Raw genomic sequence first — 268,134 nt, 5'->3', positions numbered from 1 at the left:
TGGTTGCCAGCTCTATCTATCAAATCATTCTCAGTACTAAACAGCGAGGGAGAAAACTCTGCAGCAGATCTGGGAGGGACAGCAGGGCCGCTGAGAGCGGGTTCGGGCCCCGGTGAAAAATTTTTTCGGGACCCCCAATGAGGGCGGACCAGCTAAACAGGGATGAAGAAGCCAGGGAAGCTGGGCCCCAGGCCCCCTTCCAGACCGCCGGGCCCCAGTAATTTGTACCGGCTTCCCCCCCTCTAGTCGGCCCTGAGAGACAGAGGTAAATTTGGGTCTGAAATGAGCAACACTCCCTTGCAATGGAGGGGGTGGGCACTGTTAATGAGGGAAGGGGGATGCCAAAATGCCAACATTGCCCACCATGGAGAGAAGAGAAGTTTCTCCCTTGACCCCTTTTCCTCTCCTTTATTATCTCCCCCTGTCCCTTGCTCCGGGCCTGTAGTTAGTGAATCAGAACTCAGGGCTATTTTGTTTTGAGCTCACAGAGCTTCTCAAAGAGAAGAAAGGCTCCTTGTCTGGAGGTTCGTGGCTCTAATCCGCTCATGTGTCCATGACAGAAAAGAGAGAGACAGAGTGAGAAAGACAGACCTCGTTTGTATGCCAGTTCCCTCTCTTTTATACCCTCTCGCCCATGCCAGCCATCGCCCTCTCACAAAAGACAGTCTCCCCTCCCGGCCAACTAACCAAGCAACTACAGTGAATAGCTGCCTGCAGCCTCTCAAATTAAAAGTGATTAAACATCTTATTAAAACACATGTGTCATTCTGCTGAATGGGAGGCACATTCTTTTGCAGTGAATGTGAAATCAATTCAAATGACCAATTTAACACAGTGTGGCACCTCTTACCCCTTCCCTCCTTCACCTGCGCCCTGTCTCTCTTGTGTCCCACTGTATTGGAGTGAGGCCCTGGACAGGAACCAGACCCCTCAAATGTACCTGATTACTCAGGCTGTCATTCCTGTCCTTTCTAGGACTAGCTTTGCCTCCATTCCATACAAGACCTGCTGGTATCTCACTTTTCCCCTCCATTATTGATAGCAGATACAATGGAGCATTAAACCTGAGGCTACAGAAAACTTTGTAGGTAACAATTAGAAAAGCACGTTATAAACATTAGCCCTCACATCAGCTAGAAAAGGTTCATCAACCTCATTATACACATGGGGAAACCGAGGCACAGAGCGGCAACGTGACTTGCCCAAGGCCCCAAAGGGAATGTGTGCAAAAGATGAGATTGGTGCTCCTGACTTCCAGTCATGTATTACCACCCTTTGGGTCCAGGCAGGTACAAGAAAACAATCAAACTCCATGTATCTGGATGGAATGGGAAACTTCGGTGACTCAGATACTATATTGACAGGTGCAGTATAGGAACCTAGATAGAACTGAACTGAACAGACTAGACTAGAATTGTCCAGGGAACCCCTACGCTGACGTAATTTACATCTTCGGGAGCTCTTAACACGTTGGTTACATGAACATGGCCACCCTTAGCTTTACTCACATACTCCAGCCTGATTGCTGCACTCAGTTACACTCCTGTAACCCACTGAAGTCCGTGGGCATGCATGGGTGTAACAACGGAGAGAATTTGTCTCTTAGGTTCGCACCCATTTATACCCCCTTACTCATATCCTCTGCAAGGAACCTCTGAAGTGTACTGGGTTTGGACTGGAGGCAGTCAGCAGTGCACTCAAACAGGTGGGTGGGTGAGGGACAGGTGCTGCTTGGTTTTTTTGCTATCTGCTCTATTTTCTATGCTTGTTATAACCTGAGCTGCTTTCTGAGCAGCCAAACAGCAGCCAGAGGAAAAGGAATAAAAAATGAGTCATGCCGTCTCCAATGTGAAGGTCAATTACCGGTGAAACCGTTTCCCACCAGAAGCCTTGGAAGTCTCACAAAGGTGCTGTGAGCAGCCGCTGTCTGGGAGGAGGGCGACGGCTCAGACCATGCTTCTGAGCCAGCGGGCTGCTGGACGGCTGACCAACCGCTAAACAAACAAATTAAAAAAGCGAAGGCAGAAATGCTAATTTCCTTTCTTTCTCAGAGCCAAATGGTGATGGCAGCCCAGCTACCAAGTGGGAAATCTCCAGTGCTTAATTTGTAATGAAAGAGTTGCTGGGGCTCAACCCATTTTTTTACTTTCATAACTGATGTGGCAAGCCCAGAGGTGCCCGGGCTATGAACTGCTAAGCCTAGAGGTGCCAGGGCTCAGCCCTTGCAAGTCCTGGCACAAATTAAGCACTGGAAATCTCCTTAGGGCTTCCCAGGGAAGCAGGGACTGAGTGGGTCCCTCTGTCTACTGGGGCTCTTACTTATACTCAGTGGTTTTCTCCTGCGAAGGAAAGTTTTCCCTCTCCTGCAAAACTGAATCATCTGGGTAGCCAAATCCACAGCACTTAGCTCTGATAACTCCTCTAAATGTGGGTGGCAGCAAAGTGAGTGGACTGTGTTTCTGAAAGACCCTCATTGCAAGTGCTCAAATACTGTGGTGATGTAGATGGTATAAGAACTAGTAAAGCAGAGATAGCAGAGAGATAAGGACAGGACAAGTCAGCTGTGAGTAACGCTGGAGCTACCTGGTGTATACTCTTACAATTGCGCTCCAGAGGGACATGCACGCTTAACATATAAATACAGCCAGCTGGTGGATTCTTTCACACACACTCAGGGGACGGTTAGCATTGTACCTGCTGCACACCTTGTCAACCCCTTAAGTGCGTGAAGGGCAAATGGGAGAGTTCTCTGGAAGTTCCCGCCGAGCGAGGGGCTGGTTTGAGATCACAGGAAAGTGCCGTCAAGTTTAGCTGGAGCAGGAGCATGGTGAACTATGCACTGTGCACAGGGCTGGGGCCAGGAAATCCTGGTGTCCAAGCCCAGCTCTTCCACTGACTTGATGTGCAGGCTCTGGTGACTCATGCAACCTGCTGTCAGTTGGTCTGTAACCTGGCTTAGCGCTGTACTTACAACCTGGAGTGGTTTGCCGATGGATTAACTAGTGGCGGTTGCAAAGCCAGAAGGGACCATTGTGATCATCTAATCTGACTTCCTGAGTAACACAGGCCAGAGAGCTTTCAGGAACTCATTCCTGTTTGGATTAAAGCAAAGATCTTTAAGAAAAACATCCCATTTTATTTAAAAATTGCCAGTGACGGAGACTCCACCACAACCCTTGGTCAATTGTTCCAAGGGTTAATTACCCTCATTGTGAAATCTTTCTAGCTTCTACTTCCTGCCATTGGCTTTTGTTAGACCTTTGTCTGCTAGGCTGAAGAGCCCACTAGCAACAATCTGTGCTCCATGTGGGCACTTACAATCAACTAGCCCTGAAAATGGATGGCGCTGGAGTCTCGGGCCCATACCCGGCCATCGCCGCAGTTTTATCTGGTAAAGAGACTGTGATCAAGTCATCCCTTAATGTCCTCTGTTAAACTGAATAGATTAAGCTCCTTGAATCTATCACTATAATGCAGGGGTTCTAATCCATTAGTCATTCTCACGGCTCTGCTCTGAACACACTGCAGTTTATCAACACTCTTCTTGAATTGTGGACACCAAAACAGGACACAGTATTCTGGCTGCAATGGCACCAGTGGTAAGATACAGAGGTAAGATAACCTCTCTGCTTCGACTCAAGACTTCCCAGGGACCATTCTAAGTTTGATGGTGAAATATTGTTTTACTTCTTTTATCTGACTTGGAGGGATTGGCTTGCAGGCTTCCATCCTGAACAAATGACATTTTTCTAATGGTGTGCTAATTGCTTATTTTTCTCTCTCTGAAGGCTATATTAGGCTTGGCTTGAGGATGAATTCCTTCTCTAGCAGAAACCAATAGATCTGGGCGGTCACTTGGAGAATGGTACTGAGTAGCAGGCACAGTTTCGCTTTCCCCACAGCGTTGGACTTTATCGTGCTGTCCCTGCTCATACAGAAAGCCAGATTCTGATCTCAGTAACTCTAGCACAAATCTGGGATAATGTTGTTGAAACAAATGTCTTGATTTACACCCATGTGAGAACAGAATCTGGTGCAAAGTCACTGAAGTTAATAGGAGGTCTGCTTAAGCAAAAATGGCAGGATTGGGACTGTCTGTATTCAGCCCCTACAAAAAAAACCACCTGTGTGAACTTTGAATTAGGGTTGTTACATTGCCTATCGCTCCAATGCAAACCATACAAAGCAAGGAATAATGCCAGTTGCAATTGTCCTCTGAAGAGTCATTCTGCCCAGTTTGGAAGATGAAGTTCAACCATTACGGTGTGTAACCCTGTGATTTTAGTGCTGATTTAAGTGCAAATCTCAATGCGACCTGAACTAGAGAGTTGTTACCAACACAATCAGAATACGTCAGACAGTACCGTCTGATTAAAAAAGTATTGACTGAATTCCTACTCTCACTTACACTCTGTTATTCCAGAGTAACTACTGTGACTTGGGTGAATACCCACTTCCTCAGTGCACATGCATCTGAGGAAGTGGGTATTCACCCACGAAAGCTCATGCTCCAAAACGTCTGTTAGTCTATAAGGTGCCACAGGATTCTTTGCTGCTTTTACAGATCCAGACTAACACGGCTACCCTCTGATACTGTGACTTCTCCACTGTAACTGAATGCAGAAGTTGGCTTGGAGGGTTTGTTGATAAGGGTCACACACTGAACTGCTGAGGGGTTGCCCCACTGTCTGGGTAAGCACCACAGACCAGGTCAATATATTGCTACTCCTTAATTGTATTACAGTAGCACTTAGGAGAATCAAAGAACAGAGCCCCTCAGCCCCATTGTGCAGGGTGCGGCACAGTCAGCAGTAAAAAGGAACTCTCTGCCCCATAGAGTTCACAAACTAGGTTAGCACAATATACAACAGGTGCCGGAAAAAACGAATGAGGGGGAGAGAATGAGGTGAACTAAGTCAGTCACTGTACGCTAAACAGGGGTGTCTGCTCACCATGGGCCTGATCCAAAGCCCAGTGGAGTCAATGGAAAGACAGGATCTGGCCCTTCCTGCCTATCTATGATAAGTATTGCAGGTAACATGGCAGGACTGAGGCCTCAGGTGGACTGGAAGAGTGAAGATAGAAATTTGGCTGATGTTTGTGAGAGGTTTTAATGCAAGAAAGCCTAGTCCATTGAAGAGAGAAATGACCCACAGATGGTGACGGCTGGGAATGTTGGCAGAGAGAAAGTGAGTGGTCAATATGGGAAGGCATTAACAGGGCAGCTAGGCAGGTCAAGGCACGTCAGCAAGGGCTCTACAGGCCAGAAGCCTGAGTTGGTGGAAATATTCTCCTCTTGTCCCCCACTGCTGAGCCTGGTTTCTATGTCCAGTAGTGATAACCAAGAGCAGCTTTCCTCTCCCCTACATACTATGGCCTGATGTCAGTCTTCGTGTCACGTCCCCTGGCTAATGTAGCCTGCAAGCTCTTGGGAGCAGGGATCTTGTCTGCCTTATTTGTGCAGCACAGTGCACCTAAGGGACATTCTGTACATCACCATTTCTCAACACCAGGCAACATGGTTCTGTTTCATTATCCTGCTCAAGTGGTTGAATTCCTTCAGCATCAACAGGGGGAAAAATCCAGGAGCAACCGTTTGCCTAATGCCCTGTACTTAATCCGGGGGAGGAAACTAGGACGTTAATAATTGAAATGTAACGATTAGGCACTCAGCAGTACAAAGTCCATTTTGTAAAAAAAATTTCTTTTTACATAATGGTTTGGCAATGTTAGAAGATCGTGAGTGGCTGTCTGGACCCCCTCTGCTGTCACTGGAATAGACGGTGACATTGACCTAACTAGTGGGCTTGGTGCAAATAGTTATGAACTTTCTTTCTCTCTCTCTCTCTCTGAAGATCAGTTTGAGAGAAAAGTATTTAGGAATAATAGTCATTTATTATAAGAGTCTGAAAAATTAAAAAAAAATAATCTGGCAACTGGGCATCGTCACTGTACATAGTACTTCACACACCAACAAACGCTTACCTAGAGTTCATCTGGGTTAGTAAGGGCGTCACGTTCAGAATTCTAATAATTCTTGGCATTTACAGAAAGCCGTCTGATTTTAGATGACCACCTTGAGGCATCTTCAAAGGTGTTGAGGTGTCTTGTTAGCACCTAAGTCCCCCATTTAGGCATTCAGCAGCCTTCTAACCCCATAGGCACTTAAGTCCTGTAGATGTCTACATTTCCACTGGCAGCATCCATAAAACTGCCTAAATCCTGACACCATCTCACAACTAACGAGCCACTGAGCATCCTAGCATATGCCAAGGCCCCTCCACACAATTCTCAACTTAGTCGGAGGAATATCTATCCTGCCAGCAGGGTCTGAGCCTTTAGGCATGCTGTGAGCACACCTAACAGCTGCTGGACCCCCACGGCATAGCTTCACAGATTCCAAGGCCCAAAGGGATCAGTGTGATCATCTAGTCCGACCGCCCGTATGACTCAGGCCAGAGAACTGCCTCGGAATAAGGCAGAGGGCTGGCTGCAGGCCTCCAGTAGGTAAGGGGGCAGCACAGCATCCACACAAAAGACAAATGGGGGCCCAGGGATCTATGGGGTGAACATGAGAGAGGTACTGAGTGTGGCAGGAGAGAGAGAAAAATAAGTGTGATGGCTACAGCGTGGGTTACTTAAGTGCTTCCACTGACGGCAGGGAGAGCTCTGGGCACTCAGCACCTCTGAAATCAGCCCCTGCGGGTGTCTGAAGTTGGGCACCCAAAGGTTGAGGCATCTAAAATTCATCAGTTTGCCTTGACACTTCACCCATCACCGTGCTTAAAAAGATTCCAATGGCCTTGGGACTGGGCATGAAGTTTCCTACCTTGATAGCACTCTTGGGGTTTTTTTGGACCAGCTGGGCATATCCTCTAGGCCTAATTACCTGCAGCAGCAGGAGGAAGGAGAATGGGGTTATTGCTGGAGCTAGGGCTTTGGAGTCATCATCTGTATGACTGACTCCATTGTGGAAGGGGCAAGAGAAGTGACTCGGCTTGGGGTCCTCTGTGTCATTTGACTTTCCCTTCCCGTTGCTTCTCTTTAGCTGCACCTGGTGTGCCCACGGCCGTAGCGTGCAGTGAAGTGTGGCACTGATTGCCTTCCCAGCAGTGTTTCATCAGCACTGGCCCGGTATCATTCTTCATCCAGCCTTCTCTCCCCTCCCCACCCCAGCAGCTGATGACAGTGGCAAATATGAGCAATGTCTTGACATGGCAGTGGTCATATGAGAGCGTGTGCTTCTCCTCCACGTGCCTTATCCGGAAGGCTTTTTGCAGGGCAAAGCTCCCAGTGCCATCACAAACACTCTCAGCCTTTGCCAAGATGGACAGTGCAACACTGCAGTAGGACCCCACCTTGCAATGGAGTAAATTGAGGCTCCGACTCAGTTTCACCCTGGCATTATTAGGCAAACCAAGCAAGCCTCACAGGCCAAACCCCATTGATGCCAAATGAGAGCTTTTCCTGAGTAAGGACTTCAGGAAATTACCCCCTTCTAAACAACATTTCCCCAGGATCCTCGCCAGCCCTCCACAGGTGGCATTAGGCAGTTGTGTTGGGAATTCTGCAGGGGGAGCTGCTCCCTGTGGCTCAGCAATCAACACCCCAGCAGGGTGTCAGACAGTACTATTCGGCTGGATGTTAGCTGCTATTTGTTATTCTGTTTAACATGCTTCGTCTGCCAGTCCATTAAGGGGCAGAAACCATATAATGTGGCTTGACTGGGTTAGCACAGCCTGTGACTAATGGCTAGCCACAAGATGCAGTGAGCAGCTCCCTGCCAATCCATGCGCTAACATTTTTTCAAATCGGGTGCAATTCAAGGTCACTGCACCACTACTTTGAGGACTTCAGTGCTGCACAGACTTTGTGCTGGATCTAGGGACTGCTGCGGGTTATCACCCATAATCCATTTGGCAAATACAAATATATTCACAGCTATCACGATCAATATGCAAATAGCACCAAGGGCTAAATTTACAACAATGGTTGTTTGCGATTATCGAGCGCTGAAATGGGCAGCCGCTTGGAAACAGGAGTCGATCGTGGCCTATCAATGACCTGTTTGATCTTTTCCATCTCCAAGACAGGGATTACAGTCCGGCCCACTCACACAACAGCAACAGGCAACCGTGTGGCTTAACTTTAAAAAAATGTTTTATTTCAAGATCTTTTTTTTGTTTTTAACTCGTATTTCAAAAAAAGTTGGGTAAAAGTACAAAAAAAGTCAGTTGAGTAACAGCAAAGGTTTAGAAATCACAGCCGTGGAACTAACCCAAGCAATATACAGACAGAGCACATACCAGACAACCCAACGGACACAATTCATCTGAAGAGCATTTTGATTCTTCTTTTGTATTATTTTTTCTCTGTACAAAATACACCAAAGCATGCCATGGGGCTGGGGGAAAAAATATAACAAACAGTTACTAGAAATGAGAGTTGTACAATAGGAAATGGAGTGTGCTCTCTCTCTCTCTCTCCCCCCTCCTCTCAGTTTCCTTCATGTCAAGTTGTTCTGCAGACAGTTCATACCAGCCTCATCCTGTTCGCCCTTCCCGTTATCATGCTTGGGCGACATGGAGTTCTGAATATTAAATGATTCCTCTTCTTTCACGCAGGATTTCAGCGAATCCTGCAGTTTGTGGGAAGCATTGGGGTCATCCTGGAAAAAAAAGGAGAAGAGAGGTCACAGAGGAGGCTCTGAAGGAGGCCAGAGTAGCCAGAGAAACCCTGCCCCTCTTTATTAGCAGAGCACTGAGAGAGCAGGGGGTGATCACATAGGAGTAACAGGCACAGCACTGAGAGTTGGAGCAGAGGGGCTCCCTCGCTGCGAATTACCATAGAAGGTTCTCAGCCGGCCTGTCACCCACGCTCCTCCCGCCTGCCATCCTCTCAGACATGTCGTGTCACGAGACCCCATGACTCAGCTTTGAAACAAATCCACAGTGAATGAAATCTGCTCTCAGTGAGTTACTGCATGGCCTTGCTCTCAGCACTGAAAGCCTCTGAGCATAAACAAAGGACCCTGCCTGCCTTAGGGGCCAGCTACCGTCATGCATCCTGTCACAGCAATGGAGACTGCCCGAGCTGGGTTCAGTTTCGAGAAGGCGAGAGGCAGGGCTGGGGAATTGTGTCCCCCTCGACACACAGCTTTTGGGGGGAGGATTGAGATTGTTTTGTTTCCTCCTCATGTTGCTGATGGAGGTTGTGTAGGTCCCTATTGTTCACTGGGGTTTCCCGGACATTGCTTCCATGCTGCCGCCCCTAATGAACAATCATACTGAGCCCTTTCCACCTGCAGATGTCAAAGCACTTTACAAAGTCAGGGGAGGGACTATCAGTTAACAGATCTGCCCCTGCACTAATTGATACTGCTAGGTAAGCCACAGGAACTAAATCCCTTAATACCCTGGTGAGACAGGTCGCCAGCGCCACCATAGGCACGGACTCTGTGGGTGTTCAGGGGCTGGAGCAGCCATGGGGAAAAATTGGTGGGAGCTGAGCACCCACCGGCAGCACTTCACCCCGCCCCAATGCCCCAGCTCTCCTCCGCCTCCTCCCCTGGGCGCGCCGCGTGCCAGCTTTTTCCCCCTCCCTCCCAGCGCTTTTGCCATGAAACAGCTATTTCACACGGCAAGTGCTGGGAGGGAGGGCAGAGGAGGGGAAACGCGGCATGAAGCAGGGCCGAGGATTTGGGGAAGGGGTCCAATAGGGGCAGGGAGGGGCGGAATTGGAGCAGGGACTTTGGGGAAGGGGTTGGAATGGGAGTGGGGCTAGGGAGGCACGAGCACCCACTGGCGCTGGGGAAAGTTGGTGCCTATAAGTGTCATTACCATAATCTTTTACAGACGAGGACACTGAGGCAGAGTCACTCAGCCTGTCAGCAGCAGAACCAGGAACAGAAACTGGGCGTGCTGATTCCCAGCCTCCTCATCGTATACCATCCTTCACCCCTTCTTATATTGGAATTGGAAAAGGTTCAGAAAAGGGCAACAGAAATGATAAGGGGTATGGAGTGGCTTCCGTATGAGGAAAGATTAATAAATCTGGGACTTTTCAGCTTGGAAAAAAGACGACTAAGGGGGGATATGATAGAAGTCTATAAAATCATGAGTGGTGTGGAGAAAGTAAACAAGGAAGCATTATTTACTCTGTCTCGTAACACAAGAACTAGGGTCACCAAATGAAATTACTAGGCAGCAGATTTAAAAGAAACAAAAGGAAGTATTTTTTCGCACAACACAGTCAATCTGTGGAACTCCTTGCCAGAGGACATTGTGAAGGCCAAGACTCATAGATTCATAGACTCATAGACTCTAGGACTGGAAGGGACCTCGAGAGGTCATCGAGTCCAGTCCCCTGCCCTCATGGCAGGACCAAATACTGTCTAGACCATCCCTGATAGACATTTATCTAACCTACTCTTAAATCTCTCCAGCGATGGAGATTCCACAACTTCCCTAGGCAATCTATTCCAGTGTTTAACTACCCTGACAGTTAGGAACTTTTTCCTAATGTCCAACCTAAATCTCCCTTGCTGCAGTTTAAGCCCATTGCTTCTTGTTCTACCATTGGAGGCTAAGGTGAACAAGTTTTCTCCCTCCTCCTGATGACACCCTTTTAGATACCTGAAAACTGCTATCATGTCCCCTCTCAGTCTTCTCTTTTCCAAACTAAACAAACCCAATTCCTTCAGCCTTCCTTCATAGGTCATGTTCTCAAGACCTTTAATCATTCTTGTTGCTCTTCTCTGGACCCTCTCCCATTTCTCCACATCTTTCTTGAAATGCAGTGCCCAGAACTGGACACAATACTCCAGTTGAGGCCTAACCAGCGCAGAGTAAAGCGGAAACTATAACAGTGTTAAAAAAAACCACAACTAGTTAAGTTCATGGAGGATAGATCATGAATGACTGTTAGTCAGGATGGGCAGGGAAGGTGTCCCTAGCCTCTGTTTGCCAGAAGCTGGGAATGGGAGACAGGGGATGGATCACTTGATGATTCCCTGTTCTGTTCATTCCCTCTGGGACACCTGGCATTGGCCACTGTCGGCAGAGAGGACACTGGACTAGATACACATTTGGTCTGACCCAGTGTGGCTGTTCTTATGTTCAAAAAAAAAAATCCTTGCTGCCAGGTGCTCCAATGCCATACCCTCATCGGAGCCGGCCAGGGTTCGTCACCACCCCTTGCTCCTGGGGGAGCTTCTTCGGCAGGGCCCCAGCATTATGGATGGTGCAAGGCGTCTGGTGGGCTGTGAGCCGGGTGTCTGTGAGGGAGCTGCTGTTTTTGGAGGGAGCATGAAGAGCTCCTGGGGATCTTTCTGGGGGCCACAAACAGCAGAGCCTAACCCACTTGCTCAAGCCCCTTCAGACATCCTTTGCATATTGCTGCCACACCAGGAGGCCCTCTGGGCTGTAAAATCTACATTACCACATGAATGTTAAAGGATTGCAAAGACAGCTGTATATGGCATCCCCTGGGGCTGGCATAGCCTCCAGCAGCTCCGGGCTAGCCCACACCTCTGCCCATTGCGCCTGGCTCCTGTCCAGGAGCCCTTCTGCTCATCCACTTCTGGGTCCTTTCCCAGCTCTGCCGAGCCGCCTCACTCCTGCTGTGCCAGTCCTGCCTCCCACAGCCTTTCAGCCCCGCTCCGCCACACCACCTCCACTCCCATTTGCAAGAGCCTCTGCTTTTCCGACTCCTGCCTCCCCTGGATACAGAGATTTTAATGACCGATCCTGCCGTGCTGACATGTTAACACGCTGCCTCTCTGCTGTGCTATCCAAACATTGCACATCAATTCCCTCACTGATTTGGGGGATTAGTCTGCACTCCACAGAACAATAATTCTACAGACAATGAATCAAATCCATTGATGGGAGGTTTGCTACTTGTACATGAACATGGTGCCATGAGCCACTCCAGAAATCAGGAGGAATCTGCCTCTAGTAAGGCATGAGATGGTACGTTTGGATCTAAAGGCATTCTGGACCGCTCCCTTGAACTAAAGGGAGACTAAAGTAGTGACTAATGGCTTTCCAGACCTCCATCCACTAGAGAGAGAGATGAGTCCAGCCCTGTGAAAGGTCAATACTGTATCTGCAGCACTGCCCTCTACTGGATGGAATCAGTACTGCTATGCTGTGTGTCATAGGTGCTATACTTCTAGCCGGTAAAGGAGATTCTCTTTTGGCTCAACTCCTAGGATCCTATGCTTTTGGATGAGGAGGAGGATCTGAGCTCTGTCCCCAGTGGTGCCGTGAAGTTCTGCATGGCCATGATAGGCAGCATAATGAAGACCTAGGCAGTTGCAGGTTCCTTGCAGGATTTTAGTACCCAACATACTGCATATGAGAAAACAAATGCAACAAATAATGAATTCGTAGCTATTAGCGGGTGCTACACTGAGAAACTGGCTGCCTGCCAAGAGCCCAGAGAAGGGTTAGCTGATCACGTGACACACTACAGTAGCACGTTCGACCAGCAGGCTTAATTAAATGCCATCCCAATCACTGATGCTTTGCACATCGAGTAACCGTGGTTATGTAGCTGTGGAGCGAGAGATGCAAATTCTGAGACTCAAAGTGCTCCAAGCTGATCAGATCTGTCCAGCAGTAGTTCCCCTGTCACAAAATATTCATCTTTAGGCCAGTTTCTCCTTACCAGTTTTCCCTCCATTTAACTGAGTGTGGTGAAGGTACTAGATTAATATCCCTGGAGCCTGAGCTCCACTCTGTGTACACAGGACAGGTACAGCCTAGACAGCTTCTGTGGAAGATTCATACATTTTAAGGCCGAGGGGACCATCTGGGTGGGCTCCCTACTTTGGGACTCCCCCAGCGAGCCCTCTAACTTCTCACACACCTCACTCTGCCGATCTGCCTGCCTTAGCCCCACTCTGGGGATGGAGGGCAGTTCATTCTCCAGGGCCAGTTCAAACCTATGGTCAGCTGTGGTGGTGGATTCTGAAACCCAGACACCCCCAGCCTGCTTCCCACAGACCGCTAGACTGGACTCAAAGCCAGGCCCTAGAAGGGGAAAGTGCCACCATCTGGAACCAATCCTTGAAGCCATCCAGTCTGCCATTGCTGCAAGGTTTTGTTTGTGTTGGTGAGGAGGGAAAGAAAACAAATGAAGCAGCTCGAAGCCAGAGCACAGGATTTGGAGAAGACACCTGGGAGGTGCTGGAACAGGTCTGATCCTTGCACTCCTTCCTCTCCGCTGAGCCAAACTCCCATTACACAGGAGCAAGCCCATGGGATGTAACAATGACCAGGAAAGATGCTGATCTGCAGAGCAGTCAGGAGAAGGGAGCCAGCTCCCGTGCACAGCTCCTTACCCAGCCAACTTAGGCAGCTGATGGACCTGGGAAGCAATGGGTCAGACCAGGGGAGGTGGAGAAGACAGAGGACTTGATTATACTGATGGTTGATGGTCCCCCAGCCTCATAGATCCAGATGCCAAACGGCCCATATATTAGTGCTGCTAAGTTTCTCTCATATTTCTCAAGATGTGGCCAATGTCTTCCACCTGGAGTGGGGAGATGAATGGCTTCTTCATTTCTCTAGTGGAGCCCTCGGGATCTTTCCTCCCAGTCCCCCGCGAGCCATTCAGATCAGGGGGTTAGTGCATAGCCCTAAGGACAGGGAGATTGATGGCTACGAACCAAGGACGGCCAGTTGTGGTGAGAGGACTGAGAGATAAGGAGAGTTGGGTTCTTGTCCCAACCCTGATACTGGCCTCCCGGCATGCTCTTGGGCAAGTCACTTAGCTTATCTCTGTTTCTGATTTTCACCCTCTGAAACATAAGGCAATATTATTCCAACTGTGGGGAAGTGTTTTTGAGCTCTGGAGGATAAGTGCAAACCCCCATGGCTTGAAATCTAGCAGAGCTGTTTCAGTATCAGCCAGAGGGGACACTGCACTTTCTAGCCTCAACTAGCTGTACCGCACAGTGTTACTGTGTGCTGTGAATCAAGTGCCGGGATCCACCCCAGAGCGGGCTGCGTTTCAGTCGTGGGTGAAGTGATCCATATATATCCATCCCCTTCTTCTCAGGGGTGCCGTGGGAGTGTGTGCCAAGCGCTTTGAGATTCCCCAATGAAAGGAGCTATAGAAGAGTGAGCATCATTCTCTGTCCTACCCAAAGGTCAGGATCGTTAGAAGAGGTAGATTAATCGCAATAAACGCTGCAGGTCACCCTTGCCCTCCTCTCTGATTGTCACCTGCTCTCTGCGTCGGTTTCTCATTGAGTCTTCTCTAAAGCCCTGTACATGCTCTGGCGCTGGGACTGCACCTGTACTAACTGTCTGCGATCAGTGCTGCCCGGGGCTCCAGAGGCTCTGGCTTGCGACTCAGTGCTCACTTTCAGGTGTGAGTCAGGAGATGGGAAGAGGAGACCAAGAGATCAGGGCCGGCTTTATGAACGGCGGGTTCCGATTTGAATACCCGGCGGCAGACCGGGGTTTCGGCAGCACTTCGGTGGCGGGGGGGTCCGCTCTGGGTCTTCCGTGGCACTGAAGGACCCCCCGCCACCAAAAGGCCACCAAAGACCCAAAGCGGCCCCACCCTCCACGCCGCCAGGTGAGTTAAAAAAATATTAAAAATTAAAAAGATGCCTAAGGCGCGGGGCCCGATTCCAGGGAATCAGGGGAACTGGCCTAAAGCCGGCCCTGCAAGAGATAACAGGTTAGTTTTCACCCTCAATGGTGGCATTCTCTGCACCCAGGTCCTAACCTTACAACACCTTCCGACCGAGAGGCAAAGTGGAAGCTGTGGGTGAGCATCTGTCCTGTACTTGCCCTTAGCTGGACATGCTCTGCAGTTTGCATCTTTGGCTCCCTTTTCTGACAGGGAGTAAGGAGCTGGGTGGTGCCCCTGGTCAGGCACAGAGAGGAAGCCCAGCCTCTGGAGGATTCAGCAGGCTGCAAACTCACCGAGACAGGCCAAGAGTGGCCTCCTGAGGTAAGACCCCATTGCTGGGAAATTGGAGGGGGTCATGCAGGATCTCTCAGGCACCCTGTCCTTGGCTGTGTCCCATCTAGCTGCCTCATGCTGCTGCGTCAGAACCACTCACTCCCCAAGGAACTCTGCTTGCTCCGAGGGGGCAGAGCAGGCATAGGGACGTGGAGAGGTGAGCTGGGGGCACCGGGGAAATGGGAGAGAGAGGGAGGGAGTCGGAGGGAGGGCAGAGAAAGGGGGGGGGGGGAATACTCCCTGGATTTCAGGGATCAGTGACCCACATCATCCCAGATATGGCAGGGCAGGACCCTGCAATGTCCCACGCATGGTGACACAATGGGTCCCTCAAAATCTTACATTCAGAGGATCCCAGTCCCACAAAGTGCCACAGTGCCCACAGTGTCCCACACAGAGAGGGTCCTGCAATGCCCTATGGTTGGGGGCACAGTGCCCAGAATGCCCCACAGTTGGGGGTGCTGGGTCCCACAGCATCTCCTGTGTCATGGGTCAGCTCAGCCTCTCCCATTTCAGGGCTCTGTGTCTCCCATTTGAGGGCTTGAGACCCCTATTTCCATGTACAATCCCCAGGGCTCACAGTGCCCCTCCCCCATGCCCATGCCTTGGGGTCTTTGTCCCTTTCTCAGGGTCCACTCCCCCCCCGACGCAGCCAGCGAGGTCCTGAGACATGGGATAGGGGTTTGCACCAGACAGGGCCTCAGAACCTCACAGGCCCCACGGCGCTTTGCTGGAGAGAGTGAGTGACACACAGGGACACACACAGACAAGCCACGCCGCACTGCCATCCAGGCCTGCACAGCACTCCCACGTGAGCATGGACACGACAGAGGGAGGGCAGGGGAAGAAGCCGAAATGAGCGACGGGGGGAGACGCTGACTAGACTGGCTGTCAGCAGCTACGGCACTGACGGAGGCTGCTTCAGAGTGCAAGGCACAGGCCGAGCAGGGGGTCCTGCTCCAGCAGGGAAGCTCCCAGAGCCTGCAAGGATCAGGGGCCTCGCTCAGTGTCAGAGAACAGGGGTGAGGAAATGGAGATTTCTCCCCATTCCCGACATTACTGTTCTGGAGTTTGTCCCGAGAGAGGGGCCGCTCTGGGCACCGCCAGTGAGAAGGCGGGAAGGAGAGCAGGACGTTCCACCCAGCGGCTTCACTTGGGCTAACGGCTGCCACCTCTGAGATATGAAGTACCGGGAGGTCTGGGATGGTCCTGAGCCCACAACACTGGCTGGCTGGCAGTGGGTGCTGAGCACCCTTCCACACTGCCCAGGACAGTCCTGGGAAAACCTCGGCCAGTGGCAGCCCCACTCAGACCCGTGTCTATGTCAGGGTCCCCAGAGTGAGTCCACGGCCCCAGCCTGCAGACATCTCCCCTGGAGCCAGTAACCATCCCCAGCAAACCCTTTCTGTGCCCCCCGGCAGGGCCCTGAACTCTGCATTCCCTTCCCATGGCCCCTCCATGGATGCCGACTCCCTCCTAAGTGTGTGAACCTCAGACATCTTCAGCCCCTGCACTCCCTCTCCTCAGACCTGAAACTGCTCCTGGCTCCCACCCTGTCCTGCCCCGCAGGCTCCTGCCCGGGCTCCCTACGCCACCCCAGCTCCTGCCAGGATCCTGCTGTATCACAAGTGAGCAGGATGCCAGGCACTGCAACACTCGTGGGTGGGGTTACAGTCCAAGACATGTTGCTGCATCCTGCTGGGCAGCCGGTCACAGGGGCCCGGGAGTCACCTACACCTCTACTCCCCTCTGCACTGCTCCCAGGGGCAGGCCTGTGGCTATGGGCCAGGGGGTTTCACCACAGCCTGATCCAGTGCCAGCCTATTGGCACCACTAGCCACAGTGCCCCCGTTCTCTGTGCCGTGACGCTGCATACGCGTGCTGAAGCAGCCCCTGGCCAGGAGGGGGAGGCGTGCAGAAGGGAAGACATGACGAAGACGAGTTACCTGACAGATAATGTTATCATAGTAAGCCAATGCACGGGCATGAGGGGAGAGGTTACATGGAGTGTCACAAAGTTTCCTTACATTTGGATGGGAGCCCTCGGCAATCGTGGACAGGGAAAAGTTATCGTTGTGGAGCTCAGACGGCGTTCGGTACCTGCCAACGGGGAGAGGAGACACAAATGGCGAGAGGTCAGCAGACTGCTGATCAGTTGTACAGGCAATTGCTTGAGCACCCTTTGGTTAGGAAATATACCCAAGAGACCAAATAACACACTGATTAGTATGGCACAGGGAAAAGGTTCTACGCGATATGGGCCCCAGAAGAGTCATCCCATGCAGCGATGTTCCATTCACCTGACGCAGAAGGCAGGCTGCCCAAAGCTACGCCCTGAAACCAGTCTTTTATACCCCACTTGTTTACCAGAAAAAGGTACCGCATCCGTCATTCAGCTTTCACGTGTTTGTGCTGGTGAGCCCGGTGTGCCCCATATATTCCAGACAGGGACGTACCCTTGGCTTTGTGTCATAGAATAGCAGGGTTGGAAGGGACCTCAGGAGGTATCTAGTCCAACCTCCTGCTCAAAGCAGGACCAATGGCCAACTAAATCATCCCAGCCAGGCCTTAAAAACTCCTAAGGAAGGAGATTCCACCAGCTCCCTAGGGAACCCATTCCAGTGCTTCACCATCCTCCTAGTGAAATAGTGTTTCCTAATATCCAATATCCTAATGTCACATTCCAGGTACTAGGGGGGAATGAAAGCACCACCAAGATCGTGTGGGCAGCTCCTTTCCCATTGTTCTGAAGACATAATCAGCTGCCCTGATGCCAACAGTTTGCCTATCTAGTCAGACCAAGGCCTCCCTTGGCCAGTGCAGAGAGTTATGGGCTATTGAACATCAGTGTTCAGGATTATGACGCAGGGCAGGCCAAGTGGCCTCCATAGGTACAATATGTATATTTAAATGCTTGGGATACAGATAATGTGGGAAGTATTACTAGGATAATACATACATACATGCTGGCCAGTGGCTATTAGTCAACAGGCCCCACGAGCTCAGTTAAGACACAGCAAGGAGCACATGCCAAGCCAACCGACCCTCCCCTCCAACACGCAGCTCCCAGCCCCTCCTGCCCTGGCCCTCCACCCAGCTCATCCCCAGCGCCTTCCCAGAGGCCTTCGCTTCATGCACTCTTGCTAGCACAGAGCGATGGCACAAGGAGGCACCTCATGCCAGGGACGCCTCCCTAACAGCAGGGAGTGGGGCTGCTGTCACAGCCAGTGTCGGAGGTGGGGCCGTGCTAGCGCCATCTCCTGGAGCCCCCACATGCTGCCCACACGGACCTTCACCCTGGTCACACTCACACATACTGGCCTGTACTCACAGCTACACTGGTATGTGTGTGTCAACACACACACACACACACTTGTCTGCACCCTCACCTCTAGGCCCATTTGCACACATTCATTCGCGTGGCACGCTGGTGTGTACACATTCCCAAGCCAGCCTGCACGCCCATATGCTCACCCCCCATCCTATATGAACTTGAACGCATCGCGTGCACACACAAGTGTCTCCACACACCCACGCCATGCTGCACGCACATCTCCACCGATTAGACCAGGTATGCCTATACCCGCTCATGGGCACTGTGACAGGTACACTGGCCCTTTAATCCTAGAAAGACCCAGAAGACCCCGTTCCAGGAACAATGGAACGAACAATGGCTCAGGAAATGGTGGCCGCTGGAGGAGAGGCAGCAGTCCCAGGAATTAGTAGTGGGAATGGGAAAAACTCAGGACACTGTCCTTTTCAGGGTGCAGGACAGGGTGGGGCAGGCCCGCTGGGAGCAGCTCTCCGCAGGAGGGCAGTAGATCTGCTGCCTGCCTTCGCCCGCAGCACAGCGGGCGGTGGGCAAAAGGAGGAAGCCGAAATGGCTGAGCTCCGCCTAGAAAGGGCTGAGTGGGAGGGGTCGCTGTGTGCGGAGCAGGCTGGGGCAGAAGAGCCAGAGCCGAGTGTGACTCTTGGTGTTGTGGCCTGCGGCTTGTTTTGAATAGTTTCGGGGGGGGGGCGGGGGGAAGGGAGGGGCTGTTAGTCATGAGAAAAACTGCCTGGAGATCTTTAGGGGAAACAGAGGCAGGCTGCTGCAAAAACGCCTCTGGCCACAAGGGTGGGGGGTAACTTAACAGGCAGCTGCCCTGATATAAGCATATGCCCCCCGCACACACACTACACACTCTTCCATGGACACTGGGGCACACCCCTCCCCCATACACAATAGCACACCCTCTCCATGCCTGCTGTGCCACCCTGCACTAGTGTGAACACACCGCTCTCTCGTGCATGCCCCTCCACGTTCACACAGGTCAGGCGAAGCAGCTGGGGTGATGCTGCTGGACTGACGGCCAGCACCCTTCCCCCTGCCCCCTCGGTGACCTGAGGCCCAGAGGCTGGTGACTGGTGGAATCTGTCCCTCTGGGTTTTCCCCAGAGGCTCCGGGCCCTGGGAACGGACAAAACACCATCTGCTGCTGCCAAGCTAAGAAGCCCCATGCAGCGCAGCAGCTGCTGAGGGCTTTGCAAAGCTCTTTCCCGCGCCTCCCCCTAGGAAGGACGGAAGGGACAATCGCTTTGTGGCTGTGCATTCAGGCAGGGCCCAGGGCCTGGCTTGTTTGCGTTTGTGCCTGCGGCGAATGGGAGAAAAATGCCGCATGCACGTGCTGACATGCAGGCTGGCCCCATGACCCCCAGTCATTCAGGAGGAGAGTCCAAGGCAGTTCTCAGGTTGTACAGAGGGGCAGCCGCTAGGCACCGATCCCAGCAGCTGGGCTTCATTAGAGCTTGGATTTAGATCTGAAAGGAGCCACTCCAATTTACAGAGGCTCTTTCATCCCACTGAGAATCCCAAGCCCTGAATGGGCATCAGTCAGCCAGCCAGCTCCTCTCGTTCCCTGAGACACCAGGGTCACCCCCACTATGCCACGTCCACCCACTTCTGCATCAGGGCCTCATCCAAAAGGGCCACAGAGGGTGGGTGCATCTAAGCATGGAGCCGAGTGCAGGCTGGCAAACATGCATGAGCTCGTGCCATGCTGCGACTTTCTGGACAGTTTCAGAAACCCAGGGGCCAGCCCATCTCTGCTCCTTAATAACCCTGGGCCCCATTGTGCAGAGGCTGGGGTGAGACCCCAAGTGTCCTGGCCAAATTCAAATGGAAGAAATGTAAATCCGCTCCTCTTAATCTCCTCTTGTGTTGCAAGCTGAGAGGTTTGCTCACAAGACTGGGAGCTAGGAAATCGTGAGGATTAAACCTTGGTCTGAAAATGACCCTCTTCATAGCATTAAGGTAAATCATGTCCCCTCAATGCCTCAGTTTCCCCATCTATAAAATGGGAATAATCTTTAATGACCTCAGTGATGGGGGGGTTACAAAAATGGTTACTGCCTGGGAAGTGCTCTGAAGATGTAAAGAATGCTAATGAACCACCAAGGATTGTGATTCACTGGATGGAGAATTCTTCACTGCCGCACTACAGTGTTGTGTCATGTTGCTGTGCGCTGTTAACCGCTACCAGGCGTCACTCCAGAGCTGGCTGCATTTTGGAGAGGGCTGAAGTAATTCACATGTCCTGTGTACTGCAGAGTTTGCTGGGCTCTTCGGGACAAAGAACTATCGATGTCTAGCCCTGGGGGAATGCAAGAGAAGAGTCTGCATGATCCTGCAGAATGCACCCACCACGGAGGGAGGGGGCTTAATGAACAGACAGCGGGGGCTGTGGGGCGCCAGCTGGAGAAATGGGATGAAATTAAGAAAGGAAAAAAATGAGGCCAAGTGTTAGGAGCGAGGCGTGGCTAGCGAGACTGGGCTGTGGAATCGGCGCCAAGGGGAGAGAGTTGAGCGCCCCATCACTTGGGACATTCAAACCAGGCAGTGCAAAGCACTTCCTAATAATGACACTAGGGGCTTGTCTACATCACAAAGTTGCAGCGCTGGTGAGGGGGTTACAGCGCTGCAACTTAGGAGGTGTACATATCTGCAGGGCATCACCAGCACTGCAACTCCCTGTTTGCAGCGCTGGCCGTACTCCCGTTTTGTCTCGGGTGTAGAGGATCCAGCGCTGGTGATCCAGCGCTTGTAATCAAGTGTAGACACTTACCAGCGCTTTTCTTGACCTCCATGGAATAAGCAGGTATCCCAGCATACCTGAGGAAGCCTCTGGTAATCAAGCAGGTCTCCTTCCCTGCGGTTTGCAGGGGGGTTCGGGGAACGCGAGAGCAAACCGCGGCGAAGCTGGTCTCCTTCCCCGGTTTGCTCTCGCATTCCCCGAACCCTCGTGCAAGCAGGTCTCCTTCCCTGCGGTTTGCTCTCGCGTTCCCCGAACCCCCGTGCAAGCAGGTCTCCTTCCCTGCGGTTTGCTCTCGCGTTCCCCGAATCCCCGAGCAAGCAGGTCTCCTTCCCTGCGGTTTGCAGGGGGGTTCGGGGAACGCGAGAGCAAACCGCGGCGAAGCTGGTCTCCTTCCCCGGTTTGCTCTCGCGTTCCCCGAACCCCCGTGCAAGCAGGTCTCCTTCCCTGTGGTTTGCTCTCGCGTTCCCCGAATCCCCGAGCAAGCAGGTCTCCTTTCCTGCGGTTTGCTCTCGCGTTCCCCGAATCCCCAAGCAAGCAGGTCTCCTTCCCTGCGGTTTGCAGGGGGGTTCGGGGAACGCGAGAGCAAACCGCGGCGAAGCTGGTCTCCTTCCCCGGTTTGCTCTCGCGTTCTCCGAACCCCCCTTGAAGCCGCCAACAGCGCTGCAGTGTGGCCACATCTAACACCACTTGCAGCGCTGGTTGCTGTTAAGTGTGGCCACTCTGCAGCGCTGGCCCTATACAGCTGTACTAATACAGCTGTAACAACCAGCGCTGCAAAATTGTAGATGTAGACATACCCTAGGTGCTTTACAAACACTAATTAACCATTCGTTAGGGAGCCCTCCTGCCTGGCCCCGGGGGATGGGAATCTAGCTGAGCTTGTCAAGTCTATCACAGGCGGTGGGGCTCCTACGAGCCTTTGCAGTCCAGCACTGTGCTGTTTGGGGGTATAATCAGAGGTCGACAAAGCCAACAGATGGATGATCACAGGATGGGGGTGACTCCAGCAGCTAGCTCAGTCTGTTCCTCTCCAGTCTCTTCAGGGCAGAGAGTAACATGCACCTATAATCTGGGCACGCAAAGGCAAAGCTCAGTTGGGTCTCTCTTGAGGAGCTGGGATGGTTTTGGGAAGGCCGTCTTCCTGCGCTCCAGAACTCACTGGGGCTGGGGAAGTGATAAGGCTGCTCCATCCCTTTACTCTGCTAACACAAGCTGAGAGCTGCCCCTAAGAGATGCATGGCTTGGCACACAGCCCAAGAGACAAGCACCAAGCGGCAGGGTGGGCTATGGGTCCGAGCCCAACAACGGGAGCCAGGAACTCCTGGGTTCTAAGCCCAGCGACGACACGAACTGCTGCCGTGTGCCTCCGTTTCCCCATCTTTAACATTGGGAATCAGAGATCTTAAGGTCGAAGGGCTCATCTTGTCTCACCTCCTGCATAATTTAGACCAGAGAAGTTCAATAACCTCCAACTCCCATGGGGGCCATGAAAATTAATTAGTTAGTGTTTATAAAGAATGTTAAAGTATTAAAAATGTTGCAGGGTAACAGTGACGAATGACATTTCTATAAAGCCTTGCAGCCCAAGACTTCAAAGTGCCTACTCACTGAAATGCAGCCACCTCTGGGGTGGGTGGCATCAGCTGATGAACAGCACATAGCAACACTACCGAACAGCCCAGCACAAGTCGTGAAGAATACCTTCTCCACTTAATACTGCCAGAGGATTTAGAGAGGCAGAATCTAACTATCCAGACCGGACTCTGACTAGGACACGGGGGGTTATACTCCAACTTTTCCAGAAAATGCCAGGGGATCTTCGATAGTCGCAAATTGTCAGCACCTGTTTCATGGCTCATTCAAAAGATGGCACTTCCCGCAGCATAGCGCCCCCTAGCACCAGACAGGGGAATTGCTTCAGTACTAACAGTGGTAAGAGCACCACCTACTGACTCACCCACACCACTGGGGTTTCTCTGGGAGGTCTCCCACCCAGACTCTGCTTATTGGCAGAGATCTCAGCCTGCTGAGATGGTGACAAATCCAAGCCAGAGGGAGTCAGAGACACCTTATGACCCCTTAGGATGACCAGATAGCAACTGTGAAAAAACGGGACAGGGGTGGGGGGTAATATGCACCTATATAAGAAAAAGTCCCAAAAAACGGGACTGTCTCTTTAAAAACGGGACATCCAGTCACCCTACGACCCCTCCTGCCTGATCCCCATGCCCTCCCTGCTGAGCCTGTTCACACTGAGGGGGAAGAGTCTGCTCCTGTAGCTCGCTCGCTGCTACGCACGTCTGGGATTTCACCCGGGAGATTTACTAGCTGACAAGAATAACAGCGACAGACGAAACTGTTCCAGCTCACCGGCCAGGCAGCCCTCTGCCCAGTGCGGCAGCTCCACACATAACTCAAAGGCTCTGGCAGGGATTCCGTGGGTCTCTGGAGTGTGAAGCTGTGCCGAGTGGGAGCACAATGCTGTGTCTCATGAGGCCGTCCCATTACTCTGCACCTGTACCAACCCAGCCACCTCCTCCTGTGCCGTGGGGAATTCCTTGGTGCGTGGATGAATGCACGTTGCAGGGGGAAACAGTGCAAGGGCCTGCAGCTGGGACTGGGGTTCTGGGGCATTCCCTACATCCTGCTGTCCTACACCATTCCCAGTAGACTCCTGCTGGGCCTGGGGCACTCCCTACATCCTGCTGTGTGACACAATTGTGATGTTGCACACCATATGTTTATGGAAATATGCTTATGAGTGTGAATATAATGTAACTGGAATATGCTTTATGCAAAAAGGTCTCATTACAAAGCTTATCATTACTGAGTGTGTTCAACCTATTTGTATGAAAGTATCATTCTTGTATCTGAAGCTAGAAATACGAAGGATAACTCTGAAGTCCTATTGTAATTATGCAAAGTGTGGGCCATTAATGGTGGCTTGGAATCTTGATGGCTTCCATAGACCAGGACAACTGGTTGTGAATGGGTTTATTTACCTGCAAGCTTTCCTGTGTAGTGATGTGGGTAATGAAGAATGAGGTCTTACAGTGACATGTGGCCATGTCACGATACTGGAATCCATCTTAAAGCTGGTGCTTTTCCATTTAGGAGGAGGGGTGGGGTCCCAGAGAGACAAAAGATTCCCACCTTGGGCCAAAGCTATAAAAGGGGGTGGAACAGAACAAAGGGGGCTGCAGTCATGAGAAATCCCCCTAGTTACTACCTGAGCTGGAACAAGGACTGGACCAGGGGAAAGGATTGGGCCCAGACTAGGAAGGAGCCTAGTCTATGAAAGAAGCTTATCGCAATGTCTCTGAGGATGAGATTTTACCAGTAATCAGTTTCTTAATGTATTAGGCTTAGACTTGCATGTTTTGTTTTATTTTATTTTGCTTGGTAATTTTGTTCTGTTATTACTTGAAACCATTTAAATCCTACTTTTTATACTTAATAAACTCACTTTTTACTTAATAACTCAGAGTATGTATTAATACCTGGGGAGCAAACAGCTGTGCATCTCTCTCCCTCAGTGTTATAGAGGGTGAACAATGTATGAGTTTGCCCTGTATAAGCTTTATACAAAGTAAAATGGATTTATCTGGGATTTGGATCCCATTGGGAACTGGATGTCCGGATGCTGAAGACAGGATCACTTTCTGGGCTGTTCTCGGTTAAGTCTGCCTGTAGTGAAGCGGTGTAGCACCTCCTGCTGGTTGTCCTGGGAATTAGCTCAATTCCAGCTTGGAGCGCCCTCTGCTGGCCAGTGGTTCACCTGCCTCTGGCCCCCAGTTCAATTATCCTGGGGTTCTGCCCTCTGCAGTAGCCCGCTCTGAGTTTCCCCTCCCAGGGGAACCCCCAACCCTCTGTCCCCACCTTGCCTCAGTGGCTACTGCCAGTCATTATCTCACCCCTGCTCACTGGGGCAAACCGCAGTCTGTAAAAGGCCACTCATCACTGGCAAGGGGGGCCAGACCAGCTGCCTCCACCTAACTCCAGGCTACAGCCTCTGCAACCCCAGTACCTGTTTGGCCTTTAGCAAGGCCCGCAGCCTGGGGATTTGCCAGGCTAGAGCTCCACAGCATCTCTAGCCTTTCCCCAGCCCTGCCATTCAGATATTAGGAAAGGCAATATACGAAAACATGTAGGACAACACTTCAACCTCCCTGGCCACACTATAGCAGACCTTAAGGTGGCCATCCTGCAGGAAAAAAACTTCAGGACCAGGCTTCAAAGAGAAACTGCTGAGCTTCAGTTCATCTGCAAATTTGACACCATCAGCTCAGGATTAAACAAAGACTGTGAATGGCTTGCCAACTACAGAACCAGTTTCTCCTCCCTTGGTTTTCACACCTCAACTGCTAGAACAGGGCCTCATCCTCCCTGATTGAACTACCTCATTATCTCTAGCTTGCTTGCTAGCATACATATACCTGCCCCTGGAAATTTCCACTACATGCATCTGACGAAGTGGGTATTCACCCATGAAAGCTCATGCTCCAAAATGTTGGTTAGTCTGTAAGGTGCCACAGGATTCTTTGCTGCTAGTAACTGTGAGCTCCAGTGACGCCTGCTTGAAGGTACAGAACTCTCTCTTTCCTCTCAAAGCTCCTTGACTCCAGGATCCAGATTAGACTTTCACAGCTCAAGCACCCCCTTAGCTGGTCTTAGTCAGCATAACAAGAGCACACGCTGTGAGAGCCAGACACAGGGCAGTGCCTTGCTCTTTGCTCACACTGATCCCTTGCTAGAAATGGGGTTCCCAGTAGCACAGAAAGTACTGACACCCCAAGAGTTTCCAACGCAGCCCAAACACTGGCTGGCTGCAGGCTGTTCTAGGGGAGTCAGCCACAGGGCTCTGGCCAGATTCAAACTTCACATTCTGCCCCATCCGTTTCAACTGGACAGTTTCATTTTTGTCCTAATCTGCAGCACAGTATTGCTGTGTGCTGTCCAACTGCACCTCTGGCCTTCCAGTTGTCCCTCTGTGGCACATGCAGCATGTCCTTAGGGCTGCCATACATTGGTGGCTGGGTTTAGTATGTGGGTGCAGGGTGGTGCTGATGGCCTGTGACATACCAGGGGTTGATGAGATGATCCAGTGTCCCTTCCGGCCTCGAACTCTATAACTGGCTCTATAACTGCTGTATCCCCTCCCCTCACCCCCCAGAGGTGGCTGCACTTCAACAGGGGGTGCATGGCGTGTGGGGACCTTGCTGGATGACAGGCATGTATACACGCATGCCAGTCTTTTGCTACACACCTGGGGACAACTGGGCCAAAGGTGGGAGCAGAGATGGCCTAAAAACGGTGAGCCCTCTTTTTCCACAGTGTCGCCTCCCCAGCTGGCAGGGCCAGGGGGCAGGAATGCCCCCGGGGGTTGGCAGACAGTCACTCCCCTTGGATAGTAAGTAGGTACCCTTCTGTTTTTCACTGGCATCCCATGGGGTGGCTGGCATGTGCTCAGGTACCCTCTCACTCCCCATGGGTTAGACAAGTGGATGCTCCCCTCCCAGGTTAGCTGCATATGCCCTCTCGACCAGCATACTCCCTGTAAGCTAGCAGACAGGTCAGCTCCCGGGGGGCCCCAGGTGGGCATGGTACAAGCTGATTAGCACATGGACCCTGTCCTGTGAGCTGCCAGCTGGGTTCCTTCCCACTACCTCCCGCATCCCACTGGGCTCTCTCCCTGCCCTCCCCATCGGGCCTCTTCCTACTCCCAAGGCCGCTCACCTGGTCTTGCGCAGCTTGTTATTCTCAGTCTTGAGCAGGTATAGCTTCTTGGCGAAGAAGACGGTCATCATGAAGAGCAGCAGGACCACGAGTGCCGCCGAGCCCACGGCCACGCACATCACCTGGAAGTCGGTGATGATGGACTCGCAGCGAATTCCCTTGTGCCAGATGTAATCCTGGGTGTTGCACCTGTAACAGGACCCGTCCCACCAGTTAGGGGCCAGCTCAGCAAATGCCACTCAGCAACAGAGCCAGCAGGAGATGCTGAGAGCTGGCTCAGCCTGGGGCGGGGGGGTAGGAAAAGGGTTTGCAGGATAAGAGAGGGGCAGTCAAAGCCAATACTGCGGGCGGCTGCCTAGGCACCAGGTCTCTGAGCAGGAGGGGAGAGTCCATCAGCCCACAGCACCCAGGGAGACGGAGACAAGCAGCTGAAGGATTTACAGGCCAGACAATGTGTCTGGCTGGGCTAAGCACAGAGATTACAAGAGGCTGAAGGCTGAGAACACTGAGGACGGCGAGGAATTCTTCAGGGTGTTCCGCGGGGGCCTCCCCAGGAGGAAATAGGATTACACCAAGAAAAGGGGAACCCAGGCTGAGTAACAGGAAATGGTTCCTAGTGGTGGGGCGGATGCCTGCGAAAGTGTTGCCTAGAGCAGAGGAGACGCCTTTATGTAGCCCCTAAGTCCAGCTCCGAGGTGATGCATGGCAGGGGGAGTCATGTGCCCCCCCCACTCCCGATTTAACTGCTTGGCTTATAATATCTGCTGAAGACACTGCCCTCACTCTGCTCTTACTTATGCCCCCTACACACATATTCCATAGGTACAGGGTGTCTCTGGACCAGATGTGCCAACCCAGGTGCCTAAAGTCAGGCTTGTCCCTCCACAGTTCGGTTCCTGAAGGAAAGCTGATCACTGGAGTCAATGGAGGCTCTGGTTGCCAAACCCACATGCCTAGGTCCAGATGAAAATGTCTCACTTGACCAACATCCAAGTCTGAGAACTGTTGGCCGAAGTCTCCTGGGGTGGGAGAATTTCCTTGCGAGTCGCTGATGTGCCGCACCTCCAGACAACTAAAACACAACGATCAATGCAATAAACCTCGGCATACAGGTTGACGGCCTAGCGTCTTTCATGGCCAATGGATCCCAGACAACATTGCAGGGTTAACCCATACACAGCCGGGCGGCTACAAGCAAGGGATTTGGAAAATGAGGCCACGAGGTCCCAGGAGGCTGTTCTAGATGGCCTGAGCTGCAAAGTAGAAGGCTCAGGAGTGGTACGAGCTGGTACTAGATGGACAGAGGGGGCCAGGGTAGCAGAGAGGGGACATCAATGAAATCAGCTGGAGCACGTCCAGGGGAGGCTCTAGACATTTCGCTGCCCCAATCAGGGTGGCACGCCACGGGAGGCACTCTGCCAGTCGCTGGGAGGGCGGCAGGCGGCTCCGGTGGACCTCTTGCAGGTGTGCCTGCGGAGGGTCCGCTGGTCCCATGGCTTTGGTGGACTGGAGCTGCGGGACCAGCGGACCCTCCACAGGAACGCCTGCGGGAGGTCCACCAGAGCCAGCTGCCGCCCTCCCGGCGACTGGCAGAGTGCCCCCTGCGGCATGCCGCCCCAAGCACGCGCTTGGCGTGCTGGGACCTGGAGCTGCCCCTGAGCACGTCCTTGAAAGGATGCAGACTCATGGAGGGCAGGGTGGAGCCAGGTCCTGAAATAAACAGGAGGCCGACGCGGAGTAGTTTAGTGATAATAAATAAAATTGTTCCCTCTGAGGACCTCACAGCATCTTACAAACCTGCAGGAACTGAGCTCATAGCCCCAACCCCCGTGAGATCTTAGCAACCCCACTGCACACAGAGGAAGCGAGGCACACAGAAGTCGCATGGCTTTCCCCAGCGCACACAGCGAGCCTGTGCCAGAGCCTGGCAGAGAACTCAGACAGTCCTGCCTCCTTGGAGAGGGGCTGGGGCAACGCTCTTATGTCCATGCTTGCTGCACATGCTGGGGCCCAACGAGCTGGGAAAGCTATGAGGAGTAGGGGCAAAAGGGAGGTCTGTGACAAGAGAGCGAGCACAACCCTGGAGAATAGACTGCAGGGTGCACTCCTGAACTAGCCAAGGGAGATGCTTTAGGGCTGGGGCTGAGGGGATCAGAGTGCAGGAGGGGGCTCTGGGCTGGGGCAGGGAGTTGGGATGAGGGCTCGGGGGTGGGGCTGGGGATGAGGGGTTTGGGGTGCAGGAGGATTCTCTAGGCTGGGACCGAGGGGTTCGGAGGGCGGGAGGGGGATCAGGGCTAGGGCAGAAGGTTGGGGTGTGGGAGGAGGTCAGGGGTGCAGGCTCCCGTCGGCATTTACCTCAAGCAGGTCCCAGAAACAGCGGCATGCCCCCCTCTGGCTCCTATGAGGAGGCACAGCCAGGCGGTTCTGCACAGAGCCATGGCATGCATGGAGTGGGGCAAGTCCCCAACCCCGCTAGAAGCTTGAGGGCCGGATTAAAAGGTCTGATGGGCTGGACACAGCCCATAGTTTGCCCACCCCTGCTCTAGGGGGCCCAGTAGGTCTCTTCCATCTCCAGCTTCTCTCCTCGGATCCAGTGGCCCAGCAGAAGAGATGTAGGTTCAGATAGGGGAGAACTGAGGCATCGGCACAGCAGGCAGGAGGAGGGGCTGTCTGAGCGCTTCTGGTGCTGTACCAGCAGGAGGCTGTGCTGGGCTGGTCCATGCTCCATGCTCACCAGCTCTGTGCCCAACTGTATCCAGCGATCTCAAGCTCCGGCTGGCCCAAGCCCTTGGCTGCCTCATAGTTTACCTCTGAGAAAGCCAGTCAGTCCTAGAGCCGGTCACATCTCCTTGGGGTGTGGGGAAGTCAGCATCCAGGGACGACACAAATGTTCCCCATCTAAGGAGCAGCCCCCAGAATCCCAGCAGCGATGGGTGGGAATTTCTGCCCTGATTCCTTTGGACACAAGGCCTCAAACCTATTCTGGACAAAGGGGAAAAGCAGCCCCACTGACTGGTGAACGAGAAATGTCTAACAGCACAGGAACACCATGCCGCCCCGGGCTGTGGTGAGGAGCTCAGCCAGGACACCAGAGTGCACCCAACAGCCCCCACGCTTCTGGACATGGGCGCGGAGGGCCCCCACGCTCCTGGACATGGGCGCAGAGGGCCCCCACGCTCCTGGACATGGGCTCTCACCTGTTCTGGAAACCATCTGTCTGTGCCGTAAGCACCTGGACTAAAGGGCCAGGCCTGCGCTGGCAGGGCCTCCGGTGGAGTCATACCACGGATCGATCTCTCAGAGACAGCATGCCTCAGAGGGGCCCTCCGCCCGCCATCCATGGACTCTAGGGCTGGCCACCTCAACTGCTGTAACCCTCTTCTGTCTGTGCCCACCACATCCCACCCCCAGTCTGTCCAACATGCCACTGCTCCAGCCGTGTGAACCCCTCCATGCCTCTCTCAGCAGCCAATGAAGCTCCTCGTCCCCCACTGCAAGGTCCTGCCATAATCCTGACCTCTCCCACTGCTCACTCATACCTCCCCAACCTTACGTGCTTCCTTGTCCTGTAACCTTACATTCCTCCCTTCCCCTCCTTTTCCCACCCGGAGCTCCATGGCTTCCATTTCCCGGCCCCAAGCCTCACCCTCCATGTGCCCTCACTCCACCGCTCCTGTCCTGTGTCTCCACCCTAGTTGGATGGTCAGTGATTTGGGAAGGGGAATTGTCTCTTCTATGGCTCATGGGGACTGGTCTAACTCATAGAGAACAGGGGTTTCAAAAGCCAGCTGGTAGGTGACCAGAGGAGCTAGTAAAAAGGAGAGGTTTGCAAAGGAGTTTAGACAGGGAGCATGAGAGCCCAATACACCTAACAAATATTCCCTAAACTTAGGCCAGTAACATCCCACCCCCAAAAACCAAACCCCTGCAAGAGTACAAATAATGCAGGCAGAGTCCAGTGGCAGAGTGGGCAGTATCCAATTTATTGGACTGAATGCAGCATGTCCGGGTACCTGCCCTGTGGGCAGGTGGCATATGGGGGCCCACAGTACTAGCAGCTCATGGCTCTCAGAGACTGAGGACGGGTTCTTGAGCCCAGGGCAGCTGAACTGGAGGAGCTAAGGGAGATAGAGAGGTAGACAGAGGAGACTTTCCAGGGCACAGCAGATAGGTTCCCCCATGCCCGACAGCCTCTGTGCTGTGGAGGAGGATGAAAGTCCTGGGGAAGGAGAACATCAACCTGGAGCGGAGAGAAATGATCCCTTAGTTGGAACTCTCCTTCCAGCTGATGTCATGGTGTCCTCTCACACTGAGGATTCCCCTGTGGGGGAGGGGACCCCAGTTACTAAGAAGAGACAGGTAATAGTAAGGGGGAATTTTATTATTAGAAATATAGAGAGTTGGGTTTGTGATAAGCGGGAGAACCGCGTGGTGAATTGCCTGAGGGGTGTGAAGGATGCAGACCTCTTAAGACATCTAGATAGACTTATTTGCAATGAAGGGGAGCAGCCAGTAGTTGTGGTACATGTAGGTACCGATTACATTGGAGAGAGGTTTTGGAGGCCAAATTTAGGCTGCTAGGTAAGAGTAAAGTCCAGCACCTCCATGGTAGAATTCTCTGAAATGCTTCCAGTTCCACACACCAGGCCAGTTAGACAGGCAGAACTGCAGGGTCTCAATGCGTACATGAGGCGACGGTGTTCGGAAGAGGGATTTAGGTTTATTAGGAGCAGGGGAACCTTTTGAGAAAGGAGGAGTCTGTATAGGGAAAGTGGACTCCACCTAAATGGCACCAGACTGCTCGCATGTAAAATTAAAAAGGTCACAAAGGAATTTTTAAACTAAGGGCTGGGGAAAAGCCAACAGGTGCCTAGGAGCACACAGTTCGGACCAAGACATCCCTTAGCGGAGGATCTATTAATGGGGATTCCCTGTATCCTAGTAAAGAGAAGAGCATGGAAGTTGATAAAGTGCAGGTAGTAGCTGAAGAGAAACAGTCAAAGAAAGAGAGCCCTATTCAATTACATCACAGGCAGGCAGCCCACAAAATATTGATACACTTTATAAGTGCTTGTAGAAGACTAAATACTAAAATGGGCGAACTAGAGTGCCTGGCATTAAATGAGGTTATTGATATAACAGGCATCACAGAAACTTGGTGGAATGATAATCAATGGGACATGGTAATTCCAGGGTACACAATCTATAGGAACTATGGCACTATGTGTTAAAGAAAGAATAGAGTAAAATATAGTAAAAATCTTAACGGAATCAAACTGTACCATAGAATCTCTATGGAAAGAAGTTCCATGCTTGAATAATAAGAATATAGCAGCAGGAATATACTGCTGATCACCTGATTAGGATGGTGATGGTGATTAGGAAATGCTCAGAGAGGTAAGACAGGCTACAAAAACAGAAATCTCAATAATAATGGGGGATTTCAACTGCACCCATGTTGACTGGTACATGTCACCTCAGGACAGGATGCAGAGATAAAATTTCTAGACACCATTAATGACGGCTTCTTGGAGCTAGTCCTGGAACCCACAAGGGGAGAGCCAATTCTTGATTTAGTCCTAAGAGGCGCATAGGATCTGATCCAAGGGGTGATGATAATGAACCTCTCAATAACAGTGACCATAATGTAATTAAATGTAACATCCTTATACGTTAAATCATCCTTAATTAAATTTCCCCTTATTTGGGGAAAATACCAGAGAAACCTGCCACAGTAGCATTTAACTTCAAAAAGGGGAACTGCACAAAAACGAGGACACTAGTTAAATGAAAATTAAAAGGAACAGTCACAAGAGTGAAATGCCTGCAAGCTGCATGGAAACATTTTTAAAACACCGTAATAGAGGCTCAAACGAAATGTGTGCCAAAATTAAAAAAAAAATAAGAGGACAAAAAAATGCCACAATGGCTAAGTGACAGAGAAAAAGAGGTGGTTAGAGGCCAAAAGACATCCTTTAAAAACTGGATGTCAAATCCTAGTGAGGAAAATAGAAAAGAGCACAAACTCTGGCAAGTTAAATGGAAAAGAAAAATTTAGCAGGGCAAACAAAAAAAAATGGAAGAGCAACTAGCAAAAGACACAAAAACTAACTGCCAAAAATAAACAACCTAAGTATACCAGAAGCAGGAAGCTGCCAAACGATCAGCGGGGCCCCTGGACACTCAAGGTGCTAAAGGAGAACTCAAGGAAGACAAGGGCACTAGCTGTAGAGAAGCAAAATGAATTATTTGCATCTGACTTCACTGCAGAGGATGTGAGGGAGATTCCCTCACCTGAGCCATTCTATTTAGGTGACAAATCTGAGGACTGTCCCAGATTGAGGTGTCAATAGAGGAGATTTTGGAACAAATTGATAAATTAAGTCACCAGGACCAGATGGTATTCACTCAAGTGTTCTGAAGGAACTAAACTATGAAATTGCAGAACTATTAACCATGGTATGCCCTATTGCTAATGTGAAGCCATTTTAAAACAAGCTCCAGAGGCGATCCTGACAATTACAGGCTGATAAGCCTAACTTCAATACCAGACAAACTGGCTGAAACTAGTATCAGACACACAGATGAACACGATACGCTGAGGAAGAGTCAACATTGTTTTCATAAAGGGAAATCATACCTCACCAATCTATTGGAATTTTTGGAGGGAGTCAAACAAACACATGGACAAGGGGGATCCAGTGGATATAATGTACTTGACCTTTAGAAAGCCTTTGACAAGGCCCCTCATCAAAGGCTCTTAAGCAAAATAAGGAGTCATGGGGAAAGAGGGAAGGTCTTTTCATGAATAAATAACTGGTTAAAATACAGGAAACAAAGGGCAGGAATAAATGGTCAGTTATAAACGGAAAGAGGCAAATAGTGGTACCCTCCAGGGGTCTGTGCTGGGACCAGGGCTGTTCAACATATTAATAAATGAGCTGGAAAAAGGGGTAAACAGTGAGGTGGCAAAATTTGCAGAGGATACAAAATTACTCAAGATAGTTAAGTCCAAAGCTGACTGCAAAGAGTTACAAAGGAATCTCACAAAACTGGGTGATTTGGCAAGAAAATGGCAGATGAAATTCAATGTTGATAAATGCAAAGTGATGCACATTGGAAAACATAATCCTAACTATATATACAAAATGATGGGGTCTAAATTAGCTGTTATCATTCAACAAAGAGATCTTGAAGTCATTGTGGATAGTTCTCTGAAAACATCTGCTCAGTGTGCTGAGGTAGTCAAAAAAGCGAACAGAATGTTGGGAACCATTAAGAAAGAGATAGATAATAAGACAGAAAATATAATGCCCCTATATAAATTCATGGTACGCCCACATCTTGAACACTGTGTGCAGTTCAGGTCGCCCCATCTCAAAAAAGACCGTATTAGAACTGGACAAAGGACGGAGAAGGACAACAGAAATTATTAGGGGTATGGAACAGCTTCCATGTGAAGAGAGATTAAACAGACTGGGACTGTTCACCGTAAGAAAAGAGACGACTAAGGGGGAATGTGACAGAGATCTACAAAATCATGAATGTTGTGAAGAAAGTGACTAAGCAAATGTGATTTAACCCTTTACATAACACCAGAACCAGGGATCACCCAATGAAACTAATAGGCAGCAGCTTTAAAACGAACAAAAGGAAGTATTTCTTCACACAACACACAGTCGCCCAGTGGAACGCATTGTCAGGGCATGTTGTGAAGGCCAAAGTATGACAAGGTTCAAAAAAGAACTAGATAAATTCATGGAGGACGGGTCCATCAATAGCTATTAGTCAAGATGGTCAGGGATGGAACCCCATGCACTGGGTGCCCCTAAACCTCTGACTGCCAGAAGCCAGGAGTGGGTGACAGGGGAGGGATCCCTCGATAATTGCTCTGGTCTGTTCATTCCCTCTGAAGCAGCTGGCACTGGCCACTGTCAGAAGACTAGATGGACCTTTGGTCTGACCCAGGATGGCTGCTCTTATGTTCTTAAGTCCCATTGACTTCAATGGGGCTACTCATAGACTAAGTCCGAATCCAGTCATCTGCATGTGAACTGGTGGGACTACTGAAATGGATACGCTCATGAACGGGATCCTCTGACTAGGTGTTCTGTGAAAGCAAATGACTGGACTCAGAGACCCAGGAGATCCTGTCTAGTCCTATGCTCCTAAACAAATTACCATCCCGGCATGCACATACACACCCACTTTTTGATCACAACAGGGAAGACCCCTGGTAATGACGACATTCTATAGGATCCTACAGTTATAGTCCTAGGCTCTGCATGACCCTCCCTGCAAGCTGCAGTGCCTGGGACCGGGCCTGTAGAATCCTAAAGCATCGTTCTAGATGAGAGAAGCTGCTCCGGTACATGACCCTCCAGGTCGGTTCTGCTACGGATCTGCAGCCGCTCTCCATCCCCTATGGAGTTTGGCCTTGGTCACTAGGTTTCTCCCCTTCGCTCTCACTTGGAACTGGAATCAGTTTGGCTCCTCTGCTTAGGCGAAACAAACCCCTCTGCATGGGCCCCGGGGCTCATCCTGCTCATTTTCCACTTAAGCCTGTGGGGCCTGCCATGTGCTCTGGCATGTACACGCACAACTCTGCAGAGGGCGCCAGTGCCTGCGCTGTGCAGAAAAGGGATTTCTGGCCATTGCATTTAGGGTGTGTCCCACCAATATGGAGAACAGTTTGGGCTCAGAGTAGTTGGAGGGTTTTTTGCATTAGTTCTGGAGTCAGTACATAGGACCCAGAGGAGCGAAATATCGGGACAAATTGTGTCCCAACCAAAGATTGGTCAGGACATGGGACAACCACCTAAATATTGGGATGGTCTCGATTTTATCGGGACATCTGGTCACCCTACCTCTACCCAGGAGTCCACTCACATTCACCAGATAACATTCCATTCTCTTTGTCTCTAAATTCATATAGAATGGGGCCTCTCACATCTGCACACAGGGCACATGTATATTGTGTGTGTCATACGACGCACGCTTGTCCTCCCCATGTGCACCAGGTACACGCTGTACATTACACAGGTGTCCTCCTCCCAGTGCACATGGGGTACATGCCACTTGTACACGTGGCCTTCCCTTGTGCACATGGGGTACATACTGAACGTTACACACATGGCATCCTCCTCAGCACATGGGACATATGTTGTATGTTACATATGTGGCTTTGTACATGGCATACATTACACATCCCCTGTGCACACGGAATACATGGCATACATTACATCAGGGGTCAACAACCTGCAGCACGTGTGCTAAAGGCGGTACGTGAGCTGATTTGTAGTGGCATTCTGCTGCTAGCCGGGGTCCCAGCCACCGGCCCCACTCAGCCTATTGCCAGCCTGGATGGACAGAACCCCAGGCCGGCAGCGGGCTGAGCAGGGCTGGCAGCCAGGACCCCGGCTGGGAGGAGCTGGCGGATGGAACCCCAGATCGCAGCGGGCAGAGCGGCTCAACGCGCTGCTGGTCTGGGGTTCCGTCTGTCGCCCCCACTGCTGATCTGTGGTTCCATCCGCTGGGCCCTGCCAGCTGGGGTCCTGCCACCAGCTCGCTCAGCCCACTGCCAGTCTGGGGTTCCATCTGCCGGCCCCTGTAGATGTAAAACGTATTACTGGCACACGAAACCTTAAATTACAGTAACTAAATGAAGCCTTGGCACCCCACTTCTCAAAGGTTGCCGCCCCCTGGATTACACACATGGCCTCCCCCTGTGCACAAGGGATACATGGCATATATTACATGCATGGCCTCCTCCTGTGCACACAGGGAATATGGCAGTGGTCCATCAATGGCCAGCCCTGGCTTTCCTGCAGCACAATCTGCCAGTGCCGATTAGAGACACGAGAGCATTGCAGTGCACATCTCAGCAGAGCGGCACTGACCTAATTCCTACTCCGCTAAGCCCAGGCAGCGCTGTGGGGGCCGGGAGGGATGGGGAAATCCTTCCCCCTCGCCATCCTTGCCCTGCCGGCACTCAGGACCTGGCCTGCCCTCTCGATTACTAAGGGCACCCAGGCAGCAATAGAACCGGCTGTCCCAGCCACAGGGGGCTGGGCCAGGATCCACGCTCCTGGAGGGCTTCTGTGGGAGCAGCAAAGGGAGCAGAGGAGCTCTGGGGCTTGGCACTCACCAGCTCCTTCCCAGCGTCACCCGGAGTTCAGCTCAGTCCCCAAACGAGCGTTGTCAATGAGGCCTGAGCGGGGAGCACGAGAGGGGTGGAAAAGGCCTGTCGCCAGCAGGCATCTCCTTCCATTGCTGCTCCTTCTGGATGATGCAGCCTGACGGGGGAGAGGGGCCTTCTTCTGCCCCATCCCCCTGCCAGACACTGCAGCTCCACAGAGGGATGGGACTGCAGAGGCCACGGAGAAGCAAAGATAGGGTGGGGAATGGGGAGAAGGAGCCCCCTGGAGCCAGCTAGCAGAGCTGGGTGGATATCAGCGGCCATGGGGTCAGGAGAAGAGGGAGTCGTGTGATTATCGGATGCGAGGGGACCCAGAGTAGCCACACACCCTGCTCTGAGGGGCCAGGAGCTGTCTGCATGTAGTGTGCCACCCCGAACAGCCTCCGGCACCACCGCTTGCAGGCCAGCCCTACAAGGCACAGGCTGGCGGAGCTCCAGTGGCTCACCCGGAGAGAGCCGGGGAGATTCCTGCCCACAGGGATCATGGTCAGTGACTCCAGAACCCCAGGAGCCAAGCAGGGAAGGGAAAAGAAATTCCCCCCAGCCAGGTGCCACAGAACATCGGCAACAGGCGTGCCTGGGAAAACACCAATTGTTGTACTGCTGCTGACTGCAGATAGTAGCTGATCCCCTTCAAATCAGAGCTTGAAAGAGAGGCACTGAGACGGGGAAGGGGGCACTGAGATGGGGAAGGGGGAGAGAGGAAAGGCAGAGGGCAAGAGACAGAGAAGGGAGGGAAACATGAAAGAGATAGAGATAGAGGGAGTTAAATTAGTGCTATTAAGCATTATTACTGACAGCTTCATTCGCTTTTGCCCTAGATCTGTGGTGCTCAGATCACTCAGTGATCGGTACTAATACAAAAACGACAGAGTAGGAGGGGCTGGACAGATGGATGGACAGACAGACCGATAGGGTTTACCTGGCACAATACAAATTCCTCCTGGTATTTCCTAAGCCTGGACAGACACCCAATTTCCCCTGCGCTCAGCCACAGCCACTAAGCACCTGCTACTGTAGCAGCCCCATGGTAGCTGCTGTAACTAACTTCTGAAGGCAGAGATGGCCCTGGCCATGAGCAAAATGCTCAGGGGGGTAAAGAGCAGGCAGGGCAGTGCAGCAGGCTGTGATACTGTTCATGAGGTCGGGATGTGGCTCTGCCCCTCATGGGTCCTGGATCACCCCAATCTTGTGGCTTGGAGGCTCTATCACCCCCCACCGTCACCAAAAGACACAGGGCAATTCAATATTAGACCTCATCTTGACAGATAAAGAAGAACAGATCACAGAACTAAAAATTCATGGTGGCTTACATAGAAGTGATCACAACTTGATCATATTTATAACACGCAAACAGAATAAAGTCCAAACCAGTGACATATACACACATTCAAAAGGGCCAATGTCACAACACCGAAAACAATCATGAGCCACATCAGCTGGGAGGAAGAACGTAATTAGCAAAATGTGAACGATAATTGGGAACGGTTTGAGAACGCTTTACTGGATGCTCAAAAAGCCACAAGCCCACAACAGACGATGAAGCATTGGCTAAAAAGACGACCTGACATAGCGGGGAAGTGGAAGCAGTTTTTAACTCAAGCCTGGAGGGCTCTCTAAAGATCTGCTCTAGGAACTATTCGGGGGGAGTTTGCTGGCCAGCAGCATACAGGAGGTCAGAGTCTATGATTGCAGTGGTCCCTTTTGGCCTTGGAATGGACAGCTCTATGAACCTGTCCTCCACACACCACGTTGGCTTCCCACAGAACCTCGAGCCTAGATCCAGGTCTCGATCCTTATCTTCAAAGAGCTCCCTGGCCTGGGCCCAGCATATCTAAAAGAGCCTAAGGCGCTGAGATTTCGGGCCACGGTCGACAGCTCTGCTCCTCAGACACCAAATGGCCACAGATCATCTGTGTGAGAGACAGAGCTCGTGCCAGGGCTGGGCCGAGCATGTGGAACCAACTAAGGGCCACCACAAACCTCCCCCCAGAGAGGCAGGCAGCCAGTCACCCTGCTCCGACCAGTCCTTCTCTATATAAACACAGAGCAGTGTGAACACCACCCTGCCAAAACACACAATTCTCTGCTGCGAGAGAGGATGAGATAGAGCAAACTGCACAGGACAGACGCTTATTGCCCCACTGGAAAGAACTCAGAAGCTACGGTGCTGAACACGGAATAAGGAAGAGAAGAGAAGACACCTGACACTTCCCTCAAAGGAAGTCCCTATCTGACAGCACCAGTGAGCTGGGACAGCAGCCCTGCTAACCCATGACTCTGCCCACCCATGGATCCCCCGAACAACCCGCTCCATGCAGAGCCCAACAGAAATGCAACCCAAGAGCACTTGCACTGGGCTGTTCTGTCATCTGAGCTCCCGTCCCGCTGGGAGCAGAACCATGCTAGCTCCTGCCCGGCGGGGGGCAGGGCCGGTGCAAGGATGTTTCGCGCCCTAGGAGAAACTTCCACCTTGCGCTCCCCCCCACGCTCCCACTCTGAGGCGCTCCCCCCTCCCCCGAGGCAGTTCCCCCCCACCCTGAGGCGCCCCCCTCCCGCGGCAGCTCCCCACCCCCCACCCCGAGGCACTCCCCCCAGCTCCATCTCCATCCCGAGCACGCCGTCGCTGCTTCACTTCTCCCGCCTCCCAGGCTTGTGGTGCCAATCAGCTTAGGTGAAGCAGCCACGGCGTGGTCGGGGAGGAGGCAGGGCAGGGGTGAGCTGGGGCAGGGAGTTCCCCTCCATGCTGCCCCCCCCTTACTTGCTGCAGGCGGCCCTCCCCTCGCTCCCCTGCCCCAGCTCCCTCTGCCTAAATGCTGGCAGTGACTGGGGCGGCCGAAGATCCGGCCGCCGCGGTCGCTGTCAAAGAACATGGTGCCCCCAAATCCTAGCGCCCTCAGTGACCCCCTGGGTCATCTAAATGGTTGCACCGGTCCTGGGGGCGGGGGCTGTAATGGCAGCTCCCAGTGCATCCATCACCATGCACAAGGCAGTCCCCAGCACTTCCCTGCATTACACACGAGGCGGGAGGGACGGTGCATTCAGGAAGAATGAATCAAATGCTAAAACTCTCTGGAAATTAAATCACCTCTCATGTCTACAAAACTGTCTGGCGTTACCTGCAACTTCGCTCCGGCAGGTCCCCCCTGTCCCTCCCCCTGATGGCTGCACCTCAGAGGCCATCCACACCCCTGCCCTCCCCTTCTCTCACCTCAGTGATTGCATCTCTCTTCTCTTTGCCCCCCTCTGCCCCAATCTCCACACTCCAGCATCCAAGGGTCAAAACTTCCATCACAATGGGAACATATCAATATATGCAGGCAGTGGGGTTCGGATCTCACAATGGAGTTACTCCAGATTTACACGAGAGTGCCTAAGGGGAAGGATGGCCCAGTGGTTAGGACCCTAGTCTAGGACTTGAGAAACTGGCGTGCCATTCCCTGCTCTGACACAGATTTCCAGGGTCCCCTTGGACAAGTCACTTAACCACTCTGTGTCTCAGTTTCCCATCTGTACCACGTGGGTAACAGCACTGACCTTTTTTGCAGGGGGGTTGTGAGCCTGGGAGATGATCAGGCAGGCTGGTAATGGCTAGCTTAAGTAGGGAGCAGAAACAGACTCAAGCATGCTCAGATAACAACAGCAATTAAAACCTTTCATATATTTTCTCCCATCAAATGCCACCTGCCTCTCTGTGCCATGGTCTCTACGTTCCTCAGAGAGAATATTAACTGGAGGGTGCCATGCTGGTCCCAAGCAGACCTCATTTTTGCTGGGGCCTCTCCCCTCTCTCAACTTTTGATCAACCAGCTTAAGTCACCCAACGCGATCTACCTCTCTGAGACCGCAGGAGGGCGACGGCAATCGAGGGGAGCTTGCTTCAGGGGAAAACACTCGCTATAATTTAATAAACTGGAGCTTTGAATACTTGAGATATAGTAGGGCGAATACTGCCCATGCAGCCTCCCAGTTTGGTCCAGGATGTCTTGAACTGTGTCATGCATTTTGGTCCAAAATCTAGAGAACTGGAGACACTAATCTCTTCTCCTCTGCACACTGGAACAGCCTCTTCCTGCCTCCATTCGAATCGCAGCTGAAAACGCTTCCATTCTCCCCTGAGCTTGGCCTGTTAAACCCCGCACCCCACCCCGATCATAACCTGCCTGCACGACCTGCCACTGCACAGCCTGATTCTGGGAGGCATTCGGGGGACGTGGTTTGCTTGGGAGACCCTCCCCAGAGAATATCGTTGCATGGTAAGTTTTGGACCTCCCACCACACTAGTCCCTTTCGGGCCTGGCTCAGGCACCTCCTCGCAGCCCAGGTGTTGGTGCTTACCTGCAGAAAGCGCCCAGACCCTCCACGAGGTAGCATTGGCCCCCGTTGTGGCAGTAGCTGGGGAAGATGTCACACACAGACTTGCAGGAGTTGTTATGCCTGACGTAGCCACTCCTGCACTCGGTCCCATTCTCACCACCGGGTCCCGCCGCCACGGCCGACTGGCTCAGGTCCTTGCTGGTCTCTGCTGGGCGAGGTCTGGAGGTGGCGTCACCCCCAGAGACGATGAAGGTCTGCAGTGGGGGGATGACGTAGCGGCGGCTGGTGGGCTCGGCCTGCTGCACTGTGGTCTGGATCTTGGGCGTGAGCGGGGTAGGCAGCTTGGAATTGTTCTCTTCCTCCAGGTCCCTGGCCAGCCCACCACCCCCATCCTCCTCCTCTTCCTCCTCATCCAGCTCATCATCTTCACCATCCTCATCCCCGTCCGTGTAGAAGGAGGTGGTGGGGTAGAAGTCGGACTCGTCGAAGGGCGTGAAGTCGTCGTAGAGCTCGTGAATGGCCCAGGACATCGTCTTGTCATCCAGTTTCGTCTTGGGGGAGTCTGCTCCCCCAGGGCCCCTGGCAGGGAAATCCTCCAGGCCCCCACCCCTGCCTTGGCTCTCCCCACCAAAGAGGTCGTAGTAGTCGATGTCGATGATCTCGGAGACCGACTGAGCTGAGGGAGGCTCGGGGGTCTTGAGAGCATTGACAGGGGTCGTGATGGCCAGCTGGGGCCCCGGGGACACTTCAGGATTGAGCCAGGTTAGATCAGTGTGGCCTAGAGCCCCCTGGGCCGGGGAGCTGCTGGACGACGCCAGCCACAGCTCCAGGGGCTCCTCCTTCTGGGCGGAGTCCTGTGCCAGCCCTGTGCTGCTCTGCATCTGGGTGCCCAGCTCAGGGGCACGGCCATCCGGAGTGGGGGGCTGCAGCACCCCTTCCCTGAAGACCTCCAGCAGCAGGTCCATCTTGGGTGAATCAGAGCTGAGGCCGGGTCCTACTGATGAGCTGGCTGCGCCCGCCATCTCCATGGGGACCTGGTAGGCAGGTGGGGTGACCATGAGCTCCACGAAAGCTCCCGGGTTCCACACATTGCCCGGAGAGGCTCTGGCAGGCTGGTCTCCGCTCCCAGCCTCCTCCTGGCTCTCAGGGACAAGGGCAGTGCTCTCCGGCGCTCCCTTTGTGTCACTTAATGCCAAAACAATGGCCTCTCCATTCACAGGCCAAGCCACACTAGTCACGGCTGAAGAGGCTTCCATGGCCCCCTCATTGTCCTTAGCCAACAAAGGCTTCGGGGGCCAGGCACTCTGGCTGTCAACCCCCCTGGGGCATCCCAAACAGAGCGATGATTCATAGCTCTCCTCGCTAATCCCGCCAGGATAATACCGTACAGAGATCCCTGCTCCAGGAAGGCTGCGGACTTGGTCGGAAGCTGCAGCAGCTGTGCCTACGCCTTCTGCTGCCAGCCCAGGGAGATCAGCAGGTGTCTTTCTCCAGGATTCCTTCACTCTGGCTGCCTCCGAGGGCTCCACTGTGTAGCTATTCCCCCCTGCCTCAGTGACATTTCTCAGGAGCTCTCCGCTCTTGGGATCCTGTTCCCTTCCACTGTCCGGGGGTGACGGAGGGGCCTCCCAGACAGCCCCGGGGGCATCCGTGGTGTTCTGGTGCTCTGGGGACCTTTTGGACGCTAGAGAGTAAATGACACAGGAAAGAAAAAGCATCAGGCTGTGCTTTAAAGCCAGGTCTGCAAATCACAAGGAGGAATGTGCCGCTCTGTGTGTGTGTGTCTGTGCTCTGCATGTACCTCGCAAATAAACCAGCACCTCTGCATGCCCAAAGGGTACTCCCCGCCCACCGGGGCAAATGTTCATGGCAGCATTTTGAAACAAATCATTGTTTTCATAACAACTGACACCCCGGTAAAAATAGCGTCTGCATTTGCTAAATTAAGCCCTCGTCTGCGCTCAATCTCTCTCCTACACTCCCCACTCACACACACGCTCTCTCTCTTTGATTCATGGTTCCCCCCCACATTTCAAGCGTAGTAAAGTAGCATCAGCTGCAGGGAATAAAATAGGAAAGTTTGTTCCAATTCCATCCCCTTCCCACTCTGGCTTCATTTTTCCACTCCTGCCTGGGGTGTTCCCCCTAATCTAACCCAAATCCCTGCCTGTCTCCCTAGAATGCTGCTGAAGAGGAGATCCCCTCTCTGCACAGGCAGCCAATAGGAACTGGGGGAGTGGGCGTATTTTGGGGGGTTACCCCGGCATGTGAACCTTTGCAGGACTGGTGAAAGCAGGCAGCAGTCTAATCTCTGCCCTCCTGGCTGTTATCATCATAGGGACCATTCACGCCTTTCATGCAGCTACTACTGAAAAATACACAATTAGAATCGTGTTCCTATCGCCGTTTTCACTGGAGGGAGGGGACAGAAGGGACTTATTTCCCAAGGCCGAAAGCCCCTGAAACCGAATTCACTGGGTCACGGAGACGTGAGCTGTATCACAGATTCTCAAGCCAAAAGGGACCGCTGTGATCATGTAGCCCCCGGCAACATAGAGCCAGCCAGAGAACTGCCCCCCAAATCATTCCTGGAGTCCCTCTGCTAGGGAAAAACCATCCTGTCGTGGGTGATAGAGGCTCCACCATCACCCTGGGGAAATGCTCCGCTGGGATGGGGCTCTGATTGTGTGTCTTGCTGCGCTTAAAAATAAAAAAAAAATCCTTCCAAAATAAACCAGGGTCCTGATTCTTTTTTGGGGGATGGAGGGGAAGGTAAGAGGGGAAATGCGCCCAGTACAACCCCAATGTCCCTCTACCGCATCCCCCCCACCCCACATCCTACAGGTCACACATGCACTATGGCCAAGGGGGGGACCCCCACCTTCGTCCCCCTCCCCCCCACATGCTCCATGGCTGAGGGGGACCCCACACACACAACATAGCCGAGGGAGGAGGGACCCCCCATCATGGCCAGAGGGAAGGGGGATGTCCCCCCACATTCTCCCCTCCCTTTTTACAATACAAAACAGCGATGTTTTCAGTATCGGCTCCATTTCTGGGGGCCCCCCGCCGCAGCTCGGCGTGGCCGTGCTGCATCCCTGCACGGAGCGAGGCTGAGGACGGGGAAGGATCCCCGGGGAATGAAACGCACCCCCAGACCCTCCCCCCGCGGGTACCTACCGGGAGCAGCCCCCGGGCCGGCGGCGAGGATCAGGGCGAGGGTCAGCAGCAGGGCAGGTCTCCGGCAAGGACCCCCGGCGGCACCGGCAGCGCTGCCCATTGTGGCATTGGCGAAATCACCCCCCTGCGCCCCCCCCCGGCTCGGCGCTTCTCCTCCTCCCACCCCGACGGCGCCCGGCTCAGCCCCCGACGCGCAGCAGCCGCATGGCCCGGCCCGGCCCGGCCGGCGATGGGTGGGTGGGGGGCGGCCGCGGGCTCCCCGCTTTGCCCGGCTCCAGCGCCGCCTGCACTGGCGGAGCCCAGCCCGCTGCACCGCCCTGGGCTCCCGGAGCCCGCACGTAACTGGTGACGCCGCTGGGCTGCTGCTGCCCTGGGAGGGGGAGAGAGGCTGGGGGGGGGCGGCCAGCGCGGCCCCTGCCCCCCCGATCAATGCCCGCCCCAGCCCCGCTCCCCGCCCCCGGCTCCGGCTGCCCCAGCCCCGCCGCCCGGGTCACTCTGTCCGCCCGCGTGTGAGTGGGCAGCGGGGAGCAGGGACCCCCCCCCCGGGTGCGGAGCGGGGAGCCGGCCCGGGAAGCGGCGGGCAGAGGGCGGGGACCGGGCTCGCCCTGCCTGCGGGCCGCTCGGACCCCGGCAGCGAACCAGGTAGGGGCGCGAACCCGGGAGACAGAGCTGGGGGTGCCGGCTGGAAGGGGCTTCACAGGGGTCACCGTTGGGTTCAGTGGCTCTCAGCAGCACCCCCACTGTAGAAATTGTTCCAGCGCCTCTGCACCCAGATTAGAGGGCTGGATGGGGGGCGCATGGGGCTGGATGGATGCCGGGGTGGATGCGGATAGATAGAGGGAGTGTAGGGGACAGACAGACGGTCTCACACACATATGCTGGAGCTGCACTGCAGGTTTATGGGCTTGGTGCAGGAATCACTGGTGAAACTCTGAGCCCCCTGTGGTGCAGGAGATCAGACTAGATTATCCTAATGATCCGCCTGACCTTAAAATCCCTGACTCTGCACACCTCTGACAGAGGCATGTGCACATATGGAGAGACCATCGGGATGAGACCTGGAGCGCCACAAAGCAGTAACATCAAGAGGAGGCGATAGGACGGAGGTGTCTGTGCAGTGAGACTGGTGAGACAGACACATGCAGCTCCATAGAACAGAGCTGTACACACACGTACACACACAGGCATCACATATCAAGGTGTGAGTGCAGCTCATGCATTCAGACGAGTGAAACAGCAAGAGGTACAAAGCTTAACGTGCAGCCGTGAGAAAGCCAGGTAAGCTATCATATAGCGTATAGTTCACAGGAGCAACCTGCATGTCTACAATGAGACAGAGCCAGCCCATCTCACCACACCAAGTCAGCGACATGCTTCAGAATGAGCTGTGAAGCAGCATTACACACGAGTGGATAAAGGGCCAATCCGCACAACATGAGAGCCCATGATGGGATGATAGAGACAGCTTTTATCAACGGGCATCTTAGCCAGAAGACTCGAGTGAGGGATGTGGATCATGCCAAACGAGCACTGGTAAAACCTTCCAACCTCTCCCTGCCCCAGGTAGTCTGCATATTAGATCTGGTCAGAAAATAGAATTCCCATCCCACAGGAAATTCTAACATTTCAAATTTGATTTTTCCCCATTCCAAGTCAGGGTGGAAAAAAAAATGTCAACATTTCCCACAGAGTGGAAATTCCAGAAAATGTTTAGTCAAAACTATTGAAAAGCTTAATTTCAGTAAGATTACAACATTTCCATTCAGTAACATTGACGCATTATCATAACATATGTTAAAATTAATATTATAAAAGGCAACACAAAATAAAAAGTATAAAGTGGAAACAAAATGTTTTTTAACCCATATCGAGACAAAAAACCCTTTTGACATGATTGAAACAAGAACGTAAAAATAGCTGAATTCAAAACACTGCCGTCTAAAAATGTTGTAAAAATTGACAGGTCCCCCAACATGATTCAGATTCAATTAAACTGCATTTTCTGGTGGAAAACTGTCCCACTAAACTTTTTCAACCAGCACTAGCTTATATGGCGCATATGTCACAGCCAGATTATTCTTAGGAACAATTTGGAGAATTTAAAAACATTTGCAGGTGCTATTTCTTTTATCCATCTGCCTGCAAAGTGCCATTAGCCAGAGCAGGTATACAGGGCTCAGAAGGGGACAAGGAATAATTCCACTTTAATGTCATTGTCACGTTAGCACTGACCCCCCCACTTGCTAAGGCAACTCCCATCTTTTCATGTACTGTGTATATATACCTGCTACTGTATTTTCCACTCCATGCACCTGAAGTGCGTTATAACCCACAAAAGCTTATGCCCAAATAAATTTGTTAGTCTCTAAAGGTGCTACAAGGACTCCTCATTGGTTTTGCTGATCCAGACTAACACGGCTACCACTCTGACACCCCTAAAAGTGACCCTAAATATGTTTTCTCTAAATCATGATTTAAGGTCCAACCCCTCGCAACATATCAGGGCTCAACACAAAAGGGAAACCTCAGTGCTACTCCATTATGACTCTACAGCCTACATTATAACTTCTTAGTCCAGGCAGGTTACAAAACATCAGGTTGCCAATCTGTCATAGGTTCGGTCCTGAATGTTGCCTATCAGACAGATGTCATTTGGAGAAGGAAATTCCATAGGGAAGGGCAGAGAAAGGACAGGCAGTGTTGATCAGAAATGGTGCCCATTTGATAGAAATAGTCCTGGTGGCGGGATTAGTGAGCAGCAGGCAGGTGACACCATGCAAGCGAGACTGGATTAATTCATAGACACAATAGGCCCATGCCTGGCACCAGGTCTTGGAGTCATGTGATGATGTGAGAATCTTGGTTTTCTTAAAAAAAGGTTTTTAGTCCTCGTGGTTGTGGAGAAAAGTTTGGAAGTGTGACCTGAAATCAACCAATGCCATGGTGTCTGCCTGAGCCTGCAGACAGCCTGAAACAATAGGGTGAACTGTCCTCTACATCCAGAGGTGAAAGTAAGCCAGTTCAGTCCGGTACAGCGTACCAGCAAGAGCCAGTACACTGTGCTGGACCGCACCAGTTTCCATGGTGGGGATTGAAAGGGCTCTGGACTGCCCGCGGCTGTGGGTAGCCCAGAACCCTTTGAATCCTGGCCACGGCTCTGGCAGCCGGGCTGGGACCAGGATTTAAAGGGCTCAGCGGCAGGAGATCTGGGCCCTTTAAATCCCTGCCCCAGCCCTGCAAAGCTCCGGGCTCCCCCGGCTGCCGGAGCCACGGGTCCTTTAATTTGCCCCTGAGGTCTCCCAGCCACCTCTTCAGCTGAGAGCCCCTGATTGATTTAAAGGCTCTGGGTCTCCCAGCCACAGCTGGTGCCCCAGGGCCTTTAAATCTTGAGAAGCCACGCCTCTTCCAGATGAGGCCACGCCCATGTACCCGTAAGTCCTGTAAGTTACTTTCACCGCTGTCTACATCTCAGTGGAGTGTTAACACCCAGCCCCACTGCTCTGGGGGGCCCAGCCAATGCCACCCCAGCAGAAGACTGTTTGTGTGGGGCAAAGAGTGTAGTGGTCCCAACTCCCTTCCTCCCAAATAGACATGCCCCATCCACTGGAATAACTCTTGGGGGCTCCCCTGCTGTCAACTCTGCCTCTTCAGCGTTGGGGGAACCCTTACTGCTGTGCCTGCAGGAGGGGGCTATGCTACTGCCCCCACCCCTTTAGGAGGGAGAAACCCCACCACCACAACGCCAAGTAGCGAGCAGGGCCATGCACCACAGGGCCCCACCGCAGTGCGCACAGGAGCCTGGGTTGCCTTGATCTGGCTTTGAGTGCAGGTCACCTCACATGGGAGGAAGGCACAGGCCATAACTAGCAGGAAGCCGGCTCTAATAGAGAGAGCAGCGGGGACAGAGCCTCATCCAGTGCACATCAGGACACTGCACTGAGTTCAATGGAGCTGGGCTGATTTGATACTAACTGGAGGCCTGTCCTCCCAAAGGGATAGATATGGGGGGGGGGCAGATAGATAGGTAGAGGGGATGTGAGGATAGGTAGGTAGAGGGGGTGTGTGGGGATAATATAGATAGAAGGATAGATAGAGGGGTGTGTGGGGATAAGATAGATAGATAGATAGATAGATAGAGGGGTGTGTGGGGATAAGATAGGTAGAGGGGATGTGAGGATAGGTAGGTAGAGGGGTTGTGTGGGGATAATATAGATAGAAGGATAGATAGAGGGGTGTGTGGGGATAATATAGATAGATAGATAGAGGGGTGTGTGGGGATAATATAGATAGATAGAGGGGATGTGAGGATAGGTAGGTAGAGGGGGTGTGTGGGGATAATATAGATAGAAGGATAGATAGAGGGGTGTGTGGGGATAATATAGATAGATAGATAGATAGAGGGGTGTGTGGGGATAAGATAGGTAGAGGGGATGTGAGGATAGGTAGGTAGAGGGTGTGTGTGGGGATAATATAGATAGAAGGATAGATAGAGGGGTGTGTGGGGGATAAGATAGATAGATAGATAGAGGGGTGTGTGGGGATAAGATAGGTAGAGGGGATGTGAGGATAGGTAGGTAGAGGGGGTGTGTGGGGATAATATAGATAGAAGGATAGATAGAGGGGTGTGTGGGGATAAGATAGATAGACCCCTTACAGGGTCCCCCCCACCCCCATTTCCATTTGCTGCCCCTGGGCCATCCCAGGGCTAGGTCCATGGGGGGATGGGGGAAAGCAAAGGGCTGGGGGTGGGGATGGAGCCCACCAGGCTCATGTCCCTGTGGTGACAGCAGGCCCTCAGAGAGGAGGCAGCCACCAGGGATGGAGGTGAGGGGGAGTGGACAACACGGCTCCACAGCTAGAGGAAGGAGCTAGGATGTGGCCAACCCCTCCCCTCCTTTGACTGAGGGCTCTTGTTGGAATCAAGCTGCGAGTGAGGGGTGGGGGGGCGGAAGACTCGTTGGCGCTCTGTCCCTTTAAGAAGAGGCAAGGTCTCAGCCGCCATGGGGATGGGCACTAATAGCTCAGTGGTTGGAGCACTGGCCTGCTAAACCCAGGGTTGTGAGCTCAGTCCTTGAGGGGGCCATTTGGGGATTTAGTGGGTGTTGGTCCTGCTTTGAGCAGGGGGTTGGACTAGATACCTCCTGAGGTCCCTTCCAGCCCTAAGAATCTGTGATCTATAGGTAGAGGGGGTGTGTGTCGATAAGAAGGAACAGGGAGGCGTATGACAGATACAGAGAGACACTGCAGACGGAGATCCTGGCCAGGCAGCTGGCAGGTTTCCTGGAGGACTGATTTTCCCCTCCATGAGCATCCAGGCTGACAGTGAGATTCAGGTGCACAGACCCCCCCCCCGCCCCCTCTGAACTGTCACCCTGAGGAATGCAGCCAGCTCAGTGCTTTCCTTGCCGGGCTGCTCAGTGTCCTTCTGAGGCAGAATTGCCCCCTCTTCAGCTCCAGGTGGGCAGGGCTCTCATGCAGAGGGGGGTGGCTCCTGCAGGGGGTCCTATGCAGAAGGGGGGCATCAAGGGGGTTTCCTGTGCTGGGGACTGGTCCAGAGGGAGGCTGCCTCTGGCAGTGGGGTCCTGCAGAGAAGCTCAGCAGCTGTGCAGAGTGGGCCTGGAGCTTTCTTCCAAGCATCCTGCTTCTTCCTCAGCCAGCTCCTGGGCTTTAGCTCACACGTGGCTCTGGGATCCAGCAGTGACTGCTGAGGAGGGGGCAGCACCTGGAAGGAGGAACAGCTGCCCCTCACCCCTGCCAAATGCAGCATGGGCCAGAGACACCCACAGTGCAGAGCTGGGCCCAAACCCAAACCCAGCAGGGAGTTCTGGACAAGGCCTCTGGGCCTGGTGCTCAGCTGATGTAACGCAGCACAGCTGGGCCCATTTCCCTTTGGAAGGGGGCTGAGACCAGTCCTGGACCCAAGCCCGACCAGGCAGCCGGGTGCACAGGCTTGTTCACCTCTTACCCAGCAGCCGCGGGTGCTGTGGGAATGAGAGAGTGGGGCAGACCCTGGGCAGAGAGGGGGCAGTTTTAACCGGTCCCCCCACGGGAAGCAAGGCAGCAATGTGGAGATGATGACACACCAAGGGGACCAATTCTCCCCCTTCCCTCCCCTGAACCCCAGTGACTTCGCTCAGAGGCTGCAGTGGAAGGATCAGGACCACGGCGGGGAGAGAATGCGGGGGAGGGTCTGGATGCCAGATTGCAACTTAGCTTGACTGAATGGGCCTGAGCTGGAAAAGAAAGGGGCTGGAGAGGGGAGCGCGCTCGGGAGGAAGGGGTGGGGGACTGCTGGGAGCTGTACAGAGGATTGCTGGATTGAGGAGGAGAACAGAGGGGAGAAGGAAGGAGCTGTGCGATCGTGACCGGCTTAGCAATCGGAGAGAGGGAGAGACGCAGAGAGGGTCTGGGCAGCAGGACAAGGGAGTCTGGGGCCAATCATCCCTGGGGGGATTCCCCTGGCTCCAAGGGAGTAGTGCTGGTAGCAAACCTCATCCTGTGGTGTTAGGAGCCATTAGATCTGAACCAGCTGGGAGCTGAACCACCGACTGTCTGTGCATGTGTGTGTTTGTGTGTGCGCCTATGCACAAGTGTAAGAGTGAGTGTGTGGTGTGCATGCACGTGGGTGTGTATAAGACTAATCATGCTTGTGGTGGCGCAGATTGTGTGTGTGTGTGTGTGTGTGTGTGAGAGAGAGAGCGAGCACGGGTGTGTCTCCACCCCTGCACCCTTCCTGCTCCCATAGAAGTCAGTACCTCACTAGTCAGTACAGCATCGGAGTCGGGCTTTTTGCCTGTGGAACGGAAATGGGCCCAACCTCCGGGGGCAAAGCTGGGTCCTCGCACAGCCAGGCCTGGTGCACTGGGGGAAGTTCCAGAGGCCTGGTACAAAGTCAAAGTTGTGCCGGTATTCAAAAAAGGTCAACGGACTGCACTGCATAACCATTGGCTGGTGAGCCTGGCTTCGATCCCTGGGACCCGCGTGGAAAAATTGCTATATGATGCAACCAGAAAGCCTTAAAGGCAGGTAGCACAATTAATGCCAACCAGTGTGGGTCTATGGAAAATTGGTCTGGTCAGACAGTCGTGATATTGGCGTTAGCTGAGGCCACAAGTCAGGCTGATAGAGGTGAGTGAACTGATACACAGACATCGGGGTACATGGAGGCTTTTGACTTCGTCCCATCTGATATGCCAGTAAAAAAATTAGCACTGTACAAAATGAATGGAACCCATGTGAAATGGATTAAAACCCAGCTATGTGATAGATCACAGAGAGGCGTTGTCAGTGGGGAATCAGCATCCACAGGGGGTGTGTCTAGTGGGATCCCAAGGGCCTGGTGCTATTCAATATCTTTATCTATGATCTGGAAGAAAATATAAAGTCACTGCTGGCAAAATTTGCAGATAATCCAAAAATTGGTGGGGGCCGTAAAGACTGGTGGGGCGAGGTCAGTTATACAGGGTCAGGTGGTAAACTGGGCTGATTTGAACAACATGCATTTTAATACAGCCAAATGCAGGGTCATACATCTCAGAACGGAAAACGGAGGCCAGGCGGGGGTGGGGGGATTATCCCACACTCTTAAAGACAATGGGCGGGGGGGCCCAGTAGGTACCCAACTGCCTAGGAGCTCCCAGTGTGAGGCTGTAGCTGGGAGGCCTAAGGAGATGATCCTTGGACGCCTGAGCAGAGGAATACCAGGTAGCAGCAGGGTGGTGGTATCATCCCTGTATACGGCATTACTGGATACTGTGTCCAGCTCTGCTGTCCACACTTCAAGGGTGTTGCAAAACTGGAGAGGGGTGCAGAGAAGAGCCGCCAGAATAACTGCAGGACTGTAGGAAATGCCTTCCAGTGAGGGATTTAAGGCGCTCCATCTGGTCCGTTCATCCTCTAGGAGACTGAGGGGAGACTAGATTACGGAGTACAAGTACTGTCCTGGGAAAACACCACCAGGGACTAAAGGGCTCTTTGGCCTATAACAAGAACCAATGGTTGGAAGCTGAAGCCAGACAAATGCAAATGAGAAATAGGGCAGAAATGTTTTCTGTGCTTCCCGGAGTAGGAGCAGGCCGGGCGTCAGTTTTAAACCTCATGGCACTTAGCAGGCTCAATACCAATGCAGAGGGAAGAGTGCTGCCATCCGCACTGCCTGCAGCTCCTGGGTTTCCCCAAGCTGTCTCCAAGCCCTGTGCTGACCTGGCCCAGCCCTGCTTAGCTTGGGATGGGCGCTAACTGGGGAGCGGCCCCAGGATCCCAGCCCATGGGATGGAAGGAACAGGACTCTGTGTGCAGGGTGACCAGATAGCAAGTGTGAAAGAGGAACACACCGTGTGTGTGCAACATGCACAGTCTGACGGACATGGGGTGTGTGTAAATGCACACAGAAGGCCCACTCTGATCTGCGTGTGAGCTGTGACCTCTACAGTGTATCAGGGTTTGTGTGAGCTGCATTGTGTGCATGCTCTGACCCATACAATGTGCATGTGCGCATGCACGGGTGCTCTGACCCATGTAGCCTGTATCTATGTGTGCACACATCCACTGACTCACATAGTTCATATCTTTGTGTTTATGCACTGCCGTGTGCAGTGTGTAGCTGTGTGTATATCTCTGTGCACACACTTGCTCTGCCCCGTGCAGTGCGTAGCTGTGTCTGCGTGTGCATAGGCGTATGCTGTGCCCCGTGCAGTGCGTAGCTGTGTGTATCTCTGTGCACACACTTGCTCTGCCCCGTGCAGTGCGTAGCTGTGTCTGCGTGTGCACAGGTGCACGCTCTGCCCTGTGCAGTGCTTAGCTGTGTGTATCTCTGTGCACACACGTGCTCTGCTCCATGCAGTGCATAGCTGTGCGCACAGGCGCACGCTCTGCCCCATGCAGTGCGTAGCTGTGTGTGTTGCATGAACCCTGAAAGCGGGTGAGGAAGAGCCTCTTCCCTGGAAGTGGGGCAGTCCCTCAGCCTCCCCCCGCGAGGCCCGCGCCACCCTGCCGAGCACGTTCAGCTGAGGGCTGATGAGTATTGAGTCTGGTTTCACTGACCAGTTGGTGCAGTTGCCTCCTTCCTCCTGGGGCGAATTCGGCAGTGCGCAGCAGGGGGTACGGCCCGGCTGATGGGATCTCTGCAGTCACCCACCGATCGGCTGCACGCAGGGTCACAGCTGGCTCCAGCACGGGACACTCCTCCTCCCAGCAGAGCTCGAAGGCAGTGCTGGCACCAATCCTGCCCAGCCCCACTCCCTGGCTGGTGTAGGTGCTGAGGGTAAGGGCTGTGTGCCCCCAAACGCCGCACCCATGGGTGAGTCTGCACAGCTGGGGGCTAAGGGAGAGACCATTACACAGATGGTGCCTAGCCCTCCACCAAGGGGGCTGTGTCTTGCAGGGGCTGGGGTGGATGCCCCATGACCCCACTGTGCTCGCTCCTGCTGGATTGAACCCCCATCTCTCCGGCTCCCCCTGGGGCCTGCTGGGCTGAGCACTTGGGGCCCAATCCAGAAGGGACGGAAGTAAACTCCAACATGCCTCCTTCCCCCCACTTGCCAACACAGGGCGTAGCCACACCCAGGTTCCGCGAGGCAGGGGACACTGACACAGGCTGGGGGGCACTTACATGGACACCCCACTGTTAGCAGCTTTCTTTGCCGTGCACCTCTCTCCTGGCCCCTCATCTCTTAAGAACATAAGAACGGCCACACGGGTCAGACCAAAGGTCCATCTAGCCCAGTGTCCTGTCTACCAACAGAGACCAATGCCAGGTGCTTTAGAGGGAATGAACAGAACAGGCCAATCACGGAGTGATCCATCCCCTGTTATCCACTGCCAGTTTCTGGCAGTCAGAGGCTAGGGACTCCCCGAGCATGGGGTTGCGTCCCTGCCCATTCTGGCTAATAGCCATTGATGGACCTGTCCTCATTGCAGCAGCTTGGGCTCCCAGGCCCACCTGATCCCCTGGGCTGAGCTCAGATGACTGGATGGAGTATCTGCCAGAGACAATGTTCACACTGCCATTTTTAGCACGCTACCTTGGGCCCTGCTGGCACACTGACTGCCCAGGCTGGGCGGCTTTCCCCCCCCACCGTTGTAGTGTAGACAGGTCCTAAGTGACTCACCGAAAGTTAAGGGAGAAAGAGAATCCAGGAGTCCTGACTCACAGTCCCCTGCTCTAACCAGACAAGATGCAAGTTCAGGAGTCTGTGAGTCCCCCCTGCAAGAGTTCCCGGCCCAGGGCCTCTAGCACGCTCATAGCGAGGCATCAGCTTGCTGGCAGCTGCACGCGTTTGCACCAGACCCTGACTATGGCCTCCAGGCATTACTGGACTAGAAATACAAATCAATAGACACTCTAGTCCTGGAGCCAGTGCAGGAGCGTCCTCTACAGTATCTGCTCCACTGTTCATTTTAAATATCCAAAGGGATGGCGCCTCCACCACTTCCTTTGGAGACCAAGAGACTTCCACATGCGAGTGTTTTTTCTTTGTTTAATTTCATCCTATTAGAAGCAACTGATCACATATCACTTATCACGTGAAAGGACTTCTATAAAGCAACCACTTCACCTACCACTGACATGCAGCCCCGTCTGGGCTGGAACAGGGCCTCTGTTTCACAGTGCACAGGAAACACTGCACAGCAGTTTGTGAGGTGTGACAGAATAGTGCGCCCAAGTGGAACTGCAGGGGGATGTTGAAAAGGTGGAAGGCAATTTCCTCGGTTGGCATTTGGACGGGGCACTGCACTGTCCCATTGTGTCCAGAAGAGGACCCCTCTAGCCACCCAGGTTCCCTGAACACCAAACTGGGGCACTGGCTCAGTACTCACTCAGGAGGGGGAGCAGGGCCCAGCTACTGACTTACCAGCATTGGTCCCCTGGGGTCACCCTAAACTCCAGTCCTCTCCTTGCTCAGTGCTTGCACTGCTACTACCCGAATACTGACTCGGCCTCCTAAACCATGGGTTCAAAAAGCTTGTCAGCTCCCCTATAAACGCCCCTTGCATGCCTCCACCTCTCCCTGGTTGGAGCGCCGGTGATGGAGTAGAGAGGGAAGTTACCTGGCCACAGAACAAGCGGCACATGGCCAGGTGCAGGGCAAGCTCCCTACCCCCGCCCATGCCTTCACCTTGCCCAGGTGGGATCCTCTCAAGGGATGAGTTTGGTTTCTGCAGCCTTTCAGTCCTTGACTTGTGGCCACGACCAAGGGGCCCAGTTAGCGCCAGTTGTGATGGTGGTTTCCTGCGGGGGACAGCTGGCACCAGCAGCCAGGCTGAGACCCGTCACACTCATTTCACATTGTCTAGCACAGAGTCACAGAGGATACCAGCCCCTTTCAGTCTCCACCCAGCTCCTGGAGGTGAGAAACCTCAGCTCCCATTGCCAGCCCCTTGAAAGCAGCCGTCCCTCCCTTCTGCTTGGAGAGTGTTGTTTTCCTGAGCGCAGTGAGGACTGAGACCCTACGGTTTTGATCCATGCCAGGCACGGTCAGCCTCGGTGCCCCATGTTGTACTGGTGCATTTCCCATGGGGAGTGGAGAATTCAAAGGTGTTGGGGTTAATCTGACAGGAACGGAAGCCTAAAGGTGCAGGACACTGGGCCCCCAAAAGCCATCTCCTGGGGATACCTTCAGCCCCACGCTCCCAGAGATGCTGAGCCAGCCCGATTCCTCTGAGAGCCAAGTGGCCACGAACAAGGACACATCACCCCCGCTGGGCTCTGAACTCCCCCAGGGGGCTCCTGTCACACAGCACTTGCTGCAAACAAGCCCAGCTCTGTCTGTTTGATGCTGGTTTTCACAAGGAGATTGAATGGACTGCACCTGCTTAACATTCCCGGCGCTTCCGCCTCGGTGGGATGAATGCGCTCCCAGACTCCCGCACACGTCTCGGAGCCGTTTCCAAGGGGACCAACTGAGAGGCAGCTCGGCCAGGCCTCAGGCTTGCTGCCGTGCCTGGGGGTGGGTAGAGAGGCTGGAGCGCTACAGCCTCTGGCTGCCTGGGAAAGGATCATTGCATGATTAGTGCAGAGTCCACTTCCAGCCCACCCCATACTGCCCTCCTGAAGCGCCCACACCATCACCGTGAGACGCAGCCACTCCCACTCTCCATCTTGGAGGAGTCTGGACATACAATGGGGAGGAGGGTGAGCCTTCCCTTCTCCCCCCCACCTTTGGTGATTGTAAACTCTTTGGAGCTGGGTCAGACTCACAGTCTGGCTAATCCAGTGTCTTCGTCCAAGAGCAGCCAGTGCCAGCTGCTCCAGAGAAAGGTGTGCAGAGGTGGGATTCTCCTCTCACTACATGGCCATGCAGCACCATGAATCCTGGATCCCAGTTCTACCACAACACAGTGAATAAATACTGCTGGGGGGATGCTGAGAACAGGAGTGAGGGGCCATGGAGGAGCCATGCAGGGAACGCTCACCCACAGGACAGCACCACACACCTGCCTCTCCCACAAGGCCCATGAGCTAGGCTTGCCACCTTTCTAATTGCTGGTAACTGGACCTCCAAGACCCCAGCCCCTGCTCTGCCTCTTCCCCTCCCCAAGACCCTGCCCCAGTCACTTGCTCCTCTCCCCCGTCGCTCGCTGGATAGTCTCAAGGAGCCGGGCTGCAACAGGAGGCAGTGCTGGCTGAGCAGCGGCTGGTGTGGGTTAATGGCCCAGTGCCTTCTCCTGCCCCGTGGTATTTGGGCTTTTGGGTCGGGTGCCATTTAGGGTTGCCGGGTGCCTGGTTTTCAACTGGAAGGTCTGGTTGAAAAGGGGACCTGGCAACTCTACATCACAACCGGACACAGAAGCCCGAACCCGGACAGGTGGCAACCCTACACGAGCTGCCACCAAGAATGTTCATTGGCATCTCTCCCTCCCTTGTTTGTAGGGTCTGGATAAAAATACCCTGAGAACCGAAGTAGCACGACAGGTGCCGTCCTCCCATCCAGCAGATGCTGTCTGGCATCTGGGTGGGTAGCTCTTTGGGGTGTGGGCCAGGTATCCCCGCAGTCTGTTCTGAAGCACCCGCTGAGCTTTGAGTTGTGCTGAAATAATGCTATGTATTATGGTAGTGCCCCTGTTACAGTTGGGGCCCTGTGGTGTTAGGGGCTGTACGGACAGACAGTGAGAGAGGGTCCCAGACCCAGAAGTGCAGATTCAGAGGCAGGAACATAGGCTCTCGGGAACTTTCACTGCAAAAACATAGGTGCCGAGTGAGGCCAGGTGCCTACAGCGTTTGGCAGCCGCCCTGCGGGAGCTTTGTGAATCCCAGCAGTGCCTATACACAGGCGCTGGGCACTTAAGCAGCCTGGGGAGCGTAGTCCAAAGACCTGGCAGCTGCACTTCAAGACACGGGTCAGCAGGGGGACAGCAAGGAACCAGTGGGATGAACTGTGGTCACCACTCACCGGTGGCCGAACTGTGGTTCAAAGTTCTTTGCTACCTGCCATCATTACCACCCTGGGAGGGTGGGCAACATGGCCTCTGGTCAGAGCCAGGACCCTACGGCCAAGTCAGCACCAGGATCAGAACTCAGGGCTTCCCATGTCCATACCCTGTGCTCCCACTGCTCCCTCCATCACCCAGCTGCCCACAGGGGCTCCAGCAGAACCTGGCTTGCTGCAGAGCGATGAGACAGCGCGTGATCCAGACAGCCCCACTTCTAGGCAAGGTCCTGGGGGAACCAGGCATCGAGTCTCTTCTGTTATTAATGAGCACATTTAACCATCACCACCTGCATGAAACATCATCCCAGGCACCCTGCATCCCAAACCAGCAGCATCAGCCTCTAACCCGTTCCGAGCTTTTCCCACAAAGCACCTCCCCTCACTCCACCCAGTGGGACTGTTGCAGTGTAGTGGGGGGGAAGAAGCCCCATCTTTTCCAGCGTCTGATGCATTGACTCATCTCTATTCCTCTATCCCAGGGGTCTCAGATTCTGTCTCTTCCTTGCTCCCAGCTCCCTGGTTTCTCCTGGGGACCCCCAACCCATCCTGTGTCTTCCTCTCTCGAACCCTATTGCCTCTTGCAGAGCTGCTGGAGAGCCTTAATCCACACTCCTTCCTACCTGTGGGTTTATAGATCACAGATTCTTAGGGTTGGAAGGGACCTCAGGAGGTATCTAGTCCAATCCCCTGCTCAAAGCAGGACCAATCCCCAACTAAATCCCCAAATGGCCCCCTCAAGGATTGAGCTCACTACCCTGGGTTTAGCAGGCCAGTGCTCCAACCACTGAGCTATTAGGGCCCATCCCCATAGCAGCTGAGACCTTGCCTCTTCTTAAAGGGACAGAGCGCCAACGAGTCTTCCGCCCCCCCACCCCAGCCCACCCCACCACTCCCAGCTTGATTCCAAAAAGAGCCCTCAGTCAAAGGAGGGGAGGGGTTGGCCACATCCTAGCTCCTTCCTCTAGCTGTGGAGCCGTGTTGTCCACTCCCCCCCCGTTACCTCCATCCCTGGTGGCTGCCTCCTCTCTGAGGGCCTGCTGTCACCACAGGGACATGAGCCTGGTGGGCTCCATCCCCACCCCCAGCCCTTTGCTTTCCCCCATCCCCCCATGGACCTACCCTGGGATGGCCCAGGGGCAGCAAATGGAAATGGGGGTGGGGGGGACCCTGTAAGGGGGGCTGTGAGGGGCCACCCTGCTGAAGGGGAAGTCCGGGGCCTGGTATGAGGCCAGCTCTAATGGCCGCTGCGACACCCCCAAGCCAGAAAGCACGGCAACCACAAGGGACTTCAGCTGGGGGGCAGTGGGAGATGGGGCCGGCCAGCTCGGAAGGGGAAGAGCAGCGATTCCTTAGAATAAATCCAGTAGCAGAAACAGAAGGCCCATCACAAGCACCCCTGCCTGGCCCCCTCCCTATTCACCCCTCAATACCCACCCGCTCACATGCCCCCACCCCCTCCCTACTCAGCACCCACCCCCTCACCAGCCCTCTCCTTACTCACTCCCTCCACTCCCTGGACGAATGGGTATAAACTGGATATTAGGAAGTTTAGACTTGAAATTAGACAAAGGTTTCTAACCATTAGGGGAGTGAAGTTCTGGAACAGCCTTCCGAGGGAAGCAGTGGGGGCAAAAGACTTTCCTGGCTTTAAGACAAAGCTTGATAAGTATATGGAGGGGATGTTATGATAGGATTGTTAATTTGGGCAATTGATCTTGCATTACCACCAGATAGGTCTGCTCAATGGTCTGCGGGGAGATGTTGGATGGAATGGGAACTGAGTTACTGCAGAGAATTCCTTCTTGGGTGCTGGCTGGTGACTCTTGCCCACATGCTCAGGGTTTAGCTGATCGCCCTATTTGGGGTCGGGAAGGAATTTTCCTCCAGGGCGGATTGGCAGGGGCCCTGGAGGTTTTTCGCCTTCCCCTGCAGCGTGGGGCACGGGTCGCTTGCTGGTGGTTTCTCTGCAGCTTGAGGTCTTCAAACCAATTTTGAGGATTTCAATAACTTGGTCGTGGGATAGGGGTTGTTATAAAATTGGATGGGTGGGGTTCTGTGGCCTGCTTTGTGCAGGAGGTCAGACTAGATGATCAGATTGGTCCCTTCTGACCTATGAGTCTATGTCCCCTACTTATCCCCCCACCCGATGTGCCCCCTCCCTATTCACCCCAATACTCACCCCCACCATGTCTGCTCACCCTTCAACACCCAGCCCCTCCCCCTCCTTACTCACCATGTCCCCCCTACTAATCCCCACCCCCTCACCATCCCCTTCCCTATTCACGCCCCTGCCATAGCTCCCCACTCATTCTCCAACCGCTCACATGCCCCCTCTTCTTACTTACTCCCTGCCCACTCCCTCCCCCACCATCTCCCCTGCTGCACCCTGACAGTCACAAGTGGGGACGGATAGCTCAGTGGTTGGAGCACTGGCCTGCTAAACCCAGGGTTGAGAGTTCAGTCCTTGAGGGGGCCACTTAGGGATCTGGGGCAAAAATTGGTCCTGCTAGTGAAGGCAGGGGGCTGGGCTCACTGACCTTTCAAGGTCCCTTCAAGCTCTATGGGATCGGTGTAGCTCCATATTTAAAAAAAAAAAAAAGTGTTGGGACAGGGACCAATTAATTATGTATCAGGTACAGTCACTTGGGACTAGATTTTTAAAGGCAAACCCCACTAGGTGCCTAAACCCCTTGAAACATGCAGTCCTTTCCCCCTTAATTGTGTACACACCTGCATCTTTTAAATGACCGGCAGCCAATCCAGGATCTCTCACCTACCACTGCAGAATCCAGGCCCTGAGCCAGGGACATTGGCTCCAGCTCGCTGCAGAGCAGAGAGGCTCCTGATTAGACCTCAGGACAGTGCTGGGGAATTTAAAGGCAGCTTGGGATGAGCCAGTGTTGTTCTCACTGCCCCGCGTCCCCCGCTGATGGGCGCGTCGGGTGAAACGATGCTTATTGACAACACTCTAACCCTTCCAAGGACAGGTATGTCCTTTGCTCCGCTGTGAAAGACCTGGGTTCTACTGAGCTCTGCCGCAGTGACCATGTGCAGCTAAATTACCTTGTTTATCACATTGTATGAACGTGATGGATGAAACTCAATTCAATTCTGTCTCCAACTCTCTCTAGCCCAGAGGTGGGAAAACTACGGCCCAAGGGCCACATCTGACCCACTGGACCGTCCTGCCTGGCCCCTGACCGGGGAGGCTACCCCAGCCCCTCCCCCACTATGCCCCCTCCCCCGCAGCCTCAGCTCGCCCTGCCAACGGTGCCATGCTCTGGGTGGCGGGGCTGCCAGCACTTGCCAGGCTGCAGAGCTAGCCTGACCTGGTGCTCTGTGCTGGCGGTGGTGTGGCTGGCTCCAGCCGGGCGGTATGGCTGCCTGTCCTGGTGCTCTGGGAGACGTTGTTATAGCGCTGCCAGTGCTCCAGGCAGCACGGTAAGGGGGCAGAGAGGGTTGGATAGAGGGCAGGGGAGTTTGGGGTGGTGGTCAGGGGGTGGGGGTGTGGATGTGGTCAGGGGAGTCAGAGGGCAGGGAATGGGGGGGTTGGATGGGGCAGTGGGAGGCAGTCAGGGGACAAGAAGCAGGAGGGGTCAGATAGGAGGCAGGTCCAGGCCACACCTGGCTGTTTGGGGAGGCACAGACTCCTCTAACCAGCCAAAAAATGTGCCCATCCCTGCTCAAGCCTACTTCCTGTTAGATACCTGCAGGGTCCACAAGAGGCAGTCTGCCACCCAGAGTCCACGAGCCTGCTGGATGTGTCCCTACCTGCCTGGCTTATTAAATCTAACTCCTGATTGTCTGCCCCACTGGGCTCCCACTATGACTCATTTTCTGAGGAATCTGCCATATTCACAGCTCTCCAGAAGCTCAGAGAATTCCTGGCAGGGCTGAGATACTGACTGTCCTTCCTCTGGTACCTTCCACTGTAGCTGGACCTACCTAGAGTTCTCAGAGGTAGAAGCAGCCCACTTCAGGTTTGCTTGAACAGAAAGCAAATAAAACAACTGATCCTACTTACACATTTCCCTACATTGCTGAAAACCAAACCACAGTATCAGGCTAGTGCCTAACCACCCGCACGGTGAAGCTGATTAAACCGACGTAAATTGGAGTGAGCTGTCTGGTTTCTTTGGCCAAGATTAGCAAAATGCAGAGAGTGAGCCACCACCACCAGAAGGAATTCGATTAACATTTTCGGTTTTAATAAGATGAGGTATCAAATAATGTTTACATTTCATCAGTGCCTTTTATCGCCAAGGATACACTTTAGAGATGCGATTGCGCGCACAAATCCTTCTGCTGTTGAAACGCAGCCACGTCTAAGGCGGAACATGGCAGATGTTTAACAGCTCAGGGCAAGGAGTGAATAGAATGCTGTATCCAACTGAAACTGCAGGGAATGCTTAGGTAGGCAGAATGTAATGTAAAGCCCTGGCTGGGATAATTGACTGGGGATTGGTCCTGCTTTGAGCAGGGGGTTGGACCAGATGACCTCCTGAGGTCTCTTCCAAGCCTGATATTCTATGATGGTATCTGGCTCAGACTGATAAAAGCCCTTAACTCATACAAAAACTGTCACAGAACCTTTAATGACTTCAAGTGTTCAGGACCTTGGATTTAGGTTTCATCCAGATGATGGCACCTCCAGCTGTGCAATGCTATCTGCTACCATACGCCACGGTACTGGTTGGACAGTCAGACAGAAGAGTGCTACTCATGAGTCACTCACTGCTCATATGGCACCAGTGGATGTGCAGTCCCAGGGCGGAACTCTTCAGCCTGGATGCATTGGGACCATTACAAAAATATGTCCCTAAAGTGGTGGCAGCTGCTAAGAGAAAAGATCAATAGAGTCATGGGAAGCAAAAAAACAAATGTAAAACATGCTTTAGATGTTTTACTCACACCTTTTGCCCTAAAAAAAAAAAAGTGTCTTTCATTTAAGGATTTCCAAGCACTTAATGCCATTCTAAAGCCAGCACAAGCCCCTCAACCTGCTTCCCAAGCTGTGACGAAGCAGGAATTTTTTGTATTAGATTTATGATGCCTATGCATGCCCCAGTTTCCTTCTACACTGGGCCTGTCTATTGGGGGCAGGGTGCGGGAGAAGGATTAAGTCTACTCTCAGGGAAGAACAAGAGACACAGGTGGGCATGTGTCACCTAGCTGTCTGGGGCATTAATGAACAGGCTGGAAAAAACTGACCCAAAGCAATAGAGGATCCTCCAGCAAGACAAAGATGCCCCAACACCTGAAAAATCCACACCTAAAACCAAGAAACCTTGGCAGGCAGGACATATGAACTGAGCTGGAGAACAAAGAGGAAAAGATGTCAGGTGATGAGAATAGCTGTCCTTTGGATGGAGATAGGGGTTTAAGAGCTCTCATCTGGGGGAGGGCAAAGAGACAAGAGAGGGAGCCAGCAATGAAGTCCATCACAGCTTGGTTGGCTCATCATGGCACTTGTTTGACTAGGATGGACTAGGGTTAACTTCTGCCTCTCTTTGCTAACCTAACGACTTTCAGATTCTGTAGCCAGGTGCTTAATAAATTGTTACCTTGTTTGGAAAGGCTGCCTGTGTTGCTGCAAGTATTCCCTGAGCGTGTGGCGCCCTGAAGGAAAACAGTACAAGCCCCCTGCAAGACTCTGGCTGGGCTGGATTCACTGCAGTGAACCATGGAGAGAGAAAGAGAAAGAGAGGGAGGGATCACTGGGGTTGAAGGCCCAGTCTTGGAATCTTGTCAGCCATGTGCCTGCTCCTTGGACCTGTTGGGGTCTGGCACATTAACGGGGTCACTCCCAATAGACTGGTTACAGGCTGAGGCAGAGACCACATCCTGTGACTCCATGACACGAGACACTTGTGCCATTCTATAAACTGGCAGGCTGAGTACCAAAGTCTCCTGACTCCTAGCCCTGGCCTGCAACTCCAAGACCATCCTTCCTCATTATAGATATGAGTTGGAGCATGATTCTTTACCATCATTCTTACAAAGTTGGGCAAGGTCAACCTTATAATAGTGTTATATATTATAGTTCTTATACAGCAGTTTTCATCCCTGGATCTCAAAGTGCTGAACAAAGAGGGTCGGTATTATCCCCATTTTACAGATGGGGAAACTGAGGTAGAGGAATGAAATTACTTGCCCAAGGTCACCCAGCAGGGCAGTGGCAGAGACGGGAATAGAACCCAGGTCTCCTGAATGACAGCACAGTGCTCTATCCACTAGGCAATTCCACTTTCCATGGCAATACAATAGTGTCCTGAATGTTAGATCTGGTGCAATGCACAGAATAGACATGGCCATACCTGGCTCGTCTATCCTGACCAAGGGAACAGGGCTAGAATCCTGCTAGGGACAAAGGTGATTTGGGAACACAGCAGTTACCACAATTTTGTCACGAGCACAGATAAGGCCCTAGTATCCAGTGCATACTGCCTCCATTTTGAGAGGAACCACAGGAGGTTTGCAAAAATCAGCAACTCAATTATCTAAACATTTTCCAGGAGAGATGCTGAAGTGACCTCTCAGTGAATGGATTGCCTAGGCGACAGGGAGATCCCCTATTCAACATCTTGCTGGCAGAGAGGATTCACATAGCCTTTCAAAAGGCTCCCTGAACTGTGACCCCCAGGGGTCTCCCTGGAAGGGAAATTTCTATGCATGCTGCACACACAGCTGGAAGGGAGACGGCACAGACAATGAATGTTCCTAGAAAGCCAGGCAGGGATTGGATTTGGAATAGCCAAGCCACTCACAACTCACTCTGAATCCCAGATCAGAGAGAATGCTCCCAGATCTCCATTTTGTTCAGTGTGTTGTTTGTAGTGCAGTAATGCGATATTTAAATTCAAGGGTATTTATTAGTCCACTGGATGAGCTTTGATGTCCCGCATCATAGGATTGCTCCAACTTAGAAGGGAGAGGCACTCCTGTTACACTTGTCACAAACCTCAATCAGCAGCAGGGAGTTTAAAGGAACCAAGTATCCAGCACTGCTAATGCCCCACCAACCTCTTTTGAAGCGGTTTCCAATGATCAGGGATTGGGGGAAGGAAGGATGAACCTCACTATTCCAGTAAAACAGCTTTATAAGCAAACTTCACTCATCTATCGCTCAGCCCCTAACAGTAGGACAGCAGAGAAACCTGTGTGGCAAGTTAACAACGCTGGACTTGCCTAGGGTGACCAGATCTCCCGATTTTACAGGGACAGTCCTGATTTTTGGGGCTTTTTCTTATATAGGCTCCTATTACACCCCCCACCCCCTCCTGATTTTTCACTTGCTGTCTGGTCATCCTAGACTTGCCAGACTAGATCAGAGCAGTGTGCCCATCTAGTTCAGTATCCAGCCCTTTACCAGTACCAGATGCTTCAGGGGAAGGTGGAAAATACCCGTGATGGTGTAACCTACCAGTAGGGGAAGTTTCTTTCTAACTCCTTTAGGCACTGAATTGGTTTCTATCCCAACTATGGAGATTCTCATTTAGCCTAAAGAGCTCTTGGTCGCAATGACTTCTTATGGGCAGTGAATTCCACAGGTTAATTATGCTTTGTGTAAAAGGTTTTATAGCTATTTTAAATGAGGTGCCTTTCAGTTTAATGGTTTGTTTTATGAGGTGGTAAATAGTCAATTTATGGTCTCTGTACCAGTCATTATTGTGTACATCTCATGTCCTCCCTTATGTCTTCACTCTAAGCAGTCCCAGTCAGTTCAATCTCTCCTGCATTTGAATCCCCTTCCATTTGACAAGCTGTAACAGATTCGAAGTGGCAAGCTCCCATGTATCACAAAAGGATATAAACCTGTGGTACCATCAGCATCAGAGGTCTGACCCTGTGATGGCTTCAGCAGAGTTTGGATGAGGCCACGCTTCTCTTTATCCAATCTTCCTACATATTTTACTGTAACTGACCATCTTTTCACTTCTATAGCACTTTCTATCACTTAAGACTCAGGATAACAGCGAGACAGGTGGTATCCTTATTTTCCAGAAAAAGAAACTGAGACAGGTCAGTTAAGTGACTTGACTCAGGTCCCAGAGCTCTCTTCCTAACATGGCAAAGTAAAGAGAAGAACCCACATACGATCACCAGTCCTACAGCTTAGCCACAGGATGATCCTTACTGGCAACCATAAAACTCTGTAGGGAGGGACAAAATTGGCCCATTAAAGCGAAACACTCAAAAGAGAAGATGACCTTCAGATCCACTCTGGAATTGGAAGAAGGGTGACTTGGCCAAGTTCACACAGTAGGTGAGTGAAAGAGCTGGGAACCTGCCGATCAGACCCAGGCTTTAATCTATCATGGTGTGTGGCTTGATTTCACCACTCCCATTAAATGTTGATTATCTGATGCCTGGGTATGTAAAACACTCATTAAGACACAGAAATAAATCAGATACATTGGAAAGGGCCCTTCTTCCCTTATTTGAATGACTTTGATGTCCCCCATCTCAACTGGGTAACCAGCTTAGACTTGAAAAAGCAGCAAAGAATCCTGTGGCAGCTTAGAGACTAACAGACGTTCTGGAGCATGAGCTTTCGTGGGTGAAGCAAGCTAGAGATAATGAGGTTATTACAATCAGGGAGGATGAGGCCCTGTTCTAGCAGTTGAGGTGTGAAAACCAAGGGAGGAGAAACTAGTTTTGTAGATGGCTAGGCATTCACAGTCTGTTTAATCCTGAGCTGATGGTGTCAAATTTGCAGATGAACTGAAGCTCAGCAGTTTCTCTTTGGAGTCTTTGGAGCCGATGTACATAGCAGAGGGCCATTGCTGGCATATGGTGGCGTATATTACATTGGTGGATGTGCAGGTGAATGAACCGGTGATGGTGTGGCTGATCTGGTTAGGTCCTGTGATGGTGTCGCTGGTGTGTACATCAGCCAAACTGGACAGTCTCTACGGAAAAGGATAAATGGACACAAATCAGATATTAGGAATGGCAATATACAAAAACCTGTAGGAGAACACTTCAGCCTCCCTGGCCACACTATAGAAGACCTTAAGGTGGCCATCCTGCAGCAAAAAAACTTCAGGACCAGACTTCAAAGAGAAACCGCTGAGCTTCAGTTCATCTGCAAATTTGACATCAGCAGCTCAGGATTAAACAAAGACTGTGAATGGCTTGCCAACTACAGAACCAGTTTCTCCTTCCTTGGTTTTCAAACCTCAACTGCTAGAACAGGGCCTCATCCTCCCTGATTGAACTAACCTCGTTATCTCTAGCTTGCTTGCATATATATATATATATATATACACACACACACACACACCTGCCCCTGGAAATTTCCACTACATGCATCTGACGAAGTGGGTATTCACCCACGAAAGCTCATGCTCCAAAACCTGTTAGTCTATAAGGTGCGACAGGATTCTTTGCTGCTTTTACTGACCCAGACTAACACGGCTACCCCTCTGAAGCTTAGACTTGTACACACACTTAGCTGTAGCTGTAGCCAATGCATTTTCTGAAAACCATTTGATACCCACATCTCAGAATATTGCGCATGAGAATTTACTTCAACTCCCCACAGATTTGCAAAACAGTTTTGTACAAAAACCATGTTTTTTATTTCACAAAATTGGGTGGGTGTGTTGCAGGAATAAAACCAGCCCTATACAGAGGATCAGATGAAAAAGTTGCCACATGTATTTATACAGAAACACAACAGCGTTAAGAATTCAGGTACTTTGTAGGATCATCACTAGTACAGTAAAAAATAGTCTCCATCTGGATCCTTTAAATTTGAAATTGATCACACTAAAAACAACCTGAGGTTATTCTAAACTGGACCATGGCCTGAACCAGAATTCCATGCTCGCTCCAAAGGCCCTGGAGGGAAAGGTAACATATGGAATGGATTTGTTTTATGAAAGGTGGGGGGAGGAGAGGCCCTGACCGTTCTTTGCTAGGCACTGCAGATTCTTGGAGCTTGACAATGGGAAAGTGTTATTCCTAAACACTGGAAGTAACAAGGCCAAGTACAATTGTATGAGCATGGAGTTGATGTGCAGACAGCCCAAAAATGGTTACTTCACATATATGCGCAAATTGTCAGGGTCCGGAAAGTTCAACTATTAACATTTCGAGGCATCAAGCACTTGAGTGCTCTTCAAGGCAAATCTGTATTTGTTCTTTATGAAATAGTTCTGAGAGTTTCTGATCCTCCACCCCACTAGTGAAATAGCTGTGGTCAAGCTTTAAAACAAACAGCCTATCTTACACTCCTGATCACAGAGATCCACCCCTGAATGATCCTAAGTGCGTTGGTGAGGACGCTTGTCAGAAAGCTCTCTGGAAGGAGAGGGTCTGAACCACACAGAGGATGTGAACCATGCAGTCACTAATGATGAGGGCAAGGAACAGCATTTGGCAGTCCAAACTCAGTGGCATTGTGTTGGCCTTCTCAATCGCCTCTGATCATGGAACATGCTTGGAGTCAACTGCCAAAGCTGTTCCCCCACTGCCCCACAAAGAATGGAATGATAAAGCTCAGCAAGTGGAGGGTGAAGTGTGAACAGAGGAGCGAGTGTTCTCCCACCTCCAGTCCCAGTCCAGAAAGAAAAAGTACCACGTTCGCTGAATTCTGCCCAGCCCGGCTGACTGCAAGAGGTAGTTCTGGCGTTCACCCCCCCAGCCATCCCAACCCAATCCCATACACTAGAACTTCATTGCTATCTACTATTTTTTTTTTTAAGTTCAATTTTAAAAGAAAAAAGTATATGCTCCAAAAACAGAGGGACTAAAATTTGTTTTATTCCTCAGTTGGCTACTGTACCAAACTACCTAGAAGGAAGAGGATTCAACCACACACCTCCCCTCCTTCCAATTAAACAAAATAAAATATAAACTGGAGCAATAAAGCTCAGAGTGGTTTGATTCTAACTGATTCACTCCTGGCTCTATTCACATCGGATCAATATTTTCTTTAATAAGTTAGCAAGGCAGCCTTGGGGCTCAGCTATTGTCCTTAATGATTATCTACCTGTAATGAATATGGTCAGAATTAACAAGCTTCCGCTCCAAGGCAGTGGAAGGAGAACTCCTCCCTCACTCTCCCTTATGTGCTCAAGCCACTGGTTGTTCTGTTTACTCGATGCCTTGCACACTGCACAGTAGATTACATCTCAGATACTATGGATGGAACCCACCACCTACTACAGCCTAATATTCAGTTACGCGTCCAGCCTAAAAGCCCCTCTCCATCTCTAAAGAGAATCCAAAGATTAACCAGCAGAAGCAGCAAGATAAAGGAAAACCAGCGCAGAGCACTCATTCCATAGGGTAAACAGACAAACGTGTGAAGGACGTCCTGGCAGCAACATGAAGTAACATTACTGCTCGATGTGTTCAGCGTAAGAGCTCCCCAAAGGAGTACAGCCAAATAATGCCAGACTATGAAGTCGGTGAGAGGGGAGGTGGTGCAGGCAGACTGACAGGAGACCAAACCCCCCTGAAAGAAACAGAAGGAAACTGAGGAAATCCATTTTTGGTCGCCACTATCTTGGTTCTAGGGATCAGCTCTAGAAATTAGTTGTTGTTGGATGCATTAGGGAGCTGCTGAGGCCGGAGTTGCTCCTGTTGTAGGTGGAGTCACCCCATCAGCTGGTGGTGGCGGCTGCTGCGATGGAGGGGGATCTGCAAATACAGTGGAGAGAAGCATGTGAGCACCAGAACCAGAAGAGGTAGAAAAGTTAATCAAGAGGTTTAAACGATGCATAAGAAGCTGAGCCATTTCCTTACGAAATCCATCTACGGATAGCAATGACACATGGCTTCCAAAGGGAAACGGAGGAGGGCCTAGCACTGGAATTATTTCACACTAGTCTGGGCACTGCAGTAAACTGCACTGGCTCCTGGAGATGGCCATGACCCTCTGGGCTTTTCCATTCCACAGTCTATGATTAACACTTTGAACATGTGCTGTGCTTTTCATCCTCAAAGCACAGTACACACTCACGTTCCTCTAGCGAGGTAGGGAAGTGCTATCCCTACTTTGTACAGAGTGGGTGTCTGATTTAGTAGATTATGGAAGGAGTTAATGTCAGACCTGGGTTTAGCACTTCACTGTTCCCATCTCTCAGTTCTGTGCTCAAGAGCATTAGACCAAGCCTCTCATCTGTTTAAAACAGATGAAACAATACACTTTACAAGCACAGCTCTGCACATACAGATTCAAGAAGTATATGTATGTGCCAACACAGGCAGACATCTGAAGATGTGGCACAGTGGGGAGAGAAGAATGAGGGTAGGTAGAAAGGCCAGGTTTCAGGCACAGTGATCAGAGCACTAATGGAGTAAGACGGGGTTGTTCAGGAGAGGGAGAAAGTCAGGAATCAAGGCGAGGAAGGACAGAACGGGGAAGTCTTCAGCAGAGAGAGGACGCTGTTTGTGGCGGAGTTCCAGTAATATGGGAGAAGGAAAAGGAAAGAAACAGCATAAGAAGGGGAGACGAGACAAATCCAGGCAGAAGTAGCACTAGAACAAGACACTTCTGTTCACAGCAGTTACCATTAAAGAGTCAGCATTTCCCTCGCACCCCTGTCTGAGACAGCAGCATTTGATCTGTAACTTTGCTAACAGGTAATGGCAAACCACCGTATAGTGACAGCTCATAAAGGGCTGACATTTCAGGAGCACTGCACAGGTTATCATCATACTAGGTCAGGCCAGTGGCTCAGCCAGTCCCTTATCCCGTCCGTGCAAATGGACAGTAGCACATACTTCTAAAGAAAGTGCGAGGAGCCCTGCACCAGACAAGCCTTCCTGCTTTTTTGGGTGGAGTAGGGTGGGGGGGGCTTATGGGTATGCGTAACTTCTGCGTCTCTTGCAGCTGTCTAAGTAACCTCCATGCAAAGCCTAAAGGCTTTTGGGCCAGATCTTTGGCTGGTGCAAGCCAGTGTACCATCAACCAATCAAGCCATCTAGATTTACACCAGTGGAGGATCTGGCCCATATATGTCTTCAGTTTCCTTCTAACTAGCTTCCTCTTATTTTAAATCTTCCCCTTTTCTGAGGATGAAATTCACAGTGCTAGTTTTTGGTATGATGCTGCTGCACTTAATTATACTGTGGTCACTACTAATTAGTGATTTAGTCACAGTTATGTTTTGAACCCACTCCTGTGTGTTATTCTGGATCAAGCTGTGACTGGTTTTCATGGTGACCACAATGCCTCACAACCTTTACAAGTTAATCAAAGCAGCAGTAACACATGCTATGTTTTGTTTTTGTTTTTTTTGGGTGGGGGGGGAGGGAGAAAGACAGACACTTTTCAATGTTCTAACACCCCTTTGATAGAGATTTTTGGCTGCTAAAAAACACAGATCTGATGGTTCCCACAGCACTCACAAAAAGGGTTTAAACTACAATCACTTTTCCAGTACTAAAGAGACAAGCAATGGAAAAAAACAGTAGGTACATTCAGACAGAGCTAATTCTGAAAACCCACTTACACATGCCATTTGGAGCTGCTAGGGGAACACGAGGTCCAATTATGTTTCCTGACATTGGTGGCATGCCAGATGGGGGAGGGCCACCGCTGGCTGGGTGGATGTTGGCTGACACAGATGGCATCATCCGGCCTGGCATGGCCTGCCCAGGTATCATTGACCCTGGCCCTGGCATCTGTCCTGCAGGGACATTAAAGAGAGATTGCAATGAAACACAGTTAAAATACATAAGTGGAAAAATGTGGCCTAATTGTTCTCTGAGCAGGAAGAGAAAAATCTCGTGTGCTCAGATTCAACTCTGTGCTTCCACTCCAAATGCCATCTGCGATCATCCCAAAGGACAAGCTTCCCACCAGTGAATAACACTCCTTTCAGGAGGAACTGCCGTGAGATCTTAATGTCGCTAAAACCTTACAACACAACAGGCAACTGGAGGAGGAGTTTATTCACAGTTGCCTCTAGAACGGGAAGGAATCAGGGTAAAGAGGTGATTTTTAGTGGCCTTTGAAGATGCACTACAAACTGCACAGGGAGAACGAGGCTTCAAAACAGCAAAGTGCTCAGTAAAAAGGGCAGGGAGAAGGACTAATGGATTAACTGAATAGCAGAGTCGCAGTCACACAGCTACAAATGATACCGGAAATACCTGCACAATGTAAAATATATTTTGATTTCAGTACCAGGAAGGTTTCTTATAAAGACCTCTGGGAGTGCAGCCCTCCTTGGTGTTTTAAATTTCAGGAGCATCAAGAAAAACCTAAGAATTTTCAATGTCAAAACACCTATAACTCCCTGACTGGATTTTAAAATCCCATTTGAAGAGAGAGGGTCCATAATCCATTACACTGACTTCCGCAGGATTCAGGGAACACACACTTTGTAGCTGTAGTACTTTAGTTAGGGAAGCAGCCACTAGCCATGGATTGTAGCTATCTACAAACGTAAGGTAGGATTATTTTAAAAGGTCCCTTCCATCCCAGACCTCAGGTAATTATGTAAAATAAACTGTCTGATTATAGAATCTCTTAAACATAGCCCCACACCCACCTTCTTAAACAACCGAGCACATATACAAAACAGCATTAAGACCATGGTGGAATTTAAAAGCCAGGAAAATTCACAGGTCTGCATTTAGGACTGTAAGTCAGTAACTAGGCACAAAAATACATACGTCTGTAATGCCTGCTGAAGTTCAGTTACTGGATGAGATGCTTAAATGAACTAACAGTTTTCTTAGGATCTATTACTCATTTAGCATCCTTCAAACTTTATTGTTAAGAAATTTATAATGTAATATAGACTTATAAAGAAAGTCAGCACCACGGACAGCATCACTGTAGACTTTCAGGCAATTGGACCTGTTTGCAAGTCTAATAGCTCAGAGGAGCCAACTCCAAATAAATTACACACACACTCACCTACAATATTGTTTGGGCTGTTCTGAACCCGGCCAAGGGGGCGGAGGGAGGCAGAAAAACAGGAGCCCCTGCGCCCCGACACCGCTCCCTGGCAGGCGCTCCGGGCAGGTAGAGTGGGGCAAGCCCCTGTGCCCCAACCCTGCTGCCCGACAGGTACGCCGGGCAGCATGCCATGCTCTGATTTCATCTGAGGAAGCTTCCTGACAATCATATACTTGCTACTCTTCCTCAGCAGGTTGGGCCGATGGTATCCGCATGGACTGGAACATAGGCGTTCTTGAAGACAACAGCACTGGGGGAGGTTTGGTGCCAGGACAACTTTCTACATGGTGCAGGTGCCTCCAATATCAGCAAATTGTCAGTGTTAGTACCAGAGCAGCCGATAGTGAAGTGCTGGATTTGGAAGTATCTATGAATGCCTTCACGGATTCTTGAACGTAGGGCCATGTGAGTAACTGAAGAGTGCTCTGCAGAACGTCATTCCATGCCAGCGGAGTCTCGGATGAAGGAAGCCAGCTGGGCTTTCTGGAACAGCAGAATTTGCACAGGTGGTTCCAAGGAAAACTCAGATTCCACTAGAATTTTCCTGACTGAAACTGGTGGTGAATACTGCTGCACAGAGTCAAGCAGCAGAGGCATCGACAACAGATTTGACTGGAGTCCCCAAAAGAGAGTGGAAATACTCAACAGAAATGGTACACAGACACCAGAGATGGATCTACAAAAGTCAGCCATGAAGCCTCCAGCTAAGGAGAGGTGTGTGTGGAAGCCAGTGTCAGGAAACATGGGTCACTGGTCGAGAATGATGCCGCTTTTTCTCCTTTGACTCCCTCCAGAAGTCAGAATGCCCTCTCTTCTTGGGCCGTGGAGCAGGGGTCACACAGAGATCTGGAAGCGTGCATTTCGCTTACAGCGTTCACTGGCATTGATTCTAATGGCACCAAAGGTGTCTTTGGTGCAGACAATAGAACCAATATCACTGCGGTATCAGTGCAGATTGTGAAGCCGGTGCCAGATGGGAAGCTGAGACACTGTAGGCACTGGGCTGAGGGAGGCAGACCCGTCAGCCCAACATTAAAGGAGGCAGAAGTGCTTAGGCGTGTTTCAGGTCACATGACAGAAGAGTTCAAAGCACAGAAGCAGACTTCAAACCTCTTGCAGGAGTATCAGGACAAGCCAATTGGAGGCTTATTGAAGCCAAATACATTTGCAGACTGTTCTTGCTTGCCCAAGGAGTACAAGCATGGTGGACTGTTCACTGGGAAACTACATGCATGTCTCCCAGGCACATAAGGCACCGAACATGTGCATTTGTCTCCAGAAAGATGGCTGAACAGGTTACATATCCTTTGACTCCCTACATGGTTTAGGACCAGACATAATCTCAGGGTAACTGGAGGCCAACGGTCACAAATAACCTATTTTAAGAAAGAACGCTAACTAGCTTTGCATACAGGAGAGGTAGATCCATCAGCTTGTGGCAATAGAACTAAGGTGGATGGGGAGTGTGCTTCCTTGTATCAAGCCAATTACATCACTTCTGAGTGAGAGTGTTCCAGACACCACCCCAGCACACCCAGCTTTCCTACACAATTTCCAGTGCCAGAGGTGCTGAAACCCATTAGCGGGAATGCACAGAAGTCCTTGAAGAAAAGAGGATTAAGTTAACATTATACCGTAATGACCAACTGCTCTAATAACCCTTCAATTCAATAAAAGCCTGAAATTGTCCAATCGTATGCAAATTTCCCTCACAACTGCAGCAAACAGATTTAAAAAAAAATCATGGAAAAAACAAGGTTTTTTTTGGGGGGGCGGGGGGGAGAGGAGATATTTACATAAAGAGGAGAGAAACATCTAAATCTATCCATGCACACATTGGTCAGTGGCCCGTCATGCAAGTCTGTGACATTTCCATTGTCACAAATGAAAGAGCAGCAGCAGCCGACCAGAAAAGCTGTATGGATTTGAGAATCCTCTCCTCCTGCTTCAGCAAAATAGTTTCCACTCTGGTGATTGTGAACAGGTGTACATGGAAGACCATTCCAATGAACCCTTGCTTCTCCAGTCAAGGATCTAAAGTGCAAACTGGAGGTGGCAAACTTCCTGAAGACACTTGCCACAAGAGTCACTGAAGCCTTCCTAACCCCAGCACACATGTAGTGCGGTCCTTCACAGGTATGCACTGTGATGGCAAGTATAGCGCACACCATTTACAGCTGCAGATATCTGAAATCAGATTCCTCTCAAACAAGTTCAGCCAGAAGTTACCTAGCTTGGCTTGTTCCCTTCCCCTTGTAGCAAGCAGACAGCAAGAGCAACGAAAAGAGTTACCCCAGTCAGATAAGAGGATTTAAGCAGGCATACACGTCTGTTTTAGACCAGGTCGCTCTTTGAGGTGAAGAACAAGCAACAAGGGCATGGTAGGTAGTGTGAGAGAAAGCTACAACCAGCCTGTGGCTGAGGTTTAAAGTCATGGTAACCCATTAGCATTAGAAATAAACCAAAATTTCTAGGATCAGTATAGGTCCTATGTGGTGGCAGGCGGCTCCAGAATGAGAACACCCCCCAATCTTTCACCATCAAGAACCTACCTGCTTTTCCAGATCCTCTCCATACAAACACCAAAAACTGAAGAGTGCGGATTAACCCCCTAGGCAAAACTTCTGCTAGGGGTCATTGTGTGTTAGTGTTTAGCCTCTGGGAAATTTCAGCTTGTGGTTTTGTACAGGTGAATATGGCAGGAAGATGGGAAGCAATTGCCTCTTATTCCTTTTGCACAGCCAAAATTTAACAGCATATGAGAGCACCATTGTACTAACTGTCACATGTGAAAATGCAGATAAGCCTTGCAGCAAAACCCATTTGAAAACATGAGGGCACAAGATAAGCTGAGGTCAGTTGGTCAGCACCATGAGTCAGGATTTTCCCCAGAACTGCAGATGTGAGAGCTTATCTGGCTGGTACCAAGCTACTAAAATTCTGAGGCGAATCAGAGTAATACAGAATTTAGACAAGAAAAATCCTATTCTATTTAGCAATCTAGACAGGAGCACAGGCCATTAACCTGAACCATCCAAGGAAGGAAACTTCTAACCATGATATTTCCTTCAAGGCATTCTGCAACCAAATTTACACTCCTCTTTTGCATTTGGAAGACAGGATTAGAATTCAAAATGATCTTGACAAACCGGAGCAATGGTCTGAAGTAAAGAGGATGAAATTCAGTAAGGACAAATGCAAAGTACTACACTGAGGAAGGAATAATCAATTGCACAAATACAAAATGGGAAATGACTGCCTAGGAAGGAGTACTGCAGACAAGGATATGGGGGTTAGAGTGGATCACAAATTAAATATGAGCCAACCATATAACACTGTTGCAAAAAAACCCCAATATCATTCTAGGATGCATTAGCAGGAATGTTGTAAGCAAGACATGAGAAGTAATTCATCTGCTCTACTTAGCACTGATAAGGCCTCAGTTGGAGTACTGTCCAGTTCTGGGGACCACACTTCAAGAAAGATGTGGACAAACTGGAAAAAGTCCAGAGGAGAGTAACAAGAATGACTTACAGTCTAGAAAATATGACCTATGAGGGAAGATTGAAAACACTGGGTTTGTTTAGTGTAAAGAGAAGAGAAGACTAAGGGGGAAGGGAGGGAGGGATGGACGGACATGATAACAGCCCTCAAGTATGTAAAAGATTGTTATAAAGAGGAAGGTTATATATTATTCTCTTTAACCAGTGAAGACAGGCCAAGAAGTAATGGGCTTAAATTGTAGCAAGGGAGATTTAGGTTAGACAAAAAAAATTCCTAACTGTAGTTAAGCACCAGAACAAATTATCTAGGCAGGTTGTGGGGTCTCTGTCACTGGAGGTTTTTAAGAACAGGTTAGACAAACACCTGTCAGGGATGGTCTCTATACTATTTAGTCCTGCCTTGAGTGCAGGGTCTATCAAGCTGCCTTCCAGTCCTACATCTATAGGATTTGTATTAGTTCCCCTACATCTTTATGACAATGAACCCTCAAACAGCAGCTTGCTGCTCTAGTGGTTGCCTTTGCAACATAGCTTATACCCTGAAACTCAATACCTGAGAATACTGATAGAGTTCACACTCCCTTCCCCCGATCATAAGTTTATTAAATATTTTCCCATCTGTCCCAACAGATTTTATGTTCCTGTAAAGCTTGAAATGTTTTGGCCTTCCCAGTGCAATCAAGACACTGATGCTTTTGACAAAGAAATGGATGCTTAATGGAGGGATCTAGCTGTGCAACTAAAGTCAGCCTGGGCTCTGGGAAGATGTGTACATGGCTTTGCCACAGATATTTTAACGATTATGAAAAGTCAGGTTAGGAACTTGATAGCGCAGTGGGGTTGGCATACTAGCCGTTAACATCTAGACACCTGTATCCAAACCTGGATTAGTTCACAAGTGAAATAAACTTGTGCGCACGTGTATGCGCGTCTCTCTATTCCCATTTTATTCTAGGGCTGTCGATTAATCGCAGTTAACTCATGTGATTAACTAAAAAAAAATCACAATTAATCGCAGTTTTAATTGCACTGTTAAACAATAACTACTAATTGAAATTTATTAAATATTTTTGGATGTTTTTCTACATTTTCAAATACATTATTTTTATTACAAATATTTGCACTGTAAAAATGATAAAAAATAGTATTTTTCTGTTCACCTCATACAACTACTGTAGTGCAATCTCTATTGTGAAAATGCAACTTACAACTGTAGATTTTTTATTACATCACTGCACTCAAAAACAAAATAATGCAAAACTTTAGCGCCTACAAGTCCACTCAGTCCTACTTCTTGTTCAGTCAATTGCTAAGACAAACAAGTTTGTTTATATTTACAGGAGATAATGCTGCCCACTTCTTATTTACAACATCACCAGAAAGTGAGAACAGGCTTTTTGTATGGGACTTTTGTAGCTGGCATGGCAAGGTATTTACATGCCAGATATGTAAAACATTTGTATGCCCTTTTGTGCTTTGACCACCATTCTAGAGGACAAGCTTCCATGCTGATGACGCTCGTTAAAAAAATATATTAATTAAATTTGTGACTGAACTCCTTGGGGAGAATTGTACATCTCCAGCCCTGTTTTACCCCAATTCTGCCATATATTTCATGTCATAGCAGTCTTGGATGGATTACTCAGCATATACTGTTCATTTTAAGAACACTTTCACTGCAGATCTGACAAAACACAGATGGTACCAATGGGAGATTTCTGAAAATAGATACAGCACTCAATCCAGGGTTTACGAATCTGAAGTGCTTTCCAAAATCTGAGAGGGACAAGGTGTGGAGCAGGCTTTCAGAAGTCTTAAAAGAGTAACACTCCGATGTGGAAACTACAGAATCCAAATCACCAAAAAAGAAAATCAGCCTTCTGTTGGTGGCATCTGACTCAGATTATGAAAGTGAACATGCATCGGTCCGCACTACTTTGGATTGTTATTGAGCAGAACCTGTTATGAGCATGGACCATGTCTTCTCGAATGGTGGATGAAGCATGAAGGGACATATGAATCTTTAGAGCATCTGGCATATAATTATCTTGCAACTCCAGCTGCAACAGTGCCATGTGAATGCCTGTTCACACTTTCAGGTGACATTGTAAAGAAGAAGAGGGCAGCATTATCTCCTGCACATGTAAACAAACTTGTTTGTCTGAGCGAATGGCTGAACAAGAAGTAGGACTCAGTGGACTTGTAGGCTCTAAAGTTGTACATTGTTTTATTTTTGAATGCAGTTATTTTCTGTACATAAATCTACATTTGTAAGTTGAACTTTCATGGTAAAGAGATTGCACTACAGTACTTGTATAAGGTGAATTGAAAAATACTATTTCTTTTGTATTTTAATGTGCAAATATTTGTAATAAAAATATAAAGTAAGAACTGTATGCCTTGTATTCTGTGGTGTAAGTGAAATCAATATATTTGAAAAGTGTAGAAAACATCCACAAATATTTAAATAAATAGTATTCTATTTTTAACAGTGCGATTAATTAGTTTTTTAATCACGCTATCACGATTATTTTTAGTCGCTCTACAGTCCTAATTACATAGTTTTTTTAATCACACGCTTAATCACGATTAATTTTTTTAGTCGCTCTACAGCCCTAATTTATTCACATCACATAACCACCACAACTGTCTGGGTTGATTGTTTTTGCTCTGGAGGGCCTCTGAACAGCCGGGGTTTGGCAGGCCAGGAGTGAAGGACTTTGGGAGACCAATGTGGCAGCCTGCTCACACTGGGTCTGGCTCAAGTCAGTGCTTGGTTATTTTTATGACCACTAAAATCTATCAAAAAAATCATCAAGAGCTGGGTAACCACCACATCCAGGATTACATAGCCACTTTCTGATATAAGACCACATCTAAAAGGGGATAAAAGAGGACCTCACCAGAGAAGTGGAGAATAACGCCACTGAGGCTGGTGGAGCAAAGGCAGGAACCAACCTTGTGCTAAAGTAAGAAGTCACAGAGAGCGGGGGTAAATTGTGGAGTGCTTTGTTAGTATGGGCAAGCAGCTTATGTCTGATGGAACAAAGAAGGGGACCAAGTGGAGGGACTGAAATAGGAAGTGACAGCGATGAACAGGAAAATTATTTTAACAGCAACATTTTGAATGGAGTGGAAGGATGAGAGATTGCAGGCAGTGAGGTAAGCATGAAGGAGATTACATTAGCCAAGGCACAAGCTGATCAGGGCTTGGATAAGAGTTTTGACAGAAAAGAACATTAGGATCTTGGAGATACTATGCAGGAAGAAACAGGAAATTCAGACACTGCCTGTAGGCCAAAGAAGAGAGCCTAGTAAAGATGAAACCAAGATGAACTCATGTGTATTGTATGGAAAAAGATGGGTATGGAAAGGAGAGACGCTCAGTTGGGGACCACCATTTGATGCAGAACAGACCCCACCCACCAAGGTTATGGTCCTGTAAGGGGCACCAGGGCTCTTCCATCTTCTCCTGTCAGATTGTTTCAAGCAGTATCCTTCCCCCCACTTGAAGCATGAGAATCTCCAAGCCTAGGCTGGCTCTCTCCTTTTCCTTCCCTTGCTTTGCGTAAACAAGGCTTCTCTGTCCACATTATAGAACAACCAACATTACTTAAAACTCTTTGGGATAATTCATGCTACAGATGGCCACTCTAGGCAACCTACAGTAACGCATAATATAGTTATAAAAACTGTATGGAAACAGTTTCAAATGAAGTTGTAAGCTTTAGCGTAGATAGGGGCTTTTTGGATAGATGGAAAAATCAGAGCCCTTCAGAGTTGCAGTAAGGTATGGGTTTTATTGTTATATTAACAGCTGGTTAAGACAATATTAAAGAGAATTTAACCCAAAATTTTATATGGGGAAGCAAACGCTTATTTTGTATCATGAGTTTATTTCCTGAGTCCTACTCTACACTGCTGTCCAGAAGACAACTATGTATCTGTCTGTTAATGCTACAATTAGTTCCAGTGAATATCTTCCTTGTAAATTTAGAATGTTATATTGTATTGCAGTTTTCCATAAAGCATCCATGAGATGGGTCTTTAACACTGCCCAGAGAAGTTCTGTGTATGTGTGTTTAAGGACAAGACTAGCTTTTTTATTTCTTGGCTTATTGCAGCAGAATGCATGCAATTTTATTTTAAAGGCAGCTAATGATACTTGCAAGAGATGATCTTATCACATCTCCATTCTATCTCACACTAAGAGTTCATTCAACAAAGAGTACCTAGTCAAACCTGGATTAAGCAATTGGGTTTACAGTTGTCAGCATGGCAAAATGAAATGTTATTTCTACAGAGATAATATTCCTTTTCACTTAATGAGAAAGATACAACTTCAAAAAGACAGGCTAAAGCAGAAAATGTCAAAATGTGACCTACATAAAGGAGAGAGCTTAAAAACAGCAGATGTTTGAGAAGATAAAACGGAAAGATTCACTAAAATGAGATTCAGCTTGCTGAAAAATCCTTATGCGTTTACAGATTTTAGATATTTTCTAGTACGTGCTAAGAAGTGTTACTCCCACTAGTACTGCATGACACACGTATTCATGTTGCAGTGAAACTGGTACATGAAGCGATCCGTAACAGACTACCCCAAGGTCTGTATTAGATGTCTCACCTCCATTAAAGGTCATTTGAGGGGCTACGGTGTTGGGTCCTAAGACAGGTTTCATTATTTTTATTTTGAAGTGGGGGTGGGGGAAAAGAAGCAGAAAGTTTTGTAGTTTTCTAAACATTCACTTGCAAGTTCTCTCTGATTAGCACACCCCTTAAACAAATGGCCAACTGCTAATGCAATCAGTGCTAAGGGAGGGAGGATGCAACTCCTGGGGCCATGAGTTCTGAAAAGGGATGAAACACTGACTCTCCACTTCCAAGGGGGCCAACCTGAGCCTGAGAAGGCGCCAGAATTTACCAGTGAACGTTGCCAAAGAGCCACAGTAATACATCAGTAGCCTCGCATCCGCTCCTCCGTCCCCGCTCCCAGCGCCTCCTGCCCACTGGCAACCCCAAAGATCAGCACCTCTTCCTCCCTCCCCACCAGCTGTTTCATGGTGTGCAAAAGGCTCCGAGGGGGATGGGAGGAGCGAGGGCACAGCAGGCTCAGGGAAGGGGGCGGGAAGGGATATAGTGGGGGCAGGGCCTGTGGCAGAGTCAGAGGTGGAGCAGTGAGCACCCCCCGGCACATTGGAAAGTTGGCACCTGTAGCTCCAGCCCTGGAGCCACCCTTGCTCCACTTACAGTTACTCTAGTGCTCCTTTGCTGAGCAGAATATGATGATTCTGCATGAAATCATGCTCTCGCCTGAGTGAATAAATCCCTTTCGAGATGCTCGAGACATTTCTGTTAGACTGGTGAGAAGAGGAAAATTCTTTGAGGGCGCTGTCTGCAGGCTTCACTGCAGGACAAATTTTGTAGTGTCACTAGACACGCCTCTTCCCTACTGTGAATGATTTTCAGAAGCAGAGTCAGAAACTCATATTGCTAACTAATCTTCAAGACATGTCCTTACTTTAGCATGTCCTCCCCAACACACAGCTGCAGACAGAATTCTAGAGCCAAGAACTCTGAATAAATAACCACAATAACTCATTTCGCATTAAATCTCCAGGGAGGCAGTTTCCACTTCACATGCCTATTGTATTTCTGTCACTTCCCTCTAGCACAATTCATTCACTGTAGACTATACAGGCACCAACTTGATTATACAAGCACCAGCTTGAACGCCAAAGTGCACTCTTCTGGGGCTTTCTTGGTCCTGTCAGACTGGACCCCTAGCAGCTGGAGGCTCACCATTGTTTTTCCTATAACACTTCACATACATGGTAAGAGTCTTACCCATCTACATGAATGAGAACAATCGCTACCCAGGGCTGCACTGGCTACCTTAAAATATATATGCATCTTAAATAATATATATGTGTGCGGGGTTAGGAAGTGCTTAAACTCACTGGAGAGGCTTTGGTGACATCAAAAAGCCAGGACAAATGAAGCAGTTAAACCATCATATAACAACCTCAATGGAATTCTTGTCCCTTGGCTGACTCTGTTATTTGCTATTCTACATAATACTTTTGCATGGTGAGGCTTTCACAGGTGAGACGACGCAGCTACCATTTTGTTAGTGGAAAGCACTCAAGAATTCTACTTGCAAGGGTTTCAATGGTTCAGTGCAATAGAGATGCATGCGCACAAAAATTTCCCTTTCCTACTGCGGTGTTAACAGCCTTCGTTCAAGTCGCACTCCCCCTTAGTACCCAGCTGGGGTTGGGAAAGCTAATACTCCAACCAGGGGACCACATTCGGTGCTGAATCATGGTCATGTGCCACTTTAGGCACGTGGTACATTCGCTAAGACAACCAGGCAGTATTAAAGCCACAGTACAGGAACTTTAAAGCCAGTCTTTAAGTAGAATTAATGCTGGTCATTATGTCAAAAAGGAATCATACCAAGCAATCAAGAATACACAGAATATAGTCCCCTGTCAGGCTTCACATGACTATAAAGAGTTACAGTTTTAACACAAATTAACAAGTCCATAATTACACAATTATCTATCAGGTTGTGACTGGGAAAATTCTGCAAAGCATTTCCCACCAATATCAGTTTACACTCCTCCGGTGACCCTAGAAAAATGGAGTTTAGTGGCAGGAGCGTTCAACAGAAAACAGTAATTTAAGTGAACATTGGAGAATATTAGCAAGAAAATTATGAATCCAAAAGTCTGAACATTTGCAGACGAAAAATGACTTGGAGTTACAATAAGCCAGTGTGGAAAATGAAACATATGGTGTGACTGATGTGGACACAGTTAAAAACAGCTCAAATTCTGAATTTTGGACACTCACTATGAAATGCTTGCAAACATGCTACTGACAAGAACTAACAACAAAATTATTCATGGAATAATTTCAACCTCCACATCACAGAAAACTGGTTCAGGATGATGTGTGAACATACAAGGCAAAATTTTAACAACTGATAATACAATTATTCACCTCGATGTTGTGGCATATTTTTAGTGAGTTTAATACTAAGAGGTGAAAACCATGGAGACCCTTTTATCCACAGCAAAGGGGGGGGGGAACGCTGCATTTTCACTGTGGGGAGCTCATCAAAACAGTCTCTGAATGCGGAGGAAGGTAGTCTGAAAATTGCAAAGACCAGTTCCTCTTTCACTGGAAGGTATTTTCCCTTGGACATAGCTTGTTCACCCTCTTTTACCGATGGATCTCACTGGTGGCTGTCAGAAGGCTCGAACATAGCTGGTGGAAAGCACGTTCACTGGCTTGAGATCATAATGGAAAACAGAATTCCTGCTATCTTCTGAGAAGCTAGAGCCAGTGGAGGAGAATCTGGAATGATTATTAAGACTTTTTTTGTGCTTTTCTTTTGCCAGGAACATACTTGCTTCCAGCAGGAGATTGCTTCCTTTTCCTAGATGGTGTCTACCGTTTGGGATTTAGGGCTGGATTTTCACAAACAGCTAGGTGCTTAACTCCCATTCATTTCAATGCAGGCTAGATGCCTATCTGCACCTTCAGAAACGTAGATACCTTTGAAAATCTGACCCTTAGCTCACAAGGAGGGTTTTGAGCCCCTCTGCCCCTTGTCTCTCCAATATGTAATTAGAGAGGAAACAAAGGGGATCACCCCTGAGGGAACCCAGAGCCTGCTTTTGGAGAGAAAGGAGAGTCAGAAAAAAATATCAATCTTCTCAGTGAAATGACTCCAAGATCCCTTTGAAAAAGTGTGTGTGGGGGGGGGAGGGGGGGAAATCACAGAGCTTTTCCCCTTTGAGGAGGATTGGGCTGGGACTTGAAAAGGACTTCCCCGTCAAAGAATTCCCCAATCAATGAAGACTGACTTGTCTGCTGGTTCTCAAGCACTTGTGACAGTGTCTCCAAGCAGTCTCGGAAGGACGGAGAGGGGAAGAAATGCCAAATTCCAACAAGCCATCCAGATTCTAAGCCAGCGGTCGGCAACCCTTCAGATGTAGTGTGCTGAGTCTTCATTTATTCACTCTAATTTAAGGTTTCGCGTGCAGTAATACATTAATGTTTTTAGAAGGTCTCTTTCTAAGTCTATAATATATAACTAAACTATTGTTGTATGTAAAGTAAATAAGGTTTTAAAAATGTTTAAGAAGCTTCATTAAAAATTAAATTAAAATGCAAAGCCCCTCTGGATTGGTGGCCAGGACCTGAGCAGTGAGAGTGCCACTGCAAATCAGCTTGCGTGCCGCCTTCAGCACACGTGCCATAGGTTGCCTATCCCTGTTCTAAGTCCTTTCTCTCTAGCAACAGAAGCATCTGCAGGCTGCACCACTGCAACATTTGCAGCAGAGTTCCTCTTCTGAAGCTTCTAAGAGGTTCTCCTTAAAAATACAGGATCAATTGGCCTTTTGTCTGCTTCAACAAACAGAGGGGAGAAACCTGGCAGTTGATCCCATTTTAGGAATGAAGCCTAGGAAAAAATTGTTCCCTACAAGGAAGATGGGGAGGGTTGATGGGAGAAGAATACTGCTCACTGCTGCACCAACACTTGTTTGCAAGAGACGGGATGAAAACAGAGGTGGAAGAGCTGACCTACCTTGCTCTGCTTGCATGGCTAAAAGAGGCTTCATGGTCAAATACGCAGAACCCTGAAAATCTGTCTATTTGCTTTATATTTGCGGACAGCTGGCTGTGGTATTTGCAGGAAAAGAGTTGCAGATGAGCTGTCTCAGACTGGGGGAGAGGTCACGATCTAGAACCTGCCATTCCTTTGATATTTTGATGTAAGAATTGTTGAAAATGGAGCTCCTGAAGGAGGATGGAACACTATACCTTTTCCTCTCCAAGCCTCTGGACAAGAACCCATTTATGTGATAGGAAGCCCCTGTAAACGCATGTAAAAGAAAGATACAGGTTAAGTGCCAGCAGCATGCTCAGACCTTCACTAACAAAAAGAGACATACCTCCTGCCCCATGCAGATTTCCATCCAGGACAGACACGCAGTACACCATGCTGATGGTAGAATCTGGTAGAAGTGTTTGTTAAAGCTTTGTGGAAGAAGGTTTGAGACGTTTAGTGGATGAGGACAGAGGACATAAGGTGCTTAACTCTCCTCTTCCTTTTTTCTCTCAATCACTGTATCATTCTTTTTCTGACTGTTCTCCGGTGCAGAAAGGAAACCAGGCTATTAAGTGGTGCATTGTGGTTGCTGCTTTCTCAGGTTAGGAAAGGGGACTAACGAGACTCCGTGAAATGGAAAAGCTTTAGTGGATGTCCCCTTTTCAGCCCTATGTCAATGCAACCTACCAGATGAGCCAGGGTCAAAAACTGCAGAGGCTTCCTTTCCCCAGCTTGATCCAGACAGAATTTGGATCCATTATGCAATGAGCCACAACAACAAATGCTGTAATTAGGCTTTGGGAAATGTAAAGCATCCTAGGAGCAGCAATATGCAGTCAAAGGGAACTGAGGCCTTGTCGGTAATTCTGCTGTATAAGAGACAAAGCATTACCCTGGGAGCTCCACTGAGGCAGGTTAGTGAGAAAAGGATCCCCACTGTAGCTTCAGGGGCTACCATCCTACTTTCTCTCAGCATCTGAGCTTGTTGTAAGCCAGGGTTATTTTTTCCTTCTGTTAATAAATGTTTTACAGACTTCAGTCATCTTGCTTGAAATCATCTCTTCATCCCCTATCTCAGTCACTTGAAGGACACTCCAAGTATCATTTTGTTCATGGTCTAATGGATTGTAAGTTACTACTTTTTATTCTTTACTAAGAGAAAGAGCGCAGCCAAAAGTGAAGCCTGTTTAATAATGCTGTTGGGAAACAGAGTAAAGTCCACACAGTTAAAGCCTACAAACTTCTCAGGCAATCATACAGCCAACTGAGGAGATGCATATGGATAGCTGTACTAGTACTTTTTCCCACTCAGGCCCACTTCTTTTCTTCCATGTGTAAATGTGTTTTGACAGCGTGACTTCTGATGTTTCTGTCACTGTTAAACTTCCACCAATGCAAACAATGAGTCACCCTCTTGCAGAAATCTGCCAGACAAGTCACAGTCCACCCAATGGACTCGTTGTAGAATGAACATTATTATACTGCTGTACTTGTCACTTGGATAGATCGCTGAGGGGGGAGGCCTACCAGCATTACTGGAGGAGCCCCACAAAACAACAGGCAAGGAAATGGTTTGCTCTTTTTATAAAGTCATTTTAAAGGGGTGTGTTGGGTAAAAGGGCTGGACTCAGTTCTGGAGACCAAAATTCTTTTTCTACAACCCTGGCAGCAACAGCACACGCTTCACCAAACTGCTCTCCTACCAGTACACCCTCAGCCCAGACCACGAGGGACTTCTGTTAAGTGTCAGGTGAATTCCATCTCCAGAGACACTACGATCTTTAGCACCTTTGCTAAGATTGTTTACCTGGGTGCTAATCAGCAACTATTGTGGTGAAGTAGATTTGTGATGTGGATGCCTAGCCAATAATTATTTTAAAATCATTAACTTTTTTCAGAGAGGCCACCACAACAGCAATTATTTGGTAACAAACTTCGTTACTGATTGGGCTGAAATATGAATTGGTGACGCAGAGACAAAAGATTCTGTATCTCACTACTGTCACAGGCATGTCCAAGGAGGGAAATAAATACATGAGAGAGGAAAGAGATGTAGGTGAAACACACACATCACCCAAATCCTCTTCCCTGTATGGGCTGTCTCAATCTACAGCTAAATGGTACACCAAAAAAGGCTAAGATATCCATTTATAATGTGGGGAAAGGTGAAACAACCCCAAGTGATGTCAGAATGAGCTCAAAGTTTTTACCTTCTTCATATCCACGAAGCTGAAACTATTTTTAACTGGACCAAGAATTACCTATCATACAAGTGTTAACAGGATCCATCGCAGAGACATGTGTTAGTAGATTGAGCACAGAACTGGATGTCAAGAATGCCCCATTTTTAATAATGGCTCTACTACTGACTTGCTGCATGGGTTCTAGGTAAGTAATTTCTGTGTCTTGAGTTTTCCTCAGCTATAAAATAGGGATACATGTATCTACATCACAAGGGTGCTGGGATGACTAGATATTTGAACTTCATTTGGAAAATGTAAAGCCCTTTTTAAGTGTTAATTATGACTATGATCTACCTATGCTAAGATAAAATGTAAGGTATTCTGAAGCTTCAGATGCAAAAGGGAAAAGAAGATCTTTTCCTGGAATGATTCTTTCATCCCTAGAAAGTTCACTGTTGATCAGCTGATAACCCTCCTTTCCTCTAATGAGGGGAAGGCTCTTCCCTTCATTCATATCTTGGAAGCTCCTGAAGGATCCATCAGTTTCAATTACTCTGGTAAAGTCCAACACACCCATTTGCTTACAGTGATCCAAGATAAGGTCATGTCTGTTGGGAAAAATATCGTCAACTCCTACCAATCCCCGAATGGAAGGGCTCCCAGATTTGTGCTGATTTCTCTCATTTCACAGACTGGGTCCCACCCACTCTTTTAGGATTGTTGGTATTTAATGGACGGATCTGTGCACTGTAAAACAGGGCCAAGAAGATCTGCATGATATACCTGCTGGAGATTCCCAATTAAAGGCAAATAATCTAACATGCAGTGGCTGTCTTTCTCAGAGACCACATTAATGAACAAATCCAAGGCTTTACATAAAAGTGAAGGCCTCCTTTATGAGGAGTTCCATAATTAAATTTAGATGGGATGGCCCTTGCCTCAGACATAGAAAGAGGGCCCCTCCAGGCTGAAACTCTGCTATTCATCCTGATGACAGAACACTTGATACACAATTGAGCTATATCATTCAAGATATTAGATTAGCTTCTTATTTAAATGCCTGCTAGCAGTTTTATACCAAGCTCCCCAAGAGCACTAGAAAAATCTTATCTATTTGGATTTTAGCCATCCATTTAGTGGCTGCACTGGAAAAAGGTAGGTTGAGCAAACAGAGGGTATGTATACACTGCAATTCAAAACCTGTGGCTGGCCTGTGCCAGCTGACTTGTGCTCACAAGGCTCAGGCTAACAGGCCGTTTAACAGCAGGGTAGACATTCGGGCTTGGGCTGGAGAACAGGCTCTATAACCCTGCCAGGTGAGAGGTCCCAGAGCTCAGGCTGCAGTCTGAGCCAGAAAATCTGCACTGCAATTAAAAAGCCCCTCAGCTCAAGCCAGCTGGACTGGGCAGCACCAGGTGTCTAACTGCAGTGTAGACATACCTAGAGAGGCTTAGTTCCAAAACAATAAGCATAAACTCCCTAAGCAGCGCACTGAATTGCCGCCATGGACGGCAGGGACAGTCTGTGCGCCGTTAGGGTGGCACGTACGTTTCTGCGGCAGTGGCAATTCGGCGGCAGCTTCTGTCTTCAGCCAGAAGACAGAAGCTGCACCGCCATGGACAGCTGAACATAGAAGCTGCAACCGAATTGCCGCAGCCACGGAAACGTGTGTGCCACCCTAACAGCACATGGAATGCCCCTGCTGTCCGTGGCGGCAATTTGGCATGCTGCTTGGGGGCAAAAACACACAGACTGCAGCCCCAAGCACCTGCTTGGGATGCTGGAGCCAGCCTTGCTTCCAGGGTATACTGTGTTTTTCTGTTTAGTGAAGTGTCCTTCATCTCAAAGGACTCTAAAGCACTTTATAAACTACATGCAAATATCACTCCACCCAACACAAAATGCAATAATCTCATGGGTGGAAAGCAACACAGGAGTTAACCTAATTAGACTATAAACTCCTCTGGACACACATTTTCCTGTGTGTGCAGTGCTTAATACAAAGCACCATCATCCTGACTAACAATGGAGTGAAGAATACTGTATCAATCAAAAACCGCAAAGGGAGTTTGGGGAGGAAGGAGGGCAGAGTGCTATTACCCAACCTGGAGTTTTTCCAGGACAGCAGGATTAACAACCTTACTCTTAAATAATACACTGGACACTTAACGAGCAGAGGTATTTGGGTGGTCAGTTTTAAACCTGGTCTGAAAGGACTCATTTTCAGATGGATGAATGCCAGCTGCTAATATATACTTAAGGGAAACTAAAAATCAGAGAAGGGAAGTGCTTGTGGCTCATACCACCATGAAGTTCACCACAAATACTCATGTTCTATGATTACGGGCGTTGATGTAGATATCTGGACAGATATATTTGTGGATTAGTTATCCTAGGTCTCGGATGGACATCTGTTGGATGCGTCTATATACTGTTTGTCGAGTTAACTGCCATTGAGGGATCTTCCAACAGAGACCCAAGGTGCCAGGATGCGGTGAGGGGAAGAGATATCGAAAAGCAAGTTGTCTTCTATGCCTGTTCCACTCAGGTCAACTTGTGAGTCACTGACTCAGAGGACTGAGGGGGCCCCCCCAACTTGTTGGGTGTGCTTAAGACTGGCCCCAAGGATCAAAGTTCTAGCTCTGATGCACTCTTGAAACCAGAGATTTATCCCATTTTCCCTTCACTAGGTAAAAAAAAATTACCCAAAGTTATCTCTCAGTTTGTAGCTGGAGAGGTTTTTTTTGCCACTTAAAATCATGGAGATTCTCATAGTCTTCCTAGGAGGATATCATAGCAAACTTCTGGATTTCCATCTGAGATTGTGAAGGCATTTAAATCAATTCCCCTTTCTACAAGGACACTACAGGGGGAAGGCAAAAGAGGGAGAGAGAGATCGACTTTACCCTTGAGTTTTCAAGCAAACAAATCCCTTGAAAGGGCCAAGGATTCTTACCTTTAAGAAAACTGGAATACAGGAATAGCCGTACTGAATCAGGTGCAAGATTCACCTAATTCGGTCTTGCAGTGATCAATAACAGATGCTTCCCAGGAAGGTGTAAGAACCTCACATAGAAGGCAGATGTGAGATCATCAGATATTAGGTCTTATCCTGATCTCTAATAGTTGCAGATTGGCTTAAACCCTGAAACTCTGGTTTAATACCCCTTCCAAAACTTGTTCTAACAATTCAGGATATTCTTGATATCCATATAGAATGTACAATATCTTTTTGAATCTTGTGAAGTTTGTGGCCTCAATGACATTTTGTAGCAATGAGTTCCATCATCTAATTACATGTTGTGTGAAAAAAATATTTCCTCTCATCTGTTTTGAATTTGCCATGTTTTAATTTTGTTGAATGCCCCCCGGTCTTGTGTTATAAGATGGAGGAACAGAAGTTCCCAGTCCATTATCTCTAGGACATTATTGTATATACTTCCTTTTCTAATGTAACAATCCTCATCTTGATTCAGCAAAGAGTTTTTTTTCAGGTCCTTGATAATTTTTGCTGCTCTTCTCTCAATCCTCTCCAGTGTTAAAAAGAATATTGTACAACTGAATGGCCAATACCGCACACAGAATTCCAGATGAGGCCACACCACTGATTTATATAAATGTATTATAATATTCTTCACACTATTCACCATCACATTCCTTATGCAACTTAACATCTTGGTAGCTATTTTGACCATGGCTGCAAGGGGAGAAGAGGTCTTCATTCAACTGTCTATTGGGACACCCAGGCCCTGTTTGTGATTTGATAAAGTTAGTTTAGAATTCTGAATGATGTATGTGTAGTTTCATTTTTTCCTCCAGCGCATTTCTTTGCATTTGTCAACCTTGAATTTCTGATCAATCTAGCTGATTTAGGACTCTCCGCAGTTATCACAGTCTTCTCTGGTCCTGTCTGACCTAAATAAATGTTGTCACCTGCAATATTGGCCAAGTCATTGTCCACAACCCTCTTTCCATACCATTAAATCGGTTAAATATGGGACCTAGTACACAACTCTGCAGCCCCTGCTAAACCTTTTACCATGATGAAACCTGACCGATGAAACCTGACCATTTAATCCTCTTTGCTTTCCATCTCCTAGCCACCAGTTTTTGATTCATGAAAATACTTTGCCTCTCACCCCATGACTCCTCAGGTTCTTTAGTAGCCTCTTGTAGGACCTTGTCAAAAGGTCTTTCAGAAGTTCAAATACATTTTGTCAGACTGTGGTTCCTTCATCCACTACTCTACTGATATGATTAGTGAAACGCTATTTTCCTTTGCTGAAACTTTGCTGGTTAGACCTTTTCATATCATGAACTTCTAAGTGTTTTTTTTAAATTAAATCTTTTAATTCCCCAGGATCACCGCCTAGAACTTTTTAAAAATATAGTTACATTTGCTACCCTTCAATCCTCTGGAACAGCAGCTGGTTTCAATGAAACGTTGCATATTTTGTTAGCAGCTCAGTTATGTCATCCCTAAGGTCCTTAAGAACTCTTCGATGGACCATCTCGACCTGTTGATCTATTGTACTTTTATTTATCAATTTGCTTCTGCACCTCTCTTCTGACACCTCAATCTCAGAGTATCTCATCATTGTTATCAGAAAAGCTCTGGTCTGGGGTAAGAAATTCCATGACATTTTTAGCACCGAAGAAAATGCAAACAAATCATTTAGCTTCTGAGCAGTGTCCTTCATTACTTCCTCTATTACACACACACACACACACACACACACACACACACACACACACACACACACACACACACACTTCCTGTCTCAGTGCTGGCTTAGCACCTATATGATGTGTGAACAGAAGAGGGGTGCCTCACAGTCTTTGAACAGTTCCAAAATTTGTCACCTTTGCTCATTTCATAGTGCCCAACTGGTAGGTGCCTGACTCCTCCTCCTGGTGTGCTAAGAACAAAGCTACTTGGCGGTGCCACCAGTGAGACAAGGAGTTAACCTCACCAAGGCAGTGACCACCACACTTGGCCTCTCAAATAATTCAAACTCATATAAGCAAACAAATTAAAAATAACTATAAACTTTATCTAAGAATTTGAATAAAGAAAAATATACAATCAGTAAAAATATTCAATATTAAGATGATTAGAGATATTTCTAAAGTTTTTTTTTTTAACTACTATAGGCTATGCTGTCAAGCACGCTAGGTTACATGACCACACACTCTCTAATGTTCCTAATCAAAAGCGATTCTCCCCTCAGATTTGCCCATCTCTCCAGTCTCAGGTACCCAGACGGTGCATATGGAGATGTGTTAGGCCCATAAGGAAATGCTGTTAGAAACACACTTTAGAATCAGAAATGTAGGGCTGGAAGGGACCTCGAGAAGTCATCAACTCCAGAGCCCTGTGACGTGGTAGAATCAAGTAAACCTAGACCATCCTTGATAGATGTTTGTCCAATTTGTTTTTAAAAGCTTCCAGTGATGGGACTCCATGACCTCCTCTGGAAACCTATTCTAGAGCTTAATGATCCTTATAGTTAGAAAGTTTTTCCGAATATCTACCCTAAAGCTCCCTTGCGGTAGATTAAGCCCATTACTTTTTGCCCTACCTTTAGAGGATATGGAGAACAACTCATCACAGTCCCCTTTATAACAGCCCTTAACATACTGGACTTAGGTCCACTCTCAATCTTCTTTTGTCAAGACTAAAACACACACAGTTTTGTTAATCATTACTTATAGGTCAGGTCTTCTAAACCTTTCATCATTTTTGTTGCTTTCCTCTGAACGCTTTCCAATTTGTCCACATCTTTCCTAATTTCCCTATTATCTATTGCCTGTTGTAATTTATACTGTTTATTGGCTTCACTAGCATCACATCTCCAAATTTCAAAGGATTTCTTTTTGGCTATAAAAAAAATAAATAAAAATCTCTTGAACCTAATCTTGTGGTGCTTGCTCCAAACATTACAGTACCACTATTGTAAAATGTCGTATTTTGGACTATTACTGAAGAATATAGTAACACTTTTTATAAGGTAACTAAGATGAATTAGATTATTTAACTAGCTGGAGTTTTTCCTTTACGAAACCACAGATCCATTCTGGTCTTTGACCTTCTCTTCTGTTCTTCTAAAGAAACTCATTTTTTCAGGGGATTGGAAAGAGAAGAGACTAATGCTGGGCTCCAGAGATGGACGTGGTTTCAATTCAATGAAAACCACATGGGTCACTTTGACCATCACTTTGCTCATCTGATGGACCATTTATTCTAATTGTAACAGGGGAAGAGTAGCACAATAAATCCATGATTTATCATAGTACTATAATTTGTCTCCATTATCCTCCTATTTCTGAAGCTCATAACTTTGGGTTATCATGAATTCTTATGTTCTCCTCTCCTCACAAACAGGTTCTCTCCAAATCTTGTCATTTCACTCTAAAACATTTCGAAAATCTGTTCTTTCCTTCATAGTCCCATATCATAACTCTCATATTTGAGCTACTACAGCCTTCCCCTATCATCACTCCATCTGTTTATCCTTCCTGATATATACTTCTCCATTCTTCAGTCTAAAATCTAGAAGCTAAAATAATCTCTTTCCAGATGCTCTGACCAAGTCACCACCTTCCAAACCCAAAGACCTTCGGTGTCTCCCTGTCATTGAATTGTAGGACTGGAATGACTTTGAGAGGTCATCTAGTCCAATCCTCTGCACTCATGGCAAGTCTAAGTATTACCTAGACCATCCCTGACAGGTGTTTGAGTAACCTGCTCTTAAAAATCTCCAGTGGCGGAGATTCCACAACCTTCCTAGTCAATATATTCCAACACTTAACCACGCTGACAGGAAACTTTTCCTAATATCCAACCTAAACCGCCCTTGCTGCAATTTAAGCTCATTGGTTCTTGCCCTAGCCTCAGAGGTTAAGAACAATTTTTCTCCCTCCTCCTTGAAAACTTACGTCCCCTCTCCGTTCTCTCTTCTCCAGACTAAACAAATCCAGTTTTTTCAAACTTCCCTTAGAGGTCTTATTTTCTAGATCTTTAATAATTTTTGTCACTCATCTTTGGACTTTCTCCAATTTGTCCACATCTTTCCTGAACCGTGGTGCCCAGAACTTAACAGAATATGCCAACTGAGGCCTAATCAGCACAGAGCAGAGGAGAATTACTTCTTGTATCTTGCTTAAAACACTCCTGATAATACATCCCAGAATGATGTACACTTTTTTTTGCAACAGTGTGACACTGTTGACTCATACTTAGCATGTTATCCAGTATGACCCCCATCTAGCCTGCAGTTATGCCAAGTCACAGAAGTTACCACACAAAATTGCATAATACTAGAATAAAAGTTAGCCATTCTGGCCTCAAAGTGCATTTCTCTTTTATAAAAAGAGACACCCTTTATATGAAACACATAATACATTAATTAAGTACACAAGCAGATGTGTAGTTTCATCAGTTTGAGCACTGGCCTGCTAAATCCAGGATTGTGAGTTCAATCCCTGAGGGGGCCACTTAGGGATCTAGGGCAAAATCAGTACTTGGTCCTGCTAGTGAGGGCAGGGGGCTGGACTCGATGACCTTTCGGGGTCCATTCCAGTTCTATGAAATAGGTATATCTCCATATTTTTTTTATTTTTTATCTGTCATCACTTCTTCCTCTGATTTTAATCAGTCATGATGATCTTCTCTTACAAACTCTTACCTGGCTGTGGTGGATGAGGGGGGGGCATCTGGTGGTGCAACATAGGGTATGGAGGGGGCTGCTGATGAGGCAGCATGCCTGGATGACCCGGTGCCCCAAGTGGGTTCATGCCAGGCCCACTGGAATGCTGGTGTGATTGTTGTGTGTTCTGACTGTGCTGCTGCTCCATTTGCTGGCGGGCCCTTAATTCTGCATATTTCAGCTGCTCCATGTGGAAGTTCTGTCGTTCCGTCAGCAACTGCTGCCTTTGCTGTTCTAACTGCAGTCAAGAGAAAAAACATTCAATTTAGAAATATGAAAAGATGTAAGAAGTGCTCCCCACAACGCTAGAAATTCTTACTACCAATTAGCAACTTACCTGCTCAGCTCACCACTATTTTCCAGTCAGGATGACAATACGTGCCATTAAAAAGTGATATTGTCTGTTACCGCGAACAGCAGTTAGTTAACTCTGCCATGGTGTTTCCATTCCAGGGAACACCGTGGCACAACAACTACAATTTAGCCCAAGATAGACTGTAAACGTTCACCTCCTCTCAATTTTGCTTGCCATCACTCTCTTCTCTGATCCAGTTTCCTCCCCATGTTGCACTGAGGGAAAGACAATCCCTAAGAAGGAATTGGATACAACCAGAGGAGTTTTCTATGGAAAGATTTTACCACTGAATTCTGCCCCAACATGGGCTCACAAAGTTCAAACGGGGTCCTAATTCTATGCCTAGATTTCCAGAGTGAAATCTATGCCTCAAAGCACCCCATAACCATTGACTTGGATTGCTGAGGCTAATACTGTTTCGTGTTTGGACCAGCTGCCTTTTCCTTAAACTTTTTAAAAACAAGTTGTTATTGTGCTTTCAGTACAAAGCTTTGTAACAAGTAACCTAGATGCTGAATAAATAAAAGTCATCTGCAGAAGATACTTTTTACTATGAGGCTGTTACTATGCTGATCTTCTCATTATGGTTAGAAAAGCTCATATGTAAATCTTAGCTAACTCTAAGCCCAGTAAGGCGTAACAGATAAGTGTGCCCTTGTACCTTTAAATGTTTTAATCTAGTTGAGGTATACAGCAACATAGCTTTCACCAGATCCATCCAAACCTCCTCCTGCTCAGAAAGTCATGGAAGAAAAGCAAAAATGTGGGGAAATGGGATTCTGGAAAGTCACCTATGAAGTTTACCTGCTTGCCAACATTTAAAACACACATCCACCCTGCTAGCCAGGAAGCTGATCAGAGACCAAATACCAGCCTCTGAGACATGCTGCTCATAAATTCCTTTCCCAGTTTCTTTGCAATCTCAACACAGGTGAGTTACGCTCTGTGAAGATCAACCGCCATGTCTAGATACAAAGTAACTCTTCTTTTCCTTCCCCAGGAAGAATGAAACAAAAGAGAGATGATGTGATTTTTCAGTAAAACCAAAAACATCCTCTCCGCCTCAGAAGCTAAATGCCCAAACAGAAGCATTTAAAGCTACAATACACACACACTATGGGGTCTAAAGAACAGTTTGTCGGCATTCAGAGTCCTTTACTCATTGCAAACATACTTTAAGATTTCTAGAAGAACTCCACTCCACAAAACATTATGCAGCAGACTGTTTGCTACCAAAGTGTGAATGAAAAAACATTCGGCCACAGAGCATTCACCAGCAGAACCAGATGGGGACCAGAGCCAATGAATAATGCATAGCTTTGGGGGGGGTGGGGGGAGGATGTTTTTCAACATGTAATGACCACAATGTGTTTATTCATGCTGCCATGATTTCTTTGTCTTTGACCAATTTGATGCTTTACCAGGAGGAACCTGATACAATGAAAAGACAAAAAACACCAATGGTGTAATGATTCATGTGTGAAAACAGAAACAATAGGTGGCAGGCAGTTCACAGCAAAATTGCTTTAAGGGCCCTGAGAGCAATGCTCAATAAAGAGAGATACCACTGCAGCTTACTTTTATATTCTAACACATTCCTGATTCTCCATCTGCAGGTCATCTTCTCTTGTTGCAATACATGTAAAGAGGGCAGTCCAGTAGAATGCCATTACAAACTTTCCCACAATGCAAACAAACGTCTAGCAATATGCATCAGATCTAAATGCTGCTGAAAGCTTTTCCTCAACACATTTCCCCCAATGGGATGGCAAAAAGGATATGGGGACAAGAACAGACAAAGTCCCACAAAAGAGACTCATGAAAGTTGAAGGCTCATGTGAAACATACATGAGCTATGATGCAAGTCAGGCCTAAAATTGATTCACAGCCCAACATAGCAGGTTCCACATGCTAGCTTGGAAACTGCTGAGCCACACTCCATGAGAAGTGCAAAAAAAGCAGATTTAAAAAGACATGTAACATATTTTGTCCATAGAATTAGGCTTCAGGAGGGTTAGTCATCAAATACACATAGGTTTTCCGTCGAGGCAGATCAGTACATCAGTACACATGCATTTAACTTTCAATTCTCGGAGCCAGGTGAAAATCTGACAATGACAAATCATACAGGAGTTAAATTAGATTGTCTCAGCCTGGATCAGAGTGCACATCTGTCCACATCACAAACCAATGCATGAACAACTTGACTCATGGAGGTGACATGAAATGGAAAAAAGTGCTATGTTCAGGAGTGACAAAAGGTTCTTCAGTATATTTGCTGTAAACATCTACAACAGAAAAAGGTTTAGGCATAATGTTTTCAAGCTGCCTCAAAATGATGCACAATTAGAAATGACTTATAAACATCTAATATGTATGTGCACACTACAGCAGTCATCACTGGTTCATCATTCTACCTCCTACACTGCCTTTCCATGACAGTAAAAAGACTGCATTCATTCATGTGTTACCACAATTTCTGGGTCAGCAATGCTGCTATCAATAGAATCTCCAGTTACACATAATCAGTGCTGACAGCATTGAAATAGCTTCAGATTACAAACAGAACAAAATGTGTTATGCATAAAACCTCCTCCCTCCTAGTCCCACTTGCAGATTTTTTTTAACAGTTACAAGCAGGTGACCTTTACTATAATAGAGGGCTGAGACAACTCAAGTGGAGCTGTATGGACATGTGGGTATGGAACCTGACAAAATACCGAGGAGCTTCTGTTTTGGTTAAATTTAATTACTCCACTAAATATCCAGAGTGTCAGCGGAATAAAACTGAATTTTGGCCACCAGGAGCCAGGGAGGAACTCACATAGAATGTTAAAAAAGAAAATGTCAGGCTGCCTCAAAAGGAAGAAAAAAAGAAAGAAAGGCTGTCACTGTAATGGAGTTTTTCTCCTAAAGATAAGAAAATCTACAGAGAACCTTTTCAACTTAGTTACGGCCATTTCTTTAGTTGCCAATCAGTGTCAGATGCAGACACACACAGTGAAACAGCTGAGGATACTAGGCAAAGAAGAATCTCTTGTTGACATTCTATTCTGATAAAAGACCATAGTTCATCAAACTCTATCAGTCTGACTAATGCTAAGATCTGGATGTAAATTCCATTAAATTCACGTGAGGACTGCCACAATGTCACAGGAATTGCATCCATATCTTCCCCTGCCTCCCCTGCACACCCCCACCCCAGCAGTCCACTCCAAGAGTGTCCAGCTGTCACATATCTGGGCAGGGACCCTTGTCCCACTGCCTTCTGACCGAAGATTTTAAGGCTGCACAGCTCCCTGCCTTACACTTTGATATCCTCAGCAAACCAGTCTGCTCTCCAAGGACCACGAACAGGGTGTTGCCAGCAGTTACAAGTTACCATGCTGCTCTGTCTATGCAAGCACATTTATTCTTTCTCCAAATCTTCTGCAAGGGTTGGTGCCTCCCTAGGACAGAAAGTCCTAACAGTTTGCTGGATCAGAAAGTAAGCCCTGAAAGCCTTTTATATACATATTTTTAACCAAAAGGCTTGTCTGTTTTTTCTAGTTTCTGGAAAATCCAGCTTGAATTAGGGAATCTGTGCAAACCACTGCACGGTATGTACCTCTCTAGAGTTATTTAGTTTCAGTGATTCACCTTAATCATATCCCACTGTTTTTAATTCCTGCAGGAGCTGTGGTAATCCTCCCCCCTGGAGTAGAACACAATCATACAGAAACCATTTGTAGATTTAATACAATACAGCCTACTGTTGCAATATCTGTCACAAGGGCAGGTATGGAAAACCCAGGAATTAGAGGTAAATATCCCATAACCTCATCTACTTCTACCATCAGGCTGCTCATAAAGAGAAACAAACAAACAAACAAACTACTCCACCAGGATATGCAAAAAACGTGATGAAAAATTTAACTTTGAGCTCACCGCTGAAGTAGTCAAAAGGATACCATGTCTCTTTAAAAAAAGACAGCTGATCAATATATCAGAGGTTGATTCAGTGAATGCTGCATATCCTGCAAAGACAATCTCTCTTCTCCTGATATTTCTTATTCTAATTGTGCACGGCAAAGAAATTACTGACTGTTAAAACAAGGGACTCAAGAAGCCACCAAAAAATCATTAATTTATTACTATTAATTTGTATTAGGACTGTCACGTTTCAAATGATCAGAAACTAAACTAAACCTGTGTCCTAGCCCCTACTATTACGCTGAGTCTCTTCCCAAGACAGAATGCTGATTCTTTGATCAGTAACCACCTTTTCCTGCTGCTCAACTCCTCCTCTTCTCCCTCCATTGTCTCTACTCATTGCCTTCCATGCCCATCTGAGCACGTTCTCAAAGCATTGTCTTCCTGGCGCCCTCTCCTCTGTCCCATTTTCTTAGCTGTCTTTTTTTCTGTCCCTTTTTGACTTGCCATTTTCCTATTATTTCTCATCATTCCCCTCTGTGCCTATGACTGCATCCTCCTCTTTGCTCTCCGCTCTCTTAGAGCTGCCCACTCTTCCTCCAGCTCAGAGATCTGTTACCCACTCAGGGAGTTCCTCCACAGCGTAAAGTGTACTGTGCAGACCAGGGAGCTGAATGCTGCCCACAGGAGTGCACCCACTCTGCTACTCAGGTTGAGTAGAATACTGACTAAAAGCATAGAGCAAGTGAGAATCTCAGGGGAGGTGGAAGAGCAACTCGCACAAAAGAATTGGAAAAGCAGACTGAAAGACCAAACTAGGTGTTTGATCTAAAACCAAGGTAGCACAGGAAAGGCAGAGGGCTGGTGTCCTAGAGACCATACCCTCAACAACATTCCCTGTGGAGGAAAGAATAGCTATCCTTGAATTACAAATTGCTCCTCTCCCCCTACTCATCAGATGCAATCTCTGCATAGGCTCTGCACATCTTCATCCCAGAATGAATACAGGGTGGGGGCAAGAGGCAAATTAGGGGCCAAAGCATAATAGATACACCTCTACCCCAATATAATAGGATCTGATATAACACGAATTTGGATATAATGGCGGTAAAGCAGGGCTTCGGGGGGGGCGGGGCTGTGCGATGCAGTGGATCAAAGAAAATTCGATGTAACGTGGTTTCATCTATAACGCGATAAGATTTTTTGGCTCCTGAGGACAGCGTTACATCGGGGTAAAGGTGTAGTCCTAACTCACTCTTTTACATTACAGAAGAGATCCTGGGTAGACACATCAGAGAGGTGAATTAAACAGCTTCATGTGGGTAACTATGAGGGTATGTCTATACTGCAGTTAGACAGCAGTGGCTGGCCAGTGCCAACTGACTCTGCTGATGCTAAGAGGCTGTTTAATTGCAGTTTAGACATTCGGGCTCTGTCCAAACTCTGAGACCTTTTCACCTGACAAGGTCCTAGAGCCCGGGCTCCAGCCCAACATGAACATTCACACCAAAGTTAAACAGCTCCTTAGCCCGAGCCTGAGTTAGTTGGCATGGGCCAGCCGTGGGTTTTTAATTGAACATATATCCTAGGTGAGCTAACGAGAATTGTAGATCTAAAGAGTTAGGAACAGATGAAATTGCTAGTACACCAGCCATTCTGACAAGCAGAAACCTCTCTAGCCATTGGTTTGCTTTAGGATATCAGAGAATTAGTCTCCTGCACTTACTGCCTCTTTCTCTCTGTCCATGATTGTTTCCAGCTCTTCAAAATGACGAAGTTTGATCTCCAGTTTCTTCATTTGTGTTTCCACCAAGAGGGCTACCAAGGACTTGATCTTTCGCTCTTCCACTGCTGCTAGGTGCTGAGGATAAAAAACACACAAGCTAGCGCCCTCCTGCACACACAACCTTTACAAAATAGACAGTTCAGTGCTTTAACGGATTGAATAACCAAATATGAATTGTGTCCTAGCTTTTCCATTTGTTCACTTTAACCAAATATTTATTTTCTTTTCATTTTCAATCCTTTATCTTCACAATGACAAGCCTCCCAATATTTCTGAAGTCTTAGTCACAGTAGATAGATGTTAAGTTTATATATAAATGAATACTATACAAGCTCACTCCTCCTAGAGCAGGGTTAGGCAACCTTCGAGAAGTGGTGTGCCAAGTCTTCATTAATTAAAGGTTTCACGTGCCAGTAATACATTTCACATTTACAGGGGCCAGCGGACGGAACCCCAGACTGGCAGCGGGCTGAGTGGGGCTGGCGGCCAGGATCCCAGCTGGCAGGGGCCAATGGATGGAACCCCAGACTGGCAGGGCGGGCGGCAGATAGAACTGCAGACTGGCAGCGGGCTCAGCCCGCTGCTGGTCTGGGTTTCCATCTGCCAGCCCTGCTCAGCCTGCTGCTATCCATCCAGGCTGGCAGTGGGCTGAGCGGGGGCAGCAGCTGGTCTGGGGTTCCATCTGCTGGCCCCATTCAGTCTGCTGCTGGCCTGGGGTTCCATCCATCCAGGGCAGCAGCAGGCTCTGAGGGGCCAGCAGCCGGGACCCCGGCTGGCAGCAGAGTGCCACTAAAAATCAGCTCGCGTGCTGCAGGTTGCCAACCCTTGCCCTAGACGATTTGATTTTGCCTTAAAACCATCTGAATTTGTGAGCAACTGGAGTAGAGGTTTTAAAATGGAAGAGCCAGGGGCTAACAAGGGATCAAAGGGCAAAAGATTTATTGTGGTTCAGTTACGTGTGATCTAAAAAGTCTTTACTATTGTGATGTTTGCGAGGCTACTACACAGACACACACACACTCAGGAAGACTGATATACCTCTGTCATTCTAGAGATCTTTGCTCAAGTGAACTGGAGGTTATGTAACTAGTTAAAAGTGGATCCCATTACAACATTCAACAGCCAACAAGTAAAATTACAATTTTGCCCATTGTAGCAGTTCCATATCAACCAGGGAGAGAGTCTACACAGCCTTAAGTAGCTACAACTCTCTGCCAGTGTATAAAGTTTGTTGAAAGGTTATATAAAAGAAACCCATCTTCCTTTACAACCAGCTTACAGCATTGCTCTTTTATGAAAAACTGAAGCTACATTCGAAATTTAAGAGTGCAAAAACAGATTACAGACAAAACCAACAAGCCTCAAATATCTCCCTCAAGCTTTACTTTTACTACTGCGGATAATCAGATGTATGTCTAAGGATGATTAATTATTTAAATACATGATATCTAAATGAGACAGCCCTCAAGCACTGCTTGAGTATTTCAAGTTTAAAATGTAAAAAGACAGAAGGATGAGCAGTTTAATCGACCACACATACTAGCTATTGTTACAACTCATTGCACAAATACAACCCCCTGCCCTTCCCCATCCCCCGAAAAATCGTTACCTATCTTTCATAACTGTTGTTCTTTGAGATGTGTTGATCATGTTTAGTCTATTCTAGGTGTCCACACGCCTACGTGCACAGTTATTGGAGATTTCTGCCTTAATGGTATCTGTAGGGTTGGCGGTAGCATCCCCTTCAGTGCCACACTCATGTGTTGGTATATTAGGTGCTGCCAACCCTACACTCTTTTGGTTCCTTCTTGCTGGCAACTCTGACAAAGGGGTAGGAAGGTGGGTGATGGAACGGACATGAGCAACACATCTCAAAACAGTTACGAAAGGAAGGTAACCATTTTTGATTCTTCATGCATTCGCTCATGCCAATTCCATTCTAGGTGACTAACAAGCAATAGCCTTGAAGTTCAGTCTAGCAGCTTGCAGTGCTGCTCTACTGAAGCCAGCATCATCCTGGGCCGGCTCGATAAGTGCGTAATGGGATGTGAACATGTGGACAGATGACCAGGTGGCCACCCTACAGATGCCCCGGATAGGTGCTTGGGTCAGGAAAGCTGCCGAAGAGGCTTGCACCCTGATCGAGTTGGCGGTTACAATCGCTGGTGATGGCATCTTCGCCTGATCACAGTAGTAGCGAATGCAGAATGTAATCCAAGAAATTATTTGAGAGGACACTGGACGACCTTTCATCCTGTTGGCCACTGTGATGAACAATTGCGTCGACTTGTCGAATGGCTTGGGCTTTTCAATGCAGAAGGCCAGCGCCCTCCTGACGTCTAGGAAATGCAATCTATGTTCCTCCTCCGACGTATGTGGCTTTGGAAAAAGAAGACAGGTAAGTAAATGTTCTGGCCCATATGAAACTGTGAGACCATCTTGAGCAGGAAAGCTCAGTGTGGCAACAGCTGGACCTTGTCTTTGTAGAAGACTGTATTGGGTGGTTCTGAGATAAGTGCCCTAATCTCAGAGACCTGGCGGGTGTATTTTATCACAACTAGGAATGTGACTTTCCAGGACAGGAGAAGGAAAGAGCAAGAAGTCAGAGGCTCGAAGGGGGCCCCATGTGAGCCGCAACAGCACAAGATTCAGGTCCCATGGCAGAACGGGGTCCCTGACATGTGGGTTGAAGTGCTCAAGGTTCCCCTTCCTTCTTCCGACTTCTTAGTTGCTGGAGACCGATGTGCCGCCCTCACATTGGATTTGGAACCGGGTCTCGACTCTGGTGCCAAGGTTGATTTGTTTGAGATGGACTGCGAGGACTGGTGGGAATATGGGACTAGCATTATGGGCATGCCCCACAGGTTCCAGTACAGCCATTGAGAGGGTCTACATTCCGGCTACCATGCGGTTGCTGCAGGTGCTGTGCTGGTTTCGTGAGTTGGCAGTGAATCCCCCTCCATGGCAAGGGGCTGAATCCTGGTCCTACTTAGACCATTGCTCTTCCGGTGACCAAGGCAGAGCTCTTGAGGCCTGAGTTTGCCAACTGACCCTGGTCGGTGACCAGAGAGGTGAGGAACGGTGCCTGCTCAACGAGTGGTACCAGGGAGATGGAGACTGGTGCTGAGACAGGGAGTGATTCCCACCTGGTGGAGACTGGCATCTGGGAGACTGTCTGGGTGAAGGTGACCTGCGCCATGGCAATCTTTGGTGGGAAGCTGTCAATGTTCAACTAGACAATGGTTCGATATGAGCAAGCACTGAAAAAGTCAGCCAGTCCAAATAACTTGCATCCAAGTGTTTTGAAAGAGCTGGCCTAGGAGCTCTCTTAACCATTAATGTTGATTTTCAGTAAGTCTTGGAACACCAGGGAAGTTGCAGAGAACTGGAAGAAAATTAATGTTCAGCCAATATTTAAAAAGACTCAAAAGAATGATTTGGGTAATTTTAAGCCTGTCAACCTGACACTGATCCCAGGCAAAATAATGGAACAGCTGATATGGCATATGATTAATAAAGAAAATAAGATATTAATAATTAGTGCCAATCAATGTGGGTTTACAGAAAACAGATCTAGTCAAACTAACTTGATATTTTTTGATGAGATGAAAAATTTGGCTGATAAAGGTAATAGTGTCGGTGTAATACATTTAGACTTCATTAAGGTATTTGACTTGGTACTGTATGACATTTTGATTACAAAAAGTGGAACAAAACAATCAATATGCCACACATTAATTGGAGTAAAAACTATGCAACTGATGGGTCTCAAACCGCAACTGTAAATGGGGAATTGTTATCAAACGAGGAGTTTCTAGTGGGACCCTGTAGGGATCAATTCTTGGCCCTACACTATTCAACCTCTTTATCAATGTCTGGAAGAAAATAAAACCATCGATAAAGTTTACAGAAGACTCAAAGATTGCAGGAGTGCTAAATAAGGAAGAGGGCAGGTCACTGATACAGAGCGAGCTGGATCACTTGGTAAGCTAGGCACAAGCCAACAATATGCTTTCCAATATGGCCAAAGGTAAAATCATACATTTAGAAACAAAGAACATTGGCCATGCTTAAAAGATGAGGGACTCTACCCTAGGAAAAATGAATTCTGAAAAAGACCTGGGCATCACGGTGGATAATCAGCTGAACATGAGCTCCCTATGCAATGTGGTGGCCAAATGGACTAATGAGATCATTGGAAGTATAAACATGGAACTACTGATTAAAAGCAGAGAGGCTATTTCACCTCTGAATTTGGTACTGATGCAACTGCTATTGGAATAGTGTGTCCAGTTCTGGTATCCACAATTCAAGAAGGATGCTGATAAATTGGAAAGGGTTCAGAGAAGAGCCACAAGAATAACTAAAGAATTGGAAAACATGCCTCAGTGACTACTCAAGCAGCTAAATCTATTTAAATTATCAAAATGACAACTAAAGGGTGACTTGATCACAGTATATAAGTACCTACCTGGGGAACAAATATTTGCTAATGAGATATTCAATCTAACAGACAAAGGTATAACATGATCCCATGACAGCTCAAGCAAGAAAATGAGATTAGCAATATGGCAAATATTTTTAACAGTGAAGGTAACTAACCACTGGAACAATTTAACATAAGAACGGCCATATTGGGTTAGACCTATGGTCCATTTAGCCAAAATCCTGTCTTCCAACCATGGCCATTGCCAGGGGCTTCAAAGGGAATCAACAAAACAGGCAATTATTGAGTGATCCATCCCCTGACGTCCACTTCCCACTTATGGCAATCAGAGGCTAGGAACACCCAGAGCACGGGGTTGCATCCCTGACAATCTGGGCTAATAGTTTTGGCCTTCACAATATCCCCTGGCAACGAGTTCCACAGATTCACTCTGCATTGTGTGAAGCAGTACTTTCTTATGTTTGTTTTAAACCTACTGCCTATTATTTTCATCAGGTGACCCATGATTCTTGTTTAAGTGAAGGAATAAATAACACTTCCTTATTCATCTTCTCCACACCATTCGTGAATTTATAGACCTCTACCATATCCTGCTTAGATGCCTTTTTCCAAGCTGAGAAGTCCCATTTTTTTTAAATCTCTCCTTATATGGAAGCTGTTCCATACCCTTAATCATTTTTGTTGCTCTTCTCTGTACCTTTTCAATTATAATACATATTTTTTGAGATGAGGTGACCAGAACTGCACTCGGTATTCAAGGAGTGGGCGTACCATGAATTTATATAGTGGCATTGTGATATTTTCTGTTTTACCATCTATCCCTTTCCTAATGGTTCCTCACATTGTCAACTGGTTTTGACTGCCACCACACATTGAGCCCGAAGACCCCAATACCTCGTTCTTGAGTGGTAACAGAAAAATTTAGACCCTATCATTTTGTATGTATAGCTGGGATTATGTTTTCCCATGTATATTACTTTGCATTTATCAACAATGAATTTCATTTGCCATTTTGAGCATGAGCTTTCGTGGATGAATACCCACCTCGTCAGATGTAGCATGCATCTGACGAAGTGGGTATTCACCCACGAAAGCTCATGCTCCAAAACGTCTGTTAGTCTATAAGGTGCCACAGGACTCTTTGCTGCTTTTACAGATCCAGACTAACACGGCTATCCCTCTGATATTTGCCATTTTGTTGTCCAATCACCCCATTTAGTGAGATTTCTTTGTAACTCAAATTTTGACTTAACTATCTTGAGTAATTGCGCGTCGCCTGCAAATTTTGCCAGCTCACTATTTACCTCTTTTTCCAGCTCATTTATGAATATACTGAACAACATTCGTCCTAGTACAGTTTCCTCCCTCGACTGTGAAAACTGACCATTTTTTGCTACCCTTTGCTTCCTTTCTTTTAACCAGTTACTGATCCACGAGAGGACTGTACCATGGGCTGTTGTGGATTCTCCATCATTGGAAAATTTTAAATCAAGACTGGACATTTTTCTAAAAGATCTGCTCTAGTTCAAACAAGTTATTTCAGGGAAGTTCTACAGGCTGTGTTATGCAGGAGGTCAGACACAATGATCCCTTCTGTCTTGATAATTTATGAAATCAGCAATCTTCTCATAGGCTGTTTTGATCAACCATGTCTAGATAAAGAGCATTATATCCATCTACAGCAGAAAGTGTGTCCAGGGTTGGGAAAAAATGAAAAAAGACCCATAGGTCCTGAAATGCATTTTCATGGTAAGGGAAAATTAATTCAGCAATTTGGGGTTGGGAAGGGAAGATATGCAGTGGGTGTATCACCAAAACAATTAAAAAACAAAACAAAACCCCAAAACAAAACAAAAAACTTATTAGAGAGGTAGCTGTGTTAGTCTGGATCTGTAAAAAGCAATGAAGAGTCCTGTGACTATTCACCCACAAAAGCTTATGCTTCAATACATCTGTTAGTCTATAAGGTGCGACAGGACTCTGTTGCTTTTTTAAAAACCTATTATTTACCACTTTGAGCCTTTCACCAAAGGTGTTAAAGCACTTTACAAACTGGGTGCGTATGGGGAGTATTAGCTCCATTCTACATGTAGAAAGCTATAGTGCAGAGGTGAAGTGACTTGCCCAAATTCAAAGTTATTAGCAGATCTGCGAACAGAAACCATGTCTTCTGATGACCAGCTCCCAACTCATCACTATATTGTGTTGCCTTCAAAACACACTGACACGTTCTTTTAATAACATTGTCCTGTAGCCATCAAGCTCCCCCAGAAAAGCTAACTGCAAGATTTCTCCTGTGACACTTACAGTTCTATTTCTAACGCAAAGTTTGCAATACTATAATAGCTTTCCATATAATCTAGAGTTAATGGTCTGGGGTTAATATTGAAGTTTACATTATTCCATCTCAGACACAGACATCGCTCACAAATGGCCTTAATACTGTCTGAATTTTTAGTGTAAATGGGAAGAGAAGTCCTTGTTGCACTCCAATTCTATGCTGGAGTGTTAAGGTCCTGATTACAGAATATTATTTCCTCTAATATAAATTTTCTTTGTGTGTCTTTGTCCAAATCAAAAGGACTGCATTATCCAAGCCCTTTCTCCCTCTTACATCTACCATCAACGGAAGAAAATGGCGACATGAGCTTGATTGGGAGCAGGAAGCCTCTCAAAATAAAAGATGAAAATTTCACTCCTATTTACATTTTTATTGCTTGCCTGAAAATGCCTATCAATCCATGGTGTGCAGAAGAGAAGTAACTCTTAATATAAGTGCATGGTGCTCTGGCTATAAGGGGTTTTGCTATTTACAGAAGACCTCATTTCTACTCTTCAGACCTAGATGCTGACATGCAAAATTACCTACAATGAAGCCAAATGGTCTGAAGAACCAGTGCCTTTTTGGGAAATAGTCCGATATTATAGCACTAGAATTTGGCTTTAAATAAGGCCTTTCATGCTCTGACTGCTTTGTAAAGCGCCTTGGGACATCTAGCCCCTCGTACTGCACTGACTGCATATGTAAACTAGGTTGCGGTTTAGAACCTTTGATATTAAAATCTGTTTTGAAAGGAAACATTCACTAGAGTTATCACCAAATGTCATGAGATCATAAAGCAAGGACCCCAGTTTATCGGGAGGACTTCCAATAGTGTAACATTTTTCCATTACCAGTTTGCACAACTTTTTTGCACCCAAGAGAAATACATAGATTAGTATCTAATAGATCAAGAGTCCAGAAGGCTACACTCAGCCACACACACAGCACATATGCAGCTCTTATTGTGCATCCCAAGGCATTTCACAGTACAACATAACAAATCATATGCATGCCTCAGTTTTGCCATCTGTAAAATGCGTACATGTTGCCCATGAATGATGTGAAATTAAGTTAGTGTTTGTTACGACAGTGACATCCTCAGATAAAAGGTTCTTCAGAAATTAGATCAGAATTAAAAGTACTTGGATCATCTTACCATCACTTGATGAAAGAAAGGAATTCCAGATCTGAGAAGCACAACTAAGGTGTACATGTCATTTTTTCACAATTGTGTGGGTTATCACAGCAGACAAAGGGTTATTAAAGCAGAGAGATCTCGAAGGTGTGTCAGAACATGACTTTTAAACAGCTTCTTTAAATGGCTCAAAATATCTGCTCCTTGTGAGCACTATCTGCTTACTTTACTGAAAGCATTTATTCCTTTTAGCCTTGCAGTGCTAATATAGCTATGAAAGCATGATATGATTCTGCCATGGCTTGTGCATCAACGTTTAAGATCTGAATTAATCCTTGATATTGATGATGCAAGGGACAGAAGGAACAGCTTGATCTTCAGATCTCAGGTTGAGTTTATAAGGCTGATAGAAAAAAAGTCACCTTGGTATTCACATCTCAAAATAATCCTAAAATTAATAAACGAACCATGGGGGAATCCCATATGCCAGTTTAATATTACATTTTAAAGTTTTTGTCAAATTGTAAATGGGGCTTTGACTTAATCCCCTTTCTCAGATCAGTCTCAATAAAATGATGCATGACATTTCGATGACTTTAAACATAACCATTGCCGTAAGGTGTCAGATGACTACCTAAAAGATTGCTTTACCTGAATCCAGCATCTCAAATTCAAGCGTTTTGAGAGTTTAAACAGTCCCATTTTAGTGACATCATCATACCCTAATTTGACAGAGTGCCCTTTTCTCAGATAAGAATTCACATCAATTTAAACCTAATCAGAAGTGAGTACAAGCATGCTCAGGGGAAGGGAATAAGGCCTATATTAATGAATCTGCCCAGACTGTAGGTAGATTACACACATACGCACCTGAACAACTGTCAGAGTCACGACAGAGGCCAGAGTATGACTCATTATCTGGGAATATAACAAACAACAGGGACCAAAGTCTAACGACATGGCTACACTGACCTGCAGTCTGGACAAAAGGGGTGTGAATAGCAGTGCACACGGAAGTGCTGTTCTATAACTTCCCCCCGTGGATGCTGCAAACTCAGGATCTTCAAATTTGCACCCTCAGCACCCAGATACCCGAAGTAAGAAAGAACATCTATGGCTAGGAAAATCTAGGGCGCTTCCCGAACACAGACTAGTTTAAAGGGAAGTGAAGTCCAAGTTCAAGACAGGCAAAACAGTGGGAACTCCTTTCAAGAGTTGCTGAGCCCTTCCAGAACCAGAGGCTCCACTAAAAACCAGGGGGAAGGACACTGTCACACACTCCCTACAACTCCCCTCATCATCCACCTGCAGGGCTTCTGTGTACCCTCCAAAACCTCCTCTTCCCATACCAAGATCCCCTAATCTTCCTCCCACGGCAGGAGTTCTATATGCTCCATTCTCCTTCCCGCCAAGGGCTCTCTGTGGCCCCATACTTCCCTCCCCCGCCCCCAGTGAATATCTATTCCAGGAGCAGGCAAACTTTTTGTCCTGAGGGCCGCATCGGGTTTTGGAAATTGTATGGAGGGCCGGTTAGGAGAGGGGGTCGAGGGCCAGCCTCCACCTCCTATCTGCTCCATCCAATCCCCCTGTCCCCTGACCCCGCCCTCAAGGACCCCTGCCCCATCTACACACCCCTGCTACCTGACCGCCCCCGGACTCCTGCCCTGCCATCTACGCCCCCCCCCCCAATTTCTGATGCTCCCCCGCCCTGGACCCCTGCCCCATCCAACCACCTCTTCTCCCTGTCCCCTGACTGCCCCCAGAACCTCTACCCCTGACTGCCTCATGCTGCCTTGTCCAACCCCCCTCTCCTTCCTGACTGCCCCCCCCGGAGCTCTACCCCCATTCCCCCCCAGCCCCGACCCACTGACCAATACCCCAAACTCCCCTGCCCTCTATCCACCTCCCCCCAACTCTGTGCCCCCTTACCACGCTGCCCGGAGCACTGGAGGCTGGTGGCGCTATAGCTGTGCCACCCGGTCCTACCACTGCCGCCACCACCACCATGCAGCACAGAGACCGGGTCAGATTGGCTTTGCAGCTGCGCTGCCCCCCCCGAGCTCACAGTCCCTCCACCCAGAGCATTTCGCCAGAGCCAGCGAGCTAAGGCTGCGGGGGGGAAGGGGGCACAGCAGGGGAGGGGCTGGGGGCAAGCCTCCCGGGCCAGGAGCTCAGGGGCTGGGCAGGACAGTCCCGAGGGCTGTAGTTTGCCCTCCGCAATTTATTCCCAGCATGTCAGGTTCCTCCAACCACATGCTGTCAGAGGTTCTGTTTGTCCCAATCCCTGCACTTATCCTAACATCCTTCCCCCCCACAAGACGGGCTCATTTCTTCCTTCCCCCCGATGCCAGAGGCTCCGTCAATCTGTCTCCCATTCCTCTTCTGAGGTCAGTTTGTTTCAAAGAAATATGCAGTAACCAACTGGAGTTCTTTTTCCAGAGGAGCTAACAGCTTTCCCTTGCTCTACCAGAGTATTATATTTGCCTCTTCTAAGCATCATTAGCATGGCAATGACTACTCAGTCACTGTCAGAAAATGCAGGACAAAGAAATCCAGCACTGGAAAGTATGTATCCCAAGCAGGGTCAAGGGACCTGCAAAGAAGAGACACATGTACACACACATACACACACGGGATGAAGCACAAATCATCATCATAAAGCAAACCAGGCTAGTGATGTGGCAGATAATCTAACTGACCTACCACACACAAGATGGGGTCACAGTAATAAGGGCCTCTCACAGAGGTAGATAAATGCCACAGATCCATCCTACAGCAATAATTAATTGGGGCTATTCTACTGTATGAGCAATTTCAGTGCTGAGGCCCACCCAACTGGACCAAATTATACATTTTATTACTAAAACCTGAACTGGAGTTTGTGATGCATAGTATTCTGCAGAGTTAGTGAAAAGAACAAAAAGACAGAGAAAGGATTACAATGAAACAAATTATCTGGGAAGTAGAGGAGATGTCTTAAATATGAGGAGGGAGGAGGAAGAAGGGTGTAACATTCATTAAATTGAATGAAGCAGGATACTCAGAAGATATTTACAATAAAAACTGTAAGCCAGAGCTGCCATGTGGAACAGTGATTCAAGCAATGGCTCATTAGGTAAAGTCTGCAGACAACTTAATATGTGAGAAACAAAGATTTTAAAATATACATAAAAAAGGTAGACTAAAAAAAATAATTCATTGATTTGTAGCTGGAAAGTTTGAGGCCATTTAACACAAACATGGAATGGAAAAAATACCACACTCAATATCCAGCCCTGAAAAAAAAAACTGGTTACTCACCTTTTAGTAACTTTTGTTCTTCGAGATGTGTTGTTCATGTCCATTCCAAGCAGGCGTGCACACGCCATGTGCACACCAGCCGGAAGATTTTCCCCTAGCAGTGTCCCGTAGGGTCGGCCCTGGCGCCCCCTGGAGTGGCGCCACTACGGCGCCCTATAAAGGGGCCCATTGACCCTCCACCCCCTCAGTTCCTTCTTGCCGGCACTCCGACAGAGGGGCAGGAGGGTGGGTATTGGAACGGACATGAACACATCATCTCGAAGAACAACAGTTACTGAAAGGTGGTTAACCGTTTTTTCTTCGAGTAGTTGTTCATGTCCATTCCAAGCAGGCAACTCACAAGCATGTACCTAGATGGTGAGGTCGGAGTTCACTGCTGACCGGAGTACTGCATGACCAAAAGCTGCATCATCCCTAGCCTAGTGCGTGATGGCGTAGTGCGACGTGAACATGTGGATGGAGGACCATGTGGCCGCTCTACAAATCTCCCGAGTCGGGATCTGAGCCAGGAATGCCGCAGAGGAGGCCTGCGCCCTAGTGGAGTGGGCCGTGACCGGAGGGACAGGGGTCCTAGCTATGCGGTAGCATTCCCGGATTCCCTTGCGATCCATGAAGAGATTCACTGAGAGGAGACCGGGAGCCCTTTCATCCTATCTGACACCGCGATGAAGAGCTGCGTCGAGCGTCTGAACGGCTTGGTACGCTTGATGTAAAAGGCTAAGGCCCTGCGGACATCCAGGGAATGTAACCTCTGCTCCTCATCGGAAGAGTGTGGTTTCGGATAAAACACCGGGAGAAAGATATCTTGTCCCATGTGGAACTGTGAGATGACCTTAGGGAGGAAGGCCGAGTGAGGTCTAAGTTGGACCTTGTCCTTATAAAAGACAGTGTATGGGGGCTCGGATGTTAACGCCCTGAGCTCCGACACCCTCCTGGCCGAGGTGATTGCCACCAGGAAGGTGGTCTTATACGACAAGTACAACAGGGAGCACGAAGCCAGGGGCTCAAAGGGAGGCCCCGAGAGGGCGGAGAGAACCAGATTCAGGTCCCAGGCAGGAGCTCGCTGACAAACATGAGGAAATAGCCTGTCCATACCCTTGAGGAAACGCCCTAGCAGTGGGCTCGCAAACACCCAGGTACCTCCCCTCTCCCTGATGGGAAGCCGAGATGGCCACCAAGTGAACACGAATCGAGGAGAGGGAGAGGTCCAGTTGTCTGAGGTGGAGCAAACAGTCTAGGACAATGGGGATTGGGACCCCCAGAGGATTGTGACCTCACTGACCCGACCATATGGAGAAGCACTTCCATTTGGCCAGGTAGGTGGCCCTGATTGATGGTTTCCTACTACCGAGCAGCACTTGTCTGACCTGCTGGGAGCACTGCATCTCCACCGGGTTCAGCCATGGAGCATCCAGGCTCTGAGGTGGAGAGATGCTAGGTTCGGGTGACGGAGGGAGCCTTGGTCCTGCGAGATCAGGTCCGGAAGCAGGGGCAGCGTCAAGGGCGCCTGAATGGACATGTGCAGGAGTGACGTGTACCAATGTTGGCGCGGCCACGCCGGAGCTATCAGGATTACCCGTCCGTGGTCCCTGCGGATCTTCAAAATCACCCTGTGTATCAGGGGGATCGGAGGAAAGGCGTAAAGCAGACCAACCCCCCAAGACTGGAGGAAGGCGTCCGACAGAGACCCCAGACTACGGCCCAGGAGGGAGCAGAACCGTCGGCACTTCCTGTTTTCCCTCAAGGCGAACAGGTCTAACTGGGGAAAGCCCCAGAGCTGGAAGATTGAGCATACCACATCCCTTCGGAGGGACCACTTGTGACCCCAGAACAAGCGGCTGAGGGTGTCCGCCAGGCTGTTCTGCTCCCCTGGAAGGTAGAACGCTGTCAGGTGGGTAGCACTGTGGACGCAGAAATCCCACAACACGAGGGCTTCCCTGCACAGCGGAGAGGAGCGTGCACCCCCGTTTGTTGATATAAAAGACTGCCGATGTGTTGTCCAAGAGGACTGAAACACATCTGCCAGCCAGATGGGACTGGAAGGTCAAGCAAGCCAGGCGGACCGCTCTCAGCTCCCTGACACTGATATGCAACTCGAGGTCCTCTGGCGACCACAAGCCCTGTGTTCTGAGATTTCCCAGGTGCGCTCCCCAACCCCGATCTGAGGCATTCGTTACCAGAGAGAGGGAGAGTTGAGGGGCGGTGAAGGGGACACCCATGCACACTTTCTGCGGGTTGAGCCACCACCATAGTGAACTCAGCACCAAAGGGGGGAATGGATACCATTGAGTCCAAGGGGTCCCTGGCCGGGCAGTATACTGTTGCTAACCAGGACTGCAGCGGACAAAGCCGGAGTCTGGCATGGTTTACCACATAGGTGCATGCCACCATGTGACCCAATAGCCAGAGGCCGATCTGCGCTGTAGTAATCGGGGCACGTTGCAGTCCGAGGATGAGCTCGGAAATCACATGGAACCTGGATTCCAGAAGGAACGCTCTGGCGTGGGTGGAGTCCAGAACCGCCCCTATGAACTCTATTCGTTGCATAGGAGACAGGGTGGACTTGGCTTCGTTCAAGAGAAGGCAGAGATTGAGAAAGGTCCGCTTAGTGACCACCACCTGAGCCTCCACCTGCTCCTTGGTGTGGCCCTTTATGAGCCAATCGTCCAGGTAGGGGAGTACCTGGATGCCCCGCCTGCACAGGAAGGCCGCCACAACTGCCATGCACTTCGTGAAGACCCTTGGAGCAGCTGACAGGCCAAACGGGAGCACCGTGAACTGCAGATGGGCGTTGGCCACGATGAACCTGAGGTATCGATGGTGTCGGGGAATTATGGCAATGTGGAAATAAGCGTCCTTCAAGTCGAGGGCAGCGTACCAATCTCCTGGATCCAGGGAGGGAATGATCGAGGACAGGGACACCATGCGGAACTTGAGCTTTTGTACAAACTTGTTCCATCGCCGCAAGTCCAGGATGGGTTTCAGGCCCCCTTTCGCCTTCGGTATTAGGAAATACTGGGAGTAGAAGCCTTTGCCCCTAAGCTCTCGAGGGACTTTCTCCACCGCCCCTGCCTCCATGAGGGACTGCACTTCTTGAATTAGAAGTTTCTTGTGAGATGGGTCCCTGAAGAGGGACAGGGAGGGGGGCTGGTGGGGCGAGAGGGAGGAAAACTGGACAGAATATCCCCTCTCAACCGTGCGGAGCACCCAGCTGTCCGACGTGATTCAGAACCAGGCATGACAGAAGGGGGACAGACGTGATCCAAAAGGTAGGGGTAGAAGAATCCAGAGTCTCAATAGGTAGGTCGCCCTCGACAGTATCATCAAACAGGGGGCCTAGGCCCCGACGACGGTCTTGGTTGACCGGACGCCTGGCCGGAGGGGTGGCGTTGGTGACACCTCCTGCCATTTCTGCCCCACCTGCGCCCTAGCTCCTGGCGAGTCTGAGGCTGGTGGGGGTGTGGGGCCGCCTGCAGCCTAAACTGCCTGTGCTGGGTTGCAGGGGTATGCAAGCCCAGCGAGCGAAGCGTGGCCCTCGAGTCCTTCAGGCTATGGAGACACTTGCCCATTTTTTCTGAAAACAGTATCTGCCCCTTGAAGGGGAGGTCCTGAATGGTCTGCTGGACCTCACAGGGAAGGCCTGAGACCTGGAGCCAGGCTCCCAGCCTCATGACCAGGCCCGTGGCCAGGGCGCACGAGGCTGAGTCCACCGCATCTAGGGCCACCTGGAGAGAGGCTCAGGATATCAGTTTCCCCTCCTCCACCAGAGCCGAAAATTCTGACCTCGAGTCCTGGGGGAGGAGCTCCGTAAACTTCGACATGACTGAACATGTGTTATGATCATATCGGCTTACGATCGCCTGTTGGTTGGCAATACGGAGTTGTAGGCCTGCCGCAGAGTACATCTTTCTACCAAAGAGGTGTAGTCTTTTGGCATCCCTGTTCTTCGGTGTTGACCCCTGACGCTCCCGTTGGTTGGCTGGGTCCACCACCAGGGAGTCCAGGGTGTGTGCGTGAGTGTACAAATGTTCGTGCCACTTACAGGGGACGAAGTAACGCCTTTCTCTGGGCAGGATGGGCCAGTGAGGCTGGCGTTTGCCATAAGGTGCGGGACATATCTGCTTTGGTCTTGGTTAACGGAAGAGCCACCCTGGATGGCCCTGAGGGAGCCAGGATGTCTACTATCGGATCCGCACCCACCTCGATTTCCCCAGCCTGGATTGCGAGGCTTTGAGCTGCTCGCCTGAGCAGTTGGAAGATCTGAGTGTCCTCCAAGGGGCAGTGCCGCAGTCCTGCCCGAGACCGCTTCGTCTGGGGAGGAAGACGAGGAAATTACTTGGATTGGCCCTTCCTCAGGTGCATGTAGCCCTTCGGGGTCCTGCAGCACATGGTACTCTGGTTGCAGGGCTGGTTCCAATTCTAAATGTGGCACCGCAACCAGTACCAGGGTCGCCAGTGAGCGGCTTGGTGTATCGGGCGGTGCCTGTGAACCCGAACTGTAGTCGCTGCTGGTGCCGCCGCCCGGCTAGGGGATGTTGAACTTGAATAAGGCACACCTTTGCCCGGTGCCGGTGCCGGAGGCAACTGCGCCAGGACCACCAATGCCGAGGAGACCGAGGCCGACCTTGATCGAGGACCAAACGCCTGACCTACCAACTGGTGGTAGGCCCAGGGGGTCCAAAACAGCCACTGATGGCGGATGCCATTGCTGCTGCCACTGTCAGTAACGCTGGTGGCTCACCCTCGGATCCGATCTCCTGCTCTGCGACCAGCTAGAGTGGTAGGAGTCTGCCTCTGAGTATGAAGTCTCTGAGTAAGAGGACCTGGGGGGAGCAGCACCCCGTGCCGTTGGAGAGTGATGCTGAGGCGGCGGGGAGCCTCCTGTCTCGTCCGGTGCCGTCCTAGCGGTGCGGGGCGGGGAGAGAGGCAACGGCATGGCTGGCTTGCCCCTCTATTGTACTGGGGGACGGACCGTGGTAGGCAACTCCTGACTATGGTGCGGGGAGGCCGGCGCCGGGAGTCCCATCAAGTCTGAGGCCACCTTGAATGCCTCCGGTGTTGAGGGGAGGCGCAAATCTCCGCTGAGGTCCGGGGATCTAGGCCGGTCCGGACTCGACCACCCTCTCTACAGTGCGGGAGTCGACGGAGCAGCCGAGGGCTGTAGCCCAGCCTGTCCACTTGCACCTGCGGACGGCGTCACCCTCTGGGGGTCCTGGTGGGGTGACTGTTCCCTCACACTGGCTTCCTCCTCTTAGCGGGCACCGGAGATGGTGAGCGGTGCCACACTGAGGCCGACTTCCTATGACCCAACTCCGTTCGGTGCTGGGTTTTAGAAGACTTGGGCTGGGCCCTAAGTTCTGATGCCGGTGCTGGGGTGTCCTGCACTAAGGAAGATGTGCTGGGCAGCGCCTCGGCTGGTTCTGGGTCCGAGGGTGGCTGCAGGGCAGCCTCCATCAGGAGGACTAAGTCTTTGAGCTCTGTCTTTGAGAGTTCTCAGCTGGAAGCCCCTGCAGATAGAGCACCGGTTCTTTTGGTGGCTCTCTCTGAGGCACCTCAAACAAGCAGAGTGCGGGTCACTCTTGGGCATGAATTTCCCGCAGTCCTTGCAGTTTAAACCCGGGGGACCCGGGCATGCCCCAACGGGCGATGAAACGTGGGGGCGGGGAATCCCCCAACTACCAAGAACTATATACAAATAACCTAAGTAAACTAACTATATACTAACCATATACATGGACTATACACGAGGATAGGACACTGCTAATTTGCTATGCACAAGACAAGTTCCAGCTAGCCGTCACTGGTGCTAAGTCGGCGGGCCCCTTTATAGGACGCCATAGTGGCGCCACTCCAAGGGGCGCCAGGGCCGACCCTACGGACACTGCTAGGGGAAAATCTTCCGGCTGGTGTGCACGCAGTGTGCACACACCTGCTTGGAATGGACATGAACAACCACTCGAAGAAGAACAACAGACGACCTTTCATGTGAGGATCTCAAAGATCTTTACAATTATCACATTGCCCTGTGATGTAAGTGTTATACTTATTTTACTGATGAAGAAACTCAGGTACAGAGAAGTTAAATGAATTGCCTAAGGTCACACAACTAGTCAGTGGCAGATCCAAGAAGAGAACCCACAAATCTTGCCTCCCAATTCTGTTCCTTGACCACTAACAGCACACCCAGCAGAGACAACTGCCCACATTACACGTTGAAAAGATGACACTCTTTTTGGGGATGCTTGCCCTGACTTTACAATGTTTACAATTGTAGCATTAAACTATTCACAGGGAAACAATTTCATTTAATGATAGTGTTCAAAGAGCTGAAGTGAAAGAGCATAAACAAACAAAGGAGCACTTCAGCTCCCAGTGGTTTGGAACAATGGACTATTTTTGAATACTGCCCAACTGAAACTGGAAATCAGCTGCGGTGGACATTTCTGTATGACAAACCTTTGCTTTGGTGGCAGCTGAGGCAAGAGCAGCAGCTGCAGCTGTAGCTACATTTCCTTCAGAGATTTCATGTTCCACTTTCTTCTTTCCAGTGTCGCTTTCCTTGTCTTTGCACGCCTCAACGTTCTCCTTGTTCTCTTCTGCCTCCTTCTCTTCTAAAGAGATGACCCAATAATTTTTTTACATTCATTCTTCACTTCATGATTATCACATCAGGGACAGGATTTACATAGCACGTACTTCTATGCTCACACAGCATAAACCATGAACGAGCACATTACAACATTCCCACTTAGGTGCTTTATATTATTAGAGTACCTCAGCATTTCCTCCACATACTGCTACAGAAGCAGTTTGAACACCTCTACAAAATGTATATTCCAGAGGATCCCCCCAAATCCTTAGGCGTGATGCTCCCAAAGCGTTTTCATTTTCGACCCCATGCACTCTTCTCTCTTCATCATTTTTTTTAGTCTTAATATCAAAATAATTTTAAGTTGTATTTCCAATAAACAAATTCCATGATCATCTCCATTCTGAGAGGCAAATGGAGACCTTTTTATTGTTTTGCTCTGTCCTCTCCTAAAATCCTGATGAAAAAAATCCTGTCAGAATAGATGTGCCAGATCTATACGACACAGTCAGAACACAGATTCATGTAATAAGTGACATGGTATTTTAAAATATAGTAAGATACTATGATTTTTCAGTACTTTATTCCCAACCAGTCAAATGAAATAATTTGCACAACCTCGTAAGGAAACGGAGAAAGCTTGTTAAGCTTTTAAGCACAAAGCTGTGTTCATAGTAGTCCCATTCATCTGCTTCTTTACATTAGGAATGGACCAACAGATTAGCAATACGGAAATAAACTCATTTATATGATTTGTGCTCACTTTAGTTTAGCAATCTGCTCACCCAGTCCCTACAGCCAAGATGAAAAAAGTCCCTAAACTGAAGTCTGAAATGATTGCAATATGAATTTAGCACTTGAGCTTTTCTGTGAAATGAACTGGAATATCTACCGCTGAACCAGGCTGCAGACCTGATGTGCGAGAGAAAATATTTCTGCCACAATTAACTTTATAGTCTATTCTTGCAGCTTTGGAGAAAGGCTTTTAAAACTAAAATGCAGCTCAAGTAACAGCTGGTGTCTATTACCTGACTTGGTATCAGACGTGACTTCATTGTCCTGCTCCTTTTCTGGATTTCTCTCATTTTCTCCTTCCTGAACCTTATCACCTTCCTCTATTTCACTTTCTCCTTTGCTTTCAACCTGGAGTGTTGGAGGGGGATAAAGGAAGAGAGAAAGGGGAACATAAGAAAAAATTCCTTGTTAGCTTGGTCACAGAATCACCTGAAAGCTCTATCATCCTTGGGACGGTGGAATCAATTTGGGACTGCCTGTTAGTTCTTTTCACAACCATGGTCAAGATTCTTGGGCACAAAGCAATTGCCATATTGGATCAGACCCATGATCTATCTAGTCCTGTAAGCCATCTCCAACAGGGGAAGCACCAGATTTTGTTTCTTGCTCCTCCTTGATGATTGATGTAAACACCGCTGCTCTGTTGTTCAGCATTATTCTGACTGGGTGTCCTTGATGTGTGGCAGGAAGTGTTGGCAAGCATAATGGACTGCTGAGCTCCAATATGTTGATATGGGAGGGGGGTCTATTTGCCCTGAGATTTAAGGTTTTGGAATTGTGCACCCCAGCCTACGAGGGAGACTTCTGTGGTGACAATCCTCATGGGAGGAGGCTGTACAAGTGAAACTTCTCTCCCCCACCCACTTTTGTGGGTCCTTCCACCGATTCAGAGGACTGAGGACCTTCTGAGATATGGACACCTGCTTGGACCAACAGTTTGTTGGGAGTGTAGACAGTTCTCAATTATGGTTGAAGACACCAAGAGTTAAGTCTTGCTAGGGAAGTCATGAACGTACAGGCTGCCATATGGCCTAGAATTTGTAGCAAAGCCCTTGCAGTGGGGTTTGTGGACTCCACTGGACTGTTGAAACAAGGATGGACATTGTGATCAATCTGCCCCTGGGGAAGTATGCCCTGTCATGAAGCACCCATAGGGACACTACTCAAAGAAGTGGAATTCTTCACAGATTCTAGCTTATCCCAACTCAAGGACCTTAACTGTATTAATGAAATGAGCAGTGATTTTATGCGTAAGGGTGGAGGTGGGAAATATTTTAAAATTGGCAAGTAATTTGGACTTATCTGAATGTCTGTTCTACTAGACTGGGAATTAGTTTCCAATAAATTTGGAACAGTAATTTTCATGTCCATCATTACCTTACACTGTATTTACATCTCTTATTTCATACAAGCAATATAAAGACAATCAAAAGAATACAGCAAACAAGGAGTAACATTCACAATTATGTATTGTGAGTATTAGGCTTGGACTATACTACAAAGCTAGGTCGACACTGGGCAGCTTATGTTGACCTAACTACATCAGTGTCTACACTACAGACTTGCTACTGATGATGTAAGTGCTCTACTACACCAACATAACTCCAACTCCATGGCAGGCATAGGGCTTATGTCGGTGTAGCTAGGGCGACTCAATGTCTATGCAGAAACTGTTCCTCACATTGGCTGTTAGCTGTCATACTTGTTAATTTCACAGCTCTGCTTGAGCCATGAAATTGACAAGAAAGCTGGCTCCTGGTTCCCCAGCTGGGCTGCTGCAGGTCTCCGGCAGGGCCGGATTAAGGCTGGGGCTCTAGAGGCTGCAGCCCAGGGCCTTGGCTCAAGTGGGATCCTGCAAAAATAAATCACAAACTTCGATCTCCAGGCCGCTAAAAGGGGCTCTCAGGCTGGCTGCCTGCCTGCCATAGCACCATGCTGTTCCTGGAAGCAGCTGGCTTCTGTCATGTCTCTGCAGCCCCAAGCGGGGAGGGGAGGGGGGGGAAGCGGCTCCGTGCGCTGCCTCTGCCCCTAGCACCGTTTCCACAGCTCCCTGTAGCTGCGGGGGCAAGGGGAGGGCGTTTGCAGGCACAGGCAGCATACTGAGACCTGCTGCCCCCCTCCCCCCAAAGGGTGTGCAGAGATGTGCTAGCAGCGGCTATGGCAGGCAGGCAGCCTGAGCCATGCTGTGCCATTGGCCGGGAGCTGCTTGTGGTAAGCACCTCCCAGCTGGAGCATGCAACTCTTACCCCTCCTCCACCTCAAACCTCTGCCCCAGATCAGAATCCCCTCCTACATCCTCCCTCCCAGACCCTGCACCCCCTCCTGCACACCAATCCCCTGCCTCCTGCATTAAACTCCCTCCAAGGAAAAAGGCTTGTATACAAGGGACCCACAAAATCTAATAACCCCGGGTCCACAGGAGAGTTAATCCGACCCTGGTCTCTGGTCCAAGCTGGGCTATCAACCAAGCTTCTGGCTTGGGCTGTTGCCCAAGCGCCCCGCTGTGAGCCCTGCTGTGCCCTGGGGTCCTAGCTCCCTGCGGGGAGCACTGCAGCCAACCAGACTCTGGGCATGGATCTCCCTGCCGAAGGAGAGAAGCCCCCTTACTCTTAGCCCCCCCACGCTGCCCCTCTTCAGCTAGTGGAAGAGCTCCTGGTGAGGACATGCATCACCGACAGGAGGAGGGTAGTGTGGATATCAGCCACCGCAGTAATTACTGTGAGGGCTGTAAGTTGACCTAGCAGAGGTCAACTTAAGATTGTCATGTACACATGTCCTTAATTTAAGCACTGGTGTTTCATTCATTTGACTAAAAAAGCAGGGTAACAGGAAAGTGTTACAGGTAACTGCAGACACATTGTAGTTCTTGTTCATTCAAGCAAATGATGAATCAGTTCTAGAGCACTAGTTCGGATTTAGTGCAGGTCAGTACTGCCCAGAAGTCACTGTCATTACCACTTCACAGTTGTGACCTCTTTGAAAGGAGCTGCTAGTCGTAGTCTAGATCTTAGTGGACATTTATCTACATCACAAAGCCCACCACTGCAGTCACCTCCTGCCGACAATCTCCGCAGGAGAGATGAAGGCCCGAACAAACAGACTGAACTCCTCATTCTCAGGCAGCTCGTCTCTAAGGGGTTGATCATGCACACACTGAAGCCAATGACGGTTTTGCCACTGACTGTCATGGGCTTAGGTTCAAGCTCTAAGTCAGAGCTGAGTCACATTCATTTGACCAGGGGTCGGTAACCTTTCAGAAGTGCTGTGCCGAGTCTTCATTTATTCACTCTAATTTAAGATTTCACGTGCCAATAATATATTTTAACGTTTTTAGAAGATCTCTTTCTATAAGTCTATAATATATATAAAACTATTGTTGCATGTAAAGTAAATACGACTTGTAAGATGTTTAAGAAGCTTAATTTAAAATTAAATTAAAATGCAGAGCCCCCTGGACTAGTGGCCAGGACCACGTGAGCGCCACTGAAAATCAGCTCATGTGCCAACTTTGGCACATGTGCCATATGTTGCCTACCCCTGCACTAGACAAAGGAGGGTAGCTTGCACTGCCATTGTCTGTGATGAAACTATGAATAAATGCCTTCACTCACGTTACCAATCCAACTCCAGCTGGCACACAGAAGGGAAATACAAGAACTATTTTCTGTGTCTTTCATCCTCTCGGTGTCTCTTGCTTTATATTTGTGTTATAAAAATAGGTTACTCGGAGAACTTCGCAGTCCAACACAACTAAGTTACACTAAATTCAAAAATTAGGAATGGTTCTTAGAGAATTGATTTCTCTTTACTGATCTCGGGTCAGATTAAAGCAAAGGTACTTCATCTTGGAAAGCCAATTTCTCACTGAATTAAACTGTGCAGAGCCGAAAATATCACAGCACTGCACAATTACGAGTCAGAATCGTCAATCCAACACTACAAGAAAAACATTGCAACATGTCGGGATATGCTGCTGCAGTTTTTCTATGGCTCTTCAATTAAAACTGACATCTCCACTTTGATCCTTCCTCAGACCCTCTCCTTATGGCTAGAAAGGACAGGAAAAGATACTGACATCTCTTCCCACTTTGCTCAGCAGTAAACTTGCAAGAGGGCACTCCTACGACAGGAGTGTTTAATTCACTCTGCAGAGATGAGGCTGAGAACAAGAAGCTCTCTACTACAATTTAAGTCACCTGGGTAAGGCCCATCTTTTCATTATATATTTGTACAGTGACTAGCACAATGGGCCCCGATCTTTGATTAAGGCCTCTAGGTGCTACTGTAACACACACAACTCAGACTTGTGAACTTTATGAAAAGAATCACTGTATCAGAGACAAATCTCAGATGTTTACCTTTTCTGACTGTTGCCCATCTGTCTCAGTTTCCATTTTCTCTTCTTCAACTCCATCTGTGACAAGAAATACAAGTACATAAAGCAGAGTGGTTAAAAGTGCCATAACCACCATTTATTACACTTGAAAATTAATTACATTAACTGAAATGTCCTACTCTGTTCTGCTGTGGTAATTGGGTTTATAAATTTACCTTAACTGTGAGTTTAACTGTAAAAAGTGAGTGTAAGTTCATAAGATGTCACAACCCATAACAACAAATGTTAATGGGACTAGATGCAAGAAAACCAGAGAAACTGGATTAGTTTAAACAAAAAAGACCATGTTCAAATAACCCAAAGACTGCTGTAATTATACTTGTTAAAAAGAAACGATGTGGAGTTAATGACCCAAAATTAGTGTCTCAGAAAGTAGGCCTAATTGATGGGCAAAAATAATGAGGGGATGGGCTATTCCACCCTTTTTGAGTCCTGAAAGAAAGACCTTTTTGGGAACTAGGGGGAGGAGAGGTAAGGAGAACAAAGGACAGAAAAAAACCAGAGTAAGTGAAAGAATAGAGGATACTGAAGCAAGCTTCACCATCATGGCTGCCACCCCCTTCATCTCTTGGGGTCCCAGGCCTTCATTATCCTAACCCTGAGAGATGTCCTGACCAGACCAGGCCTGAGAGGAACCCAGATAATATTCTCACTTTTACTGGCTCCAACTGAATCCCAGCCACCACCTGGGATGAAATGGGATCAGATTTTAACAGTAGTAGCTCCAGCTCATTTCAACTAACTTTCTTTTTCCTAGAGGGACAGTTATTACCATCTTCAATAATATTTAAGAGACTGTCAAACCAGAGGTTTTTCCTTCTAAAACTCTCTCCAGCTAAAGGGAACAAAACATGTTGAAATAAAAGCCTGACTTAATTCTTTACATTTCAAATGCTTTACTTTTTTTTCTTCCTTTTCTTTATCTTTAATAGAAGGTTAAAATAATTTTCAATTGTGTTTGGGCCATGGTACTAAGCAGGCTGAGGCCTCTGAATGCCAAACCCTGGACCATGTTTAACACTGTTTAGTGTTGGACAGAGACTGGGTTGTTATTGGCTTTGGCCCATTTGTTCCACCTAAATAAATAGAACTGTTCTTTAGAAAAATGCAAGAAAGCTTCATAACACTGGACATAAGAGGCTTGACAGCACAATACATTATGCTATAGCCTTAGTTTAAAATTCAGGTTTAAATACAGCTTTACCTTTGCAGGTTTGGCCAGCCAGGGTATGTGAGGCCAACAATATTAAAATAGCTATGCATAAGGATACGGTTGTGTCACAGAGGCATGGATTCTGTGACTTGCAGAGACTTCTGTGACATTTTCTGCTTCAGCCCCAGAGCAGTGGGGCCAGAGCTGTCAGCTGCGGCAGGGGGCCCCCGGGGCTCTGAGCTGCTGCAGGCAGTGTGGGGGCCCCAGAGCTCTGAGCCACTGAGACTGCGGCAAGGGGCCCCTGGAACTGCTGCAGCAGAGGGTGCAGGACACCACCCCCAACAGTGGGGCTTGGGCTTTCATCCCCCACTTGGGCTTCAGTCAGACCTCCTGCCCAATTATTTTTTAGCACAAGTCACAGACAGATTGCAGGCTTCCATGAATTTTTGTTTATTGCCCACAACCTGTCTGACTTTTACTAAAAATAACTGTGACAGCATTTTTATTTTGCTATGAAGATACAGTTTGCCTGTACAGACAAAACTCAAACTGCTGCACCCCTGCAAAAGGCCAAGGATACACCACAATTCTGTAACATGTTCAATCTGTACTATAATTCTGTTGGTTGACTGTAATATAACAACACGCTCTGCCAATGTAGTCGATTTATCTGTGTAGATGGTCCATAGCTCAAGCATGCAAGACCAGCCTCACTTAAGAACTTATTATATTACAAGAGTGGGTAATCACTGCTTAACACAAACTTCCTGAATTGCTTTATGAACTCTACGCACACAAATGTCAGCATGCATGGAAAGTCAGTAGGGGACTATTTCCAATTTGCAGGTGATCAAAACACTATCAGAGGCTAATTTTATCATGTTATCCAAATCTGACTGTAGAAGAATAATTTATGTTCTGTAAAAATATTCTCACACTAAGTTCTAGCACCTCTACAAACAGTGTTAAAGCATTAAACATTCACAAGAAAGCCTCTCTATTTCCCTGCCTAGAATTTGCAGGTTTTCTTTCATGTCCCATAAAAGACTATTACTCACCTTTGTAACTGTTGTTCTTCAAGAGGTGTTGCTCATATCCATTCCAGTTAGGAGTGCACGCGCCATGTGCACGTTCGTCAGAGATTTTTACCCTAGTAACACTCAGTGGCCCGGGAGGGCGCCCCCTGGAGTGGCGCCACTATGGTGCCGGATATATACCCCTGCCGGCCCCACCGCTCCTCAGTTCCTTCTTGCCGGCTACTCCAACAGAGGGAAAGGAGGGCGGGTTTGGAATGGATATGAGCAACAAATCTCGAAGAACAACAGTTACAAAGGTGAGTAACCGTCTTTTCTTCTTCGAGTGCTTGCTCATATCCATTCCAGTTAAGTGATTCCCAAGCCTTACCTAGGCGGTGGGGTTGGAGTGAGATGTTGCAGAACGTAAGACCGCTGAGCCAAAGACGGCATCATCTCTAGACTGCTGGATCAGTGCATAGTGGGATGCAAAAGTGTGGACGGAAGACCAGCTAGCTGCGCGACATATTTCCTGGATGGGAACGTGGGCCAGGAAACCGGCAGACGGGGCTTGAGCCCAAGTAGAGTGGGCGGTGAGATGGCCAGTCAGAACGCGGGCCAAGTCGTAGCATGTCTGGATACAGGATGTCACCCAGGATGAGAGCCTCTGGGAAGAGACAGGCATGCCTTTCATGTGCTCCGCGACCGCTACGAATAGCTGAGGCGAGCATCTGAAAGGTTTGGTCCTCTGGATGTAAAAGGCAAGGGCCCAGCGGACATCCAGGTATGTAGCTGTTGTTCCCGGTGCGATGCGTGTGGCTTCGGGAAGAAGACTGGTAGAAAAATGTCTTGATTAATGTGGAAGGCAGAGACCACCTTGGGAAGGAAAGCCGGGTGTGGTCGCAGCTGTACCTTGTCCTTGTAGAATATCATGTACGGGGGATCTACCATCAAAGCACGAAGCTCCGATACTCGTCTGGCCGAGATGATAGCGTCAAGGAAGGCTGTCTTCCAGGATAGGTACAGCAGCGAGCATGTGGCTAACGGCTCAAAGGGAGGGCCTGTAAGCCTAGCTAATACAAGGTTGAGATCCCAGGTAGGGGAAGGGCGCTTAACCTGAGGGTAGAGCCGCTCCAAGCCCTTAAGGAATCTGGAAACTATAGGGTGAGAGAAGGTCGAACTGCCAGATTCCCCAAGATGGAAGATGGAAATCACGGCCAGATGCACCCTTATCGAAGAGAGCGCCAGGCCCTGCTCCTTGAGATACCATAAGTAGTCCAAGATAATGGGGACCGATACGCCTTCAGGAATAAAGTTATGCTGGGCGCACCAATGGGAGAAGCGCTTCCACTTGGCGAGATATGTTGCCCATGTGGAAGGCTTTCTGCTTCCCAGTAGGACCTGTTGCACTGGGGTGGAACAGAGCAATTCGGATGGAGGGACTGCAGGTTCGGGTGGTGAAGTCTGCCGAAGTCCTGTGTTATCAGGTCTGGGCAGAGTGGCAGAGGTATCAGGGCCGCTAGAGATAGGTCGAGCTGCATGGTGTACCAGTGCTGCCTCGGCCACGCCGGAGCGATTAGGATTAGCTGGGCCCTGTCCCTGCGGAGCTTGAGCAGGACTCTGTGGACTAGGGGAAAGAGTGGAAAGGCATAAAGTAGACGACCTTTACAAGGAATTAGGAACGCGTCCGAGAGGGAGCCTGGGGAGCGAAGCTGCAGGGAGCAGAACACCTTGCATTTCCTGTTCTCTCGGGAGGCAAAGAGGTCTATCTGGGGAAAGCCCCACTTCCGGAATACTGAAAGGAGGATGTCCAGACGGATGGACAACTCGTGGGACAGGAAGGACCCGCTCAGGTGATCCGCGAGAGTGTTCCGGACTCCCGGGAGAAAGGAGGCTACCAGGTCTATCGAGTGGGCTATGCAGAAGTCCCACAATCTCATTGCCTCTTGACAAAGGGGGGAAGATCACGTCCCTCCCTGCTTGTTTATGTAATACAAGGCCGTTGTGTTGTCTGTGAACACTGCAACACAACGGCCCTGTAGATGACGCTGGAAGGTCTGGCACACCAGTCGGACCGCTCTCAGTTCGCGGACATTGATGTGAAGCGCCAGCTCCTGAAAGGACCAAAAGCCTTGGGTGCGAAGGTGCCCTAAGTGAGTGCCCCAGCCGAGAGAGGAAGCGCCTGTTGTCAGGGACACAGAGGGCTGCGATGGATGGAACAGACGACTGGCACACACCAGGGAGGGTGTCAGCCACCAGTCGAGGGAGCCCAGAACACTTGATGGAACCATGATTATCATGTCTATGGCATCCCTGCGTGGACGATAGACTGAGGCGAGCCAAGTCTGAAGAGGACGCATGCGCAGTCTAGCGTGCTTCGTAACGAAGGTGCACGCAGCCATGTGACCGAGGAGGCCTAGGCAGGTGCGGACAGAGGTTGTTGGGAAGGTTTGTAGTCGTTGTATAAGGGAAACTATAGCCTGAAACTGTGGTGGGGGCAAGCTGGCCGTTGCAAGATTGGAGTCTAGCATGGCCCCTATGAATTCTATCCTCTGCGTAGGTAGCAGAATGGATTTGTCCAGATTGATTATCAGGCCTAGACGGGTGAATAGGCCCTTGATGACGTTTACATGAGCGGTGACCTGAGCCTTGGAGGTCCCTCGAATAAGCCAGTCGTCGAGGTATGGGAAGACATGTATTCGACGACAGCGGAGGGAGGCGGCGACTACCGCCATACACTTCGTGAATACCCGAGGGGCCGAGGAGAGGCCAAAGGGAAGGACCGCAAATCGATAATGTTGACGATTCACCACAAAGCGTAGGTACAGTCTGTGCGGAGGGTAAATCGCGAAGTGGAAATATGCGTCCCTCATGTCGAGAGCAGCGTACCAATCTCCGGGATCCAGGGAAGAGATGATGGTTCCCAGGGATACCATGCGGAACTTGAACTTTCTCATCAATTTGTTCAGTCCTCGCAGGTCCAGGATAGGCCGGAGGCCCCCTTTTGCCTTAGGAATTAGGAAATATCTGGACTAGAACCCCTTGCCCCTTAATTCCTCCGGAACCTCCTCTATAGCTCCCATCACAAGGAGCCTCAAAACCTCCTGCAGAAGGAGTTGCTCGTGAGAGGGGTCCCTGAAGAGGGACGAGGAGGGAGGGTAGGAAGGTGGGGTTGAAACAAACTGAAGACGGTAGCCACACTCCACTGTGCAGAGGACCCAACGGTCCGAAGTTAGCTGGGACCACACAGGGAGGAATGCGGCAAGGTGGTTGGAGAACTGAAAAGGATCCTGGGAGGTCATTGGTACAGTGCTCTCGGGGGCACCCTCAAAAGTTTGGCTTCGGTCCCGCTGGTGGTTTGATGGGACCGGAATTGTTACCCCCCTGAGGTCCAGATTGTCGTCTGCGAGAGGTACAACCTCGCCTTCTGGTGGAGTCTTGCCTTGGCCGAGGTAGGGGATAGGGGCGCTGATGTTGCGACCGGAAAGATCATCTTTGAGTCTGCGGCATATGCATTCCCAGTGAATGCATAATTACGCAATTGTCCTTCAGACTCTGTAGCCGAGGGTCTGTCTTCTGGGAGAAGAGGCCCTGGCCATCAAAGGGTAGGTCCTCTATCGTGTATTGAACTTCAGGTGGCAGGCCTGACACTTGCAGCCATGATATAAGCCGCATGGCAATTCCAGAGGAGACGGTTCTAGCTGCCGAATCGGAAGCATCCAGCAAGGCCTGGAGGGAGGTCTGCGCAACTTTCTTCCCTTTCTCCAGGAGAGCTGTGAATTCCTGGCGGGAGTCCTGCGGGACGAGCTCTGCAAACTTCCCTACTACCTCCCAGGTGTTGTAGCTGTACCTATTCCGGAGGGCTTGCTGGTTCGCCACCCTGAGTTGGAGGCCTCCCGCGGAATAGATCTTTCTCCCCAACAAATCCATTCGCCAGGCCTCCCTTGATTTAGGAGCAGGGGCTTGGTGGCCACGGCGCTCCCGTTCATTGACAGACTGTACAACCAATGAACAAGGAGGGGAAGTGTATATACAGGTACTCATACCCTTTGGAGGGTACCATGTATTTACGTTAAACCCCTCTGGCTGTGGGCGGTACGGATGCCAGGGATTGCCAGATGGTATCCGCTCTAGCCTGGATTGAGTGGATGAAGGGGAGGGCCACCTTGGTTGGGGCCTCCGCCGACAGTATACTGACAATGGGGTCGTCCACCTCAGGAACTTCCTCTATGGGCAAGTTGATATTGAGGGCGATGTGGTGCAGAAGGCCCTGGTGTGACCTGAGGTCGATTGGGGGCGGTCCAGATGTAGACGTCCCTGCCACCGCTTCATCCTGGGAAGAAAAGAGGATGAAACCTCGGGAATAAGCGAGTCTTGGATCGACTCCTGGTCTTGGGGGATGTCCTGAGGCAGCGGATCTTGTGGGTCTGGTACGTGGGCTGGAGATTCCTCCGTACCAGCCGGGGAAGTCTGCTCACTGTGGTCTCTGGTGCCCGATGTTCAGAAGGGCTGGAGTACGATGGTATATGCGGTCCATCTTGGGTTTGGTGGTAGGCCCAAGGCGTCCAAAAGGGCCACTGATGAGGTCCCTTGTGGTTATCCAAATCCCCATAAGATGCAGTATTTGCATGGGAGGAGATCGACGGATGACTAGACGGCCACGGGGGGGCGGAGACCGTTTGATGTGGGTCTCTGTGTCCACTCGAACCATCCCTACGCGGTGCCGGAGAACGGTACCGAGAGTCGTGACGGTGCCGGGAGCGGGACCTGCGACCAGCGCGGTGCAAGGAGGTCGACCGGTGCCTGGAATCGCCGTGCTGGGATTGGCTGCGAGAGGTTCGGTGCCGCCAGTGGTGCCGAGATCTGGAGCAGTGCCGATAGTATCTGGACAGCGACCGGGACCTCGAACGGTGCCGCGAGTACGACCAGTACCTCGATGGGGAACAGTACTGGGACTGCGAGTGGCCACGGGACTGAGATCGATGATGGGACCGGGAGTGCCTGTGGGACCTGGATCGGGACCGGTGGTGTTCAGTGACCGGGCGAAGAAGGTCTCATGGGGGCCGGCGTGCCTACAGACTGAAGAACCCGCACCGGCGGCGACGGGGGTTGAGACAGCTCAGGCTCCTTTAAGCCAATCAAGTCCCGTGCCGTGGAGAACGTCTCCGGAGTCGAGGGCACGATAAGCTCAACCACTGGCGCGTGCCAGGGATCTGGTAAGGCACCAGACTTGACGGCTCTTGCGAGGCGGGAGTCAATGGTGCAGAGGACATCGGTGCTGCAGCAGTCTGACGGTGCCGGGCAGTCCGACTTGGCTAAGCGCTCAGATTGTGGTGTATATATAGCAGCTGCAGGAGGCTTGTGCTTCTTGCTCTGTGGTGAGAGCGAATGGTGTCGGGTAGGAGCTTGGGCCGGTGATGGCTGATGTCGAGGAGCCTTCACCGTTGGCGTGTGCTCTGGTGCCGAAGAGGCACTTGTTCCCGGTGCCGCTGGCGGTGCCGAAGACTGGGGAGTCAACGCTGCCTCCATCAGAAGTTGTTTTAGGCGAATGTCCCGCTCTTTTTTAGTCCGGGGCCTGAACGCCTTACAGATGCGGCACTTGTCCATAAGATGGGATTCACCCAAGCACTTAAGACAGGAATCGTGCAGGTCTCCTATGGGCATCGGCCTATGACAGACTGAGCACGGTCTGAAGCCCAGTGAACCAGGCATGGGCCCCGGTACCGGGCGAGGGGAAGAGGCTAACCCCCGATCCCTCTTAACTATCTACAATAACTACTACAGAACTAATAACTAAACATTAACTATACTTGAAGAAATCGAACTATACACACAATTACAATAGAAACGAGTGAATCACTAGGGAGGTGGAGATCAGCTAAGCTGCGCTCCACTGTTCCAATGACCGACATGGGCGGTAAGAAGGAACTGAGGAGCGGAGGGGCCGGCAGGGGTACATATCTGGCACCATAGCAGCACCACTCCAGGGGGCACCCTGCCGGCCCACCGAGTGTTGCTAGGGTAAAAATCTCAGACGAACGTGCATGCAGCACGTGCACACCTAACTGGAATGGATATGAGCAAGCACTCCAAGAACAACCAGTTTCTATGCCTAAGCTTCATGACCAGGGACCCTAGTTTTCAGTGATAATCCCCCCAAATTCTGACCACCCCCACCAAAAATCCATGTTTTTCCATGATTCAAATGAAATGCTGAACTTTAGTTCCCCTAGCCACAGCATATATGAGTATCAGTTGAACACAATGTTTTACCAATATATTGACAATTTTTAAGCTTACCACCCAAGCCTTGCAGCCTAGGACTGACAGCTGAAGCCCCACCCATTCTCTTGATTATCTGATCTGGCCCCAGTCGCAATTAGATTGTATATGTTTATTTTTTCACAAAATGTAAAAACTAAAGATTTTCTGTATAAACGCAAATTCGTGTTTTTCTGTGGCAAAATGGATTTCTAGGATCATTGTTCATGATTAACTGAGCCTTCATGTCTCCCATCTCCAGATCTTGTTCCTCAAAACATTTATTTCAAAAGGCCTACAAGACCTAGGCATACACTCAAAGAAGTGCTATAACAGACAACAGAATTCTGATTTAAGGAATCTGTGCATGACTTATGCGTTCTGCCCGATCTTATGAAACTGCTCATTGAAATGCCTCAAGGTGGAGTCAGCCACATGTTGCCAGGGGTGTGTTACCCACTCCCCAGATCAAGAGCAATGGAGGGCTGTCAAACCTTGATGCCTCCCATTCAAGTGAGAGCACCGCAGTACCAATGAGATGGCTGAAGACAGGGAAATTAGGTTGACCAAATGTTTCTGCAGGACCGAATTAGAGCAGTAGAATTTTTGCAGAAGCATGACAAAAAACAAACAGGTGTTATTGTTGGGTTTTAAAAGTCACAGAACCTGACAGACTTGAGGAAAACTCATGAAGAGATATGAGGAAGCCTGGGTAGGGAAGATGAACAAAGGGGCATGTTTCTGTAGCAGGGGAGTCTTGTTTTATTGAGGAATAAGCCCAGGAAGAAGGAAACTGACTGCACTAGAGAGAAACTCCATGATTCAGAGGAGAAGGCATGTGCAAGAGGTAGGATTCTGGGCTCCTTAGATGACTCTGACCTAAGCCCAAAGAATGCTCAAGAGTGGTGAGAAATTGAGGCTGGGAAATGCAGCTATGTTTTTTTTTTGTTTTGTTTTGTCAAGATCTATATATTTCTTGTGCTAACCAAAGGGCGACTTTTTTTTAAAAAAACCCTTACAAAGCTTGTGTGTTGTTTGCTTTCACTCTCACATGTCCCTGAAGAGGTGAACTATAAAAACTATAAAACCACAAGGCAGGAGTTCTGGGAAAGGACTTATGCAGCTGGGGAGTCTAGGAGGTCAGCATTAATCCTGGGGGCTTAGGGCAACTTGGCCATAGGGTCTCACTTCTTTGAAGGAGTAACAGACAGAGATCCTGTGCCCAGGAAAAGTGCCAGAAAGGCCAAGGGAAGAAACAATGTTGCAGCCCTCTGAGACCAAGGAAAGCTTAAGTGCACATTGATCTAGGATGAGGTCCAAACAGTAGCCTGGCGAATGCTTAGCTTGGGGAGCTCTAAGGCTGCATGACAAGAAGCCTTTTCATTTTTAAAAAATGAAGAGATGTCTGGGTTTAATAAGAGTTCACTGTTCAATCACTTGGTTTTTGTTGTAGTTGACACTTGCTGTCTGGTTAGACTGTAAGTGTGTGTGTGTATATATATACACACACACACACACAAAAGGTCTCTGGCTTGAAGAGCTTACAGTCTAACCATACACCAAGTGTCAACTACAACAATATATATTTGCTAAGCACCTACTACATTGTGGGTGAAATATCAACAAAAATGGCTTAGCAGTCTCTTCAAAAACTCAACCAGGTTCTGTTTAGTAAGAAACTTGCTGCTTAAATAATTATTGCCCAGTTATCTTACTATCCCATCCAACTGTGAGATCTACAAAGTGTCATGTTGCACGAAAAATCTAATCAACAGTATGCAGAGGTCAACATGGAGAAAAGTGAAATATTGAAAAAAAAAGTCAGTAAAATTGTTACCAGTGCTAGATGCATAGATCTCTATAAAGTATGAATGTTTTAATACCAATTAGTCTCATTTCAAGCTATTTAAACCGTCATACACTTGTCCTTAGGATAGGTTTCTTGATGCCACCCCCAAGTTCATTTAATTAAGCTATTCTTTTACTGAATGTTTATGTAAAGTTTCCACTAATAAAGATTGGGCTCTTTGGGATAGGAAAAGTATACATACAGAGCCAGAATATTACAAAGCTTTATTTGGACTTCATTATGGACTTTAATTGTCCCTGAAGTTTTTATTTAGAAGGTTCAGAAACACCTAAAAATACGGCAAATACATAGCGGAGAGGGAAATATCAGCACGTAACAAGCGCAAACAGCATACCCCTCAAGTCTGAATCCCATAAGGTATCTGAAAACCTTCAGAGCTGGGTCTCCAGCACCATATATATGTATGCAATTGCTCTATAAAGCATTAAAGAGAAATACTTAGGGTTAGATCACAGGCTTTGACCCATGGTGCCATGCCTTTAAATCTAAAGGTGTTGGGCACTGCAGGCAGATTTCAAGAATGCAGGAATAATTAACAACACTCAACCTATCTACATAAATCTCAATATAAGGTATTAGTTGACACAGTGTTTTGATTAAAAAAATTCCCACCCTAATGATAGCACAAGTATGTTCTAAAACAGAGTTGGTGAAGACAGCTTGGTCTCCAACATGCAGTGATAATTTCAGTGATGTGTCACAAATTAATTCTTCACATATTAGAAAAAAATATGATGCAAGAAGAACTAGAAATTAACACAAATTAATTATTTATTAAAAAAACATTTAATCATTTTTCAATTGAACTTATCTGGGACAGATAACTCTGCCCTTCTGAAGTACCTGCCTTTGTCCACTGAGAGGGGATTCAACCCGTGTTACAGACTGGTCAATATGTCATCTTAAAAGGAGAGAATCTGTTCAGGAAGGGTTATTATTTGGAAGACACAGATTAGATTGTATCAGAGACTCTTGTCCACAGCCTAAGAGCAGAATTCCAGACTGTGCTTAAAAGTGTGACTCTTTTTGGTAAAAGGAGTGGCACTGATTGGTTATGAAGTTTCAGTCTCTCCTTTGCAACATAATAAGAGCCAAAGAATAGGGAATTGAGAGTGGTGTGTTTAATGGGAAATAAAGCTAATAACTTCAAACCAGAAAATTCTACAGAAACAATATATAAAATTCTGTTTAAGTGCATCTGAGCCAGAGCTCCAAGCTGTTGGCAACCCAAAACTCCCAAGGATCTTTCAGTACAGATGAACTGATGGAACTCATGGGCAAAAGCAGCAAAACAGGATGCTACATTATGTAAAAAACAAAAACGACTGATTAGAAAATGCGGTGGGGGAGAACAGTGAAGCAATTCTGAAGTTTTGATTCATGTAGATCTCCCAGTCAGAATGACCAATCTCGCTTTGTTCAGCCATACGAAATATCACAGGTTGACAAAAGTACTCCCTGCTATTTATACAGTCTGAATTGCATTTGATAATAAAAGGTTATAATTAAAATAATCGTGTGGACTGCTTGCTGGCAGCCACCATACCATTAAAAAATAACACACCACGCAGACATGTTTTCTTTCTTTACACACAACAGTACTGCATGTTCCTCTCTACCCTGTGTAAAATTAAGTTTCATTCTTGCTTTAATACTGACTTGGCAATCAAAAAAACATTAAATACGTAATTGTTGTTTCAAAATAAAATTCTTGGGATGACACCTTTCAGAAAAATGGTGGTCACCACTTGGGTAACAGATACATCGTAGTCCAATAAACCAGAGAAATTAGAGACTGATGAGGCTCATTAATCTCTATTTAGTTCACCCTCTGCATTGCTTCCTACAGCATATTCTCCAGTTCTTTGCCTTTCTACTCATCAAGTATACTATTATAAACATACTTTGCATTTCTATAGCATCTGCTATCAAATGATCTGTCAGATCTTTACAAACATTAAACAAGCCTCCCTGGGCCTTTATGTGGTATGTATTACCTCCAATTTACAAATGGGAAAACTAAGTGTGGGTTAAACTGCAGCTTAAGTCAATGTAACTTGCATTGCTCAGTGGTGTGAAAAAGTCCCCTCCCCCCACGCGTCTCCACACCGGGCTACGTTGGCAGGAGATGCTCTCTCACTGACAGCTTCCGCATCTCCGATATAGAGTAATTATGCCGACAGGCGCTGTAGCTGTGCCGATGTAGCGCTGTAGTGTGGACTTGCCCTAAGACACACAAGTTAAGTTAGTTGCCCAGTGTCTGTGAACTAGAGTCCTGAGTCCCAGCATCATGTTCTCACTAACACACAGTACTCCATCCCATTCTGTTAAGCAGTTTCTCATCAAGTTACCATGTAAGTGCAAGATGCAATCATGGAACAGAAAAATCTACCATACAAGCAACGTGACTTTACTTTGCTACTGAGCATTTAGATTTGTTCCTGTTCCTCTCTAACTCCCCTGATACAAAATCCAGAGCTCTTTGGTTTGATTATGCAAACTCCTTGCAGTTAATCTATTATGCTTGTGAAGTTCACATTCTCAACTAATACTTCATTGTGCTCTTGCAGCAACTACTACACACATACTTTTTAGCTGGTGCAGCCAATTAGATCTGCAGGAAAAAAGGCTCCCCCCAGCACAGCATGCCAACTTTGCAGCGGCATAAAAATTTCACTCATAAAACACATTTATTCTTTTAAAAAGAATATTTCTGAGTTGCAAATAGCCTATGAAATAAAGTTTTCTACATTTAAATCTTAATGCGTTTATTAGTTGTAATGTTATATTGAGGCAACACCACAGTTCCCATGTTTACTTTTTAAATTGTATTTGCTGAAAAATAAAGGACTAGTTCTCAGTATCACTAGACTGCCAGAAATACCTAACGTTTTAAAATTCAGCAACAAAGAAAGTGCACAAACAAATCTGACACTTTCCCCACTACAAATTTTGTTTTTCCCCACCCTCCCTTGCATTACAAAACTAAAAGAATTTTCCTTAAACTTCCAAAAATATATTCACCTCTGCAATGAGACTAAACATGGATATGTTTGATTAGTAAGAAAATATCTTAAGTTTCATTATAAATTGCATTTTCACATGTTTATAGTTCCTGATGTAACCTAGGTTGTCCAGCAGCGATTGTAATAATAAAATTTTGTTTTAACAACAAATAAAACAGTCAATATGGCAGTTTAGCCAGGTAGTAGTTGATGTTTTTTGAAAATTGGTCTTATCGCATTGGTTGCAGAGCCATTATTTGCAGTGAAGTGTTGTGACTGCAGGCCTCCAGCTGGCATGAACCATTTACATTTTTTGCTTATACTGATGGGTGCATGCAGGAATACTAAATGAATGAAATGAAAAAGGAAACTGAAAAAGTCTCTGCTATGAGTTTCAGGGCAAACTGAATTTAATTTATCTGAGTTCATGCAGGTTTCTATCTCAACATTTTAAGCCATTTTTACTACCATAGTAGTGGGAATTTTAAAATGAAGTTAATGTAATAATGAGACTAGACTCCGTTAAAAAAATATAAATATGACATCCAAACGTGAAAGGTATGTGAACCGGAAAACATCATATTTTGATAAAATAAAGGATGCCTGTATTCCAGGAAGATACAGACATGGCCCTTATTAATTTTGTTGCAAACCAGAAGCAAAAATCTGACCAGGTACTGAAGAATATACAAAACTGACAATTTAGATGGGAATTAGCCCTCTGGGTCATGGGTATCCCCATCATAAACTGATGGTGATAACCTTCCTTCCCTTCTACAGGGAGTGCTCAGTAGTCCCTCTTACAGGGCCTCAAGGGTCTCTATTGCCACAATCCTCTTTAGCAGGTCCTGCATCACAGCAATCATCTTTTTCGTGTGGGGAAAAACAATATGGTTCTCCTTTCAGAATCAGTAAATTATGGTTCTTAAGCAGCAAGAGGTAGCTAGCTGCCAAGCAATGCAAGGCATCATCCCAAGGAGGAGCACAGCACCTCCAGCCCAAAAACATACCTTGCCCACACTCCAGGAATCATATTCCTAGTCTTAATAGTAAAACACAACCCTAAGAACAGGGACTCTGCCTAGTTAGGTAGCAACACCTATTGGTTAGTGATGAGGAACCTATGACTGGCTTCTAAGGAAGCCCCATTTAACCCTACAACTGGAGAAGGGAAACAGACTTCAAGTCAACAGGGAAATTACAAAGTGTCTGAACTTTGTTTAATTTCTCTAATCAGGTTGCCTGCAAGCTACATGAGACAGCCTGGCCAGATAAACTCCCCACTTCTATCAGCAGAATGCACCAATGCAAAGTTACCTTTAAAATGTTTTTAAACTTAGTAATTCACAGGTGCCCTGACAGCAGGTTGGCCCCATTTGTTTTCACTGATAGAACCCATTTACATAGTTCATAACAACATACTCTTTAATAAGAACAAATACTAAATTGATTCTGGATAATTAATGTATTAGCAATGAAAAGGCTAATGTGGTCGGACTGATTTGCGTGCTCAAATGTATGGCAATCTTGCTAGTAAACAGAACCATTTTTTCCCTCCATGCTCAGTGAAAGGTAGGAATGCACAACAGTTAGCGCTTCCCATACTTGTACTCTGTGACACTTCTACATGCTCAGCACGACAAACCTGCACACTTTCTCCAGAGGAGAGTGGGTACTTCACGGAAAGCTTGTGAAGCAGTCGTGAACACTGCATGAGTCCATTTTAAGAAAGGATGGATAGTTATCACTAAGGCTGCAAGTGTCATGGAGGTCATGGATTCTGTGACTTTCCGTGACCTCTGCAATGACACGTGCTGTCCAGCAGCAGTAATTTGGGTGTGTGGGAGGGAGCTACAGTCTAGCAGGACAGGCGTTTGGAAGGTGTGGGGGGCATGCTTACCTGGGGTGGGGGGCCTCCCTGAAGCTCCTAGGCAGGGGTGTGCATGTCCCCATGCCACATGCTGCCCACATCCACAGCTCCCATTGGCTGCGGTTCCTGGCCAATGGGAGCTGTGGCAACTGGAGCTTTTGGCTGGAGTAGCGGAGGAGCCCCTGCCTCTACCACCTAGGAGCTGTAGGGATGCGGAGCTGGGTAGGAAGCCCCTGCCATCCCCACCAACCTTCCCTCCCCCAGCAACAGCCAGGGTCCTGGGTCACCTCCCCAGCACCCGTGGTGGTTGCCACCCCTGCCCAAGTTTTAGTCCAAGCGGGCATTTTTAGTAAAAGTGATGGACACGTCACGGGCCTGTTAATTTTTCTTTACAGCTTGTGACATGTCCACGACTTTTCTAAAAATACACGGCTAAAACGTAGCCTTAGTTATCACCAGTCCTCAAAAGGCACTGTATTAGCTGAGAGAAGTCTTGGCAAGGACATTAATGAGTAAAATATTCCACGACTGCTTCTTTTTAACAATGTTTGCATTCAGTCAAATCACACACAGAGATGAACGGGAAATCATTGCCTGCCAAAAATACAGGAGGTAAAATGACCACCCTTATTTGTGTTTATTTTGTCTGTGAAACTTTCAAGTGCACAGACACAATACGAACTGGGGCAAAATCATTCATAAAACCAAGGGTGGTGAAGTTTAAACACACCTTCTCTCTCTTATGCCTCTCTACTCCACGTATTCACCACTGGCTTCCATCTTGTTGTAGTTCTGTTTTTATTGTGCATTTCCTTGGTCTACCTTGTTGCCTCTTGACCTGGGGGTTCTAGTCCAATGCCTGTCTTATGTTATTCAGGTCTTTATGTATGTCCTAGCCATCTCTATTTTTGTTCTGTAATTTGTCGTCATTTTTTTCCTGGTCATCTGATATTAAAGAATTGTCTAAAAACTGTTTATAAAAGCCTGGAGTTTAGGTAGTAAGATCTTAATAAGAGAGGGTTACTCACCTTGCACAGTAACTGAGGTTACTCACTTTGTGTGGTAACTGAGGTTTTTTAAGATGTGTCCCCCCCATGGGACTCCACTGTAAGTGCAGCAGAGAAGGAACTACAGTGGAGCACCCATGGGGACATCACTCAAAGAAGTCATCTCCAAGTTTTAATGCCACAGAGTAAGTTGATGTTACAATGGTGTTGAATATGCTAGGTTTAGTTTGGAGGACAAGATTTCTGTTTCTTCAGCTTTAGAGTTACAAAAGGTATCGGAGGTTTTCACTGTTCTGGCTTTAATGTTTTCATTGGTTTCATCTGTGCTACTTACAGTGTTGCCAAGACATGTAGAAGAGGTCTGAGGTTTCACATCAGTCCCATGGACTGTGCCTTGAAATGGCTGAAAGGCTTGAGTTCCCCATGATCCCGAGAGCTTTGCTGATGGGAGCATAACTTCTGATAGGGTCACTCATGCCAGACAGGTGAATGGATAGGACCAGGCTGATGGCCTCTGTTATACATACCTTTGTCAACTCCCTGTCTGGACAGCAGCAATGCAATATACTTGGGCAACAAACCTTCAGCTCTTAAGTTAACCCTAACTAGTACAAAATGCTGAAGTGCATTTCCTCAGCAACATAGGCTAACATGAGCACATCAGACCCGTCCTCTGTTCTCTAAATTGGTTTCCCTTAGAATATCATATCAAGTTCAGGGACTTGGTCATTATCCTCAAGGCACTCCATGGCCTGGGCATAGTATTAAGATCACCCAACCTTCTGAGATGAGGACAAGATAGACCATTCCACTCCGCAGGCACAGTAGAACTTTTTACAACAAGGGCGAAGACTGCAGAAAACAGAGCTTTCCCAGGGCTCATCTGAAACCATGGAACAAGGTCCAACAGGAACTAAGGGCCATCACAAATCTCACTCCAAGTACAAGGTGAACTTCTCCGACCTGCCTTCTCTAACACACAGCACTAAACACACAAAAAACCCTCCACCACAACCATACCAAAACAACACACTGTAGTGCTCACAAAATTTTCCTGTGTGAAGTGGAAAAGTGAAAGAATAAACCACTGCTGGAAGGGACTTGGATAGAATAGTAATGAGGGCAGGATAAGACTCTGTATGAAACCGAACAAAAACAGAACGGAAGTTTGCTTCATGTTTGGTGTAGTGCTTTGAGATCCTTGAATGGAAGCCATTACAGAAAGACAAAGTACTATAACTCTACCCACGAAACGCAACATTCACCATCATCATCCAAACTGAAATCTCCAAGTTCTTTACCTTCTTGGGTTCATGACCTCAACTTTCCTGGATTCCACAAAAAAAAAAAAAGTCTTTATGAAAATAATCTTCTGCAGCCAAAATTTGATTGTGGGGTTTGGGTCCTCTGACGATACAGTGGGAGGTTTTGGGGGCTAGATGCGGTGCTCTCTGCTAGAAGTTGGGCAGGTGTTGAGCTGGAGGGCTTGACAAAAGAATGTTGGGGGTTACTGGTGCTGCTCTTTTCTCCCTCCTCCCCACACTCACCTAACACTCGGATATGAGGCCTCACTGCTCCAAAAACCCGAAACTCAGAGGTGTGTGGGCAAGGACTGACAGGGAGGAGAAAGTGTAGGGCTGTTACTGGACTTGGGGACAGGAATCTTTGAAGCAAAGCAAGAGAGGCTCTGAAGAATGTATGCAGAAGTTAATGTTGTATTGCTTACAAGATAAAAGACGGTTACTCACCTTTGTAACTGTTGTTCTTCGAGATGTGTTGCTCACATCCATTCCAGTTAGGTGTGCGCGCCGCGCGTGCACGTTCGTCGGAAACTTTTTACCCTAGCAACTCCAGTGGGCCGGCAGGTCGCCCCCTGGAGTGGCGCCGCCATGGCGCCCAATATATATCCCTGCCGGCCCGCCCGCTCCTCAGTTCCTTCTTGCCGGCTACTCCGACAGTGGGGAAGGAGGGCGGGTGTGGAATGGATGTGAGCAACACATCTCGAAGAACAACAGTTACAAAGGTGAGTAACCGTCTTTTCTTCTTCGAGTGATTGCTCACATCCATTCCAGTTAGGTGACTCCCAAGCCATACCTAGGCGGTGGGGTCGGAGTGAGAAGTCGCGGCACGGAGCACTGCCGTTCCGAAGGCCGCATCCTCTCTCGACTGCTGTACCAGGGCGTAGTGGGAAGCAAAGGTGTGGACCGATGACCAGGTCGCTGCCCGACAGATTTCCTGGATGGGCACACGGGCAAGGAAAGCCAGCGACGACGCCTGCGCCCTGGTAGAATGCGCAGTCACACGGCCCGTAGGGACATGGGCCAAGTCATAACAGGTCCTGATACAGGACGTAACCCACGAGGATAACCTCTGGGAGGAGATAGGAAGCCCTTTCATACGGTCCGCTACCGCCACGAAAAGCTGGGGGGATTTGCGGAAGGGTTTGGTCCTCTCTATGTAGAACGCGAGAGCTCTACGGACATCCAGCGAGTGGAGCTGCTGCTCCCTGCCTGAGGAGTGAGGTTTTGGGAAAAAAACCGGGAGGAAAATCTCTTGGTTGACGTGGAAGGCTGAGACCACCTTGGGTAGAAAGGCAGGGTGTGGTCTAAGCTGCACCTTGTCTTTGTGGAAGACCGTATATGGGGGGTCTACCACAAGGGCTCGGAGTTCCGACACCCGTCTAGCTGAGGTGATGGCTACTAGAAAGGCAGCCTTCCAAGAGAGGTAAAGCAGGGAGCAAGTAGCTAACGGCTCAAAGGGGGGCCCCATGAGTCGGGACAACACCGGGTTAAGATCCCAGGTTGGAGCAGGGGGACGGACGTTAGGGAATAACCGTTCCAGCCCTTTAAGAAATCTCGACACCGTCGGGTGAGAAAAAACGGAGCGACCGTCCGCACCCGGGTGAAAGGTGGAGATAGCTGCCAGATGTACTCGCAACGACGATAAGGCCAGACCTTGCCCTTTGAGGGACCAAACATAGTCTAAGATTTCGGATACCGAAACTTCCATAGGGCGGAGATTTCTCTCTACGCACCAACAGGAGAAGCGTTTCCATTTTGCCGAATATGTGGCTCTTGTGGACGGCTTCCTGCTGCCCAAGAGCACCTCTCTCACAGGCGTGGAGCAGCGCAGCTCGGAACCAGTCAGCCACACAGGAGCCAAGCCGCTAGGTGCAGCGACTGCAGGTCTGGGTGACAGAGAGACCCGTGGTCCTGGGTAATCAGGTCCGGATGAAGGGGCAGGGGAACTGGGTCGGCTACGGCCAAGTCTAGCAGCATGGTGTACCAGTGCTGTCTGGGCCATGCCGGGGCCACCATGATCACACGAGCCCTGTCTCTGCGCACCTTCAGGAGGACCTTGTGAACCAGAGGGAACGGAGGAAACGCATAGTACAGGTGGGTCGACCACTGGATGAGGAAGGCATCCGCTATCGACCCCGGCTCCCTGCCCTGAAAGGAGCAGAACGCTTGGCACTTCCTGTTCCCCTTGGACGCAAAGAGGTCCACCCGGGGATAACCCCACCTCCGGAAAATGGAGAGAGCGACGTCCGGGCGAAGGGACCACTCGTGTGACAGGAAGGATCTGCTCAATCGATCCGCCAGCGTGTTCCGTACTCCGGGAAGGAAGGAAGCCCTGAGGTGAATGGAGTGGGCTACGCAAAAGTCCCAGAGTCGTATCGCCTCGAGGCACAGGGAGGAGGACCTGGTGCCGCCCTGCTTGTTGATATAATACATGGTCGTCGTGTTGTCCGTGAACACGGCTACACAACGACCCTGAAGCTGATGACAAAACGTTTGGCAAGCAAGGCGGACCGCTCTCAACTCCCTCATGTTGATGTGTAGCCCCACCTCCTCCTGGGACCATAGGCCCTGCGTCCGCAGGGTCCCTAGGTGGGCCCCCCAGCCTAGATCTGAGGCATCCGTTGTCAGGGATACCGAGGGCTGAGACGGGTGAAAGGGAAGACCCGCACACAATACGGACTGGTCCAACCACCAGCCGAGGGAATCTAAGACCTTCTGGGGGACTGTGATTAACATGTCTAGCGGTTGCCTTGGCCTGTAATGACTGATAAGCCACAGCTGGAGAGGCCTCATGCGGAGCCGAGCGTAGTCGGTCACAAAAGTGCACGCCGCCATGTGGCCTAACAGGGTTAGACATGTCCTCACTGACGTTAACGGGGCTGACCGCAAGCGTTGAACGATCGCCGCCATGGTCTGGAACCGCTGCCGAGGCAGCGAGGCCCTGCCCACAGTGGCGTCCAGGACGGCCCCGATAAATTCCACCTTCTGAGTGGGCCTCAGGGTGGACTTGTCTGTGTTTATCAAGAGGCCCAGACTCGCAAACATGCCGGTGATCACGCGGACATGGCTGTACACCTGCTGTTCCGACGTGCCCCGAATCAACCAATCGTCCAGATAAGGGAACACGTGGACACGGTTGCGCCGAAGATGCGCCACGACAACTGCCATGCATTTTGTAAACACCCTCGGGGCCGTGGACAGGCCAAACGGGAGGACCGCAAATTGATAATGACGAGCCCCCACAACGAAGCGGAGGAAGCGTCTGTGGCGTGGCCAAATGGCAACGTGGAAATACGCGTCCTGCATGTCGAGGGCGGCGTACCAGTCTCCCGGATCCAGGGATGGAATAATGGTCCCCAGGGATACCATGCGGAACTTCAACTTCACGAGGTATTTGTTGAGCTCTCGCAGGTCGAGGATAGGCCTGAGGCCCCCCTTGGCCTTGGGGATCAGAAAATAGCGGGAATAAAACCCCTTGCCTTTCTCGTTTTCGGGAACCGCCTCTATAGCTCCTTTGCTGAGGAGCGTCTGCACCTCCTGCCGAAGGAATTGCTCGTGAGAGGGGTCCCTGAAGAGGGACGAGGAAGGAGGGCGGGAAGGAGGAAACGAAACAAACTGCAGGCGGTACCCCGTCTGCACCACGCTTAAGACCCAGCGGTCCGATGTTATTTGGGACCACGCCGGGAGGAAAAACGAAAGGCGGTTGGAAAACGGGGGGGAAGGATCCATAGGGGAAACTGTTACTGCGCCCTCGAGCGCACCTTCAAAATGAAGGCTTAGGACCAGGCGGGGGTTTTGAGGAGCCTTGGTTCTGCCCCCCTTGGTTCCCCGACTGCCTGCGCCTCCCGTTCCTGCCGCGGCGCCTGTAAGGGTCCTGCCGCTGGCGGAACTGGGAAAACGGCCGACGGTGCTGCTGTTGTTGCGGCCTAAAGGGTCTACGCTGTGTCACGGGGGTGTGCATCCCGAGGGACCGCGCAATGACCCGGTTGTCCTTTAAACTCTTAAGTCTGGGGTCTGTCTTATCGGAAAACAGGCCCTGGCCTTCGAAAGGAAGGTCCTGTATCGTGTGCTGGAGCTCTGGCGGAAGGCCGGAAACCTGCAGCCAGGAGATGCGACGCATCGTAACTCCTGACGCGAGGGTACGGGCAGCCGAGTCCGCAGCGTCCAAGGAGGCTTGTAAGGCCGTGCGCGCGACCTTCTTGCCTTCGTCCAGGATGGCCGTAAACTCTTGTCGAGCATCCTGTGGCAGCAGCTCCTTAAATTTGTCCACTGCCACCCAGGAGTTAAAGGCGTATCTGCTCAGCAGGGCCTGCTGGTTAGAGACCCTGAGCTGCAGCGCCCCAGCCGAATACACCTTACGGCCAAGGAGGTCCATCCGCCTGGCTTCTCTGGATTTGGGGGCCGGAGCCTCCTGGCCGTGACGCTCCCTATCGTTCACCGATTGCACTACCAGTGAACCGGGAGTCGGGTGAACATGTAAATATTCGTACCCCTTAGAAGGGGCCATGTACTTCCTCTCGACTCCTTTCGCTGTCGGAGGGATGGAGGCCGGGGACTGCCAGATAGTATTGGCATTGGCCTGAATGGTCCGTATGAACGGCAGGGCGACCCTGGTGGGAGCATCGGAAGAGAGGATGGTGACAATTGGGTCCTCTATCTCCGAGACCTCCTCTGCCTGCAGACTCAGGTTTTGAGCCAATCGCCTGAGGAGGTCCTGGTGCGCCCTGAGATCCAGCGGGGGGGGACTGTTGGAGGAGGTACCCGCCACCGCCTCATCCGGGGAGGAGGATGATGAGACCCCAGGCACAATAGTGTCCAACTGAGGGTCTTCCTCAGCCCTCGCCTCTGTCTCCGGAGCCGCAGCGGAGTCCTGCTGTTTGGACCCTTCGTCCCCTTCCGGGGAGGGAGGGGGGCGAGACAAAGAGGCTTCAGGGGCCCTACGCTCCGCAGTCGCCGGCCTAGCAGGGAGCTGCTGGGGGCCCTGGGCCTGATGGTACGCCCAGGGTGTCCAGAATCCCCACTGTTGTGGGCCTTGGTCCTGCAGCGGCGGATCAGCAAACAGCGCCGCCTGCCGGTCGGTGCCCAGCGCATAGCCGCTGTCCGTCTGGGAGGATACGGACGGCTGCCTCGAGGGCCACGGCGGGGCCGACCCTGGATGGTACGGGTCTGCGCGGGCCGGCACGGAGGATCGTCTCGGTGCCGGGGACCGGTGTCGGGAGTCATATCGGTGCCGGGATCGGGACCGGGACCGGGATCTGTCACGGTGCCGGGCGCCGCTTCGGGACCGGGATCTGTCACGGTGCCGGGCGCCGCTTCGGTACCGGGCGCCGCTTCGGTGCCGGGACCTACTACCAGCTCGGTGCCGGGAGATCGACCGGGACCGGGACCTGCCACCAGCTCGGTGCCGGGAGGTCGACCGGGACCTGCCACCAGCTCGGTGCCGGGAGGTCGAGCGAGACCGGGACCGGGACCGGGACCTGCCACCAGCTCGGTGCCGGGAGGTCGACCGGTGCGGCGAGTAGCGTCGGGACCTGCTCCTGGAGTCGCGGTGCCGGTGTCGACTGGAGCCTGACCGCGACCGTCTCGATGCCGACCGGTGCCGCGAGTGCGACCGGTACCGCTGAGGGGAGCGGTGCCGGGACTGCGAGCGGCGTCGGGATCTGGAGCGCCCAAGACGTCGGGGCCTGGATGGCGAACGACTGTCTGTGGGCGGTGCCGACATCATGGGCTTGCCTCTGGACGCGACCCGCACCGGAGGTACCGGGGGCGGCAGCCGAGTAGGCTCCGTCAGAGCAATAAGGTCCCGAGCCGAGGCGAAGGTCTCCGGTGTGGATGGGACCACTATCTCAACCCCAGATCTCATGGGGGAGCTCGGCGGCACCGGACTCAACGGACCCGCCGGGCCCGGAGTCAACGGTGCTGACGGTGCCGGCGGTGCCGCGGCCGATGTCGAGGCCGGGCGCTCAAGCCAGGTCTGCCTGGCCGGAGTATTAGACTTCGACGGCCTAGGCTCTGATTCCGGTGCCGGAGAAGGTCGGTGCCGGGGAGTCTTCTCGGTGCCGGAGCGATCCGGTGCCGGTGCCGAAACCACGGTCTGCGAAGTCGACGGGTCAAGTGCCGCCTCCATTAGGAGAGTTCGGAGCCTCTGATCCCTCTCCTTTTTTGTCCTCGGCTTAAAAGCCTTACAGATGCGGCACTTGTCAGATCTGTGCGATTCCCCGAGGCACTTCAGGCACGCTTCGTGGGGATCGCTGGTAGGCATGGGCTTCTTGCAGGCCGCACACTGCTTGAAGCCTGGCGAAACAGGCATGAGCCTGGCGCCCGGTGCCGGGAAGGGCTAAGCCCCCGGCAAGGAACTACTTAACAGCTATTTACTAAACTATCTACTTAACAATACTAATTAACAACTATATAGAACTAGAGATAAGCGATAAACAAGCGATAGAAACTAGGAGAGCTAGGGACGTGGAGGACAGCTATGCCGCGCTCCACAGTTCCAACGACCGACACGGCGGTAAGAAGGAACTGAGGAGCGGGCGGGCCGGCAGGGATATATATTGGGCGCCATGGCGGCGCCACTCCAGGGGGCGACCTGCTGGCCCACTGGAGTTGCTAGGGTAAAAAGTTTCCGACGAACGTGCACGCGCGGCGCGCACACCTAACTGGAATGGATGTGAGCAATCACTCGAAGAAGAACTCAAACATATGAATGTTGGTTTAGGAAACTGCTTTTGTCTGGACATCTTGCATCTGTCTAGAGTGGAGTTGGCTGTACCTTTAAGATTCTAGCATTCAAGTGGCTCTTTGTACAAGCAATTAGAACTGAATCCTGCCCACAGTTCATCTGGGCAAACATCAATGTGCATCTTGCAAAGTATGTGTGCAAACAAAACTGGTTTAAAACATGGTTTAAAAACCATGAAATACAGGAAGACAAGACTGATTATTAAGGGCTTGATTCTGCCCTTAAAGGTAACAGTGAACAAAAATCCCTAAGATGAGGGCTCCCAGTGTATTCAGAAGGGGAATTCTGGATGTCCTTGATTCACGGCTTCTATCATGTTAATGATCTGATCCACTGTCGACTCTAATTGTCTACAAGGGCTCTAGATATTGATGTGAAGGATCCTGGCTGCCAGCATTGAATACAGCAAACCACAAAGGTTATTACAGGTCAGAACTCTAGACTAACAGCGGCTCCCACAGTCTAGACCAGTGTTTCTCAAACTGGGGTCACTGCTTGTGTAGGGAAAGCCCCTGGCGGGCCCAGCCAGTTTGTTTACCTGCCCCGTCTGCAGGTTCGGCTGATCACAGCTCCCACTGGCTGTGGGTCACCGCTCCAGGCCAATGGGAACTGCTGGAAGTGGTGTGGGCTGAGGGACTTACTGGCCACCGCTTCCGGTAGCCCCCATTGGCCTGCAGTGGCCAACCGTGGCCAGTGGGAGCCGCAACTGGCCGGACCTGCAGGTGGGGCAGGTAAACAAAGGGCCCTACACAAGCAGCGACCCCAGTTTGAGAAACACTGGTCTATACCAATCACATTTCCCATGTGACACTGAAATATATCAATATAAAAAAACCTACAATTTTCAAAAGACTAGTGGAGCTGTAATTTTATTTCTAGGCTACATCAATGAACCTTAATTACAGTGCATTCCTAAATAGATAATTTAGTTTTCAAGAGTGACATATTTAAGAGTAATACTTCAGTTCTAGTGATGCAAGCACAGCTAGCTTTTTCAGTAGGCCTATGCCATGCAGATATTCTTTATCTTATGAAAAACACTACTGCAAGTGCAACCTTGGCAGATTCTTCTTCTGCGTCCTCCACTGCAAAGCTGTTTTGAGGTGAAAGGCCGTGTAGATTGTCGAGTGACTCAGTTAACTCTTGTTGTGAAGCTCCCCCAGGGAGAACCATCTGCTGTTGTCCTAATTTATTCCATTAATCACAGCCCAATACAAAAATGGCATTAACTATAACAGGCCAGTACTGGAGATAGAACCCAGTCCACAAGAATTGGGTTATGGTTGTCTGCTTTCCACATCCCGTTATTGAATGGGAAAGGCTACAAAATCTGTATTTGCAACTAGTGAGTATCCTTTCGGAAAAAAGGGTAACGACAGGCCAGTGTCCAATACTAATGATGGAAAACTAAGGAATGTCAGGCCTCAGGCCTCAGAAAAGTCCACTCCTGTTGTCTCAAATCCTGCTGGGCAAGACTATCAAATTGTAACTACTCCAGCTAAAACAGGCATAAATCCATTGATTATTTTAATATAACCACTAATTTAACCTCAATCCAAGCTGGAAAATACTTATATTTGTTTTACATGAGACTCTCAGATAAGAAAAATAAAACTATTCCCCCTTTAAAGGATTTAGAGGGCTATTACGCCTCCTGTCAATTCCACATGACAAAACAATGCAACACAGATATGGAAGAGATATTCCAGATGCCATGATGTTTATTTTTCAGCATGTATTTGTCACGTCATTTCAGAGTTCTATGCTCCTCCAAGTCAGCTCTGCCCTGCTCCACCATGTGGAACTGACAAGAGGTGACAGAGCACTATGGAATAGCTTGCTAATTTCAGTTTCCATTATAAAAAAAAGTCTGACAAGTGTAATATGAAATTCAGGGGGTATTCTGCAGTGTTTTTAGTTTAAACTAAACTCTGTCCAATTTAAATCTACGTACTTTTTAAAAATAAGCATCACACATGGTACACATATCTACTTCAACTACGGAATGAAACTCTGGCCTGGTCTACACTACGGGTTTAAACCAATTTAACGCTGTACCCGTCCACACAACGAGGCCCTTTATATCGATATAAAGGGCTCTTTAAATCGGTTTCTGTAATCCTCCCCAACGAGAGGAGTAGCGCTAAAATCAGTATTACCTTATCGGATTAGGGCTAATGTGGCCACAAATCGACGGTATTGGCCTCCAGGCGGTATCCTATAGTGCTCCACTGTGACCGCTCTGGACAGCAATCTGAACTCCGATGCAGTGGCCAGGTAGACAGGAAAAGCCCCGCGAACTTTTGAATTTCATTTCCTGTTTGCCCAGCGTGGAGTTCTGATCAGCACGGGTAGCAATGCAGTCCCAAATCCAAAAAGAGCTCCAGCATGGACCGTACAGGAGATACTGGATCTGACTGCTGTATGGGAGACAAATCTATTCTATCAGAGCTCAGTTACAGAAGATGAAACCAAAGCATTTAAAAAAAATCTCCAGGCTATGATACAGAGTCCACAGCACAGTGCTGTGTGACATGCGTAACGGAAAGCCAAAGAATCAAATGGACGCTCATGGAGGGAGGGAGGGGGTACCGAGGACTCCAGCTATCCCACAGTCCCTGCAGTCTCTGAAAATCATTTGCATTCTTGGCTGAGCTCCCAATGCCTGTAGGGTCAAACACATTGTCCAGGGTGGTTCAGGGTCTATCTCATCAATTTACCCCCTCTCCCCCTCTGTGATAGAAAAGGGGGAAAAAATCGTTTGACTTTTTTGTGTCACCCTATGTATACTGCATGCTACTGGTAGACACGGTGCTGCAGCAGTAAACAGTAGCATCCTCTCTCCACCCCTCCTAGGTGGCAGGCGGTACAGTGCAGTAGGACTGATAGCTGTCCTTGTCATGAGCCCGTGAGTGCTCCTGGCTGGCCTCAGGTGAGGCCGGCTGGGGGCGCCTGGGTAAAAATAGGAATGATTCCCGGTCATTCTCAGTAGATGGTACAGAACGGCTGGTAACTGTCCTCATCATAGCAACTGGGGGCTGAGCTCCATCAGCCCCCTCCCTTTCATGTGTAAAGAAAAGATTCTGTACTGCCTGGACTATCATAGCAGCGGGATGCTGAGCTCCTCTTCCCCACATGGCTTAATGTCCTGCCTGGACTATCATAGCAGCTGGCGGCTGCCTCCCCCTCATTTTATCTCACTAACAAGTCAGTGTTTCTTATTCCTGCATTCTTTATTACTTCGTCACATAAATGGGGGGGACACTGCCACAGTAGCCCAGGACGGTTGGGGGAGGAGGGAAGCAACGGGTGGGGTTGTTGCAGGGGCACCCCCCGTGAATGGCATGCAGCTCATCATTTCTGCGGGATCTGACACGGAGCGGCTGTGCTCTCTGGTTCTCTAGTACACCTGCCCCATTTCTAGGCAGGACTGACTCTATTTTTAGATACCATAAAGGAGGGATTGACTCGGGGAGTCATTCCCATTTTTGTCTTTGTGCCCCCGGCTGACCTCAGCCAGGGGCACCCACGACAGCAGCAGACGGTACAGAACGACAGATAGCAGAGACCAGTTATCATGCAAAGGCAAATGAATGCTGCTGTGTAGCGCTGCAGTACTGTGTCTTAGCAACATCCAGTAGATATATGGTGACAGTAAAAAAAACTGAACGGGCTCCATGGTTGCCCTGCTATGGCGTGTCCCAGGGCAATCCAGGGAAAAAGGGCATGAAATGATTGTCTGCCGTTGCTTTCCCGGAGGAATGACTGACGACATTTATCCAGAACCACCCGCGACAATGATTTTTGCCCCATCAGGCACTGGGATCTCAACCCAGAATTCCAATGGGCGGGGGAGACTGTGGGAACTATGGGATAGCCACGGAATAGCTACCCACAGTGCAACGCTTCAGAAATCGATGCTAGCCTCGGACCATGGACGCACACCGAATTAATGTGCTTAGTGTGGCTGCGTGCACTCAACTTCATACAATCTGTTTTACAAAACCAGTTTATGTAAAATCGGAATAATCCCATAGTGTAGACGTACCCTTAGAGAGACAGGTGTTAAATGTACTATTGTGCTCCTAGTTCCTATGAACCCACCTCAAAAACATACCACACAATTCTGTACTCTCTACTCATGTCTGGAGTAATGGGGGATACCGTAGGTAAGGCCTGAGGTGTTCTGGCAGAGCTTGAGGCAAAGCTTGCACACTATCCAGATTATACTATGCTCAGCTTTATCTGGTATGAGACATGCTTCACTGGCACAAACCCTAAATTCACTCTCAAATTATTTGTGGTAGGATGAATAAGACACCAGCCAACCAATGCTGAACAGAGATTGAGATATTAAAAATTTACTGACAAACATTAACAGTGCTGCCAGATCTTTACTGAACGTTTAAAGATTAAAATCTCTTTGCGTTTTAGTGGGTATACAGCAGAGTCCCTGCAGGCACACTGTAGTAAACCAAATGGAAGAAATAAGAGCAGCTATGCTGCAGGGTTTAAGGAACTAAATAGAAAACTAAGTTATATGACTTACATTCTCTATTTAAGAATGGGATTTAAAGAGAAGTTAGTTTTTAGCGGAAAGGGGATTCAAATAGGGATTTTCCACATATTCTAGGAGGTTGAAACAGCTGCATAGCATCTACACATTTGTGCTACAGAGGACATTTTTTGTAACATGAATAATCATAGCCTAAAATATTAGCCTTATATGCCAGAGTATCTACTGAAGTAACTCAGTAAGCAAATGCATCCGCACATTAGAAACTCAGCTCAACTGTGACAGTTACAGCGACATTAGAGTTTTCAAAAATCTAAGAATGGCCCAAACTATGCAACACAAAAGCATTACTAGCCAATACGCATTGTCCACGTGCAGTTCATGTCTAACGAAACAATGTTTTCTCATCATTACTGTTGTCTAACTCTTTACCCAGAACACAGGCAGGAAGTCATGAAAACAGAGTGGAAATGAAGAAAACACATTATGTAATGATCCTCCCTCCCTCTCCCAACAGTACAGGTGTTCTGTGCTTACATTTTGACAAAGTCATACAATCCAGTTGGTTTTATCATAACTTCCAAAGAGATGGAAGGCATTATGTCTTATCTGGTCTGAACCAACCTTATTATCAGTGGGGTCAATGCAGAATTGTTCTCTCTGGAATATTTAATTGTTTTGCTTAGTTTGCTTTTATATCTCCCAAGAAATAGGGTTTTCATTCTGAGTCTTGTATACAGGAACATATGAAGTGACATTCTGGATCTGAACCAAAGTCCATCTTGTCCAGTATTGAAGGCTTCAGAGGTAGGTGTGAGAACTCTGCAGTAGGCAGATGTAGGATAATCTATCCCCTAGACTAGGTTTCGTCCCAACTGTTGATAGACATTGGCTTAAACCCTGAAACACGCAATTTAATATTCCTTTCTAAATGGTTAGAATTTATTATGACAACTCTGGATATTGTAAATTACCTATATAAGTGTCCAATCCCTTCTGAACCTTGCTAAGTTCTTGGCCTCAACAACTCAACAACAATGAGTTATAGTCCAACTATGTGTTGTGTAAAAAGGAATTTCTTGATCAGTTTTCAGTTTCCCACCTTTTAATTTCACTCAGTGTCCTCTTGTTCTTGTGCTTTGAGAATGGGAGAACAGAAGCTCCCAATCTATCTTCTGTAGACCATCCATTATGCTATATACTTTTATCCGGTCTCCTTTTATTTCTTACAATTGTGCATATCAGTGACTGTGTTAATAAGAGTATTGTTTGGTCTAACACACATCTAACTACCACCAATGAGTCATGTCAGCTACCTGTTACTTACACTTTTATATAAATGTTCAAGATGCTTCCATCAGCAAAACCTGAAAACCTTCTATATTAAAATGTTAGCAATAGAAATAAATGGGTGACATTTACAATGTGGCCCAAGCTCCCTGCAGGAAAGCTGTATATTATAAAAATGTTTATAGTCAAAAGTCTCTAAATGCTGTTGAACACTAACTTCTAATTTTGCTAATGACAAATGTGTCCTACCTTTAACTTCAACATTTCGGGAACTGTTAACACAAAACAGATTTATGATAAGCCATATGCAAGACTTATTGCTGACAATTATTTGTTCTATAATCGTCCAGATCTCTTTCTGACCTAAAAGGGACAGAAGAAGTGAGGGTGGAACCAAAGAAGAGAGAGAGAGAGTATACTAAAGACTAACAGATTCAGGTTTTTACTATATTCTACATAGAAAATATATGTGCTTGTTTCTCGCTGAAAAGAAGTACTAAAGATAAACCTGATTTGCAAAAATTTCTGCATTCAAAACTTATGACCTACCAAGCTTCTCTGGCTCATCTGGGCCTGTTCCAGCAATGCAGCTGCTCTCTAGTCCATATGTTGGATCCACCTTCCCAGAGGTTCTTGCTGCCTCCTGCACTTTCTTGACATGGGCTTCAACTAGTTCCAGTGGTACCTCCTCTCGGACTCGAGAAAATTCCTCTGTTAAAGAATTAAAGAAAAAATATTATGATGTCTGCACATCACATGTCAAAAATAATCAGTTTTCACAGACTCACATAAATAAGACAGTGAATTTTCAATATGTTCTGAAGGTCCTCCTCAATTATAACATAAGGAAGCTCATTCCTTCCCTTAAATGTGATAGTTAGCAATAGTTAGAGTTAACATCTCTTCCAAACTATACATATGCAAACTAGTACATTTATTCTATCTACAGAAAATAAGATAACCGGTTACTGAGTATGCAAGAACTATTCTATCCAATTACGATTACATAACATAACCAGGAAAGCAACAAGTTAAAATTAATAGAACCAAAATTGAATGCTAGGATCTTTATGTTTATCTTTTTTGTACAAGATTCCAAATAAGTGATTTAACACTATAGCAGTATTTGTTAATGTAATGTACATTTAAACAAAATGATAAAAAGTAATAATGGGCACTAATGTAGTGCTTTACAAACCAATTAATAGTTCATATAATCATAGAAGAGTAGGACTGGAAGGGACCTCAATACGTCATCTAGTCTAGCATTAGTAAAATGCAAAACAGACAATAACCATACTGGTAACTCCTCCCTGAATAATTTTATAGATATTTGCTTCTATTTTAAACTTATGTTAGCTGCATTTTGAAGGAACACTAAAGATAGCAGCTGATCTTTCTAAAGCTCAAGGGAAAGCCAGCAACCAAGCACAAAGTTACACTATGTCAGACAAAATCATAAGAAAAGATAGCCATAGCGACCCCATACCTAAAGCAGCTTTAGCTGCAGCTGATGCCACCCGAGGATCTACCACAGATGCCAAAAAAGCAACAGTGCTCATCACTGGGTTTCCAGACTGGCTGAAAGGTACAGGCTGGTAAGCCAATGGGCCCAAGGATGCATCAGAGTTCTCCAGATAAGGGTCCTCTATGGGAAGTCTCAGAAAGTGGAGAATGCATTCATCCTGGGTGCGACTCCCAACGTGCTCAGAGACTTTATTCCAGTCATCTTTGTACATCTCCAGAGCCTGCAACAGAAGAAGAGTAAAAACTGTTTTGCAAATAATGCTACATATACACAAGTTTTCGTTCTCACCACCATCCATTCTGGTAACAAACAGAACAATGAATCAAGAAAGTGGAACTATGTGAAAGGGAGTATATAAACATTGATTTTTCATAAACACTTGTTTAGACAGTTGAGGGCCTCTCACTTAAACACTAAGTTGAATTTATGGGCTATGGGAACTGGTAAACAGTATAATTCTGGTCTTTTATTCTGTGCTCAAACACACAAGTCTGATTCTCTGTTTGCTAATTACCATCTCAAAAACTTGAAAAATTTTACAAAACAATTGTTTAATTTGTGAGTCAACACAACCTAAAATGAGAACATCTAAACACACCAACATTTGCAACAGACTACAGCAAAGGGGAGTGAAAGAAACGGAAGTTATTGTTAATATTTCTGAAGAAGAATTCTCTCTCACATTAAAGGGACATCATGAACTTGGAACCTCATTAATTAAAACAAAATTACGTAGCTTCATGTACTCCTACCAATTTTTTGGTTTGACACATCTTATTTCTTAACTTTAAAAGTGTTTCCCTTTCCTTGTTGCTGTGTGAAAGACTAAACAAACAGGGGAAACTGATAGACTATAGAGGGGAATAGAGTGTTGCTTACACCAAACGTATTAGTTTCACTGTGCCCTTTTCCCTCCCAGACCTACACCCTCCATGAGGTTTCTCCTCACGTTCTCTCTCATCATATGCTAAAATTATACGCCATTTGGGGTAAGGTCTGTCTTATTTTGTGTGTACACAGTGCTAGCAAAATGGGGCCTGGCCCTGAACGTGATTGGTGTTACTACAATGTAAACAATTGACTGTACACAAAGTGCTGTCAGCTGCACAAAGCAAAACATGAAAAGATGAAAAACATGTTCTTTTCCCCATAATCTTAGTTACAATCTACTAAAAAAGGTAGGTAAAAGTTTTCAAACAGGAGTTTGATTTTTAAATTGATGGCATCCTTGTAAATTTTCAGACTAATGAAACTGCTAATGCAAATAATTTTGGCAGCATGTTGAAGGATACCAGTGATAACAACCATAAAATGAGCTATATAGATACGTACTTTTTCTTAACAGCCTAGAAATAAGACTACAGAACATTCTTGATCACTGGCAACTAGACGGAATCCATGAATTGTAAGATGAGGATCTTGGTGTATCAGAAGCAACAGATTGTCAATGTGGCTATATTTACAGAGCACCATCTATTAGACTATAAATGGCAAGGAAAATCCTGTGTTTAGAATTGAAGTATCAGAATGTAGTGTCGAGAGATTATTAGATCCCTTAACTAATCTTTGGTAAGAGCAGAGGTATTTGAACCACATTTCAGATGCAGGAGATCTTGTCCACAAAGTAGACAAATAAGTCTACTTTGTGGACAAGATCTCCTGCATCTGAAATAATTTATCAGAATCCCAAGTGATGGGGATTAGATACTGGACCACTGGTATGCCAACTTTCCCAGACCTTGGTCCAGTTATACAACAGCAAGCCCTTGAAGACGGAGGAAATTCAAATGATGACATGCAATTCGGATTCCCGCCAGATATGGATAGCCAAAAGGGAAAAAAGTTCCTTGGGCAAAATGAAATGCCTTCCTTTACAGAAAAGTCAGCTATCTACCTTAAAGCATTCTATGATCTGATCACCACCTAAGATGTTGATCATTGTCACCAAATTTACAGAAGCCAGGGAATAGCCATCTCCCAACTACACCTGCCACCACCAATATCCAACACTCTTCCCAACTGGGTGTTTAACCCATAAGAACGGCCCTACTGGGTCAGACCAAAGGTCCAACTCCAGGATATGGTACAGAAACAGCACTTGCTGAACTGATCGAAGATTTCCTCCTGGCCATCACATACACAAAAACAAGATCCATACTAAGATTCATTGGTCATCTCTCATCAGCTTTCAACACAGTTGAGTATGAGATGCTGCTGGACCACCTTAACTTTGCAGTGGTGAGCGCTGATGTTAGGAGTTGGTTCAGATCCTTCCTCTGATCCCCCACTTTCACATGTAGAACCCTCAACTGTGGAGTACTACAAGACTCTGCCCTCTATTCCATCACATTGATTACATATTTAAAATCACTATGGAAGGCAGTGAGAAAATACAGCCTCACTTATCAACAGCATACAGATGTCACCCAGCTCTACTTATTCTCCAAGACTGTCCCAGTGCCTAAATGGTGGATCAGCATCTGAATGAAAAGCACCAGGAGAAGATAAGCCCAGACATGATGGAAACAATGCTAGTGGAAGACGGAAGTATTCTGAAGATCCAGTGAAATCTGTCACCAATCTGAAATGAGGGATCTGTCCTCCAGTCATCAAAACAGTTTGCAGCCTATTGATCCTCCTAGTTCCTTCTTTCACTGCTACTGGATTCACAAATAGTGGTATCTTTAACAGGCCACAAGTCAACAACTTACCCAAATGGATATCAATTTAGGCACAGTATTCCAAATCCTTTTGTAACCTCCACGATGGACTACTGAAATATATTGTACCTGGAAACAACTAGTGCCTTGAAAAAAGCTTCAGCTAGCTCTAAATGCAGTAACTTATCTTCCAAACAGGTAGATGTGAGCCCTTCACCTGATCCTGGGGATATTACACTCCTCACAAACTTATCACAAGTTGTTATTTAAGGTTCCTGTTAGAGCCCTCAGAGAGTGGGCTCCGACTACCTCAGCACTGATCACTCTCTCTACACATCCATGACTTCCCATGACAGTTACATTACTCAAAAGACTTGACTGCACTCATTACAAAGGTGAAAGTCTAGAGCAAGAGAAAACTGCAGCGCAGCGGCTTTTAAACTGCCTTCCACAAGACATTCAAACTACCAGAAATTTCTTCACCTTCAGCACAACATGCAAGATTCTCTGGTTTACATTCCTCCCTCTCCCATACAAGAAAGATTTACACAACCAAAATGTCTATTAGGGATGGTCTAGACAGTATTTGGTCCTGCCATGAGGGCAGGGGACTGGACTCGATGACCTCTCGAGGTCCCTTCGAGTCCTAGAGTCTATGAGGTTCATATGAGTCTATGAACCTTTCTGCACATGCAGGGAAGAGAAGAGACCCAAAAGGTAGATCAGCTTTAAATAGACTACTTGACTTACCGATTTCCACAAGGTACTTCAATAGCATGGGGATGGGTGCATCAAATGTTCAGATAGAATATTCTCTTGTGAGAGCTCCAAGACACACAAGTGCAAAAAAGTAAAAAGATCTTGGAAGTTTTAACAGAGGTGTCAAGGACTAAATGGACCAGAGACCAAACTATCACTTTCACCCTCTGAGGCAGTTATTCCAATTTAGGACTAAGGGGAGGGCAGCTTGTACAAGTGTTGAATATGCTGTAATTTGTCCTGTGGGTAAAGAGGACATCAGTCTCCAGGACTATAAATATAGCACCTTTCACTAGCACTATACATACATTTTTTTTAAATCCAAGAACTCTAGAATGAATTTTTTTCCAGACTGGAGTACTGCCCTCATAAGCCTGTAAGGAAGGGTTTTTGCAGCTGCAACAGCTTCAGCTGTAACTGTAATCAAAGCCATGGTCATCTTCTGTCACAAGATACTTTGGGCTGTCAAGAATGCTGAGTCAGCTATGTAAAATACAACCCGAGGAGCACTTTGGAAAATGTGAAAAGAGACTAGCCAGATGGATAGCTGAGCTGAAAATTGAAATGTTATAGATTTGTTGTGCATTGACCAACTTGAAGAAATACACCCACACTAGGTGGCCTAAGGTCTTGTTTTGTATGATTATTTATAAGTGGTTTCGTTTTGCCTTGTTGAAACTTTTGAATCAGTTCATCTTGCAGAATTTAAAACTAGTGTAGCTCAACGTAGTAAAGAGACCTCCAGAATGACCTCAGTCCACTGCTGTACCCTCCACCCAAAGTGTAGGAAGCAGGATTAGGTGGACAAATGCAATACAAATTCCTATTTAATACTTCAGGGGAGAGCAAATGTTCCCTCTCACTATAACTTAAGAAGCCAGAAGGGGAAGGGCAACATGAATTATGAAAATGTCTACAACCATCAAGTAGGCAATCAGTACCAAAAGCTAAGGTATCTTTTAAAAGAACCATGGAAAGGAGAAAACACCAGGAAATCAGAGATTCTGTTTGGTCATCTGGTCCATACTACAGGCACCAATGCAGGGTTGTTCTTTATGGCATTTATCAGAGGGGTAGCCGTGTTAGTCTGGATCTGTAAAAGCAGCAAAGAATCCTGTGGCACCTTAGAGACTAACAGACATTTTGGAGCATGAGCTTTCGTGGGTGAATACCCACTTCGTCAGATGCATGTAGTGGAAATTTCCAGGGGCAGGTATATATATGCAGGCAAGCTAGAGATAATGAGGTAGTTCAGTCAGGGAGGATGAGGCCCTGTTCTAGCAGTTGAGGTGTGAAAACCAAGGGTGGAGAAACTGGTTTTGTAGTTGGTAAGCCATTCACAGTCTTTGTTTAATCCTGAGCTGATGGTGTCAAATTTGCAGATGAACTGAAGCTCAGCAGTTTCTCTTTGAAGTCTGGTCCTGAAGTTTTTTTGCTGCAGGATGGCCACCTTAAGGTCTGCTATAGTGTGGCCAGGGAGGTTGAAGTGTTCTCCTACAGGTTTTTGTATACTGCCAATCCTAATATCTGATTTGTGTCCGTTTTTCCTTTTCCGTAGCGACTGTCCAGTTTGGCCGATGTACATAGCAGAGGGGCATTGCTGGCATATGATGGCGTATATTACATTGGTGGACGTGCAGGTGAATGAACCGGTGATGGTGTGGCTGATCTGGTTAGGTCCTGTGATGGTGTCGCTGGTGTAGATATGTGGGCAGAGTTGGCATCGAGGTTTGTTGCATGGATTGGTTCCTGAGCTAGAGTTATTATGGTGCGGTGTGCAGTTACTGGTGAGAATATGTTTCAGGTTGGCAGGTTGCCTGTGGACGAGGATTGGCCTGCCACCCAAGGCCTGTGAAAGTGTGGGATCATTGTCCAGGATGGGTTGTAGATCCCTGATGATGCGTCGGAGAGGTTTTAGCTGGGGACTGTATGTGATGGCCAGTGGAGTCCTGCTGGTTTCTTTCTTGGCTTTGTCTTGCAGTAGGAGGCTTCTGGGTACATGTCTGGCTCTGTTGATCTGTTTTGTTATTTCCTCGTGCGGGTATTGTAGTTTTGAAAATGCTTGGTGGAGATTTTGTAGGTGTTGGTCTCTGTCTGAGGGGTTAGAGCAGATGCGGTTGTATGGCATTGTTCTCCTGTGCTTTGTCCAGTCCAAATTTAAATGTCCCACGCAATGGGGCTTCTCTTACTTTCCTTGGAAAACATTTCCACAATTTAGAAGATCTCAGCATCAAGCAGAATTTCCTTATATTCAGGCTATAAATTTTTTCCCCTAATTTCATCTAATTACTGCTGGCTATACCCCTCTTTTATCACATTAGAAAGCTAGCCTGGCTGTATTTTTTGCATAATACGATTCAGTGCATTCTACTTCATCGCTTATTATTTTTCTGTTAAACTAATGTTTAGCTTCCCATAACACTTGCCCTTATTATGAACTGCTGAATATGATCTTGTAGCAATGCAAGGCATACAGTGCTAGACAGATACAAGTGAAAAAATGGCAAATTAAGATGCTTGGGAGAGAAGCAGATTTTTCTCCCTCCAGCCATTCAGTTTATGGTTAGTAGGGCAATTATCTTGGATAAGATTTTCTTTGGAACTTTACTGCACATATTTGCCCAAAGCTACCCTGAGGATTTAATTGGCTTGTTGTAGCAGGATCACTTAAGCTTGAACTGATCTCCTCTCTATTGTTTTATTTATAGGCTAAAAACCAAAAAGACTGAACAAATAGCATGGGCTCAGGACTCATTCCTTGTTTAATAAGCATTTGCTGAATTCGGGGTGATGTTTATTTGGATTATTCCACTGGGATATTTTCTTGCCATTTTTGGACACCATATGAGTATTGCACCTTTTTACGATAAATCAATGGATCATGGCTGGATCACCATCCTTTCCAATCAGTTTTAACCAAACAAACAACTTTATTTACTGCAGTGAGGTGCTGAAATGTTGGATTTGCAATCCAGATTTTGTTTTTGCTCACAAGTCATTCTATTATTTCTCTTCCATTTTAGTGGAGCTATAACATTCCACGCTAGTGAAGTTATTAACTATCGCTACGGAAATTGACTCCACCAGCATGTTTAATCCAAAGTAATAACTGTGTTGAATTATAATTAAACAAATTAACTATAGCATAAATTTTGTGTGTCAAGGCTGATAAGCATGGAAATCTCTATTATTTAAGACGAAGTATTAAGAGTCCTACGTTTATACAGTACATGCCCAATATCAACTGCTACTTAGCTATTCTTGCGCTGTAAATCCAGCTTATTATATGGTACTATATAAATAATTATCTGGGGCACAGGTCATGTTTGTCTGTAACATGAGAAGAACTAAATCCGTTTTACTGAATACACTTCCAGTTCTACGAAGACTTTTAATAAATTTTGCTTATTCATATAGGTGTGGTGGACATTAAGAGTCAGAGTATGACGTGCACTGCACTGTTGAAATTAAGGGTCCCTGGTTTTCCTTATGATCTCAGAACTTGGTAGTGGGGTTTCTGACAAGTGGTGACATCGCTAAAAAACCTAGACAAATCACCCAATAATACTCTGTTTGCATGGCAGAGTAGTACAATTCTGGAATATATAAAGTTTCTAGATTTGGCTAGTAGTATAGTACAGGCAAGTTCAGAAAATGGTAGGGTTGGATTATTGAACTGATTAAATATCATAAAATGGGAATAAATAAATAGGTATGAGCACAATTACACTAGACACACACAGAAGGACGATAATACCACAGAAATAGTTTCAAAACTGACAGCTCCTTTAGGCCAAGATCATTGTACTTCTTGTTTTTCTCTATTCCCTATAAAGACTTTTCCTGGTTTGCTCACTTTCCACTTTTCCCCCCCAAATGGCAATGCTCTTGTGTTGCATTAACACACAGCACAGCTGACGTCCATCTTCCTCTATTGCCAAGCACTGCTGGCTCTTAGTGCGGGTCAGTTTTAAGAAGAGCAGTGGTACTTTTTGTTGTTTTTTTTTTAAACGAGGCCCCTAAATTACATAATTGTAGTACACAAGGCTACAGCCAGGACTAAAGGGAAGGTATTACGGAAAAGAGAATCTTCTCTATAGGCAATGGAAAAGATTTCTAAGGGAAATGATGGGAGCTCTATTACTGAAGACTTAAACCTAGACTGGACAAACCACTAGTAAATAAGAAAAATCCTGCCCTGAGCCACAGGAGAAAGCCTGGGACCCTCGTGTTCATTACATGTTTACACAGCACCTAGCACTGTGAGACTGTGGCTATGTGATCAGGGCTCATTAGCGTTATCACAATGGAACCCATATCAAATGATCCAAGTGTTAATATGTGAGTCAACAGCTCTAGTTCCAGTCAGTTTTGGGGGACAGACCTGATAGTTTGTACCAAAACAGAACGTATTATTGACTTTATTTATAAAGAGTCAACTTAACCTTGCCTTCTTGCACTCAATTCCCTTAAGCCGGTGGTCCCCAACCTTTTTTGTCTGGTGGGCACCAGACGACGAGCCACTAGGACCGTGGCTGGCGAACAAGCATCTGCCAAAATGCCGCCGAGACGCGGCAACGTCAAGAGGTGTCGCCGCTGAAATGCCGCCGAAAATAAGCAGCATTTCGGTGGTGATGCCTCTTGATGTTGACGCATTTCGGCAGATGCTTGTCCACCGGCCAGTACGCAGGCATAGATAGATGTCCTGGCGGGCGGCATGACACCCACTGGCACCGTGGCACCCACAGGCACGGCATTGCAGACCACTGCCTTAAGCTTTTTCCAGAAGTCTATCAGAACATATTAAAGTACAGTTCTGTGGTCTAGATCAGGGATTCCCAGGACAAATTTTGTGGTGGCTTCAGAGTGCAGCCACCAACTCTTGCTGGCAGCTGCTCTCACATTTTTTCCTACAAAAAATAATTAACTTTAGGAAAAACAAATAAATATGGACATGTACATGTTCAAATCATTGTAATGTATCCATTGCTAGCTAGTAAGTCTGCTGTGAGAAGTGACATTAACCAACATACAAATATCACTTCTCACAGCAGACTTATTCAGCCCTGGAACGCCTGGGGACAAATTAAGCCTTGGATGGGGGGGGAGTGGAAGCAGCAGGGCCAGAGACAATGGGGTAGGGCAGGGAGGCAGCAGGGGGCTGGAGCCCGAAGCCCCATGGCCAGGGCCTGGGGTTGGAGGCTGGAGCTGTGCGGCTGTGCAGCCAGAGCCTGGGGCTGGAGCCCGAAGCCCCAGAGCCTGCCGCCCCAGGGTTGAAGCCCAAAGCTTGAACCCAACTTCCCCATGGAAGGTGGGGAACTCACCAGCTGCCTGCTCCTCCAGATGTCTCCAGAGCCTGACCCCTGGGCTGGTGGCCCCAGCAACCAACACCAAGGCAGCGCATCCAGGGGCAACAGGGAGGGGGAGGGGCCATTACTTTGTACCCTCTCCCACGCCCCTGCCCCCCATCAGTGCCCAGGAGGCTATGGCTGCAAGAAAAACCCCTGCTGGCCACATGTAGCCACAGTGAATGCATTTCAGAAACGCTGGTCTAGAGTCTCAATAGCATGTTAACTCGCACTATGGTTTTGCTATAAAACTACATGACTAGGTGGCCACCTCTTAACTTGCTTCCCCTATTTATAGTGATGAAAGTGAAAATTAGTCAACATGTAACAGAATCATCTGTATTCCAGGAACAGATACGCTTCAAAAAGGAATGTTTGCAGTTTCCTCCAACACCTTGTGGCATAGCTGGGGAGCTGTGAACATTATCAGAACTTCACAGCATTCACCTTACTTGCAAATATATACACATCACTCCAAGGGCATTTCTTTCATAGTATAAAACCACGTTTTCAACTATCTGTTTGTCTCAAGACCTCATTGCATTGTAAGATACACACAGGCACATAGTAGGATTCTGGGGCTGAAGATACAGGAGTCACATATTACTGGAAGTTAAAGCACATTTTATATAAAGATATTCTTATGAATTCAGGAATGGCAGCCTCACCATCCATAGTTCTAAACTGCATGGGATCTCTCAACTGTCTTATTCCATTTTACATATGTGACTCTTTTTAAGAAGCTACCCCCATTTTAAAACTCAATTCATCGAGGCGGTCAACAAAGATGTGGACAAGGGGGATCCAGTGGATATAGTTTACTTTCAGAAAGCGATTTTCAGAATGCTTTTGATAAGATGGAGCTAGGCTGTTCTCAATGGTGGCAGATGACAGAACAAGGAGCAATAGTTTCAAGTGGCAGTGGGGAAGACCTAGGCTGGATATTAGGAAAAACTATTTCACAAATGGATTACCTAGGAAGGTGGTGGAATCTCCATACAGAGGTTTTTAAGGTCTGGCCTGCCAAAGCCCTAGTTGGGATGATTTAGTTGGGGTTGGTCCTGCTTTGAGCAGGGGTTTGGACTAGATGACTTCCTAAGGTCTCCTCCAACCCTAATCTTCTATGATTCTAAGATCCCTCACCAAAGGCTCTTATGCAAAGTAAGCTGTCATGGGATAAAAGGGAAGGTCCTCTCATGGATCGGTATCTATTAGCTGGTTAAAAGATAGGAAACAAAGAGTAGGAATAAATGGTCATTTTTCAGAATAGAAAGAGGTAAATAGTAGTGTCCCTCATCGCATCTGTTGTGGGATCAGTGCTATTTAACATATTCATAAATGATCTGGAAAAAGGGGTAAATAGTGAGGTGGCAAAATTTGCAGATACAAAACTACTCAAGATAATTAAGTCCAAAGCAAACCACTAAGAGTTACAAAGGGATCTCACAAAACTGAGTGAGTGGGCAGCAAAATGGCAGATGAAATTCAATGTTGATAAATACAAGTAATGCACTCTGGAAAACAATCCCAACTATTCAGATAAAACGAAAGGTTCTGAATTAGCTGTTACCAGTCAAGAGAGAGATCTTGGAGTCATTGTGGATAGTTCTCCGAAAACAGCCACTCAATGTGCAGCGGCAGTCAAAAAAGTGAACAGAATGTTGGGAATCATTAATCAAGGGATAGCTAATAAGACAAAAAATATATTGTCTCTATATAAATCTATGGCACACCCACATCTTGAATACTGCATGCTGATGTGGTTGTCCCATCTCAAAAAACATATACTAGAATTGGAAAAAGTTCAGAAAAGGGTGAAAAAACGATTAGGGGTATAGAACAGCTTTTGGACTTTTCAGCTCGGAAGAGAGACTACTAAGGGGGGATATAATAGAAGTCTGTAAAATCATGACCATGTGGAGGAAGTAAATAAGGAAGTGTTATTTACTCTGTCTCATAACACAAGAACTAGGGATCACCCAATAAAATTAATAGACAGCAGGTTTAAAACAAATAAAAGGAAGTATTTCGTCACAGAATGCACAGTCATCCTGTGGAACACTTTGCCAGGGGATGTTACGATGGCGAAGACTATAACAGGATTAAAAAAAACAGATAAATTCATGGAGGATAGGTCCAGGATGGTGTCCGTAGCCTCTATTTGCCAGAAGCTGAGAATAGGCAATGGGGATGGATCACTTGATGATTACCTGTTCTGTTCATTCCCTCTAGGCATTGGCTACTGTCAGAAAACAGGATACTGGACTAGATGGACTTTTAGACCTGACCCAGTATGGCCATTCTTATATTCTTATCAAAGAAAAATTACTTACCTGCTCAGTAACTGGAGTTCTTCAAGATGTATTATCCAGATGTGTATTCCACTCAAAGTGCACATGTGCTCATGTGCCAGGATCAGACATTTTTGCTAGCAATGTCTGGTCCATGCATGCGCCCTGAACACTTTCCTGCCAACAGTACAAAGAGTGAAGCTGGTCTAACTACCACTCCAGTTCTCCCTCTATCGCAGAGCCCTGACATGTAATAGGACTCCTAAGCAGAGAGAAAGGAGGGCAGGTTGTCGAACACACATATGCACTATACATTTCAAAGAACACTAGTTACTATACAGATAAGTAACTTCTTTGAATGCTTGTTCCTATATTGACTCTATTTGAGATGAGTCCCAAACAGTGACCTGAACAAGGAGATCGGAGATTAGAGTTTTACCCAAACAGAGAGTGACGGACTGTTCTACTGAAAGAAGCTTCCACTCTGGACGCCTCTGCCACAGCATGACGTCTAGCAAGCTATGTATGGAACACCAGGTGGCAGCTTTTTAAGTGTCAATACCGGGATTTTTTTTTTTTTTTTTTTTTTAAGACAGTGCTCAAGCCTCCAGAGTTCTGATGGAATGGGCCTAACAATGATGGATCCTCATGGAATAAGTCCAAGGAGATTCACTTTTAAACATGCCTTCCCTGGACTTTTTTTGTCCATCTAGTTTAGAAAAGGACTGGCATATTCCACACTTTGCTGGCATATATGATTCCTCCAGACCAAACAGACACAGAGTGTCAGTCATTCTAGGGAAAGGCTCTCTCACAAGAGGTGCAGGACTTCAAACCAGGAGATTTTGTATGAGATATCATCCCTAAATAAGAAAGCTTTTGATAAATGAAAGGGGAGAAAACAGGGGAGGTGTAAAGAAGTAAATTCTCAAAAAACCTGATAACTATGACTAATACAACAAATTGCCAGACGTCAAAACACACTAGCTCTAGTAACTATAAAAACTACTCACAAAATTATTAGAAAAGATTTGAGGGATGCAGATACTGTAGCACTCCATATCAAGCCTACGGCAGCAAAGATTAACTAGAGTGGCAGTTGATCTGGCTCTTGATACCCTCTGTATGGGACATGAGGGAGTCAGGGGGGTTCTGTTTACAGGTATAGGTATTTGCTAGGTAAGGCATGGGTATAAGCTAAAGCAATGATGTAATGAGCCTTCAAGGCACGTAACTATGTTTAACATAGTTAAACAATCCATACGGCCCAAAAACCTTAGCATAAGCAGTTAACCAGGAGGAACCCTAGATTTTAAGGTATCATAAGACAGAATGCTGTAATGACTAAACTGCTGTCAGGTAATCACAACATGCTAGTTTATACCATCTTGGGATATTTTAAATTAGGATTATCGCAGATCTCTGATCACAAGAATGCCATGGTAACTAATTGACATATATGCTAATAAGCATGAGGTAAGAGGCCTAGTAACCTATGAGAGAAGGTAACCCAACATTAGTAGGGTGAGGAAATACAAATAAGGAAAAGGGGAGTAGGCACAATGTGTCAGCATAACACATTATAAAAGTTGTATCCCAGCCTGTGTGCACTGGAAGATGTAAGTCTTGGGAGGTGCCAGGATGACGACCACCGGTGATGGTGATGAGGAAGATAATGACTAATACTTCAGGTTCTTTTGCAAGGGCTGGTGAGAGTATGTGGATGCTCAGATGCACGTTCTGTATTACCTTTATCTACCTTGCGGGGTTGGAGTGTTTAACTTTTCTAACGGTCTTAGATACAGAGGGTTTTTCCTAGGTGAGAGTGTTGCAACTGTGCACATCAGGGTTCCCAAGAGACCAGTAATTTTAATACTCTTGGACTTGACCTTGGGACAAGAACCTACCAAATCTCAGAGTGTCATGTGGGAATTCTTAAGTAATCGATATAATTAATACACAATAGATCTAACAACAGTGCATGTATGGCCTAAACAGACACTAAGTGAAAATTGGAGATTGAGACCACATGCGCACCTCAAGAGGTGCACACACATGGACAATCACCAGAAGAACCACCAGATTATATTTCATATTACTAAGGATATAATTTTGTCACAGAATAGATTCTGTGACTTAAACAGACCTCCGTGACTTCATCGACTTCAGCCCTGGCAGCTGGCGGTCAGCTCTCGATGGCAGGGGCTCAGACTGTTAGTTCCCACCAGGTATTTTTCATAAAAAAGTCAGGGATAGGTTGCAGGCTTCCATGAATTTTTGTTTATTGCCTACGACCTGTCCATGACTTTTACTAAAAATACCCATGACAAAATCTTAACCTTAGATATTACACACAAAAATCTCCTTTCTCTGGATTACCTTCAGTATAAAACAAACATTCTCCTTCATCAACTCTTACCTCTAGTAACAGCAGTGTCTCTTGCTCTGTCCATTCTCTTCCAGCACTGGCTCCCTTACTCTATAAAGGAAGAAAAGTCAAGACAAATTACTTATCTTTGCAGGAGCACTACTTTGAGCAAAAATAACTTATTGTAAAAGCAGCAGCTGTGGTGGTTCTATCTACCACCACAACCTATTAGTCACTCTTCATGGCAATCTTGCTATAGTTGATCATATCGCCGCTTACTGTAGGCAGCTGTCCAGTCTGCAAGAATTACACTCAGAATGTCAAGAGAGACAGGAGGACAGGAAAGTATGTTTAACTAAGACAACACTTGCATAGTAGACAGGTTTGATTGTATTAGGTGTATAATGGATACAGTAAGGTGCAGTTTGAGAGACTGGAGTAGTAGATTCTTACTAGGAAAACGATCCTCAAAAAAAGATAAAAATACCTGGAGCGAAAAAAGAATCTCCAAGGATAATTGATAGGGAATTGCAAGCTCTCTGAAAAAGATACATTCTCTCCCTGTAATTGCCCTTTGCCCTCAGTACGAGTATTTCGCATAGCATCACTCCCGAGTTTACTGTATCTACACCAAACTGATTTAGGAGTTACTTAAAAGTTTCCTTGAAACTATAGAACTCTTGAAGAGGATTATATCAGCTGAAGCTGGTGGTAGTAACACCAACTTCATAAGGAGGGAAGGTTAATGGGGTTATGTAGTTCTATGTAAGACACTGAATTAATGCCAATAACTTATCCTTTCCCCAAATATCTGCACGGAGTACAGATCACTAGCCCATGACACACAAATTAAAAAAGCGTCAGCCATCAGACACTCACAATTCTTACATAGGTGGTATGAGTCCTGAGGGCATTCTGTGCCAAAAAGTTAAAAATTATGCATAAAAAAAAAAAGTTCTGCGCACAATATTTTAGAATTCTGCAAACTTTATTTGTCAAATAAATGTGGATGCTCCAGCATGGCACTAGGCAGCACAGGACACTGGCTGCACAGAGATGGGAATTCATGTGCAGCTCTCCCCGGGACACGGACTCAGCAGTGAGGCTGCATCCAACCCTGACATAGTGCAAGGACCGGGCCTGCTCCAAAAACACCCTAGAGCCCTGCCCCTCTGTGGCAGGTGCACCAGGTGTGGCCAGGCAGGCTTAGCCCAGCAGGATCCAAGTGTGGGGGGATCCAGGTTTGGGCTGAGGAGTGATGGATACAGCAAGTGGAGTGGTTGGGGAGGGGCGGGGGAGAGGAAAGAGTTTGCAGAGCTTCCTTCAGCTGGGAGGAGAAATCTCGGGGTGGGTCTGAGACAGCCCCAGATGCCGTGCAACGGAAGAGGAAGTCCTGTCCTGCCCTGTCCTGCCCAGCCCAGCCGGGACTAGCAGCGGAGCCTGCTGCAGGATAGGAGCCACCAGCCAGGTCTTCCCCAGTCCCACCCGCTGCCTCACAGTGATTTACCTCTCTGTCAGCTTCTCTGGGGCCCCCGAAACATACTGTTGGGGAGGGTCACATGACCACTCTTGTGGCTCCCCCTCGATTCCCCATCAGAAAGTCATTTTTCTGTGGGGAAGCAAAGAAATCTGCAGAGGACATAAATTCTGCACATGTGCCCCCCAGGAATAAATTGCATGTACACAAAAGGAAAGCACTTTCGGGGAGGTGGGGGGGAGCCCCAAAGCCTAAGTACATTTTTATAATTGTGTTTAAGAAGCGTCAAGGAGCACCTAGAGAAAAGGACAGGCACTGTCACTGAATGAGTGTCTCAATCAAAAATAAATGAATAAATCACACAATGAAATTTGGTATGGGTTGAATACCGATTTCTAGTTGGTACCCTCAGTCTTTAGAACAGTGTGACATTGTCAGTAGTAATCCTCAGTCTGTGCGCTCTTTGGGACAACACACATTGCTCTTATGGAATCCACGTCCAAGCAGTTTGTCTGGTGTCAAGCAGAGCGAGTGAAACCACGATCTAAGAAGAACCCTGTATAGTTCCCAACATGAGGCAGCACTGAATAAATGGACCAGGGTTTCTAGGATACCCAAGTACTGCCAAATACCTTCCCTCTAAGCAGTCAGAAGGGCAGAGGGAGAGAACAGTGTGAAATGCAGCAGGAAGCCACAGAAGCATGGCATTTTGTCTTGATGCTGCATTGCAATGGTGCATCACAGCATTAAATCTGTTTGGGACATGCTGCAAGGATGGTGTGTCAGAACATCACTTCATGACTTGGCTCAGAGAGCCACCCTTTGCTGATTAAGTGACTTTCCAGTTCTGTAAGACTGAGGAACACTGTCCCATACGAACTGGGAAAACAGAACAATCTATACAAAAACTGAGCAGTGGGAAGTACCTCCAAACCTCCTATGAAATCTATTTTGAAACACTGAGCATGCTGCATGTGACACCTATGATGAGAAGGGCCCTACCACTTTCACGGCTGTGAAAAACATATCATGGTCAGTGAAATAAGCCCTTCCCTGTGATATGCGATCTCCCCACATGCTGCTAGGAGTGCTCCAGTTGGGGGATCCTCGCTGCTATTCTGGGCCGGGGAGGGACAGTACTTGTGCTTCCCTACACAGCTGCTGTTGGTTGGGAAATCAGACCCACACTTCTGTGCTGCAGCTGCCCCAGAGCTTGGCTCGAGGCACTGGGCTTCTGCCCCCAGCAGCTCGAGGCACCAGAGCTCAAGGTGCCCATTTTTCTGGAGGCCACAAATTGCTTGGAGCCCCTGGGCACTGGTGAAGACAAGAAACTGAGTTCTCAGCTGGGTGCTCCAGCAGCACAGAGGAGATTGGACCCACTGCCACGAACTTCTCCCAGCTGCATGCAGCTCCAGAGCTTTCTGCAGCTGGAGGAGGTACTTGGAGGTGGGTCAGATCTCCCTGGCAGAGGGGCCATGCAAAGAACGAACCAGTCCTGTCCCTCACCCAGCCAGCTGGGACTAGCAGGTAGCAACCCCTGGCTGGGGCATTCCCAGCAGCACAGGAAGATCAGACTCACCTCCAGATGCAGGAAGCTCTGTAGCTGCTACCTTCAGAGTTCAGCAACTCAGAAGTGAGGGTAGCAGCCTCACGACCCCTCTCCTCCCCCCAACAACAGCTTTGTAACCCTTCCCGCCATGATCTCCTTTCGGGTTGGGACCCCCGTGGTTAAAACACAGTGACATTTCAGATATAAATTTAAAAACCCTCTGACCATGAAATAGACCAAAATGCACAGTGAATTTGGTAGGGCCCTAATCACGAGGCAGGAATTCCCAGAATGTTTGGAGAGGGACAGTGCTGATGAGCTTATGGCAGTGTAAAGGTTTGTATTTCTACTGCATTAATTACGTTTCAGGCACTTGGCACAACTACAAGAGGCCACAATCTAGAATATTGTCCAGGTAGAAGACACATGGGACAAGGATGGAAGACCAGCAACATCCTACTTAGTGATTATGTAATGACTAAGGTTTGTGGAAGAAAGCTCAATAGAAGCCAAAGGGAAAGAAAACCCCAAGCAACTTTACCTTTGCCAAGGTCTTCTTGGAGTAAATGTCTGTGCGAAGTCCAAAGTTCTGCAGGTCAGTAGGCTTTTCTTTGTTTTTCTCAGGAAAGCTCAACATCTGCTGGGCAGCAGGGACCTAAACAAAACCCCACAACAAATCATCATCAAAATGCATCTATACAGGTGTGCACTGAACTAGTATTCTCCCCACTCACCACTATTTGTACACAAAACTAGTAAATGTGGGTTTGGAGTGCTGCAACTGTAGGTGCACCATTACTCTACAGAATGATGGAGAGATGGAAAATCTACTACTAACAGAATTTCACTGAGACTGAAGGGCATGTGGAGAGAAGGATGCATTTTTGTCAGAAAACGCATGAGCTACATACTTCATTCAGGTACACACAGCATTGACTGTAGCTACAAATACAGACTGGTTGGGACTACATTAAGTCATTCTCAAAATACATGTATCACTATTTCTATCTGAATAAGTGTGTGCGCATGGACATGGTGGTGGCATCTGTAGGATTTACCTGAGGAGCTCGGAGATGAAGAGGCATAAGTCCAGAGGGGGTATCAGCAAGAACATTGAAGTGAGGAGTAGGAGGAGGACCCATTGCCATGGGACGGCTTTCTGGATCCACTTGGTAGTTAACTAGACCCCACTGCTCCAGAAAGGCATGCACTCTAGGGAACAACATTACATGATTAAAGTCTGAGGAAACAAACCCTCAAGCACATCTGCAGCTGCAGAAAAGATATCAGGGAGAAAGTTCAAGTGTGGAACTGTGGTAGGTTTGCTGCCAATCACAGACAGGGAAACATAACACATTGCTTTAATTCTCAATGCAGGCTTGACAATCCCACTTCTCCGCGTTCAACAAAATGAGAGTGGACAGACAATTTCAATTATGGGCAACGGGAAACCACTTCACACAATTCAGAACACAGATCTAAAGCTAAGCCCGCTGATGTGAAAACATCTTTGGGGGATTGGCGAGGGGGAGGGGAGGAGAGGAGGAGGAGGAGAGAGAAGAGTGGGATGAATTGTGATGGTTTCCGCACTATGCAGTTAGCTCCCACCATCTGTCTCAGGGTGATTCTGCATCAGTGATGCTGTATGTATGGAATATAACATGCTTTGTAATCTTTTGTACCAAAAGAGCTATTTTAAAGAAGTACTTATCACAACACAGATTAAGATGCTCACTTGGCAAAAACACACAGTGAGCTGCCATACTGGAAATTCTGAAAACATTAAAAAAATTGCATGGTAGAAGCTGAATATCACTGTCTTAGTTAACATGCAATCTCTTGCTGGTCTCTGAGCCATGCTCACGGTATTTAATTTTCACTGTAAATAAGGGTATTATAAAATGTGGTGTTCACCACAAAAGGAAAAAAGATGATCTGCTAACGGAAACATAATTGATGCGCCCAGGCCCCAAGTCTTCTACCTCACTATGCAGGAGGTATAAAAAACTTACAATTTGTAATAAAGCAGCTTTCCTGGGACAAAACGTATTGTTACAGCTAAGGGAAATCTTGCGGCCATTAAAGATTTTACCTCATTACAGCACATACATCTCCAGTCAGGTTCCTTCTGCATGCAGTGCTGGTCAAGTATTCCTGAGGGTTTAGGCGATATGTATCGATCATGAAGTTACGGTAAGCCAGGTATCTGAAAAGAGAAGGCAGTTCACAGACATTGAAAATCTACACAAGTTTGTAGTATGTGTCATTTCAAATTCTGACCATTACTAAAACATCTCCATGTTGGCCCCCATCCTTTAATATATACAGCATGCCAGGGGTGCCTGATATTCAGTTCAAGGACCATGAAGCCTTAAAATGCACACTTATAACCACAGGGTGACAGAGAAGCTCTGCGCTTGCAGAAATAGGGGGGAGTGGCATTTAACCCAGTGTGCCTCCCTATACTTACCCTCTGTTTGGAGGGGGTGGAAATCTCCCCCCAAAAACTGCACCCATGCCAATTCCCCCCCCCAGCACTGGAATTCTGCGGGGTGGGGGTGTTTTCTGCAGGCATGCAGAATCCCCCCTGGAGTAAAATTGCACTAAGTCAAACAGAGGTGTGACCTGCAGAAGCAGAGAGAAAATTTCAAAGCTCCTCAAAAACACTTGAAGTGGCAAAAAAGAATGAAGCACCAAAACAAAGGAAGCAGAGGCAACTCGAAAGAAAGGAGTCACAGGACAAGTGATTCAAGAAAGAGTCATGGGGCCAAGACAATCATTTATGAATTTTTACTCCCATTATTTCTAATTGAATTTTACTAGGTATCCTTGTGTGGGCTGGAGTAGTGGCAGTTTGAGAAATGCCTTTACCGGTAGATATAATCAGTTGTGTGATTTTCTAGCATGCTAATTAAATGAAGTACTAGTGAGGGAGGAAGAAAGCTATATTAAAGCAGTATTTAAGTCAGGGATCTTAAACTCAAATCCGCTCGAGGGCCACATGAAGACTAGTACATTGGCCTAAGGGCTGCATCACAGAAACCTTTTCATATAACGATACAGAAGTATAGTAAAAATGAAGAGTAATATAGTGTGCTATTAAAAGTCAGTGTATTAATTTTTTTAAAACTAATGTGAAGAGGAGTTTTAATAAAATATAAACACTCAGTAATGCATCTCATTCAAATGACAAAACGTGTATTTACTTTTAGAATTACTTCGGTTAAAGATCCCCCCTCTGCTCCCGTCCCTACTCCACTTCTTCTATGAAGCCCTGCCCCACCCCTATTCCAACCCCTTCCCCTAATCCCCGCTCCTTCCTCCTGGAAAGTCCTACGCCCTGTTTGGCAGTGGGACAGGCAGGGAGGTAGGAGGAGGAGCAGGGACACGGAACAGTCGGGGGGGAGAGGATGACTTGGCTGCTGATGGAGTCAGCACCTATGGGGGGGCCGCAGGAAATACTCCATGGGCAGCATGCGGCCCACGTGTTTGAAACCCGTGATTTAGGTGAAGTCTCTACCCTCAACAAAAATTTCCTTTAAGACACATCTTTGCACCAGTGGTACTAGGCCAGTATTTTAAGCGACAACAGAAATGCTGCGTGTGTTTGGTTGTTCAGTTATGACACAGCCCATTCAAAACTTTTTTTTTTTTAAAAGGTTTATTTCTTCTGTTCGGCAATCAACTTGCGCTTTCAAATCCCAATGCCAAAAATATACAGCATTCACTGTAATTGCAGCAAGTACACAAAACTGTACTAAAATTCCCACTCAAGATCCAGCTACCCAAATTGGTGCCATAATGTTTTACAGTGTTACCACAGATTTTAAGATTTAGTATGAGCAGACATGTTTTCATGAATCCTTTTAAACTAAAACAGAGTTTTGTCAATTTAAATATCTTCCTGTATTGCTGAAAACCCAATTATCAGCCTTGTGCTATTCCACAAAAATCTGACAGTGAAACACACTTTAAACAAACACTAAATAGCATAGTTTTACTTTTTGTGTTGACAGACATGCAATACTTTACAATAGTGAAGAGTAAATGTAATTCTCTCAATTTCATTAATCTAAAGAGTTAACAAAAAATAAGATTTATCTTGACAACCTCCTTTTAACCTTTCATATTAAAGGCAGTATTTCCAAGACTAGTTGCTACTGTATATGAACAAACAATTAGCTTATTATTTTAATAGGAAGATCTTAAACAGATGGTAAGGAGGAGATGCATTTATTAAAGCATACAGTAGGATTGCAATGAGAACAGCAAATTCTAGAGATAAGCCAGTGATCTTGCATCAAAATGTTTATCATGTTATGTCTTGAACAGAACATAGAAGTTAATCTGCTGTACAGAGCAACCTGACATATTTTTAGATGGTATTACAGCCAAAGAGCCTTTTATACTGAAATAAAAGACATTAAAACTGCCATTTCCAGGTCTGAAAAGCAGCATTTGTAGTGTGGATCCTGTGGTAAGTGGTTTGTTATTTTTAAACAATTGTGTAAAGTTCCGCAGTGGATGATAGGCACTAGATATCACAATGATGGATGAAAACCTCTAGTTCAGATCAGAACAGCACAACTGCAGGTTCATGAAAGCAGCTATGGTCTAAATGAAAAATGGTTACTAGGTGACTTGGGATATTCTTTTTTTATGCTTATAATGGAACTGCAGAATCTGTGCTGTATACTTGGAACTATGAACTTTAATGTTTAAATCAATGTGCTCAGGTGTTGTATATCTGTAAACAACGATCAGTGGTAGCTAACTATTTTCATGTTTTGTTTTATGTAGGCTTAAAAAAAACTTCTTTCAGAAACCATTTTACTGTGTACATAACATACTGTACTAGCTTTGCAACCATCCATCAGCTGTATTTCTCCTAAATATCCAACTTGTTTAATATTGCTTAGATATGTACAATTCTTACCTAAAATCACAGTAAAGTTCACTGTATAAGCAGATACTTCTTGACAATGGACAGACCAGGAATACCTCAATGCTCTTTACACTATTTTCTGATGCATCAGTTCACCCTTGTGTATGTGAGGTGGCGGAAGGAGGAGAAAATAACTACAGTTTTTCCGGAACTGAAAACGTTGCTTAGGCTTCACTAGGAACATAGCCACAAGCCTATATCTATGCATTTTACTTACATTTCTGGAGTCTTGGACTTGTTTTTCCCATTGAAAAACTCTGGCAGAGCGCGGCGTTCAATTACATGAATACTGCAAGAAAGTGTGATAAGCAACATGGTTACTAAAGAGAACATACAAAATCCAGCTGCCAATAGCTTGAGTTCACCTTCAAGAACTTTTACATGCCCTTAACATGTGCACCTAAAGCGCTAACATTTAGAACAAACACTGTTGTTCAGACACCCAAATATCCCAACACAACATATAGAAATATATCCTCTAATTACTTAGTTTTAACCACATAAGCAGAGCAGTTTAGACATGAATTGCAAAGACTGTGCTTAATTCAAGTAATGAAAAGATACACGCCCAACGTTCCTTTAATCAGACTTGGGGGGGAGTGAGAGGAAACCAGATTTTCAACCCATAAAATAATATTTTTACACTAATATGTTTTGAAAGTTTATAGGTTGGTAAATGCACTCGTCTGCACCCCAGTCTAATCAGTAGAGAGTATTCAGCACCGGTCTGATTGCCTCAAAAAACCCAAATGTTTGCAATTCATATGTAATTGATAAGCCTGCAAATATCTGCTTCAAAATCATGCAGCATTAGAATTGGGTGCTCATCGCTTTGAAAGTCAGGCAAATGCCTAAATAGGCATTTAGGAGTATTAAGTTTATGATCCTATATTTAAAAATCTTTGCACTAGTCAATTTTTTAAAAGTGAACTAAAGCTCTGGTTGTTTTGGGGGATTTTACAATTTCATTTTCTTATAAAAAAGTCTTTCTGCTACTGGCATGTGAAAGAGACACAAATAAAAGAGGAAACTGACTTATTGTACAGCAAAACTGAGAATACACAAAGTAAACTAGCTCAAAGGATAACAAAAATTCAGTTTCTTTTAGTCAGTTATTTAATGCATTACATGTAAATACTATGAGGGAAATTTCAAATAAAACAGTTGAATTTTTTAGTTTACTGAAGGGGGATGAAAGAAGACTACTATTCTACAGCTTTTATTAGACTAGCTGCAAGTAACAAGCTGTAGAAGGTGAAGAGATTTTTGTTAGTTTCTCTCATCCTTCAAATAAAGCATAAGAAGGAAATATGCTTTGCTGATCTGTTACTTCAAAAAAATACAAAGCAAACTGATCCAAAGACATTTCAACTTTACAATTCTGGAGGTGGAATTACTCTATCACCATAAAGCTAGTCAGTTCATTTTGTGCAATCCACACAAAATAAATAGAATATGAAAAAATCTTATACCAGGCTATGAAATGTAAAGTGCAAATAGAAATTCATCTTGCTTAAAAAACAAACTTGTCTGCCAAAATTTATATGGTCCTTGATTATTCAACTCATTTCTCCATGCTTTAATGGAAGAGCCCTTTCCTGGGTTATGTGTATTAATGCAGCAAGGAATACACAGTATTCTGGATATAATTCTCTTGCCATCAACTGAACTATGAAATAGCTTTTCTGTTTTAGACAATGATAAAAAAAGTCAGCCACATTTTGTAAAAGAAGCTTAAATGGCATGGTAATGAGATTCCCTCTATAAAATTACTTTAATAAGCTCATACAATGACAACTATTTTGTATGAAAAGACGGTTACTCACCTTTGTAACGGTTGTTCTTCGAGATGTGTTGCTCATATCCATTCCAATTATGTGCGTGCGTGCCGCATGCGTGCTCATCAGAAAATTTTTACCTAGCAACACTCGGTGGGTCGGCTGGGCGCCCCCTGGAGTGGCGCCATTATGGCGCTGGATATATACCCGTCGACCCAACGGCCCTTCAGTTCCTTCTTGCCAGCTACTCCAACAGAGGGGAAGGAGGGCGGGTTTGGAATGGATATGAGCAACACATCTTGAATAAGAGTTACAAAGGTGAGTAACCGTCTTTTCTTCAAGTGCTTGCTCATATTGATTCCAATTAGGTGATTCCCAAGCCTCACCTAGGCAGTTGGGTCGGAGCGAGATGTTGCAGAGTGCAAAACTGCTGAGTCAAATGCTGCATCATCTCTGGAGTGCTGAACCAATGCGTAATGTGTGGCAAAGGTGTGAATCGATGACCAGGTAGCTGCCCGACATATTTCCTGGATGGGGACATGGACCAGAAAGGCAGCAGATGAAGCTTGCGCCTGAGTAGAATGGGCTATGAGGTGGCTAGCCGGAATGCGAGCCAATTCATAGCATGTGCGGATGCACGATGTTACCCAAGATGAATTCCATTGGGAAGAGACCGGTAGGCCTTTCATCCGGTCTGCGACAGCTACAAAGAGCTGAGGTAACCTTCGCAACGGTTTGGTTCTCTTGATATAAAAGGCGAGAGCCCTGAGGAAGTCCAGGGTGTGTAGCTGTTGTTCCCAACGTGATGGATGCGGCTTCGGGAAGAAGACTGGGAGGAAGATGTCTTGGTTGACATGAAAGGCAGACACCACCTTAGGGAGGAAAGAGGGGTGTGGTCGTAGCTGTACCTTGTCCTTATGAAATACCGTGTACGGGGGGGTCCGCTGTCAAAGCCCGAAGCTCAGATACTCGTCTCATCAAAGTAATAGCGATGAAGAAGGCTGTCTTCCAGGAAAGGTACAGCAGCGAGCAGGTTGCCAGTGGTTCGAAAGGAGCACCCATAAGCTTGGCTAGCACCAGGTTTAGATCCCAGGTAGGGGTTGGGCGTCTAACTTGAGGATACAAATGTTCCAATCCTTTGAGGAACCTTGAAACTATAGGGTGAGAGAAGATTGATCGGTCATTTTTCCCTGGATGGAAGGCGGAAATGGCTGCCAGATACACCTTTATGGAAGAGACCGCTAGGCCCTGCTCTTTTAGGATCCAGAGGTAGTCCAGGACAGTGGGAACGGACACCTGTCTCGGGACTAAGTTACGCTGAGCGCACCAACAGGAGAAATGCTTCCACTTGGCGAGATATGTCATCCTAGTGGAAGGTTTCCTACTGCCCAAGAGCACCTGCTGGACCGAGGCAGAGCAACGCAACTCAGACTGGCTCAACCAAGCAGCAACCATGCTGTGAGATGAAGGGACTGCAGGTCCAGATGGTGAAGCCTGCTGAAGTCCTGCATTATGAGGTCCAGCCAGAGTGGCAGGGGAATCGGGTCTGCCACTGAGAGGTCGAACAACATGCTGTACCAGTGCTGCCTTGGTCATGCTGGAGCAATCAGGATCAGCTAGGCGCTGTCCCGGCGGAGCTTGAGTAGGACTCTGTGGACAAGTGGAAACGGTGGGAAGGCGTAAAGTAGCTGCCTGTTCCACAGTATCAGAAATGCGTCCGAGAGGGAGCCCGGGGAGCATCCCTGGAAGGAGCAGAACACCTGGCATTTCCTGTTCTCTCGGGAGGCAAAGAGGTCTATGTGGGGAAAGACCTACTTCCGGAAAACAGAATAGATGACGTCCGGATGAATCAACCACTTGTGTGACAGGAAGGATCTGCTGAGGTGATCTGCCAGAGTGTTCTGGACTCCTGGGAGAAAAGATGCTACCAATTCGATCGAGTGGGCTATGCAAAAGTTCCAAAGGTGGACGGCTTCTTGACAAAGGAGGGAGGAGCGTGCTCCGCCCTGCTTGTTTATGTAAAACATCGCCGTTGTGTTGTCCGTGAACACTGATACACAATGGCCTTGGAGATGGTCTCGAAACACTTGGCATGCTAGACGGACTGCTCTCAGCTCCCGCACATTGATGTGTAAGGCCAGTTCTTGGGACGACCAGAGGCCTTGAGTGCGAAGGCTTCCGAGGTGGGTGAGATGACGCGTCCGTGGTTAGGGCCAGAGGGTTATAGTGGGTGGAATGGCATCCCTGCACAGACTAGAATGGGGTCTAGCCACCAGGTTAGGAAGCCCAGAACCTTCCTGGGGATAGTGAGCACTGAGTCCAGGCTGTCTCTGTGTGGTTGGCATATTGAAGCAAGCCAGGCTTGGAAGGGACGGAGGCGTAGCCTGGCGTGTTTGGTCACGAAGGCGCAGGAGGCCATGGGACCTACGAGGCTGAGGCAGGTGCGCACCGACGTTGTCGGGAAAGTTTGAAGACTTCGGATTATTGAAGCCACTGCCTGAAAACGCGACTGCGGGAGTCCAGAATCGCTCCAATGAAGTCTATTCTCTGCGTGGGTGTGAGAGCAGACTTTTCTGTGTTGATCATGAGGCCTAGGCTCCCGAAGAGGTCTCTGATGATGCGCAGGTGCTGTGATACTTGCCACTGGGAAGTCCCCTGAATGAGCCAATCATCGAGATACGGGTAGACGTGAACTTGACGTCGCCGGAGGGAGGCAGTGACTACAGCCATGCATTTTGTGAAGACACGTGGAGCTGTAGAAAGGCCAAACGGAAGTACAGTGAACAGAAAGTGTTGGTCGTTGACCACAAAAGAGGTACTGTCTGTGTGGTGGATAAACTGCGATGTGGAAATATGCATCCTTCATATCGAGGGTGGCATACCAGTGTCCCGGATCCAGGGACAGGATAATGGTCCCCAGGGATACCATGCGGAACTTCAGCTTTATCATGAATTTGTTGAGTTCTTGCAGGTCTAGGATCGGTCGTAGACCTCCCTTTGCCTTGGGGATTAAGAAGTAGTGGGAATAAAACCCCTTGCCTCTCATGTCCTTTGGCATCTCCTCTATCGCTCTCATGGCTAGGAGCAACTGGACCTCTTGTAAGATAAATTGCTCGTGAGAGGGGTCCCTGAAGAGGGACGGGTAGGGAGGGTGGGAAGGTGGGGTTGACGCGAACTGGAGGTGGTATCCCCCTTCCACCGTGTGCAGGACCCAACAATCTGAAGTTAGCTGGGACCAGGCAGGGAGGAATTGGGAGAGGCGGTTGAAAAAGGGAGGAGAAGGATCCAGTAGGTAACTGGTGGGCCGTCCTTGGGCGTCCCATCTAAAGTTCCGCTTGGGCCCCGCTGGTGGTTTAGGGGGTGCCTGATCTTGAGCTCCTTGAGGGCCAGACTGTCTCTGACGATTCCCCCTGCCACGCCTTCTGGTAACATCCTGACGCAGCCTAGGCTGGGCATAAGGACGGTGTGACTGGAGCCGGAAGGTCCTGCGTTGGGTAACTGGTGAGTGCATACCCAGCAAGCACATTATAACATGATTGTCCTTCAGACTTTGCAACCTGGGGTCAGTCTTGTCTGAGAAAAAGCCCTGCCCTTTGAAGGGTAAATCCTGAATAGTTTGTTGCAATTCAGGGGAAAGGCCTGATACTTGGAGCCAGGAGATACGCCTCGTCGTCACTCCTGATGCCAGAGTTCTGGCTGCAGAGTCCGCTGCATCCAGAGAGGCCTGGAGGGAGGTTCTCGCTATCTTTTTACCCTCCTCAAGTAGGGCCGTGAATTCTTGATGGGACTCCTGGGGAAGAAGCTCTGTAAACTTCCCCAAGGACACCCAAATGTTAAAGTTATACCTACTTAGGAGGGCTTGTTGGTTTGCCACCCTAAGTTGGAGGCCCCCGACTGAGTATATTTTGCGGTCTAGGAGGTCCATACGCCTAGCCTCCTTTGACTTAGGAGCCGGGGCTTGTTGGCCATGACGCTCCCATTCGTTCACCGATTGGACAACTAGAGAGCAAAAAGGTGGGTGAGTGTAGAGATATTCATACCCCTTTGAGGGGACCATATATTTTCTCTCTACTCCCCTTGCTGTAGGTGGAATTGAAGCTGGGGATTGCCAAATCGTGTCCACATTAGCCTGTATAGTGTGGATGAACGGAAGAGCGACTCTAGCAGGTGCATCAGCCGATAGAATGTCCACAACTGGGTCCTCTATTTCAGGGACCTCCTCCACCTGCAAGTTCATATTCTGAGCCACTCGCCTCAAAAGGTCCTGATGGGCCCCGAGGTCAATTGGTGGAGGGCCTGAGGAGGATGTCCCCGCCACTGCCTCATCAGGCGAGGAGGAGGAGGAGAGGCCCAGGACCAAAGGGTCCTGTGGTGGCTCTTGTACTTGAGGGGCATCATCTGCATCCAGTGGAACCTTGGCGACTGCAGATGGAATTGGAGCCTCATCCATGCCCATGGGGGGGAGCAGCTTACTGTTGCCTCTGGTACCCGGTGTTCTGACGGGGCCGACCGTTAGCCACTGATGGTGCACCTGGGCTTTGGTGGTATGCCCACGGTGTCCAGAAGGACCAGTGATGATGCCCTTGCTCGTGGCTCTGTCTCACTGGGAATATATGGCTGAGGATGTCAGAGTAACACTCCTGTTGATAGGATGCGCTACCAGCCCGCGATGACACCAATGTGTGTCTGGAAGGCCACAGCGGTGCCAATAGGCCCTGGGAGGGAGCCACTGTTATTGATGCTCGGGCCCGGGGTGGTGCCAGGGAGCGGTGCCGGGAGCTATAACAGCACCTCAAGCAAGACTGGGACCTTCTACCGTATCAATGCCAGGAGGTCGACAGAGATCGAGTCCCTTCGTCTGGAGAGCCTGCGGGATACATGGTGCCGAGATCGGTGCCATGAGCCGGATCGGTACCAGGAGTATCTGTCCGGTGAACGAGATGTCAAACAGTGCCGCGAGTGCGACCGGTACCGTGATGGAGAGTGGTGCCGAGAGCAGGAATGGCGCGATAGAGAGCGTCTGCGAGACTGGGATATTGAACGACGTCTCTCTGGTGGACCAACAGAAGGAGGCCTTACCATAGCCGGCTTGTCGATGGATTGTATGACCCGCACCGGTGGTGCCGGGGGTTGAGGCCATGTTGACTCCGTCACTGCGATGAGCTCCCTTGCCGTGGAGAAGGTCTCCCGCATAGAAGGAAGGGCAAGCTCAACCACAGCATGAGCCAGCGAGCTGTCAGGCACCGGACTCGACGGCCCTTGTGGGACCAGAATCGACGGTGCCGAGCTTGGCGGAGGCGCAATCTGCGGTGTCACAGCTGACGGTGCTGCGGCAGATGACGGTGCCAGACAAACCGTCTTGGAAGAGCGCTCCTTCCGTGGAGCAGAAGTTGAAGCACTATGTTGCTTCCCGGGTCTCGGGGACAGGGAGCAGTGCCAAGCAGATGTCGGTGCCGGGACACTCTCAGTACCGGAGCGGTCCGGGGCCGAAGGGGCGCTCCTTACAGAGCAGTCTGTTGGGCGCTCGGTGCCGACGCTGCAGGACTAAGTGCAGACTCCATGAGAAGCTGTTTCAATCGAAAGTCCCGCTCCTTCTTCGTCCTTGGTTTAAACAACTTGCAGATGCAGCGCTTATCGGCTAGGTGAGATTCCCCTAGGCACTTGAGGCAGGAGTCGTGGGGATCCCCTATTGGCATCGGCTTCTGGCACGCCGAGCACGGTTTGAATCCCGGTGCCTTGGGCATGGGCCTGCACCGGGGTGGAGGAAAGAGGCTAATCCCTGATCCCCCCTTAAACTATGTACACTAACTATAAAGACAACAACTAATACTAACTATAACTACCAAAACTCGAACTATACAAACAGTAACAGCAAAGAACTACGAGTAGCTAGGGATGCGGAGATCAGCAAAGCCGCACTCCACAGTTCCAACGACTGTCACGGGCGGTAAAGAGGAACTGAAGGGCCATTGGGTCGGTAGGGGTATAAATCCAACCCCATAACAGCGCCACTCCAGGGGGCGCCCAGCCGATCCACCGAGTGTTGCTAGGGTAAAAATCTTCTGACGAGCGCGAACACGGCGTGCGCACACCTAATTGGAATCGATATGAGCAAGCACTTGAAGTAGTTAAGAATTGGGGACAATTATGATGGCCTTTAGATATAACTTCTTTGGAGGGTGGGATGAGGGTATTGGGGCAGAGAAGAAAGAACACTCCTTGTAAAAGAAAATTAAAGCAGTTTTTCCTTCAGATACTAATTCTATCTAGTGTGTATTATTTGCATTGAAGTAATATGCAGTGACTCCAGTCAGGATCCTGTCGTGCTAGTGCTATACAAAACACACAAATTCTTGTTGTTTTTTTTTTGGTGGAGCTAAATGATATTAGCCTTAGAATGACTTTGTTCATAACAATTTACAGAATATTTTAGAAGTAGTGTCTGGTCTAAGGTGCTTAAGCATGCATCAGCCTAGTGAAGTAAAGCCATCGAAAGTATTAGAGTTCAAAAGACACTAGGCTTTCTTTCACATCAATTTGTTGCTGTCTCAATGTCAGACCTCCTTCACCACAGACCTGCTATATGTTGTCTATGAAGTGTCACGGTGGACATTAATGATCTAATACGCAGTTTTGTACGGGTCTATAGAAATGCAGCACCAAGCTTCTGCCTATCATGTTGCACAAACTGATTTAGCTGCCTGAGACACCCCCATTAGGATTATTAGTGCTGCTGCTATAAACAGATTAATCTGGAATCCTCTTAGTAGACAGCCTGCAACTGAAATATCAGGATTTTGGCTGAAAGCCCTAGCATAACTGTACCTTGATTCCAAGTGAGGCCTGTGGGTGGTAACGTAATACAAAATGTTCTCTCTCTCCAGTACCAGAGTACCTAAGCACCTAACAATCATTTAATGTATTTATCCTCACAACAACATCGCAAGGTAGGACAGTATTCTTAACATAAGAACAGCCATACTGGTCAGACCAAAAGGTACATCTAGCCCAGGATCCTGTCTTCTGACAGTGGCCAATGCCAGGTGCCCCAGAGGGAATGCACAGAACAGATAACCATCAAATGATCCATCTCCTAGCGCCCATTCCCAGCTTTGGCAAACAGAGGCTAGGGACACCATCCCTGTCCATCCTGGCTAACTGCCATCTTTTATACAACTTTTATCCTCATTCGTAGGCACAGGGACTTTGCCTAAGGGTCATAGTTCGGCAAAGCAGAAAACTGAATCCAAATCTCAGGCTAATGACCTAACTATTGCATCTCTTTCAAATAACAATAATGAAAGACGACAACTAAGATGACATCTGACACATACGGTCATTTTTTGAATATTTGGAAACATACGTTAAAGATTAGAATTTGCGGTCACAGCTGCAACAGCCTAGAACTTCAACAAAGGAAACATCAATGTTATAACCCTAAAATGGCACACAGGCAAAGAGGTTTTCCCCTCAAATGATGGCCTCTTCAGGGTAGTGACAATCTCTCACCTGAGTTTTGAAAACATGTATTTTGAAAAAAATCACTACAGTTAAGGGCTGGGTTTCCAGACACCAGTGATTAGCAATTCTAGATATAGTCACTCATACTTCTCCTCTTCCACTCCCAACACACCAAGCGTAGATTAGTTCACCTAGACCTCTGAGCTACACAGTCATAATAAGCTGGACACTCCTTATAAAAAGGATGAAAGGGAATTCAAAGACAAGCAGACATTCTTCCCCCACAGATAAAGTCCAAATAATAAATAATCCTTTTAGAGCCAGTATTTGAAACCCACGATGGTTAAACGTTTCCCATTTCTAGAAAAATTAGCGGCCAAGGTAGGTTACGGGTGAGCATGAAGGTTACTGGCAAATCTGGGACTCATCACAAGCCCTACAAGACTAAGAGCAAAGAACTTCTAATCACATCTGTAGTAAGATGAGGCCCTGAAACAAACTCTTGTGTCTGAGGCCTGAAGCCTGAACCAAAGTACTTCCAGGCATTGCTAATCAAAAGCTGGGCTGTGAGCCAGAGGCAGGCTTCATTCACAGAAGTTGGCGAGAAGAGGGTTGTTAGAAGCAGGTGCATTCACATGTAAGTGCTAATAAAAGAAACTTGTGCCAAGATGGCACCTGGACAGCCCGATACAAGGACACTCCATAGACTTAACAAGGAACAGGCAGGTGCATCTTAAAAACAGAGTCAAAAGGACAACATGATGGATAGATCAAAGAGGGGAGACAGAACCCTAATGAGCCAAGGGGCTGTACCTCAATACATTAGGAGGGATGAGTAATCTGTCCTGTAACTGTTTAGAGGTAGGTCCCGGACTGCACATCTTTGTCCAGCCTAGGGGGCAGTGGAAAGTCCCGCCACTGACTAACCCCACATTTTGTTCTTACCAGTTGTAGTCAAACCATGATGCATAGCTTGGAATAATTATGTGATTGGTCTGTTCTGTGACATTGTCTTCACCTGGGTCAATGGATCGACTCTGATCACCTTTGTTGGGATCTTCATCTTCCTACAGCACGAGAAAGACAATAAAAGTGTTAAAAACGGGGGAAGAGAGGGGAGAGCATGAATAAGGACTTGTCTGCACAGTGGTCTAGTGCACAGCAAGCTGCAGTGTGACTCCACAGTGTACTAACTGGCTGTGTGCAATCTGCTGCGCTAGGGAACTTTCAGTGAGCCACAGCAAGGTCCACACGCCCAGTTAATGTGCCCTGGCAATAAGCACTGTAAATACAGCATCCTAATCAGAAACCTGCAAGTCCCCCGATAGGCTACATCTAGTACTACTGAAGTCAGGGAATACTTGCATGACTCAGAGGCTCACATTCCAATGTGGAGGAATGTTTAAGAAAAGGGAATAAAAAAAGCACACTTCATCCTATCCTAACCCATGAAACACCACTCTCGGTTGGCCACAGAGATTGCAGAGGATCATCCAGCCCTCTACTATCCTAAGCTGCTCGCGCACATGAGCCCTAATGACATTGCAAGGTATGACCCTGAGCAGATCAGAAGAAACTACAGGGTTCAGAGTGAGGGTGAAGGGGTGGGGGAAGCAGGTGGTGTTCTCCTTGTTCCTTTCAGTCAAGGGTAGGGACCTAGGGAGACACGGCTACATCCTGGAGGTAAGTGCACGCCAGGAGGGCTTCGGCTTCCTTGACTATGGGATCCTGTTTTGAGACGGACAGTGAGACAAAGACAAAAAATAGTCCCCCACAAACTTGGCCTGATTCAGGATTCTGGAAGCTGTGCTGTGTTGAAAGAGGCTGTTGATGCTCTTTAGGGGAGATTACTGGGCTGTGGCAGCAGTGTTTAAGAAGGAAATTTGAACTGAACGCATTAACAAACGTAACTGTTGGAGGAAGCAGCCCTTGTTGAAAATGCACGACGACAATGAATACTGTGTGTGGGTTTTTGTGTACTCTGTGTGGGGGTCGGGGGGGGAGGTATAGGCTGAGGTTGGGGGCTATATAACATTTCAAAAGTCATACCTGATTACCATCTGGATAGATGTCATACACCACTACCACCATGTCTACATTAGGGGTGCTATAGCAGCATACCTACAGTGCTGTAGCTATACCACTGTAATCCTGCAACATGGACAGACTAATGACAGAGGTTTTCTGCTGCTTTATGAACTCCACCTCCCGGAGTGATGGTAGCCAGGTCAATGAAATATTATTCCGTCGATGTAACTGCATCTGCATGGTGAGTTAGGTCAGCACAGCCACAGTGCTGAAGGGTGTTGATTTTTCACACCCGTGAAGACAGCAGCCTAAGGGTTAGTCTACACTGGAAACGTTAAAATGCTGCCATGGCAGTACTTTAACGTGGCTTGTGTAGTCACGGCAGAGCGCTGGGACAGAGCTCTCCCAGCACTCTAAAAAAACACCTTCACGAGAGGCACAGCTCTCAGCGCTGGTGCACTATTTACACAGGCGCTTCACGGTGCTGAAACTTGCTGCGCTCAGGGGGGTGTTTTTTCACACCCCTAAGCGAGAAAGTTGCAGCGCTGTAAATTGACAGTGTAGACAAGCCCTTAGATTCTTTCTTCTCTCCCCTTTTCAAACAGGACAAAGGTTCTTCAATTTTACAGCAAACCTACATTCAAATCAGATATGTACCCAAAATTTAGTAAAACAAGAATAGCACAGACTGACTAGAACGAGTATGGAATAGGTTTTCCAAGTTGGACATCTGCAAGTGCAAACAAATCTAACTGGTGTGCACAGGTGTATGTGTTAGGCACACAAATTACACACATGCAAATAGATGCACCAAATTTTTGAAATCTGCCTCTGTCTCATCTGCATGATTGGCCTCTAGAGGTCAGTGCTCCGACAGAGCAGTAAGGTTTACTGGGCAAATTGTTTATACATAAGAGACTAAATTTTCAACAATTCAATTAATAAATTTTCCCTCAAAACAGAGGATTTAATCCTGAAGGTTTTTAAAAGCCGGGCAAAGCATGCTGAAGTTTATTTAAGTCTCTTCAGATTCCATTCAACTTATGTTTAAAAGTGTGTAGTAATCTCATAATACTAAGTACATTTTCTTTTACTATATAAAAGGAGTACTTCATATCAGTAGAAGACACTCTCCTACAAAGGATGTATTTAGTCTTAAAGATCATTTAGGAGCAAGGTACAGTTTGAGTTCTTGAAGGTTATTCCCTACTAAACTTTTCTAACTGAACAGTTGTTACCTTTCCTCCTGTAGCAACTGTCTCTTCATCCTGCTCATCTGCAAGGTAAAGAGCAAAGAGAATTAAACTCTAATAAAATGCAGCTGGATTACCTGCAAACCTTTGTACATCACAGTCATTTTATTGGACAGGATTTTGTTTGTTTGGGGTGGGCAGAGGAGAGACAAGAAAAAGGAACATGGACAGTGCATCAGTAAAGCACAATCTCTTCTTCATGTACACACTGAACTGCCACAGAGAAAGAGGATAAGTGCATAAATACAGAGCAAGGATAATTAAGCTCTCTCGAGATCAAAAGGTGGACTGTGGGCCAGATCCAGACCGGCAGATGCTTTTGAATGGACCACAAAATCTTTTTAATTTTTAATCATCATTATTGTTATCGGGAAGTGAAAAATGTTTCTCGGGAGTCTGGACTTTTGGCTATACTTTGACGAAGAAATTTGGACCTTGACCAAAAATAAAAAATTGACTACCCCTGGCCCATGTCCTTAGATGCAGCCCTGTAATGGCTAATACCACAATGTAAAAGACTCATTTAGGTCTTTAATGCCTAGAGCGCAGCAGTGCTCAGGTATGTCCCAAAATAAATCACTCTGGTTCCCAATACATGGAAAGAAGGGATCTGGAAAAGGCAAGTATTTGCCCGTATATACCAAGCTCAGTAATAGCGTAAAGAATGTCCACAAGGGAGCAGCTTCAAGGGAAAAAGCTGATGCACTCTATCATTTAGTGCAGATTTATGCGATAGAAGTTAAGTAACGAATGGAGATTCCACAAATAGAAGAACATCTAAAAAAGTTTCAAGTATCTGGTTTCACCACATTTTTCTTTTTTAAATATAAAAAAATTATAAACATTTATTGCACAAACAGGAGTCCATTATGTGAGACAATAACTAAAAAGAATTAAAAATATATAATTTTTTTTTTACCTAGGTCTGCTACTGTTCCTCCTTTCACTGGCGTATTTTCACTGTCTTTCTTTGGGTTCACTGTGAAAGTAAACAAGATTGAAAATGTGACATTTGTGCCCCCCCTCTACCTCTATCAAGATTCAATCCTTACTAGCACACAATGTTCCCTAGCAAGCACACCTGTCTCACCTACCACACTAGCATACCTTTGTTTTACTGGGGAGAAACGGCCAACCCCATACATTACCACAGATATGCTGGGCTCTCCACATTGTGTGCTCCTGGGGGAATTCTGCACCACTGTAAACACACAGAATTCATGTCTGGTGCAGAGTCCGCCCCCCCACAGAAAATTCACTCTGCTAGAGGAGTGCTGCAGTTCCAACTTTCACTCCCCAGATGCCACTGTAGTAACGAGAACAGCCAGCAGCTGGCTGCTCTCATCACAGCACCCTGCTTGCAGAGCCAGATTTGGAAAGGCAGCGTGGGACACATGGGGCTGCTGGGGGAGTCACAGACTAGAGTGCAGAAGGGCTAGTGGAGGGGGACAGACTGGGGAGCAGGCTCAGGAGTTAGTGGGATGAGAGCCTTGAGCCAAGGGTTGAATGGGAGTGGAGGTGCAGAGACAGGGGCAGATGTGCCTCACTGAATGGAAAAGGCGTGGGGTCAGCCAGGGTCTGAATGAAGGAGGCTCCCCAACTCCCTAACAACCCCCCCCCCCCCAAAAAAAAGAAAAACAAACAACCAACAACAAAAACCCAACAACAACAGAACATCCAAACAACTGTTCCATACTTCTACCCACATCCAACAACCCTGCAGGTTCACTCCCAGGTTCCTTCCCTCTCCCTCAGCTCCTCCGTTACCCCTGACTGTCCCAAGCCTTTGCACTGCTTCTGATGGATGCGAGAAATACGTTTCTGTATTGTAGTTTAAATGAATTACTTAAAGTTCTGTATTAATATGCCTAGCAAGGAATCTATTCGTCAAAAAAAATTACCTTAGGGTTTTTTTTGTCTATATTATTACAGACATACTTGCTGACAGGTATTTTTAAATAAATTATCAAAATAATTGAAACTGGCATTATATTGTGCTATTTGGACAAAAATATGTTGAATTTAAAAATGTGCAGAATTTTTAATTTTTTGGCGCCAAATTTCCTCAGTAGCAGCTGTGGCTGAAGTTTATTGCTGGTGCACACTGTGCAGTATCCTTAGATCTAAGCCACCAAAACTACCTCAAACTACCATGTTCCAAATCCCATATCACAGTTAACTGACCTATTGTACTTCAGATTCAAAAAATTAAAATATGCTAATTACTGACGGCCATACGAACTACCAACACATAAAAGAACAAAGGTCTATGCAGTCCAGTATCCCACCTCTGGCAGTGACCATACTTGTTTCAGGAAGAAGAAAAAAAATCCCAAACAAACCAACAACTCAGAGGTAGATTTCCAAAGCCAAATGACACTTGGGAGCCTAACTCCTGAAATTAGGGACCTACCCCTCTTCTCACTGCCGTACTTAGCCAATTGTTCAAGAGGGATTTTATGATGTTCATAGGAGATAGTGTAGTCTAGTAAACAAAAAAGTGGTAAGATTCATAGTTGGGTTTTATTTCTGGCTTTGTCACTAACCTGGTGTGTGACCATGGGCAAATCACCTCTCTAAGAACACAAGAGCTGCCATACTGGATCAGACCATAGTCCATCTTGCCCAGTATCTTGTCTCCAACAGTGGTTCGCACCAAAGCTTCAGTGGCGTGTACAGAAGAGGGCAATCATACAGTCGATCTACCTATCTTCCACTCCTGGCTTCTGATTGTGAGAGGTTTAGGGTTGCCCCAAGTACGGGGTACCATCCCTGACCATCTTGGATAATAGCCATTGATGGACCTATCCTCCATGAATTTATCCAGTTTTTTTTAAACACAGTTATGCTTCGGCCATCACAATATTTCATGGCAATGAGTTCTACAAGTTAGTTATCCACAGTGTGAAAAAGTACTCTCTCATATTTAAAACTGGATTTGTAATGGTTGTTCTCTGAGATGTATTCCACATGTCCAGTACATTGGTGCAGTCACCCTCTGCTGCCTTATGTTGCTGTATGAGGATATAAAGTGCAGAGCCAGCCCTGAATCCCCTCAGTTCTTTCTTACCGGGAAATCTCCAGTAAGAAAGGAAGAAGGGGGGGCATGGAATGTGAGACATCTCGAAGAACAAGAGTTACAGAAAGGTGAGTAACCATTTTTTTCTTCGAGTGATTTGCACAAGTCCATTATGCCTCAGGTACCACATAAATAGCTCAACTGAGAGGTGGGATCAGAGTCTCCCTGAATAATGACTGAAGGACTACACATCCATAGCTGGCATCATCTCTAAACTGTTGCAAGATGGCATAATGAGAGGCAAAAGTGTGCTCTAAAAACCAAGTTGCAGCTCCACAAATGTATACGACAAGCATACGGACTAGAAAGGTTGCAGAGGCTGAGAGAGATCTGGTTGAATGAACTAGTACTCTATTTGGTGGAGTTAAACTGACCATAACACTAAGAACAAGGGAAAGCCTGCAATAGCAAAGAAAAATGCTTCAACAACTGTAAAAGGCAATAAGAAGGAACTGTGGAGTTTTGGGGGAAGCTCTGACCTTTGTATCATCATGCAGTAGCATGAGGCAGAGGGCACATGCACCACCCCGATGGGTACTGCCAAGGGGAAAAAAAATCTGACACCAGTGCACCTGCTGAAATGGCAAGGAAGTATGCAATCACTCTAAACAGGGTCAATAAAACTTCGCTATTTTTTTCCATAACGTTCATAATTTATAGATCTTTAGTCATCTCTTTTCTACTTTGACCAGCCCTAATCTTTTCAGCCTCTCCTCATATGGAAGTTGTTCCACAACCTTGATCATCTGTGTTAACCTTCTCTGTACCCTCACCAATTCTAAAACATCTTTTTTGAGATGGGACAATCAGAAATGCACGCAGTATTCAAGGTGCAGGCATACCATGGATTTATATATTGGCATTATATTTTGTTTCTCATCTATTTTAATGGTTCCCAACACTGAACTTTTTTTGATTGCTGCTGCACACTGACCAAACATTTTCAGGAAACTATCCACAATGCCTCCAAGATCTTCCTTGCGTGGTAACGGCAGGGGTGGCTCTAGGTATTTTGCCGCCCCAAGCACGGCAGGCAGGCTGCTTTCGGCAGCGTGCCTGCGGGAGGTCCCTGGTCCTGCAGATTCGGCGACACACCTGTGGGAGATCCAGTGGGGAAATCAGCAGACCCTTTGCAGGCATGCCGCTGAAGGCAACCTGCATGCCGCCATCGCAGTGACAGGCAGAGCGCCCCCGCATGGCTTTCTGCCCCAGGCACGCACTTGGCATGCTGGTGCCTGGAGCCACCTCTGGTAACGGCTAACTTAGACCTTATCATTCTGTATGTATAGTTGGGATTTTTTCCTATGTGCATTACTTTGCACTTAGCAAAATAGATTAAATTCAAAGTTGTTTAGTCAATCGGTTTGGTGGAACCCCTTTGTAACTCTTCGCTGTCAGTTTTGGACTTAACTATCTTGAGTAATTTTGTACTGTCTGCAACTTTTGCCATTCCATTGTTGACCCCCTTTTCAAGATAATTTATGAATATTGTGACAGGATCAGGCCAGAGGGCTACAGGAGAGTGATAGAAGGTAGATATATTAGCCCCAGATTAAGCAGGTCCCTTTTCCCTGAGTAGAACAATCAGGAAGTTGCTGGAACCAATTATGGTAGGTAGGGTAATTAGGACATCTGGAGCCAATTAAGAAGTTACTAAAATTAATTAGGACAGGTAGGCTAATCAGGGCACCTGGTTTATAAAGGACCTCACTTCAGTTAGTGAGGCCATGGTTTGCCGCTCCAGGCCAATGGGAGCTGCTGGAAGCAATGGCCAGTACGTCCCTTGGCCCGCGCCGCTGCCAGCAGTTCTCATTGGCCTGGAGTGGCGAACCGCGGCCCGTGGGAGCCGCGATCGGCAGGACCTGCGGACAGGGCAAGTAAACAAATCAGCTCGGCCCACCAGGGGCTTTGCCTACACAAGCGGCGTCTCCAGTTTGAGAAACACTGTACTACATTAATGTTTATATCCTGTTTTTGAATCAACCACATTTATGACTGACCAATGCAGAAAGAAAAAAAGTAGTTACATCTGAAATCCACTTAGGTAGGGTACCACAATGATAACTTGTGATGGTCAAGGTAAGAGGAAGGATGGCAGAAAATTAAAGGGAAGGCCCAGAATGATGATGAAAAATCTTACATTTGTGGCTGACTTAAGTAGCTTTATTCACACTCTTTGGTATCCCATCCTGGAATGCTGAACATTCAAGATGCAAAATATGAAGATTGAGCAACAAAAGCATGAGCTTTCTCTTTCACACATTTCCCAAATATAGCTGTCCCTGGAGATCTTCTATGATGGATAGCGAAAAGGAGTTTACAGCCATTAACGCAGAAGTGAGATTCATGTGCCTGAATTTGGTACATCTATCATGTCAGAGTGTTCGTTTGCTTTGTTGGTCACACGCATGCAGTCCAAAAGAGGTCAGCTGATCCTGTGCAGTCTCAGAGGACAACAGATCTCCTGTTTGTGTCTAATAAAAGCTGATTTGCCTGCTTCTCAGGGCTGAAGTACTGCCACAGCCTTTTATTCTTACATATTCTGGAGAATGTGCTTTGTTTAGTGACATGAATATTATACTTCTACTGCCCACGAAACAATTATGAATATTAATTATTGATAAAGTCTGTTGTACCTTAGCTTCAAACTATGTTAAACTCAAACAATGATGAACACCCAGAATGCTCTGCCGTTAAGGATAGTGTTAGGAGGATGCAGTGTATTTCTGCTTTACTTTTCACTCAATGCATATTGTAATGAGAAACATTGTTTTCAAAGGTTTGGAGCAGGAGGTTGGGAATCAGCACTGCTTGGTTTTATTCCTGGGTCTTCTACCTTGATGTGTTATCTTGGACACATCAGTTATAATCTCTTTGCTCTTGATGTAGATTTTTAGATGCAAACAACCTGACTCGAATACACATGGCAAGAACAATCTTTAATATTTAGCTTGTTATTCACTTATCTTAACTGAATTTTCATAGACTTATTTCAAGAAAAAAAATTGCGATAAAAAGGGGTAACCTCAGTTTCAGAAGAGTGCCACATTCCAAAGCTTTGTCTAAATAAAGCCACTTGGCCACAGAGTCCAAAAGGAAGGCTACTTGTAGAGACAATATGTCAAAAATTTGGCTAAAATATACAGTGAAAATATAGTGTCTGCTGTTCATTTAGTGATCTACCATTCACAAAACCCAGTGCAGCTAACATCTTGTGTGTGAATACTTTACCATTTTTGGGAAGTACCACTTCTTCTATGTTCGGTACAGGTGTTGGGTCCTCCATGTCCTTTGTAAGATCTTCTTGCTCATCGTCTTCTTTCTGACCTCGCCTTTTCCCATACAGTCCTGCTTGTCTAAAACAGATAAGACAAATTCTCCACAAGTGATAACTTTAAGCTATAGCTGTACCACATTTGTGATGATCCCACTAAACCTGCCAAGTTAAGAGGGTTGGGTCAGGACGATACTTCTATGGAAACACCTAGGTGCTGAGGAAGTGGTCTCAGTGATTTAAGAGATAGTAGCCTTCTCAAATCAATATTGAAGTAACATCCTAGTAGGGGTTCTAGTAGGGGGTTATGATGTAAATCCTGCATCCTGACCAAATTCCAGCTCAGAAAATTGGACTCTGTCCATTTAAATTCCTCCCACAGTTTCAAATGAATAGTCTTCTTAATTCCTTTTCTTATGCAGGCTTGCTTTGCCATATTGATATAACACCTGCATTTCAGATAATTTGAGGTGCTAAAAATGGCACGTTTGTGGCCCTCATGTGTTAGTAAGATTACAGAGGTTAGTGACCCATTTATACACATTTTTAAATTCTGTAACAGGTGCTGCAGTTTGCAAAAGATGTTACTATACAGTCACATAATTAACAATTTGCTGTCCCAAACCAAAGACATTAAATATGAAAATGCTTAAAAATGATCTACAAATATTTTTTAAAATATTGGACTTAGAATTCAAGTCTCATTTTTTCTGGTTTTGTCACAAGACATCTTGGGGTTTTAAGAGCAGTGTGAGCTCTTAAACCTCAGCTCAAGGGTCTTAAATGTATGTTTTTGCCCAAAATTTTCATTAGTCATTAAAGTTAAATAGGAGCAGCCAAAAACAAACAAACAAAAGTTTAAAGAGTCAACTACCAATCCCTTCCCCCCCTCAGTTGCCAAACTTTACATCTCTTGGTTCCTGCCATTTCAGTAGTTCACTATTCAGAGTTTTAGGTTAAATGAGACCTGACCATCTAATGCAATTAACAGAAAAAACAAAACAAAATCCAAAACCACACAACTGAAGACTTTTAGACAACTGAAGAGATAAAGTTTCTTGACACTTTTAATAACTGCTTCTTGGAGCAGCTAGTCCTGGAACCCACAAGAAGAGAGACAATTCTTGATTTAGTCTTAAGTGGAGCACTGGATCTGGTCCAAGAGGCGAACATAGCTTGATTGCTTGGTAATAGTAAAGAACAGTTACCTACCTTTTCATAACTGTTGTTCTTCGAGATGTGTTGTTCACGTCCATTGCACATTAGGTGCACGTGTGCTGCATGCACGAGTGTCAGAAACTTTCCCATAGCAGTACCCGTCGGGCCAGCAGTGCCACTGTGCCATGCACATATACTCCCGCTGGCCTGACCCCCTCCAGCTCCTTCTTGCCGGCGACTCCGACAGAGGGGTAGAAGTGCATGTGGTGGAATGGACGTGAACACCACATCTTGAAGAACAACAATTATGAAAAGGTAGGTAACCATTCTTTCTTCTTTGAGTGCTTGTTCACGTCCATTCCACATTAGCTGAATCACAAGCCTACCTTCGGAGAAGGGTAGGAGTCACAGAAAAATAGATAGGAGGACTGCCCTGCCAACCACCACGTCCTCTTGGGCCTGCTGGCTGACCGTGTTGTAGGTCGTAAAAGTATGCAGCAACAACCAGGTGGCTGCTCTGCAGATCTCCTGGACCGGGACCTGCGCCAGGAAAGCTGCTTGCGCCCTGGTTGACTGGGTCGTGACCACCGGGGCTGAAACACCTGCGAGGTCATAACACATCCGAATGCAGTCTGTAATCCAGGAGGAGATCCGCTGCGCTGACAGCAGGAGGCCTCTCATTCTTTCTGCCATCGCCACAAACAGCTGCATGGATTTACGAAAGGGCTTGGTATACGCCAAGAAGAATGCCAACGCTTGACGGACATCCAGTGTGTGCAGGCTGTGGTGACTCAGGTCCGCATGGGGTTTGGGAAAGAACACTGGCAGACAAATGTCCTTGCCCAGATGGAATTGTGAGACCACCTTTGGGAGAAACTTGGGGTGTGGGCGGAGCTGCACTTTGTCTTTATGAAATACTGTATATGGCGGCTCCGAGGTGAGTGCTCTCAGCTCAGACACCCTTCTGGCTGAGGTAATGGCCACCAGGAATGCCACCTTCCAGGAAAGGTGGAGGAGGGAGCAGGGGGCAAGTGGCTCGAACGAGGGCCCCATGAACTTAGAAAGGACTAAGCTGAGATTCCATGGGGGGCTGGGGGTGCGAGTAAGGGAACACTCTCTCCAGTCCTTTAAGGAACTGCCCCTCATCGGGTGGGAGATCATTGAGCTACATGAAAACCTCAGGTGGAAGGCAGAGATGGCTGCCAGATGCACCTTGACTGAGGATGAGGCCAGCCCCTGTTGCTTGAGGTGCATTAGGTACTCTAGAATGGTTGGCACCGGAGCCTGGCATGGCTGAACCTGTTGGGGCCCACATCTGCATGAGAACCTCTTCCACTTGGCCAGGTAAGTCGCCCTGGTAGAGGGCTTCCTACTACCAAGTAGAACCCGCTGCACAGGAAGGGAGCACTGGCTCTCCAGAGCATTCAGTCACAGAGCTTCCATGCCATCAGATGCAGTGATTGCAGGTAGGAGTGGAGGAGCCGCTCTCCGTCCTGCATGATGAGGTCCTGGTGTAGGGGCAGGGTTACTGGGGCTTCCACCGACAGCTCCAGGAGCGGGGTGAACCAGTGCTGGCGGGGCCAGGCCGGGGCCATGAGGATAACCGCCATCCCATCCCTGCGCACCTTGAGCACCAGAGGAAGCAGGGGGAAGGCGTATTTCAATTCCTCTCCCCACGGGACTGCGAACATGTCTGCTATTGAGCCCAGGCCTGGAACGAGCAGAATTGCAGGCACTGGGTGTTGCCCCTGGCTGCAAAGAGGTTTACATGGGGAAACCCCCACTTGCGGAAGAGCGAATACATGACGTCTGCTCTGAGCGTCCACTTGTGAATGCGGTATGACCTGCTGAGGTGGTCCGCCAGTTCGTTCCGCACCCCCGGGAGATGTGACGCCTCGAGGTGAATGGTGAGGGTTATGCAAAAGTTCCAGAGGAGGAGAGCCTCGTGGCAGAACAGCGAGGAGCAGGCTCTGCCCTGCTTGTTTATTTAAAACATGACGGTTGTGTTGCTGTCAGAACTGTCACACTGTGACCACTCAAAGTGGCGTGAAAGGTCTGGCACGCTAAACAAACCACCCCAAGCTCTTTCACATTGATATGGAGTGACAGCTCTGCTCCTGACCACAAGCCCTGAGGTCTCCTAGGTGAGCACCTCATCTGAGGTTTGACACATCCATCACAAGCATCAGGTCCAGCTGTTGTGCAGCAAAGGGGATGCCTTTGCAAACCATGGTCTGGGACAGCCCCCACCTTAGGGAGTCTAACATGTCTCCTGGGGATGTCACTACCAAGTCCAGGGGGTCCCTGCCTGGGCGGTATACACAGGTGAGCCATGCCTGCAGTGTCTTGAGTTTCAGTATGGCAGGCTTGACCACATGTGTGCATGCTGCCATGTGGCCCAGCACCCTCAGGCAGCATCTGGCCGTTGTAGTGGGAAACTGACACAGGCAGTTCACTGCTTGCTGGATGGCCAGGAATCGTGATACTGGGAGGTTCGTCTTTGCCTGTAACGCATCTAGGACCGCCCCTATGAATTCCACTCTCTACGTTGGAATGAGGGTGGCGTTGGCAACACTGACCAGGAGCCCCAGCATGCAGAATAGCCTCAGGGCCACTTGCATGTGGGACCAAACCTCCTCTTCAGACCAGCTCACCAGGAGCCAGTCGTCGAGGCAGCAGCTAGGCCAAATAGGAGAACCGTGAACTGGTAATGTTCTTGGCTCACAGTGAGCGCAGGAATCGGTGATGTGCTGAGTTGAAGGCCATATGACAGTATGTGTCCTTCATGTTGAGGGCTGCGTACCAGTCCCCCGGATCCAGGGAAGGGATGATGGTGCCCACAGAGACCACGCGGAACCGGGCCTTGACCAGGAACTTATTGAGCCCTCACAAGTCCAGAATGGGTCGAAGGCCTCCTTTGGCCTTGAGAATGAGGAAGTAGCGGGAGTAGAACCTATTCCCTCTTAGGTCCTTTGGTACCAACTCTACTGCTGCCGTCTCTAGGAGCATGCAAACCTCCTTTTCCAGGAGGTGCACGTGAAAAGGGTCCCTGAAAAGGGATGGGGAATGGAGGTGGGGGTAGGCAGGGAGGAGAACTGCAGCCTGTAACCGCTTCGCACCGTGCGTTAAACACCCAATAGTCTAACTTAATGCTGGACCACGCACGGGAGAAGTGGGACAGGCGGTCCAGGAAGCAAGGGGATGGATCCAGCCATTGGTCCGGTACGCTGCCCTCGAGCACACCTTCAAAAGCCTGGTTTAGGGCTGGGCAGAGACTTATGCTGGCCTTGGCTCTGGCCTGGCCTATTGGAGCTATTGTTGTTACTACTATGCTGCCTCCTGTTATCTCCATTTCGCCTGTGGTAGAGCTCCTGCCTAGGACGAGGTTGGTAGTGATGCTGAGGTGGCGGCTGCAGCTTGAAGGGCTTTCTTTGGGTCGCCGGGGTGTACATACCCAGCGACTTGAGTGTGGCCCTCAAGTCCTTGAGGCTATGCAGCTTTGCATCCGTCTGGGCCGAAAAGAGCCTGGACCCTTTGCAGGGGAGGTCCTGGAGCGAGTTCTGGACCTCAAGTGGCAGACCTGACTCCTGCAGCCATGCCACGCGTCACATGACCATGCCAGATGCGACTGTCCTGGCCTCCGCATCTGCTGAATCCAAGGATGCCTGGAGAGAGGTCTTCGCTACGGCCCTGGCTTCATCCTCCAGTGCCGTAAACTCCTGTTGGGAACCCTGCGGGAGACAGTCCTTAAACTTCCCCACTGCCACCCAGGAGTTGAAGCTATGCCTGTTGAAGATGGCCTGTTGGTTAGCTATCCTCAATTGGAGGCCCCCTGAGGAATACATCCTCCTGCCAAACAGGTCCAGGCATTTCGCTTCTTTGGCCTTAGGTGCCAGGGCCTGATGTCCATGGTGCGCTCTCTCTCTCACTTACCACTGAGACTACCAAGGAACATGGGCTTGGGGGGCAAAACACGAAGTTGAACTCCTTTGAGAGGTGAAGTACTTGTGTTCCACACCTTTGGCTGTTGGAGCACTGGAGGCTGGGGTCTGCCATATAGTCTTATAGTTTGACTGCATGGTCTTAATAAGCAGAAGCGCTATTCTGGATGGACCCTCTGGGATCAGGATGTCCACCATGGGGTCCTCCTGTTCAACTATCTCCTCGCTTGTAACCTCAAGTTATGAGCAATCTTATGCAGCAGTTCTTGGTGGGCTCTGTGGTCTATTGGCGGAGGTCCTGATATCACTGTGCCTGCCACCACTTCACCCGGGGATGATAAGGAGGTCAGCAGCTGCTCCGCTTCCTCCTGCTGGTCCCCTTGGTCTCCCTTCCCCGAAGGATGGGCATCCAGCTCAGGCCCAGACAGCTGACCCTGGGGCGACAGCAGATTCGGTGTCGGTTTTTCTGGTCTCTCCCTCGGCAATGGTGTAGGTGGTCTGGATGCCATGGCTTCCCGCACGGAGGAGTGTCGGTGCGGGACCGGGACTGGTGCACAGAGTAGCTGGTCCTGGCGGGAGCTCCTTGCTGCTCGTGGTAGGCCCAGGGGGTCCAGAAGGGCCAGTGTCCCGGTGGTCCCCACTGGGGTTGCCACTCAGCCTGGTAATCTCTGTCATCCGGTGTGGGTAACTGTATTGGCCTGAGTTGGCACTGGACTCTGGTGACGCCAAGCGCGAAGGCTGTGGTGGTGCCGTCGACCTGTGCTGGCGAGAGATCAACGAGCGGCTTCTTGCTGATCAGGAACGGTACCGCTGCTTGCGGGACTGGGACCAGTGTCAGAGCTCCCGAGACCTGGACTGAGACTGGTGTCTTCCGGCAATGGTCGATTCACCTTCTCCTGGTGCTGGTCTCCGGAGGGTGCTGGAGAGCATTGGGTGCCTTGCACTAACCCCGTGCGCTGACTCTTCTCTGGTACCAAGGCTTCCCTCTGCATCGAGGTAACAGAGTCCGCAGACTCGATGCTTGACCAGGGCCAATGCCAGGAGTGACCTTGAACAGCGCACCGTTGCTGGCTTTTCCCTCACTGGCACAGCGGGCCCGGGTGCTGGAGGCTTCTCCCTGATCGGGGGGGGCTCACCGCCGACAATCCAATGAGGTCCTTTGCCACTTCAAAGGTGTCAGGCGTGGAGGGCTGATCCATTACTCCCTCGAGCCCGTCGTCCTCACTGAGTTCACTTAGGACTGGACTCAGAGGGACTTGTGGCGCCAGTGGCAGCGCTGGTACAATGTCCATCCCGCTCTTACTGGTGCCCAGGACCTTAGATGGCACCGGTCTCCTTTGTGGGGAACATTTGTGCTCTTCTTTTGGCTTGGCCTTGGGCAGCACCAGGGAGAATGAGCGGTGCCGGGGCTTAACTTTATCTGGGGCCGACAACTTGCAGTGCTTTTCCAGCACTGGGTCTCTTGACAACTCTGGGGCACTCTGCATCGAGGAGGCTGGAGCCAGCCTGATGGCTGCAGCACTGCCTCCATCAACCACTGCTTCAAGCGAAAGTCTCTCTCTTTCTTTGTTCTACGCTTAAACACCTTGCAAATCTTACACCTCTGTTTGGGGTGCTTCCCCCAGGCAACATAGACAGGAGTCGTGGGAGTCACTAACCAGCATAGGTTTGCAACACGTGGCACGAGCCTTAAACCTTTGGGCCTGCGGCATGTCCCAGGGCAGGTGCTGGAAGCGTCCAAGCACCTAATCTATTAAGTGTCCACACAACAGCATGCTAACGAACTGATAGCAGCTAAGCACTCTAAAGCTAAGGGACTGCTCCTCGTAGGAAAGCAAGAGGTTGTTCCTACACCATCACGGACGGTAAGAAGGAACTGGGGGGGGGGGTGTTGGGTCGAGCCAGCAGGGATATATATGCACAGTGCAATAGTGCTGCTCAGGTGGGGGCCCTGCTGGCCCGACAGGTACTGCTAAGGGAAAAGTTTCCGACACTCGTGCACATGTACATCTAATGTGGAATGAACATGAACAAGCACTTGAAGGAGAATCATAATATAATTAAATTAGGGCTGTCCATTAACCGCAGTTAACTCACGCTATTAACTCAAAATAATTAATCGTGATTAAAAAATTAATTGCAATTAATCAGTTTTTATTGCACTGTTAAATAGAATACCAATTGAAATTTATTAAATATTTTGGATGTTTTTCTCCTTTTGAATATATATCGTATTCTGTGCTGTAATTGAAATCAGTGTACATTATTTTTTATTACAAATATTTGCATTGTAAAAATGATGAATAAAAGAAATAGTATTTTTCAATTCACCTCACACAAATACTGTAGTGCAATCTCTGCCATGAAAGTGCAATTTACAAATGTAGATTTGTTTGTTACATAACTGAACTCAAAAACAAAACAAGGCAAAACTTCAAAGCCTACAAGTTCATAGAATATCAGGGTTGAAAGGGACCTCAGAAGGTCATCTAGTCCAACCCCCTGCTCAAAGCAGGACCAAGTCCCAATTAAATCATCCCAGCCACGGCTTTGTCAAGCCTGACCTTAAAAACCTCTAAGGAAGGAGATTCCACCACCTCCCTAGGTAACCCATTCCAGTGTTTCACCACTCTGAGTAAAAAAGTTTTTCCTAATATCCAACTTAAACCTCCCCCACTGCAACTTGAGACCATTACTCCTTGTTCTGTCATCTGCCACCACTGAGAACAGCCTAGATCCATCCTCTTTGGAACCCCCTTTCAGGTAGTTGAAAGCAGCTATCAAATCCCCCCTCATTCTTCTCTTCTGCAGACTAAACAAGCCCAGGTCCCTCAGCCTCTCCTCATAAGTCATGTGCTCCAGCCCCTGGACTCTTTCTAAGTTTTCCACATCCTTCTTGTAGTGTGGGGCCCAAAACTGGACACAGTACTCCAGATGAGGCCTCACCAATATCGAACAGAGGGGAATGATCACATCCCTCGATCAATGCCCCTACTTATACAGCCCAAAATGCCATTAGCCTTCTTGGCAACAAGGTCACCCTGTTGACTCACATCCAGCTTCTCGTCCACTGTAACCCCTAGGTCCTTTTCTGCAGAACTGCTTCCCAGCCATTCGGTCCCTAGTCTGTAACAGTGAATGGGATTCTTCTGTCCTAAGTGCACGACTCTGCACTTGTCCTTGTTGAACCTCATCAGGTTTCTTTTGGCCCAGTCCTCTAATCTGTCTAGGTACCTCTGTATCCTATCCCTTCCCTCCAGCATATCTACCACTCCTCCAAGTCTAGTGTGATCTGCTAACTTGCTGAGAGTGCAGTCCACGCCATCCTCCAGATCATTAATGAAAGTTCACTCAGTCCTACTTCCTGTTCAGTCAATCGTTAAGACAAATGAGTTTGTTTACATTTACAGGAGATAATGCTGCCCTCTTCTTATTTACTATGTCACCAGAAAGTGAGAACAGGCATTTGCAGGGCACTTTTGAAGCAGCATTGCAAGGTATTTATTTGCTAGATATGCTAAACATTCATATGCCCATTCACGCTTTGGCCCCCATTCCAAAGGACATGCTTCCATGCTGATGATGCTCGTTAAAAAAAATGCATTAATTAAATTTGTGACTAAACTCCTTGGGGGAGAATTGTATGTCCCCTGCTCTATTCTGCCATATACACCTCTACCTCGATATAATGCTGTCCTCGGGAGCCAAAAAAATCTTACTGCGTTATAGGTGAAACCACGTTATATTGAACTTGCTTAGATCCACCGGAGTGTGCAGCCCCCCCGGAGAACTGCTTTATATCAGAATTTGTGTTATATCGGGCAGTGTTATATTGAGGTAGAGGTGTATTTCATGTTATAGCAGTCTCAGATGATGACCCATCACGTGGTTCATTTTAAGAACACTTTCCCTGCATCCTTCACAAAACGCAAAGAAGGTACCAATGTGAGATTTCTAAAGATGGCTACAGCACTTGACCCAAGGTTTAAGAATCTGAAGTGCCTTCCAAACTGAGAGGGATGAGATGTGGAGCATGCTTTCAAAAGTCTTAAAAGAGCAACATTCCAGTGCAGAAACTACAGAACCGAAACAACTAAAAAAGGAAACCAAACTTCTGCTGGTGGCATTAATTTAGATTATGAAAATGAACATGCGTCAGTCTGCACTGCTTTGGACTGTTATTGAGCAGAACCCGTCATCAGCATGGACATGTCCCCTCTGGAATGGCGGATGAAGCATGAAGGGACATAAGAATCTTTAGCACATCTGGCAAATAAATATCTTGCAATGCCAGCTGCAACATGCCATGTGAACTCCTGGTCTCACTTTCAGGTGACATTGTGAACAAGAAGCAGGCAGCATTATCTCCTGCACATGTAAACAACCTTATTTGTCTGAGCGACTGGCTGAACAAGAAGTAGGACTGAGTGGACTTGTAGGCTCTAAAGTTGTACAATGTTTTATTTTTCAATGCAGTTATTTTTTGTACATCAATCTACGTTTGTAAGTTCAACTTTCATGATGAAGAGATTGCACTACAGTACTTGTATTAAGTGAATTGAAAAATACTATTCTTTTTGTTTTTTACAGTGCAAATATTTGTAATAAAAATACAAAATGAGAACTGTACACTTTGTATTCTGTTGTGTAAGTGAAATCAATATATTTGAAAATGTAGAAAACATCCAAACATATTTAAATAAATGGTATTCTATTACTGTTTAACAGTGTGATTGATTGTGTGATTAATCAATTTTTTTTAATCACTTGACAGCCCTAAATTAAATTTAACATCCCTGTGGTGGGGAAAACACCACAGCAGTCCAACACTGTAGCATTTAATTTCAGAAAGGGGGACTACACAAAAATGAGTTAGAGAAATTAAAAGGTGCAGCGCCAAAAGTGAAATCTCTGACAGCTACATGGAAACTTTTTAAAGACACCATAATAGAGGTTTACCTTAAATGTATACCCCAAATTAAAAAACATAGTAAGAGAACCAAAAAAAGTGCCACAGTGGCTAAATAACAAAGTAAAAGAAGCAGCAAGAGGTATCCTTTAAAAAGTGGAAGTCAAATCCTACTGAGGAAATAGAAAGGAATAAACTCTGGCAAATGAAGTGTAAAAATATAATTAGGAAGAGCAAAAAAGAATGTGAAGAACTGCTAGCCAAAGACTCAAAAAGTAATAGCAAAAAAATGTTCTGAAGTGCATCAGAAGCAGGAAGCTCCTAAACAATCAGTGGGGCCACTAGATGATTGAGATGCTAATGGAGCACTCAAGGATGATAAGGCTATTACAGAGAAATTAAATCAATTCTTTGCCTTGCTCTTCATGGTTGAGGATGTGAGGGAGATTCGCAAACCTGAGCTATTAGTTTTAGACGACAAGTGTGAGGAAGTGTCCTAGAATGAGGTGTCATTAGACGTGGTTTTGGAAAAGGTTCAGGAAAGGGCAACAAAATTGATTGAGGTATGGAATGGCTGCCATATGAGGAGAGATTAATAAGACTGGCACTTTTCAGCTTGGAAAAAAGACGACTAAGGGGGGATATGATAGAAGTCTATAAAATCATGACCATGTGGAGAAAGTAAATAAGGAATGTTATTTACTCCTTCTCATAACACAGGAACTATGGGTCACCAAATGAAATTAATAGGCAGCAGGTTTAATACAAATAAAAGGAAATATTTTTTCACACAACGCAGTCCGTCATTCTGTGGAACTCTTTGCCAGAGGATGTTGTGAAGGCTAAGACTAAAACAGGATTCAAAAAAGAACTAGGTAATTTCATGGAGGATAGGTCCATCAATGGCTATTACCCAGGATGGGCAGGGATGGTTTCCCTAGCTTCTGTTTGCCAGAAGCTGGGAATGAGTGAAAAGGGGTGGATCACTTGCTGATTACCTGTTCTGTTCATTCCCTCTGGGGCACCTGGCATTGGCCATTTGGAAGCCAGGATACTGAGCTAAAATAGACCTTTGATCTGACGCAGGATGGCCACTCTTACATTTTTACCATGTAAAAACCCTTTCAAGCCTTCTTCATAGATCAAAGCAACATAGAACGGCAAAAATACAATAAAAATAATTTGCAGCTCACTAATAATCAGCAAGGGCTGGTCTGTATTAAGAAAGTTGTACCAGTGTAACCAACTGGATTAAAAATTCTCTCTAGTTATCCAGGTGCAAACTCTTCGTTGTAGACGTTTAAATTTTTTTGAACATTAAACAACTTAAATTGGTTCAGTTTAATTCAGTAATTTACAAGTGTAAACTAAAATGATGTAAGCAAAGTTTAAACCTTTATAAATGCATCCATGTACATAAGGGATTTGCACTAGTAATTAAATCAACCTAGGAACCCTGGGAATACTTTTCTAATATCGACAAATCCTAAGTCTGACTGTTAATGATATGTGCCTCTCAATGGCAGAGTTCTCATTAGGTTTAGAATAAATAACTGCATCAGACTTTGCTCCATCTGCAGGCAACACATTCCCCCTGAGTAATCAAAGAAATTCAATGTACAGCATTGAAAATTCACACATTCCAATTACAAACACATGGTTACGTTAACAAGAGTCTGATATGGGGGGACAAACGGAGGGAGCTTGTTTCAAGAGCTCTCTCTGCTCCAGTTTCAGCCTGAACAAAGTTCATCTTTGGTTGTCTGATCCTGACACTCACCCTTTCTTTCCAGTCTTTTTCCTCGATTCCACGGGAGTCGGGGGAGGAGAAGGTGAATGCTTTCTTTTCCTGGTACTTGCTGCTGCTTTCCTGTCTCTTCTCTCAGGGCTACGGACAGGCTGTTAGAGAAGCGAAATTTTCAGTCAGTACCAATTACCACAGCTCACTGAAACTAAGCACAGACTGCAGAGCTCTCCTAATACGCCCTGCACCCAGGGTGCTGAAACAACAACACTGCAGCAGTAATCACGTTCAGCTTCAGAATACCCACATCGTAATATGAAAAGTGGCCTGTACCATTTCTACCATTAACCTTTAACTGCTGCCATGGCTGTCTGCCACAGAAACGGGCTTTTAAAACACAGCACAGTCCAAATACAAACCTTTGACTTGTCTGAAGCACTGAGCTTACTCACAATGGGGAACGTTTAGCATTTAACCTTGAGCTGCGAGTAACTTCCAGGAATAGCTAATGTTTTCAGTGTTCTCCCCAGTTATAGTGACAAGTGTGGGTTAGTGGTCTCAACATGTACTTCATCTTAAATTGCTTCAAACTTAAATTGCTTCTGTACCAATATAGCCCCAATTTAAGTTTGTGGGAGGAAAAGAAAAAGCAAAGTGGGCCCCCACATTTATATTTTTTGGTGAAAAAAGACATACCCTGCTGTGTCAAAGGGAAACACCAAGTGTGTCCATTTTCCAGAAGGGTGCGATACATATGCATTTACATGTGACCTTGTTACCATTAGCTCCGGAGAGACTAGCACCTAATTTAGCAGCCTTGATTCCTAAGAAGTCTGACTTACATGGCAATAAAGAACGTAATTAACACTGCTAAATCAACAAGTCATCCACCAACAGAGAAATACCATACCTCTTCATTCTTCATAGAGATTCGCTGGCGAAAACTCACTGGCTTCTTGTTCTCATCCACCTCATAATCCTCTTCATTCATCCATTCATTGAATATATCTGTGTCCAAAATCCATTTCGCATGAACCTAACAGCAAATCCAACAAATACTGACGTCAATAAACAGACTCCCACTAATGCCAAGGTTTCTGCACTAGCTTTACACTTGAACACAAGCCTCCATGACTAATCCAGTAAGATTTTAAGGAAAGGGAGTACTATAATTTGGTTACCAAAGTTGGAGGTTTTGGAAAGCATTTATTGGTTTCCTATGTACCAAATGTAAGACACAATAACTGCACAAAGTAACGCAACAAGGTAATTATGCCAAGTAACAAGTCTATTGACTTCCTCCTTATTTCTGCTGCTTAGTTATTCTAAGACTTTTGTGCTGGCAGGTGAGAGTTCTTGTTGGAACAATGCTGTACGAGCATGTCATTTTGAGACTAAAGATACAAAACTGCATTTGGTACAAAAACCTTTAAGGTATAACAGGGAACATCTTGGTGGTCAAAATCCAGTTCCCAGTGGATAGTTTAAGCATTATTTTTGTGTGCGAGATGGGGACAACTGGTGCCTTTGTTGGCAGTCTCAACAGAAAGCTCCAGGACTGAATTTCCCTCTCATTCCTAGGAGGGAAAGCTTGCACTGATGCCATGCCTGTCCTGGGAATGAAGAGAGAACCTTAGTTCCTTGGGCAGTTACTCTCTGTACTAAAGTCACACACATGTACGAATATATAGTTCGTTCCAACATGGACCCTCTACCAACTGCGCAGCACTAAAAGCCTTGTAAGATCCTGAAAGGGCCACATCAATGCAACTGGTTCCTGTTATCAAGTCTTATTAGGCTTTTCCCACGCAGTTCTAAAGATTGATTTGTAGCTACAGGAGACTATGCAGTAAGTGTGTGTGTTACGGACAATGATTCATATTTCTTAAAAAGCTAGTTGAAAAGAGAAAAACAAACTAAATATACGTAACGTCAACGTTCCTGGACAATGCCATCTTTTGACAGGCAGTTTCAGTAATACAGGCTCATCTATTCGCCCTTTCTGAACTACATCTTAACATCAAATACTAGTGATCTTTCGACCTCTCCATGCAAGTGCTCTAGTGGGCAACCATTTCTGTCAATTAAGGGTTTTCAAATGGCTGTGTGTGTCAAGCAATAGTCAGAACACATCACCCCTTCCTTCATCCTGCTTGAAAGCAACACTGGCTCCACCCAGGTCCAGGATTCCAGAAGCCTAGAAGATAACCAAGAGATACTCTGCCACGGCCAAAGGAGCAAAGGGGAGGGGAGGAAGCAGAATCAGAAGTGAAAGTTTCCAGCTAGCTATGGAAGACTGTCTAGAAAACCTGGGCCAGATACTGATTTACTTGGATAACCTTTTTGAATGGGTTTCTAGTTTAAATATGTGAGTAATAAAAATGGGCTTGAGCTTGACTTTAATATTTAAAACAAGTTTTAAAGAGCTATTTATAAACTCAACTCCACCCTTCTCCAGTCATCCCACCAAAAATTAATTTTCTTCACCTGATCTGACCACAAAGACCTCCTTCTGCATTGATGCTAAACAAATTACTAACAAAACACAACAGCATGAAATCTTCCTCTCTATATATAAATGACTAAGCAGCATAACTGCAATATTTTATTACAATTGTTTCCTTAACTTGTTTTCTTTCAATGAACTAAATCAAGAGAGAAACCATTGTGCCACAAACAGACCTCTAATCATGTAAAGGACCTAAAGAAGGCTGCTATTGTCATTTTGAGCCCTTCCAAGTCCAATAGACCAGAAAGTGTTGACTTAGTTTTCATACCTAACAGCAGCAATGGTCAGAGTTCCAGTTAAATCATAAACCTTTTTAACAAAAGCAAGATGTTAATAACTGTGCAAATATCACTAACAATCCATAACTGCTTTTCAAACATATGTTGGAAGGTGCTATCCCTCCAATGTTATTTTGTAAAACTGGCACAATTTTGCCAGAGTCCAAATGCTTTTAGCAAGCTGAAATTAATCCAAGGCACATGAACTGTGCAAGGTGCTCAACAGAGCCTGCAGAAACTGGCATCTATTTCAGGACTGAGCCAAACCACAACCAGACTCAAGAGCTTAAATCACTAGCATGAACGCAGCAAACTGGGAAATGTAGGCAAGCCTTTAACTGATTCTAGTGATATCACCCCCAAAACAGCTAAGAATTGATTTCAGTGAAGTGGAAGACCCCAGCAAGAGTTTATTTTCTTCAGCACCTTTAAAATGGAAGGATCTACCTGAAAATCGTTAACTTCTCTATGTAAGAAGAAATCTGAATTTCTAATGCTTTGACTACTGCTGCGGTATGTGGGGGGTGTTAAAGCAGTTCCTACAATAGCAAGCCTTCATAATTCTGTACAAAAATTCAGTTATTGCAGTACTTTCTGCTTCTATTACACCCTTCATAAAAGGATGTCAAATCATTTTACAAAAAACGTTGCTAATTATTTCCGTAACTGCTGTTTGAGATGTGTTGCTCATGTTCATTCCATGTTACGTGTGTGAGCACCATGTGCAGCGTTGCCGGAGATTTTTTGCTTAGTGGTATCCGTCAGACTGGCTCTAGTGCCCTCTGGAGCTGTGTGCATATGAACTGGCGTAAGGGGAGCTGCTGGCCACATACCGGCAAGAAGGAACTGAGAGGGTAACTCCGACAGAGGGGTAGGACGGTGGGTCATGGAACGGACATGAGCAACACAGAATCATAGAACTGGAAGTGACCTCTAGAGGTCATCTAGTCCAGTCCCCTGCACTCATGGCAGCACTAATTATCTAGACGATCCCTGACAAATGTTTATCTAACCTGCTCTTAAAAATCTCCAATGATGGAGATTCCACAACCTCCCTAGGTAATTTATTCCAGTGCTTAACCACCCTGACAATTAGAAAGTTTTTCCTAATGTCCAACCTAAACCTCCCTTGCTGCAATTTAAGCCCTTTGCTTCTTGTCCTATATTCAGAGGTTAAGAAGAACAATTCTTCTCCCTCATCCTTGTAACAACCTTTTATGTACTTGAAAACTTATGTCCCCTCCCTCTCAGTCTTCTCTTTTCCAGACTAAACAAACCCAAGTTTTTCAATCTTCCCTAATAGGTCATGTTTTCTAGACTTTTAATCATTTTTGTTGCTCTTCTCTGGACTTTCTCCAATTTGTCCACATCTTTCCTGAAATGTGGTGCCCAGAACTGGACACAATACTCCAGCTGAGGCCTAATCAGCGTGGAGTAAAGCAGAAGAATTTCTTCTTGTGTCTTGTTTACAATACCCTTGCTTATACATCCCAGAATTTTTTTTTTTGTAACAGCATTACACTGTTGACTCATATCCACTATGACCCCCAGATCTCCTTCCTAGCCAGTCATTTCCTATTCTGTATGTGTGCAAGTGATTGTTCCTTCCTAAATGGAGTACTTTGGATTTGTCCTTATTGAATTTCATCCTGATGGGCCCTGAAATCATCCTGTAGAATCAGGCTATTGTGTCCTGCGATAGCCTTGTGTGGAAAGGATGAAGAGGAAGTTTGCACAAGAGGAGGGGTTCCCGCTTCTGCCTCAGGGATGTCCAGCCGGGGTTGGCACCAGAGTTGGGGTCTGATGCTGAGTGAGAAGGAGAAGTAGCGTGCTTCCCAGAAATCACCAAGTAGGAGCAATGGGAGTGAGGACCCAGTGCTGGGGGAAATCCCCAGGGGTTCCAGTACAGCCACTATATTGGCCAGTGACCCAGGTTCTGGCAGGCGGACTAGTACTGAAGTCCGGTGGTGCATACGTTGGATACCTGTGGTGAGCCTTAGGTTGCACATATGGATCCCCTTTGGACTCAGAAGAGGGTCTCTCTTGGAGACCACGGAGGAGTGGTAGCCAATTCTGCCACCACGCGATACCAAGGTTCCTGGGACTGGCAGTGGACCAGAGATGATTGAGACACTTGGATCAGGGTCGGATTTCCTCTAGAGGGTGCCAGGAAGGAGCCTGATGCTCCCGTTCCTTCTTGCTTCTGGACACTGGAGCTGGAGGATGTCCCAGCAGAGGTGGGGCGGGGGACCAGGAGAGAAAGTAGGACTGCTTGAAAAGCCTCTGAGATCGACAGAACAGCCAAGGGGGCTTATGGTTGTTGGCGGAGGGTCCCGCACCAGACTCATCGCTTTAGGCGGAGTTGACGGTGGCATCGTGGGCCTGGGACTGGAAGAGTGGCCCAGCATGGGTCTCACTGTGCTGCCTTCCCTCCCACTTGTCTCTCTTCTTCACTGGTGAGCATCCCCTGCCAGTGCACTGCTTTTTGTGCTTTTTCCACTTTTTCCTTGGCACTGGAGATAGTAAATACTGCCAGGAAGAACTCAGTGCCAGAGCACCACATCGCCCCAATGCTGAAGTGCTTGGTGACGGATCAGAGCTGCTCTGCTCTGAGTTTGGACTGAGGACAGCTTCCATGAAGATAGCCTTCAGCCTAATGTCTCTGCTCTTTTTAGTCTGAAGTCCTGACAGATCTGGCACATGTCCTTCATGTGAGTCTTCCCCTAAGCACTTCTAGTAGTTGGTGTACAGATCACTCATGGGCATGGGTTTGCCACAGAAGGCATAAGGTTTGAAGCCCGGGGATCATGGCATGCCTGGCCCCTGGGGTGACAGAGTCAATAAATTCTGTCGTCAAGGTACTCAATGTACAATAATATTAATTACAAAAACTATACACACTAAACTTTGGTAACTAAGAACAAAAAGCGAGAGAGTCCAAAACCGCTGGGAAGAAAGCCTTGCCAAAGCAAAACGAGTTGGTCCAGCAACTGTCACGGGCAATAAGAATGAACAGAGGGTTTGTGGCCGGCAGCACTCCTTATACTGGCGCATGAGTGCATGGCTCCAGAGGGCGCTAGAGCCAGCCTGACCGATACCACTAAGGGAGAAATCTCTGGCAATGGTGCACACAGCATGCACACACCTAACATGGAATGGACATAGGCAAGCACTCGAAGAAAAAACAAACAGTCTCAACACAGCTGTGAGATAAGTGATAAGGATCACATTGCCATCACTGAAATACAGCTACCTCTTGGATGACACACATTAGTTATCAGAGAACCTTGCAATGCTACATCATAATCATGGGAAGTGAAAGTGCAAGGCAATATGGGGGAAGGAGGTTTAAAAATCAGCAGACCTGGAATTTGCCTCTATTAAAACAAATGTCCAGGGGCACTGGTTCGAGTACTATAGAAAGTGGTGTGGGGATTCAAAAAGCACTCTCCTCTCAGTACTGAATACGTGTGTTTTCAGAAAGTCTGGAGAGCCATCTGTCTTGGGATGTTTAGACACAACAAACCCTGCATCTTGGTAAGGGGTTAGACTGGATGACTATGGTTTTATGAATGCCCAATATCCTGTTAAAGGAGCTGTATTTCTGGAAATGTCAATTTTCAGAGGAGACACTGTGATGCGATGAAACAGATAGGAAAGCGTTATGAACTGCTTGCCTGTCACATAACTCAAGTGGGACTGAAGAAAGGGGTGTGTCATTCTTTCAAGACTAAGAGGCCAAGGGAAAGACCTCTGGGACTGCAACTTATTTTGATCAGGGGAATTTGTTTTGTGTTACTTCATAACACAAAGCCTAGGTAACAAAATGGAGGAACTAGAGCTACTGGTGCAGGAAGTGACACCAGATATTATAGGGATAACAGAAACATGGTGGAATAGTAGTCATGACTGGAGTACAGGTATTGATGGCTATGTGCTGTTTAGGAAAGACAGAAACAAAGGCAAAGGTGGTGGAGTAGCATTGTATATCAATGATGAGGTTAACTGTAAAGAAATAAGAAGTGATGGAATGGATAAGACAGTCTGTCTGGGCAAAAATCACACTGGGGAAGAAAGCTACTAGAGCCTCCCCTGAGATAGTGCTTGGGGTGTGCTACAGACTGCCAGGATCTGATTTGGATATGGATAGAGACCTCTAATGTTTTTAATGAAGTAAACACTAATGGGACTTGTGTGATCACGGGAGACTTTAACTTCCCAGATATAGACTGGAGGACAAGTGCTAGTAAGAATAATAGGGCTCATATTTTTCTGGATGGGATAGCTGATGGATTTCTTCACCAAGTAGTTGAAGAACCAACAAGAGGGGATGCCATTTTAGATTTGGTTTTGGTGAGTAGTGAGGACCGTATAGAAGAAATGGTTGTAGGAGACAGCCTTGGTTAGAGTGGATCATGAGCTAATTCAGTTCAAACTAGATGGAAGGATAAACAAAAACTGATCTGGGACTAGGGTTTTTTACTTCAAAAGGGCTAACTCTAAAGAATTAAGGAAATTAGTTAGGAAAGTGGATTGGACTGAAGAACTTGTGGATCTAAAGGCAGAGGAGGCCTGGAATTACTTTAAGTCGAAGCTGCACAAACTATCAGAAGCCTGCATCCCAAGAACGGGGGAAAAAACCATAGGCAGGAGTTGTAGACCAAGCTGGATGAGCAAGCATCTCAGAGAGATGATTAAGAAAAAGCAGAAAGCCTACAAGGCGTGGAAGATGGGTGGGATTAGCAAGGAAAGCTACCTCAGTGAGGTCAGAACATGTAGGGATAAAGTGAAAAAGGCTAAAAGCCATGTAGAGTTGGACCTTGCAAAGGGAATTAAAACCAATAGTAAAAGGTTCTATAGCCATATAAATAAGAAGAAAACAAAGAAGAAGTGGGACCGCTAAACACTGAGGATAGAATGGAGGTTAAGGATAACCTAGGCATGGCCCAATATCTAAATAAATACTTTGCCTCAGTCTTTAATAAGGCTAATGAGGAGCTTAGGAATAATGGCAGGATGACAAATGGGAATGAGGATATGGAGGTGGATATTACCACATCTGAGGTAGAAGCCCAAACTTGAACAGCTTAATGGGACAAAATCGGAGGGCCCAGATAATCTTCATCCACAAATATTAAAGGAACTGGCACATGAAATTGCAAGCCCATTAGCAAGAATTTTTAATGAATAGGTAAACTCAGGGGTTGTACCGTATGACTGGAGAATTGCTAACATAGTTCCTATCTTTAAGAAAGGGAAAAAAAGTGATCCGAGTAACTATAGGCCTGTTAGTTTGACCTCTGTAGTATGTAAAGTCTTGGAAAAAATTTTGAAGGAGAAAGTAGTTAAGGACATTCAGGTCAATGGTAATTGGGCAAATTACAACATGGTTTTACAAAAGGTAGATCGTGCCAAACCAACCTGATCTACTTCTTTGAGAAGGTGACAGATTATTTAGACAAAGGAAATGCAGTAGATCTAATTTACCTCGATTTCAGTAAGGCATTTGACACGGTTCCACAAGGGGAATTATTAGTTAAATTGGAAAAGATGGGGATCAATATGAAAACTGAAAGGTGGGTAAGGAACTGGTTAAAGGGGAGACTACAACGGGTCATACTGAGGGGTGAACTGTCAGACTGGAAGGAGGTTACTAGTGGAGTTCCTGAAGGATCAGTTTTGGGACCAATCTTATTTAACCTTTTTATTCCTGACCTTGGCACAAAAAGCGGGAATGTGCTAATAAAGTCTGCGGATGACACAAAGCTGGGAGGTATTGCTAACACAGAGAAGGACCGGGATATCATACAGGAAGATCTGGATGACCTTGTAAACTGGAGTAATAGTAATAGGATGAAATTTAATAGTGTAAAGTGCAAGGTCATGCATTTAGGGATTAATAATAAGAATTTCAGTTATAAATTGGGGACACATCAGTTGGAAGCAACAGAGGAGGAGAAGGACCTTGGAGTATTGGTTGATCACAGGATGACTATGAGCTGCCAATGTGATATGGCCGTTAAAAAGGCTAATACGGTTTTAGGATGCATCAGGCGAGGTATTTCCAGTAAAGATAAGAGATGTTAGTACCGTTATACAAGGCACGGGTGAGACCTCATCTGGAATACTGTGTGCAGTTCTGGTCTCCCATGTTTAAGAAGGATGAATTCAAACTGGAACAGGTTGAGAGACGGGCTACTAGGATGATCCGAGGAATGGAAAACCTGTCTTATGAAAGGAGACTCAAAGAGCTTGGCTTGTTTAGCCTAACCAAAAGAAGGTTATGGGGGGATATGCTTGCTCTTTATAAATATATCAGAGGGATTAATATTAGGGAGGGAGAGGAATTTTTTAAGCTTAGTACCAATGTGGACATAAGAACAAATGGGTATAAACTGGACACTAGGATGTTTAGCCTTGAAATTAGATTAAGGTTTCTAACCATTAGAGGACTCAAGTTCTGGAACAGCCTTCCAAGGGGAGTAGTGGGGGCAAAAGACATATCTGGCTTTAAGACTAGGCTTGATAAGTTTATGGAAGGGATGGTATGATGGGATAGCTTAATTTTGGCAACTTATCTTTGATTATCAGCAGGTAAGTATGCCCAGTGGTCTGTGATGGGATGTTACATGAGATGGGATCTGAGTTACTGCAGAGAATTCTTCCCTGAGTGCTGGCTGGTGAGTCTTGCCCACATGCTCAGGGTTTAGCTGATCGCCATATTTGGGGTCAGGAAGGAATTTTCCTCCAGGGTAGATTGGCAGGGGCCCTAGAGGTTTTTCGCCTTCCTCTGCAGGGTGGGGCATGGATCACTTGCTGGTGGATTCTCTGCAGCTTGAGGTTTTCAAACCACAATTTGAAGACTTCAATAACTCAGACATAGGTTAGAGGTTTATTATAGAAGTGGATGGGTAGGATTCTGTGGCCTGCTTTGTGCAGGAGGTCGGACTAAATGATCATATTGGTCCCTTCTGACCCTAAAGTCTATGAGTCTATATTTTGTGTTTTTAAAAAAAAAACAACAAAAAAAACCACAAAGACAAACTTATGCCTTTAGGCAAGGGCCTGAAACAGACTCCAGTGTGGCACTGATCTTTCCTGGACTGGAGAGAGAGAGTGATTACCTGTGGTGATTAAAAATACCATGGCACTTTTTCAGAGTCTCTAAGCCAAAAGGGACCCATTGTGATAATCTAGTCTGACCTCCTGTATAACACAGGCCACAGAACTTCCCCAAAATAATTCACAGAGCAGATATTTCAGAAAAACATCAAATCTTGATTTAAAAATGGTCAGTGATGGAAAATCCACCACAACTCCATGTAAATTGTTCTAACAATTAGTTTAGTCTCACTGTTATGAATGTATGCCTCATTTCCAGTCTGAATTTGTTTAGCTTCAACTTCCAGCCACTGGATTGTGTTATAACCTTGTTTTGTGAGATTGAGGAGCCCATATTTAATATTTGTCCCCCATGCAGGGACTTACAGACTAATTAAGTCACTCATTAAATTTTCTCTTTGTTAATTAGATGAGGTCCTTGCATCTATCACTATAAAATGTTTTCTAATTCTTTCATCATTCTTGTGTCTCTTCTCTGAACCCTCTCCAATTTATTCTTCTTCTTTAATTGTGGACACCAGAATGGTACACAGCATTTCAACAGTGGTTGCACCAATGTCAAATACAAAGGTAAAATAAGCTCTCTACTCAATCAGGATTCCTGTTTATGCAACCAAGGACTGCAATAGCCCGAGGTGGCCAACCTGTGGCTCCGGAGCCACACGTGGCTCTTCAGAAGTTAATATGCGGCTCCTTGTATAGGCACCAACTCCGAGGCCAGAGCTACAGGTGCCAACTTTCCAGTGTGTTGGGGGGTGCTCACTGCTCAACCTCTGGCTCTGCCACAGGCCCTGTCCCCACTCCACCACCTCTCACACCCTCCCAAGACTACCATGCCCTCACTCTTCCCCTCCTCTCCAAAACCTCCTGCCTGCCATAGGATCAGGAGGTGTGGGGAGGTGCTGGTTGGTGGGGCTGCCGGTAGGTGGGAGCAGGGGGTGGGATGCAGCTGATGCAGGGCTGCTGATGTATTACTGTGGCTCTTTGGCAATGTACATTGCTAAATTCTGGCTCCCTTTCAGGCTCAGGGTGGCCATCCCTGCATTAGCTCTGCACAGCACTGGGAGCACACATTCAGGTAATTATCTACCACAACTGCCAAATCTTTCTCAAAGTCACTGCTTCCCAGGATGATAATCATACTACATTTACATTACAGTAATGCCCAGGGACCAACCAAATCAGGGTCCAATCGTAAGGATGCTACCCTCATGTTCTAGGCAGATCACACTTTGTATATTACAGTCTAAGTTCCCCCTGAAATTTGATCACCAATGGTATTTTTCCACATTCAGTCCTAAATGGTTGTATGATGATGCTATGCCCAACTAAACAGCTGCCAGGTTCTATCTCAGCAATGGCTGTAATTCAGTGGTGAGTAAACGGATTCTGATAGTACTCTGAATAAGGTCTAATTAAATCTAAGAGATTATCCTTGGCATAACAGGGATGAATTATTTTTTCTTTCCCATTCTTTATAATCACCAGGAGCAACATTTGGGTCATCTCCAAACCAAAGAAATGAAGGGTTTTATATGTTAATTGGGATACTAAAAATATTGATTTTGATTTTTTCAATGTAAGTGGGAAAGACTGCATGCACATGCATCTGTCGTTAGATGTTCGGTTGAGTGCATGTGCTCATTTTGCATGCTGTACTGACTCTGGCCAAACAGCCCATACAGCAGGCTCTGATCGAACTGCTCAATAAATCCACCGACTCAGTTTTTAGCCTCAGGCTCCTACCAGGCCTTTAACACAAGCCCTTATATCTCAGGCCCTCTTTCTGCTACAGCATCATTCTTCCAAAATACCCTCCATAAAAGCACCTCAGGATACAACATACTTAAACAGCACACTTCAGAACAATTTTTTTTAAAAGCCTCTCACCTTCCATGGTTTTTCTGGAATTGGAGCATCTTCAATTTCAGCTTCAATGTCAGTAGCATGAACCCAAGTATCATAGCTAAAAGAGAAATCAGAAGAGAAAAAATGAATTGGTCCTCTTGGTTGTTCATCCCAAAGATCACTGGCAAGAGCATTTGTTGAGCCATCAAAGCATGTTCAATTCATACCACTGAGACAGAATGGTGTTAAGTTATTTTCTATCAAAAGAACATTTGCTGGCTTCTCTCAGAGAAATGTCTGAAAAAAAATGCAGTGGAAAAAGGAGTGGTTCAATCCAGCTGACGCAATACAGAAATCTACATTTGAGTTAGAGATTTATAAAAGCTCACGACAGTGAAATTATATATTTTCCTGATATATCCAGGTTTCAGTGGTTTTTAAGGAATTCCAGAGTGAATTCCCATTTCTCTGCACCATTAACTTATTAAGTTGCCCCCATGTTTCTTAACTTTATCTAGTTTAATTAAGATTCATTAGACTCTTAAAATAAAAGGCAGCAATACAATCTTTCCCACAAGCCTCTAGTTCTACAGAATTAATCTGACCATTATTTTCCTGTTTCACCAAATTACGTGCCATCCCAAAAAATGGCTGCTTGCAATAGTTCAACCAAAAAAAGTCAGATAACTTTGTAATCAACACTAGGCATGTGATAAAGAGCACAAGCAGGCCACAGCATTTTTTTGCTCCCACTTTAATTGGCTGGATTGCTTTGATTTTTATATGGACACAGTTGGTACCCAGAACTGAATATAACTGGTGTAAAAATAAAATAAGTACTAAAAATGCTTTATTGCAAAATGAAGATGTAATTAGGAAGTGTGGTCCCAACCCTCTCCCCCAGCATATGTGGTGTTCACTTCTGCTGGACAGACACACAACCACTGTTGAAATCAACGATTCCTGCAAGCATGCCACAGCGGACATTTTGGCCCTATGGAGGGTTTTTTTTTTTTTTTTCCCCCCAATAGAATTTCTACATTTAGGTTTGCAGATTCCTGGCACAGAGGCCATTTACACTAAGCTGCCATTGAAGTCTATACAGTTCCATGGGAAAATTTAGACTTACTTTCAAGCTGGTTATTGGATGGTTGTAATGGGCATGCTTATAAACTAATTCTTATCTACTGTAAATATTCATCTCATATTCAGACTACAAAACATGGTGCAATTAAACTCTAAACAGTGACTTTGAGAAATAAGTTGGTGGGTTTGTATATTTAATAACTTTCAATCCAACTAGGTCAGTATAAAAAAGTGTGGGGTTTATTTTTTTTATTTTTTATTTTTTTTAAACATTAAGAATACACACAACCAACACAGAAACCTACCTGGGATCTGAATATACAGTTGTATTCTGCCTCTTACATCACACCATCAGTAATAAAGATCCTCAGCTAACAGCTGTAGTTAATTGTGGTTTTAACAAAGAGGGCAATTAATCATTGGAACAAATTAACAGAGAAATGGTAGATTTGCCATTCCTTGATATCTTCAAATCAATTTCAGGAAGATATGCTTTAGTCAAACAAGTTATTGGGCTTGATACAGGGGTAGCTGGGTGAAATTTCATGGCCTGTGATATACAGGAGGTCAGACTAGATGATCTAAGGGGCTGTTCTGGGTTTATGATCTATGAAAATACAAAATGGGATTAGACAGTGACAAAATGGGACATGACTGCCTAGGAAGGAGTACTGCAGAAAGGGATCTGGGGATCATACTGGATCACAAAATAAATATGAGTCAAGAGTATCACTTTTTTTTTTTTTTTGAACAAACACCACACACAAACATCATTCTGGGGATGTATTACAGAAATATTGTAAGCAAGACAGAAGAAGTAATGCTTCTGCTCTACTCTGTGCTGATTGGGACTCAAATGGATTATTGTGTCCAGTTCTGGGCACACCATTTCAGGAAAGATGTGGACAAATTGGAGAAAGTCCAGGGAACAACAACAAAAATGACTAAAGGTCTAGAAAACATGATCTATGAGGGAAGATTTAAAAAAACAGGTCTTTAGTCTGGAGAAGAAAAGATTGAGGGGGGACATAAAAGTTTTTAAATTCATAAATGGTTCTTACAAGGAGGAGGGAGAAAAATTGTTCTCTAACATCTGAGGATAGGATAAGAAGCAATGGGCTTAAATTGCAGCAAGGGAGGTTTAGGTTGGACATTAGGAAAGACTTCATCTGTCAGGGTGGTTAAGCACTGGAATAAATTACCTAAGGAGGTTGTGGAATCTCCATCATTGGAGATCTGAGAGCAGATTAGACAAACACCTGTCTGGGATGGTCTAGACTCTAGATAATACTTAGCCCTGCTTTGAGTGCAGGGGACTGGACTGTCCTACGATTCTGTGAAAAGGCACTGGACTGGGACTCAGGAGATTCAGGGTAAATTACCAGGTCTACCAAGCCATTGAAGGAAAAGGTGCCACATCACCAATCCATAACCACTGGCAGTATCACACTGAGCAGCTGTATTACTGTGTAGATGTTAGTCTTAGGCTACGTCTTCACTGTGGAGCTTATGCCAGCACAGCCCTCTACAGTATACACAGCCTGTATTGACAGAAGTTTTTCTGTTGGTGTAGGATCACCACCTCTCTGATCTGCATTAGCTACATTAACAAAACAATCTGCTGTCAACAGTTGTGCCTACACTGAAGATTTTGACAGCAAAGGTCTGTCGATTAGGGGTGCGTTGTAGTCACACCCTGACACACAGCTTTGTCAATACAATTTTCAAGTGTTAGTAGAGTGAACAAAATCTCTTCTCTAGTTCTGGGTACTGCAAGAACTATTAAGTCACTAGGAGGCCATATAGCATGAGACCAATACACTGTGTGTTGGGTATTCCAGCCTGTGTTGTACAATCATTAAAAAAACCCGAAACAATCCAATCAGATGGTGTGCAAAATGGAGGGGGGGGGGGCGGGAGGAGAAACATTTAACTTTTCTTTTACATGAAACCAATGAGCCTGACCCTGTGGCATTATTCTGTATGACTAGAGAAGAAGAGTACAACTACAGGCCATACAAAGCTGGGATGTCACCATTTTGTTCTGGAAAACAATGTGCAAGTTCACTAAACTTAATCACAGCTGCAGAGCAGAAGGTGGTTTGACATGAGAAGAAATCAGACCCACGAAACCAAGAGGAACAGTTCATCTGTATGAAATGATGGATTAAATCATCTGCAATTTCAAACTTTAGAGATGAAGGGTCTCTCCCCTCCTCCTTTCTTTACCTGTCTGGGTAAAAGCCCCAGTGCACCAACACCTGCTTATCTTTCTTCATCACAGGTCTCAACCATTCATCTGCAAAACGAAAAAACAAAGTCAGATTGAGATAGTGAGCTAACTCAAGCAGTGGGACCCTGCCATAGTGAGAGCAGGATTTATTTCAGTCACCTCTACCAAATGTCAGAGGTGGCAGGGAAGCTGCGGGCTGTTTTTCAAGATACATTTATTTAATTGAACTACAGTGTGCTCAGGGTAAGCAGCAAGATATCATTAGCATTCGTTTGGACTTTGCATTTGTCCTAAAAACCCTACTCCTGGCCTTTGGACGAGATCTGCAGTGGGCCATTAGAAATGCAAGATCCGCAGTCCTGAGTAGCAGAATGAGATAGGTAAAGAGTACAGCTGCTGCAAACATAGGGCATCTGAGCAGATTTGTTGCCACACTACAATTTAGCGAGTTTTTTTTTTTTTTAAACCAAAGGCCTACTGTATTCCTTTTAGGCCTCTACAGATTCACAAATGGACCCACTGCCAATTTGTCCACAAGAATAAACTCACTTGAAGAGTTTAAGTCTCCATTGCTGACACTGCATATGCGCTGCAGACTTTAACCCTGAGATCACTCGCTAATCCCCAGAGTTTTAGCACCCTGGTGACTGGTCAGTGTGTAAAGACTTGAAAGTGGTCACTTGAAGGCACTGTACTAGAAGAGGGGGAGGATTTTTGGCTGATGGGAGGTAGAGCTGGGTTAAGACTTGCCTGCCCTTGAAAACTCTCCCTCTCCCATCCTGCCCCTGATTCTAGCTGGCCATCTCTCCCTGCCTGTTGCTAGTTTCTAACTCTAACATACCAGGCTGAGAACCTGGTATGGGTCATACAACAGCTCCTGCAGTACAAGGTTCAGTAAGGGGCTACTTAAGAGGCAGAAGTAAGGTGGAGAGAGCCAGGAAGTCTAGTTCCTCAGGACAAATATCTGTTCTAACTATTGTAAGGTTTGAAGCCCAACCCTATCCCTCCGAAAGTTTTTCTTGTCAATTGGAAAATATCTATTCCTCATCCCCACTAGAGTCTTGGCAGCATTCCCCTAGTCTGATTTACACCCATCAGTCTGTTTCACAGGAATTAAACTTCTAGATAAAGTGTACCAGATACAATCCTTAAAAACGCTCTTCTTTCAGGAAGATGGTTTTGAAGTGAGAAATAACTAGCCTTACATGAGGGAAAATTCAGATTCTAAAGCAAGCTGGGACCATTGTGATCATCTGTTTGACCTCCTACACAGTATAGGCCATAGAACATCCCCAAAATAATTCTTAAGGAGTAACTTTTAGGAAAGGAGTGTGCTAACTCAGCAGAATTTCCAAGGCAATGCTGACCTAGGGAGATTAGTAATCCAATTCTTGTTTCCTTCATGCAGAACGCTGTTACTAAGACACTTGTAATGACAATTGGTGCTTGGATACCCGCCAAACCAGGGGCAAAAGAAATGAGTTTTTGCTTATCTTGCAGTGAGCATGGTTCCAATACAGTTAGATAGGTATCTGGCACTAGAGTCAATAGTGGTTTTTCTGAATGATCCTAGCTGTTTTGTAAAAGGTATCTTAAAATATTCCCCCCCCCCCAATGGCACTGGAGAAGGGGGAGAGGTGTTTAGAAATCTGGAGACTACTACCCATCAAACTGATTTTTAAATGTAGGTTAGAGTGTGAGTCTGAACTATGCAGCTGTATTGTTTGAGTTCATGGCTCCATTTCAGTCAAGCTGTCCCTGAAGCTCAGTAAAGTCAGCACTTAAACAGAGCCATGTAGCTCTAAGAATACAGTTGCAAGTTCGCCACAGATGTCAAACTGCGCTCATGCCTATTCAGGAAATAAATGGATTAGAGAGAGCTTCTGAACACAGATGAGGTAGTTACGTACCATCATTATATCCCTTGGAGGGCAAAACACATTCCAAGGGATGCCAAAGGATAAAACACAACATGCTGCAGTCTACACAGAGCTAAACACTCCCATCTAGTGGATATCAGGCGCCAGGGCATAACAACACTATTTCAGCTTTCTTTGCGATATGTTGCATCAGGGAAATCCAGTTCCACAGAAACAAAGTTATATTGGACAATGAAATTTGAAAAAGGCACTTTTTGTAGTCTTATCTTAAAAAGTAAGGTTCTTTAATAGCTAGCTAGATGTTGTACAATACAAGCATGATAAAATGCTTCTAGATAAACTATGAAGCTTCAGATAAGGGTCTCAATGAGAACTGCAATATGGTCTTGATTTATCTAACCCATTCATTTCATTAATTTTCATTGATATTGATTTCACTGCCACTTGTGGCTTAACCAATGCAGATATACACCGGGAAGCAAGAATGCTAACCACACTTCTATCCCTGTGAAATTATACAAAGTAGTTTTTAAATTCTTATGTGTTTTATTTTGGCTCCAGTGTTCTCTACCACAAATCTAACTCTGTTTCTTAAGAGATACTATTAGGAAAGCAGAACATTTAACCTTTTAGCCTATTCTTATATACTATCAATCCTGTCTCAACTTAGTTTTCAGTGTCATTTTTGTACTTAATCCTGAAAGTGTTGATGTGGAGCTATTTTAGCCACAATCCCATTGAATATGGTTTGAAATATATAATTTGTATGGATTAGCTCTATCACCCAGAGATCAGGGGCAAAAACAAATCATCAAGGTGAGGTGGTCCATGGTAGGTTCAGTCTCAAGCCCTGCTTACATCACCAATTTGTAAAATTTTTGTCATCTATGACCACTCCTTCCTTTGGCTCTTCCATAGTCTTGATTTTCCTTTGCATCTCCTCTAGATTATAAATTTTGAGGCATGGAATGTGATAATGTGTTTTACGCAGCACCCAGCACACTGCCAGCACTTAATGCTAATAGCACAGACTTTCACTCCAAGGGCTACATCATCATATGCTTTCCAGAAAATACAGTTCCAGATCTATAAAAACAAACACTCAATGTATCCCAACCCACCCACCCTCATATTGTGATGCAGGACATTTAGGACTACAAACCATTTTAAGTCAAATATTGAAAGTTACTACTTTCTGAACAGCTCTCAGTATTAGGCTGAGTGCATCCTCCTACGTAGTGGCTTTGTATAGCAACCATCACTTTAGCAGGTAAGCGTTTTAGCTACAAGATTCATAGATAAACTCTGTATGATTTACCATCATCCAGTGAGGTAGGATTAGGATAAATATGGTGGGTGGCCTTTGCCTTCTCATCAGTGACGGTTCCCTATGGAAAAAAGTGAAACACTGCTTGAGAATCCAGAGCTATATAGAAATAACTTCCTCCTACAAACAGAAAAAACTTTCCATTTCAGAAACATTAATGGGTGATTTTGGTTATAATACAGTAAGATCCAGAACCCAAGCGTTCAACCCAATTACTTCCAATATTCTAAAGGTATCAGAAAAGTATGTTACTGCTCATCTTTTGGAGGTTCTCTCTTTCCCCTAACTATGCTTTTCTTTATTTTAAGAAGGATTGCTTCTGGCACACCATCCTGTTTCCATCTGGTATTGCCTTGGCCCTTCTCACCTCAATCTTGACTTTCCTCTCACTGCTTCTCTCTTACTTTCCTCATTCTTTACTTTCCCAAATCTCAGTTTATGAAAGTCTATTGTAGACATTCCTCTGAGAAGATACCCATAACTGTATTTGAATATAAACACTTTGATCCAAACTGTAATTTAAAGTGATACTGTCGACTTGATTTTTTGTTAAATAGACTAAAAAATTCCAATTTCTGATGGATCCCCCTTTAAATAGCATGTCCTGAACTTTAAACAAACCTAAAAAAAGAGTTCCTTTAAAAAAAGGCTGTTCTGCTCCCCCTTCAATGTTTAAAAGGATCTGTTTAACAAGGGAAAGGACAACTATGAAGGAGAAAACAATGACTGACAATATTCAAAGCTCTGTCAAATGCTCATAGTAAATTACAAAAGATATGCTATTTTCACTGATTTCTTTGTCAGAATAATTTTAGGTATTACTTGTAACTGTAAAAGATAAATGTGTCTGTCTGAAATTATGTATTTTCAAGTTGATAGTGTCCATTTAAATATTGTTGGGTCTAAACTTTTGGTGAACTTTGGAGCCAAAAAACACCCAGACTGGCCGTCTCTGCATAATCCTTTCTGAACCTTTTTTTGAACAAAGCACTGACCTGCAAACTACTCATGACACCCCCTTCCTCAAGTAGCCATTAGCCTTTATCTCTATGCATTTACTTGTTAAACTTGCTCTTCCTGTAAAATCTTGATTGATTATGCATGACCATTATCTTTTATTAATCACTTTGTTTACTTCTGTGTATAAATATTGATGCTCACCCCTAATAAAGGCGCCACACTTATTCTAAAGCTTTTGGGTTAGTGTGAGCCCGTTGATCAACGCATTTGTGTCTGGTCTCTGACAGAATTGTGTGCCCATAGCCTCCCGCACGAACTCGGGTGCTGGAGAGGTGAGTAAGGACTTGCTTTATTACCTAACAATTTGGGGGCTCGTCCGGGATACCTTCTGGTGCGGTACCTCTGTCCAGTGGTCAGACCACTCATATATGAATTGGCAAGGCGCCACAGGAGATTTCTCCCAGCCAATTCAATATTGAGGGGTCGTGTATTGGACAGCAGGGTAAATGCCAGTTGGAGGGCTCCTGTCAGACACCATGGGTCAAGGGACTAGCGTGCCTCTTGAGAGTCCGTTGGGGATTGTAAATAAGTTATGGAACGAAGGGAAACTCCCAGTACAGACAGGAATGTCTAGGAAGAAGTTGTACACACTATGTGTAAGGAATTGGACTGGGTATACCGCGGTATTGGCCGACTCGGAGATGAGGTGGCCTTCGTATGGCTCTTTCGAGCAGGCTGCCTTAAGAGGAGTAAAGAGCCAGATCGAAAAAGACCATCCGGGACAGTTATGTTACTGGTTTTGTTGGGACACAGCAGCAGAGCTGTGGAAATCTTTAAAAATTATGGCAGTCAGGTACTCTCCCGAGAGTGAACCCCCTCCAGGTTATTTCGATGAAGGGTGTAGACCACGGCGTGTTTTGACTCGTCAGCTGGTCCCCTCTGCACCTGCCCCTATTCCTCCGCAGGGGGACTCTCTCCTTGTAGCAGAGGGGAATCTGCAGGATACCAGATTGGAATTTGTGCAGAAGGATGAGGAGGAAATGGAGGGGCAAACCTCGGGAGGAGTAGTTACTTGGCTTATGTCCAAGCAGGTACGGCAGGGTGCATGCCCCCCCCCCCCGAGGAAAGTATAGTTAGAGAGATGCCTTTACAGGTGCATGATCAACCTTATATGGGCAATGATGGACGGTTGCAACATGCTAGTATTGTGGAATATAAAGGATGGCTAGAATGGGACTTGAAAGAGTGGGGACAGTTGTCAGGGTCTTTTGGGGAAAATCCCCGAAAGATCATAGAACTTCTAGAAAGATTGTTTTTAAGTTACAATCCTACTTATACGGATGTGGATCAGTTGTTAAGTAAAGAGAAAAAGGAAGAATATAAGCTGATGGCTTTAGCTTTTCACGGTGGTGTTCGAGGCAAAGGCCGTGGCCGTGGCAGGGGATTCCAGGGTGCCCGGGGAAGAGGGTCCTGGCGACCCCAGCCATCAGGAAATTGTTTTCAGTGCGGACAGCCTGGTCACTTTAAACGTGAATGCCCCTGGGGACGCCCAGAGGGTCTGGTTGCATCCGCAGATGCTTATACAAGTGAGGAATACACCCCTGCACCACCAGCTCAGCCCATCCCCCAGGCCTGGATCAACTACGGGAAACAGCAGCAGCCGCAGCAAACTCAGCCTCCTCAATGACGGTACCCCGGGGGCGAAGGCAAACAATGTGATGGTCTTATTTCCTTAATGTCTTTAGCCGGCTCCTTTCTCACTTTCTCCCCTCCCAGCAAAGAGCCTCGTTTAACCCTTTCAGTCCAGGGACTGCCTGTCTCTTTCCTCATTGATACTGGGGCTACTTTCTCTCTTTTAAATCATGCCCCCTCTCCCTGGCTATCCTCTGAGGTTAAAACTGCGACTGGGGTGGAGGGCAACCCACAGTCTCTGGGACTCACTTTGCCTTTGAATGTTATTTATGCTGATAAATGTTTTTCTCACCGTTTTCTTTTTTCCCCAGCTTGTCCGATCCCTTTGATGGGCCGGGATTTACTCTGTAAGCTTGAGGCTACTTTAACCTGCACTCCTGAAGGGGTAGGATTATTGATGACAGTATTAGGAGATTCGGCCCCTACTCAGGGTAATTGGGAAACACCTCTCTCTCTCTCCCCTGACCTCACTGACTTGCCTTCAACCCTCTGGGGAATTTCTGACACTGATGTTGGCCTGCTCCTTTCGGCAGAACCCGTAAGGATTCAGGTGAAGCCTTCCTTAACCCCCCCGTCAGTCCCTCAATACCCCCTGTCGCTGGAAGCCCGGGAGGGCATCCGCCCCATTATCGAGGGATTCATTGCACAAAAGCTAGTCCGCCCTCAGCGCACTCCCTGTAACACCCCTATACTGCCTGTCAAAAAGCCTCCTAAAAAGGACGGAGACCCTGTTCGTTGGCGCTTTGTACAGGATCTACGAGTTGTTAATCAGTATGTGGTCCCTCTTCATGCAGTAGTCCCTGACCCAGCTACTATCATCAGCCAAATCCCCTGGGATGCTGAGTGGTTCACTGTTATTGACTTAAAATCAGCTTTTTTCAGCATTCCTGTGCACCCAGACTCTCAGTATCTCTTTGGTTTCACCTGGGAGGGACAAAGTTATGTCTGGCAACGACTTCCTCAAGGCTACAGAGACAGCCCCACGATTTTCAGCCAGTGCCTTCGCCACGACTTGGAAGGTTTCACCAGTCCGCAGGGATCCACATTGGTCCTATACGTAGATGACATCCTATTAGGTAATCGCGAAGAAGCTGCCCTCCGCATCGATGGTAAGGCACTTTTATTATACCTACACACCAGAGGCCACAAGGTAGACCCTAAAAAGATTCAGTGGGTCTCACAGAAGGTCCGATATCTGGGCTTCCTGTTAACCCCAGAGGGAAGACAGATGGACCCAGCCCGCATAAAGACTATTCAAAACTGCCCTCTACCGAACACCAAGAAACAACTTCGAGGTTTCTTAGGATTAATTGGCTTCTGTCGCCCCTGGTTGCCGTCCTGCGGGGAGTTAAGCAAACCGCTCCACCGACTCACTGCTAACCTTGCTCCTGACCCTTTGCAGTGGTCCCCGGACACTATTCAAGCCTTTCAGTTACTCAAGGACAGTGTGGCCTCCTCCATGTCTCTCCGCCCCCCCCCAATTACAGCAAACCCTTTCACCTTTTTGTCCACGAGAGGGGCGGAATTGCTAGTGGTGTCCTTACCCAGCTGAGCGGGCCCCACCATTTCCCGCTTGCTTTTTACTCTCAGCAAATCGACCCTGTCGCTCAGGGAACCCCATCCTGCACCCGGACTCTGGCAGCAGCTGCCCTGCTGATCACAAAGGCAAAGAGCCTAACCCTGGGTCATTTTACCACGGTTTGGACCTCTCATGCCTTGTCAGCCCTTCTGCGTAGGGGCACAACCCAAGTCTTTTCGGCCCATCGTCAGCAACAGCTAGAGGCCAAACTCTTAGAAGACACTAACCTAATTTTTGAAAGGTGTGGACCCCTTAATCCAACTACCTTGCTTCCTGACCTGCCAGTCCTCCAGGATCAGCACGACTGTGTGGAAGTAGTTTCCAGCATCTTACAGATAAGGGACAACCTGTTTGACGTGCCACTGGACAATCCCGATTGCATCCTCTTCTCGGACGAAAGCTCCTTCTATGTTAATGGCAAGCGTTTCACTGGTTATGCTGAACATTCAAGAGGCCGCCTCACTGCCAGGCAACTGGGGAGCCCAAGCCGCTGAACTCTATGCCCTGGCCCGAGCTTGCCAGTTGGCCGCTGGTAAGACCGTTACCATTTTTACTGATAGCAAATATGCTTTTGGAGTTGTGCATTGTCATATCCACCTCTGGAAGTTTCGAGGTTTCCAGACAGCTGCCAGTAAACCCATTCAGCACCTCCCCCTCATCCACAAGCTTTTGGACGCCCTCCAAAAACCCTCTGTCCTGGCTGTAGTTCACTGCCGGGCCCATACTAAAGATAGTAGCCCCGTTACCCGTGGGAATGCCCTGGCTGACGCCTCCGCCAAGAAGGCTGCCACCTTACCTTTAGCCATGCCCACATTGGCTATTGCAACCTCCTCCTTTACTCCACCGCACCCCATACCAGTACCCGCTGCTGAACTACAATCGTGGGAGAGCCTCGGGGCCACTCTGGTCAAAGGGACCTGGCTTATGCCAGATGGCCGAGCCTGCCTCCCTCGCTCCACATACCCCGTGGCAGTTCGCTGGCACCATGATAAAGGGGGTCACTACGGCATGCACGCCCTCGTGGACACTATCGCTCGCTTTTGGTATGCTCCAGGGATTCAACCCTATTGCCTATCAATAGTGAAAGCATGCAGCACATGTCAGCGTAATGGACCTGCTCCACCTCTTAACAAAATTAAGGGTGGAAGACCTCCGCCTGCTGCTCCATTTCAACATCTTCAAATTGACTTTGCAGATATGCCAAAGGCTTTTGGGAAAAAGCACCTCCTTGTTTTGGTTTGCCCTCTGACTTCCTGGGTCGAAGCTTTTCCTACTGCTAATTGTACTGCTGCCACAGTGGCGAAGATTCTCCTTAGAGATATTGTACCCCGTTTTGGCATCCCTCTTGTGCTCGACTCAGATCGCGGACCTCACTTTACTGGTCATGTCCTTGGCCATTTAGAACAAGGACTGGGCATTTCACACTCCTTTCATACACCCTACCACCCCCAGTCTAGCGGGAAAGTTGAGCGTATGAATAGGGAACTTAAGTTTACATTGGCTAAATACTGTCAGGAAACAGGGTTAAAGTGGCCTCAGGTACTTCCCTTGGTCCTGTTTCACCTTCGTACTCGCCCAACCCGCGCATTGGGATTATCCCGCTTTGAACTGCTCTATGGACACCCCCCTTTCAAAGGCGGGGTGCTACCACGTGCTGATGTTTCACTATTGGGAGGGGATAATATGACTGCGTGTCAGTTTCTCTCCCTACAGGCTCGCCTCCGTACCCTTTGGAAAGCCTCGCAGTTTTCCCAGACCGTGCCGCTGGAGGAACAAATCCACCCGTTCCAACCAGGGGACTTCGTCTGGGCCAAAAAGTTCGTTCGTGACGACACCCTCCAGCCAAGGTTTACTGGACCCCACCAGGTTCTTTTGACAACCCAGACTGCAGTGTTCCTGGAAGGACGCAAATCTTGGATCCACCACTCCCACGTCAAGCCAGCCGTAGTGGACCACAGTGACGGACCAGCAGCTCTTGTCACCACTGGGGACACTGCCTTCGACCAGTGGACCAGCTTACCTCTCTCAGACATTAGACTTAAATTAACTCGAAAAAAATGAGAGGACCCTTTATTCTGACAACTGTATGTTTTTTATGCTTTTTTAGTTTATTTTCTGCTTATGAAGATAATGCTTTTATTAGATATTCCCACGAGGTTAAAACTCGTATTTTAGAAAATAGAAGTAATTGCTGGGTATGTACTCAATTTCCAGTAAATGCAGCACAGGGACTCCCCTTCACACCCATTCCCCTAACCACTGCTAATATGACTTGGATGCCACCGACTAGAATAAAAGATCCAGTCCAACCCAATCTTACATGGGACAAAACAGAAGTGCTAATTAACAAATATCTCAGGGTACCCAATCAAACAGAATCACTGTGTTTTGTTAAAAAAAAAAGGGTCAACTTTTGTGGGAACAAGTAAATGCAACATATATTTTAATGGCACCGCCTTCTCGCATCTCCCTCACTCCCCCTCATTTTCCCCACGTTCGTAACATTCGTGAAACTGACAGAGATATTAATCTCCGTGATGGTTTGTCCTGGCAGCAGTGGGCTGGTCACACTAGCTTGAAGGGTGCTATCATCCGTCTACAGGGACTATTAGAATCTTTGACCAATGAAACTGCAACCCTATTTGAAAATCAGGCCGGGAAAATGTCCCAGCTGCGCCAGTTAGCTTTGCAAAACAGAATGGCTTTAGATATGATGTTAGCAGCCCAGGGAGGAACTTGCGCCCTCATAAATGAAGAATGCTGTGTTTTTGTAAATGACACCTACTCTGACACTTTTCAACGTACCAAACACCTAAGGGAAATGGCTAAAAACTACTCCTCTGGCCAGCCACCTTATGATTGGTGGGGAGCCTTATGGAATTGGCTGCCCGGATTTGGGTGGGTTAAAAACCTCTTGGTGGGTGTTGTTGGGGCCATGGTAGTCCTTATAATACTGTGTTGCTGTATTCAGTGTGTCCCCTCCCTCATAAACTCATGTAAGTCAGTTTATTCTTTTCCCACTTCAGCTAAAAGCCTTACTCTCTTCGAATTGGCCCAGGCTGAAATTGCCAAGCGGCCCTTGAGATCTTGAAATAGGGTGTAGCTTTTTGATTAATAGTTATCTCAAAGCTACAAATGGAGGAATGTTGGGTCTAAACTTTTGGTGAACTTTGGAGCCAAAAAACACCCAGACTGGCCGTCTCTGCATAATCCTTTCTGAACCTTTTTTTGAACAAAGCACTGACCTGCAAACTACTCATGACACCCCCTTCCTCAAGTAGCCATTAGCCTTTATCTCTATGCATTTACTTGTTAAACTTGCTCTTCCTGTAAAATCTTGATTGATTATGCATGACCATTATCTTTTATTAATCACTTTGTTTACTTCTGTGTATAAATATTGATGCTCACCCCTAATAAAGGCGCCACACTTATTCTAAAGCTTTTGGGTTAGTGTGAGCCCGTTGATCAACGCATTTGTGTCTGGTCTCTGACAGAATTGTGTGCCCATAGCCTCCCGCACGAACTCGGGTGCTGGAGAGGTGAGTAAGGACTTGCTTTATTACCTAACAATATTATAATATTCAACTGTTTATTGCTTTTAAAAAAACAGATGCTTGTTAACGGAGGATGTCATATTGCTTGACTGGTGTATCTAAAATACAAAATTGCCTTTCCTCTGCACTAAAAACATTAAGATTATCCAACTTACTACACAGAACCTCATAGTCACTACACAGCAGACAGAATCATACCCAAGGGACAATCTACAGATATATTTCTTCAAAATCTATGCAATTTTTCTTCGGTGGATGGAGATGTATTAACAGAAATGGAAATGTTGTATAGCATTTTTCACTCAACTGTATTCCAAAACATTTTACAGAATTAGATACTAGATGTGACAAAGTGGGACTGTACTTAATGCTTCCGCTGAATACTGTGGGGGTACCTCAGTTTGCCCTATGCATTTCTTAAGTCTCTAGGGGATGAGATTGTTGCAGAGCAAAGGACCAGTGTGCATAAATGGCCGGCACTCTGTCTTCTGGCAACTAATTGCCGGGGGCCCTTCCTTCCTTGCAAGGGGATAGCTATCGGTGTTGGAGAACAAAGAGAACAAGAAGTGACCTCCAGTCTGGGAAAGAGGAAAGGTCCAGAAAGGAGGGGCTGGAGAGCTTCAGTCTTGGGCAGGCTGGGGAATTGTAGAGAACCCTGAGATTGGGGGCTAAGTTCCCTATTACCCAGAAGGACCTGACTATGGGAGTCCTGTTTATGCCTACAAGCTCCAGTGTGGACTGTGTTTCTGTCATCTAATAAACCTTCTGTTCTACTTCCTGGCTGAGAGACATGGTGAATTGCAGGAAGCCGGGGGTGCAGGGCCTTGTCTCCCCACAAACTCTGTGACACTAGGACAGTAGAAAGCATATGGTTAAGTTACAGGAAACAGAATGATGAATAAATCAAAGCATTCAGCAGACAAGGCTACCATCTGCAAAGGGAAAAAAGTTAGGAGACCTATGCATAGGAAAAGAGATGCATTTAAGATAAGAGCAGAGTATGAGAGAGATACCACCAGAAGGCTGTTCAAATGGCAAAGTAAATCCTATTCTCCTAAAATTTACTACTTTATACTTACATAGCCCATTTCATATCTCAAACTCCTTCTACATGAAGGACTTAATCATCATCCTCCCAGTGAAGAAGGTAAGTATTATTGGATTTTAAAGACAGGGAAATAGAGATAGATGCTTACGTGACTTGCCTAAAAAACACACAGAAGTCTGTAATATAGCCAGGAACAGAACCTAGACTAGACCATCTTCTACCCAGGTGTGCACTGGCCACAAAAACACTCCTTTCTCTATACCAGGGATGAGCAACTTTAAGAAGAACAGGGCCACAAAATCCATTAAAACTCTTTGGTGGGCCCAACATTTTTTTTTTTAAGAGGTTACATACTGCATAACTCAGAAATGTTTGCCACAATATAACATGTTAACATACAGTTAATCATGTATTAACACTGTAAAACCAAAGTGTTATTCAAAATAAAAATCCCTTTCAGCACAACCTTGGATTTTATTTTATTTTTTTAAGAAGATTCAACCTAGATTGTTCACTAACTTTTTTCAGTGTCCAGAAGAGGAGGGGGATTAATAAATGAAAACAAAATAAAAATATATTCATGTTTTTCTCTGCTGTTTATTATTGTTACAGTTCCTCGCCTGTCAGAGTGAAACTCAAGCTTGAGCCTGCCTGTGCACTAAGAAGGGCACATCAATATAATAAGCGGGAACAGTTTCATCAGTCAGTTGGTTCCTTCCTTAGACTTCAAAGGATTCAAGGTAGAAAAGTTACTTTCACACGCATAACTACCCCAAACAGAACACAATTTCAGTGACCACTTTCTCAGATTTGGGAAATGAGATTCAGAAAGCAGTCTCAGAAACTGAATGTCCCTTTCATCCTCCTTTAAAAAAAAAAAAAGAGGATCAGCCTGCAGTCTGCTCAGTTCTAGTTGGTGTTCATTGATAACACATGCAAATAAATCATTAAAATGGGTGAGGTGAGGTCAAAGATTTAAAATCCTTAAAACATTGGTGGAAATTAAGCCGCAGCATTTCAATGCCAGTAATGTACCTGCTAAACACTGATTTGGCACGCTTGCAGTTTCAATGCAAATACAGCACATATTGTAAAGTGGCCAAAATCCAAACCCAACAGGAGAGTCTTAAAAAATTCAAGCTTACTCAGAAACCACCCAGGTGAGCAATGAAATCCAACATATCTGGTCCATGCCTTGCAATTTCAGATTCAAATGTCAGGTTTTATCAGCCAAAAATGCCATATTACAGAAAAACAGAATCTTCCATTTTTTCCTGAAACTCCCTAATATCAGAACTTGCAATGTTTTTCAAAAAGGTGACAATATCCCCTCAAAGTACAAATAATCTGTCAAGAGAGACAAAATGGGTGAGGCAATATTTTTTTTATTGGACCAACTTCTGTGTAAGCTCGAAAGCTTGTCTCTGCCACCAACAAATGATATTACCTCACCCACCTTGTGTCTCTAATATCCTGGGACCCACTTAGCTACAACACTGCATACAATAATCTCTCAAGACATTTATCATGATTCATCCATCATATTTCAGTGTATGGCTCCAAGTCGCCATACTTTACATACACTTCACTGTGAAAAGCCACAAATTTGCTATTGTTGCCACCTCAGATTATGTTTGTAACTTTCATGACCACATTCATGACATGATCAAAGTTCAGTGATTTTCCACACATGACTTTTGATGAACAACGGCGTGCAGTGTTGGGCAATTCACTTCACTGTGCTTCAACAAATGTGCAAACCCAACCTGTGATGTACACATAGTGGGTGGTCTGTCCGTAACAGCATCAGGCAACTTTTTGAAAATCTGCAACAGCCTCCTGAACTGCACCAAAAATATCTGGGCCCTTTCTTGTTCTGTGTAATGAGGCTAACTTCATAAGCTCTTCATGCACGTTAAAACTAGTGTAAATCGTCTGGACATATTCAGTAGCTGACCTGCATCTGACACATCTATGCTCTAGTGTCAAAAGAAATGAAGAACAATTGAGCATAATTTTGGTTAACTTTTCTTCCACATGTTCATGCATATCTGAAACTCTGCAAAACTATACATTAAGATATACTGTTTTGAATTTTTTTTTTAAAACCATTTTCTCATCAAGTAGAAATGCCTTCTCCATTTGCATTTCACATCAACCATTAGCAGTACCTTTGTCATACTTGGCACTGCGATTGGTGCTGTAGAAATGGTTCGAGTTATATTCTTTTGTCACTGCCATGACTAGCAAACAAACGAGGCACTGAGGCTTATGTCCATTTTCAGTAAAAAGATACTCACGCTCCCACTGTTCATGAAAGACTTCTTATAATTTTATCACGAGATAACAAAAATTAAAGACAAAAGTATCAGCCATGAGTTTGTCAACGCACCAATTCCCACCACACTTGTGGTGCAGTGGATACAGACCTGATGTTTCAGGGTATTCAATTTCCTTGTATTCAGCCTACATGCAACCCAAGGAAGCCCACAATGAATCCCCCTACTGATCAGTCTTCCACACTGAAACAAGCATTTTATACTCTCAGTATGTTTATCACAGCAAAAAGCTGAATAATAAAAATAAATGTCACAGCAGAATAAGTCATCTGTTAACTGTTGGCAGGCCAAATAAAATGATCTGGAAAGACAAATGCAGTTCCAGGACACCAGCTGCCCACTGCTCCTCTATACTATTTAATTTTTGGAAACTCAATTCTAAAGTAATCTATCTACAGTTGTCCTTTATAAACAGCTGCAAAAACAAAACCTACAAAAATGCAAGGCTGCTACAAACATCTGTTACCTGGTGACGTTTGACAATGTCCTTTAGTTTATTAGCCAACTTCAATTCGATATCTGGAATGAGGTAGATTGTTGGTCTGCTCAGACAATTATTCTAGAGGAGAAAAGACAAAACTTTAAATCAGAAACTAGTGGATCAAAGGCATGAACCCATCAGGGATTAATTACTGCATTAAATATTACTGCTTGACAAACACTAATGCAAAGATTCTGTGCAGAGCCTAACTAGGCATTTTAGCGCCCATGGCAAGCAAGCATATCTTCACCCCCTAGAGGTGATGTGTGGGTGGGTGGGGACATGTGCCCCTTTCCCCTTCTCCCCACAACTTCTGCCTTCCATGTAGCAGAGAGGTTTTCAAACTGTGGGGGAATGTCCTACAGTTTGAGAACTGTTGCCTCCTGTCAGGAGCTGACAGATCAGAAGCTGGTGGGAGCTGGGGCACTGGCTGGCTGCCCAGCAACCCTCTCTGCTCTTTTCCCTGAGCTCGGCCACCTCTGCACAGATGGGCACTCCGCAGGCAGGGTGGGCAGCACAGCTCTGAGTTGTGCCCCAACATGCTTTTGCCTCTCCCCAACACCACCTCAGGGGCCTGGCACCACCCCAAGGGCTGGTTGGTCCCTGTCATTGGAGCCCAGCTGCCATGAGATGCTCCAGTAGTGTTAGGGCAGCAGTACCCAAGTTCCTTGGGGAACATCTCATGGCAGCTGGGCTCCACAGGTAGGGGTTGGCTTCAGAAGATTTCACCGGCCAGTGCTGGGTTCCATCAAGGGACAGGCAAGAGTGCCATGGACAGAGCTCTGCCTGGGTAGCATCCAGCTGTGCAGAGGCAGCCTGGCTTGGGGGAGCAGGACAAGAAGGGCTGCTGGGCTCCCACCAACTTCGAATTCCAGAGCTGGAAAACCCCTGTGTTAAATGGAAGGCAGAAATGGGGGGGGAAGGAGAGAGAGACACACACAACAAGACATGTGACCCTCTGACACCTCCCATGCTGCCCCATTTTTTCACACCCTGGGTGGCTGTCCCGCTCACCCCGCCTGAGTTCTGTGCACCAGCATGTTCTTGGCCCATTGAAGAAAATAGAAAGATTCTTAACTTCATTGTGCTTTGGATCGAGTCCTGAGCATGCTACTGTAAATGGAAAACTAAACACCATGTTCGATACATCCAACTAGGATTTCACTCTACAGCACTAGTGTCTACAGATTTCTATGTTGCCAGCTATCTTTAATCAAATCACAGCGAAACAATTTATTCCAAAATGTCAAAGAAGAGTGTCACTTTTTGGGTTCTTTCCCTCTTGTTTCTGATTTTGCAAAATACTTGAAAAGTGGTACAAGCAAAAGTATTGGCCTAGACCCTACAGATCATCATAGGAAACAATCACTGACACAGTAATAAACTTAATTTTAAATTGACCTGCTCTGGTGGGGAAGTGAGTAGATCACGGTAATGGCACAAGGACAAGGGATGAGTAATGGGATACAGCGCTTTTCCACCTCTACGTCAACGATTCAAATTTGACTCTGGACAGAAACGAGCTGCTACTATATGGCAGCTGTTCTGTAGCTCAGATAAAATGAAGTTGGAGTTTCAGTCCATTTACTAGTGGAGAGGTACTCTCATCAGAAACAAAACGAGAACTTTCACTCTAGCTGGTAGTCTCAGGTGAGCCAAGGTGGATTTTGATGAACAAAATTAATTATCTGCACACTACTCAAGGTGGCCTCTCCAAGTCAGGACTAAGGCACATTGGTGGGATGTTGAAGTTTCTATTGCTGCTGCTCGTAATGTACTTCTACACCTGCCCTTATAACCCAGCACCTTTCAAGAGCAGTAAATTCACTTTTTGCCCTAACATAAGTGGCCAGGCTTTTGCAAGAATAGTTCTGTTTCACAAATGTTTACTAAATTCTAAAGCATAATGTTTTAACCTGTTAAAGATACCGGACTGTAGATGCTCAATTTTTTTTTAAAGTTAAAAAATAGATGTCTAACGATTTTAAAGCTCAAAATTATTTCCCCACCCTCTCAGGTTTCTCTGTACTAAGTATTCCCCCTAGTCAACCACACTAATTTCAGAGACTCTCAATGAAAAGAAAGGAAGACCAGACTGAAAAAGAGAAGAGGAGAAAAGTTACATTCAGACAAATTCAAGAAAGGTACCAAGTTTGGAATTCTTATGCAGGTCACACCTCTAAGGGACCTAAAAGCTAGAAGGTCATTTCCCCAAAGAAAGTGGAAAATACATTGAAACACAGAACAGAAAATGTTTACGGTTATAAAATGTCTTGCCTGCACTAGTGTTTTTTCAATGTTCATGAACATCTCCACATTTCGATCCATTCGCGATGGATTCTGCAGATCAAACCTCCGCCTGTTAATGAGGAAAATGATTGAAAGATATTGAAGACTTCAACTTGCCTATTGGCAACAGCAAAGAATCTTTAGACTTTTTTATATTTGGTTTTGACCAAGAAGTGATATTTAAAACAATGCACAAATTATACTGGTATATTTAATATTAACAGAGAATGGATTCTTAGAGTATCTGCATGCATGAACATAAATTATTAATAGAGCTTTAGAGCACAATAGAAATGGTTCAACCATGTTACTCTTGCTCCACTTAGTAAAAAAGGAACAGTCAATCCCAATCAACAAAATGCAGTTGATTTGTAAACTCTTGGTAGCACAGTGTAATCCAAGGCTGAAGTTCTATTATCCAATATGATTAGCAACAAAACCTTGGAGCAAGACAGGTAGCCAATTAACTATATTTCTATACTCTAAAGTGATCAGACAACAGCAATTAATTAAAAGCAGCTGAGAATGTCATTTTCTTTTATTGAGACAGAGCTCACAATGGCATCAGCAGCCGACAAGAGACTACAGTACTGGGAGCACAGGTAAATCAATGTTCATGTCTTTAAAAAACTGCTTTCTATTTATATATTTCTGTTGCATTCACTAGTCTATTGGTTATGTTGAGCAATCATTTGTAGCTGTGTGGTTATCTGCAGTAAGTGGTTGTGAGCTTCACTTTGGCAACCAGAAGGTTTAGAAACAAAGCTGCTGATAAAGAATTCAGTATCAGGTTCTTAGTTGGGGTGCATGACTTTCTGTTCAAGCACAGTGCTACACACAATAAAAGGGATTAAGTGGTTGTTAGTGTACAAAATGTAGTAAGTGGCAGTATACTTAAAATACACAAAACACCTAAGATTGTTACAGCTCGTAAATATGTAATAACATTAAATTCAGTTTTACACATCTTGACGTGCAAGTTTGAATTTTACAACTTCAAAAGCTCACATTAACCTAAATATTTATAACCTCATAATCTCATGTAATTTTATGTTAATTTACTAATCAAAGCAAGGGCATTACAGCTACCACTTTACCTTTATCTATCTGATGCCCTTAAGTATTGCAGCACATATAGTCCTCCACATGGGGATCTTTATAATACACCAGAGAGGTGTACATCACTAGACATTCACATTTGTGAAAGGTTGTTTCTTTCCCTAGTGGTTTCGATTTTCAGCCAATGATCTGGGATTTTTTCCACAGAGGACTGTTATGTTGTAATGCCCAACATAATAAAAAGAAGTTAAGGACAATCACTTATTTTTGTATGCTTGTCTTTCAACCGTAAATTTCTCTATATTTAAATGTCAATATTACATGTCAACATAAATGTCATCTTAAAGTGACTGACAGAACAAGAAATCTTAAAAAGTTGCATACGGAACACTTCTGGACTGGTGGAGGGTGGGCTTGATGATCTATAACGTATTATTCTAATTGCCTTGATTAAAAAATCTTGCCTCAATAAACACATACTGACATCATTTCACAATCTTTTGGTCAAAATGTGATCTTCTGATAGCTGCTCTGATTGAGATTAATGGGACAAAGTTAAGCATTAGGAAAGTGGACTCAAAGAAAATTAAAAGACCGATCATGTTCACAAGCAATTTTCAGACTCAGACTCTACTATTTCAATCATTTTCAAAACATGTGTTAAGGCTTAAACATCTCTATAAATCAGGTCACTTGTTTAGGTGCTTAGCTTTAACCAACCATGTTTGAAAATTTTGGTCCAAGTCAACACTAAGGATTCATTTCACTTTGTGCATACATTCACATTTTATTTAACCTTCCCTAAAAGCACTCATGTTATTTCTTAACATATAAACAGCAGCATATACTGTATTGGGCAATTTAAAAAAAAAATCACTTAAAGATCACTAGGAGGTCCTCCTGTCTTCTTGTTTAACTAATTATTTCTAGAAACTAAGTCTAGAGCAACAAGCTTTAGAGAACATCTGTTTGAATTACAATGATAAGGTACGTCCAGCTGCACTGGATAAGTGCATTTTTCAGACATACCTATTATGACCAGGAAAGGTACTTCTCCTATAAGACAGATCATTCACAAACAGGTTAACCAAGAGCGACAATGCATACCATTGAAAAAACAAAGTATCATGCATCAGGCACATCATATTATTTGGTCAAGTCAGTGAAGGGAACATTCCAGGTTCTACATCTGATCCTCAATGTTAAATTCTCAAGTATCATTTCCTTCCCCACTCCACATGCATACACACACAAGACACTACCAGCTAGTTTTGAGAGATCAGCAAGAGAGGGAGGAGAGAGGATGCGGTCAAATGTCAGTTTTGCTCTCATTCAGATTTCTGTAACTGGGAAATAAGTTTGTCTGAAAAGAAAAGAATATTTACTGTGTGGAAGCTAGCTGAGGTGCTTTTCCATTGAGACTCAGAGGAAACACAAAGCCCCCGAAAGACATACTATTCAGAATATCTCAGGCAGCAGTTGTCTGTGGCTGGGTATTAGCATTGTAGGAAAGAGAGAAGTTACCCTAAGAAGCTGCCATAAGTTATGGCTACATTTGGAATTTCAAAGCGCTGCCCCGGCAGCGCTGCGAAGTATGAGTGTAGTCAGAGTGGCAGCGCTGGGAGAGAGCTCTCCCAGCGCTGCATGTAAACCACATCCCTTACGGGTGTAGCGTGCAGCGCTGGGAGCCGCGCTCCCAGCGCTGCTGCCCTGATTACACTGACGCTTTACAGCGCTGTATCTTGCAGCGCTCAGGGGGGTGTTTTTTCACACCCCAGTTGCAGCGCTGTAAAGTGTGAGTGTAGCCAAGGCCTCATTCTTTCATGTCCTGCAAATGCAGTTAGGGGGCACAGCACCATCTACCTTACAAAAATAATACTAAAACATGGCTTATTTTTGCCTTTTGATTTGCTCTTCAGGGGGTAATCTGAACCCAGGTACACTCACGGGCCTTCATAGCACTTGAAAAAGAACTACATAAATGAAGGGGAAATTTCTGCCTTACTTTTAACTGAGTTATTGCTCTTTTATATTGATTATTTTTAGTTCTCAATTTTCTCAATGATAATAATTTACTTTTTATGTAACTTCCCACATGATACACATCACTGGACTCCAAATGGAGAGTTTTGAACACATCAATATTTATATAGGCAGTGGTTTTATGAAACTTGCATTCTTTATTTATGAACACAGATGAACAGTTACAAAGCATTTTCTATTTATTAGCATCTATATGGTGCTTCGTATTGGTAGACATTAATTAAGCCTAACAATATCCACAAGAAAGAATGATCCACATTTTACAGATGGAGAAACTGAGGTACAGAGAGATTCAGCTATTTGGCCAATTTTACACAGCAAATAGATGGCAAAAATGGGATTATAAACTCAGGAGATCCTAACTCCCACTCTGAAACTACAGCCATCAGTTCACAATACTTCTCGTCTTTAGATAACTTGAAATAGAGTACATGCATCCAATGAAGTGGGTATTCACCCACGAAAGCTCATGCTTCAAAACTTCTGTTAGTCTATAAGGTGCCACAGGACTCTTTGCTGCTTTTAAATAGAGCATCAGCTAGAAAAATTTATTCATTGTCTCAACTCCCTTTCCCACTCAACTCTTCAAGGAAGTGTATTAAATTGCAAGTAGTTTGAATAGGCATTTCATTTGTTTAGTTTCATGCAGAAGGTGTATAAATTCAAGTAAAAAAACTTACCAGCCCTGTTCATTCTTATACTTGTAAGCAGCACCAAGAATATGACATAATGTACCTCCAGCTTTAAAATCCATGAAGCACTTGGCCTAGAATCAGGAGACAGAAGTGTGAACACTGACCAAAAGTGACATCTTCAATGCTATGATAGCAAAGATACGCTTTGTATCATTAAATGTATACAATTCTGTACAGAACACAAATCCAACAAACTCACAAATGTACCATTCCATTTTCATCTGGGGCTTACTTTATAAAGCTTTACTCTTCACTCACTTCAAAACATTCCAAGTAGTAAAAAAACAAATACACATTCAAATTTAAGTAGCTTAAATTGTAAACACACAGAGAAATCAGATGCATCCTAAATTTCATCTTAATACAGTCCATTCCTTTATATTTCTATTTCCCACAGACTGGGGGCTCAAAGGCCAACTATGATATGTTTTTTCATATTTATACAGATATCAATGTTCTACAGAATCACAGAAATGTAGGGCTAGAAGGGACCTTGAGAAGTCACCAACTCCCGCCTGCTGTGCTGTGGCAGGACCAAGTAAACCTATACCATCCCTGACACGTGTTTGCCAAACTTAAAAACAAAAACAAAAAATCCAACCCTCCGATGGGAATTCCACAGCCTTGCTTGGAAGCCTGTTCCAGAACTTAACTACCCTTATAGTTAGAAAGATTTTCCTAATATCTAATCTAAATCTAATCTAAATTTGATTTTCCTCATGGAGCCACAGTGACCCTTTTCCATTCTTCATCTCAGGATAGTTTGTAGTTGTGTCTATAATACTGTCTGCTTGAGAAACTACCAGATCTCCTGAACTCCTTTTTCCTCTAGATTTTCTTCCCACCAGACCTTACCTACCAGTTCTTTGAGTTTGTTAAAACCTGTTTTTTTAAAGTCCATTGTCCTTATTCTGTTGCGCTCATTTCTTCCTTTCCTTAGGATCATGAAATCTATAATTTCATGACTACTTTCTCCCAAATTGCCTTCCACCTTCAGATTTGCTACCAATTCCTCCATGTCTGTCAGAATCAAGTCTAAAATAGCTGTCCTCCTGATTACTTCCTCCACTTTTTGAAACATAACATAGTCCTCAATACATTCCAAGAACTTACTAGAAATGTTATGTTTTGCTGTATCACTTTTTCAACAGCTGCCTGGGTAGTTAAACTCTTCCATTCCTACTAGGTCTTGGGGTTTGGATACCTCTTATTTGTTCTTGAAATGCCTCATCCACCGCCTCTTCCTGATTTGATGATGCATACGACACCTCTACCATGACATCACCCCTATTTTTTAACCCTTTTATCTTTACCCAGAGAATCTCAACTGGTCAGCCTCCCACTTCCTTCTGGATCTGAGAACAAGTGCATATATTCTTGATGTATAATGCAGCACTCTTCCCCAAGCCCCCGGCACAGGATTCTTACATATTGTAAGAACATAATGTATCACTGAGCCCTCATCTATGAAAAACAGAAACAAAGGAGTGGAATGGATTAAAGAGATAAAGGAGAATCTCAGTATTTGTTTTAAAAAGAACGTTTCAGATTGTTTTCCTAATGAAGATATCCTTGAAAAATAAAGATATAAACCAATCAGCTGGGCTCCACTTCTGCAGCAGGAAGATTGGATGGGGCAGACCCTGAAGATCCCTTTCTGTGTATAAGTTCTTGTAACAAAAAAAGTTTATCTTGTGAGGACCAGCAAAAAATTGTTTTCCAGACTTACTGCTAAATGCACCTCACACTTATTTATTAGAGTACCTGAAGCATACAAGGCATTATTTCAAGTCAACCAATAAAACAGGGTATATCATACCACGCATTACCAAAAAAAAAAAAAAAAAAAAAAAAAGAGGGGGGAGTGGGGGAGACATTTTAGATAAAAATCCAGAATTGAGAGTAGAACATCAGTTGAAGATTTAAAAGATCCATTAGGTCCCATTCAGTCTCTAAGGAGTCAATATAGGATTGCTTTCTAGAGCAAGGACAAAACAGTGGAGAGGACTCTAGTTTTAAATCGGAAAGCATGCTTCAGATTTTAACATTCTTCGCCAAGGTCGCTAGTCAAGATATTTGTAAGTTTAGAGCTGGCTGAAAATTTGACAATTTTTCCACTGAAAATCCATTTTCAACAAGATCCAGCAGGAAGAGTTCTCGGGTAAAGGATGCAATTACTGGGGAAATCCAGGGAGAGAGAACACACCCCAGATCCAGAATAGCCAACAGCCGTGTGGTTAGGGTACTGTGGAAGACTCAAATTCAAGTCCCTGCTCTGCCTGATTTGCAACAAGGATTTGAATCTGGATATCTCACATCACAGGTGAGCACCCTACCACCAGGCTATTGGTTATTTAGGGTTGGTCGGTCTTGTTCTTAATACAGCAACAAAAGAAATAAGGAATTGTTCAAATGTCATTACAGGCTTAATTTGATCCCATACAATTCTATATATTTAGACTATTTTAATGACTGGAAGTACTCAAAAATGCATGTGTTTAATAATTGCCATTTTGAGATGTTTGCATAGATATTCTTGTTTATCAAATTATTTGTTTAATAATAGGTATGTATAGCTGTGTTTTGTCATGAGTAAACATCTAAAATCCTTGGTGAAATAAAATCTCTCTTACATAGCCACACTTTAAAGCTACATAATAAAATGTCCGTGACTCTGAAGCTTAGTCTAAAATAATCATGGAATTATTGATACAGGGAGTGTTCTGTGACTTCTCTTTATTATTACAGTGGCCTCACTAGTCTTCCTCCCCATTTGTTGTGTCCACTTTTTATCTCTCATCATATGCTTAGCTTGTAAGCTCCTCTGAACAGGGACCATTATTCTATTACACGTGTGTAGAGTACCTAGTATAATGGAGGCATGATCTTTTACTGGAACCTCTAGGCACATTATTCCCAAACTGGCATTAATATTGAACAAGAACAACAATTCTTTGCAGCCCTCAAAAAGTTACTGCACATTGGTTTTGTATATTTAATAATACACCATTCATTTTAAACAGATTTTTAGATGACCTATGATACATGCCAAATTTGCAAGTCATTTCCTCAAAGTATTGTGGGCTAATTATGCATCCAGATGACACAGGTGTAAATTGGGGAGTATTAACCCATTCGTCTCAATTGGTAGGATTAAGGTTTTAAAGTCTATTCTGAGGATTTAACTGATCAATTAAAAAAACAATGAATATACTGAAGATTCCAAATTTAAAGCAATAAAGAGATTTGTAAGTCAGTCAGTCTGAGTAGTAGTATTTTATTACATTGACCTTTCCAACTGATTATGATAGGAGAGATCTCAGTTTTACAGTTACTGCAGATTAATGGTAGTTATGAATTCATGTCATGTATTTATAATTCAGGTAATATATTTTCTAACCAGAATACATATGCTAGCAGTCGAGAAAGGTAATTCTGTTCTTCCACTGCTAGGGTGAACAGTTTTTCCCTACTTCACCAAGCATACCTCATTATTTTTACATTTCCCTTCCAGCCTCAGAGTATGCATGCCTCATTTCAACTGAAAGAGTAGCTGCCCTGTATTTCTAATACTCTAAAAAAGAAGCCCACCAGCCTCTTCAACCTTAATGTTCCTATAATCCAAGGGAAATCTGCTGATTATATGAAGCTATAACCACAACTGCATTTGTGGCGAGAACTAATTTTAATGTGCTAACCCATTTTACTGCTCCTAGAAAGTAGAACTCTTTTGATTATCAACTTAAGATTTTATACTAGGAACAAAAAAAGCAAAACATGATTCTGGGATGCATTAACAGGTGTGTTGTGAGCAAGACACGAAAAGTCATTCTTCTACTCTAAGCTGGTCAGGCCTCAGCTGGAGAATTGTGTCCAGTTCTGGGCACCGCATTTCAAGAAAGATGTGGAGAAATTGGAGAGGATCCAGAGAAAAGTAACAAGAATGATTAAGTATCAGAGGTGTAGCTGTGTTAGTCTGAATCTGTAAAGGCAGCAAAGAGTCCTGTGGCACCTTATAGACTAACAGACGTATTGGAGCATGAGCTTTTGTGGATGAACACCCACTTCATCGGATGCATGTATTCACCCACAAAAGCTCATACTCCAATACGTCTGTTAGTCTATAAGGTGCCACAGGACTCTTTGCTGCTTAAGAATGATTAAAGGTCTCGAGAACATGACCTATGAAGGAAGGCTGAAAGAACTGGGTTTGTTTAGTTTGGAAAAGAGAAGACAGAGGGGACATGATGGCATGTATCTAAAAGGGTGTCATAAGGAGGTGCGAGAAAACTTGTTCTATCCTTGGAGGCTAAGATGAACAAGAAGCAATTGGCTTAAACTGCAGTGAGGGAGGTTTAGGTCGGACATTAGGAAAAAGTTCTTAACTGTCAGGGTAGTTAAACATTAGAATAAACTGCCTAGGGAGGTTGTGGAATCTCCATCTCTGGAGATATTTAAGAGTAGGTTAGATAAATGTCTGTCAGGGATGGCCTGGACAGTATTTGGTCCTGCCATGAGGGCAGGGGACTGGACTCGACCTCTCAATGTCCCTTCCAGTCCTAAAGTCTATGAATCTATAAACAAGTTTAAGAGACATCACATGATTTTACATTTCAAGCCACCAGAAACTCCATAAAGAGGAATGGTGAGGTAAATAAAAAGCTTAAATGTACAGTTCAGTCACATACTGTTTAAATCAGAAAGGTGTTTGAGTCTTAGAAACCTGCACTAAAGCAAAGAAATACTCTCTTTTAAAAATACACTTCATTTGAATCCCGGTTGGTTGTTTTTTTTTAAAAAACAACAAAACCTACAGAACTCCAGAGCAACAGTTTGTGACACCATTCAGCTTGAACACTACAACCGACTTTATTAATCATCTTTGAGTTACGCAGCAGCTCTACTCCGTGGAGGGGTGTGTGTGTGAGAGAAATCTAGACAAGAGTGCCTGCTTGCAAAATGGGTTCTTTTCCAAGGTATGAATGGTAAATCTGCTACAGTTTTAGATGAAACACACTACCTGAGTCCAAAGTAGAATTATCCTCGGCCATTACATTTGCCCTTTATATTCCCCCAGCTGATCATGATTTTGCAATTTAATTTTCCTATTTTTAAGTATTTTTCCTCTCTCATTTCAGTGTGCAGGGCCAGCACAGAGAAGAAACTAATTATATAAAAGTAACAGTGAAATTGTCCATGCAAGAAGTGCTATCAAGTGCACTTTGTAAACCAACTGGAAAAAAAGATTTTCCTTATAATCTTTCAGTAATGGGGGGCATGGATTAGTGTTCATGTCACATGCCCCATCAGTATCTGGCCCAAGCTGGGGAAAGTAATGATCCAACCAGCTGACCAAATTTGGTGATGAATCCTGGTAACGTGCCACCTGAGGCACATTGCACATATGCTAAGAAAAACTGACAGTAATATTAAAGTGTTATTTGCAATACAATGAAGAAAAACAATTTCTGGGCAGATGAGTGATTTTCAGATTGATTGGATCCATTTAATAGTGTCTAATTAAAACACAGCCATAATTATGAGGAATAAGATACGAAATCTGGTGAAAAAATTTTGACCAGAGTTGAAAGTTATAAAGCTATCAGTATTGCTAGGTCTCTCCAATAAAGATAAAATCCAAGTTACAGTAAAATATTCCCAGATTTGACCCTACAAAAATTACTATGCCACTGAAAAATTAAAACCACTCCTCACTTTCAAATGAGCTGCTGAATATTGAAATGGCAGGATGTTTCTAGATTAATGCTTGTTTCACAAGACAGGAGGACCAAGCTGTTCACCCATCTGCATTAAGCACTGGCAGCGACTGTAGAACAGTCACAGATCTACCTTCTCAGCTGGAAGTGTGCCACTGTGTCATTTGGCAACAAAAATATTGGATGAACAAGAATGACGTATACAGCTATAATGGCAGTCGCTCATGGCATTCAAATACTCACAGGAAGTTTGGTGAAGGCAGGATTGGTGACATGTTTCCCAAAGGCATCTTCCTGGAACTGCAGCAGCTGCACCACCAGCCCAGCCAATGTTTTATTGGTCGGAGCATCTGCCTGAACATACTGAAAGACACAAACACATACTTACTGGAGATGGGGGAGAAAGACAGTGCAATTCCTTTGGCAATTCAAAGACCAATCTCAGCAAGCTTTAGGGCACTTTTTTTTTTTGCTAGCTTTTAGACTCATATAATCTTTAAAATACATAAACAAAACTCAAGTTTTAGTTCTCAGGGACTATCCTTTCAATGCCAAATAAACCACACTGCCATAATCCACGAGAGGGGATAAGGTATGTATTTCTGTAATACAGCTCAATACAGCAGCAAAGAGTGGACATTTGTCTGTTTTGGGGTTTTCATTATTCATTAGTTTTTACAGTCATGGATTTTATGTTAAGTTATTTAACTGCATGAAGAGCAGCTACGAGTCAGCCACATTTACAAAATCTTTTTTTCCTGTTTATTTAATATATTGCTTTAGACTGATGCACGATAGTCTGTTCTTTAAGATTTAGTCTAAGAGTTGGCAAATATCTGTGGATCGTTATTAATTCACTGGATTGGATATTCTTCAGAAAATGATTAAATGCTTCATTCAAGACAGAAATCAGATGGTTTTCTAAGGCTAATTCCGGCCCTCAGATATATACAACTCACTAGGAAAACACTGTCTACTCCTCTTGCAAAAGAGTTACTGTGTGAATACCACATTAATTCTTCCAGCTGCATCTCTTCACTAATCTTTAGTGTGTTCATGCACAATCAGGAAAAATATACCCAGAAGACCAAATTTCTGCAATTTTGCAACAATCTATAATCAGCTAATTTTTCTCCAGGACATATTTATTTCCCCAGGCACAGTACTTCAGTACGTGACCAGTTCATACATAATCCGAGAGGCTAATGTTAGTTGGTCAGTAAACAGACTAATCATTGAGCCATTTACCTGGTGAACAACTGATATAATACCCAACCAGAATGCCACATTTCTTCCACTGTTTCTGTCTAGCCAGAGTCCTATATATACTTCTGGGGGAATTCTGCACCAAAAAATTAAAAATCCTGCACACAATATTTTAAAATTCTGTGTATTTTATTTGTCAAAAACAACAATATAATCACACGAATTTCAATTATTTTTTAAATAAATGACCAAAAGACCTGCCATCAAGTATGTCTTTAACAATACAGACAGCAAAGAAGATTCAGGATTTTTTTTTTTTGGCAAATAGATTCCTTACTGCGCATATTAATCCAGAACTCTGAGTAATAATTCATTTAAACTACAATACAGAACCACATTTCCCAAACCCCACAGAAGCAGTGCAAAGGCTTGGGGGAGTCATGGGTAACAGAGGAGCTATGGGAGAGGGAAGTAAATTGCTGGGAAGGAGCCAGGGTGTGAATTTGGGAGGGCTGGTAGGTATGGGTGGGAAAAGTATGGAACAGGGTTATTGGGGCGGGGGGGGGAGGAAGATTGTTAGGGAGTTTCCCCCATGCAGACTCTGGCCAACCCCTAACCTTTCCCATTCAGTCAGGTACATCTGCCTGTCTCCATGTGTCTTTGCATCCCGTCCATGTGTCCCTAACCCCCCATCCCCATGTGGTCCTGCACCCTCTTATGCCCCTATGTGCCTCCCCGTGTCCCTGCATCCCCACCCAGCCATCCCTTGTCCCTATGTAGCTCTGTACCCTCTCCCACATCACCATATGGCCCTGAGCCTCCCTCCCCCTGTGGCCCTGAGCCTCCACTCCCATTCAGCCCCTGCCCCGTTTGTCCTCCCTCACTAGCCCTTATGATCACATCTGACCCCCACCCCCAGCACCCCACACGGTCTCCTAATCTGGCCCATCAGGCTCTCCCCCCCCTTAACTGGTGGAGAGCTGCTGCTTTGTTCTATTGCCACAGCGCCATCTGGTGGGCAAAACGTGGAAGTGCAAGAACATTTTGGCAGAAGCTTTTTTCTGCACAAATAATTAAAAATATGCAGGGCTCATTAAGTATGCACATGCGCAGTAGTGCAGAATTCCCCCGGAGCGTATATACAGAGTACCATGAGAAGTTCATCAAGTCCTAATAGTTACACAGCAGTCAGAACTCCTACTAGTATTTCTGTTCTTTGTTAAGCCATTCTGTTACCTACATATCAGGTGCTGGTGATCTCAATTTAGCCTGTTAAACAACCAAATAAAACCATTTAAGCCATTTACTAAAGTAGCATACAAGAAGTGAAGATTACTGTAAAGGCTATGGGTTTCTCACCATGAGATTTCAATAACTAAATGCTTAAATTTGTAAGTGACTTAGTACTAACTGTAGAAGTCAGGCTGACATATCTGGAGAATGAAGTTTTAAAGATTCAAAGGGCTTGTCTACATCAGAAAGTTGCAGCGCTGGTGAGGGAGTTACAGCGCTGCAACTTTGAAGGTGTACACATCTGCAGGGCATCACCAGCGCTGCAACTCCCTGTTTGCAGCGCTGGCCGTACTCCCGTTTTGTCTCGGGTGTAGAGGATCCAGCGCTGGTGATCCAGCGCTGGTAATCCAATGTAAACACTTACCAGCGCTTTTCTTGACCTCCGTGGAAGGAGGAAGCCTCTGGTAATCAATCTGGTCTCCTTTCCCGGTTTGCTCTCTCGTTCCCAGAACCCCGAGCAAGCAGGTCTCCTTCCCTGCGGTTTGCAGGATGGTTCGGGGAACGAGAGAGCAAACCGCGGCGAAGCTGGTCTCCTTTCCCGGTTTGCTCTCTCGTTCCCGGAACCCCCCTTGAAGCCGCCCAACAGCGCTGCAGTGTGGCCACATCTAACACCACTTGCAGCGCTGGTTGCTGTAAGTGTGGCCACTCTGCAGCGCTGGCCCTATACAGCTGTACTAATACAGCTGTAACTACCAGTGCTGCAAAATTTTAGATGTAGACATGGCCAAAGAGTATGAACAACACATGGCAGCACAAGATTCCCCAAGTTGCCTCACCAGTGTGTGCATCTCAGCCATGACACAGAAAGGGTAGATGGTTTCCAAACCTGTTCAATTATTCAATTCTCTGCCAAAAGGGGAGACAGTTGTGGTAATTTTGTAATGTGGATTGCTTCCCACCATAAACTAGAAAGATCACCAAACCATTTCATACAGGCCACACAGAGCGTTCTTTACTAATTTGGGCTGGATTCTATTAGATGACTTAAAGGAGCTCTCTCTGTTTTACCTACTAAGAGCCATTATGCCTCCTGATAACTACTCTGTCTTCTTGAAGTTTTAAAACTTATTTAACCAAGAAGAAAAGCATTTCATAACATTCATACAGTGTTGTAAGTGTATATGCCTGTAAAAGAGAAAAGATGACAAATTGATGCTCCTATAGTTTAGGGCTTAAAAAACAAAAACTCGATTAGTGTGGCTGAATCTCTTCATTTTACAACTGTTTAGATGAACAAAGAGGGTTGTGCTGAATCACCAACAGCCCTGCAATTCCCAGAAAACTGAGCCAACTGTGCACAACAAAAGTCATCACTCTACCTTGTCTGATGTTACATAACATTTTGAACTTTCAGTTCAAGAAGTATTCAACATGTATCATTTAAATTGCATAGGAAAAAGTGTAGTTAAAATGTGCATTACTAAGCTGCAAAGTTAACGTGTACAGTAGTTAGTGTATGAAACTGACAGCATGGGAAGTCAAGTGTCAGATTTTATAATCTTGTTTCCATTCTATTTTAATAGAAGTTTATGAAGACAAAATCTTTATTCAACAAGAACAGCATGTTCACACATGCTCAAGAAACAAAGCTGGCAGGTCTAATTTTAGCCCTACAAGCCTCAGCTGTACTTAAGTGGAGTAGCTTGCCTGTGCTTATCATTACATCTGTTAGAACATATCCTCTCACCCTCAAAAGCAGTATATGATCTGCGCATGCCAAGATGACAAATACTACCATTTCCAAAAAGGCTATTTTGTGCATGATCTTCATCCTCTCTAAACAAATTTTCTTTATATAAGTGTTCAATAACAGGACAACCTTAGTGACCATGAAAACTCATTTCACAAGGCGGATCCATTCTGCCATCTCTGACTCTTGCTTTGTTCCTGTTTGAGCGTATGTGAAATCAGTTTTAGTACTGTTAATTTTCCCTGAAATATGTAGTTTTCTCGTCCATCCTCCCCGTGCAGGGAAAAGGCCTGGGTAGGAATCGTCGAATTGTGGAAGTCAATGAATGGCTACGCAGGTGATGTCGGAGAGAAGGCTTCGGATTCTTTGACCATGGGATGGTGTTCCAAGAAGGAGGAGTGCTAGGCAGAGACGGGCTCCACCTAACGAAGAGAGGGAAGAGCATCTTCGCAAGCAGGCTGGCTAACCTAGTGAGGAGGGCTTTAAACTAGGTTCACCAGGGGAAGGAGACCAAAGCTCTGAGGTAAGTGGGGAAATGGGATACCGGGAGGAAGCACAAGCAGGAGAGTGCAAGAGGGGAGGACTCCTGTCTCGGACTGAGAAAGCGAGACGATCAGCGAGTTATCTTAAGTGCCTATACACAAATGCATGAAGCATGGGAAACAAGCGGGGAGAACTGGAAGTCCTGGCACAGTCAAGGAACTATGATGTGATTGGAATAACAGAGACTTGGGCCATGGCTACACTTACAGTTCTGCAGCGCTGGTAGTTACAGCTGTGTTCGTACAGCTGTGTAGGGCCAGCGCTGCAGTGTGGCCACACTGACAGCTACCAGCGCTGCAGTGTGGCCACATTTTCAGCATTTGCAGTGCTGTTGGGAGTGGTGCATTGTGTGCTGCTATCCCAGCATTCAAGTGGCTGCAACGTGCTTTTCAAAAGAGGGTGGTGGGGTGGAATGTGACAGGGAGCGTGGAGGAGACAGACAGAATGGATTTTTGGAGTTGACACTGTTCTCAGCTCCCTGCCTTGCAAGTTCTAAGGACTGGAAGACACACAGTGCCTACCTTCAATCATCTTAAAAGTTCTGACCCCTTCGCCCACCCCTCTCATTCACTAAATGCAAATTATGTACTCCTAAATAGCCGTCAGACCAGATAAGCACTGCTCAACATGGACTTCCCCCTCCCCCTCTGCTGTGTGAGCATGCTGTTTCTCTCTTCAAACAAACAGCTGTGAACATTCCAAAGTAATTCCCCGGCCTGCCTCCGCTCGCTCAGCAAACAGGAGCTGTGTTTGTTTTTTAAATAAGCAGTTTGGCTGAACTCCCAGCTCTCCCTTTCTTCCGGTTTGTTGTGGACAGGAATTCTGGGATACCTCCCTATACCCCGGAGGTCAATAAAAGCGCTGGTGGGGTCCACACTTGCTGACCAGCGCTGGAATCGCTACACCCGAGGCTCGACCGGGGGTACAGCCAGCACTGCAACCAGGGAGTTGCAGCACTGGCCGTGCTTTGCAAGTGTGGCCACATCCTAAGTTGCAATGCTTTAACCCCCTCACCAGCGCTGCAACTCTCTAGTGTAGCCCTGGCCTTGGTGGGATAACTCACATGACTGGAGCACTGTCATGGATGGATATAAACTGTTCAGGAAGAACAGGCAGGGTAGAAAAGGTGGGGGAGTTGTACTGTATGTAAGAGAGCAGTATGACTGCTCAGAGCTCCTGTATGAAACTGCAGAAAAACCTGAGAGTCTCTGGATTGAGTTTAGAAGTGTGAGCAACAAGGGTGATGTCGTGGTGGGAGTCTATTATAGACCACCAGACCAGGGGGATGAGGCTTTCTTCCGGCAACCAGCAGAAGTTATTAGATCGCAGGCCCTGGTTCTCATGGGAGACTTTAATCACCCTGATATCTGCTGGGAGAGCAATACAGTGGTGCACAGACAATCCAGGAAGTTTTTGGAAAGTGTAGGGGACAATTTCCCAGTCCAAGTGCTGGAAGAACCAACTAGGGGCAGAGCTCTTCTTGACCTGCTGCTCAGAAACAGAGAAGCGTTAGTAGGGGAAGCAAAAGTGGATGGAAACGTGGGAGGCAGTGACCATGAGATGGTCGAGTTTAGGATCCTGACACAGGGAAAAAAGGAGAGCAGCAGAATACAGACCTTAGACTTCAGAAAAGCAGACTTTGACTCCCTCAGGGAGCTGATGGGCAAGATCCCCTGGGAAAATAACATGAGGGGGAAAAGCAGTCCAGGAGAGCTGGCTGTATTTTAAAGAATCCTTATTGAGGTTGCAGGAACAAACCATTCTGTTGTGTAGAAAGAATAGTAAATATGGCAGGCGACCAGGTTGGCTTAATAGTGAAATCCTTGCTGATCTTAAATGCAAAAGAGAAGCTTACAAGAAGTGGAAGATTGGACAAATGACCAGGGAGGAGTATAAAAATATTGCTCAGGAATGCAGGAGTGAAATCAGGAAGGCCAAATCACACTTGGAGTTGCAGCTAGCAAGAGATAAGAGTAACAAGAAGGGTTTCTTCAGGTACATTAGCAACAAGAAGAGAGTAAAGGAAAATGTGGGCTCTTTACTGAATGAGGGAGGCAACCTAGTGACACAGGATGTGGAAAAAGCTAATGTACTCAATGATTTTTTTTGCCTCAGTCTTCACAAACAAGGTCAGCTCCCAGACTGCTGCACTGGGTAGCACAGTATGGGGAGGAGGTGACCAGCCCTCTGTGGAGAAAGAAGTGGTTCGGGATTATTTAGAAAAACTGGACGAGCACAAGTCCATGGGGCCGGATGCGCTGCATCCGAGGGTGCTAAAGGAGTTGGTGGATGTGATTGCAGAGCTGTTGGCCATTATCTTTGAAAACTCAGGGCGAACAGAGGAGGTCCCGGATGACTGGAAAAAGGCTACTGTAGTGCCCATCTTTAAAAAAGGGAAGAAGGAGGATCCGGGGAACTACAGGCCAGTCAGCCTCACCTCAGTCCCTGGAAAAATCATGGAACAGGTCCTCAAGGAATCAATTCTGAAGCACTTTGAGGAAAGTGATCAAGAACAGTCAGCATGGATTCACCAAGGGCAAGTCATGCCTGACTAACCTAACTGCCTTCTATGAGGAGATAATTGGCTCTGTGGATGAGGGAAAAGCAGCGGATGTATTTATTCCTTGACTTTAGCAAAGCTTTTGATACGGTCTCCCATAGTATTCTTGCCAGCAAGTTAAAGAAGTATGGGCTGGATGATTGGACTACAAGATGGATAGAAAGCTGGCCAGATTGTCGGGCTCAGCGGGTAGTGATCAATGGCTCCATGTCTAGTTGGCAGCCAGTTTCAAGCGGAGTGTCCCAAGGGTCGGTCCTGGGGCCAGTTTTGTTCAATAACTTCATTAATGATCTGGAGGATGGCGTGAACTGCACCCTCAGCAAGTTTGCAGATGACACTAAACTGGGAGAGGTAGATACGCTGGAGGGTAGGGATAGGATATAGAGAGACCTAGACAAATTAGAGGACTGGGCCAAAAGAAACCTGATGAGGTTCAACAAGGACAAGTGCAGAGTCCTGCACTTAGGACGGAAGAATCCCATGCACTGCTTCAGACTAGGGACCGAGTGGCTAGGAAGCAGTTCCGCAGAAAAGGACCTAGGGGTTACAGTGGACGAGAAGCTGGATATGAGTCAACAGTGTGCCCTTGTTGCCAAGAAGACTAACAGCATTTTGGGCTGTATAAGTAGGGGCATTGCAAGCAGATCGAGGGATGTGATCATTCCCCTCTATTCAACATTGGTAAGGCTCATCTGGAGTACTGTGTCCAGTTTTGGGTCCCACACTACAAGGAGGATGTGGAAAACCTGGAAAGAGTCCAGCAGAGGGCAACAAAAATGATTAGGAGGCTGGAGCACATGACTTATGAGGAGAGGCTGAGGGAACAGGGATTGTTTAGTCTGCAGAAGAGAAGAATGAGAGGGGATTTGATAGCTGCTTTCAACTACCTGAAAGGGGGTTCCCAAGAGGATGGATCTAAACTGTTCTCAATGGTGGCAGATGACAGAACAAGGAGTAATGGTCTCAAGTTGCAGTGGGGGAGGTTTAAGTTGGATATTAGGAAAAACTTTTTTACTCAGAGAGTGGTGAAGCACTGGAATGGGTTACCTAAGGAGGTGGTGGAATCTCCTTCCTTCGAGGTTTTTAAGGTCAGGCTTGACAAAGCCCTGGCTGGGATGATTTAGTTGGGAACTAGTCCTGCTTTGAGTAGGGGGTTGGACTAGATAGCCTCCTGAGGTCCCTTCCAACCCTGATATTCTATGAATTTAAAGTATTTTGAATACTAAAAAACTTTATATAGTGCATTACGTTCAAAGCACCAGAAGAAGTGAGCCAACCCTTAAAATTTCTAAAAAGTAGGTAAGTATGAAGTGTTCCTTGTATAGATAGACATTCTCTTCTGTGCTTCAGTTTTTCTGTGTCTAAGGCCACATTAAAAAAGTCAGTAATCAAACTAGGAGTAGAACTCTAAACAGCTTGACTCCTCAATCCATACTCATTCCTTCAGATCATATTGCTTACCAGCACTCTAAACAAGGTGCATTTTTTTGCTTCTGAAACTTTCTTCAGCCTACTGTAACAAAATTAAAAACGTAAAAGAGCACAAAATGTAACCTCACTCCAGAATACCAATATTTAGAAAATACATATATATTTTTTGCTTTATAGTTAGAATTCCAGTGTGTCCTCCTCCTACCCCACCCCTCAGGAAAATGCACCTTGGGGTTTGCATATATTTGGAAGAGTACACTTTTTTCACTCTTATTTCTTAGTGGAGACTTGTGAATCCCACTCCCACCTCTCACAGAGTTAAGTTAAACTTGAGGGCTGTCAAGTTGCTGGAAAAGGAAATAATCAGAAATAGAATATAGCAGCCCTGATGCAGTCTCAGATTTGCTGTGTTACCTTGAACATGGACATGTCGTTTAACCTCTACGCCTCAATTTCCCCCTCTACAATAAGAGGATAGAAAACTTCACTACGCCAAAGGGAAAACATAGAGGCTCCTCTCTCATTCACTATTTGAAAGTTGTACAAGAAGGCCTTGCTATGGGCTTTTGCCAGCAATATTAATCCAACCAGATTCTTATTTGCCAGCTGATTCATAGCTGATTTTTTGGGGGAAGGAGACAGCAGTGAAGCTTACATGAATCATTCATTTTCATATTACTTTGCCCATAATAAGCAGAGGCAACGTATGAGCCTGCAGGGAAGGAAACAATAAAAAGTTTTAGAGTAAGCTGCCCCAGGGCAAGGACTATGCCTTCTTTTGTGTTTGTAGACTCACCTGGAAGACTGTTGACACTACAGGAAACAAAAATAAGACACCTGCAGAACAACACTAAAATGTCAGACTTGGATACAAAAGCAAGGAAACCCAACTTTAAGCCATCACTATCCTTAAATAACTCAACTATGTTGTAGCACTTTCACACAAAAGACCACCACTTTCCTGACAATTAACTATATCTAGACTCAATGATTTGAGCTAAAAGCAGAACAGTAACAATACTAGATTTGCCTCTTTAGCTCCTTTAAAAAAAAATCTATTTTCGATTAGTTCAAAGGAAACTAGCAGAGACACACTTGCTAAATTAATGTTTCAATGGTACTGATAATAAACTATAGAACAAGTACTGAGATGACAAGTTTTCCAAATCCAGATACTTGTAGCTAATATGAAACAAGTTGGTGGTTTCAGTCTACAGGTACATGTCACAAACAACTAAAATTAACACTAACAGAACTGCCAAGGACTGAAACAACATGGAACATCCCTCCAGGTCAGGGTTGAGGCATGTTAACAGAACTGTGTGGGGGAAGCTGACACTGCTGATGTCTGTGCTGTAACTGTTCTGTGGCTAAATAGCAGACTTTGAGCACCACTGCCATCAAGCCAACTCTTTCAACCAGCCCAGAGGCCCCCTATTAAAATTTAAAGGAAAAACAGACCCTTGTTTTATTAAACAAAATTAGACTATTGCATTAGTAAAAATTAGACCATTTGAGAAACAAAATTTTGTGGATCAGATTACTTCAGTATTCAGTCAGAATCCCAAATCATACCCACTAAAGACACTCAAAAGACAGCCAATCCTCATGTTGCTTGCATTCTCAGGCAGCACACCAGCTGTTTATCCATTTGTTTTCATTGCAGATCTCCACCATACCATCTGTCAGTGCTTTTTGTAGCCACCAACCTGATTTTCAGAAGCACTGAGCACCCGCAGACTGCAGCTACTTGGAGGTGCTTAACATAACTGAAAATCATGCCCATGGACTACATCTTTGGTCTGAAATCAACACAAAATTCGATTAAGAGAAGTACAAAGTACTTGACTCATGGAGGAAAAAATCAAATGCACAACTACAAAATGGAGAATAATTGGCTGGGCAGTAGTACTGCTGACAAGGATCTGGGGGCTATAGTGAATCACAAATTGAATATGAGCCAACAATGTGATGCAGCTATGAAACAAAGCTAATATTGTGGGGTGTATTAGTAGGAGTTTCGTATGTAAAACACAGGAGATAACTGTCTTGCTTTTATTGCCACTGGTGAGGCCTCAGCTGGAGCACTGCGTCCAGTTCTAGTTGCTACACTTTACAAAAGCTGTGGACAAATTGGAGAGTCCACAGGAAAGCTACGAAGATTAGGTCACGTTTTCTAAACCTTTTATGTAAGGAAAAGTTAGGAAACTGGGCATGTTTAGCCTTGAGAAAAGACAACTGAGGGAGGGACTGGATAGTCTTCAAATTGTTAAGAGCTATTATAAAGGAGGACAGTGATCAATTGTTCTCAAGATCCACTGAAGGTAGGACAATAAGTAACAGGCTTTTATCAGCAGCATGGGAGATTTAGGGTATGTCTTCATTACCCACTTTGAAGCACTATCGGGGCTGTGTAGTTGCGGCTCCAGTGCTGGGAGAGAGTTCTTCCAGCGGTGTAAAAAAAACGCCCCCAGGAGGGGAGTGGCTCCTAGCGCTGTAGCACTGTCTACACTGACACTTTACAGCACTCGAACTTGCATCGCCCAGGGGTGCGTTTTTTCACACCCGATCAAGAAAGTTTCGGCGCTGTAAAGTGGCAGTGTAGACAAGGCCCTGGGTTAGATATTAGGAAAACCCGTCTAACTATAAGGGTCCTTAAGCTCCGGAATAAGCCTCCAAGAGAAGTTGTAGAATACCTCATCACTGGACGTTTTTAAGAACAGGCTGGACAAACACCTGTCAAGGATAGTCTAGGTATATTTGGCTCTGCCTCAGCACAGGGGGATGGACTAGATGACTTCTCTAGGTCTCTTACAGCCCTACAGTTATTTGATTCTATAATCTTTAATGCCAAAGCTATTTGTTGATCTCTTTAGTACAAAAAGTGTTGGATGTTAAATGAAAAAAAATGTGTGTTCGAAATTAAAGACCATCCATGATTTTAAGAAAATGTTTCCAGTAGAACTAAATAAATGGCCAGACTAAAGTAGATAGAGGTATTTAAATAGAAAGCAATTAGTTGGGTAATCATTAATATAACATGATGCTAGTTGCTGTACATGCACATCATGGCCTGATCACTAGTGCTCAGAGACACCAGTTAACTATAAATAATAAACTATATTAAATAATTTAATTACTCAAGTTTTTATAGTTTGAATTACAGATTTCTGTGTAAAATAGTATTTTGTCCAGTATCTGCCCCACATTATGTGCATTAAGTTGAAGAATATCTCAGTCCTGACCATAAAAGACAGCAAAACTCCCAGTTACGTCAATAGATTTGCACACAGAGCATGAATAGAACAGTTTTTGCAGTCACTGAACTTTTAGTTAGAGTTCCTTGCCATCAATTCAGCATCACTAACAGTATCACTGTTTTAACTAGCAATTTTACTTGACTTATGGCTCAACTGTTCATATTAATTCATCTACCCAAACTTAGTCAATGGAAAAATAAGGCGACCACTATATCTGCTTTGTGTTTCTCTTCCTTCCCCATTCTCCTTTCTTGATTTCTCTTCTCTTTCCTGTGTTTATGTGCATCTTCTATTCTTCCCTCTGGATTTATTTCACTACAGCAACTCCCAATTCCCACCCTCCTTCCGTGGACTTCATGCCCATGCCCTTCCTCCATTTATCCCATTGAAATGATCAACAATGAAAGAGTTATTTTTGATGTTAGTGTCATCATTGGTCTTTAGAGCGGATATCCTAATAAGAATTCACCCTTAGAGTTAGTTTCAGGTTGTCTGCAGACTCAGGAAGACAACACTGCATTGATTAATATTTGATTCACAGTTGGAAAATTACCTGCTTAACTGAAAGCTAGAAACTTAATTTTTCTTTAAAAAGCCTGGATTCTACAGTATCTGTGTGTCATGCAGGCCACAAATTTTTCAACCAGACACAAACTGTTCAATTTATTAAGGACACTATCCTGTACCAGTTGAAGTCAATGGAAGTTTTGGCATCAATACAGTAAGACTAAAATAGTGCACTATAAAAACTGTAACCTGTGAAAACCACTATTAGTCTTATTATTACAAAGGATAAACATTTACATCTGATGCTCTAGTTTTACTAACATTTAAAGATATTTGACTATATAAATTCCCCTGTTTAACAAAATGGAGAAGCAGTTGTTTTTTTTTTGTTTTTTTTTCAGTTTTTAAAACAGACTATTCACCTCTTTTATAGAGGGCTTAAAAAAGCCACTTGCCAAGAATTGTTAGATATCTTTTCCAGGTAAGTCCTATCAACTTTGCAGAATCTATGTTTTCATGTAAGAAAAATATTTAGTGTCTGGCCATTATGGTTAAAATTACCTTCACATTTAACCAATGAATTGCTCTATATTAAGCCTACACTATGATGGATCCAATGCCTCTCCTGAAGCTAAGAGCCTTAACAAGCTACAACGCAGTAAAAAAGTCCTTGCCAATTTTCACAGCTACAATCCAGAATCCTATGCGCAGCAGCAAAATTAACAAGAACTGAGTCAACATCATCTTGACACCCTTGATTGTGGAAAGTTCTGAACAGAAAGAGGGCAGGCACTGATTCTACTCCCTAGGAAGGAGGACTCAAACTCAGGCTAGAAGAGTGGTAAAGCAGTGGATAAACAATCTCCTCTCACATTAGCTGGGGACTCTAGGATGGAAATTTTGGGAAATGGAGTGAAAGAACACTCCTTTCTTCCAAGACCCAGAAATACTGGAGGAAGCTCATGCTTATAGAAACCAATTAGACTTCAGGTTGATATAAATGATGGAATCCCATCACAGTCCAGGAACAGCAGGTTTTCTAACACCCCCCACACCCCCCAGCTGTTTAGGTGAAGGATGGGGAAATATCTGGCTTCTCATCTGGGCTTTGCTCTTCTACTTTCATCTGGGACTTTGGCTAGAAGGTTTAGTTCTCTGATAAGTATCTGGTAACACTTCAAAGACCCACATGAATTGTGGCAGGGGAAAAGGGAGAAGATGGGATAAACTAGAGAAATATAATATGGAGAGACTTAAAAAGAAAATAAGGCAGAGAACATGAGTGGAAATACACAGAGTGAAAAAGAAGAGACACTGAATAAGATAATGCAGGACAAGTGATAATTTTACATGCTATTATAGGAAAGACATGGAGAGAGCAAGGAAAGGGAAAAGTATAACAAAAGCAAGAGATATATAATTTAGTTTTTTAAGCTTTAATAAATAAGAATTTGATTAGCACGTTTTAAATACAGTTTAGCAAGTATTTTTATTTAAATTGCAAGAGTTGTGGCTTTGAAAGAGTATTGGCCACACAAGTATATAATCAAAAAGCTTCCCTGGAGTTACAAATCAGTTTAAAAACAATGTTGTTAAAACAGAGCAAAACCCTGTGCAGACAAACTTATTTTGATTTAAAAGTGGGTTATTTTGGTTTAGCTTAAATATATAAGGAATCTACTTTACCTAGATCAATATGAACCATTAAAACAAATAAAATTGTACATAAAGGGTTTTGCTCTGGTTTAAACCCACTAACTTAACATCATTAGTTAAACCAGTGCAAGTTTGCATGCAGATGAAGCCAGGGTCCTCAGAAAAATGGTCATTGGGTAAATTTTTCAATTCTTGTTTTTATATTTAGACAATGGAGTCCTGAACCTAAAAATGTTATAGAAATGAGGGATAGTCCAGATAGTCAGAGGTACTAGCCTGGGACTCAGGAGACCTGGGTTTAATTCCCTACTCTACCACAGACTTTCTACAAGGTCTTGGGCAAGTCATTCTCTGAGAGTCAATCCTCATCTGTAAAATGGGATAACAGCACTTCACCTCCTTCTCTCTCATAAGTGTATGAAGATAAACAGATTGTGCTCAGATACTGCAGTAACACAGACTGTACAAGCACCTAAAGACCATCAGCAATGTAGTTTTAAATAAAAGTTAACTTAAAACACCACAGTTTCTCTCCGTTATATGATAATCATGCTCAGCATGACTGGCACCTCATGGTGCTGGTGCTACACATGTTACAGAGTTTACAGTCCAGTACACATAATATATTCCAATAGCTGCACACAAAGAAACTACAGTTAAGACTAAGATCAAGAGAGCTCCCTCTAAAGTTGTGTAACCGGTGAAAACTAGGTTCAACCTGATGTTTAATACTTCTATTCAGTGTGGATTCAGTCAGGCTGAAGCGGAGAGAAAGGCACAGGGGTAGGACTGGCGAAGCCACCACAGCCTGGGGAGCGGAGCGGGATGCTCCGGCGCTAGCAAACGCTGCAGACTCACGTTACCAGCCCGCTAGTCGGTAAACCGGGCCGGGATCCCGCTCCCAGCACCCAAAGGAGCGGCTGGCCCTTTGTTACCGCTCCCGGGCTACCTGGGGCGCTTCGCCGGCTACGCCAGCCCCGAGGCCCCGCCGCCCACCCCTTCCTGGAGCGCTTCCCCAGACCACCCGCCTCCTCAGCTCCTCGGGCCGGGCCGCCCCTTCTTGGAGCGATTCTCTGCCCCCCTCGGCTCACTCAGCTCCCCGGGGTCAGGACCCCTCTTCCTGGAGCGATTCCCTCCCCCCCCCCGGCTCACTCAGCTCCCTGCAGGCCGGACCCCCCTTCCTGGAGCGATTCTGTGCCCCCCCTCGGCTCACTCAGCTCCCTGCAGGCCGGACCCCCCTTCCTGGAGCGATTCCCTACCCCCCTCCCGGCTCACTCAGCTCCCCGCGGGCCTGACCCCCCTTCCTGGAGCGATTCTGTGCCCCCCCCTCGGCTCACTCAGCTCCCCGCGGGCCTGACCCCCCTTCCTGGAGCGATTCTCTGCCCCCCCTCCCCCCCGGCTCACTCAGCTCCCCGCGGGCCTGACCCCCCTTCCTGGAGCGATTCTGTGCCCCCCCCCCGGCTCACTCAGCTCCCCGGGGGCCGGACCCCCCTTCCTGGAGCGATTCCCTGCCCCCCCCGGCTCACTCAGCTCCCCGCGGGCCGGACCCCCTTCCTGGAGCGATTCTGTGCTCCCCCCTCGGCCCACTCAGCTCCCCGCGGGCCGGACCCCCTTCCTGGAGCGATTCCCTGCCCCCCCCCGGCTCACTCAGCTCCCCGCGGGCCTGACCCCCCTTCCTGGAGCGATTCTGTGCCCCCCCTCGGCTCACTCAGCTCCCCGCGGGCCTGACCCCCCTTCCTGGAGCGATTCTCTGCCCCCCCACCCCCCTCGGCCCACTCAGCTCCCCGCGGGCCGGACCCCCCTTCCTGGAGCGATTCCCTGCCCCCCCCGGCTCACTCAGCTCCCCGCGGGCCGGACCCCCTTCCTGGAGCGATTCTGTGCCCCCCCCCGGCTCACTCAGCTCCCCGGGGGCCGGACCCCCCTTCCTGGAGCGATTCCTTGGATCCCCCGCCCCGCCAGCCCCTCAGCTCCCCAGTCCCCGCGGGCCGGGCCGCACCTTCTTGTAGTGCTTCCCCAGCCAGACCCGCACCGCCTCCAGCTGGGACACCGTCTCCGGGCTCTCCCAGAACTTGCCCGTGGGGCCGCCGTCCTTCCGCCGCGATACGGACAGTGCCGCCAGCCCCGCCGCCGCCCCGGGGCCGGGGCCGCCACCTGCAGTCACTGCCGCTGCCATTGTTACCCTCGCCGAGCGCCGCCACCGCGGCCCTGCACCTCCCACTCGCCTCCCTCCGCGCATGCGCCGAGCCCCGTACGCTCCGCCCCTTGGAGCATGCTCGGGAATACCGCTCCCTGCCCCCGCCACCGCCGTGCACGCGCCGGTTCCCCACCCCCCCCTGCGCCGCCACCGCCTGTACGTCGGCACCCTGGGCCGCGCTCCACGCACGCTCTAGAAACCTGCTATCTCTGCGCATGCGCTGGTTTCCCACTCCCTCCTTTTCCATACACACTCGCTTGTAAGATCCAGTCTAACGTTTAACTCATGCCCCTCCCCCAACCCTGCTGTGCACGCATGCGTCAAACCTCAACCGCCCTGCACGAGTCGCGCTATGCCTGTACGCATGCGCCTACTAATCCGAGCTGCTCATGGGGCGCTTTGCGCATGTGCCTTTTGGACAGTGATGGGGAGGGGGCTTGAGCTTCGGTTGCTGAGATTCGCAGCCTCGTTCTCGCTTCCCTGAGGTGTCGGGCGGCGCCTGCGCCCTGTCCAACTGCTGCAGTGTCATTCCGCGCGCGCCATGGGCGGGAACGAACGAGGGTCGTCCGGGCTGCCTGAAACCGTCCGTTTCCCGCCTCGCGCCTCGGGTGAGCGCGGTGTCTTGCTTAGCCAAGCCGGGGAGCCCGAGGCTGTGTCCCGCTGCCCTCAGAGGTCTCCCGCGCGGGCCAGTCACGGCGTCGGCTCCACCCGCAGGCGGCTGCCTCCTGTGCTGAGGGGACTGGTAGCAGTATAAGGTTGTTATCCTGGGGCAACACGCCCTGCCTGGGGTCGAGTCATAGCTAGGGTGACCTGTTGTCATGATTTTTTGGGGACAGTCCTGATATTTGGGGCTTTGTCTTATATAGATGCCTCTTACACCCCCCCCCCCCCGCAATTCCCTATCCCGATTTTTCACACTTGCTGTCTGGGCACCCGACTGGTGCTGACACTCAGGAGCTGTAGTTCTGGCCCTAGAGGGGAGGGAGCCCAGTGGTCATAGACTCATCTGCCCATCACTATTCCTGTCCCTGCCATCTCCTGGCTTCATCCCCTAAGCCCAGTCCCTTTGGCCAGCCAGGCCTAATCATCCCTGCTCCAGCTCTGAGTCCTGCTTCCCTCTCCCTATACTCCCTCCCAGTTCCCCCCTCCTGGCTGCTCATCTGCGCTCTCTCTTCCCCACTTTTGGCTTCTAGGCTCATAGACTTCAAGGCAGTGGTCCCCAAACTATGGGGCATGCCCCCCTAGGGGGTGCCAAGGAATGTTGGGGGGGTGCAGCAGGTGGCAGGGAGGGGATGTCACCCAGCCCTGCTCTGCCCCCAGCTCCACTCTGGCCCTGCTCCTGGCCTCAGCCCCTGGCTGTGGTCCCAGCTGCAGCACCTGCCAAGTTCCTGGCCACAGCTTGGGGGTTGTGGACCGGGTAAGGGGAGGGGGGACATGACCAAAAAGTTTGGGAACTACTGCTTTAAGGTGAGATGGGACCATTGTGATCATCTAGTCTGACCGCTTCTGTACACTGCAGGCCACAGAATCTCAGCCACCCACTCCTGTAATATACCCCTAACTGCTGGCTGAGTTATTGAAATCCTTAAATCATGGTTTAAACTTAGATTTCAAGTTACAGAGAAACTGTCATTTACGCTAGTTTAAACCTGTATATGACCTGTGCACCATGCTGCAGAGGAAGGCAAAGCACTCTAGAGTCTTTGCCAATCTGATTCAGGGAAAATTTCCTTTCTTTCTGACCCCAAATATGGTGATCAGTTTGCCCTGAGCATGTGGGCAAGACCCACCAGATAGATATCTAGGAAAGAATTTTCTGTAGAACTCAGGGCTTGTCTCTACTTATGGTTAAGTCAGCACATGATCGATGCAGTGGTATGGAGTTAGCGGGTTTGGTGAAGACAAGCTAAATCAATGGCAGAGCACTCTCCCCTTGACTTCTGTACTCCACCTCCCCAAGAGGCAGAAGGTAAGTTGTCAGCAGAGCGTCTCCTGTTGACATAGTGCAGTGTAGACACCGCTGTAAATTGACCTAAATTACGTCGACTTCAGTTACATAACTTATGTAACTGAAGTAGTGTAACTTAGGTAGATGTACAGCTTTAGTGTAGACCAGCCCTCCGACCCCTCACCATCTAGAGTCCCATCTTGGTCCTAGTCTCCCTCTCTAGGCTCCTCCGGCTGCTGGGGAGCTGAGCCCAACCTTTCATATTGACCCCTTCTGTTTCCTTATATTCTTTCATCAGCTTCTCTTTATCCCTGGCTTGGCTTAGATTGTAAGTTCTCTGGGGCAGGGACTGTCTTTTGTGCTGTGTTTGTACAGCACCTAGCACAGTGGGGTCTTGATCCATGACTATGACACCTAAGCACTACAGTAATACAAATAATAGTTATCCAGTCTCAATCTCTTTATGCATTGCTTCCCTGGCTCCTTGCCCAGCCAGTCCCAGTCTCTCTTTAGTTCCTTGTCCAATCTGTTTTAGTGTTTCCCCACAGCCAGCTGACTCCCTCTTTTTCACTTACTGGCTTCAAATTCTAAGCTCCCTCCCCCAATGCTTGACACAGTC

At 46.8% G+C, this 268,134-nt stretch overlaps 2 protein-coding genes and 1 long non-coding RNA gene across 4 annotated transcripts; 1 reads left to right on the top strand and 2 right to left on the bottom strand.

The window, feature by feature from the left end:
* Window positions 1–8,195: 8,195 nt before the first annotated feature.
* Window positions 8,196–44,597, bottom strand: CSPG5 (chondroitin sulfate proteoglycan 5). Its single transcript, XM_030549767.1, has 5 exons — window positions 44,490–44,597; window positions 41,331–42,993; window positions 26,795–26,983; window positions 17,013–17,085; window positions 8,196–8,668 (listed from the first exon to the last, which is right to left on the bottom strand). Exons 1-5 carry the CDS (start codon window positions 44,587–44,589, stop codon window positions 8,507–8,509), a joined length of 2,187 nt encoding a protein of 728 aa, XP_030405627.1. The 5' UTR covers window positions 44,590–44,597; the 3' UTR covers window positions 8,196–8,506.
* A 24,068-nt stretch (window positions 44,598–68,665) lies between these two features.
* On the bottom strand, window positions 68,666–265,585 carry SMARCC1 (SWI/SNF related, matrix associated, actin dependent regulator of chromatin subfamily c member 1). Of its 2 annotated transcripts, XM_030549765.1 has the most exons (28): window positions 265,370–265,585; window positions 249,471–249,590; window positions 243,496–243,581; window positions 239,702–239,783; window positions 237,410–237,502; window positions 225,760–225,829; window positions 222,558–222,627; window positions 219,285–219,360; window positions 208,396–208,521; window positions 207,522–207,640; window positions 195,691–195,815; window positions 190,300–190,359; window positions 189,366–189,403; window positions 187,045–187,166; window positions 177,078–177,149; window positions 174,008–174,121; window positions 172,974–173,127; window positions 172,457–172,570; window positions 168,941–169,000; window positions 155,425–155,683; window positions 154,485–154,646; window positions 123,867–123,922; window positions 119,742–119,856; window positions 118,581–118,735; window positions 100,860–100,994; window positions 94,846–95,104; window positions 71,389–71,565; window positions 68,666–69,571 (listed from the first exon to the last, which is right to left on the bottom strand). In XM_030549765.1, exons 1-28 carry the CDS (start codon window positions 265,544–265,546, stop codon window positions 69,483–69,485), a joined length of 3,285 nt encoding a protein of 1,094 aa, XP_030405625.1. In that variant the 5' UTR covers window positions 265,547–265,585; the 3' UTR covers window positions 68,666–69,482. The 2 variants fall into 2 exon arrangements, with proteins under 2 accessions (XP_030405625.1, XP_030405626.1); XM_030549766.1 differs by lacking the exons at window positions 68,666–69,571; window positions 71,389–71,565; window positions 118,581–118,735 and having other exon boundaries at window positions 95,019–95,104.
* LOC115645311 lies at window positions 183,778–199,927 on the top strand. The gene is made up of 3 exons (XR_003998710.1): window positions 183,778–183,787; window positions 190,940–190,946; window positions 199,785–199,927. It is a non-coding gene; the product is annotated as an uncharacterized LOC115645311 (long non-coding RNA).
* Window positions 265,586–268,134: the final 2,549 nt, after the last annotated feature.

This window comes from Gopherus evgoodei, chromosome 2 (assembly GCF_007399415.2).
Source record: "Gopherus evgoodei ecotype Sinaloan lineage chromosome 2, rGopEvg1_v1.p, whole genome shotgun sequence".
NCBI lineage: Eukaryota > Metazoa > Chordata > Testudines > Testudinidae > Gopherus > Gopherus evgoodei.
The sequence above is the reverse complement of the archived record's forward strand: the minus strand, read 5'-3'. Positions and strand labels throughout refer to the sequence as shown.

Bases quoted from the DNA above. Each gene is read 5' to 3' on its own strand.
- CSPG5 (XM_030549767.1), bottom strand. From the start codon at position 44,589: ATGGGCAGCGCTGCCGGTGCCGCCGGGGGTCCTTGCCGGAGACCTGCC. The intron at 42,994-44,489 runs GTAGGTACCCGC...TTTACTCTCTAG, and splicing joins CGGCCCGGGGGCTGCTCCCG to CGTCCAAAAGGTCCCCAGAG. The intron at 26,984-41,330 runs GTAAGCACCAAC...GTCCTGTTACAG, and splicing joins GGTCTGGGCGCTTTCTGCAG to GTGCAACACCCAGGATTACA.
- SMARCC1 (XM_030549765.1), bottom strand. From the start codon at position 265,546: ATGGCAGCGGCAGTGACTGCAGGTGGCGGCCCCGGCCCCGGGGCGGCG. The intron at 155,684-168,940 runs GTAAGAGTTGAT...CTTCTGTTGCAG, and splicing joins AGACACTGCTGTTACTAGAG to GCTCTGGAGATGTACAAAGA. The intron at 118,736-119,741 runs GTAATAGACACC...TCATCTCTTTAG, and splicing joins CACGTCTGATACCAAGTCAG to AAGAGAAGGAGGCAGAAGAG.